The sequence below is a fragment of the Hyla sarda genome, chromosome 5, assembly GCF_029499605.1.
Source record: "Hyla sarda isolate aHylSar1 chromosome 5, aHylSar1.hap1, whole genome shotgun sequence".
NCBI classification, from domain to species: domain Eukaryota; kingdom Metazoa; phylum Chordata; class Amphibia; order Anura; family Hylidae; genus Hyla; species Hyla sarda.
Window position 1 is genome coordinate 172,363,941 of NC_079193.1, and position 288,358 is coordinate 172,652,298.

At 43.7% G+C, this 288,358-nt stretch overlaps 4 protein-coding genes and 1 non-coding gene across 22 annotated transcripts in view; 2 read left to right on the top strand and 3 right to left on the bottom strand.

Moving 5' to 3' along the window:
• Positions 1 to 19,681: 19,681 nt before the first annotated feature.
• LOC130273635 (uncharacterized protein DDB_G0284459-like) lies at positions 19,682 to 135,447 on the bottom strand. Of its 5 annotated transcripts, none has more exons than XM_056520754.1 (21): positions 135,115 to 135,447; positions 122,546 to 122,614; positions 121,095 to 121,163; positions 117,002 to 117,032; positions 100,360 to 100,455; positions 93,913 to 94,043; positions 87,392 to 87,514; positions 83,566 to 83,605; positions 82,142 to 82,312; positions 81,888 to 81,930; positions 75,421 to 75,454; positions 66,987 to 67,064; positions 66,855 to 66,911; positions 65,923 to 66,033; positions 58,937 to 59,003; positions 55,148 to 55,240; positions 54,956 to 55,054; positions 54,356 to 54,451; positions 46,903 to 46,998; positions 21,968 to 22,189; positions 19,682 to 20,051 (listed from the first exon to the last, which is right to left on the bottom strand). In XM_056520754.1, exons 2-21 carry the CDS (start codon positions 122,597 to 122,599, stop codon positions 19,978 to 19,980), a joined length of 1,785 nt encoding a protein of 594 aa, XP_056376729.1. In that variant the 5' UTR covers positions 122,600 to 122,614; positions 135,115 to 135,447; the 3' UTR covers positions 19,682 to 19,977. The 5 variants fall into 5 exon arrangements, with proteins under 5 accessions (XP_056376729.1, XP_056376730.1, XP_056376732.1 ...); XM_056520755.1 differs by having other exon boundaries at positions 75,421 to 75,451; positions 135,115 to 135,418; XM_056520757.1 differs by lacking the exon at positions 55,148 to 55,240.
• On the bottom strand, positions 78,932 to 79,122 carry LOC130275240 (U2 spliceosomal RNA). Its single transcript, XR_008844714.1, has one exon. It is a non-coding gene; the product is annotated as a U2 spliceosomal RNA (small nuclear RNA).
• Positions 135,448 to 135,771: 324 nt separating the features above from the next.
• BAG1 (BAG cochaperone 1) lies at positions 135,772 to 192,763 on the top strand. Of its 2 annotated transcripts, XM_056520761.1 has the most exons (8): positions 135,772 to 135,949; positions 157,387 to 157,515; positions 162,524 to 162,606; positions 169,967 to 170,080; positions 174,820 to 174,927; positions 176,503 to 176,565; positions 178,217 to 178,308; positions 192,622 to 192,763. In XM_056520761.1, exons 1-7 carry the CDS (start codon positions 135,910 to 135,912, stop codon positions 178,304 to 178,306), a joined length of 627 nt encoding a protein of 208 aa, XP_056376736.1. In that variant the 5' UTR covers positions 135,772 to 135,909; the 3' UTR covers positions 178,307 to 178,308; positions 192,622 to 192,763. The 2 variants fall into 2 exon arrangements, with proteins under 2 accessions (XP_056376736.1, XP_056376735.1); XM_056520760.1 differs by lacking the exon at positions 192,622 to 192,763 and having other exon boundaries at positions 178,217 to 178,521.
• A 4,292-nt stretch (positions 192,764 to 197,055) lies between these two features.
• On the top strand, positions 197,056 to 239,641 carry ZNF830 (zinc finger protein 830). Its single transcript, XM_056520762.1, has 10 exons — positions 197,056 to 197,260; positions 200,162 to 200,261; positions 206,287 to 206,410; positions 208,810 to 208,846; positions 210,205 to 210,407; positions 214,305 to 214,386; positions 234,526 to 234,589; positions 236,488 to 236,568; positions 237,145 to 237,221; positions 238,183 to 239,641. Exons 1-10 carry the CDS (start codon positions 197,148 to 197,150, stop codon positions 238,358 to 238,360), a joined length of 1,059 nt encoding a protein of 352 aa, XP_056376737.1. The 5' UTR covers positions 197,056 to 197,147; the 3' UTR covers positions 238,361 to 239,641.
• A 16,948-nt stretch (positions 239,642 to 256,589) lies between these two features.
• The window catches only part of LOC130273638 (poly(rC)-binding protein 3-like), a 744,530-nt gene continuing 712,761 nt past the window's right edge, over positions 256,590 to 288,358 (bottom strand). For 11 of the 13 annotated variants that reach the window (XM_056520770.1, XM_056520765.1, XM_056520766.1 and 8 more), the window contains 2 exons: positions 286,510 to 286,679; positions 268,345 to 272,194 (listed from right to left, as the gene is read on the bottom strand). In XM_056520770.1, the coding sequence (XP_056376745.1) occupies positions 271,837 to 272,194; positions 286,510 to 286,679 (528 nt within the window). In that variant the 3' untranslated portion in view covers positions 268,345 to 271,836. Of the gene's footprint in view, positions 258,301 to 264,040; positions 264,702 to 268,344; positions 272,195 to 286,509; positions 286,680 to 288,358 lie in introns of those variants that run through there. The other 2 variants (XM_056520776.1, XM_056520775.1) reach the window with 2 other exon arrangements.

Genomic DNA, 288,358 nt, shown 5'->3' on the forward strand with positions numbered 1-288,358 from the left:
TTCTCTAGGACCTTCTCTCCAGCGGAGAGGAACTACTCCATCGGGGATCGAGAGCTTCTAGCCATTAAATTAGCACTTGAGGAATGGAGGCATCTGCTGGAGGGATCAAGATTTCCTGTTATTATCTACACCGACCACAAGAACCTCTCCTACCTCCAGTCTGCCCAACGGCTGAATCCTCGCCAGGCCCGGTGGTCTCTGTTCTTTGCCCGATTTAATTTTGAGATTCACTTTCGTCCTGCCGATAAGAACATTAGGGCCGATGCTCTCTCTCGTTCCTCGGATGCCTCAGAAGTTGATCTCCCTCCGCAACACATCATTCCACCTGACTGCCTGATCTCCACTTCTCCTGCCTCCATCAGGCAGACTCCTCCAGGAAAGACCTTTGTTTCTCCACGCCAACGCCTCGGAATCCTCAAATGGGGTCACTCCTCCCATCTCGCAGGTCATGCGGGCATCAAGAAATCTGTGCAACTCATCTCCCGCTTCTATTGGTGGCCGACTCTGGAGACGGATGTTGGGGACTTTGTGCGAGCCTGCACTATCTGTGCCCGGGATAAGACTCCTCGCCAGAAGCCCGCTGGTTTTCTTCATCCTCTGCCTGTCCCCGAACAGCCTTGGTCCCTGATTGGTATGGATTTTATTACTGATTTACCCCCTTCCCGTGGCAACACTGTTATTTGGGTGGTCGTTGATCGATTCTCCAAAATGGCACATTTCATCCCTCTTCCTGGTCTTCCTTCTGCGCCTCAGTTGGCTAAACAATTTTTTGTACACATTTTTCGTCTTCACGGGTTGCCTACGCAGATTGTCTCGGATAGAGGTGTCCAATTCGTGTCTAAATTCTGGAGGGCTCTCTGTAAACAACTCAAGATTAAATTAAATTTTTCCTCTGCATATCATCCCCAGTCCAATGGACAAGTAGAAAGAATTAACCAGATCTTGGGTGATTATTTGCGACATTTTGTTTCCTCCCGCCAGGATGACTGGGCAGATCTCCTTCCATGGGCCGAATTCTCGTATAACTTCAGGGTCTCTGAATCTTCCTCCAAATCCCCATTTTTCGTGGTGTACGGCCGTCACCCTCTTCCCCCCCTCCCTACCCCCTTGCCCTCTGGTCTGCCCGCTGTGGATGAAATTTCTCGTGACCTTTCCATTATATGGAGAGAGACCCAAAATTCTCTCTTACAGGCTTCTTCACGCATGAAGAGGTTCGCGGATAAGAAAAGAAGAGCTCCCCCCGTTTTTTCCCCTGGAGACAAGGTATGGCTCTCCGCTAAATATGTCCGCTTCCGTGTCCCTAGCTACAAGTTGGGACCACGCTATCTTGGTCCTTTCAAAATTTTGTGTCAAATTAATCCTGTCTCTTATAAACTTCTTCTTCCTCCTTCTCTTCGTATCCCTAATGCCTTTCACGTCTCTCTTCTCAAACCACTCATCCTCAACCGTTTTTCTCCCAAATCTGTTCCTCCCACTCCTGTTTCCGGCTCCTCGGACGTCTTCTCGGTCAAGGAAATTTTGGCTGCCAAAAAGGTCAGAGGGAAAAAATTTTTTTTAGTAGACTGGGAGGGTTGTGGTCCTGAAGAGAGATCCTGGGAACCTGAGGACAACATCCTTGACAAAAGTCTGCTCCTCAGGTTCTCAGGCTCCAAGAAGAGGGGGAGACCCAAGGGGGGGGGTACTGTTACGCCGAGCGCTCCGGGTCCCCGCTCCTCCCCGGAGCGCTCGCTTCACTCTCTCCGCTGCAGCGCTCCGGTCACGTCCTCTGACCCGGGGCGCTGCGATCCCGCTGCCAGCCGGGATGCGATTCGCGATGCGGGTAGCGCCCGCTCGCGATGCGCACCCCGGCTCCCCTACCTGACTCGCTCCCCGTCTGTTCTGTCCCGGCGCGCGCGGCCCCGCTCCCTAGGGCGCGCGCGCGCCGGGTCTCTGCGATTTAAAGGGCCACTGCGCCGCTGATTGGCGCAGTGGTTCCAATTAGGGTAATCACCTGTGCACTTCCCTATATTACCTCACTTCCCTTGCACTCCCTTGCCGGATCTTGTTGCCTTAGTGCCAGTGAAAGCGTTCCTTGTGTGTTCCTTGCCTGTGTTTCCAGACCTTCTGCCGTTGCCCCTGACTACGATCCTTGCTGCCTGCCCCGACCTTCTGCTACGTCCGACCTTGCTTCTGCCTACTCCCTTGTACCGCGCCTATCTTCAGCAGCCAGAGAGGTGAGCCGTTGCTAGTGGATACGACCTGGTCACTACCGCCGCAGCAAGACCATCCCGCTTTGCGGCGGGCTCTGGTGAAAACCAGTAGTGGCTTAGAACCGGTCCACTAGCACGGTCCACGCCAATCCCTCTCTGGCACAGAGGGTCCACTACCTGCCAGCCGGCATCGTGACAATGTCTCAGGAAACGCTCAGATGAGACCACCAAATCTGCCCTACACTCCTCCATCCCATAAAGATATTGCACATCCTTAACCCAATCAGCAACGGTCGGGGGCTGGACCGACTTCCATTCACGTGGAATTACTCTTCGGGCTGCAGACAACAATATCCCTACAAGGCCCCTCCGGAGGGGTTTAACTTGGCCAGGTACCATCGAGAGCAGTGCTACCTGAGGGGAATGGGGAATCTTGAAGCCCGTAATTTTGGATATATGTACAAGGGCTCCCAACCAGTAAGAGCGTATGAGGGGGCAGTCATACCAAATGTGTAACATGGTCCCGGGAGAGGAGCCACACCTCCAACAAACGTCAGGGGTCTCCGGATACCACCGGTGTAGCAATGCCGGCACACGGTACCACCTAGACAGCACCTTAAAGTTAGTTTCCTGAAGCTTGACAGATACCGATGATTTGTGACATACAGCATACGCCTTACTCCAGTCCTGGGGTGCAATGGTGCAGCTCAACTCCCGGGACCACCCCTCCCAATGGGCCATAGGCCGGGCCTGCCCACCAGACTGCAAAAGAGCGTAGACTACAGAGATCAGGTGACCAGGTGAGTCCTTAACCAAACACAAGGATTCAAAGGGAGAGGGAGCCGGTGGAGTAGACTTCCAAGTGGTGTAAAAATGCATGAGTTGGGTGTACTGCCATTGATGGGTGGAAGTAATAGCTTCCTCCTGTAGGACCTCCGTCAGAGATTTCAGGGACCCAGAATGAAGGACATGGGCAAAGAGCAAGAAAGTCCCCCGTGTCCTACCCAAGAAGGGGCCAGAGGTGTCTCCAGGGGCGAAGTCAGGGTTGTCTCGAATCGGCGTCAAGGGACCGTTGGGGCGTAGGAGACCCGCCTTACCAAAGCTATGGAGACACACCCGCAGCACTGAGCGCGCTAAAACGGGAGGCTCGCCTGATTACTCGTGGTCCAATAGGATGCTCGCATCCAAGGGAGCGACGCGAGATGGGAACGGGGAAAGCAGAGTCTCCAAACGCACCCAAAGTTTACCCTTCATGTGATGGATCCAGTCAAAGATTCTAGTGGCTACAGAGGACAAGTAGTAGAGGTGGGGGTCTGGAAGGGCCAAGCCCCCCTCAGACTTAGGTCGAGACAGTCCTAGGCGGGCCATACGATGTCCCTTTGAGCCCCAAACATACTTGGTAAACAGTCTATTCAGAGTCCGGAAGAAAGAGCGGGGGAGGGGAATGGGGAGCGTCTGAAAAAGATAGAGAAGTCTGGGTAGTGGGTTCATTTTGATTATGTTTACACGTCCAATCCAGGAGAAGTCACGTCTGTCCCACCTAGTTAAGTCAGAGGAAAAGGAGGAAAGAAGGGGGTTGAAGTTTAAGTCAAATGTACGCGTCACGGCAGCTGAACCCCCAGATATGTAAAAGAGGTGGATGCCCAACGAAAGGCATAACGCCCCTTAAGGAAAGAAACCCCGCTCGGACCCAGAGAGACATCCAGGGCAACACTCTTGGACATATTCAATTTATAATTGCTAAATTTACTATACTCGTTCAAAAGGGCAGGGAGGCTCACGTCAGGGACCGTAAGGTATAGGAGCAAGTCGTCTGCAAACGCAGCACATTTGACAGTTTCACCCCATATCAGAACCCACTTTACCCGCTCACACTGCCGAATAGCCTGTAGGAGATGCTCCATCACCAATACAAACAAAAGGGGGGACAGGGGGCAACCCTGCCTAGTACCGTTTGTAATAGTGATGGGGGAGGACAAGGAGCCGTTAATTCGGATCCTAGCCTGTGGGCAAGCATAAAGAGCGAGTATACGCTACAGCATTAGCGGACCCAATCCCAGTTGAGAGAGAACCCCCCTCAGGAACCCCCACGCCACCCTATCAAAAGCCTTCTCGGCGTCCAATGATAGCAAAATGCACGGGAGCTGAGAAGACTGGGCATAGTGAATAACAGAGAAGGTTTTTAAGGTATTATCCCGAGCTTCCCTGGAGGGCACAAAGCCCACCTGGTCAGGGTGAACAAGGGTATTCAACAGCGGACTCAATCTAAGCGCCAGGAGTTTAGCATATAATTTGGCGTCTACGTTAATTAGGGAGATTGGCCGATAACTTTGGCAGAGATTGGGATCTTTGCCCTCTTTGGGGATAACAGTTATGAATGCCTGTAGGAAAGAGGTGGGGAATGGGGAGTTATCCGAGACAGAGTTAAAGGAGGCTAGCAGGGGACTAGAGAGTTCTGAGTTAAGGAGCTTATAAAACGTGGCAGTATAGCCGTCGGGGCCAGGCGCTTTACCCGATGGCAGGGATTTGATCGACTCCGAGACCTCCTCCAGAGAGAAGGGACGTTCCAGAGGGTAACTTAGTCTTCTGTAAGTAATCCAGGAGGGCCTGGGTCACAGCACCTTGATCTGGGGATTGCGAGCCCAGACCGTAGAGGTCCTCATAATAAGCCCGGAAACTATCTAGAATCTGGGAAGTGAGGTGGACCACCGGACCCGCAGGTGACTTAATAGAAGGGACATGCATGGCCGCCCTTTTGTCACCGAGTGCACGTGCTAGTAAGCGCCCTGCCCTGTTAACCCATTCATACGAAACGCTAGAGCATATCTGCCTCTATCTATTGTATTTCTTATCAATGCTGACCTGGATGTCTCTCCGCACCTCCAACAGTTCCCTCAACACCTCCCCCGACTGTGACGCTTTGTGTTGAGACTCCAACGAATGTTAGGCGAGCAAGAAGATCTGTTAGCCTCTGAGAGGCCTCGCGTTTAATTCTCGCACCATGGTTAATGAGGACTCCACGGAGCACACATTTCAGCGCCTCCCATTTAATTTGTGGAGAGGTAGAGTCGCTGGCATGATCCCGTGTAAAATTGGTAATAGCCAACTTTAAGTCAGCCAAACATAACGTATCGGAAAGAAGTGATTCATTGAGTCTCCACACAAATTCCCCCTGTTGACTATTAGGAAGAGAAAGGTCACAAAACACTGGGGAGTGATCAGAAAACACCATAGTGCCTATCGAGGAGGAGAGGACCTGGGGAAGAAGACAGTGGCTAACAAAGATATAGTCCAGTCTTGTGTAGACCTGTCGTGCATGGGAGTAAAAAGTATAGTCACGTATGTCCGGGTGCGACAGTCTCCAGGGGTCTGACAGTTGCAAGTCTCGGAGAAGCTTACGTATTATATTCAGTTTCGTGAAGGAGAGGGCGGAGGTCCCAGAGGAGCAATCTAAGGAAGGAATCATAGACACGTTAAAATCACCACAAACCACAAGGGTACCCTGAGAGAATGATGTGAGGGCATCAAGCACTGATTGCATGAACAACAATTGGCCATGGTTGGGTGCATAAATATTGGCAATAGTATATGTTCTACCTTGCAGGGAACAAGTGACAAAAACATAGAGGCCCTCATTATCTAATTTAGTGTCAAGAATCTGCACAGGGAGGGATTTATGGAACAAAATGGAGACCCCTTTAACCTTCTGTGAGGGGACACAACTATGATAGCTAGTAGGGAAGTATCTGCTGCGGACCACCGAAGCATGGTCACGCAGCAGATGAGTCTCATGCAAACAGAGGACAGGAACACGTTGCTTATGCAAAGAGTACATAATTTTCGCCCTCTTTTCCGGGACATTGAAACCTTGGACATTGAGGGAAGCTATCTTAACCGACATAGCTGGGGACATAGTTAACACAACCAACTGGGAAGGGCTGGGAAGGCATTGAGGGGTGGTGTAGGTGAGAAGAGAGAGGAGAGCAAGGGGAAGAGAGAAAAGGCAGGAAGACCGGGAGGGGAGATATAGGGACAAGGAGGGATGAAGGTCAGAGGGTGAGGGCAATACAACAGGGGGGTACACAAAAACAAAAAATACAAAGAAAGGGGGAGTACAGCAGAATGGAGGGAACGTCTGCAATCTAGACAATCTAACTATAGCTCAAGCTATACACAGACAGGGGTACAATCCTGTCTCAACCTATCGGGGGTAGGTCAGCCAAGAGGTACGCAGGCAAAGACAAGTAAAGGAAACTGAAAGGAGTAGAAAAGTCAGCGTAGAAGGAGCATCCGAGGCCAGGCAGCCGCCCGGGGACAAAGAGAATAGAGAGAGAAGGAAAAAAAACAAGCCGAGAGGGGCGTCCCGAAGGTGTGCGAGGGCAGAGTGGAGAGAAAAAAGGGGGGAGAGAGAAGACAAATCAACAGCGGCATAAAGAAACAGCGGAAAACAAGGCATGGCAATATGGAGGCCCCCAATTAACAAACCATACAACAATTCAGGGTCACAGCCAGTCCATCATGCTCGGTAGGGAGGAACCTAAACGCTCGCCAGGACTGCCCGGACCATCCTTAGATCCAGAGAGACTGCGAGGGTGGCGGCGTGCACGTTGGGGTCTAGGTGAGGCTCTATCCGGTTTAGACCTCCGAGGTTTCATAGGACGGGGCAGTTGGACCGGGGCAAATGGGTTCTCCAAAAGTTTCTCCCAGTCCTGTAGCACAATATTAGGGAGGTCAAAAGTACTCAGAAAGGACGGCAGGTCCTCTGGGGTGCGCAGAGAGGCATAAGTCTCCTGTCGGTGAGCATAGAGTGCAAAAGGGAACCCCCATCTATAGAGAATCCGCCGAGACTGGAGTTCCGCCAATAAAGGTTTCAAGGCGGCACGGAGGCATAGAGTGTAGCGTGAAAGATCTGGGAACAATTGAAGCTTAGCTCCGCCAAAGTCAAGTTCTTTAAGTTGTCTGGCCCTCCTCATGATCTCCTTTTCCGAATAGTAGTGGATACGGCAGATGACATCTCTGGGATTGTTGGGATCAGTGCTAGGGGGCCTCAGAGCTCTGTGGGCCCTATCTATAGCCAGCGAAGTGTGAGCCGGGCGGTCAAGCAAAGAATTGAATATATCAGGTTGCCTCTGGGAGGCCACGGTTTCTGATGTTATTGCGGCGATTGCGATTTTCTTGATCATCTAAATGTGAATGCAAGAGTCTCTGGTTGGTGGCCTGCTGGGAGATAGTGGAGTGTATGTCACGCAAGGTATGCTGGACGTCTGAGCGAAAGGTATCCAGGGATTCCACTTTAGCGGTCAAAGAGTCCATTTCCTTTTGTACTATCTGCAAGTCCTGTCTCCTGGCTGATTTAAGGGTGTCTGTAATAGTAGTCAAGTCCTGCTTTGTAGGTATGAATGAGAGTAGAGCTTGCAGCTCAGGGTGAGCCTACAGGATGAGGGCCGCATCTCGATGGGGCAACTGTGCGCCTCTCAGGTGGCCCCCCAAGTTACCATCCATAGGTGGCTGTGACAGAGGCACCTGAGGGGGGGCCAGGAGGGCAGCTGGAGAGGCAGGGGGTTCAGGGGGTCCCTGCCAGGGACTGCCTCTAGCAGGAGACCAGGACGGGTCAGGCGAGGGAGACTGGGCCTCAACAGAGTTCCGAGGAGGGGGTGAGGGGAGCCCCAGAGAGAACAGCAGCGGGGAACTGGGGGTCAGTCCCAGAGGCCCGGGCCACTTCCATAAGCAGGGGCTGCAGGCCGGGACCACAGGAGGGAGTATTCTCCAGGGGCTGCTGCAGGACCACCCAGGCTACCTCCTGGCGAGGGCTGGGAGAAGGGGGCAGTCTCCCCCCAGGGTCTAGGCTGCAGCGGTGTGTGGAGGCCTCCTGGGCCCATACCTGCAGAGTGACGCAGCAGAGGGGAGGCCTGTGCACGAGGCCCAGAGGGGGGATCATCTCCGGGGCCTCGTGCACAGCCGCCAGCGGGGCAAAGAAGTTGGAAATAGGCACAGCAGGAGAGGTTCGGGTCTTTTTTGCTGGCCCGCGGGAACGCCTCTTCGTCATGGGTGTGGTAATTCAGTCCCCAATACTCTGCCGGCCACGGAGCTCTTGGAAAGTGCGACTAGCCGGCGTGCATGGCAAACCACGCCCCCAAAGTTACATAACTTTAACATGTGCAACTATAATACACCAACTATCTAGAAAGTATGCTGGACTTCGATCAGATAGTTACAACATACAGCTGTAACTCTAGAAAACTAATAGACCAAGCTATCCCAGCCCACCAAGATCGCCAGCTCAGACCACCATGGAATATTATTTGCTATCATGCAAATCTGCATATATCTCTGTAAGAGTTGTCTCAAGGCCAACTCCACACTCACGTCTCTCAGGTAAAGTGACTGTAACCTTAAGCTGTACAACTGTTTGACTGAATAGAATAGCACTCCCAAAATGCATCAGACATATGTAAATGTGATAAAGATGTGCTAAGTACCCAGCTGAGGAGAAATATGAGAGGTATAACAAATCTCTACTGATGGAATTAAAGCATGCTCTTCGCCTTCACATATCACTGATGTACTATTTCTGGGATTAGTGATGCACTAAATGCAATCTGCTGTATAATACACACTCTCCCTGTCCACACCTGGGAAAAGGCTTTTCTGTTTTGCCGCTACTAAGCCTCCATGTTTTTCTTATCACTTCTTATATAATACAGTCAATATAGTTATCTTTGGTTCAGCACTTATTTATCTCAATTATCACTAATCACCGCTCCAACACTGCACCAGCAACCCTTAGATGTTGGCAATGACCTCTAAGGAAAGAGTCGGGGCTTATATGACCTCTGGCGCAAAGTTAGACATGATGCTGCGCCAATCCCATCACTGAACTCAGTCAACCAATCCACCACACTCTTCTGCAAAAAATCTGCTGGATGTCATTTGTCATAAAACTGCAGTGTTCCACCTCTCCCATAATTCTCTCATCTCCCTGTCATTTACAATCCATCTCTACTACTACAACACAGTGCCAAAATCGAAAAGGATGCCTGCTTGTGGAGGCTCGATCCGCCTACCTTCTCCCTAAAGCACACCTCCTCAATCTCAGCCCGCCTGAATGTATTACTCACCTCCTTGCCACTTTACCTGTTTTGTATGTTCACTAGGATTGATCAGGGTGCCCTTCCGGGTGTCTCTCCTGTCGGTCTAGGGAAGGTGTGTGTAGCCAATCGGTTCTAGCCTAGGTCCCTGCTTGGGCAGAAGGAAGGAATGCCACCTTATTGTTAGTCGTTCCCGAGCTTCAGCAATAAGGGACTTTGATCCCCGAACCTTGCAGATGCATTTTGGCTGTGAGATGAAGGGCATGGTTTGTTGGGGGGGAGGCTTTCTCATTTAGTATAGGGGCTTTTTGGTCCCTGAGTAGCTTCTGCAAAAGGGGACATTGTACCTGGAACCTTGCAGGTCCCTTCTGGCCCAGAGGTGAAGGGTTTGGTTTGTTGGGGGGCCTCTCCTTTCGGAGAAGGGCTTGCGATGGACCACATCCTCGTGCATTTTTTTTTTGTGTGAACACTTGCACTTAGGTGACTTGAGAGCACGTACCTCGGCTCTTCGATAAAAAAAATTAAATTAAAAAATAAGGGCTAAGAGATGGACCCCATCCTCATGCACTCTTTTTTTTTTGCACTCAGATGATTTGAACATGTTCCTTGGCTCAAACAAAAAAAAGAAAAAAAAAAAAGAAAAAGTGGTGCAGGGGTGATCCCTGCTGAACACTGATTACCGAATTAGGTGGAATTCTTGGGGTTTCCAGAGGGACAGATGTATGCTGTAGCTTTCTGGTAATAGATGTCTTGTATACTTTCTAGATAGTTGGTGTAATAACCCCAGAAATTATCTCAGTTATAATTAAAGTTAATTCTTGTGATCATTGGTAATTAAGGTAATTTTTCTAATAATTGGCAAATAAGTTTTCTGGATTTAATTGCGACCGTCTAATGACACTTTGTAGGTCTCACTTTTCATACATCTGTAAAGCTCTATATTTATTTTCTTTTTACCCCATTTTTATTTCTTCTTATTTTATCCACATGTGCCTATCCACTGTATATTTTCTCCAAAATTTTAAACCAAAAAGACCCAAACCACTCTTGACATAATACTCCTGATAACACAAAGTATTATGGTGGGAAAGTTTTAATTTTGTTTTTTCACATTTAAAAATAATTTTCATAAATCTACACAATGCTGACTCCGGTCGGCTCATTTTTGCCTCTTATGTGGTTTTCCCACCGGACCTAAAACCATGGTCTACCACGGTTTTAGGTCCGGTGGGAAAACCGCATATGGGGCAAAAATGAACCAACTGGACTCAGCGTTTCACTCCGGTCGGCTCACTGAAACACATTACATATGAGCTGCATACGGGAGCGCCCGGTTTTGGCTCTCCCCAGCCGTATGCGGTCCCGTATTGCCTAAAACATGATGTGAACCCAGCCTTAAAGTGGGTGCAGTTTTTCTGGAGATATTTTTCTTGTAGCTAATATGACAATTTCTTCCTAACTGTGTAATAGATTTATCTATGTAAAAAAAAATGTTAATCTAGGAGCCCCCCTTCCCCATCTGTTTTCCCCCTCTGCTCCTTCCGGCATCTGCTCTGGCCCCCACCATCGTGTAGAGGAAGTGGAGTGCCATGAGGACAAGGCACAGTCCTCATGATATTTGCTCACTCCCTATATGCTAGGACATCCCCCTCATGAGAGTTTGAACTTATGTTAATGACAAAGGTGATATAAGCTTGAATGATTTAAAATAAAGCTCCGTGGACAGCACACAGAGAACGCTGAAGCACAGCTCTGTCTGAATTTATTTCTCTATGCTTCGGTATATACATTCTGTATACGGATTTGGCCGGGAGTAAGATAGTTACAAGAACGCTGAGTTAAAGCCAGCACAGATGGCGCCAAATGTGGGGCCTGGGCTATAGGCCTTATGTGCAATTCGCAATACCCAGACCAGAAGACCAGACTGCAGACGGGATTTGATCAACTCCAGGCATACGGTAGGACATACTTGTACCTTGTCAAAAGTACCCATGTCTCCCCTTTGTTTTGTCTTACTGGTCTAGACAACTTACACGTGACCTATCAGAGAAGAGACATTTAATAATTCTCGTCCAGAGCCAATTACCCATGAGCCTGTTATCATAATGTATCTATCTTACTGCCCGAGTGTGTATGAAGTGTGTGTGTGAGTGAATAAGTGGAATTGGGACTGTTCATTGGGGAGTTGAGTTGCGGAGTATGTTGTCGGAAATAAGCATTGGGCAGAATGTTTAGGACAGAGTCGTAAAAAGATAAGTGATCTAGTACGGATAGGGTGCTGGTTGCCTGGTATAAAGTCATAAATAGAGCTTATCTAGGACTGGGGGTACAAGGGATTTTCCCGGCAATAGCAGTTTCCTGGAACTTATCACATATTCTATCAGTTGCAATGGGACATGTGTCTTGTATTGTGTGTGTGTCCATCTGAATTAGCTAATTTAACAATAATCCATGAAGAGGGGGAAATAACTTACTTTCTAATACTAGATCTAATGTATTAGTGTTTTAAGGTTATCTCCTAAAAATACAGCAAGGTTCTTTGAGAGGGCTTTAGTTGGCAACAGCTGGAGGCACCTCAGGGTCCTCTTTGAAGGAGACAGAGGAGGCTATAGCTGAAGAGAGCTGCAGGGCTTTGGAATGTGCAGAAGTAACCTGATCTCACTGATAGAATTGCATATGGAGAGGAAGTGGGGGAAGGGAATTGCACAAAAGTTGTATAGAAAGAAAATGCAGTTTGATGGAAAGCATGTGGTGAGTTCAAAATGGAATTGATAAATTATAGATATTAAGGCAGTTGCAAGTTTGAAATATATTGATGGTTGATAGGATAAGAAGGTTTATATATATATATATATATATATATATATATATATATATATAGCAGTGTAATATACAGTTATATATAACAGCGTGATTCTTGAGAACAATTGTGATTTGACTTAGTTATGTTGTAGTTCTCTGAATGGATATAGATAGGCAAAAGAATGTGAGGTGAATAGATAGGCATAAGGTGTTGGCTGAAAGTATGATGCAAATATTTAGGTATTGAAGTTAACACCGATGTACAGACATACATTTGTTTATAAACTGGTGATCGGATAGTGAGAATTATCATATCTTCAATTAAGAGAGCCTTTGTATTAAGAAGGGGGGGGGGAGGGAGTGTGAAAATGTAACTGTCTGTATAATATTATTATTATGGAGCTAAGAATCCCTTATGGAGTGACACCCTAATACTAATCCCTAAAGTTATAACCCAGATCTTACCTTTCTTCATTCCATGCTTTTTTTTCTCTTTCTCTCTCTCTTTCTGAAGTTAGCCATGAGGCTGCTAGTCTCTGCCACATACTTATTTTGTATGGGGGGCAGCCATGTTACTAATCCCAGAAGTGAGGTTCCTCCCCCATCAGCCATTTTAGCTCATGCAATTAGTTCTCACCTCCACTCCCCTGCAGCCATTTTAACACACCTAGTCAAGTGAAACATATATGATAAATTAGGAATACACGGAGTGTGACCAGTGAATGGATTTAGGTGAAACTGTGTATGTACATGTTTATGTCATAATGAACCTATTTGATGATATTTTATTAATCTCTTAAGTTTGTTTTCACAGTAGTGCAAGATGGATAAAAAAAAAAGAAGGAAATTTATAAGGAAATGCAATAAACTTTCTGATTATATTATAGGAGTAACGAGAGAAGTTTGGCCAAGGAGAATAAAATAAAACGTAAAATAAATTAAAAAGTGATCACTGTTTTAATTAATGAATATTACTTTAAGCATTTAAAATCAGCTAATGGTTTATTGATTATAAATAATGCGCATTGAAGATGATTTTTCCCAATTTTTGGAAGAGCTCTGTATATTTTTATTCTTTTACATTTTGTTTTTGGCAAGAATGTGGGCCCTGTCTGTGTGTGTTGTATGTTGAGTATTTGTAAATGTTGGTATTGTTACATGTGTATGGTATGTCTCCATGTAGGCACTGATTGGTCAAGAATTTTTGAGGAATGACCAAACTGAAAGGAAGACAAAAAAAGCCAGACTCAAAGGGGTGGTGACCAGTGACAAAGAGGAGTGGGAGGAGAAAGGCGGGGCTTATAGGAAGATTGACAGAACAGCCTTGGTCTAAGGAAACACAGTCACATTAAATTGAAGGAACTACAAATCTACTGTTTAAACTTGAATGTTATAGTACCTGCATACACAATGTGATATACCTATACATTCTACATTATATTTATTTGAATAACATCAATTTTAAGTGGATAACTTTATAATGATATTTAGTGTAATACGAAGATGCTGATTGTCTTAAACTTATATATATATATATATATATGGCTTGAAAATGGCTGGGTGAGCCAGCTGAAACGTTGCCTAACACGTCTTTTTGAATAAATCACCTTTTTTTTTTTCTGCTGACACCTGGTGTGCCACTGTCCATTTAATTTTTCTGTGTTTTGGAGGGGTCCCCAACCTAGACCCGACACAGTAGGCACCCGAGCACCTTTTTTTTTACCCTGGAGTGCTGCTTTCCTGCTATATATGTATATATAAAAATTTCAAGAGCCATGATAGGATATCGGAGAATCCATAGTTAATGCTGAGTTATAAATGTAAGTTTGTTCCAAATAAAGTAAAGATGTAATACATAAGACAGGATATATGGTGACCACACGCAGAATGAAGTTCTTCTGTAATAAACCACTTGATCTGAGCTGGTGGTTCAGAGAAGTAGAGTTGAAGGTATTCACTGAGATGTCTGAAGATATCTGAAGGTATGACACAATGAGTACAGGTACACTTTAATTGTCGCCCACAAGTATAAGCCTATTGAAGTAAGATTGTTCTTGAATCCCTGAGTGAACCAATCGGTAGTTTGTAATTCAAGTGTTCAAAGTCCGAGAGCGGCCAGAGAAAGTGGCCATCATAAAGATCAGAGACACATGAAAGAAACAGCCCCAGAAGCCAAGGGGACTGAATGGTGAAGGAGGCTGCCAAGGCTGCAGTGCTCCTGTTCCCCCACAATGATGGTACAGGGTGTACAGGTGGATGGGCAATGTGGAATTGTGTGGTTAGGTCTCTTGCAGGAACCAGCTATGCATGCTGAGAGAGACCAATGGAAGAAGAAAGAGGTGGTACAGGGCAAAGACGGCATCCGGAAAGAGTTGGTAAGAAAAGGTATGTGCCAGCAGTCTTGTACCCCATGGTAACATAGCTCCCCGTTGCTTAGTGTATGGGGTCATATATGTGCATAGTAATGTCAATACATTGGGTCGCCTCAGGATTCAACAATGCAGAAAGAAGGTTTGTACAGACGTAATCATTTACATCTGACATATGACCTAGGTAAAAACAAAAAAGGTACCTAACCAACACACTCCATAAACATCTTACCTGTTTCAGAGAATATGAGTAGACTTCATCTAACTGCCTGGGTAGGTCAAAAACCTATTTTTTCTTTACAGATTTGTAAATTACTTCTATTAAAAAAATCTTAATCCTTTCAGTACTTATGAGCTTCTGAAGTTAAAGTTGTTCTTTTCTGTCTAAATCCTCTCTGATGACACCTGTCTCGGGAAACGTCCAGTTTAGAAGAGGTTTGCTATGGGGATTTGCTTCTAAACTAGGCATTTCCCCAGACAGGTGTCATCAGAGAGGATTTAGACAGAAAAGAACAACCTTAACTTCAGAAGCTCATAAGTACTGAAAGGATTAAGATTTTTTAATAGAAGTAATGTACAAATCTGTAAAGAAAAAATAGGTTTGTGAGATGTACTCTGTTTATACCTTGACTGAAGTTCTCGGTCATCACAATCTCCTATATACCCAAATGGCAATTAGTACGAATTTCCTTTCTCGTACTAATGTACAAATCTGTTTAACTTTCTGAAGCCAGTTGATATATATATATATATATATATAAGTTTTTTCCTGGAATACCCCTTTAAGGTTAAAAATCTGAAGATTTTTATAGAATACTGTTCAGAAATTTTTTATATATATATATATTTTTTTATAAATTGTGCACAAACAAGAGAAAAAAATGCTATTAAAAGGGGTACTCTGCTGAAAACATCTTATCCCCTATCCAAAGGATATAGGGGATAAGATTTTAGATTGCAGCAGTCCCACCCGCTGGGGACTCCCGCAATCTCTGCTGCGGCAATGCGGGTCGCCATGCCCTGTCCATTCACATCTATGGGTGGAGGCATGACAGCTATCTACAAGCCATCACGCCCCCTGCCATAGACATGATTGGAGGGGGCGTGTTTTGACATCGCCCCAGCGGCAGGACCCCCGCAATCTAACATCTTATTTCCTTTCCTTTGGATAGGGGATGTTTTCAGAGGAGTACCCCTTTAAGCCATTAAAGGACACAGCCCATTTTGGCCTTGAGGACACAGACAATTTTCATTTTCCAATTTTTTCCTCTTCATCTTCTAATAGGCATAACTTCATTTTTCCATCTAAAGACCAATATGAGGGCTTTATTTTATTTTTTTTATTTTGCGCTACCAATTGTACTTTGCAATGGCACCCTTAATTTTACCATAAAATGGTGAGCAAAACCAAAAATTCATTTGTGGGTGGAAACTGATAAAACTGCAATTGGTTTTTACGCAATGCACTTTATGGTATGACAGGTTCACTTTATTCTGTAGGTCAATGCGATTAAAACGATACCCAATTTATATAGTTTTTCTATTACTGTACAACTTTAATAAATGCTAACTTTTTTTGAACAAAATTGGAATTCATAAAATGGTACTTTTTTGACACCTATAACTTTATAGTTCCATATACAGGGATGTAGGGATAATTTTTTTGTGCTGTGATCTGTAGTTTTTATTCGTACCATTTTTGTTTTGATGAGACTTTTTGATGGCTTTTTATTCATTTTATTTTTCCCCAGATATATGATGGGATTAAAAATCTGTATTTTTGGCATTGGGTATTTTTTTAAATGTTTTTCAAGCAGGATAATAAACAATTTATTTTAATATTTTGGTCTATTACGCACGTGGCCATAATAAATATATATATATTTTTTTATTTGTAAATGGGAAATTAAGAGTGATTTTTTTTTTCGTAGAGGGGGTTTTATATAATTTTAGAGACTTTATATATATTTTTTTTTTTTACTGATCCACAACAGGTAATTGACCCAGCACCACCGCACTACTAAATCTACTGCTCTGTGACTCCTCTGGTAACAAGACCTCTTTGGGGCTCACATAAAAAGATAGATAATGTGTCCACAACAATCATATATCAAAAGAATGGAGCACTCACCCAAGCGGGAGAGCAGGCCCCCTGGGCCTGACGAAGTGCTCACAGCAAGAGACGGACCGTTGCCCGGAAACCACTCCCCCACCCATGTGTCTATGTCCGCTCTCCCGCTTGTGTCGGTTAGTGAAATTAAATAAAAGAAATCGCAACTGAGAATGAAAAGACCGGGTGAGTGCTCCATTCTTTTGATATATCGCTGTTGTAGACACATTTTTTACTTTACACTTTTTATGTTCATTATATGCAATCATTAGATTGCATTTACTGTATAAAGCTATGCCTATGGAAATTCACTGATACAGCCTGAAATTTTCTGTAGCAACTCTGGTAGGAGAACTGGCAGGAATGCTGTAGGAAGAAAGTAAGCAGGGTGGGTGGAGGCTGTGATGAAGGCAAAAGCAATGCATTCCAGGAATTGTGGTATTGAGCAACTGCTAAACCAGGATGTACACTGCTAAAAAAAAATAAAGGGAACACTAAGATAACACATCCTAGATCTGAATGAATGAACTAATCGTATGAGATACTTTCCTCTTTACATAGTTGAATGAGCGGACAATAAAAACACAAAAATTATCAATGGAAATCAAACCCATCAACCCATGGAGGTCTGGATATGGAGTCACACTCAAAATCAAAGGGGAAAACCACACTACAGGCTGATCCACCTTTGATGTAATGTCCTTAAAACAAGTCAAAATGAGGCTCAGTAGTGTGTGGCCTCCACATGCCGGTATGACCTCCCTACAAAGCCTGGGAATGCTCCTGATGAGGTGGCGGATGGTCTCCTGAGGGATGTCCTCCCAGACCTGGACTAAAGCATCCGCCAACTCCTGGACAGTCTGTGGTGCAACGTGGCGTTGGTGGATGGAGCGAGACATTATGTCCCAGATGTGCTCAGTCAGATTCAGGTCTGGGGAACAGGCGGGCCAGTCATAGCATCAATGCCTTCCTCTTGCAGGAACTGCTGACACACTCCAGTCACATGAGGTCTAGCATTGTCTTGCATTAGGAGGAACCCAGGGCCAACCGCACCAGCATATGGTCTCACAAGTGGTCTGAGGATCTCATCTCGGTACCTAATGGCAGTCAGTCTACCTCTGGCAAGCACATGGAGGGCTGTGCGGCCCCCCAAAGAAATGCCACGCCACACCATTACTGACCCACCGCCAAACCAGTCATGCTGGAGGATTTTGCAGGTAGCAGAACGTACTCCACGGCATCTCCAGACTGTCACGACTGTCACATGTGCTCAATGTGAACCTGCTTTCATCTGTGAAGAGCACAGGGCACCAGTGACGAATTTGCCAATCTTTGTGTGCCATGGTAAATGCTAAATGTCCTGTACGGTGTTGGGCTGTAAGCACAACCCCCACCTGTGGATGTTGGGCCCTCATACCACCCTCATGAGGTCTGTTTCTGACCATTTGAGTGGACACATGCACATTTATGGCCTGCTGGAGGTCATTTTGCAGCGCTCTGGCAGTGCTCCTCCTGTTCCTCCTTGCACAAAGGTGGACTTAGCGATCCTGCTGCTGGGTTGTTGCCCTCCTAGGACCTCCTCCATGTCTCCTGATGGCACCTCCATGCTCTGGACACTATGCTGACAGACACAGCAAACCTCCTTGCCACAGCTAGCATCGATGAGCCATCCTGGATGTGCTGCACTACCTAAGCCACTTGTGTGGAATGTAGACTCCGTCTCATGCTACCACTAGAGTGAAAGCACCGCCAGCATTAAAAAGTGACCAAAACATCAGCCAGGAAGCATAGGAACTGAGAAGCGGTCTGTGGTCACCACTAGAGATGAGCGAACTTACAGTAAATTTGATTCGTCACGAACTTCTCGGCTCGGCAGTTGATGACTTATCCTGCGTAAATTAGTTCAGCCTTCAGGTGCTCCGGTGGGCTGGAAAAGGTGGATACATTCCTAGGAAAGAGTCTCCTACGACTGTATCCACCTTTTCCAGCCCACCGGAGCACCTGAAAGCTGAACTAATTTATGCAGGAAAAGTCATCAACTGCCAAGCCGAGAAGTTCGTGACGAATCGAATTTACTGTAAGTTCGCTCATCTCTAGTGACCACCTGCAGAACCACTCCTTTATTGTCTTGCTAATTGCCTATAATTTCCACCTGTTGTCTGTTCCATTTGCACAACAGCATGTGAAATTGATTGTCAATCAGTGTTGCTTCCTGAGTGGACAGTGTGATTGACTTGGAGTTACATTGTGTTGACTTCTCCCTGTTCCCAGTTCTAGTGTCAGAAAGAACTACATTGCTCAAAAAATAAAGGGAAGCAATGCTTCTGGAGTATTTCTATATATTTTTTTACCTCACGTAAGTACTCCACCCCACACATCTTATCCCCTATCCAAAGGATAAGGGATAAGATGTTAGATCACGGTGGTCCCGCCCCTTGGGACCCCCGCAATCTCCGTACCTGCAGCGGCGACGTTAGGAATGAGGATGCTTGCAGCTTCTGCATTCGGAACGTCACCGCACGCTCCCTCCATTCATGTAAATGGGAGGAGGCGTGACGGCTATGAGGAGCCGTCACGCCTCCTCCAATAGAAATGAATGGAGGGGGCACAGCGGCCGCATCGAATTCGCTCCATGCGCCAAATGACTTGGTGCCATGCTGGAGATCGCGAGGGTCCCCAGCGGCGGGACTCCCGCGATCTAACATCTTATCCTGTATCCTTTGGATAGGGGATAAGATGTTTGGGGCAGAGTACCCCTTCAAGTAGAAGTGTTTAAATGGTTCTTGTCACCTCGATCTGGTGGCAGGATAGTCCCGAAACATGCTCAGAAACTGGCACGATCAAAGGACCGTTTTCAGGAAGTGGCATGCAAAGCCTATGGGACTTCTGGGAATTCATCCTTTAATTGCATCAGTCTCTGAGCAAGTCTGGGGCTGGGAGATTGCCCAGGAGCTTTAAACATATCCTACTGCCGGAGTGACATGACAGGTACACTTAAACCAATGTAGAGCACCCCCTTACATTATGCTCAGTAGTTTTTTGGCCAATATCCAGGGAATTGTACATTTTATGCATCATGCACTGGTAAAAACTTTGTTTTTAAGAACAATAACATAACTGACATAACGGTTTTATTGAAACCAGGGCCTAAAAAATTGCAATAATTGTCCAAATAAAGGAAAACTACTATGATACAATTTTTTTTTTGCAAAGAATCCTTTGCAAGTAAAAAAATAAAACATTAAAATAAATTCTAAAAAAAATTAGAATACATCAGTAATGTAGTTTTATATAAATATGTATATATTTACAGATCATTACAAAACAGGTTCATTCTCATAGTCTTGAGATGAAATACGATGAATTAATATACTACAAGTTATTGTTTAAACAGAAAGAAAATGGAACACCGCTCCCTCTTATTGATTCATCTGTGGTGTTTTCAGTTTCCCTGTTTCCGTTAAATAGCGTATAAGGCTTGGAACATGAATTCCTAAAATAAAAACAATAAATCATTAAACATTTATTGTTATCAAAAATGATGTAACTTATTTAAGTATCAGTCAAATTGTTGCACTGTTATGCATCAGCTTTTTTATTCATACCAGATGAAGACTCTGGGCCCTCACTGCTTTATGCCTAGTACAGGGGGCTGTGCGCGTGTCGTCGACCTCATTGAGGTCGGCGGCACGCCCCCCCCCCCCCCCAATACAACTCTGAGAGGTGGGGATGCACGAATGCTGCATCTCCACCTCTCCCACAGAGATACATGGAGGTGGTGTTTCTGCTCAGACACTTATCCCCCTATTCTCAGGATAGGGGACAAGAGTCTTACACTGCAGATTTCCTTTAAGCTCATGTCATCTGGGCTGTCTCCAGTGGTTTCTCCCTGCATTGCTGGTATTGATAGATCTTCCTACACTCAGAGAGAGATCTATCAATTGAGGTTGACGAGTTGCCACCAGGGACCACCCTGATAACTCCTGGTCTGGGCAGCATGAAGGTAGTCAGTGCCTTTAACCCACATTTACTACCTGTGCTTGCTTTGGAGCTGGGATCACATGTTATTTTTACAAATTTTGCCTCTTGGGGCTCACTTTATTGTACATCATCGAAAGCTTCTTAGAGGCTGTAAACAGCATGTAAACATATAATTCATCAGTCACTTTTGACATGGTGATCAATCATGTAATGAACTTCTATGTAAGTATAAACCAATATGCAAGAAGAGGTTAAATAATATTGAGCCCGATGGATATATCTATAGAAAAAAAAAAGTGCAACTGAAAAGATGGATTTATTGCCACCTTTCAAGGGTAGAAGAATGGCTACAATATGTTAAACTTCGCTTTAAAGGGGTACTCCGCCCCCAGACATCTTATCCCCTAGGGGATAAGATGTCAGATCGCGGGGGTCCCGCCGCTGGGGACCCCAGGGATCTAACATGCAGCACCCACCTTTAGTGGCTTCCGGAACCGCTGGAGGTCCTCACCACGAGGACTGAGCATAGTGACGTCACGGCTACCCAGATCCGCCCCCTCAATGCAAGTCTATTACAGCTGTAACGCCCCCTCCCATAGGCTTGCATTGAGGGGGTGGAGCGTGACGTCACACAGGGGCGGAGCCGTGACGTCACAATGCTCCGTCCCCGTGATCGCCAGTAATCAGAGGATCCAGGGACTGATTCTAACGGGGTGAGGCGTGGAAGATCGCGGGGGTCCCCAGAGGCGGGACCCCAGTGATCAGGCATCTTATCCCCTATCCTTTGGATAGGGGATAAGATGTCTTGGCGCCGGAGTACCCCTTTAAAACTATGTAACATATATATAACTATAGCAAAAAAAAATATGAGAAAATTTAAGATGGGCTAATGAGTCTGGCTGAATATTGGTTTTGTTTTTATAATTTTGAAAACGTCCAGCCCGTTTATTATAAAATAAATAAATAAATAAAAATCAACCCAAACTTTTACTTACATCCCAGACTCCCCTTATTGCCTCCTCTATGATGCAATCCTCTTCTTGGTGCCGGTGGTCAATGCGTCACAGTGCAGCTCAACGAATCGCTGGGTGCAGTGGTGTTGAGCGGCAATGTGACGTCTTGAGCCCCAGCACCGGGAAGACAACTAGGAAATGTTATAAGAGAAGATTGCAGACTGGAACTTGCTAAATACTGTTTATATTGATATGGAGCAAAATGTTGTTCCAGGTAAGATTGCTTTTATCCACATCTGCTCTACTGCACTAATGAATCACATGGTTACATAACCTTGATTTTTTCTCTAACGTATTCTAATTCTTACAACAAGTATACATGTACATCAAACATGCTGTTAAACAACATGCTAAATTAACACAGGTAGACAAGTTGTTATCTCAACATTATTACACAATGGCAAAACGGCATTACCTTTGAAAGCAGGATTTGTAGCAGTTATTCTGCTCAATGTTGAAGCTACTTCACCAACGTCCATTGTCTTGATGCTGTCAAAGAATTTATTCACAGCGTCATCTTGTGCTATAGGGAAGAGTGGTGGTCTTGACGGAAAAGGAGCATGAGGGGGGGAAAATCTGGTTTGTGCAAAAGGAGCCTGTATGTTCACCTGGGGAGCCGGATAGGCTGGGGTTTGAACTGTAGTAAACAAGATGGATAAAAAGCAGTGAAAACAAATCTTCACAGGTATAAGTTTACAACAATACAAAAAAAAAAATACAGTGAATTCACCACAAAGCATTGGTGCAAGACAGTTACACAAAACTATATCTGGACTAAAATAATGCACTTGTTCGCCTGACCTAGTCTTCCCCTTCTCCCTGTTCTGTAGACCGGAGAAGGCAGATTCATGTGGCAGATGTCACTTCTGCCCCTCTCATCCATTTACAATGCATTCAGAAAGTTTTCAGACCCCTTCACTTAGGGGAAATGTGAAGAGAAAAATCAAAGTGTCTAAAAACATTCAAAATGAACTATACTAGACCAGAGCTTCTTTATTTTAATACTAGGACTTCACAAGCCAGAACATGGTGATGCCTGGGCCTTACCACTGGTCGCAATCCATTGGCAATTAAATTGGACCAATTCATCTTTAAAGGGGTATTCCAGGCAATACCTTTTTTTTTTTATCATTATATATATATATATATATATATATATATATATATATATATATATATATATATATATATATATCTATATATCTATATATATATATCTATATCTCTATATCAACTGGCTCTGGAAAGTTAAACAGATTTGTTAATTACTTCTATTAAAAAATCTTAATCCTTCCAATAGTTATTAGCTTCTGAAGTTTTCTGTCTAACTGCTCAATGATGATGTCACGTCCCGGGAGCTGTGCATGATGGGAGAATATCCCCATAGGAACTGCACAGCTCCTGGGACATGACATCATCATTGGTTAGACAGAAAACTTCAGAAGCTAATAACTATTGGAAGGATTAAGATTTTTTTTATAGAAGTAATTTACAAATCTGTTTAGCTTTTCGGAGTCAGTTGATATATAAAAAAAAAGTTTTGGCCTGGAATACCCCTTTAAATTATATACTCTTTTGGATTGAGGAGAGTAAATAAAATCAAATCAAAGACAATAAAAGGAATTATTTCTGTAACCATATAAAGGGCTGTGCTGCATATACACCTCTGTCATAACTGCCCCCCCCCCCCCCTACTGGGGCCACCTCTCTGATGTAAAAGCAGTGCACTGAATGAGCTGTGCTCATATATACTAGAAACAGCTGTAATATAGATTCACGCTCTACATTCAAGTCTATAATGGATCTAATAAAACCAACTTAGGTCTACTGAACCTCTCTTTCGTATCCCCTTCATAAGAAGCTATGGCAGGTTGCTAGGTTATGCCATCACAATATAATTGTAGGGGATCTCACCTCTACAATATTTGCTAATTAAACGAATGGAAGCAGAGGCCCTTTCAGATTTTTACCTACACCAGTGATTCCCAACCAGGGTGCCTTCAGCCGTTGCAAAACTACAACTCCCAGCATGCCCGGGCATGCTGGGAGTTGTAGTTTTGCAACAGCTGGAGGCACCCTGGGTTGGGAAACACTGACCTACACAGTAGCATTCCTATTTACCACTGCACAGGAAACCGCAACTCTGCTCAGAAGTGAACAGGGCAGTTGTCTGACCAGTGGGCAGTCATGATAGGTATCCCAGTAGTAGGACCTCTCACAATTTAACCTCTTAAGGACGTAGGGCGTACCTGTACGCCCTATGCCCGGTAAATAAAACAGGGTCACGCCGTGACTCCGCGTCATACCGGGTCGGTCCGGGCAGCTAATAATAGCTAATGTGCCACACGCTATTTACCCTTTAGGGTTTTTCCGTTTTTGCATTTTCATTTTTTCCTCATCACCTTCTAAAAATCATAGCGCTTCCAATTTTGCACATACAATTCCATATGATGGCTTATTTTTTGCGCCACCAGTTCTACTTTGCATTGATCAGTGTTATAGGCGGTCGATTGCTCAAGCCTGTATGTCAGGCTTGGAGCAATCAATCGCCGATCGGACGCAACGAAGCAAGGTAAGGGGACCTCTTTGATCGCCGCGTTCAAAATGAAAGTGAAAGCTTCCCGGCAGCTCAGTCGGGCTGATCGGGACCATCGTGATAAAATCGCGATGTCCCGATCAGCTAACACGAGAGCGGAGGTCCCCCCCATACCTTGCTCCGTTGCGTCCCATCGGCGATTGATTGATTCAGGGATGTGGAAATCCTATAGCCCGACGCCCGGGGCAAGTAGTTTTGGGCGCCGGGCAGGTGAATTGTTTATAGATTTAGCCCTGTATCGGGCTAGCAGGAAGAGACAGACTTCCCCCTTATTTTTCTTTAATGTCGGTGTGAGGCGCAGGAGCCGATGGAAGTCTCCACCTCACACCGGCGCTCAGAGTGTATGGAGGGGGCGGCGGCCTCCAGCTGACTGCAGAGTTCCCTTATCTCCCCTCCCGGAGGATGGAGGACGCAGCTCAGAAGACACAGCAGGGTGAGAGAAAGGACGTAGACAGCTCCGTGCACAGCTCCATCCCCCGCACTCAGCTCTACCACTCCTCCCCCCCCCTGCTCTTTCTTCACAGGACCTAATCCACCACGGGGAGGTTGCTAGTTTGCACGGGGAAAACACAGAGCAGGGTGGGTGAGGGGGAGGACGGAAATCTCACCTCACACGGGCCGGGACTACAGCTCTGATGTCCACTCATGGCGGCTCAGGTGAGGAGGCAGAGAATACAGGCGGTGGCAGGAAGGGTGGTTGTATATGTATGGTGTGAGTGTATGTGTGATGTGTGTATGTAATGTATGATGGGGGGGCAGCGGCAGGTGTATGTATGATGTGTGCATATGTATGGTGTATATCAGTGTTTCCCAACCAGGGTGCCTCCAGCTGTTGCAAAACTACAACTCCCAGCATGCCCTGGGCATGCTGGGAGTTGTAGTTTTGCAACAGCTGGAGGCATCCTGGTTGGGAAACACTGGTGGATATGTATGGTGTGAGTGTATGTGTGTATGATGTCTATGTGTCATGTGTATGTAATGTATGATGTGTGTATAATGTCTAAGTGTGATGTGTGTGTGTATGTGATGTATGATGTGGGGTGGGCAGCGGCGGGTGTATGTATGATGTGTGCATATGTATGGTGTACATGTATGGTGTGAGTGTATGTGTGTATGTAATGTATGATGTGGGGGGGCAGTGGCGGGTGTGTGTGTGTGTGTGTGTGTGTGTGTGTATGATATGGGGGCAGTGGCTGGTGCATGTATGATATGTGTATGCATAAATGTTTTGTATAGGAGCAGACTGGCACGTCGGGTATTAGGGCAGTTGTGCCATATAATTTTATTTATTTTTAGTGGCACCCGCACTAAATTGCACCCCCAGAATCCCGCCCCCTTCATACTCACCCGCCAACCAAGAGCCCCACGGATGCCCGCAAACACGCCCAAACCAAAACTACAACTCCCAGCATGTTGGACCATAACCTAAACTGTAGAACTATAAAGTGCAACATGCTGGGAGTTGTAGTTTTGGTTCGGGTCAGCTGCAGAGCTATAGGCTGCATCAGTGCATGCTGGGTGTTGTAGTTACTAACTGCAATTCCCAGTATTCCTTGATACATCCTATGGCTCTGCAGCTGACACAAACCAAAACTACAACTCCCAGCATGTTACACAATAACCTTAACTGTCCTACTATACAGTGCAACATGCTGCAACACCCACACAACCATAGGCTGTATCAGGGCATGCTGGGTGTTGTAGTTATCTAGTAACTAAATGCAACTTCCAGCATTTTCTGACACAAAATGCAGCACATAAACTGGAGAAGCAGAACCCCCCCCCCTCCAGTAACACATAAGTCCCTATTGAGACTGAAAAATAGTGATTCAAATATTTTAAAAGGTGCGTATACATGTGAATAAGCCCCTTTCCTAATAAAAGTTTCCAATTTTCTTTAAATAAAAATAAACATAAGTGGTATCGCTACATGTGGAAATGTCCAGACTATTAAATTATAATGTTAATTAAACCGTACGGTGAACGGTGTAAATGTAAATAATAGTCCAGAATTGCTCATTTTTGGTCACTTCATATGAGAAATGTTATATAAGGTGATCAAAAAGTTACATCTAGACTTTTCTGGGCTTGGCTTAGGCGTAAGAGGAGCTACAGCTCTCCCCCCGCTAATAGCCTGACATGCTGCGATCGCCCATTAAACCATTAGAGGGGGGGGGGGGGGAATCAGACTATTTTGGTTGAAATTATTTCATCAACCAGGACAAGTGGATTTTCTTGAGGGACAAGTAGATTGTGTTCCGCTTTAGTCCCTTGGACAAGTAGTTTTTTTTAAAATTTCCACACCCCTGTTGATTGATTCGTTTAATTAGCAAATATTGTAGAGGTGAGATCCCCTACAATTATATTTTGATGGCATGACCTAGCAACCTGCCATAGCTTCTTATGAAGGGGATACGAAAGAGAGGTTCAGTAGACCTAAGTTGGTTTTATTAGATCCATTATAGACTTGAATGTAGAGCGTGAATCTATATTACAGCTGTTTCTAGTATATATGAGCACAGCTCATTCAGTGCACTGCTTTTACATCAGAGAGGTGGCCCCAGTAGGGGGGGGGGGGGCAGTTATGACAGAGGTGTATATGCAGCACAGCCCTTTATATGGTTACAGAAACAGAAATAATTCCTTTTATTGTCTTTGATTTGTTTTTATTTACTCTCCTCAATCCAAAAGAGCATAAAATTTTAAAGGGGTATTCCAGGCCAAAACTTTTTTTTTTATATATATCAACTGGCTCCGGAAAGTTAAACAGATTTGTAAATTACTTCTATTAAAAAATCTTTGTTATTTTTAAAAATCAAATAAGAATATGTTTATGTGCAGTAGATTTGTCAAAAGAAACTTATGCAACTAAAAAACAGGGCTATTTATCGGAATAAGGTTGTTCAGAGGGCAAGAACACGGATTTCTGCAAATGCCATTCAGATGAATTTTCTGCAACCCATCTGCTGCATGCGAATTCACCCTAAAAGGTTTTATGCATCTTTATATTTTCGAAGATTTCTGAGAAGCCAACTACAGCCCCAGAGAAATAAATTAAAAGGGAGTGTCCCCCAATGTCTGAAAAAAATAAGCTGCTGGCACCGCTGAATAGATAACATTACGGTGTAATCCAAGATACCTTTATCATTCTGCAGTGCTATGTTCATTGGCTGGATAACATCTCCATTTGCTATAAGGTGCACTAGGCGAGTTGCTTTAGCATTTTAAGCAACGCTATGGCCACCTGGAATTGTCCAAGTGTAGTACGAGGAGAGGGGTCTGGGTGGGCATGGCAGTGCACCATGTAACTAATTTGAATAAAACATTTTTTTGCTGGTAAATGATGCAGTACTATAGGAAAAAAAAATGCATCACATTAAACAGTATCTATTTAGCTGTAATATTTGTATATACCGTATTTTTCGCCATATAAGACGCTCCGGCATATAAGACGCACCCAATTTTAAAGGAGGAAAATCTAGAAAAAAAAGATTCTGAACCAAATACTGTAGTAAAATATTTTATATCAGTATAGTTCCCCCACAATAGTTGGCAGTATAGTTCCCCCACAATAGTTGGCAGTATAGTTCCCCCACAATGGTAGGCAGCTCCTCCCCTCCTCCCCCCACAATAGTTGGCAGTATAGTTCCCCCACAACAGTAGGCAGCTCCTTCCCCCTCCCCCCCACAATGATTGGCAGTATAGTTCCCCCACAATAGTTGGCAGTATAGTTCCCCCACAATGGTAGGCAGCTCCTCCCCCCTCCCCCCTCCCCCCACAATGGTTGGCAGTATAGTTTCCCCACAATAGTTGGCTGTATAGTTCCCCCACAATGGTTGGCAGTATAGTTTCCCCACAATAGTTGGCAGTATAGTTCCCCCACAATGGTAGGCACTGGCAGCTCCCCCCCACAATAGTTGGCAGTATAGTTCCCCCACAATGGTAGGCAGCTCCCCCCCCTCCAAAATGGTAGGCAGCTCCCCCCCCTCCAAAATGGTAGGCAGCTCCCCACCCTCCACAATGGTAGGCAGCTCCCCACCCTCCACAATGGTAGGCAGCTCCCCACCCTCCACAATGGTTGGCAGTATAGTTCCCCCACAATGGTTGGCAGTATAGTTCCCCCACAATGGTTGGCAGTATAGTTCCCCCACAATGGTTGGCAGTATAGTTCCCCCACAATGGTTGGCAGTATAGTTCCCCCACAATGGTTGGCAGTATAGTTCCCCCACAATGGTTGGCAGTATAGTTCCCCCACAATGGTTGGCAGTATAGTTCCCCCACAATGGTTGGCAGTATAGTTCCCCCACAATGGTTGGCAGTATAGTTCCCCCACAATGGTTGGCAGTATAGTTCCCCCACAATGGCTGGCAGTATAGTTCCCCCACAATGGCTGGCACTATAGTTCCCCCACAATGGTTGGCACTATAGTTCCCCCACAATGGCTGGCAGTATAGTTCCCCCGCAATAGTAGGCAGCTCCCCCCCACAGACATACAGCTTCCAGCCATATACAGTGTACGGCTGGAGGCTGTATCTCTGTGTGCTGCCCCCACAGTGATCCGGTCACTGCTCCTCTGGCCCAGTATCACATCTACTGCTATGGCCTATGGACCATAGCAGTAGGTGCCGGGACCGGAGGAGCGGTGACCGGAACGCTGAAGATTACGCGCCGCCGGTCACTCACCAGGCCCCGGTCTGCGTGCGTCTTCCTCCGGCGCCTCTATGGTTGTACGCACGGGACGTCACTGAGGTCCCGTGCGTACAACCATAGAGAGGCGGAGGATCGCAGGAAGACCGCAGGAGGACCGGAGGAGGACGCGCATCGGCCGGGGAATGGTGAGTGACCCGCGGACATCCTTATGTCCCGAAAAGATTTTTCGGGACAAAGGGATGTCCGGCATAGGAAAACCTATGATTTTATCTGCCCGGGCCGGCTCCTGTGTGCGGCTGCAGGCGGGGGCCGGCCAGAGCAGGTAAAAACTAATACTGTATATTAAAAACCAGGGGGCCTCCAGCTGTTGTGAAACTACAACTACCAGCATGCCCAGACAGCCTTTGCCGGTCCAGGCATGCTGGTAGTTGTAGTTTCAGAACAGCTGGAGGCCCCCTGGTTTTTAGTATACAGTTATTAGTAATTCACTTGCCCGGCACCCGGAACTGTATGTTCCAGGCATAGGGCAATAAACATAGCTGGTGTGAGGTGAAAAATTCACCGGCGGTCATGAGGCTGCTGCGGGTGGGGAGCAGGTAGTCAGCGCTGTACCGCACCGCCGCAGCCTCTGTACTTACCGCTGACTTCCCGCTCTCGCCCGCAGCAGCCTCGGGCGTATATTCGCCGTATAAGACGCACCAACTTTTCCCCCCACGTTTTGGGGAAGAAAAAGTGCGTCTTATACGGCGAAAAATACGGTACCCTGCTATAACCCCACCTTGTGGTAGCCCTAGGTATTTCCACAAAGCTGCTTTATTGTCCTATTATGGCGTGCATTACATAGTTTATAATAGTGTTCTCCTGGCTATTTGTTTTCTGCATTTTACTGAGCACCATATATGTTTTTAATACAGATTATCAATAAAGATTTCTATATTTTAATACATGCTAAGTGGGCATCAACTGTTATTTTTCTGGTAGAAAAAGTTGTTCAAGTTGATATAGGATGTACATCCGAATTAGAGGTCCATCACCTTGTCCATAAAAGCTATATGCAAATGACAAGAAAGGGGTATGGGCAGAGATGCCTAGTTGAACTAATAATGTATATCTATTTAGCAGTGCCAGAAATGGCCGAAGACTTGGCGTAGACATATTTGATGTGCAGGATTTGAAGCTGTGTTCAGACATTTAGTTAACACTGAAATCTGCAGCATAAAACCCAGTGCATCAAATATCCACAGGATACTGTACATGAGAATACACCGTAAAGTGGAAATAACACCTTCATAATTTGTATATAATACACACACACACATATATATATATATATATATATATATATATATACATATATCTATATCTCTATCTCTCTATATAGCGAACATTATCATTCTTTCAGCAGCATCTGCTTAGAAACACATCACCGTCTAATTCCGAGTGGTCCCTCTACAGATGAAATCTCAGCCCAGAAAGTATCTCCGGGCAGAGATTCCCTAGTGTTAATGGGCTCTTACAATTTAATATAGAATGTAACAATTTAGATATACCAAAAATCTTTAACTGTATTGTACCTGACACCAGTGAAGAGGAAGGCTGTGGTTGACGGTTGGGATTTCTATCATTATACTGGAAAGCGGCAGGTTTTTGGTTTTGGGTTACTGGAGTGTCTGTAAAAAAAAAAAAAAAAAAAAAAAAAAAAGTTATTACAGAAATATAAAACAATTAAGCTAAAACTACATCACACGTGTGGACACTTATGTCACTATGTTCAATTAGACAATGGACATTTTGGGTTGGGTTGTTTAATAACCTTATAGCATTAGGTACCCCCCAATTTCCCTAAATTAAAAGATTTGAAAATGTGGTTTATTTTCTTTGTAAATTTTGGTAACTTGTAAAATGCCGGCATCCAGTGTTAGTACAACAGTCCATCTTTATTTCAACACGATCTTAAAGCAGGAGTACATACGCTTCATGCTTATAGATCATGTCCCTCCACTTAAAAAGGGAGTTGACGGTGTAAGTCACTTGAAAAGGAGAGCGCTCAAGTGGATATAGTGGTCACTCAACATACGATGGTAATTCGTTCCAAACGAGCCATCGTTTGTCGAATCCATCGTATGTTGAGGGATTCGTGCAATGTAAAGTATAGGAAGCTGTACTCACCTGTCCCCGCCGCTTGCGATGGTGTCCCCGCCGCTCCCGATGGTGACCCCGGGCCTCCGCTGGGCTCTCCTGGTCATCTCCGGTCCTCCGCTGTCTTCTCCGGTTGTCTGCTGTCTTCTCCGGTCCTCCACTGTCTTCCGCAAGGCCTTACTGGGCCTGCGTAGCGACGTCATTACGCCACTGAGTACGCCATTCCTATTGGATGATGTGCGCAGCAGCCTATTGACGTCATCGGAGAGGGCAGAGAAGACACCGGAAGACCAGCGCTGTACCCGGAGGGCACCCGGAGCATCGTGGAGGGGTAAGTAATACAGTACTTACCGCACCACACGGGGAACATTAAGCTGCTATCCGGCAGCAGCTTAAGCATTTTGCGCTGCCGGATAGCACTTAATGCGATGGCCCCGACATAAAAAAAGCATCATATGTCGATGCTGACATCGACATGCAATGGCCTCTGAGAGGCCATCGTATGTTGATTTGATCATATGTCGGGGCAATCGTAGGTCGGGGGTCACTGTATATACGTTGAACTCCCGGAAGCCGGCGGGCTTGAATGAGTAGTTTAAGATCAGTCAGAAAATTTATAATCTGTAAATGTTTTGTACCCCTGTGCAGTGATATTGTCCATATACCTGTTAAACCCCTGTGTATGTATTGGTACAACTTTATTCTAAAAGAAATTTGTTTTTCCTTTATTCACGGGAAGGAGTCAGGGAACGGCAAGCATGAAATCCCGATGTATGCCAGGAACGCATCACACTAAATTTGCACTACTTTCTATATCACTTGGGAACATATCTTAAGAATCGCGGAACCAGTGGCATACCCCAGCTATACGTTTTCATATACCAAGTACAGCCTGTTGCAAAGATGGGAACGTGGCAAGGTACAACCATCACAGTAAGAGCAGACCGGAAAACCACAACTCGTCAGGATTCCCCATCAGGTGATACAGGACCGGGATTGCCAGTATAGAACGGGTCCCCGCTCTAGATGGCAGACGCTCCTGTGAATCAGGTGTCTCTCCACCCCCACTATGCGCTGGTACAACCAGCAGATGGCGCTATACACATGAAATGAAAGGTACACTGCTGTGTGGGACTGCCCTGTTCCAAGATGGCGCATCCAGAAGGTTTCGGTATGATGCGCATGCGCTTGTTCCCTTTAGTGATCGGCATTGATAGTACGTCATTTCCTGCTTGGGACCGGAAGCAGTATATGTGTGGCCGCACTGTATACCCGATGGCGTCCCTGTATACACAACGGAAAAACATGCAGGCCGCCAATCCCCCACCCCGTGACATAGATGTATACACCTTTATCACTATCACCTGTATACATTAGCACCCAACCATCTTGAATATTATGAATACTTCAACCAACAACCAAACGGGTATGTCTACACATGCATATTCCACTGATGCCTTTTCATATACAACCTTGGATGCTGATCGGATCTTGGGGAGTTCGTTGGGTGATGCATCTTTTCTTCATAACCCATCAAGCATGGACTTACGACGTATGCAGCCCAGCGCCAACTCTTTTGTGAATGATTTGGACTATAGAGTACGATTCAAAGCAATCTCAAACAAACACACACTTTACCTCATCCTTCTGAATTTAGAATTTCTACAGCGGGATCTTCTGGTGGCCCAAGCTAAGGTCACAGAATTAGAAAATGCTTAAAAAAAATCCCTCAATCCAGAAGACTGTGATAGGTTTTTTGAGAAACAACAACATTTTATATCCAAGCAACGCAACACTATTGAAGAAACCAAAAGAAGGAAATGGTTTAGATATAACCAGGACTACAGCAGTGGGAAAGTTTATACCTGGGATAATGTGTCTTCAACAGCCAAACAGTTTTTCAAGAAGAACAATGTGGCTACAGATGATGATGAAGTCCGTGAGACACCTATGAGACCCAAAGCCACCCAAAGGGATCAACAACCCAAGCAACAGCCTTTTTTAGAGGTTCAAGCCCCACAAATAAACGGAGGAGGGGAGGCAGTCGCCATTTCCGCACTCGCAAAAAACAAAACGCAAGGAAATACGAAGAACCAGGGACAGAGTACATCTACACAAAAGAAGAAGTAAAGACTATGGACAGACAAACTGTGGTAAATATCTCTTCATATAATTTATCTGTTGATCAATTATCTTTGTTATCAAAAGGACTTAATTTTTGCCCCAATAGATTTAAAGGGGTTCTCCGGTGCTTAGACCTCTTATCCCCTATCCAAAGGATAGGGGATAAGATGCATGATCGAGGGAGTCCCGCCGCTGGGGACCCCCGTGATCTTGCACGCGGCACCCCGTTTGTAATCAGTCCCCGGATCGTGTTCTCTCCGGGACTGATTACCGGCGACTACAGGGCGGGCGGCGTGTGACGTCACACCCCCCGTGTGAGGTCACACTCCACCCCTCAATGCAAGCCTACGGGAGGGGGCGTGACAGCTATCACGCCCCCTCCCGTCGGCTTGCATTGAGGGGCGGAGTGTGACGTCACACGCCGCCCGCCCTGTAGTCGCCGGTAATCAGTCCCGGAGAGAACACGATCCGGGGACTGATTACAAACGGGGTGCCGCGTGCAAGATCACGGGGGTCCCCAGCGGCGGGACTCCCGCGATCAGGCATCTTATCCCCTATGCTTTGGATAGGGGATAAGATGTCTAAGCAGCGGAGTACCTCTTTAATGACTGGTTCCAACTTGAACTTATACAATTTGTGCGGAGAATAAAGTAAAAAATTTGGTTCTCCCAGCACAAATCCAAAGAATGTTTACCCATGCCTGATGAAGGGAGTACGGGTTTTGAATTTCATAAGTTGGATTTACATGTTCCTAGTGACTTTCAGCCTAACAGAATCCCATGCAGTGACTACTTTCACTGAATGTGTGAAAAGGGAATTATTGATCATCAAACAACAACAACAATTACGGTTGAAACATCCAAACTTGACACATGGTGAACTCATTGCTATACATCAACTTATCCATGACCAAAACCTCATTGTCAAACCTGCTGACAAAGGAGGTGGGGTTGTGGTCATGGATAGGAGCACATATTTTAAAGAGGCATACAGGCAGTAAAGTGATGTAAATGTATACAGTGTTCTGCCTAGAGATCCCAAAATAAAGATGGAGCGCACATTACAACAAATAGTGAGGAATGCATTTGATCAGGGTCTTTTTGATAAATAACTAAGAGTTATAAATAAGTTTTTTTTTGGTTCAACATCCTATTACACCATTGCTATACCTCCTGCCGAAGATACATAAGGGCCTTCAAGATCCCTCAGGTAAGCCCATTGTCTCCGGCAGGGGGTCATTATCCAGCAATGTGTCAATTTTTTTGGGACAAATTCCTAAGACCCTTTGCTATGAGGTCAAAGTCATATCCACAGGACACTCATGATTTTCTGTCAAAAATTTCTCAGATCACATTACCACACGATGCAATTATTGCCAGTTTTGACGTTCTTTGCACGTCAATACAGCATACAAGGGTACTACAAGCCATTAAGAAATGTCTTACTGATGCCAAATTTGACTCTGATCAGATTTCCTTTATCCTCGAGTTACTGATGTTTGTGCTCCAGAATAACTATTTTTTATTTGACGAGAAGTACTATATTCAATTATGTGGGAACGCTATGGGGAGTAACATGGCACCCACCTATGCGAATCTAGTGATGGCAGATTTTGAAGAGAGTCACATCTATGTAACCCACTACTCCAGGAATATCCTGGGGTGGTGGCGTTTTATAGATGATATTTTTCTTATCTGGACTGGCACGGTGGGAGAATTGATTAAATTTCAATCTTATCTGAATAGCATAGACAGTTAACTACAGTTCACATATTAACACATTCAAGGGATAAAATACAGTTTCTAGATACTGAAGTCACGGTTATGAACAACAAACTTACTACTGACTTATATTGTAAACCAACAGATTGCAATACACTATTAAGGTATGAATCCTGCCATCCTAGGTCAATGGTCCAGTCTCTACCGTACAGCCAGTTTTTGCGGGCTAGCAGAATTACAGACACAGAAGAAAAACTAGACAGAGCAATTGAAAAAAGTGACTACACAGTTTATTACTAGGGGTTACCCCACTGCTGTAATTAATGTGCAAAAAAAAAGGCTACTATAAGAACGTCAGGGCATTAGATGCCCAAGGATTAAAAAAGATCAATCAAAATGAATACCCTTTATACATACCCTTAACTACATACGATGAGGTGTCAGGCAAGATTTCCCAAAAAGTGAGGAAACACTGGCACCTCATTAGTAAGAGCTATCCTGAAATTCCAGAATTTAGGGAGACACCTCATGTCTTATCGGAGAACTAGAAGTTTGAGGGATTGTCTGGTGAGAGCAGACATCTCTAAACAAAAAGGTAGCACACAAAAATACCTTCCAGTTCAGGCAAAGTGATGCTTTCCTTGTAGAAGGTGCATTAACTGCAGATACCTCCAAAAAGGTGAAGCATTTGTGCACCCCAAGACAGGAGTAACTATCCCCATAAAATTCTACTTAACGTGTGACAGCAATCATGTAATATACATCCTATGGTGCCCTTGTAATTTAATTTATGTGGGTGAGAACAAGTGCGATTTTAAAACTAGACTAAATCAGCATCGCTATTCTATTCGTAAAAAAAGGGGAGTTGCCAGTCTCAAAGCACTTAATGGAAGAGGGTCACTCTGAACATGATTTGAAATGCATGGTGGTAGATCATATCCCCCCCACTCAAGCGAGGTGGGGATCGGATCTCCATCCTGCAGAAAAGGGAATTAAAGTGGATCTATGATATGAATTCATTAAAACCAAATTGTCTCAATGTAGAATTCATTGTTACACAGAAAATGTTAAGATAATCACCCAATGAAGCCCTTGGTGATGACAGTGCCCAGGTGGATATATGGTAATAAGTGATATATATACTTATGGATTTATTTTCCATTTTTTCTTCTTTACTTAGATTTCTCCAATAAAGATATGATGGCAGCAAGAATTGAACACAAAACGCATTTTAAGATTTGCCTTTTATTGTGGATTTTTTTGTATTTTTTATTTTTTTTTAAACTTAATTTTTCAAGATATTTTGATAGGAGCTGTGAGTCAGTAGGACAGTGGTGCCACCCTGTGTTCTACAGTATCTAACATCTAATAAAAGATATATAACTACAGTACTTGCATTGTTCTCCTTGTGTAACAGATGCTCCGGTTTGAATGCTCCTGTATGATAGGGAGCCAGTCGACACTTCTCCCAGAATATAGGTATACTCATTGATCTAGTCCACTGCCCAGGTGGTAATATATGTAATTCCTGGTCTGAGGTCTAATTTGTGTCTCTGGTCTAGCAATAGGGCAGATCAACTATATGTGGAATATTACCTGATAGGGAGATTGCTGTGTTGCGGCCCCATGACTGTATATCATAAGTGTGGATGGGAGCGATGCACTACATAGGAGATATTGATATATACATCACAATTATATATATATATATATATATATATATATATATATATATATATATATATATATAGCCTTTAGTATTATGCTTCTTTATGTCTATTACACTATGGGCAAGATTTGCCCTTCATCAATATGATGGTTACTTACTCCTTACAGCTCTATAGGCATGCGCAATAAGACAGGCATCAGAAGCCTCGCAGCGCGAGATGTCAGTATGACTATGCCCCATGTGTTACTGTGGAAACGAGTGACGCCTCTGTTTGATTGGCTGCAGCTCACCCGGGACCCGGAAGCAGCTGACAGTATGCAACGGGCTAACAAACAAAGCGGCGTCCCACGCTATAAGGTTTGTGTATTCTGCTACCATCATAATCACATGTTTTTATTTATACACCTGTGCACTGTCACTTATATGTTGCATGCACAAGACGATCGCCAGATGGATAGTACGATCGGACTATATATATGAGCACATAATTGTACTATATGTCATATACACTGCACAAGGATGAAGTTTGTTGTGGATTTATTATGATATGCACTTTGCTTATATTTGTAATGATTCTGATGATTTCACCAATTATGCATATGATGTCACTGATTAGGAAGTGTATTTAAACCCCCGCTGTATCAATTATTTGCACTTGAAAATGACGGTGAGAGATCGCCGAAACGTTGTCTGCATCATGGAATAAACTACAAGTTTTTTTTTCAACACTAATTGGGAGCACTGCATCCTTCTATTCTATACTAGTGGAACTAATTATGTATATCTATTTAGCAGTGCCAGAAATGGCCAAAGACCTGGCGCAGCCATATTTGATGTGCAGGATTTGAAGCTGTGTTCAGACATTTAGTTAACATTGAAATCTGCAGCATAAAACCCAGTGCATCAAATATCCACAGGATAATGTACATGAGAATACACCGTAAAGTGGAAATACCACCTTTATAATTTGTATATTATATATATTAGGTGTATATAAGGTGCCTTGGATGTTTCAGACCTTGCAATGCCTGTTGTACTGTTCACACAGAGGCATATACACAGTGTAGGGTCCGTCCCAGAATGAGGTCACCTTACCGTGGTGGGACGGTCCACGCTATTTGGCGCCAAATTTGCAAGCTAAGTACCTCATATTTTCATAGCTTCATTTATTGCATTACAGCTGTATAGCTTTTCATGTTCTATCTATATACTCATGTTTTATCTATATACTCATGTTTCATCTATATCTTTGTGCTAGCAGTGTGCTGCTATATTTTCCTGTTGAGAGATATATATATATATTTTATTTATCTTATATACAAATTATAAAGGTGGTATTTCCACTTAACGGTGTATCCTCATGTACAGTATCCTGTGGATATTTGATGCACTGGGTTTTATGCTGCAGATTTCAAAGTTAACTAAATGTCTGAACACAGCTTCAAATCCTGCACATCAAATATGTCTGCGCCATATATTTATTACATACATATCTATGAGAGCGAGAGAGATCATTCTTTCAGCAGCATCTGCTTAGAAACACATCACCGTCTATTTCAGAGTGGTCCCTCTACAGATGAAATCTCAGCCCAGAAAGTATCTCCGGGCAGAGATTCCCTAGTGTGAATGGGCTCTTACAATTTAATATAGAATGTAACAATTTAGATATACCAAAAATCTTTAACTGTATTGTACCTGACACCAGTGAAGAGGAAGGCTGTGGTTGACGGTTGGGATTTCTATTATTATACTGGAAAGCGGCAGGCTGTTGGTTTTGGGTTACTGGAGTGTCTGTAAAAAAAAAAAAATAATAATAATTACAGCCATATAAAACAATTAAGCTAAAACTACATCACACGTGTGGACACTTATGTCACTATGTTCAATTAGACCATGGACATTTTGGGTTGGGTTGTTTTATAACCTTATAGCATTAGGTACCCCTAAATTTCCCTAAAGTAAAAGATTTGAAATGTGGTTATTTTCTTTGTAAATTTTGGTAACTTGTAAAATGCCACAAATCACCGTTCAGAAATTATTTAGTGTCTCAATCAAAATAATATCACCGAAAAAACACTAAAACTTAGCTTTTAATATATGTTCAATTAAAAGGGGAATAAATCCCAAACCATCAAAAACAAAAATGGCACAAAGCCATAAAGAACAAATCCAATCACAAGAGTTTGTCTGTGTCAAAAAATGCCTACCCTCGATCAGGGTTTATGACAAAGACAAACAGCCTACGTAGATCTATACGACCGGTCCAACAACTACAATCAGAGGAAGATTGCACAAAAAAATAACAAATTCAATATAGTCACCTGTGCTAAAGGTAGGGTGTGAGGTAAAGGTAAAAAGGGGGAGAGGGGACTAAGGGATATTGGCCAAGTTTTGACAATAGGCCGCCAGCCTGGTGTCTCCCTAAATTGCCCTCTCTCTAGGCCTAGCCCTAGGCGGAGTGTACGCCCTGATAAGGGCGGCCCCGCTCCGGAACCTAAACCTGTCTCTGTTCCTGTATACCCTACAATGAGAGGTATAGAGAGAGGGGGCTCACTGTCTCACTGGGGTACCCTGAATAGCTAGAGGGATAGGATAAGAGATCCCTACTAGTATACCAATGATTGGAGATATAAAGAAGTATTAGTGGGGGGCTGTATAAGTCAACAACCAGAGGTCTATATCAAGGGAGCCACTAAATGAATCGTCTATGTCAAGGGAGCCACTAGATGGATTGACAAGGTATCAAGTGTTTGTATATTACATAAAAGATATAATATATATCAATTACAACGGCCCTGGAGGTAGTGTCAAGTGATAAATATGACACTCAAAACAAAAGAACTTATTTCTGCCAAGATAAACTCAGAAATATATTGAGTAAATAATGAAACAGATATCAGATGGTAGTATTAACATATACATATGGTTTGCAAGATGACATATCTCAATAGCAAAATACAACAGTTCCAGGTGGATACCAACCTGTCAATTATAGTGGCGCAACATGATAGATGACTAGACCAACAAAATAATAGATAGATATACTTATCACACAAATGAGGACCGGTCTCTAACAAGGATGTCACGAAAAAAGTCCCATATTGAACTGATATGGAAAATGTCCCAACGCGTTTCACGCCCCCCTGCTCATCAGGGGACGGTCTGGGGGCTGGGTAGAACTGGCAAGACAATCCTCGGATGGTCAGATAGGGGAGCAGTACAGATGGTGACACACTGCTGATAACCATGTGTCTAAATGAAAGTTTCCCGGTTTAAATACATACAATAGGAACCTCCCCCTTTACTATGATAGCCAACGAGGTACATTCCCCTGTGAAGGGGCTTACCTTATTGGATGCCGAGGTTCTGCTGAATCCACCTGAACCTCCCCAGTCAGGTAACCGGAACTTACATCAGACGCCAAAAGCATGCGTCTGCTCCGGCTTCAGGAAGACTCAGCGCTACGGGAATAGCGCATACTTCCAGTCCGGGTGGAGGTCACATGACTCGTGTCATGTGCGTGGACCTCCGATGTAAACAAAAGGTAACGTGCGCACACTGGCTGCGCGATCTGTGTGCCTCACTTCTTTGTGGTGACAGCGATGTAGGTATGCAATGCCCAGTGGATATCAAATGAGAAAGGTCACATGAATCCACAAATCTAAACAAGGGCACGTGTATACTTTATTGCGGTGGTAACTGCTGCTTTAGAGCCTCAATCAGCTGTCTGATTCACAGACAAACAGCTGAAGGCACAGGCAGATATTCTTAAAGTGGTAGTACCCCAAATAAGGTAGGTATATAGTAATGATGCTGCATGGACCTTATGATGAATGGTTAAAATTTGCTTAATATTAATGAGACACATAATCTGATAAAAACAGTAGTGAAAGATAATCAGCACCTAAATTGTTTTTCTTGCTCCATAACAAAGAAGAGTAACCAACCGGACACTTGTTTAACCCCTTAAGGACTCAGCCCATTTTGGCCTTAAGGACTCAGACAATTTAATTTTTACGTTTTCATTTTTTCCTCCTCGCCTTCTAAAAATCATAACTCTTTTATATTTTCATCGCCAGACTAGTATGAGGGCTTGTTTTTTGCGTGACCAGTTGTCCTTTGTAATGACATCACTCATTATATCATAAAATGTATGGTGCAACCAAAAACACTATTTTTGTGGGGAAATTAAAACGAAAAACGCAATTTTGCTAATTATGGAAGGTTTCGTTTTCACGCCGTACAATTTATGGTAAAAATGACGTGTGTTCTTTATTCTGAGGGTCAATACGATTAAAATGATACCCATTATTACATACTTTTATATTCTTGTTGCGCTTAAAAAAAATCACAAACTTTTTAACCAAATTAGTACGTTTATAATCCCTTTATTTTGATGACCTCTAACTTTTTAATTTTTCCGTATAAGCGGCGGTATGGGGGCTCATTTTTTGCGCCATGATCTGTACTTTTTTTGATACCACATTTTATAAAAAACTTAATACATTTTTTATAATTTTTTTTTATAAAATGTATTAAAAAAGTAGGAATTTTTGACTTTTTTTTTTCGTTCACGCCGTTTACCGTACGGGATCATTAACATTTTATTTTAATAGTTCGGACATTTACGCACGCGGCGATACCAAATATGTCTGTAAAAATATTTTTTTTATGCTTTTTGGGGGTAAAATAGGAAAAAACGGACGTTTTACTTTTTTATTGGGGGAGGGGATTTTTCACTTTTTTTTTTACTTTTACATTTTTTTTACACTTGAATAGTCACCATATGGGACTATTCATAGCAATACCATGATTGCTAATACTGATCTGTTCTATGTATAGGACATAGAACAGATCAGTGTTTTCGGTCATCTTCTGCTCTGGTCTGCTCGATCACAGACCAGAGCAGGAGACGCCGGGAGCCGGACGGAGGAAGGAGAGGGGACCTCCGTGCGGCGTTATGAATGATCGGATCCCCGCAGCAGCGCTGCGGGCGATCCGATCATTCATTCAAATCGCGCACTGCCGCAGATGCCGGGATCTGTATTGATCCCGGCACCTGAGGGGTTAATGGCGGACGCCCGCGAGATCGCGGGTGTCGGCCATTGCCGGCGGGTCCCTGGCTGCGATCAGCAGCCGGGATCAGCCGTGCATGACACTGACATCGCTCCGATGCCCGCGGTTATGCACAGGACGTAAATGTACGTCCTGGTGCGTTAAGTACCACCTCACCAGGACGTACATTTACGTCCTGCGTCCTTAACCCCTTAAGGACACATGACGTACTGGAACGTCATGTGTCCACTCCCGATCTATAACGCGGGGCCACGGCGTGGCCCCGCGTCATAGCGGTTCGGGCCCGGCCTCTAACAACGGCCGGGACCCGTGGCTAATAGCGCGCGGCATTGATCGCTGCGCCGCGCGCTATTAACCCTTTAGACGCGGCGTTCAAAGTTGAACGCCGCGTCTAAAGTGAAACCGAAAGCATGCCGGCTAGCTCAGTGGGCTGTTCGGGATAGCCGCGGTGAAATCGCGGCATCCCGAACAGCTGACAGGACAGCGGGAGGGCCCCTACCTGCCTCCTCGCTGTCCGATCGCCGAATGACTGCTCAGTGCCTGAGATCCAGGCATGAGCAGTCATGCGGCAGAATCATCGATCACTGGTTTCTTATGAGAAACCAGTGATCAATGTAAAAGATCAGTGTGTGCAGTGTTATAGGTCCCTATGGGACCTATAACACTGCAAAAAAAAAGTGCAAAAAAAAAGTGAATAAAGATCATTTAACCCCTTCCCTATTAAAAGTTTGAATCACCCTCCTTTTCCCATAAAAGAAAAAACACAGTGTAAATAAAAATAAACATAAATGGTATCGCCGCGTGCGGAAATGTCCGAATTATAAAAATATATCGTTAATTAAACCGCACGGTCAATGGCGTGCGCGCAAAAAAATTCCAAAGTCCAAAATAGTGCATTTTTGGTCACTTTCTATATCATGAAAAAATGAATAAAAAGCGATCAATAAGTCCCATCAATGCAAAAATGATACCGTTAAAAACTTCAGATCACGGCGCAAAAAATGAGCCCTCATACCGCCCCATACACGGAAAAATAAAAAAGTTATAGGGGTAAGAAGATGACAATTTTAAACGTATAAATTTTTCTGCATGAAGTTATGATTTTTTCCAGAAGTGCGACAAATTCAAACCTGTATAAGTAGGGTATCATTTTAATCATATGGACCTACAGAATAAAGGTAAGGTGTCATTTTTACCGAAAAATGTACTACGTAGAAACGGAAGCCCCCAAAAGTTACAAAATGGCGTTTTTTTTTTCAATTTTGTCTCACAATGATTTTTTTCCCCGTTTCACCGTAGATTTTTGGGCACAATGACTGACGTCATTACAAAGTAGAATTGGTGGTGCAAAAAATAAGCCATCATATGGATTTTTAGGTGCAAAATTGAAAGAGTTATGATTTTTTAAAGGCAAGGAGCAAAAAACGAAAATGCAAAAACGGAAAAACCCCCGGTCCTTAAGGGGTTAAATATGACAGGAAAAAATAATGTGGGAAAATGCCAGATAATCCATACATAACATAGGCATTATCACCTCAGATGCCTAATGGGTAACAAGAATCATACCAATACCATACCAATATTAAGTGTGGCACTATCATGTGCCAATAGAGAGGCAGACTTAGAACATCAGCTGACGTCGAAAAATGGTTATATTAGGGGAGGGAGTATATGGTAACTTGTAAAATGCCGGCATCCAGTGTTAGTATAACAGTCCATCTTTATTTCAACACGATTTTAAAGCAGGAGTACATACGCTTCATGCTTATAGAGGACTTGCGCTTCATGCTTATAGATCATGTCCCTCCACTTAAAAAGGGAGGTGACGGTATAAGTCACTTGAAAAGGAAAGAGCTCAAGAAAAGGAGAGCACTACCTGAAGCCGGCGGGCTTGAATGTGGAGTTCAAGATCAGTCAGAAAATTTGCAATCTGTAAATGTTTTGTACCCCTATGCAGTGATATTGTCCATATACCTGTGAAACCCCTATGTATGTATTGGTACAACTTGATTCTAAAAGAAGTTTGTTTTTCCTTTATTCACAGGAAGGAGTCGGGGAACGGCAAGCATAAAATCCCTATGTATGCCAGGAACTAATTTTTGCACTACTCTCTATATCACTTGGGAACATACCTTAAGAATCGCGGAACCAGTGGCATACCCCAGCTATATGTTTTCATACACCAAGTACACCCTGTTGCAAAGATGGGAACGTGGATGCCAAGGTACAACCATCACAGTAAGAGCGGACCGGAAAACCACCACCCGTCAGGATTCCCCATCGGGTGATACAGGACTGGGATTGCCAGTATAGAACGGGTCCCCGCTCTAGATGGCAGACGCTCCTGTGAATCAGGTGTACATGCACCCCCACTATGCGCTATACACATAAAATGAAAGGTACACTGCTGTGTGGGACTGCCCTGTTCCAAGATGGCGCATCCAGAAGGTTTCGGTATGATGCGCATGCGCTTGTTCCCTTTAGTGATCGGCATTGAGAGTACGTCATTTCCTGCTTGGGACCGGAGGCAGTATATGTGCGGCCGCACTGTATACCCGATTGTGTCCCTGGATACACAATGGAAAAACATGCTAAATGAGGCGACCTCCCCGTGGTGGATGGGGGACACGTTTTGATCAAAAAGTGCGCTAAGAGCCTAAATTTTTGGACCAATGTGTGCTGCTGCAATCCTCTTTTTTGTATACTCTGTATCTGCCATAGCAGTGTGCACCCCTGTATTACGCTGTTGTGCTGGCTATCTTTCTTTTTGCTTGTATGTACAACTCAGGGGGAAATGGCATCCTCTTTAGCTGTGCACCCCTCCCCCTTTTTCACAGGTGGAGCTTTAAATTGTTTATGGATCCAGCATGTCACCCAGTCACAGGCTATATGCCCAGCAGAGGTGAGTGGATAGTTGAACGTTAGGCTCAGATTTTGTGCTAGGGTCCCATCCTAAATGAGGCCACCTCCCCTTGGTGGATGGGGGGACACGTTTTGATCAAAAAGTGCGCTAAGAGCCTCAATTTTTTGACCATTGTGTGCTGCTGCAATCCTCTTTTTTTGTATACTCTGTATCTGCCATAGCAGTGTGCACCCGTGTATTAGGCTGTTGTGCTGGCTTTCTTTTTGCATGTGTATATTATATATATATTATATATATATATATATATATATATACATATATATATACACACACATATCTACATCTATCTCTATCTATATATCTATCTATATAGATAGATATATAGATAGAGATAGATGTAGATATGTGTGTGTATATATATATGTATATATATATATATATATATATATATATATATATATATATATATATATATATAAAAAATGGCGGCACAACAGCACTCTTGATGTAAAAAATTTATAAATAGCAGGGTGCAAGCAACTAAAAAAGGATCAGTCCATAAGTCCCTCCAATTCCATAAAAATAAGAAGTAGTGCAGCACTCCATATAGTGAAAAAAGTAGTGGGTTTATTCCATCAAAAACAGTGTAAGAGCAGCGACGTTTCGATTCTCTCCAGGATCTTTTTCAAGCAGCAAATGACAATACCAAAGTGCATTTTATACACCCAAATAGCAATTGTGTAAAATCAATCATCAAATAATAAAGTGCAGATAGTGCAATTAAGGTACAGCATAATATTGTACAACAAAGTGCATAGTGACACGTACTATCAGTATCCATCAGACCTCAAATACATTGTGCATTCACATGTGGTACAATATAGTGCAATATAAAAGCAATTGAGTTTTAAAAACATTAATAACCAGAGGAATAGAATAATTAAACAATCATATTCCTTACATTAGTTGTAAACATCAGTGGATGCCGTGTCCATGCGGTCCGAAGTCCCGGAAGCCAGGTCCGTGGACGCCACACCCTCAATACTAGCATAGCACCACTCGGAGAGCAGCAAGGGGTACGGCAGGTACATGACAGGGTTTTGCCTTGGCAACCCATGTTATGTCCGAACTATTCTCACCTCTGGTCAAGTGACTTACTCTAGCCCTGCATGCAAGTACCACTAGTGTGAGGGACCCTAATATTTCCTCCTCCTTTAATTAGTATTTAGTTGATCATCTCAAATTTTTTCATTTTTATTATTTCATATATAAAATAATTTTTTTACATTATACTTTGTTATTATTTGGTTTATTCATTTATTTTTGTTCATTCTTATTTTTAATTTTATTTTCATTTTATTCCGCCCTCTGTGCACTGACTCCTATACCTTATTGCCATAACTAGCCATATAGCCTAATTTAAATACGATAGCGCCATCTAGTGATACCATTTTAACTGCACACAGCAGTGTGCATTTGTTTTCAGTACGCCTGTATGAATAAAGTTTTTTTTTAACGCATGCGCACATGTGGGGGTAGCGCTCCGAGCCTGATGCCCATCAGAGTCATGGCGGCGTTAGCGCCCCTCGCATTATTGCGCATGCGCGACAATTCAGGAAGCTCCATCTATTATGTGACTGGCCTTGCTGCTCTCCAAGTGGTGCTATGCTAATATTGAGGGTGTGGCCTCCACAGACCTGGCTTCCGGGACGCCGGACCGCATGGACACAGCATCCACTGATGTTTACAACTAATGTAAAGAATATGATTGTTTAATAACCAGAGGAATAGAATAATTAATGTTTTTAAAACTCACTTGCTTTTATATTGCACCACATATGATTGCACAAAGTATTTGAGGTCTGATGGATACTGATAGTACGTGTCACTATGCACTTTGTTGTACATTATTATACTGTACCTTAATTGCACTATCTGCACTTTATTATTTGAAGATTGATTGATTTGACACAATTGCTGTTTGGGTGTATAAAATGCACTTTGGTCTTGCCATTTGCTGCTTGAAAAAGATCCTGAGAGGATCGAAACGTTGCTGCTCTTACACTGTTTTTGATGGAATAAACCCACTACTTTTTTCACTATATGGAGTGCTGCACTACTTCATATATTATATATATTTATATATATATATATATATATATATATATATTTTATATTTATATATATATATATATATATATATATATTTTATATATATATATATATATATATATATATATATATATATATATATATATATATATTTTATATTTATATATATTTAGATATATAGAGATATAGAGAGAGAGAGAGTGAGAGAGAACATTATCATTCTTTCAGCACCATCTGCTTAGAAACACATCACCGTCTATTTCCGAGTGGTCCCTCTACAGATGAAAGCTCAGCCCAGAAAGTATCTCCGGGCAGAGATTCCCTAGTGTGAATGGGCTCTTACAATTTAATATAGAATGTAACAATTTAGATATATCAAAAATCTTTAACTGTATTGTACCTGACACCAGTGAAGAGGAAGGCTGTGGTTGACGGTTGGGATTTCTATCATTATACTGGAAAGCAGCAGGCTTTTGGTTTTGGGTTACTGGAGAGTCTGTAAAAAAAAAAATAAAAAAAAAAAAATAAAAAAAAAAGTTATTACAGCCATATAAAACAATTAAGCTAAAACTACATCACACGTGTGGACACTTATGTTACTATGTTCAATTAGACCATGGACATTTTGGGTTGGGTTGTTTTATAACCTTATAGCATTAGGTACCCCTAAATTTCCCTAAATTAAAAGATTTGAAATGTGGTTTCTTTTCTTTGTAAATTTTGGTAACTTGGTAAAATGCCGGCATCCAGTGTTAGTACAACAGTCCATCTTTATTTCAACACAATCTTAAAGCAGTACATACGCTTCATGCTTATAGAGGACTTACGCTTCATGCTTATAGATCATGTCCCTCCACTTAAAAAGGGAGGTGACGGTGTAAGTCACTTGAAAAGGAGAGAGCTCAAGAAAAGGAGAGAACTCCCTGAAGCCGGCGGGCTTGAATGTGGAGTTCAAGATCAGTCAGAAAATTTGTAATCTGTAAATGTTTCGTACCCCTATGCAGTGATATTGTCCATATACCTGTGAAACCCCTATGTATGTATTGGTACAACTTTATTCTAAAAGAAAAGGAGATTTTTTTAGACTTACCATATATCTCTTTCTCGAAGGATCCATTGGGGGACACAGACTCTGGGGTATATGCTGCTGTCTCTAGGAGGTTGACACTATGGTAACCAAAAAGTCAGCTCCTCCCAGCAGGATATACCCGCCTCCAGGCCACTGAACAATTCAGTGTCGTCTCAGAGCAATAGGAGGAGACCGACAGGTCATAGGAAAAAAAAAAACATTAACTGTCCGAGAACCCGAAAAAACAATAACTGAACACTCCCTCGGACAGATAACGAAAAGGAACCCCAGAAAAAGGGGGCGGGAGCTGTGTCCCCCAATGGATCCTTCGAGAAAGAGATTTTACGGTACGTCTAAAAAATCTCCTTCTCTATTGGCTGCATTGGGGGACACAGACTCTGGGACGTACCAAAGCCGTCCCTTGGGTGGGACGAGAATAAAAAAAGGTCAAGCAGTCGGCTGTACCACCGCCGCCTTCAACACCTTACGGCCCAGACTAGTATCAGCCGATGCGAAGGTATGAACCTGATAGAATTTTGAAAAATTCAGAACCCTGAAAGGTGGGGTCCTCCCCTTGTAGCGGTAAGCTTCCGAAATAGCACATCGGATCCACCGAGAAATGGTGGCCTTAGAAGAAGGCTGTCCCTTCCTACATCCTTCCGTAAGAACGAAAAAAGAATCGCACTGACGAAAGGAAGAGGTGAAGGAAAGATAAGTCCGAACCGCTCGTACCACATCCAATTTGTGAAGCAGACGCTTCCTCGGATGAGAAGGAGCGGGACAAAAGGACGGAAGGATGATGTCCTCATTGAGATGAAAGGCCGAAACGACTTTAGGAAAGAAGGACGGATCTGGTCGGAAAACAACCTTGTCCTGATGAATTATCAGGAAAGGGGAACGGCAGGAGAGAGCTGCCAGTTCAGAAACTATCCTAATGGAGGTAATAGCTATAAGAAAAGCCACTTTCCAGGAAAGGAGGCGAAGGGGAACCTCCCTAAGGGGCTCAAAGGGTGCGCCCTAGAGAGTGCCTAGAACTAAGTTCAAGTCCCAAGGGGGAGAAGGGGACCGGTAAGGAGGGACCACATGTGCCACTCCTTGGAGGAAGGTCCGGACATGAGAATTGGAAGCCAGAGGACGCTGAAAAAGAATAGAAAGGGCCGAAACCTGACCCTTAAGGGAACTGAGAGCCAGCCCTAGTTCCAACCCCAACTGTAGGGGGTCCCTTGTCTTTGACACAAACTTCGGAACTTTCTGGTTGTGTCGAGACGCGAAGAGATCCACGTCTGGGGTCCCCCAGAGGTCGCAGACCTGCGCGAACACCTCCCGAAGAAGAGACCACTCTCCGGGGTCGGCTGAGGACCGACTTAGGAAATCCGCTTTCCAATTGGGAACTCCCGGAATGTGAATCGCCGAAATGGCTGGAACCACTCGTTCCGCCCAGAGGAGGATCTTTGACACCTCGGACATGGCCGCTGAGCTGCGAGTGCTGCCCTGCCGATTGATGTATGCCACGGCCGTGGCATTGTCCGACTGGACACGGACAGGGTGACCCAGAAGCAGGGACTCCCAATGCTTCGGACACATAAATCGCCCTCAGTTCCAGAACGTTTATGGAAAGAAGGGCTACTTGGGGAGGCCAGAGGCCCTGAACCGTCTGATTCCTGAAATCACCCCCCCAGCCCGACAGGCTGGCATCCGTCGTGACCACCTGCCAGTGGAGGGGGAGAAACAAATGTCCCTGAAAAAGAAGAGGGGAGTGGAGCCACCAGCGCAGAGACCGCAGAGTCCGGAGCGGAAGAAGAAGAATCCTGCGATCGAGAGAGAGAGGGGACCTGTCCCATCGTGCAATAATCGCCAGCTGAAGAGGACGGTAATGAAACTAGGCAAAGGGTACGGCCTCCATGGCTGCCACCATCCGACCTAGGACTTCCATGCAAGTACGGATGGAGACTGGGGATGGTGTCCGGAGGGAGCGGACTCCCGACAAGAGAGCCAGACGTTTGTCCAGCGGAAGGCGAATCCGAGTCGAACTGAAGCCCCAAGAAGATCAGAGACTGGGTGGGGGAGAGAACAGACTTGTCTCGGTTGACCATCCACCCGAAGCGACATAAGGTCTGAAGAGTGAGGCTCACATTCTCCAGAGCCTGGGCTCTGATGGGGGCTTTAATGAGAAGGTCGTCCAAGTAGGTTATCACCGAGACCCCTCTTGACCGTAACAGAATCTTGGTAAAGACTCGTGGCGCTGTGGCCATACCGAAGGGGTGAGCCACAAATTGATAATGACCTTCCGGTACCGCTGGTGTCCGGGAAAAATTGGAACGTTAAGGTAGGCATCCTTGATGTCCACCGAGGACAAAAACTCCCCTTGATCCATAGATGCCACCATCGAACGGAGAGATTCCATTCAGAAATGGCGGATCAGAAGATGTTGGTTGAGACGTTTGAGATCCAGGATTGGCGCACAGAACCATTTTTCTTGGGGACCACGAAAAGATTGGAATAAAAACCCCGAAAGCGTTCCCTTGAAGGAACTGGGACAATGACACCCTGGACGAGAAGGGACTGAAGAGCCTCCAGAAATTTCCTCGCAAGCGAGGGAGACCGGGGAGCACAGGACTGGAAAAAACGATCCCTCGGAAGGGAGGCAAATTCTATCCGGTATCCGTTGGATACCACGTCGCTGACCCAGGAGTCCTGAATGTGCGTGGTCCAAACGTCTCGAAAAAGCAAGAGGCGACCTCTCACCCGAGAAAAAGCTGCGGGTGGGGGCGTCCCTTCATGCAGAAGTGGGTTTGCGGTTGCCCGATTTGGCCGCAAAACGGTCGGGACGGTTGGTGTCCGATTTCCACGAGGGACGCGCCTTGAAAAAGGGGACCCTCTTGTCCTGTGGAGGTGCCTGGCTGGACCCTTTCGAAGGGCCAGATGTCCGAAAGGACCGAAAGGAAGAAGACTTCCTGCGGAAGGAAGTGCTAGACTTGTTTTGAGGTAATTAAGAGCTATTGCCCCCTGTCGCCTCAGAGATAATCTCATCCAGGCGCTTGCCTGTCGGGAACCAGTAAAAGGAATCTCGGTGAGAGACTTCTTAGATACAGCGTCCGCGTTCTAAGTTTTAAGCCAAATGGAACGACGGAGGGCCACTAGATTACCGGTGGCAAAGGCAGCGCAGCGAGCTGAGGAAGCAGCTGGAAATCTTTGGAACATTGGAGGGCCAGAGCAGACAGTTCTTCTGGGGGAGAACCTGAAAGAATGCCCTGACGGAGTTGGGAATGCCAAACCGAGAGGGCCTTAGGACATCCAGGTGGAGGCGAAGGCAGGAAGCAGGGAAGACCCCGCTGCTTCGAAGGCATACTTCGCTAACAACTCAACCTTTTTGTCTGCAGGATCCTTGAAGGCAGCTGCATTCGCCAGCAGCAAAGTAGTAGCTTTAGAGAGGCTGGAAACCGGAGGATCCACCGACGGAGAGGAAGTCACTTTGGAGACAAGGTCCTTGGAGAAAGGATATCGCGCTTGGACTTTCTTCAGTCCCTGAAACTTCTTCTCAGGGTGCTTCCAGGCAGATTCTAGAATGGCCTCAAATTCAGCGTGAGAGCTGAACACCTTGGGTGCCGGTCGGGCACAATGAAAGGATACTTCTGGAGCTGTTTCCGAAGTTCCTGGGTCCTCTAGGTTAAAGGTGTCTCTAATGGCCATAACCAATGAGCTCACCGTGTCCACTGAGTCTGAACGGTCCACCGAATCGGATGCCGAATCGGATGCCGAATCGGAACCCTCGGCCGCTAGCTCTCCAGGAGAGTGCGAACGAGTGGAGGCGGCCCTGGAAGAGGGAGACCTGGTACATGGCTCAGGAGAGCCAGAGCGGCGACCACGGGAACGTCCTCTGGAAGAGAGGGGTGTGGGCCTGAAGAAGTGGTCGTCGAGACCTGCGAGAGGAACGCCCGTGTCTACCAGAAGACTCGGGGGACGAGTCAGAGGAGACACCCCTATTACGGTTATGCGAAGCGTAGGGAGAAGGGGAACGGGACCTTCTAGAGGGCGGGTGAAGGGTAGACCTCTCCAAGGCAGTCACCACAGAACGGGAGACCTGTGCCAAGTCGGATATATACTGGGAGAGGGAGGAAACCCAGGCTGGAGGGGCGGCCGAACCCACCGGGTCTGAAGGGGCACCTGGGTTAGAAATAGCAGGGGGGTCTGGGGGAGCAGTGGAGCAGGCAGAAAAAGTGGGTTCAGCAGAACCTGGCATTTTTGCAGAGCAGTTTTTACAAGCATAATGGGTAACTAATATTCCCGATATATGCTTAGAGGGAGGAACAGTTCTGGGCACGGACATGACCAAAAAAATTAACAGTCTCACCCAAATCTGTCCCAAGGCAGCTGCTGTGAGGAGAACTCTGCACCGTGCTGAGGGAACAGAGAAAAGACGCCGGCCAATAGAAGGAAGAGGCTGGGTCAGGGCAAGGAGCTCTGTGATTGGCCCCTGCACGGCCCCAGCGCGCGCACCACGCTGATTGGTGGCCATTTCGCGCTAACGCGGCCAGGTGGGCGGAGCTAATGTCCGCCGAAGGATACTGTGGGACTCACTCCGTAATGGCGCCCGCTCCGAACCCCGAGCACACACGCCGCCTGTAGCGAGTTCTGTGCGCCCGGGGACGGAGCGGGTGAAGTGCCGTTGGCAGCCGCGGCTGCCGAAAGTGAAAGTAAAAAGTGCACCCGCCTGCATGGAGAAGCCTGCGGCGCGTGTACTATAAAACACATACACACTTAATAAAGTGCCCCCTTACTATACACACACACACTTAATAAAGTGCACCCTTACTGTGCTTGTACTGTAGCCACTGCTCCCCCAATAATGAAAAACAATCCCCCTTGTAGGGATATAAGATAACTCAGGCCAGCCCCAGCTTCTGCAGGATAGGGCCAAAAACAGAGGGTCTCCAGCTGTTGCAAGACCTAGGGAGAAAAGATATTCACCTCATGCTGAAGAACTTGCCTAAAGAAGTCTTCAGACTGTAGTCTTCAGTCAGCCTTTTCACCTGCGGCAAGCCAAGCTCACAGCGAGGCGAACAAGGAGGTAGGGGGACCCGGACCCATGAGGTACAACCCCAAGCGCTGACCGTTGGCGAGAGGGGGTTAACAGTACACCCAAGATGCCTGCCACCTCTCGCAATGGGGAAACAGTGAACATTGCGTTCCCGAGTCCCCACCTGAAAACAGAAATAAAAAGGAATAAAGAACTAACATTCCCTAAACCTAAGAAAAAAAAAAAAAAAATGAATATACAGATATATATGAGACCTGGTCTGGAGAAAACCAGACCATGTCCACCTCAAGACACTAAGCAAAAACTGAATTGCTCAGTGGCCTTCAGGCGGGTATATCCTGCTGGGAGGAGCCGACTTTTGGGTTACCATAGTGTCAACCTCCTAGAGACAGCAGCATATACCCCAGAGTCTGTGTCCCCCAATGGAGTCGATAAAGAAATTTATTTTTCCTTTATTCGCAGGAAGGAGTCGGGGAACGGCAAGCATGAAATCCCGATGTATGCCAGGAACGCATCACACTAAATTTTGCACTACTCTCTATATCACTTGGGAACATATCTTAAGAATCGCGGAACCAGTGGCATACCCCAGCTATAGGTTTTCATACACCAAGTACAGCCTGTTCATCCAACGTGGATGCCAAGGTACAACCATCACAGTAAGAGCGGACCGGAAAACCACCACCCGTCAGGATTCCCCATCGGGTGATACAGGACCGGGTTTGCCAGTATAGAACGGGTCCCCGCTGTAGATGGCAGACACTCCTCTGAATCAGGTGTATCTACACCCCCACTATGCGCTGGTACAACCAGCAGATGGCGCTATACACATGAAATGAAAGGTACACTGCTGTGTGGGACTGCCCTGTTCAAAGATGGCGTATCCAGAAGGTTTCGGTATGATGCGCATGCGCTTGTTTCCTTTAGTGATCGGCATTGAGACTACGTCATTTCCTGCTTGGGACCGGAAGCAGTATATGTGCGGCCTCACTGTATACCCGATGGCGTCCCTGGATACACAATGGAAAAGCATGCAAGCCGGCAATCCCCCTCTCCCTGTGACATAGAGGTATAAACCTTTGTCACTATCACCTGTATACATTATATTCAACATGGATTTATGGACTATAATTTGTTGGGTGATTTTGTGCACTGATCTTTCGCACTGCACAGACCTCCGAGAGTGATGTTTGATTTTGGTCTGTTACTTGCGATCTTATGTTTTTGTCACCATTATGTCTGTTTATTGATCTCAATTGTAACACTAATTAGTCACCACCTATATGATATATATACCATGCACTTTGTACAAACCACTGATTGACAAAGGCTGTGAGAGACGGCTGAAACGTCGCGTTTGTGAGGTCTCGTGAATAAAGCCACACTTCTTCACATTTCCTGAGTGCTGCAGATTTCATTACGCATACATACATTTTATATATATTTATATATATATATATATATATATATATATATAAATATATATATATATATATATATATATATATATATATATATATATATATATATATATTATATATATATATATATATCGAACATTATCATTCTTTCAGCAGCATCTGCTTAGAAACACATCACCGTCTATTTCAGAGTGGTCCCTCTACAGATGAAATCTCAGCCCAGAAAGTATCTCCGGGCAGAGATTCCCTATTGTGAATGGGCTCTTACAATTTAATATAGAATGTAACAATTTAGATATACCAAAAATCTTTAACTGTATTGTACCTGACACCAGTGAAGAGGAAGGCTGTGGTTGACGGTTGGGATTTTTATTATTATACTGGAAAGCAGCAGGCTTTTGGTTTTGGGTTACTGGAGTGTCTGTAAAAAAAAAAGTTATTACAGCCATATAAAACAATTAAGCTAAAACTACATCACACGTGTGGACACTTATGTCACTATGTTCAATTAGACCCCTAAATTTCCCTAAATTAAAAAATTTGAAATGTGGTTTCTTTGTAAATTTTGGTAACTTTTAAAATGCCGGCATCCAGTGTAAGTACAACAGTCCATCTTTATTTCAACATGATCTTAAAGCAGGAGTACATAGCTATGAGAAGGAACTACAAGAAACTAATATCAAGAGAATTGGCCAAAAACACATGCAGAAATAAGGTTATGTTTTTGGATTTATTACAGTGCTGTTCCTGACTAATTCTCTTGTTTCTAGAAGCTGCCATTTTTATATGATTTTTTCCTGCGAGAAAATCTAAAAAATATAATTGAAAAGTAATCTGTGTTGGTCTGAAAAATTAACTAAAATCAAAAAGATGCCTTATTCCAAAACTAAAGCATTATTTTCTTTGACATAAATAAAATAAATACCTTCTCTTTTTCTGTCTTTACTGAACACATTAACTGTTGGGTTAAAAGTGGTTGTAGGACCATTGGACTCAGGCTCCGCGGCAAAATTTTCCTCAAATTCTGGAAGTTTTCAAACATGAATTAAAGCAAAGCCCATTACAATAAAAGAGGATAAATACAGCATAAGCAACACAGACTGTTTTTCACAAGTACCTTGGGCCTTATCTGATAAAGTAAACATCAATTTTTTCCTATCACTAGCTTTAGGAATAGGATAAAGCTGAGTTTTGGATTGGCTTTGTGGGTCTGTAAAACAAAACATACAAATAATAGAGTACAAACAACTTCTTGGACTCTAATTTCATTAGAAAATAACACTAAGGCTGGGTCCACACTACGTTTTGTCCCATACGGGAGCGCATACGGCAGGAGGGAGCTAAAAGCTCGCGCTCCCGTATGTGACCGTATGCGCTCCCGTATGTCATTCATTTCAATGAGCCGACCGGAGTGAAACGTTCGGTGCAGTCGGCTCATTTTTGCGCCGTATGCGCTTTTACAACCGGACCTAAAACCGTGGTTGACCACAGTTTTAGGTCCGGTTGTAAAAGCGCATACGGCGCAAAAATGAGCCGACCGGACCGAACGTTTCACTCCGGTCGGCTCATTGAAATGAATGGCATACGGGAGCGCATACGGTCACGCGAGCTTTTAGCTCCCCCCTGCCGTATGCGCTCCCGTATGGGACAAAACGTAGTGTGAACCCAGCCTAAGACTGGCAGTGGCTTTAAGTTGTATTAAAAAAAATTCAGTTTACATTGGCACATACACATTTTTAATATAGTATCATATATATATAATCAGTTTGCTAGATTTAAGTCCTGCAAAGAGTTGTTGTGTATATGGTTTATTAACCCCTTAAGGACTCAGGGTTTCTCAGTTTTTGCACTTTTGTTTTTTCCTCCTTAACTTTTAAAAATCATAACCCTTTCAATTTTCCACCTAAAAATCCATATTATGGCTTATTTTTTGCATCACCAATTCTACTTTGCAGTGACATCAGTCATTTTACCCAAAAATTCACGACGAAACGGAAAAAAAAAATCATTGTGCGACAAAATCGAAGAAAAAACGCCATTTTGTAACTTTTGGGGGCTTCCGTTTCTACGCAGTGCATATTTCGGTACAAATGACACCTTATTATTCTGTAGGTTCATACGGTTAAAATGATACCCTACTTATATAGGTTTGATTTGGTCGCACTTCTGGAAAAAATCATAACTACATGCAGGAAAATTTATACAATTAAAAATGTCCTCTTCTGACCCCTTTAACTTTTTTATTTTTCCACGTACAGGGCGATATGAGGGCTCATTTTTTGCATCGTGATCTGAAGTTTTTATCGGTACCATTTTTGTTTTGATCTGACTTTTTGATCACTTTTTATTCATTTTTTAATGGTATAAAGTGACCAAAATACGCTTTTTTGGACTTTGGAATTTTTTACGTGTACGCCATTGACTGTGCGGTTTAATTAACAATATATTTTTATAGTTCGGACATTTACGCACGCGGTGATACCACATATGTTTATTTTTATTTACACTTATTTTTTTTTATGGGAAAAGGGGGGTGATTCAAACTTTTATTAGGGTAGGGGGTTAAATGACCTTTATTAACACTTTTTTTTTTTACTTATTAATACTTTATAGGTCCATAGGGACCTATAACACTGCACACACTGATCTCCTATGCTGATCACTGGCGTGTATTAACATGCCTGTGATCAGCGTTATCGGCGCTTGACTGCTCCTGCCTGGATCTCAGGCACGGAGCAGTCATTCGTCGATCGGACACAGAGGAGGCAGGTAAGGGCCCTCCCGGTGTCCTGCAAGCTGTTCGGAACGCCGCGATTTCACCGTGGTGGTCCCTAACAGCCCGACTGACTAGCTGGGATACTTTCACTTTCGCTTTAGAAGCTTTGACCGCCGCTTCTAAAGGGTTAATACCGCGATCGGCGATGTGTGGTATTAGCCGCGGGTCCCGGCCGTTGATAAGCGCCGGGGCCGACGCGATGTGATGCGGGGTCGCAGCGCGACCCCGCTTCACATCGCGGGAGCCGGCGCAGGACGTAAATATACGTCCTGCTTCTAAAGGGGTTAAATAGCAACTACTGAAATGAGCAAAGAAATGAGAACATTATAAACTCCGCCCGTTAAATGCAAAATAAATTATCCTGGTAGAAGATTTTCAGAGCAACCGTAGAACAAAATTCTTGCAAAACTGACATAATTGTGGGGGGAACGGATAATATACATCTATTTATCTGTTTGTCTGCAGGATACATAAGTAGAGATGAGCGAACTTACAGTAAATTCGATTCATCACGAACTTCTCCTTTTTCTGCGTAAATTAGTTCAGCCTTCAGGTACTCCGGTGGGCTGGAAAAGGTGGATACATTCCTAGGAAAGAGTCTCCTAGGACTGTATTCACCTTTTCCAGCACACCGGAGCACCGGAAAGCTGAACTAATTTATGCAGGAAAATTCATCAACTGCCGAGCCGAGAAGTTCGTGACGAATCGAATTTATTGTAAGTTCGCTCATCTCTAATGATAAGCATACCGATCATGAGAACATAAAATGTGAAAAATGAATGGAAATGAATTATTAGCATAAAAAATTAAAAATTAAAGAATGAAAGGTTTTAATTATGTCTCCACTTTGCTTAAACACAGAGGGGTTATTAAACTTTCTAAATGTCATTCTGAATATTTTGATGGGCTGCAGTTTTTTGTTTGTTTTAATAAATGGGATCATTATTTGGAGTGGTTTTAACATACAGGTTCCTCGGATTCACTTAAGACTGAACAGGTTCCTAAAATAACTGATTTGGGAAATTTTCTGGAAATTTGGAAAATTGCTGCTAAACCTAGACGTTCTAATGTTCTAAAAAAAAGTAAAAATGAAAAGTAAAAAATTATGTCAACATAAAATTGACATATTGTGGATGTGTATTAATAACTAATTTATGTGGCATGTCTTTCTCACAAGCAAAAATGGTTGCCTAAAAAAATTCCTAATTTTTCATGACATTTTTGAATCTATCCATAATGTACAACTCACTAAATAATACGGCACCAAGAAATTAAAATCTCAACCATTTGGATAAGTAAAAGAATCCCAGTTCTTAGCACATAAAAGAAACACATGGGGCTTGGTCATTAAAGGGGTACTCTGTTGCTCAGCGTTTGGAAGTTTGTTCTAAACGCTGAGCAGCTGAGTACCCCTTTAAAGTCGTTGCCAAGCTGATTTGTCTTTGTAGTGTTGCGTATTCTGCTTGGAATGTGCGGACATTCCATACACTGTGGGGCGCCGGCATAATCTGTTGGCACTAGGACCGCACAAAAATGCGCCATCTCAGACTGTTATGCATTCTGTCTCCGCACAAAGAATGAACGTGTTAATTGTTTGTGCAGATATTGTGCTGGAAACATCTGGCACAAAAATTCCATCATGTGCACAGTGCAGAAGAATCCCGTGCGGACATTCCAAGCGGAATTCCGCACGAAAATTCCGACGTTTGAACCTAATCTAATGGTACGTTTCTGCGGAATTCTGCATAAATTATTGACATTCATTCTTTTTCTGGAATTTAGAATGCAGAATTTCTGTTGTGTGAATGGGACAGAGGAAACAATGTTAACTCCATGCAGCAGAATTTCCACTGGATTCTGCACGGATATCCTGCTGTGTGAACATACCCTCACCGTCATGCTTGTTTGGTCTCACAGAAACACAGGAAGCATGGAGGGGAAAAAAAGGTAGCCAATAAGTAGAAAAAAAGGACAGAAAGGCATGGATAAAAATCCACTCAGTGCTCTGTCCATGCTTCTACAAAAATCAGTTGCTTATTAATGAAAAGATATAAAATATATGCTGCAAACTTGTGAACACAAACATTTCTCATGTCGGGGGAGAGGTGCTGGAAATGCTGACTAAATTACCTTGGTCTGAAGGTGCTGGAACCTGCTCCTTGCATTTGTCTTGTTCGATGGTTGCATCAGATTTAGACTGTGTTAAAAACAGTTAAAGTGTTAAGATACTTAATACCATGCATAAAATGTAAAAACTAATTTATTCTATGAATATTTATAAGTTAAAAAGGTTAATATTCTGTGTAATAGCAAAAATATAAGTCACAAAACATTCATATAAACAGTAGGCTTCAATTGGTTCTGTCATTTTAAACAACTTTCCTCCATTTGATGACTTAATTTACAACAAATGACTCCTAACCCCAGAACAATCGCTCTAACATCTTGACCACTAGGCGTCTCCACTTCACTGCAATCTGTTCTCTACTGTCTGATGTCAGGGAAATTCTGTCTCTTGTAACAGAAAGACAAGAACAGGAAACAAGAAGTGAAAACAGGGCTTAACTACTGATCTGTAGAGGGGAGAGAAAGACTGTAAGCTGTGTCTATTCTCCAGAGCATCTTCACTGTCCATGAGAGGTAGATCGGCTGCTGCTGTTTCTTTCCATTATGTTCACATACCAGCTTGCAAACCCAATGTATCAGTAGCCCATAATCTTCCCATATCATCCCCTAGCACAGTGCCAGTCTCTTCAGCACAATATCATGGCATACAGAGAGGAGTAGGTGTTGTGATGTGACTGGATAGGAAACTAAGGAAGGAAGAAAATGTGTAAGTTTACTACTGGCAAACAGCACAACGCTGATCCTGGCCAATGAAGTGTAAAGAATGGGAAACAGCTGTGCACAAAGAAGGGGGCTCTCAGGAGCTCAATAACAGCAGTGAGAGCACTAAAAATCACCTTGGCACCAAACAAAAGCTAACAAAACTATGCAGGTTTTTAAAGGGAAAAAAAACACCTTTTGAAACAGGTCTGTTTACTGCGCAGTACAACTGGCCTGTTATCTCCTTTCATTAGACTGGTATCATTACAGCAGTACCCAATTTGTATCATTTCCATGATGCCTTACTACTTTTAAATTTTTTTCAAACATTTTAGAGAAAAAAAACTTTGCATAATCACAATTATGCAGCAACGGATCAGGAAATGGTAGGCAGCGTTTTAATTAGTTTAGTGTCGGTGACTCTGCTCACAGTTTTCCTTTAAGAGGTTAAATGTTCAAAAAAATAAATGGGTAGATTAATTGGTATTGATGCATGTAGACATGTCTGAAATCTTAAAAAGGGTTATCCAGGATTCAAAAACACAGCTGCTTTCTTCCAGAAACAGAGCCATGCTTCTTCTTAATGTGTGGTAACAGATCAGTTCTATTGAAGTTAAAGGAGCAGAGTTGTAATGCCACACACCACAAGATCTACCCAGCTTCATCCGTACCTTTCAGATCCCACAAAATAAATAAACAAACAAACAAACTGTTGTATGTTACTAAGTACCTTACTCTGGTAGTGTACATATAAATATTATGTCTCTAACATCCATATTTGACAAAAAAATAGCATATTAAACTTGCTCACTGTCTTTTAGAGTCTCTCAGTGGGAGGGGGCGTGCCCCTCTTTCCCTCACTGTGATGACCCCTCCCTCAATCTGCTCAGGCTCTCTGGTCTCAGGAGCCTGGCAGTCAGCCAATCACTGCAATCTGCTCTGTAACCCTTTCCTCTCTGGTTTCATGCTGTACATTTTACACAGAGAGGAGGAAGGATTATTGGAGATTGCCTGAACTCTGCGGGCTTCCGTGTTCGAGGCCGCCCCCTCGTGACTTCACGCCCGCCCTCTCAACGAAAGTCTATGGGAAGGGGGCGCGTCACGAGGGGGCGGTTTCGAACACGGAAGCCCCCACACAGCGTTCGGAGTAATAAACTTCCGGACGCTGCGAGCGGAGCTCCGGAAGGCAGGGCAGTGGAGAACCCCTTTAAGGACCTAGCCCATTTTCACCTTAAGGACAAAGCCAAACTTATTTTTATATTTTTGGTTTTTCCTCCTCGCCTTCTAAAATTCATATATCTTTTCCATTTCCATTCCCAGACCCATATGAGGGCTTGTTTTTTGCGTGACCAGTTGTACTTAGTAATGATATCACTCATTTTACCCTAAAATGTATGGGGGGGGTCGTTTTTGCACTGTACACTTCACGGTAAAAATGACATGTTTTCTTTATTCTCTAGGTCAATACAATTAACCCCTTAACGACGCAGGACGTATATTTACGTTCTGCGCCGGCTCCCGCGATATGAAGCGGGATCGCGCCGCGATCCTGCATCATATCGCGTCGGTCCTGGCGCTCATCAACAACCGGGACCCGCGGCTAATACCACACATCGCCGATCGCTGCGATGTGCGGTATTAACCCTTTAGAAGCGGCGGTCAAAGCTGACCGCCGCTTCTAAAGTGAAACTGAAAGTGACCTGGCTGCTCAGTCGGGCTGTTCGGGACCGCTGCGGTGAAATCGCGGCGTCCCGAACAGCTGATCGGACACCGGGAGGGCCCTTACCTGCCTCCTCGGTGTCCGATCGACGAATGACTGCTCCGTGCCTGAGATCCAGGCAGGAGCAGTCAAGCGCCGATAATGCTGATCACAGGCATGTTAATACACGCCAGTGATCTGCATAGGAGATCAGTGTGTGCAGTGTTATAGGTCCCTATGGGACCTATAACACTGCAAAAAAAAAAAAATTTAAAAAAAAAGTGTTAATAAAGGTCATTTAACCCCTACCCTAATAAAAGTTTGAATCACCCCCCTTTTCCCATAAAAAAAATAAAACAGTGTTAAAAAAAAAAAAAAAAAAAAAAAAAAAACATATGTGGTATCACCGCGTGCGTAAATGTCCGAACTATAAAAATATATCATTAATTAAACCGCACGGTCAATGGCGTACGCGCAAAAAAATTCCAAAGTCCAAAAAAGCGTATTTTGGTCACTTTTCATACCATTAAAAAAATGAATAAAAAGTGATCAAAAAGTCCGATCAAAACAAAAATCATACCGATAAAAACTTCAGATCACGGCGCAAAAAATGAGTCCTCATACCGCCCTGTACATGGAAAAATAAAAAAGTTATAGGGGTCAGAAGATGACATTTTTAAACGTATAAATTTTCCTGCATGTAGTTATGATTTTTTCCAGAAGTGCGACAAAATCAAACCTGTATAAGTAGGGTATCATTTTAACCGTATGGACCTACAGAATAATGATAAGGTGTAATTTTTACCGAAATATGCACTGCGTAGAAACGGAAGCCCCCAAAAGTTACAAAATGGCGTTTTTTTTCCGATTTTGTCGCACAATGATTTTTTTTTTTCCGTTTCGCCGTGCATTTTTGGGTAAAATGACTAATGTCACTGCAAAGTAGAATTGGCGACGCAAAAAATAAGCCATAATATGGATTTTTAGGTGGAAAATTGAAAGGGTTATTATTTTTAAAAGGTAAGGAGGAAAAAACGAAAGTGCAAAAACGGAAAAACCCTGAGTCCTTAAGGGGTTAAAATGAGGAAGGAGCGAAAGCGCGCTCGGGGTCCAGACGCAATTCCAGCTACTGACATGGGTGAGTGACCACGGATCTTAATACTTAACTACTGGGACAATAAGGGTGATAGTGACCCCTATATGGGGATAGGAATATACCACTTGGTGCCCTTCACGTTGCCTAGTCTCTGAGCTATATCGGATAGTTATGTGATCACTGCATACGGATGTTCTGTACCCGCTGGTATATACTATTGTAGCTGCCTTTGTTACTCTGGTCTGTTTATGTCTGTAACTCCGGCTTACATCATCATAATCATTGATACTGTTTTTTAAAGTGTACTTTAATAAAAGTTATTTTTTATGATTCATGTGGGAGTCAACTTGGTTTATTATATAGTGTAAAACAATTAAAATGATACCCATGGTTACATACATTTCTATTATTGTACTGCTTTAAAAAAATCTACATTTTTTTTTAACAAAATCAGTATGTTTAAAATTGCCCTATTTTGACCACCTCTAACTTTCTTATTTTTCTGTATTCAGGTATGTGTGAGAGCTTATTTTTTGCGACATGATCTGTAGTTTGTTTTGGTACCACATTTACTTATATGTGACTTTTTGATCGCTTTTTATAAAACATTTTTGGTATGATGAGAGGTAAATTTATCGGTTGTTCACTTTGTAACAAAAGTCACTGTCTTCGTTGTAGCATCATTAGCAATTTTTCCGATAAATTAACCTGTCATCATATCAAAAATGTTTTCTCTATTAACCAATCGTTAAATTGTAATACACCGTTTGCTATCTATTTGTTATCCTGCAGTTGTCACCTACAATATGTGGGGCGCACTATTCAAACCGTGCGCTCCCGTATGTCTAAACATAGATCTAACCTTAAAAATTACTTTATATTACATAGTGTCTCTCGGCACTTTTCCATTATCCATAAAAATGACACATCATCTTTACGCTTGACTATTCTTGAAACAATACCTGACAATAAACCTAATTGGTTTCAACGTTTAATTAATCGTGAATCTTTTCGGATATTCAAATTATCCACTTTAGTAGCGCATGGTCTGAATGAGACTAGGGATCGACCGATATCGATTTTCTAGGGCAGATACACCTTTCAGGCCGATAGCCGATAACTTATACCGATATTCCGGTATACATTATCGGCTATTTCAACCCCCCGCGGGGCAGAAGCCGTTGCAGATCAAGGATTTAAAGCAGGCACTTTAGATCAATGAAATGCAGCTGTTTTTGCGGTACCAGAGACCGCCACCCGCTTCTCTCCCCCCCCTGCCTGTCCTGAGTCTAACCACCACAGTTGCCCCATTGCCTCCCCCCCCCATCCACTGCCCCATTGACTCCCCCCCATCCTCTGCCCCATCGCCTCCCCCCCATCCTCTGCCCACATACCGCCGCCGCCCCATCGCCTCCCCCAATCCCCGGTGTTATAATTACCTGTTCCCGGGGGTCGGCGATCCTTCTGGCTCCGTCGGCATCCTACGCTGTTCACTGTGTGCACTGACGTCGCATTGGGGACGTCACTCGTCATTACGCAGCGCACAGCAACAGCCAGAAGGTAATTTTAACACCGGGGATGGGGGGAGGCGATAGGGCGGCGGCGGTATGGGGGAGGCAATGGGGCGGCGGTATGTGGGCAGAGGATGGGGGAGGCAATGGGGCAGCGGCGGTGGCATGTGGGCAGAGGATGGGGGCGGCAATGGGGCAGCGGCGGCGATGGTAGTCTCTGGCCGGGGGGCGGGGCATTATCGGCATATCGGCAAGGTAATTGCCGATACCGGTAATGTCCAAAATCGCGATTATCGGCCGATAATATCGGCCAAACCAATAATCGGTTGATCCCTAAATTATTTGCAGGCCGTACTTACTGGCACCCTATAGTCTACAGGGTTTGCACAATAGGAATAAATTTTACTTAAAATTTTTTTGATTACATCACCATGCACAATAGGAATCATTTTTCTTTACATTTTTTATCACATTACCATAACCCTCTGTTCCATATATACATTTTACATGCTCTGCATATGCCATAATCATAACCCTCTGTTCCATATATACATTTTACATGCTCAGCATATGCCATAATCATAACCCTCTGTTCCGTACATACATTTTACATGCTCTGCATATGCCATAATCATAACCCTCTGTTCCGTACATACATTTTTCATGCTCTGCAGATGCATTTACAGTTCCAATTTCTCGATTATTGCTGACATCCTTATTTTTCACTTTTGATAAACTCTACTCCCTACACTGGATCAAATATATGTACATATCACTTCTACATTTACATCCTATATTTACACCTTTTATTATTTAATTCATTTTCTTTTATTCTCCTCTCTATTCTTTTTTTCATTATTTCCACTATTACCTGTTTACTCTACATATTTTTCTATTTTTACATCTGCTTAATCAGCATGGGGTTTAGATACAATTTGTTTTTCTGTTTATGTGTATAATCTTTATGTATTTTGTTCATCCCATTTTATTAAATTTTTTCCACGCTATGGATGCATTTCTCGTGTATGTTATAGTGACTATATCATTATAGATTTGCATGCATGTAAGCATTTCACTGAGTAAATACAATTCATTACTTTTTGTATTTTTATTAAAATTTTTTATATTTGTTCATATGTTTTTGATATGTTTTTGATGTTTCTCCTGTAATTGTTATATCACATTACTTATTCCAAATGTTCCCTCTCCCTTCCTTGTACCGACGTAACAAACTACCACTCCTATAAAATACCCATTCCCTGTCATGCCTGATGAAGCATGCCTGATGCAGCAAAACGCGTTGCATCTTGGGAAATAAATTACCTCGATTAATCTGATCTTCATTCCTTTTGTATCCTGCGCCACGTGGAGCCGGCGTTCTCCTTGAAGCCCGACCGATTGAATGCATAGGGCATAGCACTGATCAGTATTATCGGCGCTCTTCTGCACTGACCTGCCCTCCAGCAGACCAGAGCAGAAGACTGAGACGGACGGATGCAGGTGAGGGGACCTCCATCTGCCATCTTGGCTGATCTGATCCCAGCGGCAGTGCAGTGGGTGATCAGATCAGCCATTATAAGTGCTGCACTGCCGCAGATGCCGAGATCTGTATTAATCATGGCAACTGAGGGGTTAATGTCCGCCATTACCGGCGGGTCCGCAGCTGCTGACAGCACCAGAATACGATGGGAATGAAGCGAGTGCAGCTCATGCGCTCGTGTCACAGCCACACCGTAAATGTACAGTGCAGTGCGTTAAGTGATGCTATGCAGCACTGTACATTTATGGCGCATGTCCTTAAGGGGTTAAACAGCTGCTTGGAGAGGGTGGGAGTTGTGCTGCCAGCCATCTAATTTTGATGGCCCCATACATTTTTAAAGGCTGGATTACCACATTAAATGCCACATCCGTGATGGAAGAAAACAAACAATGACATATTATATGTATATAAAAAGTGATACATTAAAAAAAATATATAACCCACCAATTTTTTTTCTTCACAGCCTTTATGGTGCCGCAGTAAAGCCATGGTTAACATTTCCACAACAGTGTTGACAAATTTAGCGTCTCCTTCATCCACAATTGAAAAATGTTCCTGAAAAGGCATGGTGACAACCATTAACAATTTATATGCGAATATATTCTATTAAATATATTCTAGCTTCATTTACTAGGTCTAAGTAAAGATAAGCAGAGATGTGATCAATTGCGATGGAAAAACAAGACACCTATGCAAAGAACATTGGGGGAGATTTATTAAAACCTGTCCAGAAGAAAAGTTGCTGAGTTGCCCATAGCAACCAATCAGATCGCTTCTTTCATTTTTGAAAAGTCCCCGGAAAAATGAAAGAAGCGATCTGCTTGGTTGCTATGGGCAACTCAGCAGCAGGTTTTGATAAATCTTCCCGATTACGCTGTTCTTTTTCTGTCTTGCTTAGGCAAGTGTACCTTTTGGTCATAAGGCACTGGCAGAGACATTGTTTCCATAGGGACATGTTAGCACTGTCCTTTTTGTTTAAGCCAGGCCTTCTCTTTTGCTTAATGGAATAGTGAAGGGGACTAAGGGTAAGTTCACATTGACATCGTCTTCCGTACTGTTCAGGGTCCGTTTGGCTTTTTTTCCCCCTTTCCTTTAGCAGAACAGACCCTGAAATGGGTCAGAACACAACGGACAATGGGGTCCATCTGGGATCCAGCAGTTTAGCAGAGTAAAAAAAATAGTGCATTCTGATGGAACTCCAAATAGCAAAGTGATGTGAACGAGGCCTAAGCTGCTCCATGCACAGGAAATTTATTTTATCATTTATAATTTGTTCTGTCTTTTTGTCAAAGTGGGTGACTATGGCTGCATGTTTTAGGCCATTCCATAGTGGATATTCTCTTCCACTCAGAAACACTGATAAGAAAAGTACTTACCAAATAATTGAATAGTTGTTTGCCATTTTGAAAACCTTGGTCAGACTTGCAAGGTTCCTGCAAATAACGGAAACGAAATTATAGCACATGTCAACATCAACAAATAGGTCAAAGAATAAATATGCAATTTACCTTACTGCACTCTTCTTTTTCAGGAGTATCATTTTTACTTTCCTCATCTGAATCTTCTTTCTTATCTGTATCTTTTTCCTTGAAAGTACAAAACAAAGTCATTATAAATATTTCAGAAAGCTGCTGTCAGTATATCCACATTAATCTTACAAACACATAATATGTAAACAAGGCGTTCTAGCATGCCTGAAGGATGTCCTGAAGTCCTGAAGGATGAAGCCGTTATTTGTGTTCTCATTTTTCCTCCTCACCTTTTAACCTGTTGGGGACAGAGGGCGTATGGATACGCCCTCGCGTCCAGTCGCTTAAGGACGGAGGGCGTACCTGTATGCCCTCCGCATTTCCGATCACCTTCGCTCGCCGGTCGGTGATCGGACCAGGATGACTGCTGATATCTATCAGCAGGCATCCCGTGGCAATGCCTAGGGGGGGTCCTGAGACCCCCCCATGTTGGTGATCGCCACAAATCGCTGACCGCTGAATCGCTGATTCAGACCGGCGACTTGCTGCAATCCGGACCAATCGGGTCACTCAGACCATCCTAAAGGATAGGAGCGAGGTGGCAGTGTTGTCATCCCCTCCTATCCCCTGCCATTGGTCGGTCATGCAGACGACCAATGGCAGGAGGGGGGCTAAAGTTAATTTCCCCCAATATGCACACCGATCTAAGTCGGGGGAGAGCGGTGGGAACACGGCGGCGAGGTGGGGAGCACGGCTCGGCTTACCGGACCGACTGAGGCGACACCCTGGAGGAGCGGCGGCAGCAGCAGGAAGAGTGTGGCCAGAAAGTGCGGCGTGGAGAAGGCTGCAGCGAAGATCGCGGTAACTGATCTTCACTGTGGCCTTCTAAAAGCTTCAAAACTACAACTCCCAGCATGCCCATACAGCCAAAGGCTGTCTGGGCATGCTGGGAGTTGTAGTTTTGCAACATCTGTAGGGCCAGGGTTTGGAGACCACTGTGTAGTGGTCTCTAAACTGTGGTCCTCCAGATGTTGCAAAACTACAAATTTCAGCATGCACTGACTGTCTGGGTATGCTAGGAGTTGTAGTTTTGAAACATCTGAAGTGGCACAGTTTGGAGACCACTATACGGTGGTCTCCAAACTGTAGCCCTCCAGATGTAGCAAAAGTACAATTCCCAGCATGCCCAGACAGTCAGGGATGCTGGGCAGTGTAGTTCTGCAATATCTGGCCCGTCAGATGTTGCAGAAATACAACTCCCAGCATGCCTGGACAGTCTGGGCATGCTTGGAGTTGTAGTTTTGCTAAATCTGGAGGGCTACAGTTTCGAGACCACTACTTAGCGGTCTCCAAACTGTTCTTCCCCAGTTGTTGCATAACTACAACTCCTAGCATGCCCAGACTGTCCAGGCATGTTGGGAGTGGTAGTTCTGCAACATCTGAAGGGCCAGATATTGCAAAACTACACGCCCAGCATCCCTGACTGACTGGGAATGCTGGGAATTGTAGTTTTGCAACAGCTGGAGGCACAAGGGTCAGAATCACTGAGCTAGAGACTGTTTTCTAACTCCATGGTTCCCCACCAGTGTGCCTACAGCTGTTGTAAAACTACAACTCCCAGCATGTAAGGTCTGTCAGTGCAGTGCACAGCTGGAGGCACACGGGTTGGTATCACTGAGTTAGGAAACAGACTCTAGCTCAGTGTTTCCCAACCAGTGTGCCTACAGCTGTTGCAAAACTTCAATTTCCAGCATGCCCAGACAGGCAGAGATGATGGGCGTGTAGTTCTGCAATATCTGGCCCTTCAGATGTTGCAGAACTACAACTCCCAGCATGCCTGTACAGTCTGGGCATGCTAGGAGTTGTAGTTATGCGACAACTGGGGAAGAACAGTTTGGAGACCGCTAAGTAGTGGTCTCCAAACTGTAGCCCTCCAGATGTTGCAAAACTACAACTCCAAGCATGCCCAGACTGTACAGGCATGCTGGGAGTTGTAGTTCTGCAACATCTGAAGGGCCAGATATTGCAGAACTACACGCCCAGCATCCCTGACTGTTTGGCTATGCTGGGAATTGTACTTTTGCAACATCTGAAGGGCTAAAGTTTGGAGACTACCGTATAGTGGTCTCCAAACTGTGCCACTTCAGATGTTGCAAAACTACAACTCCTAGCATGCCCAGACAGTCAGTGCATGCTGAAAGCTGTAGTTTTGTACAGTGTACATTCACACAGGCAGGTTTACAGTGGGTTTCCTTCTACACGTTTGAGCTGCAGCAAATTTTCTGCCGCAGCTCAAACTCCCGGCGGAAAACTTACTGTGAACCCCCACCTGTTTGAATGTACCTTAAAAACCCTACACTACACTAACAAATAATAAAAAGTAAAACACTACATATACACCCCCTTACACGTCCTCCCCCCCAATAAAAATGAAAAACGTCTCATACGGCAGTGTTTCCTAAACGGAGCCTCCAGCTGTTGCAAAACCACAACTCCCAGTATTGCCGGACAGCCATAGACTGTCCTGGCAGGCTGGGAGTCTTACAACAGCTGGAGGCACCCTGTTTGGGAAACACTGCTGTAGGGTTTTGGTGGAGACGAGCCCCATCCTTGTAACCGGGTCCACCCCTATTGCAAATTCCATATTTAGGCCTCAAATGGGCATGGCGCTCTCTCAGAGCCCTGTCTTATTTCAAGGCAACAGTTTAGGGCCACATATGGGGTATTTCTGTACTCGGGAGAAATTGCGTTACAAATTTTTTTGGGATTTTTCTCTTTTCAACCCTTATGAAAAGGTAAAGTTGGGTGCTACAGCAGCATGTTAGTGTAAAAAAATTAAAATTTTTACATTAACATGCTGGTGTTGTCCCATACTTTTCATTTTCACAAGAGGTAAAAGGAGAAAAAGACCCCAAAATTTCGAATGCAATTTCTTCTGAGTACGGAAATACCCCATATGTGTATGTAAAATGCACTGAGGACGAACTACATGGCTCAGGAGTGAGAGAGCGCTATGTACATTTGAAGCCTAAATTGGTGCAGGGGTGGCTGATCTTTACAGCGGTTCTGACATGAATGCAAAAAAAAAAAAAAACACATGTGACCCCATTTTGGAAACTACACCCCTCACGGAACGTAACAAGGGGTATAGTGAGCCTTAACACCCCACAGGTCTTTGAAGTAAAAGCATCCCAGAGTGCTTAAAGTGACAGTGGTCAGAATTGCAAAAAATGCTCCCGTCCTTAGGGTTATAATGGGCTCTGTCCCCAAGGTGTCACAGCAGAATTTTCATGCAGAATCCGGATACCTGGAGGGAAAGGGGGGGATGAACTGGGAGTTGTCCCATCAGGCCTCATGCCAGAACACAGGTGCTCATCCGCCGTAGAACTGTGGCAACAAGATCAAAGGCGGGCCCGAGGCACACCCCACCGAAAAGAAGGGAAGGCGGACTCTACACGTGCAGCGTGGCCAAACATACGTAGGGACACAGACTGTTAGTGCACGGGAATAGTGGAGTACCCAGGCTGCACACAAAATAAAACGCAGACATCCCAAAGTCCGACAGTATGAAAGACCAGTGCAGAGAAGAAATCTGTTCCCTGTAGAGAAAGGTGTTCAAGCAGCTGATGATAAATGCTGAGTCAGCAATATGCTGAGACGCACACACCCACCCCATACTGTTGGGGGTTGTTGGGGTGTGCAGCCTCGCTCAGCTCAGTATTTGGCACCAGCACCCTGGACACATTTGACTACACTCCAATCTCCGCGCTCTCACAGCAGGATAAAGCAAACTGTATCCTTGCTATGAGAGCAGAGAGATTGGGACAGAAGCGGAGAACAGGAATGTTGAAAAACTCTGTCCCTGCTGCTGCGGCTCACTCTTGCCGCTGCTGTAAAACTGTGAACCTGATCCTCACGGCTTTCATCAGCCTGGGGATGTAGAAATGTGTGTCCCCGCTGCTTGCTCTCTCCATCCCCGATCCCTGTGGCAAGGATGTAGGAATGGGTGTCCTAGTGCAGAGGCAGGGGAGACCACTATCCATCTCAGCTCTCCCCTGCCTCTGATTACTGCTTCTTCAAATCAGTGTACCCATGCCAGTGACTGTGTCCTCCCACGCAGTGGCAGGGGAGAGCGCAATCACCGCTCTCCCTTGCCTCAAGGATGTAGAAAATCTGTGGAGAAACAGTGAGGCATGGGTACACTGATTTGAAGAAGCAGTAATCAGAGGCAGGGAAGAGCAGTGATGGATAGTGGTCTCCCCTGCCTCTGCACCCCAAGACACACATTTCCACATCCCAGCCGCAGGGATCAGGGATAGAGCCAGCCAGCAGCGGGGACACACATTTCTACATCCCCCAGGCTGATTAAAGCCGTGGGGATCGAGTTCACAGTTTTACAGCAGCGGCGAGAGCAAGCTGCAGCAGCAGGGACACAGTTTTCAACATCCCTGTTCTCCACTTATCTGCCCTGATCTCTCCACTCTCATAGCAAGGATACAGTTTGGTATATTCCGCTGTGAGCGCAGAGATCGGGGTGTAGAGAAAAGTGTCCAGGGAGCTGGCGCCAAATACTGAGCAGAGAGAGGCTGCACCAGGATTGCGGTTGCAGACGTAAGAGATGAAGGATGTATGTGGGAAAGGAAACATGCAGACACAGTCTGACAGATAGGTATAAAAAGTCCAATGAACCCACCGAGACACACACTGTTGGAACTTCACTTGGAAAAGGAGTCACCAGACTGCAGCCGTGGGAGCGACAAGAATGGGGAAGGTGACCTGGTGGATCAGAAAACCATGCAGAGAGTGTCTGGCTATCTGGCATAGAGACTGTGGCCACACTGGGTCCCGCATTCAGAACCACACACAGAAAGTGGGTTACCAGACTTCAGCCGAGAGAGCGGCCGGCCTGTGGAGAGGGACCTGGTAAAGTAGGGAACCCTGCGAACCAGTATGAGGTGCAATGAATTAGGGCCCATGGAGCAACATGGGGAGACTCACTTGGAACTACACCTTGGTAGTGAGTTACCGTAACCTCCGTCCACAGTGTGGGAAGTGTATGGTAGTTGACCCGACAAAGTAGTAAACTGCAGACAACTGCCCGACTGATTGGTATAGGATTCCTGAACACTCATGGTCACACCTTCAACCCACCCACGGAGTGTGAGGTACAGGAGTGTGGCTGAACTAACGGGCGACCTGGCGGTACAGGAGACCCAGCAGACGAACGTCTGGCTGACTGGCATCAGTCTCGAGGACTTGCAGGGTCCCTCATTCAGATTCCTTACACCAGAAGTGAGGTACGGGAAACCTGACCATGACCGCGGCAGCCCAGAGGTGGGAGACCGTGCAGACAAAAGTCTGGCTGAATAAGTACACCTCCAGGCACTGGCTAAAAGGGGACGGCCAGATAGGCGATGACTGTGCCCCTCTGTTGCCTGTGGGAGGGGAGGCATAGGAGCCATGGATAGTATTCCTGCCACCCTGGGAGATGGGGGAGGCCGAGTATCTGAGGATTTTATCCATAGGACACGCTGGAACACTTCGTACACCTCTCGCAGCAGTGGAGTGCCGGAACTCCAACCGCAGATGTTTCAGCCATGAGATGAGTGACAGGCTGCGGAGGAAACCACGCAGACTACTGTCTGGCTTACTGGTATGGGTCCATAGTATGCAACGGGTCCCTCCTTTGGATACCTAGCACAGCAGTGGGGTACCGGAACTCAAGCCACAGATAAATCAGCCGTGTGATGAGTGACAGGCGGTGGAGGAAACCCCCCAAACCACTGTCTGGCTTACTGGTATGGGTCCATAGTAGACAACGGGTCACTCCGGTGGACACCTTGCCTAGCAGTGATAATGATATCAGGTGCAATCCATGCCCACGAAGGGTCACTTCCACGAAGACCTCACACTAGACGTGAGGATCTGGAGCACTAGTCGGGATGCGGCATTCTGTGGAGGAGGAATCATAGTTTATGAGACACCAAGAACACCCCCCTTGATGGACGATCAGGAACCTGACAGAGACCTCAGCATCCACCAGGATGCAAAAACTTTACAAAGGCACCTGACCAGTGTCTTGTCTCGGTAGGGAGGGAGTGGAAGTCTGCCGTGGGAACGACGGGCATGGTATGGCACTTAGTGGTAAGGGAGAACAGTTAGTAAATATAGCCCCAATAGTTTCTAAGGGATTGAGAATCCCTGGCAATAACCTGCCACGTCGGTGTGCGTACGCACCCTGACAGAGTAAGAACCCTGCAAAAAATAGATATGCTGGAGGCATACCTCAACTGACAATGTAATAAGGCCATAGCAGGTCACTGTACAGGGAGACTAAAGGAAATAAGGGGACCCCCAATACCATCCCTAGAAAACAGACCCTGCAGATATTAAACTGGTAAGAACAGATGTGAAAAACCAAGGCTGTAATAGCGAATGGTCACCACAAGGGGGAGCTCACAAGAAGCAATGAAAAGTCAAGGGTGCAATACAATTTGTGGCCACAAGAGGGCACCAAACGCCACCAATTGAACCATGACTTATTTTTTTTTTAAACTGTGAGGAAGCACAGCCCTCCGAAAAAGCAGGGCGTGCTGGAGAAAAACTGCCCCTGGAGACAGCCACGTGCTGTAAGGGGGGGGGGAAGAGACTTCCAGCAGGACGCGGCCGCCCCCTCCGTATGAAATGGGCGCCAGCTGCACAATCGGCGGTCGTTAAAAGGTAGAGGGATGGGCAGGTAGAGTGACGCGGCAGATTCCCCCCCCTGCCGGGGAAGCGCCTGGCCGCGTGGTACCGGAGAACCGCTGTCCCAGGAAAACTAACAAGGGGAGGCAGCTGCAGAGGATCTCCACAGCAGATAAGGGAACGTGGCCAGGACACTGAGCCTGGCCGCAGCTAAGAGCAGTAAGTGGGCTGCTGAGACCCGCTGCCTGTAGCTGTAGGTCTCCGGTCAGCCTAATAAAGAACGTGGCCAGGACACTGCACCCGGAAACATTATAGTAGTAAGCGGGCTGTGTGCTCACCACGAGGACACAGTCAGCCGCGTGGGACTGGAAACCCGCTGCCTGCAGCTGTAGGTCTCTGGTCATTCTAATAAAGAACGCGCCCAGGACGCCACGCCTGGCCGCAAATAAGAGTAGTAAGTGGTTTATTGCGGCCCCACTGGGGCAGTGGACGGCCGCGTGGGACCAGAGACCAGCTGCCCCAGAGAAACTGGGGCAGAAGTAATGAGTCTCCGGCCGAATGAGAAGGGAAGACGGCCAGTGCAGTGTGCCTGGCCACATACATGTGGGGCCCGAAGAGGGGGGAAGGCAGGCACCTCCCGAATAGTGCCGGAGGCCATGAAAGGGGACCCTGGATGAGCAAGGGAGAGGGAGGTTGTAGCACACTCGCCCACGGCTCCATCTTCTCATACTCACCTTGAAGTCTTCAGCCAGCTAAAGGCCGTGCTGAGTCATGCCAGGCTGCCACAGCAAGGCGGGCAGGGGCAAGTGGGGGACCCGTACCCAAGGTACCACCTCCAGGCGCTAGCCGTTAGCTATAAGGGGTTGATGGCCCATACTCTTATGCACCGTGCCCCTTTGCCGCATGTGGGAGATCAGGTAGCGCCATGCACCTGTCTCCCAACCAAGAAAAATAACAAAGGAAAAAGAACCTAACTAGACATACTGAACTAGAAAATAAAATGAAGACCAGGTCTGGGAGAGCTCCCAGACATGTGTCTTGCCTCCTACTGACACTAGCTAAAAAACTGGTTACCTCACTTCCAGTGGGTGGGTATATCCTGCCAGGAAGGGGCAGACTTTTTTCCTATTGTCAGTGCCTCCTAGTGGCAAGAGAATATACCATTAGTATCGGTGTCCCCCAATGAAGAGTGACCGATAAATCGCTTTGTTAAGCGGAAGAAATTCTGCATAAATTCAGCACAAATTTTACACACATTCTGCAAAGAATCTGCAAAGTTTCGAAAAATTTGTTACCAGCTTGGCTGAAAGGAATCTGAGCAGAAACACAGAAATTCTACCGGTGAACATAGCCTTAGGCTAGGTTTCCACTAACTTTTTTCCATGTTTTTTTATTGGAAAATTGCCACTGCAGTTTTTGAGCCGAAGTCAGAAGTGAGTCCAGCAGGAAGGAGACTTATAAGGCTTTCCTTTATATTTCCCATTCCTTTTGAATCCACTTCTGGTTTTGGCTCAAAAACCGCAGTGGTTTCCCAAAAAAATAAATAAATAATAATAAATATAAAAAAAAATTATAAAATAAATATAAAAAAACCTGTTTGGAAACCTAGACTTAAACTATTAACAGAGTGACAATCTAGCGGCATGAAGGCATCAGGGGGACACTGGATGCCATTTTAACTCCTCACACCCTCCCCAAAGAGACACTTATTTTTTCTAGCTGGAAAAATCGAATTGGGGTAGCTGTACTGCTGTATTAAAATAATGTTATTATCACAGACAATTCTTACCTCTGCTTCTGAGCTAAGTTCAATATTGCCACTGCTTGGAAAAAAAATACAATTAATTCTTCAAGACAAAAATAATACAACACACAATGTTTAAAGATAAATAAAAGCACATTCCATGCAAGTAGATTTTTCTCTACTTAATTTTGCCAAGTATGAAGAAACATTTGATTCATCTTAAGGTATTACAATAGCCAGCGGATAAGGCAGTCTGGTGGTATTGATGACAGTGATGCTGCCTGAGAATATAGGTGACTTGAGGAATGCTTACAATAAATTTACAATGCAAGAAAAAAAAAAAAGCAACAAATGTGAAGGGTACTCTGGCTCCCTCTTTTTTTTCTTTACAGATACAACACGTACCAAATGTATGTAACATGTGGTAGCACATGAACCAAATGTATTAAAAGTATTTTCCCATCCTTTTGCTGCTTCAGAAAGTGTTTGAAAAGTTTAACCATGAAACAAAAAAAATTAAAAAAAAAAAATTTAAAATTTTTTTTTTAAAAAAGGTACCGTATATACTCGAGTATAAGCAGAGTTTTTCAGCACAATTTTTTGTTCCGAAAAGTCCTCCTCGGCTTGTACTTGAGTGATGAGAAAAAATAAAAATTGCAGGCATACCAGTGGGGGTGGCGAGCGGATAGGCCGTGCCATCCATCGTCGCCCATCTATGCTGCAGGGACCGTCAGACTTCCAGTGGGGAGGGTGAGCCAGTCCGGGCCATCCATCTTGACCAGGAGGCCCTCTTCTCCGCTCCGGGCCGGCCCTGGACTGGTGACGCTGCCATGTCGGTCCTTCCCTAGCAGCCGTCCAATGTCACTGCAGGGACCGTCCGACTTCTAGTGGGGAGGATGAGCCGGTATGGGCCATCCATCTTGACCCTCTTCTCCGCTGCAGGCTGGCCTCTGACGCGCACCGACGTCCCTACGCGGCAGCGTCAATGCAGCGTCACTAGTCCGGGGCCAGCCCGCAGCAGAGAAGAGGGCCTCTCGGTCAAGATGGATGGCCTGAACCGGCTCACCCTCCCCAATGGAAGTCGGACGGTCCCTGCAGGGACGCTGGACAGCTGCTAGGGAAGGACCGACACGGCGGTGTCAATGCAGCGTCACTAATCCAGGGCCGGCCCAACGCTGAGAAGAGGGCCTCCTGGTCAAGGTGGATGGCCCGGACTGGCTCACCCTCCCCACTGGAAGTCGGGGGCGGTGAGTAGAGAACAAGAGAGGGGGGCCTGGATGATGACAGGGGGTATGAGGGTCGATGATTTATTTCCCACCCTAGGGTTATACTTGAGTCAATAGGTTTTCCTGGATTTTTGGGGTGAAATTAGGGGCCTCGTCTTGTATTCAGAACTGCTAATACTCGAGTATTTGTGGTACTCTTTCCTTGCTCCCTGGAGTCTTTCATTTTGGCTTTGTATCATCTCAGTCCGATACCTACTTCCTGCCTTGAAGGAGATGGGCTGAGACAATAGGGCAAGTATTAAGTCGTGATTGCTGTATGTGGGCAAAATGTGCCCATGATCATACACACGGGTAAGTCAAAAAAGTTGAAACATTACTTGAGCATAGGAGGAGGGTATTGGGGCCAAGGAGCAGGGGAAATGGGTGGAAGAAGTTGGTGGTTTAGATGATGATGCTTGGAGAGAAATATATAGGAATATCAATGAATCAATTAAACAAACCATAAAGAGTCACAAATTAAAATGAATTACAGGAATTATAACCCGGACTCTCTATTTAGGATGGGGAAAAAGGGTTGACTCAGCATGCCCAGGATGCAATATGGTGGGTGTGGATTTTGGTCACATGATTTGGAAATGTGAGAAGATTTATAGTTTTTGGAGAGATTTAATAAAATCAACTCAACCCTTTCCACCAACCTAAAATGTGACATTCCTATTGCTGTATTGGGGATGGGATTAAGAGAGGTATGATATTGGAATTAGGTATGGCCAGAATTATAATACCTAGGACTGTATCCACCTTTTCCACCCCACCGGAGCACCTGAAAGCTGAACTAATTTATGCAGGCTAAAGTCAGCAACTGCAGAGTTGTGAGGTTCTTGACGAATCAAATTACTGTAACTCATCTCTACTGATAAGGGTAGCATGGCGAGCCATGCCGATGACTATCCCTAAGTCTGGATCACTGTCAAAATACTATACCCCAGTAAAATGACCAATCAGGTCACTACTTTAAAAGGGCCAAGTACCCAAAACCATCGTTCAGAAAACAGGGGCTAGGAAGCACATGGCTGCAGACTGCACTAATGTAGGCAAAAATGGTAAAGTGTGAAGGCTAAGTGCCGCAAACACGCAGAACGAGAACCAAATATTATGAGATAATGTAAAGAGTTGTGGGAGATGCACTGTACCTGAAGATACTGCCATATCGGGTCAATGCATAAGGTGATGAACAAGCTTCGAATCAGCCCCCATTCTCAAAAAACTATTTAACACAGTCATGGCCGTATATGTTGCCACCCCTGAAATTTTTATAGAAAATTAAGCATTTCTCACAGAAAAAGGATTTCATTAAACACGTTTTGCTATACACATTTATTCCCTTTGTGTGTATCAGAACTAAACCAAAAAAAGGGAGGAAAAAAGCTAATTGGACATAATGTCACATCAAACTCCAAAATGGGCTGGACAAAATTATTTGCACCCTAAACCTTAATATTTTGGTTGCATACCCTTTGGAAAAATTTACTGAAATCAATGGCTTCCGATAACCATCAATAAGCTTCTTACACCTCTCAGCCGGAATGTTCGACCACTCTTCCTTTGCAAACTGCTCCAAGTCTCCCTTATTGGAAGGGCGCCTTTTCTAAAAAGCAATTTTAAGATCTCTCAACAGGCGTTCAATGGGATTTAGATCTGGACTCATTGCTGGCAACTTCAGAACTCTCCAGCGCTTTGTTGTCAGCCATTTCTGGGTAATTTTTGACGTATGTTTGGGGTCATTGTCCTCCTGGAAGACCCAAGATCTCGCACGCAAACCCAGGTTTCTGACATTGGGCTGTACAGTGCGACACAAAATCTGTTGGTAATCCTCAGATTTCTTGATGCCTTGCCTTAGCTACAGTGCCATGGGTTGCAAACTTCTTGATAATGTTGCGCACTGTGGACAAAGACAAATCTAGATATCTGGAGATGGACTTGTAACCTTGAGATTGTTGATGTTTTCCCACAAAGTCTTCAGACAGTTCTCTTCTCTTTCTGTTGTCCATGCTTAGTGTGGCACACACAGACACACAATGCAAAGACTAAGAGAACTTCTCTCCTTTTTATCTGCTTTCAGGTTTGATTTTTATATTGCTCACACCTATTACTTGCCCCAGGTGAGTTTAAAGGAGCATCACATGCTTGAAACAATGTTATTTTTCCAAATGTTTTAAAGGGTGCCAATAATTTTGTCCAGACCATTTTTGGAGTTTGGTGTGACATTATGTCCAATTATTTTTTTCCTCCTTTTTTGGTTTAGTTCCAATACACACAAAAGGAATAAACATGTGTATAGCTAAACATGTGTTACTGCAATTCTTTTCTGTGAGAACTACTTTGTTTTCTCGAAAAATTTCAGGGGTGCCAACATTTACGGCCATGAGTGTATATGGTCCTCAGACAAAGGATGTATCCGATATTAAACTGATAAAAACAGATAAGACACCTGATCTTAGCTTAAATGCCGAGAAAAGATCAGAATGCCCTCAAGGCAGGGCGGGGGGGGGGGGGGGGGGGGGGGGGGGGGAGAATGTGAGGCACCAAGCAAAAGAACTGAACAGGGGGTCTGAGGGAGATACTCCAAACCACAGAGTAGGGAAAAAGGAATAGAAAAAAAATAATGCAACTGTAACAAACATGTGTGGCCACTAGAGGGGGCCTAACACAGGAGGGCACACAGTGCTGAACAACATTCAGCCACTGGAGGGCGCAGAGTGCCCATGAGAAGCTTTTTTGTTTAATATGCAAATCGCACATGCCTCAGGAGAAAGGGCACGCTGGTGAAAACACGGCACCAGGTGCTGCCAAAGACGCTTCATGCCTGATGAAGCTGCATAATCGCAGTGAAATGCTTTGCATCTTGGGAATAAATCTTTTGTTCTATATAACTGTTCCACGAGTCTATCCTGCACCTCGCTGAGCTGGGCATCCTGTTTGAAGCCATTCCTCTCTTTGTAAACATTTGAGCTGGAGGACAGCGGACGACTCGTCCATGTTTACATGCGTTACCATTGTTGTGTACGTTGTTATACAACTATCTGGAGTGAGTGGCTTTCATGCCTTTCTGGTTTTAACCCTTTTATATCTTTTATTACACTATGGAGCACTCACTTCTGTTTTTAGATTTTAAAGTTAGGGACAGAGTGATCAATATCTATAGTAACTACCTAATGTTCATTTTTTTAAATTGTGCTAAGAAGCATTAGATCAGTGAGTAACATATGGATTTGCGGCCAAGTCTTTTTTTTTTACATTTGTGTTCCCTTTGCCCCACCGGCTAAGTTTGTGATAATTCAAAGCAGAAAATGAGCCACCAGGGAGCGGGGAAAGGCATTATATTTTCAGTTCCACAGACAATCTCTTTAAAAGGGGTATTCCAGCTACCCTACCCTATCCAAGGTATCCATGTCTGATTGCGGGGAGTTTGACTGCTGCTAACACCCACAATCTCCTGCACAGAGCGGGGGTAGACATGCCCCCTGCATGCATTTCTGTGGGAGAGTCGGAGATACACAAGTACAGCACTCATGTGTCTCCAGCTCTCCCATAGACATGCATAGAGGGGGCGTTTTCACCCCGCTTAGTGCACGAGGAAAGTCATGGCACCGTGTAGGAGATTGTGTGTGTGTTGGGGGTGTAGAGGTTCAGTGGTTGGACCCCCACGATCACACAATTATTTTCTATCCTTTGGATAGGGGATAGAAAGTAAAGAGCTGGGATACCACTTTAACTACCTCACATGGTTTGCTGTACAGCTGCTTCTATCACAAAACCCAAGAGCGCACTGCTCCTGAATGCGTGGCACTCTATCTATGGTCTCCTTCTACCTTTCTTCAGTTAGATATGGAAGCAGAGAGAGGAATTAGTTTGTACACAGCAGATCAGAAATGCAAGGGGGGGGGGGTGGAAGTGCTCAAGATTTTAGGGAGGGCTAAACACACAAGCTGAACTCCATTAGAGTATGCTCACACTACAAACATTATTCACTAAATTTCCACAGGGAAAAACTCCACCTTACTATCCATTACAGAATTTCCACTACCGACCAGGTAGCCACAAGCAAAAGTCCCATTTATCATATGGGTTGTAACAACAGGTAAGTGTTACAGAAAATAAAGCTATGCCTATATAAAAGCTATTGTGCGCAGCAGCATTCTGGACACGCAGAATTCACATCCAGCATGTATTACTGGAAGGTGCAGACAAATATGTGAAAAGGTCAACATTAGAGGCAAGACATGAAGATTGCAGCTTAATACTTTTTACTCAAGAACACCTGATAATCCAAGGCTCTTTTCAAACTTTGTCATGCAGTGACCGTCACAGGTATTACTTTTTTTGGGGGGGGGGGGGGGGGGGGGGGATTGCACCATTCTTATCACTGCTTAAATAGAGTAGGCTAGTCTTCTAGTTAGAAAGCGCACGCACACATCTACAGCACAAATCAACGTTAAACGATCCCTATATTGTCATACCATATACGCCTAATCGTATATGTGCGCATTGTATTAAGTGCTGGTTATTAGGGCTCAGGCCGCCTCCAGTAAAAGACACCAAAAAAGAATACAAAGAGTGGGGCCTTCATTACAGGCTCACTGGAGTGCACACAGAACAAGCCTTACTCAACTATCAGCCATTGGACTGCTGCCTCTGACAGCAACCATAGTAGGACTTCTGGTCTGCTCAATGTAAAGTTACACAATTCTTCCTCCTCATCTTATCTACAAGCTACCTGGGTGAGTTCTTTGGGCTGTTATACTATCATCCTTGTCTGCTAGACAGCATTTGTCTTGGTATTCAGTTAGATTACTATCTGCCTATTTCTGTGCAATGGATTGATCTTGCAGGCTTCTCAACATTTAATTCATTTAGAATCTCTGCAGATTTTTTTGATATAGTTATCAATATAAAATAATTTCTAAAACATTTGAAACTGAAGGTGAAGCTAGAACATGTAGGGGAAGGAAACTGATCTGAAGCAGATATTTTACGGTCTTTTTACTATCCACTAGGGTATGAGATACTAGTCTGATCGGTCTATAGTACTGTCAATCTTCAGTTAAGGGACAGGACTCTTACCAAGGATAGAAACGCAAGGAAATAAGCAATAGAAAATGCATCTGCAACGAATTGTTTAAACAGCGACTTGTTCTTACACTATGAAACCCACGGATGCCTTAATTTTTCATAAAAACACAGTTACCCTATAAGGAATTGACCAATGTGTGTCCTTGTATTTACCTTAATGCTTTCTTCTGGCGTTCTTCATATGCTGCCTTTAATTCTATAACAATTGAGTAAATTTTCATTAACATGTTTATAGACAAAATAATTCATGATATGATCAATAATTAGAAAAATGTATTATATGATATATATTCTACTCATAGTAATTACTTTGCAAAGGGACATTACATTTAACAAGAGTCGGGGATAATTTTGCCTTGCATACAATCTCTCACAGAATGATGGCAAATCAATATTTAGAAGATTACCTAGAAATGTCACAACATGTTCAGTAACTACTGGTTTATCTTCAGTAGCTTCAGGTTTGTCTTCAGTTGCTTCAGGTTTGTTTTCTGTGCCAAAGAAGTCATCACTGGTAAAGTCCACCTTTCCTGGTTCAGTGTCTGGAATGTAATTTATTCTTGTAGCACAAGTGGTATCTAGATAGAAAACACAAAACGTAAATCTACAATTTTATATTCAACATGAACAAAACATGAAAGATTAAACATGAAAGAAATTTTAAAGGGGTTTTCCAGTTTATGCATATAAAGCGTAAAAAGGAGGTTTGTCTGCCCATTAAGCACTATGGAAGTTGTCAGGCCAATACATATTGCGGAAATTCCACACAAATTCCACTTGCAGCAGCCTCCCATTGATATCAGCAGAATTTCTGTTACATAATTTCTGCCATGGATCAGAGTTCATTCTTCTGGGGGAACTCACAAGAAAGTCTTATTGTTTAAAGGAAGAGTGACTTTATGATACTTTGCCTTTATGATACTATTACCACTGAGGTTGTAATGCAATAAACTATACCTGTGTTATGTAGTTGTGCTGCGCAAATGTAAAGTCTTATATGCCTTTTGATAATTTTATTAATTGGTGTGCTGGGGGTCTTATTTTGGTGGCTAGAACCCCCTGTTTTGCACAAAATACTTTTGTCCCCTACTAATCAACATGCCTTCTCCCCCCTCAGCACTGACAGAGCCATGGCCGATGCAGTAATGTTATGTCCTGCTGAAACTTTGGTGTCTTCTCACATGCGCCTTGGGTTAACTGGTGAAGAGCAGATTAGGCATGTTAATCAGGTGGGGCCCAAAGGAGGGACGAGAGTGGTCTGTGTGAGACAGCAGTGTTTTATATGCAAAAATAAGCCCCCCCCCCCCCCCAAGTGCACAAAGGGGCAACACATCTACATAACAAAAATGTATTGTTTATTGCATTACAAACTCAGTAAAAGGAGTATCAAACAGGAAAAGGTGGGGTCACTTTCCCTTTAATACAAGTTCAGTGCTTATTTCATGAGAAATGAGCACAGTTTCCACATAATTTCTGCTCCATTTACCATGAAGCACAAATGGGGATATTCTTCAAAACCTGTCCGGAGGAACAGTTGCCCATAGCAACCAGATTGCTTCTTTCATTTTTCAGAGACCTTGTTAAAAATTAAAGAGGTGACTTGATTGGATGCTATGGGCAACTTTTCCTTTGCATGGGTTTTGATAAATATCCCCCAAAGGGTGTGGGTCCCAAGAGGAATGCAGCAAAAACAATTTTAGTGTTTGATTCCATAGGGTTAACGATCCCCAATTAATTTTATCAATGTTTAGTATAAGCATTTAGAAGCCAACTATCAAAAAAAAATGCAAATAAGCCTATTGAGTATTCAATAGATTTAATAAAAACCCACCAGTATTGAAAGTCCACTGACTATCTATTCCATCCATAACCTAAAAGAAAAAAAAAAAAAAAAGGGAAATAAATATGCTGCAGTGAAATACTAGTTAGTAATTACTTAAAAAGCCACAACGTAGCTCTAATGCGAAAAAAAAAAGCCAAAAAAACAAAAAACAAAACACCACAACAACTGGTTGCCATTACAACTAAAATGTGGCGTGGCTGATAACATTGGCATGACTGTAGACAGCTCCGTAGCAATGTGTACACTATTAGTTGAGCACCTTGGGTTCCTCAATCAAGCTTTTTCCATAAATAGACTAAATCAGACCTAAATAAGTCTGTGGTCATGTCACCACATCACCACATTATGGGGGAGATTTATCAAAACCTGTCTAGAAGAAAAGTTGCCCATAGTAACCAGACAGATCACTTTATTTTTTATTCTTAACAAGGCCTCTGCAAAATGAAAGAAGCGATCTGATTGGTTGTTATGGGCAACTCAGCAACTTTTGATAAATCTCCCCCTATATGTCTGAATAAGTTCTGCTAGTATGAGGACATTAAAGAGTCCAAAAATTCGAGGATTCTGTACACTGCAATGCAGCTGGTAAAATTGCATTACCTCTTAACTTACTCAGGGATGTTTAAAATATTGTGCTTCAGTATTAAACTAAAAAAAGTAAATAAAAAGTACAGACCATACCATGCGTTTGCCTTGCAGCCACAGTCCTTGTAAGCTGAACGGAGATTCAGCATTGATCAAGGATGTTTTAGGAAATCATTTAGAGGGGTACTCCGGTGGAAAAAAATTTTTTGTTCTAATCAACTGGCTCCAGAAAGTTAAACAGATTTGTAAATTATTTCTATTTAAAAATCTTAATCCTTCCAGTACTTATCAGCTCCTGTATGCTACAGAGGAAGTTGAGTTATTTTCAGTCTGACCACAGATCTCTCTGCTGACACCTCTGTCCATGACAGGAACTGTCCAGAGCAGGATATTTGCTCCAACTCTGGACAGTTCCTGCACGACAGAGGTGTCAGCAGAGAGCACTGTGGTCAGACAGAAAAAAAAACTCAACTTCCTCTGTAGTATACAGCAGCTGATAAGTACTGAAAGGATTAAGATTTTTTAATAGAAGTAATTTACAAACCTGTTTAACTTTCTGGAGACAGTTAATATGATAAAAGTACCCAGTTAAAGAGATGCCATAATTAACATACAAATTCTATGAATAGAGCCTCTTTTTGCTCTTTGTTAAATGAACCATTACATTGTATAACTGTTAATATGGCTTATTAGGGGACTCATCTCATCATGAGCTAGAGCAAGAAGCCGCTAACTCTTGCTGTCACTATCAGACTTGAGAAGTTTAAGTAGCACATGGTCAGTCATTCAGAAAAATGGCCAGGTAAAATAACATTATTTCTGCAGCAGCTGCTACAAGTAGACTGTATGGCCAATTGAAACTTCTCACAGTCTTGACAGTTGATAAACAGAGGTTTAAAGTGTGACTGTCTTTTAAACATCAGCGTCGGCATTTAAAAATATATTTTTAGTGTACTCTATTAGCATTTCCTGCTCTCTTCAGTATATCAAAAAGTGTTTTTTTAAATCAATAGCACTGACAAATGTTAAAGTATAAATGACTGTTACTCTTTAAGATGTAAGGCACACAGTTGGCTTCTACTTCCACAGGGGTCGTATTTGTGGGTTTAAACGCTTAACGACAAGCGCCGTAAATGTACGTCCTGGTGAGGTGGTACTTAACGCACCAGGACGTACATTTATGTCCTACGCATAACCGACAGCATTGGAGCGATGTCTGGATCATGCGCGGCAGGTCCCGGCTGCTGATCGCAGCCAGGGACCTGCCGTAAGGGCGGACAACCGCGATCCCGCGGATGTCCGCCATTAACCCCTCAGATGCCGTGATCAATACAGATCACGGCATTTGCAGGATCGCGGTCACTAAAATGGATGATCGGATTGCCCGCAGCGCTGCCGCGGCGATCCGATCATCCAGCACGGCAGTCGGAGGTCCCCTCACCTGGCTCTGCTGCATTTCCGCAGACAAAAGCAGAAGATGACCGATAGCACTGAACAGTATTAGCAATCAAGTGATTGCTATAAATATTCCCCATGGGGACTATTAAAGTGTAAAAATTTAAGTAAAAAAAAAATTTGAAAAACCCCCTCCCCCAACAAAAACGTAAATTGTCCCATTTTCCCTATTTCACCCACAAAAAGTGTTAAAAAAATATTTTATTTACATATTTGGTATCGCGTAAATATCTGAACTATTAAAATAAAATGTTAATGATACCATACGGTGAACGTCGTAAACGTAAAAATAAAAAAAGTCCAAAATAAATGCTTTTTTATAACATTTTATTCCCAAATTTTTTTTTTTATAAAAAATTGATTAAAAGTTCCATATAAGCAAATATGGTATCAATAAAGTACAGATCACGGCACAAAAAATGAGCCCTCATACTGCCGCTTCTAAAAATGAAAAAGTTATAGGTCTTCAAAATAGGGGGATTTTAAACATACTAATTTGGTTAAAAAGTTTGCGATTTTTTTTTAAGCGCAACAGTAATAGAAAAGTATATTATCATGGGTATCATTTTAATCCCATTGACCCAAAGAATAAAGAACACATGTCATTTTTACCGTAAATTGTATGACGTGAAAACAAAACCTTCCAAAATTAACAAAATTGCGGTTTTCTTTTTAATTTCACTACACAAATAGTATTTTTTGGGTTGCGCCATACATTTAATGGTAAAGTGAGTGATGGCATTACAACGGACAACTGGTCGCGCAAAAAACAAGCCCTTATACTAGTCTGTGGATGAAAATATAAAAGTGTTATGATTTTTTGAAGGCGAGGAGGAAAAAACAAAAACGTAAAAATTAAATTGTCTGCGTCCTTAAGGCCCAAATGGGCTGCGTCCTTAAGGGGTTGAAAAGGGCATATGGCCACTGAAAATGCACCATTAAGCTATGTTCAAATGGCAGACTTTTTGTGCAAAATTTACTGCACATTAGGGGAGATTTATCATTATGTGTCTGTGTGCAGCCACACCACAGCTTTTTTTTTGCTGAGTTTTTGGCTTATCTGTACCAAATTTATCAAAACTGAAAAAAAATCACCTTAGAACTTGCTTGCTTTGAAAGGAAGCAAAATATTTGTGCAAATAATTAAAGCGCAAAATAAATGCCCAAATTACAGCCAAAAAAGTGGCAGGAATGTATTGATAAATCTCTCGCATTGTGTCCTTTTTACAGCGCACAGAAATTCTGCACACATTCTGCGCATAATCTGCGCATAATCTGCAAAACTGCAAGAAATCAACATTAGGCTTTTCAGAATGGAATTTTAGCAGATTCACAGAAATTCCGATGTGTGAACAGGTCTTTAGGTAGCTCTTACACCTGCAGTTTTAGTTAAAAGTTCTCCTGAAAGGGAACCAATTATGTGATTTTCCTATATGTAATGTGTGGCAACACATATATAGTAAAATCTTTATCCTCACCATCCCCCGTGGACGTTTAAGCCTGCAGGGATGGCGAGGGTATAAGGTTAAAAAATCTCCTCGCCGTCCCCCTCAGTAGTCCCCTGGGCAGGGAGCTATACTTACCTAGCCCCGGTCTTCTCGGCTGTAATCACACCCCCTTGGGGGCAAATCACGATTGGTTCCCTTTAACCAAAAAACTGCCTGTGCAGAGGTAGCCTTATGTAGACAAAAAGTTCATGCCAGCAATGGTTAATCTAGAGCAAAACAATGTATATTTATACATCTACCTTAAGTTAATCAAACTAAAAACGTACTTGTATTTTTTGTCTTCCAAACTCCTTTTCAACCTCAAGGCAGACATCCCTTAATTTTTTAAGCTTTTTTGGACCTCTCATTATATAAGGACCACAAATTCCCAGTGAAGGATGATGTTTACCCTGCAAGAAAATAACCAAATAAAAACATAATAATGGCATGAAGAATCATCGTGAACAGTGAATAAATAAGGATGTGTCCACCTTTGCAATCATTTTAATTGCATCAATAAAGTTAAGGCCGCGTTCAAACGACGGAAAATCCGCCGATTTATTGCCCATTAACTTTAATGGGATTCCGCACTGTCATTCAAATGGCAGAATTTCTGCTTGCGGAATTCCACTGCTGAAATTCTTTTTCCTGCGGTGCGGAAAAATATAAGGCTGCGGAATCCCATTGAAGTCAATGAGGCTTACTTTCTGCGGAATTTACTTTATATTTTTTGACTATATATTTTTTTTTATTTCTTTATTTTTTTTTAATAATTTTTCGTTTTTTCCCCAATATATTATTAATGGGCAACCCAGACTACATTGAGTGACATTGATGCTGCTATAGTAGCAGAGATACTCCATCCAAGGTGTAGGTGGGTAGACGGAGACATGTCAGGACCCTACAATCCCAATGTCACTGTCCCCTGTTGACAGCCATCCCTTTTGCAATCAGAGATGACTCAGAGGGATGACAGTCCTACACGTAAAGGAGTATATTTGAGTTGTAAATATAAGGTGTTTCTGGGTGCAAGATTGTCCTAAAAAAGAAGGAATGGCATTTATTTTGTGAATTGTTATTTATTCTTTAATTTTTATTTTTATATATTTTTTTTACAAATTTTTAATGTTTTTTATTATTATTACAACAAATTTTTACTATTTTTTTGTAATTTTTTATATATAACATTTTTTATTATTTAAATTTTTATTACATTTTTTTTCTCATTTTGTATTCTTTTGTTGGCTTGGGAACTGACCTTCATGCACGGTATGTGCAGATTAAGTTGTTAATGAATGTATATTATAATTCTTTGTAGGTTAAAACTTATATTCATGTCTGGCATGTATCCCCATGGCGATCACTGCGTCTGTTTGCTGTCCTACACCGAGGCTGATCAGCTCAGGTGGTAGTCAGGATAACGGGCAACGCTTTCATTGCAGTAGTATGCGGAAGTGATCATGTGACCCAGAGCGAGTCATGTGACTAGTTCACGCGACGGCTCTGGACCGGGATCGCTCCATGCACAGGCGCAGTGGTGTTTTTACCCACGCTACCAGACGGCATTAAAGTACAGAGCGGGTAAGGGTCAATCTCCCTATTTTATTGTATTATGTATGTATAATTATGTCATGCAGCTGCTATGTATTAACATAATGATAGTGGAGCATAAAATTTCGAGTGCTGTTATGTTTTTAAAACCCCTGTATGCACTAATAGGCACTTTAATATATATGAGATGTGCACTAAGGATGTACGGTATATACTAGGGATCGACCAATATCGTTTTTTTAGGGCCGATACCGATAATCTGTGGAGGTTAGGGCCGATAGCCGATAACTTATACCGATACCAATAGATTTAGCCCCCCACGACACAGCTGCAGATAATTGATTTAAAGCGGGCGCTTTAAATCAATGCACTGCAGTGGCTTTTTCGGTGCCATAGGCCGCCGCCACCACCCGCTTCTCTCCCCCTACCTGTCAGGGTGATCCAGGCCATCCTTCCTTCCTGTAATGTCCAGCGGCATTCCAGGTGGAGGGTGAACCGGTCCGGGCTGTCCTTCTCCGGGGGTCATCTTCTCCACTCCGGGCAGGCTCCGGCCTAGTAACGCAGCATAGACGCCGCTGCGCAGTGACGCCCTTGCTCAGCGACGCACCTGACGTCACGGCGTCTATGCAGCGTACTAGGCCGGAGCCTGCCCGGAGTGGAGAAGATGACCCCCGGAGAAGGACAGCCCGGACCGGTTCACCCTCCACCCGGAATGCAGCCGGACACTACAGGAAGGATGGATGGCCCGGACCACCCCCATTACGGGTAAGTTTAATTTTTTTTATCGACTCGGAGGGTGAGGGAGGGGCCCGACCGGTATACCGCCCAGCACTACGGTGGGGGGTGCGACGCGGTGCGGTGGGTCGGGGGGGGGGGGGGGGGGGGCGTTCGCGGTGCAGTGGGGGCGGCATTATTGGCTTATCGGCAAGGTAATTGCCGATACTGATAATGCCCATAATCGTGATTATCGGCCGATAATATCGGCCATACCGATAATCGGTCGATCCCTAGTATATACACAATGGAAGATTTATGTACACACTGTTAATGAAATTTTTATGTATTTGTATAATTAGCACTTGATTAGGATTTTAATGATTTTTTATGCACATGGGTATTTAAACACCTTACTGGTGTGTGACACTAAGCTTGAAAATGGCTCCGTAGGAGCAGAAACATTGCTTGTACTGATGTGACAGGAATAAATCAACACTTTTTTCACAGTTTTTTGGAGTGCTGCGTTGTTGTTGGATTTTTTTTCTATAAAAAAGTTGATTTTTTTTATATTTCCTGTAAAATCTCTTTCTGAGCTTCTATTGGGGGACACAGGAACCTAGGGTATATGCTGCTTGCCACTAGGAGGCTGACACTTTATTTATAATTGGTCACTAGAGTGACCACTAGGTACCCATTCTTCCCATTCACCATGTGGTATTAAAATGTAACTTTTATTGCCAGCAAGTTTAAAATCTCTTTAACACACAGTCCTCATGTGAACTAGTAATTGTAGGTTTAGCAGCTAAGCTGCATAAGTGCTATTAATAATTAGTAGTATAGCTCCAGACTATACTAGACTAATAGTTTGAGGACTGTGGCAGAACTTAAAAACTTATTTTTTTATGCTTACTTTAAAATCTTTCTCTGAGCTTCTATTGGGAGACACAGCACCCACCCATTGGTTTTGGTTGTTTGGGGGCCAGCCAGGTTCGACCGCCTGTTCGTGTGAGTTTTTGGTCCTTTTTTGTCTGTGTTTTGTTCGGACTGTTTTCGCTGTTGTTTGGTTTCTCCTACTGCTTTGGGACTAAACTGATTAGCTCAGAGTCACGGGGCGGGTATTTCCTGCTAGAAGGAGCCAAGAACTTAGACTTAGACGCAAACCAGTCCGATGTTTTGCCACAGGCAGTGGCTTTGTCAAGGACTCATGGGCTATGGCCCTAGCCTTAGCCCATGAGTCCTTGACAAGGCCACTGCCTGTGGTGAAACGTCGGACGGGTTTGCGTCTAAGTCTAAGTTCTCGGCTCCTTCTAGCAGGAAATACCCGCCCCGTGACTCTGAGCTAATCAGTTTAGTAGTAGCAGTAGGAGAAACCAAACAACAGCGAAAACAGTCCGAACAAAACACAGACAAAAAAGGACCAAAAACTCACACGAACAGGCGGTCGAACCTGGCTGGCCCCAAAAACAACCAAAACCAATGGGTGGGTGCTGTGTCTCCCAATAGAAGCTCAGAGAAAGATTTTAAAGTAAGCATAAAAAAATAAAAATCAACTTTTCTCAATCGCTTCAATTGGGGGACATAGAAACCATGGGATGTTCTAAAGCAGTCCCGGGGAGGGAAGAAAGACATCCCAGCCAGAATGAACTAAGGCCAAGACCCGCATCAGCAGACGTGAAGGTATGAACACCTTAGAGAAGGTGTGCAAGGACAACCAAGTAGCTGCCTTGAAAACTTGCATAGCTGAAGCCCTGTGGCTGGCCACCCAGGAGGCCTCCACTTCGCAAGTGGAGTGAGCTGTCACCCGGAAGGGTGGGAACCTTCCCCTTACAGCGATAGGCTTCTGAGATGGCGGACCGAATATACCGGGACATAGTCTCCTTAGAGGCCTGGAGCCCCTTGCGCCGCCCTTCTGAAAGCACAAACAGCGAGTCACAACGCCGGAAGGAATAGTTGACCGACAAATAAGCCCCAACGACCCGAACCACGTCCAGCTTATGCAGCTGACGCTCCTGGGGACAAGAAGGGGTCTGGCAGAAGTAAGGCAACACAATATCTCCATTCGGGTGAACCGAAGAGACGATTTTAGGCTGGAAAGAAGGCACCGGCCGAAGAACCACCTTGTCCTGATGAAGAACCAGGAAGGGGGAACGGCAAGAGGGGGCTGCCAATCCTGAGACACGGCGAATGGACGTGACCCACAGTCAAGAAGGCAACCTTCCAAGAGAGGAACCGAAGTGGCTCAATTGGAGAGCCCTGCAAAGCAGAGACACACAGACACACACACACACACAGGCTGCTTCATATGCAAATTCGGCCAAATTTTATATGCGCTTGTCGGAAGGCTCCTTAAAAGAGGCCGAGTCCACCAGCGGCAGGGTAGTAGATTTAGACAATCGCGACACAGGAGGATCAACCGTAGGTGGAGAGGTCGATTTGCCGACCAGGTCCTGTGGAAAGGGAAAGAAAGCCCGAAGCTTCTTAGTCCCTTGGAAGCATTTTTTCCAGGTGCTTCCACGCCACTTCCAACAGCTCATCAAATTCCGCATGGGAACTGAAGACCCTGGGGTAACGACGAGCGCGGCGAAAGAACACTTCAGGAGCCACGACCAAAGTTCCTAAGGTGAAAGGTGTCCCTGACAGGAGACAGACTATCCACCATGTCCGACATAAAGGACACCTCCTGAGTGAGTGAATGGAGCCGAATCAGAGTCCACCAGCTCCCTAGGGGACTGGGATCGCACCTTGGGGTCCTGGTGAGATAGACAGGGAGCGGGGGCGTGGGGACTGAGAACGGACTCTGGATGACCGGTCGCAGTGGCGCCTGGAGGAGGAGGAAGCGGCGGCAGGAGGACGACTGGCACAATGAGGACTGCTGCAAGGCAGAAGCCACCTCCCGGGAGACCCTGGCCAAGTCTGATATCGACTGGGGGAGAGCAGGGTCAGACACCACACTCTCCGGCTGACCATCCTGAGCGGTAGCCAGGGGACCACTAGGCCTGACAGGCAGGACAGGAGGGCTCAGTAGAGCCGCCTGGCATTTTGGTTCTGCAACTTAAACAGGAATAGTAAGTGAGCAGGGCAGGGGCGGACATGAAATGCACAAGTAAGTCAGACAGACCAGGAGTGAGCTCACCCAGATTCCTGTGTCCTGAGAGAAGCAGACTCAGAGAGGCTCACAGATGTCCTGTGCTGAGGAGAGGCAGCTGGAGCAGGCAACATGTGTGTGGAGCCGGCAAACGAGTAGAGGAGGGAGGGAGCCCAAGAGACGTCACTGCCCATGGGACAGGCCAGGCCATGGGAGTGGTTAAAACCACTGACACCAATAGGGAAGGGGAAAACGGGGCGCAAAATGACCCCCACAGTGCACGCTGCTCCAGGACAGGCTAAAGCCCTGACCCTTTGAGCATGCGCTGACTGGCCATAGGAGAGAGACGGGAAGGGGAGGAGAAACATAACCCCTGCAGTGTGCGCAGGATCTCATAGGGCATACTCACCCACATGGAATATACACACCCGAGGGGTCTTCGATCAGCTGAACGCCACCTTCGTCATGCCAGGCTATCATAGTGGGCAAGTGGGGGACCCAGACCCAGAGTACACCACCAGGTGCTGGCTGTTGGCGAGGAGGAGTTAACGGCCCATACTCTATGCACTGTGCCCCTTGCTCACAGACAGGGGATCAGGAAGCGCCAAGCTCCTGTCGCCCCAACCTAGAGAAAACAACAAAAGGAAAGAAAACCTATTAAACACAGAAAGGAAAAAAACAAAGAAGTTAGAAGACCAGGTCTGGAGAGCTCCAGACCTGTGTGTGCCTCCTACTGAACTAAGCTAAAACTGATAAGCTCAGAGTCAGGGGGCGGGTATATCCTGCCAGGAGGAGCAGACTTCCTTTTGTTTTTTTGCCTAGTGTCAGCCTCCTAGTGGCAAGCTGCATATACCCATGGTTCCTGTGTCCCCCAATTGAAGCGATCAAGAAATATAGAATCCCTGCTGTAGAATTTTTGCATCTTGGCAACTGCAGTGGGAACTTTGCAAGGTGCAGAATATGGCCCCTGTGCCCGTGGGCTCAATACATTCTGGGCTGTAAGCAATTTAAAATTAACCACAGGTACCTTACAGAACAATAGACAAACTATAGATTATGTCCTGATTTACTAAGAGTAGTTTCAGAATGTTGTTGCATACTTGCACAACTCATCTCCATTTACTATGAGGATTTACAGGCAGGGCAAGTTCTGACCAGGTTGGGTGGTGAGGACAGGCCCCTTTTTCCATCCAACCACGCCCCCTTTATCAGGTTTATTTTAGCACATTGGAACAAAAATTCTGGCATAGACATTTTGCCGCACAGCCTGACAAAAAGGTCAGGTTTACAATAGCAAATCAGGGCAAATATCTACTCCATACTGCAGACTACTGTAAATTTCCAAACCATGTAAAAGCCATTTTAGAATGAACACATTACTGAATGTATATATAAATATATAGTTCTATAAGTAAAAAAAAAGAACAAACCAGCATATTCTTCATAATAACTTACCAAATAAGTTATTCTGTGCTTAGCTCCAACAATATGCATGAACATGTGGGTGAGTCCTGCCCGGCAGTCACACAGTTTGCACTCATATGTATTATAGCCAAATCTTTGATACTGATATATGTACTCAAGACCTAGCAAACAAAAAGAGAGTGAAGTGTTACATGTCAAACTACACAATTATATACAGTAAACGATACATTTTAAGCCTTACTCTGTGCCTGATGACAGGAATTGAATGGGTGCATGAAAGTCCAGGTATGTTAGCATTTATATTATGTTTAATGCAGGGCTTAACAAAATTTGTTATGAATCTAGGAACGAGGGAGAAAAAAAACAAAAAAGAAAAAAAGTTAGCAGCCAGGACGCTGCATGTCATCCAACAGGACCTTATATGACATTATCAGTTATTAGCATCCCCTCATCTCCCTTATGTGTCAGTTAAATAATGTCCCCTCATCTCTTCAAGTGTCACAATCATTGCTGTCCTCTCATTCTCCTCCTCCCCCCCCCCCCCCACGTGTCTTACAGATCAGGAGAGACCAGGCACCACTGGAGCAGCAGTGCTTTGGCCAGCTCTCTGGAGCTAGGTTTGCTCAGTGACTGATTACTCATGATACAGGGACCAGCGGTTTGTGACTTCATGGCTCCACCCCCTCATGACGTCACACCCCGCCGGCCCGTCATCAGCCACTGAGCAAATTTGGCTCCGGAGAGCTGATGACTCGGGGGGCTGCAGGAGAGATCGCAGGGGGTCCCCAGCAGTGGGACCCCTGCCATCAGACATCTTATCCCCTATCCCTGGATAGGGGATAAGATGTCTAGGGGCGGAGTACCCCTTTAAGTTTGAAATATTTTTATGCCCCATCTCCCAGCCTTAGATCACAGTATTGACACAAAGGTGACTGACACACAGTCATGGCTGTAAATGTTGGCACCCCTTAAATATTTTAAGTAAATGGTGGTTTCCTCTGTGGTTTTTATATTTGTTATTGTAATTGTATTGTAATGTTATTGTTATTGTATTGTAAATTACAATAACAAATAACAATAACATTACAATACAATTACAATAACAAATATAAAAACCACAGAGGAAACCACCGAAAAAGGTACAGGGACTGAAACCCAGGGCAATTGCAACAATCCCCATGGGGAACTTCCAGATGCGAATAGAAACAGTAAGACCAATCAGGAGGCTACTACTACAGGTACTGAGAACGTGCCTGGAGACGGTATTGGGTCTCAAACAGGATTCAGCACCCCAGCAAGATCCTCTGATCTGTATGGAAGGGCTAATGCCAACAAACCAAACTCTCTATTCCTACAAGCCAGTAGAAGTCTTACTAAAAAATATAGTGATCTCAATGACAAACTCAAGCAGAGGAGTTACCCTTTGGGTACAGAACTTAGAACTACCCTTCCCTCTCAGGATCCAGTTGCACAGCTAATAGATTTTCAACTATCTTTACATGAGGCAATCTCACCCTCTGGGAAAATTACTACCGACATAGAGGATTCCTCTGATGGGAACATTATCATCATTGACAATACGAACAACAAGGGATGTCTAGTCCCTTTTCTGAAGAACAGAAAACTACACGAGGAAGAGGACCCGATAGGACTTATCTACAATGAGGAGTGCCCAGGTGATCCCTTTGATGACACCCACAAGTCTCCTATTTCATTGCTCCTCCAAGAAATTGAGGAGCAACATGGCCTGGCCAATTCCAAAAACCCACCTCTCAATTCCACCATGCCCTCCCCGGATTTTTGTGTTGCACGCCCACAGAGAACTATGAAAATACCGGGCATGTTTACTAACAACAGGAACAAAAGAAAAATAGAAGAAGAAGTAGAGGGAGGAGAGGAGGAGGAGGAGGAGGAGGAGGAAAGAAAAGTTAAAGACAAACAAGTTTGTCAGAATCTACAACAGAACTAGTATCTAATAACAAACCAACAAATAGCAAAACCACCACTATTAAAATTTTTAACATCTCTGAACACACACTAAATCCTCATGAGATTTCTCTACCCCACAAAGGCCTCTCCTTCTGCCCAACATCACAAGGTGAGGATTTCCAGCTTTTCCTGGACTTTAATCGTTTCATAAGGAAATTATCCCTCCAAGGTTTCTTCGCTTTAAAAACAGAAACAAATGAACATTTGGATACCCACCATACTCCGGGACCTCCGATAGATGAAGTGAAACATCAAGATGTGAAAGCCCCTTCCAATTTTTACCCGATATATGCACAAGGGCCACATAAACGGGTCTTTCAAGATCTGGTCTTTGAGGAATTCAAATTAATGGGGAAAACTAAGACAAGAAACAAAAATAACTTGTCCTTCAAGGAGAGAGAAGCCTTGGTGGGCTTGAAGAACAATAACCTGGTGATCCGCCCGGTGGACAAAGGGGGTGGGGTGGTCATCATGAGTCTGGAATATTATGAGGAGGAGTACCTCCATATATTGTCGGATAAAAACTTTTACAAGCAAATTGTAAAAGATCCATACAAAAGAATCTTCGTAGAACACAATAAACTTATAAACAGTGGCCTCTCAGATGGCATTTTAAATAAACAGGAACACAAATTCTTATTTCTACTTCTTGCCAAAGATCCATTATATCACTACCTAGTTATCTCTGTGACTCGACCCAGCTCATAGAACAGCTGCTTACCATCAGATGGGAACCAGGGGTTTACCAGATAACCTGTGACGTCACGTCGTTATACACCAACATTGGCCATGAGATTGGGGTCCAATGTGTGGAAGAATTCTTGGAGAACGATCCTGACATTACTGAAGATCATAGGAATTTCATCATTAAAGGCCTTAAGTTCATATTGGAGAATAATTACTTTATATACAAACAAACAGGTTTACCATCAATGTAACGGTACGGCTATGGGGTCAAAGGTTGCCCCGGCCTATGCCAACCTTTTTATGGCGGAATTCGAGAAAAAATTCATTACTGGATCACCAGAATTTTCCACGCATATACAACTTTCGCCGCTATATCGACGATCTCTTCTTCCTATGGAAGGGTCCGGAGGAATCTATAGGGGCATTTTTGGCCTACCTAAATTCCAATGATTGGTGATCAAATTTACTATTGAGTACAGTGAGGACATCATCAATTTCTTGGACTTTAATATCGCACACAAAAGGTACTAACTATTTTACGTCTACCTACTTTAAGAAGGTAGACGTCAATAGTTACCTGGAATACAACAGTGCTCATCAAAAACAATGGCTGAATAATGTGCCATATGGACAGTACAAGACAATTAGGAAAAACTGTACGGAAGATAACACCTTTGCTATACAAGCAAAGATTTTGCCTAAAAGATTTACAGAGAAGAAGTACCCCAAATCTATTGTTCACGACGCCTATAATAGAGTAAAGGATCAGACACAAGGAGACTGTATTAAACCAAGTAATACCAAGAATACGAGTGATATACAGAGGCTAAATGTTATCACCACGTTCTGTGATTCCACAAGTATGATTAAGTAAACTCTAAATAAACATTTGCACATTTTGCAAAATGACTCCACTCAGTGCAATTCTTCCTATCAAACCACCCATTACCTATCGAAGGGCACTCACCCTCAAAAATATATTGGCACCCAGTATTATAAAGCAGCACATATCCCTCCCTAGAAAACCCATTTTGCCAATGGGGTCGTATAGGTGCAATGCCCAGAGATGTCTGTGCTGCAGAGAGATTCAAAACAAGCGGATGGATTTTGTATCCAATACCACTCAAGAAAGATTTAACATCAAATACAGACTTACATGTGATTCCTCTTATATTATATATCTCCTGGAATGTAAGTGCCATTTGCAATATGTGGGTCGGACTATACAACCCCTCAGAAACCGTTTCAACAAACAGACAGAATGTCAAGAAAAAGTTTCTGCTCCATGGGGTCTCAAGACACTGTGCCCTGACTCACCCAGATGAACAGGACGTTTACACGGTCACTCCAATTGACCACATTCCGGTGGAATGTGCTAACCGTTTTGACACTTTATAGAAAAAAGAAATCTATTGGATGTACAAATTGTCAACGGTTGCACCAAAGGGGTTAAATGAGATAGTTGAAACAGTCCTATAATTTCGGATGTTGATCATTCACCTCTGTCATCCAAACCCCGGCGGCCGTCCAATTTGGTCATTTCCATCTCTGTATCTATACCGGTCTATTCATATTCCTTTATAAATATTTTCTTTATTATAACAACATTTTCCCATATTGTCATTATCACCAACTTCCAGGACAGTGGCCCTGTTACACTATCACTTATTAGTCCACTCTGGACTGGTGCGTACGGTTCACTGTAGCGTGACAATTGGTTATTATATTTTTTTATATCTATATAACCTGCACTGTGGGACTGATTGCTATTACAGATAATATTCATCAATTGCCACCAGAAATTTTCAATTGTTATAGTCTTAATATCAATACAATTTTCAACTGATAACATTGATATATGTCCTAATTGTATAATATATTCTATAGTCCCATAACCTATAGCTTTTCTAATTATTTTATAATGATATATTATAATTAATGTACCACTCTATATATCAGTCATAGATTCTATAGTTCCATATTTTATAGCCCCTCTTTTTCCCAATGGTATATAATAATTGGTTATGGCCCTATATGTACCACTCTACACATCATTCATTACTTTACATATACCTTCCCTTTTATATATATATCCAGATATGGTTTCAGATACACATTTACACTTTTATATTCAATTTTTCATACCCTCATTTATATACCTCTTCTTTTATTGTAGGATACCGTCTGTTCAAGTCCCTTTTTACTCATTGAGACTTTTTTAGTCATGACCCTACATAGCGGAGCCCATACAGAATCAGATGCTCTTACTCCCACAACAGCAGCTTAGATAAACACCTTCACTACCATCAGGGTAATGTCTTCTTCTTATACAATCCTATTGTCTTCAGGGGAACACCCTATACTGAGATCGGTATATTTACAGTGTTCCCGTGCATTAGGATTACATTCCTAATACGGAACGGCGGACTGTCAGCAAGCCCTGCTTTTCCCCGCAGGTCCCCGGTGAATAGCCTGATTTTGATTTCCTTCATTTCACAAAAGGTTACGTCATCTTGCTCCTCTTTGCTTACTATGCGCTGCATTGTATCCACCCCCACCACTCAGTTGTCACTTGTTTTGATTTTCTTCATTCACAAAAGTTTTGTCTACTATGCGCTACATTGTATCCACCCCCACCACTCAGTATCGCTATAGCGAGCGTCACACATCAGCCTCTTTCTGATGCCGTGATTAACCTCCGCTGATCGGGAGCCTCCAGCGCTGCCAAATGGGCAAACATAAATTTTATACCAAACTCTGTCTAATCTTAACTTTTATATATGTATATGTTCCTATGCTTTTATTACCTTTTATGTTGTATGTTATATTTTGTAATTTAAGAGTAATGTCATTGTGACCTTTCACCCGGAACCATTTTGGGTCCCGGGTATTTTAAGTGTATGTGTTTGAACCCCTTGTCATATGCCTGAAGAAGAGTCTGGCACAAGACTCGAAACTATTGTTGAGAATAAACTCCCTTTTTATTCTACGGATCTGCCTGCCTAAGATTGAGTACTCAACTAGGAGGGGAAGCGCCCGGAACCCAGTCCTCCTTTTATGTGCCCCAGGCCTTTGGTTCACATTATTCCAGACTGTACTCCATTCACAAGGGGAACCTTTGGATCATCATATGGATAAATAAATCTAGTCGGAAAACCCCTTAAATGAGGACCTGTTTTTACAAAAATTAAGATTTTTCTATTAAAACTATGGCCCAGATTTATCAAGCTCTGTGAGGAAAAAAAAAAAGCAGCCAATCACAGCTCAGCTAACTAGCTCTGGTAAAGTTAAAGCTGAGCTGTGATTGCTTGCTGTGGGAAAATCACTCAGGCCCAGATTTATCAAACTGTGTGTATGTTTTTACTTACTAAAGAGATGAAAGGGATTTTATTTTTTGTCTGACTCCACTTTTCCCTCAATGGGTGCAAACATTACTTCAAAAAAAGAGTGTGAATGCTAGGATCTGAGTGGTGTGATCCTGATTTAACCTCCATCACAGCCACAAAATAATAGAAGGACTGACTCGTAGAAGTGCTCTTTAATTTCCTGTAAAGATCTATTGGGGGGGGGGGGGGGGGGGGGTCTATTAAAACCTGTATAGAGAAAAAGTTGACAAGTGGCCTATAGCAACCCATTAGCTTTCTCCTTTCATTTTTAAAAATGCTTTTGAAAGAAGAAATCTAATTGGTTGCTGGACAACTTTTCCTCTGCACAGATTATTATTATAATTTTTTTTTTATAAATCCCCCCCTCCCCCCTATATGTATAGCTGAATTCAAACAAATAATGCTAACCACTTACCTACAGCAGGTTCTGAAGTTTTACATGCATCTATGTGCTCTTGTAATGTTACATTGGGCATTTTATCAATTGGCAGCACCTCCTCCACGACTTTGTCTAAAAGAAAAACAAAGTTGATCTCAGTGCACTTTTTTTGTATGTGCGCCAGATTACTGTGTGCATTACATATATGCAGACAGAGGCAAGCATGGGGCATGCTACTAAGTTATCAGTCATAGAAAGACAGGAATACAGTATATGATCAGCCTAATAATAATAATCATCATCTGTACGACCAATTAGCTACAAACATTGAAATGGGAATGGGATTTATCGGCAGCGTAATGTCAGTCTTCTGCCAGAAAATTTATACCAGCAGACATAGATTTTAACTAAGTTACACCAAGTAAATTAGAGTGAAAATCTGTCAATTACTAGCTGGTGTATATTTTACACTGTGGTCCACAGACTGCCACATGTTCCTTTTAACATATTTGTCTCTAGTGTATTTATGTTTTAGATCATCAACTGCACCACCTCACCAGTTTACTTTTCCTTCGATTGCGATACTCTACCTGCCTACGGGGTGGTTAATACTATATAACACTACAGTGTACCTTGGCACAACTGTATATAACTATTTATTAATCTATTGACTTAACCCCCTTAATACCAAGGGCGTTCAGGTACGCCTCTGCTCCCTGGTACTTAAGGACCAAGGGCGCACCTGATATCAATCAGCAGGCACCCCGCGCAAATGCCCAGAGGGGTCATCAGCCCCCCCAATGTCGGCGATCGGCGCAAATCGCTAGTGAATTCACACTTGCGATTTGCGCAATTCCGGGTCATTACGGGTCTATGGTGACCCGGAAAATAAGGGGGAATCGCGGTTGTCCAAGACACCCACAATCCCCCTGAAGGGTGCCACCCCTCCTATTGGTGGTCTAGACGTGACCACCAATAGTAGATTGGGGGCAAACTTTTGTTTTCCCCGTTCTGCCCACCCACAATAGGCGGGGGAGGACGGGGAAACGAAGGGGACCGCATGTCATGCGGCAGAAGAGGACGGCTCCCTGGATCTGACGGAAGCCGGTAAGTTGCTTAGCAACATCTAGGGGACTACAGTTTGAGACCACTATAGAGTGGTCTCTACACTGTTGCCCTCCAGCTGTTGAAAAACTACAACTCCCAGCATGCCCAGACAGCTGTCATGCTGGGATTTGTAGTTTTGCAACAGCTGGAGGTTCACAGTTTGGAGATCACTGTGCTGTGAACTGCGGCCCTCTAGATCTTGCAAAACTACAACTCCCAGCATGCCCACATAGCAGTTTGCTGTCTAGGCATGCTGGGATTTGTAGTTTGCAACATCTGGAGGTCCACAGTTTGGAAATCACTGTGCAGTGGTCTGTAAACTGTAGACCTCCAGATGTTGCAAAACTGCAAATCCCAGCATGCCCAAACAGCTGTATCGGCATGCTGGGAGTTGTAGTTGTGTACCTCTAGCTGTTGCATAACTACATCTCCCAGCATGCACTTCGACGATCAGTACATGCTGGGAGTTGTAGTTTTGCAACAGCTGGAGGTTTGCCCCCCCCCCCCCCATGTGAACGTACAGGGTACATTCACACAGGCAGGTTTACAGTAAGTTTCCTGCTTCAAGCATGAGCTGCGGCATTTTTTGCCGCAGCGCAAACTAGCGGTAAGCTCACTGTAACCCGTCAGTGTGAATGTACCCTAAAAACACTACACTAAAACATAATAAAAAGGTAAAACACTACAGATGCACCCCCTTACACTGCCCCCCCCCAATAAAAAACTTATTGTTCTGCAGTGTTTCCAAAATGGAGCCTCCAGCTGTTGCAAAACAACAACTCCCAGCATTTCCGGACAGCCACTGACTTTCCAGGCGTGCTGGGAGTTTAGCAACAGCTGGAGGCACCCTGTTTAGGAATCACTGGCGTAGAATACCCTATGCAATCCCTAATTTAGTCCTCAAATGCGAATGGCGCTCTCACTTTGGAGCGCTGTCGTATTTCAAGCAAACAGTTTAGGGCCACATATGGGGTATTTCCGTACTCTGGAGAAATTGCACTACAAATTTGGGGGGGGGGGGGGGGGCGCTTTTGCCCCTTATGAAAAGGAAAAGTTGGGGTCTACACCAGCCTGTTAGTGTAAAAAAAAAGAAAAGAAAAAAAAGAGATTTTTTAACACTTACCGAAAAATCTCTCTCTCGAAGGATCCATTGGGGGACACAGACGGTGGGTGTATGCTGCTGTCTCTAGGAGGTATGACACTATGGCAACAAAGAAGTCTGCTCCTCCCAGCAGGATATACCTGCCTCCAGGCCCTGAGGTAATCAGTTTTAGTACCAGAGCAATAGGAGAGAAGCGACAGGTCAAGGAAAAACACGAACTGTCCGAGAACCAGAAGAAAAGATATAACTGAACACACCCTCGGACAGAGAACCAAAGAGAAACCCAAAAGGGCGGGAGCTGTGTCCCCCAATGGATCCTTCGAGAAAGAGATTTTATGGTAAGTGTTAAAAATCTCCTTTTCTCTATCAGCTCCATTGGGGGACACAGACCGTGGGACGTACCAAAGCCGTCCCTTGGGTGGGCAGATAGTCAGGCAGACGGCTGTTCCACTGCCGCCTGCAACAGTTTACGGCCCTGACTAGCATCAGCCGATGCGAAGGTATGAACCCGGTAGAACCTCGAGAAGTGTGCAAAGACGACCAAGTAGCCGCCTTGCAATCTGCGAGGCCGAGGTTTGTTCTGGAGAGCCCAGGATGCCCCAACAGAAACAGGTAGAATGAGCCACAACCCCGAAGGAAGGAGTCTTCCCCCTACAGCGATAGGCTTCCGAAATGGCAGACCGGATCCACAGAGAAGTGGTGGGCTTGGAAGCAGGTTGTCCTTAAGACGACCTTCCGTAAGGACGAAAGAGGAGATAGAGAGGTAATACCTAACAGCCCGAACCACATCCAGTTTGTGGAGTAAATGCTCCCTAGAATGAGAAGGAGCGGAGCAAAAGGACGGAAGAACAATGTCCTCATTGAGATTAAAGGCCGAAACAACCTTAGGCAAAAAGGAAGGATCTGGCCGGAAGACAACCTTGTCCTGGTGAAGCACCAGAAACTGAATTGGCAGCTCTCTCCTGCCGTTCTCAGACAGACACTCTCGGAATGGAGGTGATAACAACAAGAAAACGCCACTTTCCAAGAAAGGAGGCGCAGGGACACCTCCCCAAGGAGTTCAAAAGGTTCACCTTGGAGTACCCCCAAAACCAGATTAAAGTCCCAAGGGGGAGAAGGTGACCGATAAGGAGGGACAGCATGCGCCACTCCTTGAAGGAAGGTCCGGACATGAGAATTAGAAGCTAGAGGACGCTGGAAAAGAATAGAAAGGGTCGAAACCTGACCCTTAAGGGAACTGAGAGACAACCCCAGTTCCAATCCAGACTCCCTGAAAACACCTCCCCAGCCTGACAGACAGGCAGGGATGGACAGGAAGGGACACCCCGAAAAAAATGAGGGTGAAAACGAAGCCACCATAGAAGGGACCAACAAGACTGATGAGAGAGAACGATCTTGCGGCCGAGAGACAATGGAGACCTGTCACACCGGAAGAAAATCACTAGTTGAAGAGGTCTGTGATGAAACTGGGAAAATGGCACGGCCTCTACGGCCACCGCCATACGACCCAGGATATCCATGCAAAAGCGAATGGAAACTGGAGCAGGGAGCCGAAGGCATCAGACTCTTGAAAGAGTCGGCAGAGTCGGAAGCGGGCAGATGTACCCTTTGCTGGTACCAAGGGTCTGCAGAACCGGAAGGAGGACTTACGACGGAAGCGGTTCTGTGAGTCTTACCAGAGGTAATAAAGAACTCTTCTCACCCGTCGCCTCACTTCTTGAAGGTGGCATTCGCATTCCAGGCTTAAAGCCACATGCAGGGACGGTGGCTACCAGGTAGCTTGTGGTAAAGGCAGCACAGTGGCTGCACATGGAAGCAGAACACAGAAAAAATCTCCGGCTGCGGAGCAACGGAGAGCTAGATTAAATAAATCCTCCGGAGGGATCTTGAAGACTACCCTGGCGGAGTTGGAAGACCATACTAAAAAGGGCCGTTGACAGCCAGGCAGAAGCAAAAGCAGGAAGAACCTGCTGCCTCAAGGGCAGAGATTGCCAAAGTAGCCACCTTCATGTCCGCTGGATCCTTGAAGGCCGCCGCATCAGCCAAAGGCCGTGTAGGCACCTTAGAGAAGCGGGGGACCGGCATATCCACAGTTGGAGAGGAGGACCACCGAGCAATAAGGGCCTTGGCGAAGGAATACCGCGGATGAACATTCTTCGTTTCCTGAAACTTCTTGTCAGGATGACTTCAGGCAGATACCAGCAGGGCGTAAAATTCAGCGTGAGAGCTGAAAGTCTTGAGTGCCGGTCGGGCACAAATAAAGGAGACTTCTGGAGCCACGTCCGAAGTTCCTGGGTCCTTTAGCTGCAAGGTGTCTCTTATGGCCGCAACCAATGAGTACACCACATTAGGCACATCCGTGCGGTCCTGTGAGTCGGAGGCAGAATCAGAAACTTCTTCCACATGTTCTCCAGGTGAATGGGAACGTGTGAGGCGGCCCTGGAAGAGAGAGACTGACCTGGTACGCGGGTCTGGAGAGCCAGTGCGGCGACCCTGGGAGCATTCTGTAGAGGAGCGACGCTTGCTATAGGTTGGAGCAACGGGGCGATTCCTGCGAGGGGAGCGCCAATGCCTGCCAGAAGACTCGGGGGATGAGTCAAATGACACACCCCTATGATGCTGTGAGAGTGTCAGAATAGGGGGAGGGCGGGACCCTTCGGAGGGCCGCGTAGGGTGGGCCTCTCCAAGGCAGTCACCACATAACAGGAGACCTGAGCCAAGTCGGATATAGACTGGGAGATGGAGGGAATCCAGGCTGGAGGGGCTGCCGAACCCACTGGGTCGGGAAGAACAACCGGGGCAGAGTAGCAGGGGGGTCTGGGGGAGCAGTGGAGCATGCAGAACAAGTGGTTCAGCAGAACCAGACAGTTTAGAGTTACAGTATTAACAGAGTAAAGTAGTGGCTAACACTCCAGTTAACTGTTTAGAGGGAGGCCGTTCTGGGCCTCTCTCACCCAAGACTGTGTTCCATTGCACTGTGTTGCTCATACAGTCTGCTTATCTTACTATTTCACATGCCTTGAGATCCCCATAGACCACAATGGGCCTATTTAAAAAAAATTAAATCACAACACTAACACTCAGTCCCACCCCGTGACTCGAACCTGTGGTGGTCTGCAGGCTGTCAGAGAGGAGAAATGCCGGCAATAGCAAGTGAGGGACGTGTTAGGAACAGGGGGCACCGCTGATTGGCCCCTGCCACCAATCGCGCGCACAGCGCTGATTGGTGTACAGTTCGCGCCCAGTGAAGCTTTGTCGGCCCTGGGAGGGCGGAGCTAAAGCGCACCGGGCCGCCAAAGTATTAACAAGAAGTCTGTAATGGCGCCCGCTCCTTGCCCCGAGTGCACATGCGGATGCATGTGCGCTCGCGGGGAACTGAGCGGACTAAACGCCGCCGGCAGCAGCCGCTGCCGTAAGTGAAAGTAAACCGGCGCTCGCAGAGCGCCCGCATAGTGAACGCCGCGGCTGTCAGCTGCTTCAGTGTAAAAACACACACACACACACACACACAGACGTTCCACACACACAAATATATATGAATAAAGTGTAGAGAGTTGTGCCCCATCCAAACCGCCACTGCTCCCCCCAGTAATAAAGGACCCCCTGTCCAGGTCAGCCCCATTGGACCCATGAGAAAAGTGGGCCAAAAACTGAGGGTCTCCAGCTGTTGCAAATCTGCACCTAAGGAGAAAGGGAACTATACTCACCTCAGTCAGAAGAACTTACCTCATGAAGTCTTCCTATGAAGTCTTCAGCCAGCTTTTATCACCTGCATCATGCCGGGCTACCACGTGCGAGCGAGGCGAGCAAGGAGATAGGGTGACCCGGACCCATGAGGTACAACCCCAGGCGCTGACCGTTGGCGAGAGGGGGTGAACAGCGCATATACGCAATGTCTGTGTCCCCTTACACGCAATGGGGAAACAGTGAGCCGCAGTTCCTGAGACCCCACCCGAAAACATGAAAGAAAATGGAATAAAAACAAAAAATAAACACATTCTCTAACCAGGAAAATAAGACATAAGACCTGGTCTGGAGAAATCCAGACTATGTCCACCTCCTTCAGACACTAAGCTTAAACTGATTACCTCAGGGCCTGGAGGCGGGTATATACTGAGGGGAGGAGCCGACTTTGTTGCCATAGTGTCATACCTCCTAGAGACAGCAGCATACACCCACGGTCTGTGTCCCCCAATGGAGCCGATAGAGAAAAAAAAATTTCTACACTAACATGCTGGTGTTGCCTTTACTTTTTATTTTCACAAGAGGTAAAAGAAAAAAAGACCCCCAAAAATTTGTAACGGAATTTCTCCTGAGTACGGAAATACCCCATGTGTGGGCATAAAATGCTCTGCGGGTGCATAACAAGGTTCAGGAGTGAGAGCGCACTATGTACATTTGAGGTCTAAATTGGTGATTTGTACAGGGGTGGCTGATTTTACAGCGGTTCTGCCATAAACGCAAAAAAAATTAATACCCACATGTTACCCCATTTCGGAAACTACACCACTCAGAATGTAAAAAGGGGTATAGTGAGCCTTAACACACCACAGGTGTTTGACGAATTTTCATTAAATTTGGACGGGAAAAAAAAATAAAAAAATTTAAATTTTCACTAAAATGCTGGTGTTACCCTAAATTTTTCATTTTCACAAGGGAAAATAGGAATAAAGCCCTCCACAATTTGAAACGCCATTTCTTCTGAGTATATAAATACCCCATATGTGGATGTAAAGTGCTCTGAGGGCAAACTACAATGCTCAGAAGAGAAGGAGCCCCATTGGGATTCTGAAGAGAAAATTTGTCCGGAATTGAAGGCCACGTGTGTTTACAAAGCCCCCCATAGTGCCAAAACAATGGACCACTCCCACATAGTACCCCATTTTGGAAACTACACCCCTCACGTAATGTAATAAGGGGTGCAGTGAGCATTTACGCCCCACAGGTGTCTGACAGTTTTCTGGAACAGTGGTCCATGAAAATGAAAAATTTAATTTTGCATTTGCTCAGCCCACTGTTCCAAAGATCTGTCAAACGCCAGTGGGGTGTAAATACTCACTACACCCCTTATTAAATTCTGTGAGGGGTGTAGTTTCCAAAATGGGCTATTCCACAACACACCAAGAAAAGTCTGCAAAGACTGGTCTATTAGATCCAGAGAACCCACATGGGAGTTCCACACCTCCCTTAAAGGGGAACTCCGGTGGAAACAAATGGAAAACAAATGTTTTCAAATCAACTGGTGCAAGAAAGTTAAACAGATTTGTATATTACTTCTATAAAAAAAATCTGAAGCCTTCCAGTACTTATCAGCTGCTGTATAATACAGAGACATTTGTGAAGTTTTTTTCCAGCCTGACAACAGTGCTCTCTGCTGACACCTCTGTTTGTGTCATGCACTGTCCAGATTAGAAGCAAATCCCCATTGAATACCTCTCCAGCTCTGGAGTTCCTGACACGGACAGAGGTGTCAGCAGAGAGCACTGTTGTCAGACTGGAAAAAAATTCACAAATTTCTCTGTAGTATATCTGTAGTTTAGGTAGCTGATAAGTACTGGAAGGGTTGATATTTTTAAATAGAAGTAATTTACAAATCTGTTTAATTTTCTGGAGCCAGTTGATTAGAATTTTTTTCCCCCCCACTGGAGTTCCCCTTTAATGCAAATAACTATGCACACAGTGAGCGAGACGGTATTCAGTTATACTGTCCAAGCATTATCAGACCCAACAGGGTAATAACTCACGATTCAGCAGATCGCTTCCAACACTTTAAGTTATTTATTTCATACTTCTGTAGACGTAGATATTCTTAAACAAAGTGGAGCAATGCTTATTAGTAGACACAGAGCTCAGATCTTCCATCTGCTCAACACCTTGGACGCGACGACGTTTCGGGGGGTGTGCCCCCTTAGTCATGCGTACCAGGTGTAGAGGGAGGAAGGATTATATAGGAATAGCAGGTAGGTTCTTGTTCACATTAAAATTAAAAAACGCATGAAAGGTTACAAAATTATTACAAATCTTATATAAATAGAAAAAAGCATGCTATAAAAATGCTCTAAAGTTGCACATCTCATTGAGACCCTGTGGGAAGATACAATTCTGTAATCCAAAAAAACACTCTCTTTGTAACAGGCATCTTTTGTTCAGGTTCTCATTTGCTTGTACTGGTATTTCTTCTAAAACTAACCATTTTAATGTAGTTACAGGATGGTTACATTCACGAAAGTGTCTTGCCACTGTGCTTTCACCAAATGTAACAATTTCTTTTTTTTCTGAATTTAAAAATCTTCTAATAACCGATTTATGTTCGGTCAGTCTGGTCTTACTCATTCTAGCTGTCTGACCGACGCGAGTACACACGGACATTTGAGCCAATAAATTACGTTTTTAGATGAACAGGTAAAAAAGCCTTTATGTGCAATTGGATAGCCTTTAGAAGGATGGTTGAATTTTTCTCCTTTTATAATACCACTGCAGTGGCCACAATTCAGACACGGATAGGTGCCTTTGCGTTTACTTGTTAATTAACTTTTCGCCTATGGATTTGCCTTTTTTGTAAGTGAACATGGGAGGGTTCTTAAACAATTTACCATAATCTTTATCAGTTTGCAGAAGATGCCAGTTTTTTTAAATGGCATTTTTGACAATATTTGCGCTTTTGTCATACGTACCCAAATACATGATGCGGTCAGATTTTTCACGCGTTTTCTCTGGTTTAGATTTTAATAATTCTTTTAATTTTCTGAATTTTTTCGCTTTCCACCTTCACTTCTCTATAGTCATATCCTTTTTCCGTGAATTTCGGTATAAATTTATTTTAATAGCATATTCCTGATCTGTACTAGTAATGCGCCCAGCTCTAATAAATTGGTCTAATAAAGTCGGTGTATGGAAACTCTTTTTATGGAGGGTGTTATTGACGTCTGTGGGCTTTACATACATAGCTGTATGGAAGTCCCCAGATGTGAGTCTTACTTCCACGTCAAGAAAGTGGATAACATTACGATAATAATTTAGTGTAAATTTTATTGTATTATGACATTCATTTAAATAGGCGACAAAATTAAAAAAGTGACACTTCGTCTCCCTTCCATGTCATGAACACTTCGTCCACGTAGCGAAGCCACGTGGACGGCGTGTTCGTGAGGTCACCAAACACATGACGACACTCAAAGTCGGCCATAAAAATATTTGCGACACTAGGTGCCACAGATGAACCCATTGAGACTCCATAAGTCTGAAGATAGAAGGTTTGATCAAAGCAAAAATAATTCATAGTAAGTGCCATATTCAATAAACCCATAAGAAAGCTAATTTTTTTTTTATTGTCCAGTGAAGCATCAGTGGACAATAATTCACGAATGCAAGACATTCCTTCATATAGTGGAATATTAGTGTATAGACTTTGAACGTGCACAAATAGTCCACCTCTTCTGTCTGTATGTTTTCTAAACGTCTTAAAAACTCTGAATTGTCAAGTAGACATCTGGGGAGTTTTTTAACGAAAGGTTGGAGGTAATTAGCCACAAGGGCCGCGAGAGGTTGCAACAGGGAGCCCGATCTTGAAACAATCGGGTGCCAAGGAGGCCTGTCATGGTCCTTGTGGAGAAGGTATAACACTGGTATTCTGGGGTATTCAGTGATCAAAGCATTTCCTAACTTTTGTGAAATACAGTCTTCTACGTGAGAAACAATATAATCGTCAACTAGGCGTTTATATTGCAAGGTAGGATCTTTTAGTACTCTATAAACATTATTATTATTATCATCATCTGACAGTTGTCTTATAGCTTCATCTATGTAATTAACCCTGTTCATCACTACAGTGGCCCCTCCCTTGTTGGCTCTTTTCCCAACCAGGGAGGGGTCTCTGCTAAGGGTCTTTAGTGTGAAATGTTCCTCTTTGGTAAGGTTAGGTTGTATGTATGGAGCCGATGTCCATTTAGAGTCCAATTCAGACATGACAACTTGAATAAATGTATCCAATGTCCCCTTTTTTTATATCCGGATCGAATTAAGATGATTTTCTGAGGTTAGCAGGGATATCTTTTAATAAGGCACGCTCTTGGCCCTTGTTCACATCATATAGGAACATCTTCATCCTTATCCCATGGCAAAATTTGTAAAAGTCCACTATGTTCAAATTTAGTTTTTTCAAACAGAGGCACAAAATTTAGTCCCTTATTTAGTACCGAAATTTCATGATCTGTGAGGATTTTATCAGAGATGTTTACTACCATATTCTGTTTTATTTTGTTTTCTATGGTTTCGTTTATTTGGATTTTATATCTTCTGTTTTTTCTTTGTCTGGTGCGGTTTTCCCTTTGGATAAAAAATCCTTTTTTTGTTGATTTCTAGATCTTGTTGTTCTTCTTTCAACTGTGGATGATGAAATATCAGAACTTGATCTGTCGGTTGAACATGTTTGATAGCTACCTGTTGTAGGTCTGTAAGTGCGGTTTGGTCTCCGCTCGTCTGCCCAAGTGTAGACGCGGTTACGGAGGTAATCCCGCATATCGCGTTCAAATTTCTGAAGTTTATTCTGTAAAAGTGTAGTTTTCATTTTTTCTACATCATGTTGCAGAGTACATTGTATTTGTTCAAACTCAAGGGATGTTTTATCCGTTTTGAGTTTCTCTTCAATCTCTTATTTCTTGTTTAATCGGCTCCATGGCCATTTGCAGGTGTTGCACAGAAAGAAGCATTAGACAGGCCTCCAGGGCGCCCGATCGTTTCAGGATCGGGCTCCCTGTTGCTACCTCTCGCGGTCCTTGTGGATAATTACCTCCAACCTTTCGTTAAAAAAAAATCCCCAGATGTCTACTTGACACTTCAGAGTTTTTAAGACGTTTAGAAAACATACAGACAGAAGAGGTGGACTATTTGTGTACTTTAGACATTCAAAGTCTATACACTAATATTCCACTAGATCAGGGGTCTGCAACCTTTAAGACAAAAAGAGCCACTTGGACCCGTTTCCGAAGAAAAAAAAACAAACTGGGAGCCGCAAAACCATTGCGACATTTAAAACAAATATAACACTGCATATATTGTTTCTTACCTTAATGCTATATATACACAGGATCATGCAGTCAGCTGTCAATCTGAAGAAAAAAAGGACTTTCACTAAATGTAAAATATATTTTTGGGGTGGGCTTTTTTGGGGCCCAGGCCTGGGGTGGGCTTTTTTGGGGCCCAGGCCTGGGGTGGGCTGGGGAGAGGGGGGGTTAATGCACTGGGGAGAGGGGGGGGGGTTAATGCTGCCGCGGGGTGAGGGGTTAACGCTACTGCTGCCATGGGGTGAGGGGTAAATTAACCCCTCACCCCATGACAGCGGCAGCGTTAATCTCTCACCCCGAGGCAGCGATAACGCTGCCGCTGGCATGGGGTGAGGGGTTAAGTTACCCCTTCCCCATGGCAGCGGTAGCGTTAACCCCTCACCCCTTGGCAGCATTAACGCTGCCGCGGGGTGAGGGGGTTAACGCCCCACTGTCAAGTGAGTAATGTACCTTACATACTCACCAGCTCCTCGACTGAGGCGCAGGTCGGCGACGTTCACGGTCATGTGACGTTACATTGTCAAATGACAGTGAGGATCCGCGCGGCCCCGGAAGAAGAGACTCCGCTCCGATGGCACCAGGGCAGGTAAGTAAACCGACGGCGGCTCATGGGCTCAGATCATTCCGGGACACTGCATTGTCCCGGAATGAGGGTGACCGGGACCCGGGAGTAAAAGAGCCGCGGGTTGCCGACCCCTGCAATAGATGAAGGAATGTCTTGCATTCATGAATTATTGTCCACTGATGCTTCACTGGACAATAAAAAAAAATTAGCTTTCTTATGGGTTTATTGAATATGGCACTTACTATGAATTATTTTCGCTTTGATCAAACCTTCTATCTTCAGACTTATGGAGTCTCAATGGGTTTATCTGTGGCACCTAGTGTCGCAAATATTTTTATGGCCGACTTTGAGTGTCGTCATGTGTTTGGTGACCTCACGAACACGCCGCCCACGTGGCTTCGCTACGTGGACGACGTGTTCATGACATGGAAGGGAGACGAAAAGTCACTTTTGAATTTTGTCGCCTATTTAAATGAATGTCATAATACAATAAAATTTACACCAAATTATGATCGTAATGTTATCCACTTTCTTGACGTGGAAGTAAGACGCACATCTGGAGACTTCCATATAGCTATGTATGTAAAGCCCACAGACATCAATAACACCCTCCATAAAAAGAGTTTCCATACACCGACCACATTCAAAGGCCTGCCACGCAGCCAATTTATTAGAGCTGGGCGCATTACTAGTACAGATCAGGAATATGCTATTAGTCAAAATAAATTTATACCGAAATTCACGGAAAAAGGATATGACTATAGAGAAGTGAAGGTGGAAAGCGAAAAAATTCAGAAAATGAAAAGAATTATTAAAATCTAAACCAGAGAAAACGCGTGAAAAATCTGACCGCATCATGTATTTGGGTACGTATGACAAAAGCGCAAATATTGTCAAAAATGCCATTTAAAAAAACTGGCATCTTCTGCAAACTGATAAAGATTATGGTAAATTGTTTAAGAACCCTCCCATGTTCACTTACAAAAAAGGCCAATCCATAGGCGAAAAGTTAATTAAGAGTGATGCATCTAAGAAAAAAAAAGTAGTCACCAGACATTTCTAGCAAGTAAACGCAAAGGCACCTATCAGTGTCTGAATTGTGGCCACTGCAGTGGTATTATAAAAGGAGAAAAATTCAACCATCCTTCTAAAGGCTATCCAATTGCACATAAAGGTTTTTTTACCTGTTCATCTAAAAACGTAATTTATTGGCTCAAATGTCCGTGTGTACTCACGTCGGTCAGACAGCTAGAATGAGTAAGCCCAGACTGACCGAACATAAATCTGTTATTAGAAGATTTTTAAATTCAGAAAAAAAAGAAATTGTTACATTTGGTGAAAGCACAGTGGCAAGACACATTCCTGAATGTAACCATCCTGTACCTACATTAAAATGGTTAGTTTTAGAAGAAATACCAGTACAAGCAAATGAGAACCTGAACAAAAGATGCCTGTTACAAAGAGTGTTTTTTTGGATTACAGAATTAAATTGTATCTTCCCACTGGGTCTCAATGAGATGTGCAACTTTAGAGCATTTTTATAGCATGCTTTTTTCTATTTATATAAGATTTGTAGTAATTTTGTAACATTTCATGCGTTTTTTTATTTTAATGTGAACAAGAACCTACCTGCTATTCCTATATAATCCCCCCTCCCTCTACACCTGGTACGCATGACTAAGGGAGCACCCCCCAGAAACGTTGTCGCGTCCAAGGTGTTGAGCAGATGGAAGATCTGAACTCTGTGTCTGCTAATAAGTAGAGATGAGCGAACTTACAGTAAATTCGATTAGTCACAAACTTCTCGGCAGTTGATGACTTATCCTGCATAAATGAGTTAAGCTTTCAGGTGCTCCCGTGGGCTGGAAAAGGTGGATACAGTCCTAGGAGACTCTTTCCTAGGACTGTATCCACCTTTTCCAGCCCACCGGAGCACCTGAAAGCTGAACTAATTTATGCAGGATAAGTCATCAACTGCCGAGCCGAGAAGTTTGTGACGAATCAAATTTACTGTAAGTTCGCTCATCTCTACTAATAAGCATTGCTCCACTTTGTTAAAGAATATCTACGTCTACAGAAGTATGAAATAAACAACTTAAAGCGTTGGAAGCGATCTGCTGAATCGTGAGTTATTACCCTGTTGGGTCTGATAATGCTTGGACAGTATAACTGAATACCGTCTCGCCCACTGTGTACACTATTGTTTCTAAAATGGGGTCACATGTGGGGGTGGGGGTGTCCACTGTTCTGGCACCACGGGGGGCTTTGTAATCGCACATGGCCCCTGACTTCCATTCCAAACTATTTTTGGCACTTCCTCTCTTCTGAGCATTGTAGTGCACCAGCAGAGCACTTGACGTCCTCACATGGGGTATTTCCATACTCAGGTGAAAATTACCCCCAAAATTTGTAACCCCATTTTTTCTATTACCCCTTGTAAAAATGAAAAATTTGGGGGGAAAAACAGCATTTTAGTGAAAATTTTTTTTTTCTCATTTACACATACAACTTTAACAAAAAGTCATGAAATACCTGTGATGTGTTAAGGCTCACTGTACCCCTTGTTACTTTCCTTGAGGGGTGTAATTTCCAAAATAGTATGCCATGTGTTTTGTGTTTTTTTTTTTTTTGCTGTTCTGGCACCATAGGGGCTTCCTAAATGCGACATGCCCCCCCAAAACCATTTCAGCAAAATTTGCTTTCAAAAAGCCAAATGTGACTCCTTCTCTTCTGAGCATTGTAGTTTCCCCGCAGAGCATTTTATGTCCTAACATGGGGTGTTTCCATACTCAGAAGAGATGGGGTTACAAATTTTGGGGGGCATTTTCTCCCATTACCTTTTATTAAAAAGGGTAAATGTGGGGGGGGAAAAATGCACTTTAGTGAAAAAATTTTTTTTTCATTTACACATCAGACTAACGAAAAGTCATCAAACACCTGTGGGGTGTTAAGGCTCACTGGACACCTTGATACGTGCCTTGAGGGGTATAGTTTCCAAAATGGTATGCCATATGGGGGGTTTTCTGCTGTTCTGGCACCATAGGGGCTTCCTAAATGTGACATGCCCCCCAAAAACCATTTCAGAAAAACTCACTCTCCAAAATCCCATTGTCTCTTCTTCCCTTCTGAGCCCTCTTCAGCGCCCGCTGAACACTTGACATACACATATGAGGTATTTCCTTACTCGAGAGAAATTGGGTTACACATTTTGAGAGGATGTGTCTCCTTTTACTTTGAGGGGTGCAGTTTTTATAATGTGGTCATTTGTGGGGTATTTCTAATAGGAAGACCCTTCAAATCCACTTCAAACCTGAACTGGTCCATGAAAAATTCTGATTTAGAAAATTGTGAAAAATTGGAAAATTGCTGCTATACTTTGAAGCCCTCTGACGTCTTCCAAAAGTAAAAACATGTCAACTTTATGATGCAAACAAAGTAGACATATAGTATATGTATCAAGTGTTCTTTCTTGGTCATGCCCCCAGCAAATTTCATTGGGGGAAGCTCCAGTCTCTAAAGCATTTCGCCTGCAGCTATTGAGCTAAGAGCTGTCTGAAGACAGCAACAACAGCATTAACAATATGCTTGTTTATAGGGGGTACTCCAGGGAAGTTAAAGGGGTAGTCCGGTGCTAAGATATCTTATCCCCTATCCAAAGGATAGGGGATAAGATGCTTGATCACAGGGGTCCCGCCGCTGTGGACTCCAGTGATCTTGCACGCAGCACCCCAGTTAAAAATCAGTCCCGGAGCATGTTTGCTGACCACGGGGCCAGCGGCGTATGACGTCACGCCTCCACCCATGTGTGACGTCACTCTCCGCCCCTCAATGCAAGCCTATGGGAGGGGGCGTGACAGCCATCACGCCCCCTCCCATAGGCTTGCATTGAGGGGGCGGAGCGTGACGTCACACGGGGGCAGAGGCGTGACGTCACACGCCGCCTGCGCCGTGGTCGCCGGTAATCAGACCCGGAGCGAACATGCTCCGGGGACTGATTTTAACTGGGGTGCTGCATGCAAGATCTCGGGGGCCCCCAGCAGCGGGACCCTTGCGATCAGGCATCTTATCTTATAAGGTGTCTAAGCGCCGGAGTACCCCTTTAAGAAACAAAAATGCCCCAAAGCCACCACATTACCTGTTCTGTTTCCCCTGTAGTTATCCATGTGGTTTTTTGCAGCTCCTTTGGCCCCTGATGTCTCCTAAATACTTTTTCCTTATTTGCAGCACAGACTACAACTCCCAGAAGGCAGTGCAGCTCTGTGTAATGGCTGCCAGCTAACTGCTTTCACTATCTGTGTGCATGTTCGCACTGCAACTCACACACTGTACATGTCTTCTTTCAGACTAACCTTCCCCCAGCAATATATCATGCTGTGCTCTGAATAGCAGAAGTCAGTGATTAGATTTTCAGCAGAAAAACAGCAGCTATTTGCTCAGATGTGACTGAGAATCTTCACTGCTGCTCTTTCACAGCTCACAAGCTCCTCTCACAGGGAGGAGAGGCGGGGGGGGGGGGGGGGGGGGGGGATGTTGGCTGTTCAGCCAGAGCTCTAGACTAAACAGAAATCAGGTGGTGTTGTCTTGAAGGGAGGGCGCTAGGCCTCACTGAGGAGACAAAGTGGATCTAAAAATAACATTTTTTCTCTCACTTGCTGCATGTAAGTGACAGCTGAAAGAGGGCAACTACTCTATGAAGCTAATGAATGATATTTAGACAAATACATAGGTTGGTGAGAGGGAAAGGATGGGCTATGGGTTTAGTTTCCCAGAGTACCCCTTTAATGGAACTTTGGGATCAAGAATCTTTACAGTGAAGAACAGAAAGGAAGGTTTAGTAATTACCTGCTACATGTTTTCTTATAGCCTCTTCCACCTAACAATGTAAAAGAAAAAAAAAATCTATTATATCAGAAGCTATTAAAAAAAAAAAAAAAAAAAAAAGTTCAAATGCATAAACCTGTAAAGGAAAAGACAAAAAAAATAATATTTAAACCCTAATAAAAACAAACCCCAACATCCACTGTACTCCATTAGGGAGTCTTTCAGATTTAATCAATCCTTTTCTTTGGGAAAGTGAACATCTGGGGGCTTTTGGCAGAATGAAGAAGTAGTAGAGTGAGGCGATCTACTATCTCTTCAGCTGCAGAAGCTAGTCCTGCCAAGAGAGATTTTAGTGATGTCAGAGGTGCGTGGGCTATCAATCACGCCAGAGTTGGAGTGGTTACAGCTCACGGCCCTGTGACTACCTCAGGATTTGGAATGACTGGGGGCTACTTAAACATCATTAGCATATGATACAGAACAACTTTCAAGGTGATTTTCTCTTATCACTGCCAGCCCTGAAGACATCTGGATATGCTGAGAAGGCTAATTTCGCCATATATACAGTGTTGCCCACAGTTATGGGGTAGAGGATTTCCTTTAAAATGTACCTGTTTGCAAAAACTTTATACATTGTACAGTTGCAAGAAAAAGTATGTGAACCCTTTGGAATTCTATGGATTTCTTCACAAATTGGTCATAAAATGTGATCTGATCATCTAAGTCACAACAATAGAATATCACAGTCTGCTTAAACTAATAACACAAAGAATTAAAATCTTAAGTGTTCATTTAACACACCATGTAAACATTCACAGTGCAGGTGGAAAAAGTATATGAACCCCTAGACTAATGACATCTCCAAGAGCTAATTGGAGTGAGGTGTCATCCAACTGGAGTCCAATCAATGAGATGAGATTAGAGGTGTTTGTTACAGCTGCCCTGACCTATAAAAAAAAATTTAAAAAATAAAATAAAAACATCCACCAGTTCTGGGTTTGCTTTTCACAAGAAGCATTGCCTGATGTGATTGATGCCTCCCACAAAATAGCTCTCAGAAGACCTACGATTAAGAATTGTTGACTTGCATAAAGCTGAAAAGGGTTATAAGAGTATCTCCAAAAGCCTTGCTGTTCATCAGTCCACGGTAATAAAAATTGTCTATAAATGGAGAAAGTTCAGCACTACTGCTACTCTCCCTAGGAGTGGCCATCCTGTAAAGAGGACTGCAAGAGCACAGCGCAGACTGCTCAATGAGGTGTAGAAGAATCCTAGTGTGTCTGCTAAAGATTTACAAAAGTCTCTGTAATACGTAAAACACTAAACAAGAATGGATTTCATGGGAGGATACCACAGAGGAAGCCGCTGCTGTCCAAAAAAACATTGCTGCATGTTTACAGTTTGCACAAGAGCACCTGGATGTTCCACAGCAGTACTGGCAAAATATTCTGTGGACAGATGAAACAAAAGTTGTTTGGAAGGAACACACAACACTATGTGTGGATAAAAAAAGGCACAGCACACCAACATCTAACTGTGAAGTATGGTGGGGGGACATCATGGTTTGGGGCTGCTTTGCTGCGTCAATTAAAAATTAATCCCCAAGTTTATCAAGACATTTTGTAGGAGAACTAAAGGCCATCTATCCACCAGCTGAAGCCCGGCAGAAGATGGGTGTTGCAACAGGACGACGAAACAAAGCATAGAAGTAAATCAAAGACAGAATGGCTTAAACAGAAGAAAATACGCCTTATGGATTGGCCCAGTGAGTCCTGACTTCAACCCGATTGAGATGCTGTGACATGACTTCAAGAAAGCATTTCACACCAGACATCTCAGGAATATTGCTGAACTGAAACTGTTCTGTAAAGAGGAATGGTCAAAAATGACTGCTGACCATTATGCACGTCTGATCAGCAACTACATGAAACGTTTGGTTGAAGTTATTGCTGCCAAAGGAGAAAAACAGTTATTAAATCCAAGGGTTCACATACTTCTTCCACCTGCACTGTGACCGCTTACATGGTGTGTTCAATAAAAACATGGCAAGATTTAATTCTGTATGTGTTAGTTTAAGCAGACTGTGATTGTCTATTGTTGTGACTTCGATGAAGATCAGATCACATTTTATGACCGATTTGTGCAGAAATCCATATAATTCCAAAAGGTTCACAAACTTTTTCTTGCAACTGTAGATAATACCATTGTATGTATATTTGGGATATACAGTACATTGGTTAAAAATGTGTATTTTTTGGGGTAACAAAATGCTATCCCTGCAGCTATAGCCTGTGCGTCTCTGTGAGGAGTCCAAATACAGGAAGTGAGGGCAAGTAGGGCTCTGTGCAAACTCCTGGCTTGTCAATTATCCTGCTGTGTAAGCTGGGAATGTGGCACAGAGCCCTGCTCGTCCCCACGAAACAGAGACCTGATTGTCCTCACGGCACAGAGACCTGCTCGTCCACCCACACTTCCCGTATTTGGACTCCTCAAAGAGACACACAAATATACACATTTTGTAACCAGCGTATATTACAAATATACATGTTATTTTCTACATTATATAAAACATTTTTGCTAATGACTGGTACACTTTAAACATTAAAGAAATATTTTTCATTGATTTTATTCCTATTTTGGAGGTTTTCTTTAGGGTGGGTGCTAAAAGTGAATTCAAAGTATAAAATATTCAGTACACTGAATGGCTCTTTTACATACTTTTTTTGCATTTTAAAACCTATATAAAATGAAAAGTCTAAAAGAAGTCTATGGAGAAAACATTACAAAAGTTATACATTAAAAAAGTTAAGTACCGTATATACTCGAGTATAAGCAGAGTTTTTCAGCACGATTTTTCGTGCTGAAAACGCCCCTCCTCGGCTTATACTCGAGTGAATTCTCCGCCTGTCAATCCCTTTCAGTAGTCTTCAACCTGCGGACCTTCAGATGTTGCAATACTACAACTCTCAGCATGCTGGGATTTGTAGTTTTGAAACATCTGGAGGTCCGCAGGTTGAAGACTGCGGCCTTAGTCATCATCCAGACCCCCCCCTCCCTTTAGTTTTCTACTCACCTCCCCTCGGTGGGAAGGAAGGGTGAGCTGGTCCGGGCCATCTATGCTACAGGGACCGTCTGGTGGTGAGGGTTAGTCGTTCCGGGCTGTCCATTTTCACTGGGAGGCCCTCTTCTCCGCTCCGGGCCCGGCCCCGTGACGTTGCGTTGACGACAACGCACAGGGACGTTAAGGCAACGTCACTAGTCCGGGGCCGGAGAAGAGGGCCTCCCGGTGAAAATGGACAGCCCGGAACGACTAACCCTCCCCACCGGACGGTCCCTGCAGCATAGATGGCCCGGACCAGCTCACCCTTCCTTCCCACCGAGGGGAGGCGAGATGAAAACTAAAAGGGGGGGTCTGGATGAAGGCCGCAATGGTCTTCAACCTGCCATCGGCTGTCCGGGCATGCTGGGAGTTGTAGCTTTGCAACATCTGGAGGTCCGCAGGTTGAAGTCCACTGAAGGGATTGACAGGCAGTGATGATGAAAGGGGGGGGGGGGGGGGTGATAATGACCGGGGTCTGGATGATGACATATGGGGGGGGGGGGGGATGATGTATTTCCCAACCTTTGGCTTATAGTCGAGTCGATAACTTTTCCTGGGTTTTTGGGGTGAAATTAGGGGCCTCGGCTTATATTTGGGTTGGCTTATAGTCGAGTATATACGGTAAATGTCCGTGACCCAAAAAGATATAAAATAAATTATGTATAAGTAGACTTTACAATCATTTATCATTGTAGTGGTTACTTGAATTTTACACCTCGTTGCAGTTTTTTGGGAAAGAAAATGGCACACAAAATGCATAAAAGATTTATTAACCCACTTGTGCAGATGAATAGTGGAACAATTTCCAAAGGGAACCAATCAGATTTTAGCTTTTAGTTTAGTTTTCAGAGTTTTTTTTTTTTTTTTTTTTTATAAAATTGACTGGTTGCTATAGGCAACTTTTTCATTATTCTTCTGCACAGGTTTTGATAAATCTCCCACATTGTGTGCGAAACCAGACCCATTTTTAATACACTAACCAAAAACACAAAATGAGCCATGAAAAGTTCTTACCTTTCTGTGTTTTACACCCAAAAAGTGACTTTGAAGATTGAGTGCTGAAGCACAAGAAACACTGCACAGCTGTATAGAAAATGCAAAACATCGGTTAGGTTCATAGTTAACTAACAGTAATATAGTTAAAATAAATGATCAAATAAATAAACAAACTGATAAAAACATTGCAAACAGTGCATTACAAGAAGGCATGGGTCAGAGCTGTATTAGCAGCACAAGGGGTGTCAACACAATAATAGGCAGGTGGTTTAAATGTCATAAATTGCACTCATACTATACAGTAGAGTAAAATATCAGTGTTTACCATTTTCTAGCTTTAGTATTGAAGAGATTATTTTGAGATTATAATTTATGCCCAATTCAGTGGGTAGGTATTAAGTATCTGATCATTATGACTGCTAGGACCCGCACCAATCACAAGAATGCTAAGTAATCGCCACCAGTGGTTCTCAATTTAAAGTGGGACTCCGCCCCTAGACATCTTATTCCTAGGATAGGGGATAAGAGGTCTGATCGCAGGGGTCCCCCCACTGGGGAACCCTGCGACCTCCCTACTGCACCCAGCATTCGTTTAGAGCGTCGGGTGAAGTGCCAGAGGCCCTTGATGTCACGGCCACGCCCCTTCAATGCAAGTCTAGACTTGCATTGAGGGGGCATGGCCGTGACATCACGAGCCTCTACCCTGCATTGCCAGTCATCCGGCACGGAGCAAAGTACATTCTGCAAAGATTGGTGCGGACAGAAGCAGCTCACGCTGGGCGGTACAGATGCAGAGGCTGATGTACAATGCCCAGCAATTTCTGTACATGAGCCCTTTTTTTTGGCTTAACAGTACTCTGGCACAAAACCTGCTGGGTGCCGTACAGTTGCCTCAGAAACTACACCGTCCAGAGCAAGCTGCGTCACTGCACTGTTGACAAAGCACTGTAAGACCAACGTTGGACTTACACTTCAAAGTTAACTGCGGCGCCATCTCTAGTAGTCTGTAAGGGTCATTTTCCTAAGCACAAAGGGGTTACACCTTCCAGGCCACCATTCCCTTTTGACCCCTCTTCCAAGTACATTTGCAGATCATGATGGAAATTTAGATTTGGGGGTAGTTACTTTGAATTTTTTTACTATAGATAGAGATGAGCGAACTTACAGTAAATTCGATTCGTCACAAACTTCTCGGCTCGGCGGTTGCAGCCTTTTACTGCATAACTTAGTTCAGCTTTCAGGTGCTCCCGTGGGCTGGAAAAGGTGGATACAGTCCTAGGAGACTCTTTCCTAGGACTGTATCCACCTTTTCCAGCCCACGGGAGCACCGGAAAGCTGAACTAATTTATGCAGGAAAAGCAGCAACCGCTGAGCTGAGAAGTTCATGCCGAATCGAATTTACTGTAAATCCGCTCATCTCTAACTATAAACTATATTGAAGATATTATTGAATATTCATCAACTCTTACATGGCAATAAAATTCAGGTGTTTCGGGTTCATCTTGACTTGAAGATTTCTCCATCCTTATGCTTCTATCCTGTAGAAAAACAAATAAGATAGCCCATTATCTACAAGTCCTGGAGCCATGTCAAAAGTTTTATCAGTTAGGGTGGGGTGGGGGGAATGTGACAGAGGAAAATGTGATGGGAGAAGATGTGACCATGAGGAGAGAATGCGACAGGGGGAGATATAAATTACATGGAGGAGATGTGAAATAGGCGGTGGGCATAAACTGGGTGGATAGTTGTAAAATGGAGGAGATTGGACATGAAATGGTGGGATTTCACCAACTTATTTATTATATTGCATCACATATCAAAATCACAATATTTAGGCTCATAATTGCAATCGCACATTTTCCCTATAACGTGCAGCTCTAATATATATATATCTCTCTATCATAACAGGTAAGTATAATGGTTTAGTCCAGGTGCACAATAGAATAGTCCACCAGAGAAGTACTGCTCTAAAACATTTCTCCCAGTACCATTTATCATTCCTTATCAATTCATATTCATTCTCTCCCTCTCCACCCCCCCCTCCCCCTCTGGGAGGGAGAGACTGAACAGACTGTCGCCCCTGAGGCCCCATGTCAGAACAGAAGTGGTTTATCGCCACAGGATCGCGGAGCCAAGTCTCAGGAAGAAAACGAGGCCTACCCCACCGAACAGAAGGAAAGGTGGGCTTCACACCTACCTAAGGTGGGCCTTAGTATGCGCAGGGACACAGACATGGTGATCTCAGGACAGTAGTGGGGTACCAAGATCGCCACACAAAGAAGACAGCCGACTTCCAATGAAGAAGGCATGTGGAGCTGGAGACCTGCAAACACAGAGGACTTACAGGTAGAAAGTGTGGCAAAAAAACTCACAGATACACACACTGCAGAACTGCACCTGGAGAAGGACATCGATCCACATCCGCAGCCTCGAAGGAATGAGGAAGGCGACCAGGTGGTACAGAAAAACATGAAGACACATTCCGGCCATGTGGCAGAGAGACCATGGGCAAGCCCGGTCCAGCATACCGAAAACGTCCAAAGTGAGATACCAGCCATCGGACAAGGTTAACCCTGCCAATCAGTATGTGATGCTTGGAACAAACTCCATAGAGCAACACTGTGTGATGCACCGAAAAACACCGTGGCAGTGGGGTACCTGAACTACCGTCCACACAGTGGGAAATGTATGGTAGATGACTGGATTTAGCAGTCAACCATGCGAAAAACCAACTGGCCAGCAGGAATAGAATTCCAGAGCATCCAAGATGACTCCAGTCAGCCTCCCACATCAAGTGGGGTACTAAAGTGCGGTCCGACCAAACGGTTGACTAGGTGGAATGGAAAAACCCAGCAGCCGAAGGAATGACCGACTGACAGCAACCCGCGTAACTGTAGTGACCTCAACCCAGTTCCCTCAACCAGCAGTGTGATACGGAAAAAACTAGCTATGCACACGGCAGCCCTGAGGTCGGGGACCGATAGCAGTGGAACCGAGTAGACAACTGACTGGTTGCACAAGAATATTGCCCTAAGTGTGGGGAGAAAGGGAACAGTCAGACAGTCAGCAACTGTGCCCCAGAGGGAGGCAGAGAAGCCAAGGAATGCATGACTGTCTTCCCTATAGGGTCCGTGGAACACTATGGGCCAGCCACAAAGTCGTCAGCCGCGACAGGGGAAAAATGCAGACCACTGAGTGGCATAGTGGTATGGAACCATAGGGGAGAAGAAGTAATTCCGGCAGGCATTTCTCACCGTAGAGAAGACACTTCAAAACTACTGGTCCCATTTCTTCAAAATACCATAAAAGAAATGAAAGAAAGCAGGGGACCAGGTAAAGCCTATAAAACTATTAATGTATATTGTTCAGCCATTTCTTTTTATCATGCCCCAATTCATAGGAAAACATCTCTTAATTTGTAAATTGATGAAAAGGTTTTTCATTTAGAAGACCACTTATCTAAATATCAATCCACCTAGAATGTCAGTTTAGTCTTGAACTTAATAGATTCCTGGGGAGAAAATGATCTCCTTCCTCAAACTATTATTTAAACTAACAATGTTATTAGGCCTTTCAAATGTGAGAGCACTGGAAATCTCTCAGACATTTTTCCCCACATGGAGTCAGTTTTACTATTTATAAATGTACAAAAACCAATCTATGTAACATTTTATCCAGCTTTTCCTCAACAAGAGAACTTATGTGTAGTTAGTTGCTTAAAATCCTATGAACCAAAAACAGAATCATTAGAACATTATCCCTTCCAATTCCCAACCCATTCAATTTACATTTTTATTTCTATTTACAGTTTAACCAAGTTTCTAGCATGTGGCTTCAATTGTTCCAGTTCCTGATATGATGTATTTCTCTATAGATGTTGGACTTCAAATCTACTTTATAGTGTTTCCAGTTATTCATCCGTTTAGCTTCATATACCGTTGTTTCATCTACAGTCATGGTCGTAAATGTTGGCACTAGAGATGAGCAAACTTACAGTAAATTCGATTCGTCACGAACTTCTCAGCTCGGCGGTTGCTGACTTTTCCTGCATAAATTAGTTCAGCTTTCCGGTGTTTCAGTGGCCTGGAAAAGGTGGATACAGTCCTAAGAAAGAGTCTCCTAGGACTGTATCCACCTTTTCCAGCCCACGGGAGCACCTGAAAGCTGAACTAATTTATGCAGGAAAAGTCAGCAACCGCCGAGCCGAGAAGTTCGTGACAAATCGAATTTACTGTAAGTTCGCTCATCTCTAGTTGGCACCCCTGAAATTTTTCAAGAAAATGAAGTATTCACCAAACTCCAAAAATGGGCTGGACAAAAATTATTGGCACCCTTTCAAAATTGTGGAAAAATATCACTCGAGGTTACAAGACCATCTCCAGAGATCTAGATTTTCCTTTGTCCACAGTGCGCAACATTATAAAGAAGTTTACAACCCATGGCACTGTAGCTAATCTCCCTGGGCATGGATGGAAGAGAAAAACTGATGAAAGGTGCAGGCTCAGGGAGCATCAGTGTCAGCGCGAACTATCCGTCGACATTTAAATGAAACACTATGGCAGGAGACCTAGGAGGACCCCACTGCTGACACAGAGACATAAGAAAACCAAGACTATATTCTGCAAAAATGAACTTGAGTAAGCCAAAATCCTTCTGGGAAAATGTCTTGTGGACAGATGGGACCAAGACTTAGCTTTTTGGTAAAGTGCATCGTTCTACTGTTTACCTAAAAAGGGAAGGAGGCCCACAAAGAAAAGAACACAGTACCTACAGTGAAATATGGTGGAGGTTCAATGATGTTTTGGGGTTGTTTTGCGGCCTCTGGCACTGAGGGCATTGAGTGTGTGCAAAGCATCATGAAATCTGAGAATTACCAACAGATTTTGGGTCGCACTGTACAGCCCAGTGTCAGAAAGCTGAGTTTGCGTCGGAGATCTGGGGTCTTCCAGCAGGACAATGACCCCAAACATGTCAAAAAGCACCCAGAAATGGATGGCAACAAAGCGCTGGAGAGTTCTGAAGTGGCAGCAATGAGTCCAGATCTAAATCCCATTGAACGCCTATGGAGAGATCTTAAAATTGCTGTTGGGAAAAGGCGCCTTTCTAATAAGAGAGACCGGGAGCAGTTTGCAAAGGAAGAGTCGTCCAACATTCCGGCAGAGAGGTGTAAGAAGCTTATTGATGGTTATAGGAAGCGACTGATTTCAGTTATTTTTTCCAAGGGTGTGCAACCAAATATTAAGTGAAGGGTGCCAATAATTTTGTCCAGCCCATTTTTGGAGTTTGGTGTGACATTACGTCCAATTTGCTTTTTTTTCCTCTTTTTTGGTTTAGCAAAACATGTGTTACTGCAATCCTTTTCTGTGAGAAATACTTCATTTTCTTGAAAAATTTCAGAGGTGCCAACATTTACGGCTATGACTGTATGTTCTTCGCCTACATATACCACCAAAAAAAGAGGGAGTGGTCTATTCGTTGGTTCCTTATATTATACCTGGACTATACTATTGTGCACCTGGACTATACCATTATAATTACCTGTTATACACACACACACACATATATATCCAAAACCATAGGGTAGGCAGCACAACCTCAATAGTAGTACTTGAAGGATAGGTGTGCAGGCAGAAAGTGCGTAGTCCCAGTCGCAGACCACGTCCGTAGATACAATATACGTAGAAGCAGCAGCAGCAGCAGCAGCAAACCCAAGCAGCATTAGGTGAAAATTAACAGTGTTCACAGTGCAACGTTCTGACAGTATCACACCGTCTTTATCAAGCATGGTATACAAGTGTTCAAGGGAACATTATATAGGGTGCAACATATCAAACAATTATCCAATATACAAGAAATCAGTAAAAAAAAGTGTCAATATTACAACATATCTGTAACAAATAATCACAAAAATAAGGTACAAAAACAGTGTAATGCTACACAAAATAGTGCATACATGGATCGTTATATAAAACACATTATAAAGTGCAGTGCAATATTTAAGTGCCAGCTGTCTGTGTATAAGGTGCTGATTAAAGACAAAGATTAAGAACAAAGTTGTCATGGGGACAGATCCACACACTCCTACATGTGTATGATTGCCATTGTGGCGTCCTCTTTCGCATCGTCAGTCATGTGACGCACCCCTGACCCTGCTCACAGTCACCTGAGCGATGCCCGTACTTGCGCATGCGCACCTCCTGCTCAGAGGCCGAGAACGGCATCAGGCTGTTGGTCAGGGATTGTCACGGCCCAATGATGTTTGTAAAACTAAATATTAAGTGTGTATAAAGTGTTATCTCAGTGTGTACGAATGTGTATTAAGCAATAGAAAATAGTATAACAAATACTTGAATACTTCTGAACAACAACGGCTAGCACTGAACCAGCTCGTCCATGACCACAACCTGATCATTAAAGGGGTAGTCCAGTGGTGAAAAATGTATCCCCTATCCTAAGGATAGGGGATAAGTTTGAGATCGCAGGGGGTCCGACCGCTGGGGCCCCCTGCGATCTCTCTGTACGGGGGCCAGGCTCTCTGGCCAGATGTCGGGTGTCGACCCCCGCAAGAAGCGGCGGCTGACACGCCCCCTCAATACATCGCTATGGCAGAGCCGGAGATTGCCGAAGGCAGCGCTCCGGCTCTGCCATACAGAGTTGTATTGAGGGGGCGTGTCGGCCGCCGCTTCGTGCGGGGGTCGACACGCCCCCTTCGCCGTAAAGCGATCTCACTGCTGCCTCTGGGAGTTTCAAAACTGCAACTCCCAGCATGCCCAGACAGCCTTTGGCTTTCTGGGCATGCTGGGAGTTGTAGTTTTGCAACATCTGGAGGTCCTCAGTTTGGAGACCACTGTATAATGGTCTCCAATCTGTGCTCTTCCAGATGTTGCAAACCTACAACTCCCAGCATGCTCATCTGTCCACGCATGCTGGGAGTTGTAGTTCGGCAACATCTGATCCTTTAGATATTGCCGAACTACAACTTCCAGCATGCCTGGGCATGCTGGGAGTTGTAGTTTTGCAACAACTGGAGGCACACTAGTTGGGAAACATTGTCCGTTTCCTAACTCTGTGCCTCCAGCTGTTGCAATTGTTGCAAAACTATAACTCCCAGCATGCACTGACAGACCATGCATGCTGGGAGTTGTAGTTTTGCAACAGCTGGAGGTACACTGGTTTGGAAACACTAAGTTTGGTTGCAAAACACTTGAAAGTTTATTACTTAACTTAGTGTTTCCAAACCAGTGTGCCTCCAGCTGTTGCAAAACTACAACTCCTCCAAAAGTAAAAACTTGTCAATTTTTTTATTTTCAAAGTTAGAAAAATGCTACATTTTCAAAATTTTCATAAAATTTTTAGATTTTTTACCAAGAAAGGATGCAAATATCAGTGAAATTTTACCAATAACATAAAGTAGAATATGTCACGAAAAAACTATCTCGGAATCAGAATGATAAGTAAAAGCATTCCAGAGTTATTAATGTTTAAAGTGACAGTGGTCAGATGTGCAAAAAATGCCCAGGTCCTGAAGGTGAAAATGGGCTGGGTCATGAAGGGGTTAAAAGAGGTTTACAGACAACTATCTGACTCTGTAACTTCTAAACAACTTAAATTTGACCCCAAGCGAAACATTGAAAAAAAATATATATAATTTGGTGAATGCCTGACAGGGGCACTTTATTGACAAGGCTTTATTTGATTTTCTTACTGTATTGCATCCCACTACCCCTTTATAGATTTTGCCGAAAATGCAGATCTCCAGTAGACCCATTGTTTCTGGGAGGGGGTCGATTACTAGTCAAATTTCTATTCATCTAGACACTATTTTGAGACCATATGCCGGTAGTTCCAAATCATATATTAGGGACATGGCAGATTTTTTTGAGCCGAATTGAGTCAATCAAGGTCCCTGAAATCACCATCTAGGCATCCTAAGATGTAACTTCTCTATATACCGCTATACCACATGAGTCTGGCTTAGAAGCAGTACACAAAGCCATTGAACAAGATTTTTCCACACTGAAAAGTGCATTCATTCTTTCCTTACTGGAAATTGTACTGAGACTAAATAATTTTATGTTTAATGACAAATTTTATTTACAGTTATCCGGGACCGCCATGGGCACAAATTTGGCACCTACATATGCCAAAGGCCCTGGAAGAGATGGTTGTCTATGGGAGCAACCACTTCAGACGTGCTGGGGAGGTGGCACTACATAGACATCTTTTTAATTTGGACAGGCTCGGAATCCCAATTACAAACTATTTTTCAATATCTTAATCAAATCAATGACACTATCTTGTTTAATTTCATCTTCATCTAATTTCAGTTTCTTGATACTATGGTATATTAAGCAGGAGATCGGCTCTTGACAGATTTATATGTAAAACCTACGGACAGCAATGCCATGCTCAGGTAGCCACCATCCCCGCCCCATGGTTCGGTCCCTTCCATCAAGTCAAATGATGAAGGTCCGCCGTGTGGTGGGTATGGAAGACAGGGTAGAACCCGTACTTGACCGCATGATTAAGAATTTTGCCCGGTGGGGCTACCCACGTGGCCTTCTCCAAGAGAGTAAAAGAAAGGTCCTAACTATGGACCGTACAGTTTTACATCATAGTCAGAAGAATGTAACTACTTCCTCAAGAATAGCATTTGGGTCTACTTATAGTCACAAATCTGATAAGATTGCTAGGAGTATACGTAAACATTGGTCAGTCCTTAGAGATTGCCACCTAGAGATTCCGGAATTTCAGGTACCTCCCCTCATGTCCTATAGGAAACCCCCAAATCTGAGAGACAGGTTAGTTAAAACTGACGTATCCTCAGAACTTGGTGGTAGACAAAAACTGTTGACAGTGAATCGAAAAGGCTCTTACCCATGTGGTTCATGTGTGAATTGCCCTAGGATGAACAAGGGAGCGGTGTTTGTTCATCCTGGGACACATCGAAAATATAGGCTGAAATATTTTCTAACCTGTACGTCTGATTTTGTAATTTACGCATTATCTTGTCCGTGCCTTTATCTGTATATAGGTGAGACGACACTCGATTTCCGCACCCGCCTCAACCAGCACAGGTATTCCATTAGGAAGGGTAGACCAGACCTACCTTTGTCCAATCGCTTTGTTGAGGCGGGTCATGCGGAACACGAGATACGTTTCAACTTGATAGATCATGTACCTATGTCTTAAGAGGGAGAGGATAGTTAGCCGTTTAAAAAAAAAAGGGAATTGTACTGGATTCATGAGCTAGATACCCTTCGACCTCATGGTCTCAATGTGATTTTACTGTAACCACCTCAATATATAATGCTTAACTGATGTCAGACCTCTTCCAATACACTATATAATGTATTATATATTATGATATTTACATTGGCTTCTTTTTTTTTTAGAACATGAAGTCTTTATATCATAGATTTTGAAGCATCAATTGCTTGGGGATGGATCTTCAACACTCACACTTATTCTATTTATGTAATTATTGATGTATGAAATATATTTACAATGTATATGGTTCTCAATACATTTTTGTTACTTTCTCACATGATTACCTCAATTCCTTTTGGATGTATTTCTGTGTGTTGTTCCTTGTTTTTTGGAGCTCACACATATCTATAACCATATACATATGGGTATCTAGGCTACATATAACACTTATAACATTCACTATTACAACACACAGCTACACTAAAGGTGAGTGATATACATAAACATATACTATAGTTCGGTAAGCAGCCCTTTGGGGCTGCTAACATGGTAAATATTTTTTCTAGTATCTGTACGTATATAGTATAATAATTTTTATAATTTTTTCACATACGATATGGATATATATGCACATATATCTTTTTTCATAAGTTACCAGGATACACACATTCATATCTGCTTATTTGAATATGTGTGTGTTTTACACACGTTCCCATTCATATTTAGCTGTGTTACATGCGGTTGTTTTTGTACATACATATTCGCAATTATGTCACATTATTTATATTTAAAATTTCTTCATGTTCTCAGGTGTGGAAATAAAAAAAAAAAACACTACTTGTCCAAGGGACTAAAACGGAGCACAATCTACTTGTCCCTCATGAAAATCCACTTATCCTGCTAGACAAAATAACTTAAATCAAATCAAAACAGTACGTAAATTTGGGGTTTTTCTTTTTTCCTCCATTCACTTTGTAGTCAAACTTACATATTTTAATACTTTAGGTCGGCCTGATTATACCAATACCAAATATTTTTATTTTCTTCAAAAAAAAAATAAAAAAAATCCTGACCCCCCCTATAACATTTTTATTTTTCTGTATAGCGGGCTGTATAAGGGCTTCATTTTTGGGGGTGTAATCTGCTGTATGTATCGGTACCATTTTGGTATTGATCGGATGTTTTGAACACTTTTTACTTAATTTTTTCTGGGATATGATGATATAATGGGTATCATTTTAATAGTATTGACCCTCAGAATAAAGAACACACGTCATTTTTACCATAAATTGCACAGCGTGAAAACGAAACCTTCCAAAATTAGCAAAATTGCGTTTTTTTGTTTTAATTTCCCCACAAAAATAGTGTTTTTTGGTTGCGCCATACATTTTATGATATAATGAGTGATGTCATTACAAAGGACAACTTGTCGCACAAAAAACAAGCCCTCATACTAGTCTGTGGATGAAAATATAAAAGAGTTATGATTTTTAGAAGGCGAGGAGGAAAAAATTAAAACGTAAAAATTAATTAAATTAAGGGGTTAAGGACTCAGCCCATTTTGGCCTTAAGGACGCAGAAAATTTAATTTATACGTTTTCATTTTTTCCTCCTCGCCTTCAAAAGATCATAACTTTTATATTTTCATCCACAGACTAGTATGATTTGTTTTTTTGCGTGACCAGTTTTCTGTTGTAATGCCATCACTCACTTTACCATAAAATGTATGGCGTAACCCAAAAAATACTATTTGTGTGGGGAAATTAAAAAGAAAACTTCAATTTTGCTAATTTTGGAAGGTTTCGTTTTCACGCCGTACAATTAATGGTAAAAATGACATGTGTTCTGTACTTTTTATTGATACCATATTTGCTTATATAAAACTTTTATAACATTTTTAATAAAAAAATTTTGGAATAAAAGGTTATAAAAAAGCATCTATTTTGGTCTTTTTTTTACGTTCACGCCGTTCATTTTATTTTAATAGTTCAGATATTTACGCACGCGGCGATACCAAATATGTATATAAAATATTTTTTAAACACTTTTTGGGGGCGGGTCCCTGGCTGCGATCAACAGCCGAGACCTGCCGCGCATCATGTGAGCATCGCTCCGATGCCCGCGGTTATGCTTAGGACGTAAATGTACGTCCTGGTGCGTTAAGTACCGCATCACCAGGACGTACATTTACGTCCTTCGTCGTTAAGGGGTTAAAGGGGTATTCCGGGAATTTTTTTATTTGACTATGCTACAGGGGCTGTAAAGTTAGTGTAGTTCATAATATAGTGTCTGTACCTGTGTGTGACGGTTTTCTCACAATTCTTCTGTGATTTTCACCCCACTATTTCTTTTTACCAGCATACAAAATGACTGCTGTCTCAGAATTTTCCCAGCTTGCAATGCGGTCGAGACCTGACTCACTAGCCAGCTGATGACAGGGAGCCTGTCTGGTTCAATGGGTGGAGGGATCAATCTGCAACTAATGCAACAGCTGTAGGTACCCTGGTTGAAGACCACAGGTCTGTGGCTCATGCATGTTTCAATGGGTGGGGTAGCTGATGTGTGGGAAGGAGGAAAATGGTATGATGGGATTTTTAGGCAAACAAGAAAACTGAAAACAGGAAATACAAGTTCACAGAAAGCTAGCCACAGTGTTATGGTAATCTCACAGCATAGCCATTTAGCCCCAAGACAAGTGCAGATCCTTCCTAAGCACGTCCATTACTGCCTGCCAGGTACGTACTAAAATCACCTTATGCTGGAGAACCCCTTTAAAAGGAGTACTCTGGTGCAGACTACTCCTGCTCCGTCCTACCCGGGCTGCAAAAAAAAAATGAAAATAAACCATCTCTCACCTCCCTGGGTTCCTGCGGAGCGCCACTACAGCTGATCGGTCCTCCGTTCCATCTTCTTCATACTTCCGTGTAAACTAAGCGTCACATGGCGCTCAGCCTTTCACCGGCCGCTGCAATGTTCCGCCTCGGCCCATAACAGGCTGAGCGCCATGTGAGGCTTTGTTCACACGGAAGTATGAAGAGGATGGACCGGAGGACCGATCAGCTGTAGTGGCACTCCGCGGGAACCCAGGAAGGTGAGTGATGGTTTATTTTCATTTTTTTTGCAGCCCGGGCAGGCACCAGAGTACTCCTTTAACGCCATAGACCGTACAGGGAATAAAACATTTTTTTTATAATTCGGACAATTACCGGTACGCACATTATTATTATGTTTACATATTTTTTATATAGAAAAGGGGGGTGATATGAACTTTTAATATGGAAGGGGTGAAAGGGGTACTTCGGCGCTAAGACATCTTATCCCCTATCCAAAGGATAGGGGATAAGATGCCTGATGAAGGGGGTCCCGCCACTGAGGACCTCCGTGATCTTGCATGCAGCACCCCGTTAGAATCAGTCCCCAAAGCACGTTCGCTCCGGGTCTGATTACTGGCGATCACGGGGGCTGGAGCATTGTGACATCACGCTCCGCCCCCTGAATGCAAGCCTATGGGAGAGGGCATGACAGCTGTCACGCCCCCTCACATAGGCTTGCATTGAGGGGGCGGAACATGTCGTCACACGGGTGCCGGGCAGGTGATTTCTTCAGGCATTTAGCCCTTCTACGGGCAAGCAGGGCTAAATGCCGGAAGAGTTCACACACTTCAGCAAACGCTACTACATGGGACCCAGTGCACAAATGACGGGGCAACCAGTCTTGACAAATCACTAAACGGCTCATTACATCTGCCTGCGGGGACTTCCTGGCAGAGGTGTGCGCGGCGAGTGACATCATCGCAAGCGCCACGCAGGGATGCCTATCTAATGTGAGGAATCTGTGCTACCTAATGTGGGAAAACTGCTGCCAACCTAATGCTTCCCTCACCCCCCCCCCTCCAGCAGTAGCACCCCCATCATCCGTCAGCTCATGCTATTGCCACAGGTGTTGCTGGTGGATGATGGGGGTGCTACTGCTGGTGGATAATGAGGGGCACATGATGGGGGCATTATATGTGAGGGGCGCATGATGGGGGCACTATGTGAGGGGCACATGATGGGGGCATTATATGTGAGGGGCACATGATGGGGGCATTATATGTGAGGGGCACATGATGGGGAGTTATATGTGAGGGGCTTATGCGGCCCAGCCTCACCCAGCCACTACCTCCAGTGGCCCCCAGATAATTTGAGACCCCAGATTTAAATTAATACACTTGACTGATAGCAAAAACATGATATGAATAAGCCAAGTATGAAAGTCATGTATACAAGGCCCTGTATACCTCCACAAAGGCCACAGCTTCTGGGATATAACAAAACAAGTAGTTACAAGGGGTCAATCTGTGAAGGCACTGCAGGTCAGAGGTCTCCAAACTGTGGCCATTCAGATGTTACAAAACTACAACTCCCAGCTATCCAGGCATGATGGGAGTTGTAGTTTTGTAAAATCCGGAGTGTCACAACTGTTGTAGGTGATGGAATCCATTGCTGCCATATAAAACACAGGAATTAGGACTCTATAAACCAGTAGGTATACTGTCCCCCAGACCTGTGATCTCCACCTGTTGTGACAACTACAACTCCTAGCATGTATGGACAAGCAAACTGATTGAGCACGTTGGGAGTTGATGGAGAGTCACAAGGTGGAGCACACTGCATTGGACCGTGACACATTCCAGCCCCCCCCCCCCCCCCCGAAATATTGTCTTTTTCCCACCATAAAGAATAACTGTCCCCCGCCCCCCCCCCCCCCCCAGTCATCGTCTCACAGCGCTCATGTGCGGCAGGTGACCACCTCAAGCGCCGTGTACACAGTGCTATGCATCACTCACCAAGAGATGTAAGGACCGGACGCTCCTCTCAGAGACAACACTGCACACCCATATGGAGCCAGACGAAGAACGGGGAACTGACCAATAAACTGGACGGGGCCGCTCTAGCCTGTGTTATTTTCGCTCGTCCTGCAGCAATCACGTTGTACAACCACCGTTTCCATTGCAAGAAAATGAACATGCATTGAGAAGGTATATACGAGTATGTCTCTAATCAGGAACTTGGAAGCCATTTTTCCAGAGACCAATAGGCGTTGATTACTAGGAGCAAGCAGGAAGGTCGCTCTACAGACAAACACAATGCAGGAGAGAGCGGCCTCTTGTGGCCAGAGGTGCGTAATGACGACATTCCCGTGCAGTCCTCCCAGTGATTTCCGGTTTCTGCAGGGGACGCTGTTGAAGAGCGGACCAGAAATCATTGCGCTTAAGTTCCGCTTTGTGATCTGGACTCTTTTTGTCTCGAGTTGGGCTATACTTTCATGTTCTTGTACTGCCAGAATGTTAGCGTCCAAGTATACGTATCAACATGTTGGTATTTTCCAGAAGCTCCTGTCATACAAACGTTTATTTTCTTATAAAGGAACAATATAAGTGTTCTACCAATAGCACACAAGACTGATATTACTTTCTCCAGACTATGGCGCGAATTGCCCTCAATTAACATGGTTAGCGCTACAGTGTCGTTGACTGTGAGAGACCAGGCCGGAAGTGACGTCGCCCGGCATAGGAAGTAAGCGTGACAGCAAGTCTCGACGTTTACTTGTGTAGCGGAGGGAGTGTTGTGCGGTGACAGGCATGGGCTCTAACGACGGCTTGGTTGTCACCATCACACATGGTAATATATGTCATTGCCCCGGAGCGGCCTGTAATAAACCAGTCCATTACAAGTCATTGCATGTTTGGTGCCTGCTAGAGGCCAGGGCAGTGCCCAGAGAGAGGGGCATGCGTTTAGTGTCCTCCGTTACTGGCAGATGTGATTATCCTCTCTCCAGTGGTCTCTAAACTGTGGACCTCCAGCTGCTGCAAACCTAGAACTCCCAGCATGCCCGGACAGCATTCTAGGAGTTTAGCAACATCTGGAGGTCTCCAGTTTGGAGACCACTGCCGTACTCACAGGATATAACAGTGATCGCTAACTTTTGACTCTCCAGCTGTGGCAAAGCTACAACTCCCATCATGCTTGAAGCAGTTACTATAATTCTCATTGTGTTTCATCAGAAATATATCACCTACCAGGGAATGTGTCATCAGAAAATTACATTGTTTAAAGCTGGTTTTTAGGTTAAAGTGTACCTGTCATTTGCAGAAACTTGTTATATAATATACACTTAACCCCTTAAAGGAGAACTCAGACCATAAAAATTGTCTCCCATAGTGCCGGCAGTAAAAAAAAATAAAGCTGTACATACCTTCCTCCGCTCCCCCGGGGCCTCCGGTAACCACCGCAATCCACTTCCTGGTTCCCGGTGGTCGGATGAATCAGCCAATCACCAGCCGCAGCGCAGTCCGACTCGGCCGGCGATAGGCTGAGCAGCAGTGTGAAAACGCTGCAGGACACAAAATTCTTCACTACGCCGGCACCTGTGGCCGGGACCGGAAACGTCACACTGCCGCTCAGCCTATTGCCGGCAGAATCGGACTGCGCTGCGGCTGGTGATTGGCTGATTCATCCGACCACCGGCAACCAGGAAGTGGATTGCAGCGGAGACCGGAGTCGGTTACCGGAGTCCCCGGGGGAGCGAAGGAAGGTATGTACATCTTTTTTTTTTTTACTGCCGGCACTATGGGGGACAATTTTTATGGTCTGAAGTTCTCCTTTAAGGACTCCGCGTTCTTCAGCTTTTGCATTTTCATTTTTTCCTCCTTACCTTTTAAAATATTAACCCTTTTCCACCTAAAAATCCATATTATGGCTTATTTTTTGTGCCACCAATTCTACTTTTGCAGTGACAGTCATTTTACCCAAAAATCCACGGCAAAATGGAAAAAAAATCATTTTGTGCGACAAAATTGTCGTGTTTCTACACGGTGCATATTTCGGTAAAAATTATGCATTATCTTTATTCTGCAGGTCCATACTGTTAAAATGATACTCTACTTAGGCTAGGATTCCACTTGTTTCTTTTCCAATGTTTTTTTCACTGAAAAAAAACACCAGTGCTATTTCCTGACGTTTTTTCTGGCGTTTTTGCATTTGAGTTGAAATTGCATTTTTGGCCCCTTTGGCGTTTTTTTCAAAATGTGTTGGGTACCAAGAAGAAATAAAAATTCAGTAGGGATAGGAAAAATATTTAAGGAAATTTTTATTTTTATGATGAACTTTTAATTAATTTTTAATAAAGTGTGTGTGTTTTCACTTTTTTTTCTCTATTATTTTTTAATTTTTTAGGTAGTACTACTACAGACTGTTCCATGATGGGAGTAGTAGTACCTGTACTAATAGACATGTAACCCCGGATGTCAATCCTGAATCCGATGCGATCGTCCATAATATAGCAGAGATGCGGAGCGGCTCTATACAGCGCTCACATCTCTGCACTATACTCCAGCCAGTGATGTGACTAGAACCTCATTCATTCATATTTTCTGCCCAGAGTGGGGATTGGCTGGATGGTTGCAGCCAATCACTGCTCTCAGCAGGAAATATGAATGAGTGATGTTCTATTCATATCACTGGCTGGGGTATAGTGCAGAGATGCGAGCGCAGGAGAAAGCCACTCCATCTCTGCAATAGATAGGACGATCGCATCCAGTGTCAGGAGTGACACGTGCTATGATCTGTCCTTAACTGCATGTACTACTACTCCCAACATGGAGCACACTCTGTTCCATGTTGGAAGTAGTAGTACCTGCAGATAAGGAAAGATCACAGCGGATGTCACTCCTGACACCCGCTGTGATCCTCCTGTATAATGTATAGATGCAGCCGGACGCTCTTCTATGGTCCCCTGCACTGACGTATACATACACCTATTCATATTTCCCACAGAGAGTTGTGATTGGCTGGAACCATCTGGCCAATCACAGCTCTGCGCGAAATATGAATAGGTGTATATATATATACGGCAGGGCAGTGGACCATAGAAGAGCGGCCACCCGCATCTATACACTACCCCCATTATGGAACAGTGTGTTCCATGCTGGGAGTAGTAGTACCACCTAAAAAAAAAAAAGTGAAAAACACACACACACACTACATTTTTATTATTGTCAGCTACATTTTTAGTGCCCTGCCCGCACACACAAATTGATCCCTGTTTAAAAATTAGGTGATCAGACACACAGGAGGCAGGTAAGGATCCTCCTCGTGTTCTGCAAGCTGTTCGGGATGCTGCGACAATTTCATTTCGGCAGTCCCGAACAGCCCGACTGAGCTGCCGGGATGCTTTCGATTTCACTTCAGGCGCGGCGGTCAACTTTGATCGCAGTGTCTGAAGGGTTAATACTGGGCATCACCGCGATTGGTGATGTCCGGTATTAGCCTCGGGTCCCGGGACCAACCCGATATGACGCGGGGTCACCGTTTGACCCCGCGTTATATCGCGGGAGCCAGCGCAGGACGTAAATATACATCCTGCATTGTTAAGGAGTTAAAGGAGTTCTTCTGCAGTGAAAGATAACTTATCCCTTATCCAAAGGATAGGGGATAGGGTATAGATCATGGTGGGGTCCAACCACCGACATGCCCCCTCCATGTATCCCATAGAGATACAGTGGTCCCTTAAGTTACAATATTAATTGGTTCCAGGACGACCATTGTATGTTGAAACCATTGTATGTTGAGACCATGGCTGACATTTATCATTGTCTTTAGACAGTTTTTTGTGTCTAGATAAGGCTCAAAAAAGGCACAAGCAGGGTTTATTTGTGCTTTTTGTGCCTTTTGGTTTACACATTCTGATGCTTTTGAGTTGCAATCCACTGATTTTGTCAAATACACATGATGTGGAAGGGTTTTATGAACTGCGCCTTTTTGTGAAAAGGTGCAAAACCAATAAAAATTCTCTAAAACTACACCAACCCAGACTTAGCTTTTTGGTGAATGTGAAGAGTGAGATTTTAGAAAATGTTTACCTGCACAAAATTTATCAAACGCTTTGCTACCTTTTAACAAATTTTGTGCTCCTACACATTACCAGCACACAAAAAAAGGTGTAGAAAAAATGCTTCACTTACACCTCCAATGATAAATGCCGGCCAATAACTATATGGAAACCTGGTAATTTAATTCTGAAGCCACCAAAATGTCATTCAAAAATGGGAAAAAGTGAGGGTTAAACAAAAATAAGTAGATAACTAATATAGATAAAGCAAGTCCTTACATATAAAAAGTAAGAAAGATCTGCTGGGAGCTGTAATCACTCTCTATGTAGAGGACAGGAGCTTCTTCAGGGTCCTGTACAGTACACGCTGTCCTAAAAAAGTAACATTGAGCCGCCCTTACTTAGTGTCCAAAGGAGCAGCTAACTGTGGCACAGGTAAAGAGTAGTACAGAACATGTAGTACCTCCCTGTACTGTAGGGGGTGCTACCAGGAAGGAATTCAGTGCATATGCTACAGTAATACAGGGGTTTTACCAGTGAATGCCCATTCTGATTGGTCGGTTCTTCCAGCCATTGACACGTTTCACAGATCTGGACTGTCCATAGTATTGTATGTTGTATCTGGTTTCAAGTTTCAATTGTCCAGAAAAGACCATTGTATGTTGAAGCCATTGTAAGTTGAGGAGTCACTGTACATCTAGGGGGCGTGTTGGCTGCGGCTTCCTGCGGGGGTCTGAGCAGCCGCTTCCGGCAGACTGCCAAGACCCCATTCAGAAGATCACTGGGGGTCCCAGCAGTCAGACCCCCGCGATCTATAACTTATCCCTTATGCTTTGGATAGAGAATAAGTTACCGTATTTATCGGGGTATACCACGCACCGGCATATAACACGCACCCTCATTTTACCAAGGATATTTGGGTAAAAAAAGTTTTTTACCCAAATATCCTTGGTAAAATGAGGGTGCTTGTGTGTGCATGTGTATACCCCGATACACTGTTTCTGACCTCACAGAAGCCCCCAGGAAAGGCAGGGGGAGAGAGCCCTGCTGCCGCTTCTCTCCCCCTGGCTATCGGCGCCGCTGCCCCATTGCCTTCCCCATCCCCGGTTTTATAATTACCTGTTGCCGGGGTCAGGTCCGCGCTGCTTCTGGCTCCGGTGTCGCGTCTCCTGCGTTGTTGCTATGCGCTGTGAGGCGCAGTGACGAGTGACAGCGCATAGCAACGACACAGGGGACGCCACACCGGAGCCAGAAGCAGCGCGGACCCGACCCCGGCAACAGGTAATTATTAAACCGGGGATGGGGGAGGCCATGGGGCAGCGGCGCCGATAGCCAGGGGGAGAGAAGCGGCGGCAGCAGGGCTCTAGACCCCAGAAAAGGCAGGGGGAGAGAAGCGGCTAGCGACATACTCTCTCCCCCTGCCTTTCCTGGAGGCCTCTGCGGGGTCAGAAAAAACGGGGATGGGGGAGGCAATGGACCAGCAGCGCCGGCAGTCTCTGGACCCCAGGATTGGCAGAGGCAGAGAATCGGGCAGCGCCGGAAGGTCTCTGGACCTGCAAAAGCTGCTGCAGTTTATTGATTTAAAGCGCCCGCTTTAAATCATTGAACTGCAACGGCTTATCGGCATATAACATGCAGATAGACTTTAGGCTAAAAATTTGAGCCTAAAAAATGCGTGTTATATGCCGATAAATACGGTATTTTTCATTGCACTACTCGTTTTAAACCTTTTTTTTGTGTGTGTGTTTTTTTTCCTTAATTTTATTTTACTATCTATATTTTATAATAATCCTTAAATCTTGCAGTTTCCATTCTGGCCACTAGGTCTAAAATTATGCTAAGAATTCCTGTTCTGTTAGGATTGTGGAAATAAAAAAGAAACTTCCTGTCCAAGGGACTAAAACGGGACCACAATCTACCGTACTTGTCCCTCATGAATATCCACTTGTCCTAGTACAGAAAATAATTTTAACCAAAATAGTATGTAAATAATGTATTTTTTAATAAAAAAAATAATAGCCAGACCTAAAAACACTTGAACCCCTTAAGGATCGGGCCAATTTTCATTATTGCTCTCTAATTTTTTTCCTCCTCGCCCTATAATAGCCATAACTTTATGGGATACCAAATATGTTTATTTTTATTTTGTTTACATGTTCTTTTATATTGGAAAAGGGGGTGATTTGAACTTTTATTATGGGAGAGGTCTTTTAAACTTTTATTTAAAGGGGTTATCCACCATAATGTGATTTTAGTATGTACCTGGCAGACAGTAATGGACATGCTTAGGAAGGATCTAAATGGCTATGTTGTGAGATTACCATAACACTGTGGCTAGCTTTTTGTGAACTTGTATTTCCTGTTTGACTTTTCTTTTTATGACTACAAATCCCACAATTCCATTTTCCTCCCTCCCACACATCAGCCACCCCACCCATTGAAACAAAAGACCTGTGGTTTTCAATAAGGGTGCCTTAAGCTGTTGCATCAGTTGCAGATTGAACTCTCTCCCACCAAGTGATTGCTCCACCCATTGAAGCAGACAGGCTGCCTGTCATCAGCTGACTAGTGAGTCAGGTCTCGGCCGCATTGCAAGCTGGGAAAAATCCGAGACAACGGTCATTTTGTATGCTGTTAAAAATAAATAGTGGGGTGAAAATCACAGAAGAATTGTGAGAAAACCGTCACATACAGGTACAGACACTATATTATGAACTACACTAACTTTACAGCCCCTGTAGCATAGTCAAATAAAAAAAAAAAATCCTGGAATATCCCTTTTAACTTTTTATTTTTTTTACACTTTATTACCCTGTTTCCCCGAAAATACACCCTACCTCGAAAATAAGCCCTAGCTGGATTATCGGGGTGGGCTGCAATATAAGCCCTACCCCGAAAATAAGACCTAGGCCAGGGGTACTCAACTGGCGGCCCGCGGTCTAGATCCGGACCATGGCCGCCAGTAATGCGGACCTGAACGCACGCCCCCCTCCCCCCCCCCCCCCCCCTTTGGCTGGTCCCTTGGCAAGTTAAATGAGCTGGGGCACGGACGATGTCGCTTTAAAATGTCTGCGCGTATGCACGCCCGATGTCACGGACGTGTCCCTGCCCCGGCTGCTAAGCAGCAGAAGGAGATCCCACCGCAGAGAGCTGCAGCTTCAGTTGCGGACGCTATGAAGGTGGGGTAGTGCTGGTTTCCGCTGGGGATGAAATGTGTAGTTTATTATGGCAGAGGGGTGGGGAGCACTGTAGCAGTGTGGAGGATGGGGGGCTGTGGGAGTGTGGAGGATGGGGGGGCTGTAGCAGTGTGGAGGATGGGGGGGCTGTAGCAGCGTGGAAGATGGGGGGGGGGTGCACCATCCTCCACACTGCTACAGCCCCCCATCCTCCACACTCCCACAGCCCCCTATCCTCCACACTCTTGCAGCCCCCCCCCATAAATAAATAAGCCCTACCCTGAAAATAAGCCCTAGTGTGTTTTTTGTGACCAAAATTAATATAAGACCCGGTCTTATTTTCGGAGAAACACAGTAGTCCCCTTAGGGGACTTTTAGGAGTAATCATTAGATTCCTCATAAAGATCAGTTTTATGGAACTCCATTGATCTGTGTGTTCTGCACTCCATTGATAAAGTCTGGTCCAGCCAGGCTATATCAATGGCAGAGCCATGGTGCCTAGGGAAGTAAAAGAAGACAAAAGAATGCGCTCCCTTGTGTGGTACCAAAATAAAATGTGGTAACGCTCAATATGAATTAGCGCTTACCAGATGCGGTTGTACTCCATCCAAGTACAACCATGGAAGAGAGTATGTTTAGAAATAAGGTCTCAGCAGCCGCTCCGCTTCACATAACCACAGATGCAATATAAATTTCCTCCAAACAGGCAGAGATCAAGAAGGCGCTGGAGATCAGGTATAATGCAGCTTTTCTTTATTCCCACAATGCAACGCGTTTCGCGGAAGTTCCGCTTCATCAGGCATGATGAAGCGGAACTTCTGCGAAATGCGTTGCATTCTGGGAATAAAGAAAAGCTGCATTTTACCTGATCTCCAGCGCCTTCTTGATCTCTGCCTGTTTGGAGGGAATTTATATTGCATCTATGGTGCCTAGGGAAACGGAGGTAAGCCCTCCAGATACCTCTACAGTGGATCGGCTTCCCCCCGTGATCGCGCTGTGGGGGGGCGATCCACCCCACTAAAGACCTAAAAAAATGTATCTGCCTGGCTTCCGTAACTGCATGCCCTGCGATCCAATTTCCACATTCCTGTCTGTACAGATCATTTCTCAGTAATTCCTTTCTTCTCAGCACAGACAGGAATACAACTGACACCAGTATATAGATAACACCACCACCATTCACAGAGATTTGGATCCCCCACCCTGTAAAAGGTCTCAGAAAATGCCCAGTAGTGTCAGCAATTCATCTAAAAAGAACATAATTGTCCATAATTGTCTATGTCCCTTTCCATAATATTGCACAAAAAATACAATTGGCAAAGAGAAACTATTTAGAAAAACAACAAACATGTTTCAGTGTCTAGATCTAATCAGGAGAATAAATCTAGGTGATACATTCCTTGAAAGTCGTTGTCTGACCGGAACGTTATTTTATCTTACCCGCCCCATTGCTCATAGTTTCCTTCACTTATTTAGTTCATGTGCTGTGTGATCGTGAAATGCCTGCTCAGCATAGAAAACCGCTATGTGGTCTGTTCTGAGCGAAAGTTTCCTGTCTACAAGTCGGCTGAAGAAGAAGATGGTGGCAGAGACCAGGAGGTCAGCAGGGGAGTAGGCCAGGTAAGTATGCCTGTTTGTTTTGTACCTTGCAGCCTAAGCCAAGTGCTAAAAAAATTACTTTCATGCCGGAAAACCTCTATTGAAAGGGTTGTCTCAGACAGAAGATTTTATAAGATTTTTTTGTTTGAAAAACACTGGGATTGGGTAACTGCTGTTTCTTTTCAGTAACTTCCAGGTGGTTACCCCAGTAAGTGCATTCGTGGACATGCATGCTTAGTCTTGTCACACAAAACTCCAAAAATGGGCTGGACAAAATTATACGCACCCTTTCAAAATTGTGGAAAAATAAAATTGTTTCAAGCATGTGACGCTCCTTTACATTCACCTGGGGCAAGTAACAGGTGTGGGCAATATAAAAATCACACCTGAAAACAGATAAAAAGGAGAGAAGTTCACTTAGTCTTTGCATTGTGTGTCTGTGTGCCACACTAAGCATGGACAACAGAAAGAGGAGAAGAGAACTGTCTGAGGATTTGAGAACCAAAATTGTGGAAAAATATCAACAATCTCAAGTTTACAAGTCCATCTCCAGAGATCTAGATTTGCCTTTGTCCACAGTGCGCAACATTATCAAGAAGTTTGCAACCCATGGCACTGTAGCTAATCTCCCTGGGCGTAGATGGGAGAGAAGAATTGATGAAAGGTGTCAACGCAGGATAGTCCGGATGTTATATAAGCAGCCCCAAACAAGTTCCAAAGATATTCAGGCTGTCCTGCAGGCTCAGGGAGCATCAGTGTCAGCACGAACTATCCATTGACATTTAAATGAAACGCTATGGCAGGAGACCCCAGGAGGACCCCACTGCTGACACAGACATAGAAAAGCAAAATTACATTTTGCCAAAATCATTCTGGGAAAATGTCTTGTGGACATATGAGACCAAGATAGAGCTTTTTGGTAAAGCACATCATTCTACTGTTTACCGAAAACAGAATGAGACCTACAAAGAAAAGAACACAGTACCTACAGTGAAATATGGTGGAGGTTCAATGATGTTTTGGGGTTGATTTGCTGCCTCTGGCGCTGGGTGCCTTGAATGTGTGCAAGGCACCATGAAATCTGAGGATTACCAACGGATTTTGGGTCAGAAAGTCCAGTGTCAGAAATCTGGGTTTGCGTCCGAGATCTTGGGTCTTCCAGCAGGACAATGAACCCCAAACATACATCAAAAAGCACCCAGAAATGGAGGGCAACAAAGCGCTGGGGAGTTCTGAAGTGTCCAGCAATGAGTCCAGATCTAAATCCCATTGAACACCTGTGGAGAGATCTTTAAGGGGTACTCCGGCACTAAGACATTTTATCCCCTATCCAAAGGATATGGGATAAGGTGCCTGATCGCGGGGGTCCCGCTGCTGGGGACCCCCCCCCCATGATCTTTCACGCAGCACCCTGTTACCATCAGCCCTCGGAGCATGTTCACTCCGGGTCTGATGACTGGCATTCACCGGGCCAGAGTATTGTGACGTCACGCTCCGCCCCCTCAATGCAATTGGGGATAAAATTTCTTAGTGACGGAGTACCCCTTTAAAATTGCTGTTAGGAAAAGGTGCCCTTCCAGTAAGAGAGACAGGGAGCAGTTTTCAAAGGAAGAGTCGTCCAACATTCCGGCTGAGAGGTGTAAGAAGCTTATTGATGGTTATAGGAAGCGACTGATTTCAGTTATTTTTTCCAAAGGGTGTGCAACCAAATATTAAGTTAAGGGTGCCAATAATTCTGTCCAGCCCATTTTTGGAGTTTGGTGTGACATTACGTCCAATTTCCATTCTTTCCTCCCTTTTTTGGTTCTAATATACACAAAGGGAATAAATATGTGTATAGCAAAACATGTGTTACTGCAATCCTTTTCTTTGAGAAATACTTAATTTTCTTGAAACATTTCAGGCTTGCCAACATTTACAACCATGTCTGTATGTTCTTAAAACTCTTTTGTTGTCTGTGATTTATGGATTAAATGTCCTGATTATAATTTTTTATTATCCTGTTGGGCAATTTAGGGAACTGTCTTAAAGCCTACCTGTCAGAGCCCACAATTTTTTATTTAATTTAGTTACATAGTTCATAAGGTTGAAAAAAGACCAGAGTCCATCAAGTTCAACCTATAACCCTAATGAGTCCCTACTGAGTTGATCCAGAGGAAGGCAAAAAAAACCTCATACTAGAGGTAAAAAAATCCTTCCCGACTCCAATATGGCAGTCAGAATAAATCCCTGGTAAATCTTCTGTCCCTATAAATCTAGTATCACTAACCTGTAATGTTATTATTCTCCAAAAATGCATCCAGACCCCTTTTGAACTCTTTTACAGAGTTCACCATGACCACCTCCTCCGGAATAGAATTCCACAGTCTCACTGCTCTTACAGTAAAGAACCCCCGTCTGTGCTGGTGTAGAAACCTTCTTTCCTCTAAACGTAGAGGATGCCCCCTTGTTATAGATACAGTCCTGGGTATAAATAGATCATGAGAGAGATCTCTGTACTGCGCCCTGATATATTTATACATAGTTATTAGGTCTCCCCTAAGCCTTCTTTTTTCTAAACTAAATAACACTAAGGCTGCGTTCACACGGCCGTCTAGACCCGTCCCGTTCTTCTCCCGTCAAAATAAAAAACAGACTTAAAAAAAACGGACAATAACGGATGCAAACAGATGTCATCCGTTTGGATCCGTTTTTGTTCAGTTAATAAACCAAAAAGAAAATGTTCTGTTCTGAGCATGCTCAGAAGTAAAAACGGATCAAAAAACGGATGCAAACGGATGACATTAAAGGCTCATCCGTTTTCCATAGACTTCAATGTTAAATTTACTGTATCCGTTTTTTCTTCCGTTATTTTGGACGGAAGAAAAAATACTGCTAGTGCCGTTTTTTTCTGGCGTTAAAAAAACGGAAATGAGTGCAGACAGTTGCAATCGAGTGCAAACGGATTGTAAAAGAATCCCATTGACATGAATGGGATTTTTTAAAACCGTTTTGAATCCGTTTACAGCCTGCAAAAAAGGAAACAAAACGGGGATAAAAATGGGGACAGACGGCCGTGTGAACGCACCTTATTCTGATAATCTATCTGGGTACTGTAGTCCTCGCATCCCCCGTATTACTGTGGTTGCCCGTCTTTGAACCCTCTCCAGCTCCACTATATCTTTCTTGTACACTGGTGCCCAGTACTGTACACAGTATTCTATGTGTGGTCTGACAGCGGTAGAAGTATTTCCTTGTCATGGGCATCTATGCCCCTATTGATGCACCTCATGATTTTATTTGCCTTGGCAGCAGCTGCCCGACACTGGTCACTACAGCTAATTTTACTATTAACTAAGACTCCTAAGTCCTTTTCCACATCAGTCGTCCCAAGTGTTCTCCCATTTAATACATAATCCCAGCCCGGATTTTTCTTCCCCATGTGCATTACCTTACATTTATCAGTGTTGAACCTCATCTGCCACTTCCCAGCCCAAACCTCCAACCTATCCAGATCCGTTTGTAACAGTGCACTGTCCTCTATAGTGTTTCCGCTTTACAGAGTTTAGTATCATCTGCAAAGATTGACACTTTACTATTCAACCCCTCTACAAGGTCATTAATGAATATATTAAATAGGACAGGACTCAAGACGGACCCCTGTAGTACCCCACTAGTAACAGTCACCCAATCAGAATAAGTACCATTGATAACTACCCTCTGTTTCCTATCACTGTGCCAGTTACTTACCCACTTACACACATTCTCCCCCAGTCCAATCATTCTCATTTTATGCACCAACCTTTTATGTGGCACATGCTTTGGAAAAATCCAGATATGCGACATCCAGCGATTGCCCCTGGTCCAGTCTGGAGCTCACCTCTTCATAAAATGTGATCAGGTTATACTAACAGGCCTATAATTCCTGGGGTCACCTTTTGACCCCTTTTTAAATATTGGCACAATATTTGCCATGTGCCAGTCCTGGGGAACAGTCCCTGTTACTATAGAGTCCCTGAATATTAAAAATAGGGGTCTGTCTAATACATTACTTTAATTCCTTTAGAACATGGGGTTGAATGCCATCTGGACCTGGTGATTTGTCTATTTTGATTTTTTTGTAGGCGGCACCGTACTTCTTCCTTTGTTAGACAGGTGACCTGTACTGCAGAGTTTACCTTATCTCGCTGTATTTCACCTGGCATTTCATTTTCCTCAGTGAATACAGTGAAGAAGAATTTGTTTAATATATTTGCTTTTTCCTGATCCCCGTTTATAATTTGTTCCTCATCATTTTTTAAAGGGCAAACACTTAAATTTTTGACCTTTTTACTATTTATATAGTTAAAGGGATTATCCACCATAAGGTGATTTTAGTATGTACCTTGCAGACAATAATGGACATGCTTGTTACGCCGAGCGCTCCGGGTCCCTGCTCCTCCCCGGAGCGCTTGCAGCGTTCTCCTCTCTGCAGCGCCCCGGTCAGACCCGCTGACCGGGAGCGCTGCACTGTCACTGCCGGCGGGGATGCGATCCGCGTAGCGGGACGTGCCCGCTCGCGGGTCGCATCCCAATCTATTCACCTGTCCCGTTCCCCGGCTGTCACGTCCTGGCGCGTGCGGCTCCGCTCTCTAGGGCGCGCGCGCCAGCTCTCTAAGATTTAAAGGGCCAGTGCACCATTAATTGGTGCCTGGCCCAATCAGTGTAATTAGCTTCCATCTGCTCCAGGCTTTTTTAAACCCACTTCCTGTCCTGGCCGGATCTTGTTGCCTCAGTGCCTAGTGAAAGCGTTTTGTGTGTTACCTGACCTTCTGCAATTGCCCTTGACTACGAACCTTGCCGCCTGCCCTGACCTTCTTCTGAAGGTAGATCCGGCCATGGATCCCGCTGAGGTGCCACTGCCAAGTCTCGCTGACCTCGCCACCGTGGTCGCCCAACAAGGACAACAGCTGTCGCAGTTGACCGCCATGCTACAGCAGCTTCTGCCTCTACAGCAGCAACCTGCTCCTGCTTCTCCGCAGCAAGTTGCCACTTCCAGACTCCGCTTGTCCCTACCTGACAAGTTCAATGGGAACTCTAAATTGTGCTGTGGGTTCCTGTCCCAGTGTTCTTTGCACTTGGAGATGATGTCGGACCAATTCCCCACTGAACGGTCTAAGGTGGCTTTCGTGGTCAGTCTCTTGTCTGGAAAGGCCTTGGCATGGGCCACACCGCTCTGGGACCGCAACGATCCTGCCACTGCTACAATCCAGTCCTTCTTAGCTGAAGTCCGTAGTGTCTTTGAGGAGCCAGCCCGGGCCTCCTCAGCCGAGACTGCTTTGCTGAACCTCGTCCAAGGGAGTTCTTCCGTATGCGAATACGCCATCCAGTTTCGTACCCTCGCCTCTGAGCTATCCTGGAACAATGAGGCCCTCTGCGCGACCTTCAAGAAAGGCTTATCCAGTCACATCAAAAATGCGCTGGCCGCACGAAAAATTCCTGCTACCCTATCTGAACTTATCCAGTTGGCCACCCACATTGATATGTGTTTTTCTGAAAGACGCCAGGAGCTCCGCCAGGAAAAGGACCTTGATCTCTGGGTACCTCTCTCCCAGAATCCTCTGCAATCTACTCCTGTGCCTCCCGCTGAGGAGGCTATGCAAGTGGATCGGTCTTGCCTGACCCAAGAAGAGAGGTCTCATCACAGAGATGAAAATTTGTGCCTGTACTGCGCTAGTACCGAACATTTCCTAGTGGACTGCCCTAAAACGCATGCATGGGAAACGCATGCACGCACCCTGTTCACGTGGGAGTGGCGTCTCTTGGCATAAATTCTGCCCCTCCATGTCTGACTGTACCTGTGCGGATTTCTCCTTCTATTAACTCCTCCTTCTCTGCTGTGGCCTTCTTGGACTCCGGTTCTGCAGGAAACTTTATTTTGGCCTCTTTCGTTAATAGGTTCAGTATCCCAGTAACCTGTCTCGTCAAGCCGCTCTACATTTCTTCTGTCAATGGAGAAAAATTGGACTGCACTGTGCATTACCGCACAGAACCCCTGCTTATGAGCATTGGACTGCATCACGAAAAAATTTAATTTCTTGTTCTGCCCAATTGCACCTCTGAAGTCCTCCTCGGTCTGCCATGGCTCCAACGTCATTCTCCTACCCTTGACTGGACCACCGGGGAGATCAAAAATTGGGGTCCTTCTTGTCACAAATGATGCCTCACATCTGCTCCCACTTGTCTAACTCCTGAGGTTCCACCCTTACCGGTCCCTCCCAAGGTTTACCAGGACTTTTCTGATATTTTCTGCAAAAAGCAAGCAGAGATCTTACCTCCTCATAGCCTCCTTCCTGATACCACCCCGTGGCAAGCTTCACCCTCTGCCCCCCCCTCCCCATTCCCACTTTTTTTGGAGTTCCTGCCGTAGATGAAGTAACCCAGGACTTCTCCGTTATCTGGACGGAGACTCAAGAGTCACTCCCACTGGCCTCGTATGAAGGGACAAGCAGATAAAAAGAGGGGGAGACCTAAGGGGGGGGGTACTGTTCCGCCGAGCGCTCCGGGTCCCTGCTCCTCCCCGGAGCGCTCGCAGCGTTCTCCTCTCTGCAGCGCCCCGGTCAGACCCTCTGACCGGGAGCGCTGCACTGTCACTGCCGGCCAAATCTATTCACCTGTCTTGTTCCCCGGCTGTCACGTCCTGGCGCGCGCGGCTCCGCTCTCTGGGGCGCGCGCGCCGGCTCTCTAAGATTTAAAGGGCCAGTGCACTACTAATTGGTGCCTGGCCCAATCAGTGTAATTAGCTTCCATTTGCTCCAGGCTTATTTAAACCCACTTCCCCTTCCTGTCCTGGCCGGATCTTGTTGCCTCAGTGCCTATTGAAAGCGTTTTGTGTATGCCCTTACCAGTGTTACCTGACCTTCTGCCGTTGCCCTTGACTACGAACCTTGCCGCCTGCCCTGACCTTCTGCTACGTCTGACCTCGCCTCTGTCTAGTTCTCCTGTCCCACACCACTCTCAGCAGTCAGTGAGGTTGAGCCATTACCGGTGGACACGACCTGGTTGCTACCGCCGCAGCAAGACCATCCCGCTTTGCGGCGGGCTCTGGTGAAAACCAGTAGCAACTTAGAACCGGTCCACCGGTACGGTCCACGCCAATCCCTCTCTGACACAGAAGATCCACCTCCAACCTGCCGAATCCTGACAATGCTTAGGAAGGGTCTGTGCTTGTCTTGGGGCTAAATGGCTATTTTGTGAGATTACCATAACACTGTGGCTAGCTTTTTGTGAACTGGTATTTCCCGTTTGAATTTTCTTTTTTGCCTACAAATCCCATAATTCCATTTTGCTCCCTCCCACACATCAGCCACCCAACCCATTGAAACTTAAATGAGCTGCATCCATTCAATAGACCTGTGGTTTTCAATCAGAGTGCCTACAGCTGTTGCATTAGTTGCAGATTGATCTCTCTCCCACCAAGCGATCCCTCCACCCATTGAAGCAGACAGGCTCCCTTTCATCAGCTGACTAGTGAGGTCAGGTTTCGGCCGCATTGCAACCTGGGAAAAATCTGAGACAACAGTAATTTTGTATGCTGGTAAAAATACCATCACACATAGGTACAGACACTATATTTTGAACTACGCTAACTTTACAGCCCCTGTAGCATAGTCTATCTTTATTTTTGTGGCTTTTATCAGTTTTTTACATATTTTTACATTTTTCTCTATAGCATTTTAATGCTTCTGATCTTCCATTATGTTTGGTGGCATATAGCAAACCCCTATCAGAATATCAGCAAAGCTACAGGGGTCAGAAAATGGCAATTAAAAAAAGTTCAGAATTTTTTTGAAATTAGTAAAGCATGACGGAAACTATACAAATCTGGTATTGCTGTAATCAGGCCGACCTAAAGTATCAATATAACATGTTCACTCAACCACAAGGTAAATGGCGTAGAAAAGAAAACCACCAAATGTGCTGAATTTTCTTTTACTATTTCAAATTCACTTCACCATTATTTTTTTTGTTTCGTAGCATATGTAATGGAAAAATAAAGGTTTCATTATAGTAGTTCGTTATGGCTATTATAGGATGAGGAGGAAAAAAACGAGAGTGTAAAAGCTAAAATTGGTTAGGACAAGTGGATCGTCATGAGGGACAACTAGATTTCAGACTGAACTTTACGTAAAGACAAACTCCTCCCCCTTTCCGTTTTGTCTGATCCTTCCTGAATAGAATATAACCCTGTATGTTGACCACCCAGTCACAGCTATCGTCCAACCAAGTCTCTGTTATACCCACTATGTCATAATTTTCCTCAGACATCAACCACTCCAGTTCCTCTGTTTTATTGGAAAGACTTCTGGCATTAGTCAACATGCAATTCAAAGGTGTAAAAACTTCAGATAACGGCGCAAAAAATCAGCCCTCATACCACCCCGTACGCAGAAAAATGAAAAAGTTATCAAAGGGTCAGAAGATGACATTTTGAAACATATAAATTTTCCTGCATGTAGTTATGATTTTTTTCAGAAGTAATAATAAATAAAACCTATATAAGTAGGGTATCATTTTAATTGTATGGACCTACAGAATAAAGAGAATGTGTCATTTTTACCAAAAAATGTACTGTGCAGAAACGGAAGCCCCCAAAAGTTACAAAATGGTGCTTTTTCTTCAATTTGGTTGCACAATGACTTTTATTTTGGTTTCGCCGTAGATTTTTGGGTAAAATGACTGATGTCATTACAAAGTAGAATTGGTGGCTCAATAAATAAGCCATCATATGGGTCTGTAGGTGCAAAATTGAAAGGGTTATGAGGGAGGAGGGAAAAAAAGTGCAAAAACGGAAAAACCCTGAGTCCCCAAGGGGTTAAGGATCAGGCCAATTTTAGTTTTGTACATTTGTTTTTTCCTCCTCCCCTTTTAAATACCATAACACTTTCAATTTTGCACCTACAGACCCATATAACGACCTACAGACCAATTGTACTTGGTCATGACATCATTGACTTTATAACAAAATCTGCGGCAAAACAAAAACAAAATTACTTGTGGGGTGAAAATTCTGGCTACCGTTTCTAGACAGTGCACTTTTCGGTCAAAATTACACATTATCTTTATTTTGTAGGTCCATACGATTACAAGGATACTTTATTTATGTAGGTTTTACTTTATTTTACTACTTACATTTTTTTTAGCTACATGCACCAAAATATGTATGCTGAAAATTGTTCTCTTCTGACCGATAAAACCTTTTTTTCCCCCGCATGCAGTGATGTATGAGGGATCATTTTTTCTGCCGTGGTCTTTAGTTTTATTTGGTACCATTGATCATCGATTTGATGAGACTTTTTGATAGCTCTTTATAAAAATGTTTATGTTGTAGTAAAAGACCAAAAATGTGCAATTTTGGACTTTGGTATTTGTTTACGTGTACGTCATGGATAGAGATGAGCGAATTTACAGTAAATTCGATTCGTCACGAACTTCTCGGCTCGGCAGTTGATGACTTTTCCTGCATAAATTAGTTCAGCTTTCAGGTGCTCCGGTGGGCTGGAAAAGGTGGATACAGTCCTAGGAGACTCTTTCCTAGGAATGTGGGAAGTGGTAGTCCAGTTAAAAAAAACTTTTTCATATCAACTGGCTCCAGAAAGTTAAACAGATTTGCAAATTACTTCTATGAAAAAAATCTTAATCCTTCCAGGAATTATCAGCTGCTGAAGTTGAGTTGTTCGTTTCTGTCTGACATAGTGCTCTCTGCTGACACCTCTGTCTGTCTCAGGAACTGTCCAGAGTAGGAGCAAATCCCCATAGCAAACCTCTCATGCTTCTAGAGAGTACTGTTGTTAGACAGAAAAGAACAACTCAACTTCAGCAGCTGATAAGTACTGGAAGGAATAAGATTTTTTAATAGAAGTAATTTACAAATCTATGAAACAAAAAAGAGGTGGGGGATAGCACTACTGGCCTCTGCACATAACGACTCTCCTGGAGGTATTGCAGGTGCGGTTCCCAGTGCAATCTGCCGTGAGCAGTGCTCAAATCCTAGTAGCGATAGGCAACGTAATAGTCCATGCAGAAAGGAATAGGATGGCACTTGCAAATGGGATGCAAATATAGAAAAATTAATTGACTTCCATAGGTCAGGCGGGTACAAAGGTGAGGGAAGGAGCAGACAGATTGGAACTACGTCCGTCTCACGGCCCCCTGCCGCTTCTACTGGTACCTTTTGTACCCGCCTGACCTATGGAAGTCAATAAATTTTTCTATATTTGCATTCCATTTGCGAGTGGCATCCTATTCCTTTCTGCATGGTCTAATTTACAAATCTGTTTAAATTTCAGGAGCCAATTAACATGAAACAAATATATATATATTTTTTTACTAGACTAGAATACCCCTTTAAGTTCCAAGAAACAACCATAATTATAAAAGGGCTTTAATTTTCATCAGATGCAACATATAAAATGTGTTTGGATCTGACAGGGCCCTTTAAAGGCTTGTTTACAGGAGCAAAAACCACAGACAGTTTTTTATTTCTCCACTTAAAAAAAAACGCAGTTTTACCTAAAGTGAAACATCGATTGATTGCAGTAGCTCAGAAATAGAAGCAACCAGTCAGTACAGTTCTGGTTTATGGAATGGGAGCTTAAAAGGGTGCTTCGCCCGTAGATATCTTATGCCTTATCCAAAGGATAGGGGAAAAGATGTCAGATCGGGGGGAGGGGGGGGGGAATTTCCTGCCACTGCGGACCCCCACAATCTCAGTTGCGGCACCCCAGACATCAGGGGAACCGAGCTGACTTGCGATGCGCGATGGAGGCTCGTGACGTCACAGTCAGGCTCCGCTCACGCCCCCTCAATGCAAGTCTATGGCAGGGGGCGTGACATCCGCCACATCCCCTCCCATAGACTTGTATTGAGGGAGAATCACGAGCCTCCGGCGCTGCACCCGATGCTCTAAACGAACGCAGCGTGCAGCAGGGAGATTGTGGGGGTCAACAGCGGCAGGACCCCTAGATCTTTCTGCTGCTCCCCGCGTTCATTTGCATCTGAGTCGGTTGCAGCTCCGAAGGCTCGTGACATCATGGCCATGCCCCGCTCGTGATGTTACAGCCACGCCCGCTCAATGTAAGTCTATGGGAGGGGGCGTGAGGTCCATCATGCCCCCTCCCATAGACCTGCATTGAGGTGGCATGGCTGTGACGTCACGAGCCTCTGCCCCATATCGCCAGTCATACAGCACAGAGCAGAGTTTGCGCCGTCCACCGGATGTCTGGGGTGCCGCAGCAGAGATGGCAGGGGTCCACAGCGGCGGGACCCCCGCGATCAGACATCTTATCCCCTATCTGTTGGGCTGCAGGGGTGTCCTGTCTTGGCTAGTGATTGGTGAGCAGCACTGTCAGTTCTCCTGGCTGTAGACCCTACGATCTGCTGCTCCCAGGAAAGCGGTGCCACTGTCCAGGTTTTATTAGGCAGGCTGGGCAAATTAGTAAAAAAAAATGACACTGGACAACTACTCTAAATGAAAAACCATATCATATTCAACACTTACACCCTTACAGCAGATTTAGAGTTATGTGAACATAGCTATACACCGCACTTGTTGAATACAAAAGGTTATGAAACCCACTTGCTATGAAATCTATCACACTCCTGTCCCAATTCTGGTTTAGCCCTAATGAGTGCTATATAAAAATAAATGGTGCTGCTGGCTGCTTTTTTGCATCTCCCACACAGCCACGGCAGCCCTGTAAGAGAACCGCAGTGGCTGCCTGGGAGAGGTGCTTTGAACTCCGGCGTGGCGCTGCTGCGCTTAGACGTGAGGTTACGTTAACATGGGGGAGACATGACCTCACGTCTAAATGCAGCAGCTCCACGTCAGAGTTCACTGTGCCACCTATCAGTGTGCCCGCTGCCCTGCTCTCTCTCTCTGGTACAGGGCCCTGCTTGTCCTCGGTGTACAGAACCCTGCTTGTCCTCGGTGTACAGAGGCCTGCTTGTCCTCGGTGTACAGAGGCCTGCTTGTCCTCGGTGTACAGAGGCCTGCTTGTCCTCGGTGTACAGAGGCCTGCTTGTCCTCGGTGTACAGAGGCCTGCTTGTCCTCGGTGTACAGAGGCCTGCTTGTCCTCGGTGTACAGAGGCCTGCTTGTCCTCGGTGTACAGAGGCCTGCTTGTCCTCGGTGCACAGAGGCCTGCTTGTCCTCGGTGCACAGAGGCCTGCTTGTCCTCGGTGCACAGAGGCCTGCTTGTCCTCGGTGCACAGAGGCCTGCTTGTCCTCGGTGCACAGAGGCCTGCTTGTCCTCGGTGCACAGAGGCCTGCTTGTCCTCGGTGCACAGAGGCCTGCTTGTCCTCGGTGCACAGAGGCCTGCTTGTCCTCGGTGCACAGAGGCCTGCTTGTCCACGGTGCACAGAGGCCTGCTTGTCCACGGTGCACAGAGGCCTGCTTGTCCACGGTGCACAGAGGCCTGCTTGTCCACGGTGCACAGAGGCCTGCTTGTCCACGGTGCACAGAGGCCTGCTTGTCCACGGTGCACAGAGGCCTGCTTGTCCACGGTGCACAGAGGCCTGCTTGTCCACGGTGCACAGAGGCCTGCTTGTCCACGGTGCACAGAGGCCTGCTTGTCCACGGTGCACAGAGGCCTGCTTGTCCACGGTGCACAGAGGCCTGCTTGTCCACGGTGCACAGAGGCCTGCTTGTCCACGGTGCACAGAGGCCTGCTTGTCCACGGTGCACAGAGGCCTGCTTGTCCACGGTGCACAGAGGCCTGCTTGTCCACGGTGCACAGAGGCCTGCTTGTCCACGGTGCACAGAGGCCTGCTTGTCGTCGGTGCACAGAGCCCTGCTTGTCCTCAGTGTACATGGCCCTGCTTTAAAATGCCCAAAAATTTAAATGCACGGAATATGCACGAAGTTTTCGGCCTGAAAGTTCACAGGTTATCGATATCGGTATCAATATCGGTCGATCACTAATACTACCCAGCCATTACCAGAGGCTAACGTAATTCAGCGAGAGTATTAGATTTCCTGTTTTATCCCACTTGTATTGAGTGGAATAAGTGGCAATACCATTGAGATTTATCGAATCCTGTCCAGAGGAAAAGTTGCTGAGTTGCCCATGGCAACCAATCAGATCGCTTCTTTCATTTTTGAAAAGGCCTCTGAAAAATGAAAGTAGCGATCTGATTGGTTGCTATGGGCAAATCAGCAACTTTTCCTCTGCACAGGTTTTGATAAATCTCCCCCATAGAGGGCGAGACCTGAGCTTAAAGGGGTTATCCAGGAACAGAATAACGGATAATTTCTTCCAAAAAGAGTACCACCCCTGTTCTTAGGTTTTGTGGTATTACCACTTGGTTCCATTGAATTGAACTGAGCTGCAATACCACACACAACCTGTTTTTTGAACAAATCAGCTCTGTGATTCTAATCCTGGATAACCCCTGTAATATTCCCTATGACTAAAAATAATTATATTTTTTTCCAGGAAGTGAAAAGCACAAACTGCAAGTTGTTGCCAAGGAAGAGCATGATGAGCCCACTCTTCAGGACATGGCGTTAAGTGTGGAGAAAATCACTGGGGTACCCCTTGCCTCACAGAAACTCATATACAAAGGTACATTACTATTCTATCCTTTTAGTCTTCTAGGACAATCAATGATATGAGTTTTTAAAGGGGTTGGGGGGGGGGGGGGTAGCCTTCAGTTTGGTCCACCTTTCTTATGGACCCAGTAGCATCTTCCTCAGCTTCCTACAGTTCATTTGGAAGGTCTTCAGATCCTTTTACTTTTTATTCACAAGTTATTCTGTTGTGAACTTGTACTGAAATATATAGTTTACCCCCCATTATTCTGCACTCAATCGGAGAGGAAGTGTGGTGCAGTTGCCAATAGCAACCAATCAGATTGCTTCTTTCATTTTAAAAAGGGCCTCTGGAAAATGAAAGAAGCAATCTGATTGGTTGTTAAGGACAACTGGTTAACTTTTTCTCCACACAGGTTTTGATAAATCTCCCCCAATGTCTCATAATGACACTGTTAGAAATATTTGCTTATTTATTAAAAAGGAAAACCTAAAATATTTCATTGACATAAGTATTCAGACCCTTTATTCTGTACTTATAGAAAAATAGAATGTGTTGGCAGATAAGAACCATTTGACCCATCTAGTCTGCCCAATAATCTGAATACTATGAATACTCCCTGGCCCTATCTTATATGAAGGATAGCCTTATGCTTATCCCATGCATGGTTAAACTCCTTCCCTGTATTTGCAGCGACCACTTCTGCAGGAAGGCTATTCCATGCATCCACTACTCTCTCAGTAAAGTAATACTTCCTGATATTACTGCATAAACCTTTGCCCCTCTAATGTAAAACTATGTCCTCTTGTGGTAGTTTTTCTTCTTTTAACCCCTTAACGACACAGGATGTATATTTACGTCCTGCGCCGGCTCCCGCGATATGAAGCGGGATCGCGCCGCAATCCTGCATCATATCGCGTCGGTCCCGGCGCTCATCAACGGCCGGGACCCGCGGCTAATACCACACATCGCCGATCGCGGCGATGTGCGGTATTAACCCTTTAGAAGCGGCGGTCAAAGCTGACCGCCGCTTCTAAAGTGAAACTGAAAGTATCCCGGCTGCTCAGTCGGGCTGTTCGGGACCGCCGCGGTGAAATCGCGGCGTCCCGAACAGCTTGTAGGACACCGGGAGGGCCCTTACCTGCCTCCTCGGTGTCCGATCGGCGAATGACTGCTCCGTGCCTGAGATCCAGGCAGGAGCAGTCAAGCGCCGATAATGCTGATCACAGGCGTGTTAATACACGCCAGTGATCAGCATAGGAGATCAGTGTGTGCAGTGTTATAGGTCCCTATGGGACCTATAACACTGCAAAAAAATGTTAAAAAAAAGTGTTAATAAAGGTCATTTAACCCCATCCCTCATAAAAGTTTGAATCACCCCCCTTTTCCCATAAAAAAAATAAAACAATGTAAAAAAAAAAAAATAAACATATGTGGTATCGCCGCGTGCGTAAATGTCCGAACTATAAAAATATATCATTAATTAAACCGTACAGTCAATGGCGTACGCGCAAAAAAATTCCAAAGTCCAAAAAAGCGTATTTTGGTCACTTTTTATACCATTAAAACATGAATAAAAAGTGATCAAAAAGTCCAATCAAAACAAAAATCATACCGATAAAAACTAAAAAAATGAGCCCTCATACCACCCTGTACATGGAAAAATAAAAAAGTTATAGGGGTCAGAAGATGACATTTTTAAACGTATAAATTTTCCTGCATGTAGTTATGATTTTTTCCAGAAGTGCGACATAATCAAACCTATATAAGTAGGGTATCATTTTAACCGTATGGACCTACAGAATAATGATAAGGTGTAATTTTTACCGAAATATGCACTACGTAGAAACGGAAGCCCCCAAAAGTTGCAAAATGGCGTTTTATTTTTCGATTTTGTCGCACAATGATTTTTTTTTCCGTTTTGCCGTGCATTTTTGGGTAAAATGACTGTCACTGCAAAGTAGAATTGACGACGCAAAAAATAAGCCATAATATGGATTTTTAGTTGGAAAATTGAAAGGGTTATGATTTTTAAAAGGTAAGGAGGAAAAAACGAAAGTGCAAAAACGGAAAAACCCTGAGTCCTAAAGGGGTTAAATATCTTCTCCTCCTTTACCGTGTTGATTCCCTTTATGTATTTACAAGTCTCTATCATTTCCCCTCTGTCTCTTCTTTCTTCCAAGCTATACATGTTAAGGTCCTTTAACCTTTCCTGGTACGTTTTATCCTGCAATCCATGTACTAGTTTAGTAGCTCTTCTCTGAACTCTCTCTCTAGAGTATCTATATCCTTTTGGAGATCCGGCCTCCAGTACTGCGCACAATACTCCAAGTGAGGTCTCACCAGTGTTCTGTACAGCGCCATGAGCACTTCTCTCTTTCTACTGCTTATACCTCTCCCTATACATCCAAGCATTCTGCTAGCGTTTCCTGCTGCTCTATTACATTGTCTTCCTACCTTTACGTCTTCTGAAATAATTACTCCTAAATCCCTTTCCTCAGATACAGAGGTCAGGACTGTGTCACATATTCTATATTCTGCCCGAGGGTTTTTACGCCCCAGGTGCATTATCTTGCACGTATCCACATTAAATTTCAGTTGGCAGAGTTCTGACCATTCTTCTAGTTTTCCTAAATCCTTTTCCATTTGGCGTATCCCTCCAGGGACATCAACCCTGTTACATATCTTTGTGTCATTAGCAAAAAGACACACCTTACCATCGAGACCTTTTGCGATATCACTAATGAAGATATTAAACAAAATTGGTCCCAGTACAGATCCCTGAGGCACCTCACTGGTAACAAGACCTTGCTCTGAATATTCTCCATTGACTACAACCCTCTGTTGTCTGTCATTCAACCACTGCCTAATCCACTCAACAATATGGGAGTCCAAGCTCTATTGACAAGTATGTGGGACGGTGTCAAAAGCCTTAAAAAAATCTAGATAAACGATGTCTACTGCCCCTCCGATGTCTCGTTGAAGCACCTTTGGCAGCGATTACAGCCTCCAGTGTCCTTGGGTGTGATGCCACAAGGATTGCATGCCTAGATTTAAGGATTCTCTGCTGTTCTTCTCGGCAGATCCTCTCAAGCTCCGTCAGACTGCATGGGGACCGTTTGTGGAAGCCATGTTTACAAAAAAAAAAAAATGCTTGATTTGCTTTAAGTCCGGGCTCTGGCTGGGCCACTCAAGGACATTCATAGTGCTGTTTTCTCTTGGCTGTGTGCTTAGGGTCATTGGGGGGGGGGGGGGGGGGCATTTATCAAAGGATTTACCTGGTTTTGTTTTGTTTTTTCTTTTTTTTTTTTATGGGTTGATTTGTCACAGAAATTTTCTCAGTGTAAAATTTGAGACTTTTCCTGCAACTTTTGTTTTACACTAGAAATCAAGGTGTGTAGTAACTTTAAAGCAGTGGTCATAGATTTATCATTTGCAATTTGTCACACAATTTGTCGCAAATCTGCCCAAGCCCAGACCTGTCTTACAAAGCTGTCTGTGGACGGCATATGTAAAAAGTCACCCATTTTGGCGCAAACCTGTTAAAAAGCACAAGTGAAACCAAACAAAGTGATCCACTGAAGTGTCGTTTCCCAAAAAAATATGTTCTAGCCCCATATTTATCACATGCCCTGCACCATTTAACAAGTTTGGCGCATGTACACGTTACCATGACACAAATTAAATGTGTAGAAGAATTGTTCAAATACACCATATTGGGCAGGTGATGAGCAGTGCCTGCTTTCTTCTAGACATAGCGCTTAGAATTGTGGCCAGAATCTTTAACCAGACTTTAGACAAGCTTTCTGCAAACTTCAGGAGGGCTTTCATGTGTCTTTTTTTATTTTTATTTATTTATTTTTTTACTAAGGAGAGGCTTCTTTCTGGAAACTCTGCTATAATATTTCGACTGGTGGAGTGCTGCAGTGACATTTGACTTTCTGGAAGTTTCTCTTATCTGGACACAGGATCTTTGAAGCTTAGCCAGAGTGATCATTGGATTCTTGGTTATCTCTCTTACCAAGGCTCTTCTCCCCTAAATGCTTAGTTTAATGGGGCAGCCAGCTCTAGGAAAAGTCCTGATTGTTTCAAGCTTCTTCCATTTAAAAATGATGTAGGTCACTGTGCTCTTGGGAGCTTTCAGTGCAGCCAAATCTTTTTCTATTCTTCTTCAGATATGTGGCTTTACACAGTACTGTCTCTTAGCACTACAGGCAGTTCTTTCTCCCTCATATCTTGGTTTTTGCTCTGATATACATTATCAACTGTGAGACTCTATATAGACCAGGCTGGGTGTTTCCAAATCCTGCCCACTTACCTGAATTTACCACAGGTGGGTGACTTCAGTCAAGGTATAGAAACATCTCAGAGATGATCAAGAGAAATGGGAGGCTCAAGAGATAAATTCCAAGTGTCATGACAAATGGTTGTAATACTTATATACATTCCAAATTTTTTTTTTTTTATATATATTTTTAAACATTTCTGAAATTCTGTTTTCACGTTCTCATGATGGGTATTGGGGGTAGAAAAATGGGGAAAAACTTAATTAGTATTATTATTCCATAGGCTGCCCAGCACACGATGGTGGTGGTAGTGCATGCTGAGTGCAGCTCTCTGCATGGATCTGTAATGCAGAGGATCAGCGGCTTTGATTGGCAAGCGGGCAGTGGGAGATTTGAATCCTGCCAAAATGTTGGCCAGTCTCTGTAGCTGTTCACCGGATGGGGGTGATAATGGCGTCTCAGAGTGCTTGGACACCCACAGTATCCGTTAGTAATTTCCCAATATCAAAGGGGGATTTAAATCTCCTGCTGCTCGCGTGCCAATAATAGCAGCTGATCTCCGAGTGCCAATTCCGTAAGCCTATGTATCTACTGAAAAAGTTCCACACTTAAATTTTTTTTAAGAAACAGACTGGACAGAAATTGTAAAATGATGCAAAAATGTATAGATAATTTTTTTTGTTGGGTAAATTCAGATCTTTTTGGGGAATAAACTGGTTTGTAAGTTTATTGTGTGTTGTTTTCTATGCATTAAGGGAAATCACTTAAGGAAATGGAACAGACCCTTTCATCGCTGGGTATCAAGAATGGCTGTAAAGTAATGCTAATTGGAAAGAAGGTAAATTTAGATTTTGTCTATTTACTTGCATATCTGTTCAGTATGTCTGCTTGTAAAATGTGTTAAATAGTAAGTATTGCTGAAATGAATGTTTCTCCTATTTCTATGGAGAGAGTACATTACAGTGAACAAACATGGTTGCTTTCAGAAAGGCAGGAAAATGTGAAAAGGTTTATTCCCATAACTGAATGGTATGCAATTTTTCTAGGCTAAGCCATAACAATCTGATCATGGGGTTCCAACATTTGTGACTTCTGCGGATCCAGAGAATGAAACACCTTCCCCTCAGTTTTCCCCTGCACAGCGAGTAGCTAGGAGTTTTTCTATGCAAGGAAACACAGCCCCCATTGACCTCCATTGTTTAGTAAGTGACAGCTTATCTTAGTCATATGCCCTCATGTACTATGATCAGAAAACCCCTTCGATTGAGCTATCATTTTGTTCTAAAGAGTTCTGGTTCCTTGCATTTTATGAAATTTACGAGGAGATGCTGGAATTTTTATGTATTAGTGTTTGAGAGCACAAATGCTTGTAGATATAGACGTGGTATATTAAAACCTCACACCTTGATCTGTATCTTGGTTACAAGCCTGACTATATAGTCAAAAGGAAAGCAGAGCTTCTCATAGGGCAATACATTTATCACAAATGCTGTAGAGGCCCCCATTGGGGAACTCCTCACATCTTTAGGGTGGGCAACAGACACAACCACTATGCAGGTGTGGAAAGAGAAAACACAAAAAAAGCACAGAGCGCTTAAACAGGTGAAATGTATGCAGCTCAGCTTAAATTTGTGGGGAAGCCACAACACCATGAAAGGTGGATCAATCCCACTCCGGGGAGAAGCCAAGATGCCAGGATGTGCAGCGTAGGAGCTATAGCTGGCCTGACATACAGTTCAAGCCAGTAGGATATGCAGAAATAGTGAAAAGAAGAAAGACTCCAATTCGCACAGCGATCCAATATAATCAAATGCCAGAGTAGCTATAACTCTCCAAGAGAGTTTTATTGTCCAAAAACAAGCGCTTTCGGAGCTCTTATGGCTCCTTCCTCAGGTTACGGGACTTCTCCTGAACAAGGAGCCATAAGAGCTCCATAAGCGCTTGTTTTTGGACAATAAAACTCTCTTGGAGAGTTATAGCTACTCTGGCATTGGATTATATTGGATTGCTGCGCGAATTGGAGTCTTTCTTCTTTTCACTTTTTCTGCAGGTGTGAGAAAAATGGTGCAGCCTCCCAGGTGTCAGGACTGAAGCATACCAGCCGAGGTATTGTGGAGGATCTGTAGAATAAAATACCTGGGTTCCTGGCACAATCCACCTAGAGAAACTTCATAATTTACAGATGTGGACAAAATTGTTGGTACCCTTCTGTAAAAGACAGAAAAACCCACAGTGCTCCCTGAAATAACTTGAAATTGACAAAAGGAATAATGAATAAAAATGTACTGAAAATGATGAAAATCAGTCATTACTTTTGAATTGTGGTTCAATTGTTAAATCAATTAGAAAAACAAAATAATGGAAAAGAGGATTAAATTGTATTCATGCGGCTTACGTATTTTTCATTTTACACATTGTGGACAAAATCATGTATACAAAATCATCCTAAATGCATTTATCGTCAGGGCCGGCATTGGGGGGGGGACAATCTGGGCAGTTGCCCAGAGCTACCATCCAAAAGGGGCCCCTGAAAAGCTTTAAGGAATTACTAACACTACTGCATTTTGCGCAAAATTGCGGTAAAATCTGTTCGTATAGTCCTAAAGCTGTCCAGGCTGCAGAGGGCCCATAGACAACGCACTCAGACTTACTACGTACCTTCGATGCAATGACTCCTATAGGCTAGGACTCCTGATGATGTCATCGCAGGTCTTGGAAGATCCATACTAAGTCTGTGCTGTATGTGTATGGTATCTGTATGTGTATGGTCTGTGCAATGGATATTCAATTACAGCACATGTATCGCTGCCTACCCAGTGTGGAACCACTAACAGATATTGTGGGCAGTGATCTTCTCATTCTCAGTGCTGCCTGTCAGTAATAGCGCCCACACATACTATAACAGTGATCTTCTCAGTGCAGCTATTACTGACAGGCAGCACTGAGAAGATCCCTGTTATAGTATATGTGGGCACTATTACTGATAGGCAGCACTGAGAAGATCCCTGTTATGGTATATGTGGGCACTGTTACTGACAGGCAGCACTGAGAAGATCACTGTTATAGTATATGAAGGCACTATTACTGATAAACAGCACTGAGAAGATCACTGTTATAGTATATGTGGGCGCTGTTACTGACAGGCAGCACTGAGAAGATCACTGTTATAGTATATGAGGGCACTATTACTGATAGGTAGCATTGAGAAGATCACTGTTATAGTATATGAGGGCGCTATTACTGATAGGCAGCACTGAGAAGATCCCTGTTATAGTATATGTGGGCACTATTACTGATAGGCAGCACTGAGAAGATCCCGGTTATGGTATATGTGGGCACTGTTACTGACAGGCAGCACTGAGAAGATCACTGTTATAGTATATGAAGGCACTATTACTGATAAACAGCACTGAGAAGATCACTGTTATAGTATATGTGGGCGCTGTTACTGATAGGCAGCACTGAGAAGATCACTGTTATAGTATATGTGGGCGCTGTTACTAACAGGCAGCACTGAGAAGATCACTGTTATAGTATATGAAGGCGCTATTACTGATAAACAGCACTGAGAAGATCACTGTTATAGTATATGTGGGTGCTATTACTGACAGGCAGCACTGAGAAGATCACTGTTATAGTATATGTGGGTGCTATTACTGACAGGCAGCACTGAGAAGATCACTGTTATAGTATATGTGGGCACTATTACTGACAGGCAGCACTGAGAAGATCACTGTTATAGTATATGAGGGCGCTATTACTGATAGGCAGCACTGAGAAGATCACTGTTATAGTATATGTGGGCGCTGTTACTGACAGGCAGCACTGAGAAGATCGCTGTTATAGTATATGTGGGTACTATTACTGATAGGCAGCACTGAGAAGATCACTGTTATAGTAAATGTGGGCACTATTACTGATAGGCAGCACTGAGAAGATCCCTGTTATGGTATATGTGGGCGCTGTTACTGACAGGCAGCACTGAGAAGATCACTGTTATAGTATATGTGGGCGCTGTTACTGACAGGCAGCACTGAGAAGATCGCTGTTGTAGTATATGAAGGCGCTATTACTGATAAACAGCACTGAGAAGATCACTGTTATAGTATATGAGGGCGCTATTACTGATAGGTAGCATTGAGAAGATCACTGTTATAGTATATGAGGGCGCTATTACTGATAGGCAGCACTGAGAAGATCACTGTTATGGTATATGTGGGTGCTGTTACTGACAGGCAGCACTGAGAAGATCCCTGTTATAGTATATGAGGGCGCTATTACTGATAAACAGCACTGAGAAGATCACTGTTATAGTATATGAGGGCGCTATTACTGATAGGTAGCATTGAGAAGATCACTGTTATAGTATATGAGGGCGCTATTACTGATAGGCAGCACTGAAAAGTTCAATGTTATAGTATATGAGGGCGCTATTACTGACAGGCAGCACTGAGAAGTTCAATGTTATAGTATATGAGGGTGCTATTAATGACAGGCAGCACTGAGAAGATCACTGTTATAGTATACGTGGGTGCTATTACTTACAGGCAGCACTGAGAAGATCACTGTTATAGTATACGTGGGTGCTATTACTTACAGGCAGCACTGAGAAGATCACTGTTATAGTATATGTGGGTACTATTACTGATAGGTAGCACTGAGAAGATCCCTGTTATAGTATATGTGGGCACTATTACTGATAGGTAGCACTGAGAAGATCCCTGTTATAGTATATGTGGGCACTATTACTGATAGGCAGCACTGAGAAGATCACTGTTATAGTATATGTGGGCACTATTACTTACAGGCAGCACTGAGAAGATCACTGTTATAGTATATGTGGGCACTATTACTTACAGGCAGCACTGAGAAGATCACTGTTATAGTATATGTGGGCACTATTACTTACAGGCAGCACTGAGAAGATCACTGTTATAGTATATGTGGGCACTATTACTGATAGGCAGCACTGAGAAGATCACTGTTACAGTATGTATATGTGGGCGCTATTAGTGACAGGTGGCACTGAGAAGATCACTGTTATAGTATATGTGGCCGCTATTAGTGACAGGCAGCACTGAGAAGATCACTGTTATAATATATGTGGGCCCATTGAATTTAACAGGATTCTGCTGCACTGTGCACACGGTGGAATTTCCGTGCCAGAGTTTCCAGCACGGAAATTCAATTTTCAGTGTCTGCACAAAGAATGTGTTCTTTCTTTGTGTGGAGTCCGCACAGAATGCATAGCTGTCTATTCCTGTGCGGTCCTAGCACTGGCATATTATGCCGGTGCCCCACAGTTTTCGGAATATCCGCACGGAGATTCTCTGAGTAAATATTCCGTCGTGTAAATGTAGCCTTATAGTAAATGTGGGCGCTATTACTGATAGGCAGCACTGAGAAGATCACTGTTATAGTAAATGTGGGTGCTATTACTGATAGGCAGCACTGAGAAGATCCCTGTTATAGTATATGTGGGCGCTATTACTGATAGGCAGCACTGAGAAGATCACTGTTATAGTAAATGTGGGCGCTATTACTGATAGGCAGCACTGAGAAGATCCCTGTTATAGTATATGTGGGCGCTATTACTGATAGGCAGCACTGAGAAGATCACTGTTATAGTAAATGTGGGCGCTATTACTGATAGGCAGCACTGAGAAGATCCCTGTTATAGTAAATGTGGGCGCTATTACTGATAGGCAGCACTGAGAAGATCCCTGTTATAGTAAATGTGGGCGCTATTACTGATAGGCAGCATTGAGAAGATCACTGTTTATCTGTGTGCGGTAACTATTACTGTATAAAGGCCATCTTGTCCTTTATACAGTAATAGTTACCACACACAGATAAACAGTGATCTTCTCAGTGCTGCCTATCAGTAATAGCGCCCACATTTACTATAAGGCTACATTTACACGACGGAATTAGGTTAGGGCTACATGGCAATAATTGGTCGCACAGTCAAAGATTGCCATGTTGTTCTCCTTGAATTGTGCTGAATCTTAGCTAGTATAAGTAAATGTGGTCACACGTAGAGAAATCCAGCGCAAATCAGTTCTTGCTCTTTAGGGGGTTTATTAAACCCTTAAAACGGCATCATAAAATGTATGGCTTTCTATGACCCTGTGGTTTCCTGTAACCATACATTTTATGATGCCGTTTTGTGCTGGATTTCTCTATGTATGTCCTTACAAGTTGCTGTTACTCCACTGCTGTCCGTGGACTTTGTTCTTGCAAAGGGGGGGAGCTGAGCTGAGCTTATTTGCCCAAATGGGGTCATGTTGTGACCCCTAAATTACCTCAGCCACAAATTCATCTTGGCTGGAATTATTACGTTTGTCATGTTGTAGTCACAGCCATTTGGGGTTTGCAGCGCAATCTCATTTACTCACATTAGCTGAGATGCAGCACAATTCAGGGAGCACAACATAGTGATCTTTGGTCACGCAATCTGGGGGCCCCCATTTTTGCCCAGGTCCACACTGGCCCTGATGATCGTGCAGCTTCTATAGATGATACCCTTAGCAGGACCTTTTTTTTCTTAACCGGCATCAATATGACGTAATAAGATCGCTTGATGGACCTTACATACTAAAAGCTGCTGCCAGACTGGTATGAAATATGAAAAATACATGAGCCACATGGATCTAAATGAAACCTCTTTTGAAAAAGAATAAAGTATAAAAAATAAATTCAGTATAAATATGCATGGTGTTAAGTTGTTGTTACTTTTGTATTCTAGTGATCGGTCCAGGTCTCGCCCTTTCTATGCTTGCCTGCCATTGGCACTCCCCCCTACTACCCTGGGTTATGCCACTCCCCCTAATGCTTCTGCGCATGTATGGCTCCATGGTCTACTATGATAATAGGGCATGTATATAGCTTAATGCTCTCTTATGACCATTTGTGCTGTATTAGAGCTCTACTTAGTCACTGAGAAAGCATATGCAGCTCCATAGTCTCCTATGGTCATTGGATTTGTATTTGGCATCTCCTATTGCCAACAAAATTGTTCACAGCTCCATTGCCTCTTTTAGCCGTTGTATTTGTACTTAGCATCCACATTTATTCAGCTTCATGGTCTTGTGGTTTTTCCTCAGGATCCTCCTACATCCGGCCAGCAGCATGCCATAAGGTCATTACCCCCTTTCCTTGGTTCCCCTTGTTGCTCAGGGTAACCTCTTCACCTCATTAGTCACGTAATTGTGTTCATGCCGCACTGCCCATATCCCCCTGGAAACCAGTTAGTGCTCTGCCTGCTTTCCTCCACTACCGGTCACCCATAGCTTGATTACTGATTCTGTAGTTGAAGTGCCAGTCACCCTATTATTAGTGCAAGGTGACACTGAGTGTGCAATACACCTTGTAGTGCAGGTGGTACCTATTATGCTATGTTAAGACACAGAGTCCTCTCTTCATGTAGTACCTGCTTTAGCTATTCCACCAGCCTCATTACACCCTTCCAAGGCAGAGTAATTGTGTCATTTATAGGTCCCCTCTTCCATATTAGCTGCCATACTCCTCTATCAGCCACATAACCCCCTTTCTGTAGATGAAGCAATTATGTTATACAGTTATGTAAAGGTTTTATATTTCACCTTTACTTTTTTCTCTATACTTGGAACCTCTGGCTACAGCTATAAGAAATAATCATAGTTTGAAGGGCTTTGGTCTTAAGTGTGATTACAATCCTATAGCTTTCCTAGATTAATGACAGTACTAAACCAATTTGGTCGAGTTTCCGGTCTCTATATTAATTGGGGCAAATCTATTTATATGTCTTTGGGCTTTGATCCAATACAGACTAACCTCCCATTGGAAGTGGTTCGGGATGAAGATTCCTTCTCTTATTTGGGAATCAACATCTCAAATCAACCCCGGGATTTTACGAAACTTACCGGTAATCTGCTTCCTTTAAAAAAAAAAAATAATAATAATTCGGAGTAAATGTGAAATCTTGACAAAACTCCCATTATCTAGAACGGACAGAATTGCACTAATTAAGATGGTCACTCTACCCCAGGTACTGTATGTAATTAACGCCGCCCCTGTGTGGATCACCTCAGGTTGGTTCAAATTTAATAAAAAAAGGTTTTATATTTCATTGTTAGAGTGCATTATTAACCATATAGAAGTTTTATATTGTGGTCTAGTTTTCTCCATAGTTATACATATGTACATGTTGTCAACAGAACTGTCCAGAGGAGGAATCTGAATTAAAGAAACTAAAGGATTTGGAAAAATCTGTTGAACAAATAGCAAGCAAACTAGAAGATGTTAACAAGGAGCTATCGGGCATCCAGAAGGTAATGTAACAACATACACACAATTATATTCCCAGCTTCATTAGAACCATGTATTTTCTGTGGAGCGTAAGCAGTGAGCTTTTGAAGCAGCATAAATTTAACTTAATATAATGCAGAAGTAGTCTAAGTGTATTAAAATGAGAGATTCTCTTTATTTAGAAAGTTATAAACATATAAAATCAGTACAGTGATCCCTCAACATACGATGGTAATCCGTTCCAAACTGACCATCGTTTATTGAAACCATCGCATGTTGAGGGATCTCTGCAATGTAAAGTATAGGACAGTGGTCTACAACCTGCGGACCTCCAGATGTTGCAAAACTACAACAACCAGCATGATGGGTGTTGTAGTTTTGCAACATCTGGAGGTCTGCAGGTTGAAGACCACTGGTATAGTAAGTTGTACTCACCTGTCCCCGCCGCTCCGGACCGTCACCGCTGCCCGGGATGTCGCCGGTCCCCGACGCTCCAGCAAGGCCACTGCTTCCCCGGCATCCTCGCTCTCCGTCGCCGCCATCACATCGCTACGCACGCCGCTCCTATTGGATGACGGGACGGCGTGCGCATCGACGTGATGACGACGATGGAGAGCGCCGACGATGCAGGGATCCCGAAGAGGACGCGCCGGAGCCCCGTGGACAGGTAAGTGATCATAACCGGACCACACGGGGCACCGTAAATGGCTATCCGGTGGTAGCTGAAGCAGTCTGTGCTGCGGGATAGCCGTTTATGCGATGGCCCCGACATACAAAAGAATCGTATGTTGATGCTGCCTCTGAGAGGCCATCGCATGTGGAAATTATCGTATGTCGGGGCTTTCGGGGGTGGGGGGGGGGTCACTGTACTGATGCTTTGAGATTAGTCCATTAGGTTAAATGATGAGTAACAATAAATAAATTGGAAGTAGATAAACTGTGGGAGAGAAAAACAGGATAAATTTTCTCCATAACAGCCAATCACAGCTTAGCTTTCACTTTAACAGAGCTCCTTTACATATAAAAGCTGTGAGGTGTGATTGGTTGTTATGGGAAAATCACTACAGTTTTTCTTTCACACAGTATGATACATTTTGGCCTAAATTTTATAAAAATGTGTTAGATCTGTGCACCCAGAAAGCTATCTAACCTATAAAACTGGTCAACTTTTATAGTGGGTGGGGTGGTAGTCTTCAAAGTGGCTGCTATAAGTAAAGCAGTAATAAGTAAACTTTAGGGGAGAGTGGTATATTTTAACCAACAGCTTTGTTAAAGTCAGACCAGAATATGTAAGTTATAGCGAAGCTCAACCTCATAAGAGCCATGGGTTCCTCCACTTTTCCAACAGGTATTAAGCTGTATTGGCCCATATGTATCAATCAGCCTGAAACCCTAATTGTCTAGTTTTTCCCATAACAACCAATCACAGCTCAACTTTCACTTTACAAGAGCTTATTAAGATATGAAAGTTGAGCTATGATTGGTTGTTGTGAGAAAAAACAGACAATTAGGGTTTCATGCTGATTGATAAATATGGGCCATTGTCTTTTTTATTTTGTTGAACTAATAGGGAGTGGTATGCCATCTAGTTAAAACTTTGAACCCATTTTCGGTCACTGCTTACTTTGCAGGAGTAGGGGATCCTGTTAAAAACAGGAGTCCCTGTTCTTCTATGTTCACTGCTCAAAAAAAATAAAGAGAACACTTAAACAACACAATGTAACTCCAAGTCAATGACACTGCTGTGAAATCACACTGTCCACTCAGGAAGCAACACTGATTGACAATCAATTTCACATGCTCTTGTGCAAATGGAACCAACAACAGGTGGAAATTATAGGCAATGAGCAAGACTCCCCCAATAAAGGAGTGGTTCTGCAGGTGGTGACCACAGACCACTTCTCGGTTCCTATGCTTCCTGGCTGATGATTTTGTCACAAGTGGCTCAGGTAGTGCAGCTCATACAGGATTGCACATCGATGCAAGCTGTGGCAAGAAGGTTTTCTGTGTCTGTCAGCGTAGTGTCCAGAGCATGGAGACGCTACAAGGAGACAGGCCAGTACATTAGGAGACGTGGACAGGGATGTGGAAATCCTATCGCCCGACGCCCGGGACATGTAGTTCCGGGCGCCAGGCAGGTGAAGACCGACTTCCCCCTTATTTTTCTTTAATGCTGGTGTGAGGCGCAGGAGCCGATGCAAGTCTGCACCTCCCACCGGCGCTCAGGGTGTATGTAGGGGGCGGCGGCCTCCAGCTGACCGCAGAGCCCGAGGTCGCACGTTTGCATGACATAATTAATCCACGCCCCCTTATCTACCCCTCCTGGAGGATGGAGGACGCAGTTCTACATTACACATGAAGACACAGCAGGGGCAGAGCGAGGACGTACACAGCTCGGTACACAGCTCCTCCCCTCCCCCGCACACAGCTCTATCCCTCCCCCTGCTCTGTCTCCAAAGGACCTAATCTACCACGGGGAGGCTGCAAGTTTGCACGGGGAAAACACAGGGGGGAAAGAGAGGGAGAGGGCACTCAGGTGAGGTGGCAGAGAATGCAGGCGGCAGCAGGAAGGGTGGTTGTATATGTATGGTGTGAGTGTATGTGTGACGTGTGTGTGTGTATGTAATGTATGATGTTGGGGGCAGTGGCGGGGGTGTGTTTGTATGTATGGTATGGGGGCAGTGGCCGGTGCATGTATGATATGTGTATGCATAAATGTTTTGTATGGGGGCGGACTGACACGTCAGGCATTAGGGCAGTGCCCAAGGGCCGTGTCTCGTGGGGGGGGGGGGGGGGGGGGGCGCTGCCGCTGTGCCGTTTAATTTAATTTATTTTTAGTGTCTTCTGGCCACCCGCACTAAATTGCACCACCAGAATCCCGCCCCCTTCATACTCACCCGCCGACCAAGAGCCCCACAGATACACGCGAACATGCCCCAACCAAAACTACAACTTGTTGCACCATAACCTGAACTGTAGGACTATAAAGTGTAACATGCTGGGAGTTGTAGTTTTGGTTCGGGTCAGCTGCAGAGCCATAGGCTGCATCAGGGCATGCTGGGTGTTGTAGTTACTAACTGCAATTCCCAGTATTCCTTGACACAGCCTATGGCTCTGTAGCTGACACGAACCAAAACTACAACTCCCAGCATGTTACACAATAACCTTAACTGTACTACTATACAGTGCAACATACTGCAACACCCACAGAACCATCGGCTGTATCAGGGCATGCTGGGTGTTGTAGTTTTGGCATGCTGCGATCGCCGTGGCCGCTATTAAACCATTAGATCACCGCTGTCAAAGTTGACAGCAGTGTCTAAAGGGATCTTGTATCCATCCCTGGTGGTCTAGTGGGGTGGATCGTACTATTTTGGTTGAAATTATTTTATCTACCAGGACAAGTGGATTTTCTTGAGGGACAGGTAGATTGTGTTCCGCTTTAGTCCCTTGGACAAGTATTTATTTTTTTTATTTCCACACCCCTGCGTTGAGGAGGCCGTAGGAGGGCAACAGCCCAGCAGCAGGACTGCTACCTCTACCTTAATGCAAGGAGGAGCTGGAGGAGCACTACCAGAGCCCTGCAAAATGACCTCCTGCAGGCCACAAATGTTCATGTGTCTACTCAAACGATCAGAAACAGACTCCATGAGGGTGGTATGAGGGCCCGACATCCACAGGTGGGGGTTGTGCTTACAGCCCAACACCTTGCAGGACGTTTGGCATTTGCCAGAGAACACCAAGATTGACAAATTCGCCACTGGCGCCCTGTGCTCTTCACAGATGAAAGCAAGTTCACGTGAAGAACTTTCTGCTGCCTGCAACATCCTCCAGCGTGACTGGTTTGGCGGTGGGTCAGTAATGGTGTGGAGTGGCATTTCTTTGGGGGGCCGCACAGCCCTCAATGTGCTTGCCAGAGGTAGTCTGACTGCCATTAGGTACCGAGATTAGATCCTCAGAGCCCTTGTGAGACGATATGCTGGTGCGGTTGGCCCTGGGTTCCTCCTAATTCAAGACAATGCTAGACCTCATGTGGCTGGAGTGTGTCAGCAATTCCTCCAAGAGGAAGGCATTGATGCTATGGACTGGCCCACCCATTCCCCAGACCTGAATCCGATTGAGCACATCTGGGACATCATGCCTCGCTCCATCCACCAACGCCATGTTGCACCACAGACTGTCCAGGAGTTGGCAGATGCTTTAGTCCAGGTCTGGAAGGACATCCCTCAGGAGACCATCCGCCACCTCATCAGGAGCATGCCCAGGTATTGTAGTGAGGCCATACAGGCACATGGAGGCCACTCACACTCCTGAGCCTCATTTTGACTTGTTTTAAGGACATTAAATCAAAGTTGGATCAGCCTGTAGTGTGGTTTTCCCCTTTGATTTTGAGTGTGACTCCATATCCAGACCTCCATGGGTTGATAAATTTGATTTCGATTGATAATTTTTGTGTGATTTTGTGGTCCGCACATTCAACTATGTAAAGATGAAAGTATTTCATATGATTAGTTCATTCATTCAGATCTAGGATGTGTTATCTTAGTGTTCCCTTTATTTCTTTGAGCAGTGTAGTTATGTGGAGCTTTATCTGAAGCAAATCACAAAAAATAATTATCAGGATGAATTCGGTTAATTCCAATTAATGCACTCATCTGACGTCAACAGGTTTTTAATGAATTGAGTTACTTTTACACTCACATTCTGCCGGTGTTAAAAAAAAAAAAACACTAAATTAAAATTATTTTCATTGGCTCTACAGGGTTTTCTCAATAAAAGTCTGCAAGTTGAAGCACTTGGCAAGCTTGAAAAAAGGATAAAGACAACTGTGGAGCAATTCATGAAAATCCTGGAACAGATAGATTCCATGGTAAGACTTTTTCTCATCTGGGACACAAAATAATCGGGTAAAAGGGGTTTTAATTAGGATAGGCCATCAGTATTAGATTGGTGAGGGTCCCATTCTTGTCACTCCTATCTATTCGCTGTTTAAAAGGGCTGCTTATCCCCTTTTTATGGTTTATAAGGCACAACACCATAGCAGCTGTGACTGGGATTACAGTTTTGTATGGATTGAGACACAGACCCATTAGTTTAAGGGGCTATCGGGAATTTATCCAGGACTAAGACCTCTTCAGGGGGGGTAAGCCATTAGATTGGTAGGGGTCTGACTCTCGGGCACCCCTGCTGATCAGCCATTTAAAGGGGCCACTTCTTGTTGACAGACTGTACCATATGCTTAGTGTTGGTCACCCCATGATCAAATTTTGGGGACCTATACTGAAGATAAGAAAGGTTGTCAAGAATACAGTAAAATTCGAAAATGTATTTAAAGGGGTTTTCCAGGAAAAAAACTTTTGATAGCTTATCTATGGGATAGGCTATCCATAGTTGATCAACAGAGTGTCAGCTCCCAGCAACCCCACCGACCATTGCCGCTGCAAGCAGGACACGGGGGTACAGCTAGAAGCACAATATAGGATTAGGTCATCAACAGATCCGCAGCATAAAATATGCTGCAGATTAATTCCATGTGACCCTACCCCTAAAGGGATTTTCTCATGAAGATCCTGTGATTAGGTAATAATTGAGTGAATGCCGGGGGGGGCCCCATGACTCAGAACCTCATTCATCTTGAGAACAGGGATTGTATACTATATGATTGGATTCATACTTTACCGATAACTATCTTTAAAAAGTACCTGTAACCAAAGAAACTGTTCTTAACTACCTCAGGCTATGTTCCCTAACTACTCCTAACCCCCCTCCTGCCCTTTAAAACAATTTAAGAGCTTTAAAAAGCTGTGTATCTAATAGGAGAAAGTGGGCGTTTCCCAGCAGGAATGACATCACTGAAGCCTGCTGGGGGACAACTTCCGCCCTCACATTGTTGCAGCATTGTGATGAAAAGAAGACCTCAAGCTCTGTGCATGTTTCAGTCTGTGCAGATTTCAGTGAGAATCTGTGGAGCTTTCACATTCTGTGCAGCTGTCAATCAAGCTCTGTGCAGAGAAACACTTCCTGTGTTCGGACTCCTGCCAGGCTGGGAGGAGACCGAACTCGCTGTATTAATTGTGGCAGCGAACAGAACAGAGCCACCTTGTTTCTATTACATTTTAAACATATTGATGTTGATAATTTTAAAAGCAAGTGACTGGGAAAGTGTCTGCTAATTACACAAGGAACACTATATTAAAAGTTTTATTTGGTGACTCTTTAACGTACTTCTGACACTGAGACACACTCGTAGACTTTATGTAAATCTGCTCACCCTTTTGTTTTAGTGATCAGAGGGGTGTCAGCACCTGGACCACCACCGATTAAAGTTTTGTCATGTCACCATAACATGTCAGACATTTGTTAAAATGGTAGTTATCATAATTTTTTTTTCTTCTTTGACTGCAAAACATAATTTGGAAATAATAATTCATGTGTTACCTCTCAGTCTATGCCAGAACATTTCAGTGACTGTAGGATGAAAAGAAAAGGACTGGTGAAAAAGGTTCAGGTAAGAAATAAACAATAAAAAAGTCTTGTATGAAAGCCAGGAACATTACATAAACAAATTGATAAACCTCCCCATTATCTGTGGTCATCAATAGTAGTAGAAGAGTTTCTATACTGTCTCCTGAATGGCTCAGTTATCATGATAACGCTGCAACATTATCATGACCAGAGCAGACAACATGGGGATCTCCAGAATAGCACAGTTCAAGTATGTTGTACTTTGGGAGCAATTAGGTGTCAAAGTCTAGCCAAAGGTTACTTTTCCCCTTTTTTCTGGAATTTTGCCTTAACCTCTTCCCACTCCATGATGTACATTTTCATAAATTGCCGCAGATTTCTAAATTTTTATTGCAAGGATTTTAGGTGTTGATGTCATGTGACACTATTACTGAGTAGTGTTGTGTGCTGTCATTAACCAAGTGCCAGACCCAGTGATCTCTGTGATCAGTTAATTCTTACTGACCAATTACGATATTTTAGTTAAATAATAAAGGCAGCCTGTGATCTAAACCTCCTCAGTTCTGTTAGTAAGGAGATTAGAGCGAAATCTTGTAGTTCTTTTGCCATTAAAACTTCCCTGTCGTCTGTATTTTCCACCCCTGATCATCTTGTTTTCTTCTTCGTCATATCCCCTTCCTGTGATCCCTGTTAGGGTGCATGCACACCACATTTTTGCTATACAGTTCGTTAAAAACCATACGGAACCAAATAGAAAACCGTATGCATTGACTAAACCGTATGTCAAATGCATCATCAGGTTTAGTCCGTTTTGTGTCTTGTACGGTTTTTTCCAGTTTTTTTACCAGTACCCAAAACCGTAGTCTACCACGTTTTGTGGTATAGGTGAAAAACCGTATTAAACCGTATAGAGTTTTTTTTTAACATGGGAGACAATGGGAACTGTACAGAACCATATATGCGTACAGTTAAATCCAGTTTTCACCATACGGTTTTTGACTTTGCACAGTTTTTTTTCTTGGAATTTCAATCAAACAAGTAAAACTTATTCAAAATGGAGTGAAAAGTTAAGAACGTATACTTTTTTTTCTTAAAAAAACAGATGCAACCATACATTATTTTTCAAACCGTATACGGTTTTTAACCTTTTACGGGTTGAAATTTGTACACACGTTTTGATACAGTTTAGTCAGGTTTTGAGGAATCCGTTTTTCATCAAAAACCTGATACGGGAACTGTATTGCAAAAATGTGGTGTGAATGCAGCTTTACTGATCAGTCAAACTCCCAGTACTAAATCGGTGGATTACTACCAGTTAATGAGGAAAAGTGTTTATTTTTACAAATTAATTTAATAGTTTGTAATTTGCAGTATTCCATTTTAGGTACATACCATTTTAAAGGGGTACTACGCTGCTCAGTGTTTGGAACAAACTGTTCCGAACGCTGGAGCCAGCAACTTGTGACGTCATAGTCCGCCCCCTTGTTCCAAACGCTGAGTACCCCTTTAAGTACCTAACATGCTTGCCCTAAATTCATGCAAACATATGGTGTAGATGTTTGGTGTAAAGTAAGCCGGGTAGTAATCTAGGCAGTCTTAAATGCACTGCCTTTGTTTAAAGGGAGTCAGAGTGATATATTTGGGTTCTTTGTAAGGATAAACCATGACATTTTCTTTTCTTTTCTACTTTATAGGGTCTTCTTGCTCAATGTGACACAGTAGAAGGAAATATCAGCCAAGAGATGGACAAACTGCAGTGCAAGAATTTGGCTCTGTCTAAGTAGAGGTTGTGATGAAAATGTGTAACTATAGTAGAAAAGTTGCTCTATGAGCAATTATTGTGAAAAAGATTTGCTCTTTACATTGGAGCATATACTTACTTTGCATTACTTTATAGTTGCTCTTAGTAACATTACTATATTTTGCCTGGGTGAGACTTGCAACTTTTTGTTTAAGACAACACAATAAGTAAAGTACCATTACAAACCAGAAGCATAAATGATGTTGAGAATTTTTTTTATGTACTTGAGCTACTGGGTTTTCCTTCTTTAATGCATTTATCCCGCTACCCCTGAACATCCACAGAGGGCTGCTCTTATTTAGGTCCGTAAGAGACATATACATGTTTATATAGACAAGCTGCTAACTTGTGGCAGTAGTATATGGACAGAGGAACCATGCTTTGAGCTAAAGATCAGCATAGGTTTATCAGGTAGATCAGGATACTCCTGCAAATTATTGATGTTGCTTATTTTACAAAACACTTGTAAGAGTACTTAAACTTGGATTTCATGTACTACATATATATTCTATTATGTGGACTACCGTAAATGACATTACAGTATATTCTTTATTTGCTCTACAAAAAATATGCTTTTAGGTCTCCTTGTTTTACGGCTTGAATCTAGTCATGCAACTGTTCTGAAAATTGAATCAAACAGATCCATGTGCAATATAATATTTGCTTGTTATGCACATACATTAAAGGGGTACTCCGCTGCTCAGCGTTTGGAACAAACTGTTCCGAACTCTGGAGCCGGCGACGGGAGCTCGTCACTCCCCCTCCTATAGACTTGCATTGAGGGGGCAGAGCATGACGTCATGAGGGGCGGGGCTATAACATCACGAGCTCCCGGCGCCTTTAGGGTGCGTTCACACTACGGAATTCTCACAGAACTCCGCGAGCAGAATTCCGCGGTGTGAACTTAACATTAGTGTGAATGGGTCTCCTCGAATGAATGGGTCTCCACTGTGGAATTTCCACGGCGGACAATTCCGCCGCTGAACTTGTTCCGCGCAAAGAAAGAACATGTCCATTCTTTGCGTGGATTCCACGGGCACTGCATAGCCGTCAATGGTGACTGCTCAGTGCCCCGCTGCTTTAGCGCCGAAGCTATTCCGGCGGCGGCCGCCAGGCGGAATCTCCGCTCGCGGAATTCAGCCGCGAGAATTCCATAGTGTGAACGGGCCTTAGAAATACAGATATGTGGCTTAGTAGTATGAATTCTTTCATATATACATTAAAGGGGTTATCCAGCTAATTTAAAAAAAAAAAATTTTTTAAACCTCAGATCAGCATAGGACATTAACCTTGCTTCTGTTATTCTATTGTGACATTTTTATCTCCTGTATATGGCTCTGATGTGCCTTTCTGCCCTCCTACTTGTTCCCTTCCCTGCAGGCTGTCGTTAAACTACAGGTCCCAGGATTCTTTTTCTGCTCTGCACTCACTTGCTCCTAACTGCCATGTCTAGGCAACCATTCCCATCCTGCTTTCACCTGCTAGAAACCTGTTGTACGGCCCGGTACTTTCACAATACTAATAACATGGTAATTTACTAAATGTGTTTATTACCCTTCTGCCCGAAATATTAGCCCTAAAACAGGCAATAAACTATAGCACATATATGTAGTATATATACATATATAATTTATAGTATAAAGTATATAGGTATACATACTGCAAGAAGAAAGAGGAGTCCAGCGTCCGATAACTCAGAGGATGATATTTATTTCACCAGATGGTCATAACAGGAACACAAGGTACAGTGACGCGTTTCGGCCTTACAACAAGGCCTTAGTCATACATTGGTGTATGACTAAGGCCTTGTTGTAAGGCCGAAACGCGTCACTGTACCTTGTGTTCCTGTTATGACCATCTGGTGAAATAAATATCATCCTCTGAGTTATCTGACGCTGGACTCCTCTTTCTTCTTGCTGTTCATTTTGGGCGAGGTCCACGCCCTGTCCGCGCGCACCTGGGGTGAGCTGAAGCACTGTTGTTTCTCAGGTATATATACTATATACTTCATAGACACAAACACACACACACACACACATATATATATATATATATATATATATATATATATATAATGTGTGTGTGTGTATATATATATATATATATAATGCTATACATATATAATCTATAGTATAGAGTATATGTGTGTGTATATATATATATATATATATATATATATATATATATATGCGCTATACTATATAGCAGTGATGGCCAATGTTTTTGAGCCCCAGTGCCCAACCCATAATGTACTAGGGGTGTGAATCGCCAAGAATTTGGTGATTCGATTCGAATCGCGATACCAGTGTGGCGATTCGATATATCCCGATATATCGCGATACCGTCTAGGTGACGATACATCGCGATATATCCCGATACATCACCCACCTGGGAGCATTCATAGATCCCAATAGACGCTGCTGTCAGCTTTGACAGCGGCGATCTAGTAGTCCGGTGCTCACTTTTCTCATGTTATCCCGTCCGTGCTGCAAAATAAAAGAAAACGCACTTTATCTTACCTGCCAACGAGCCCCCGGAGCTCCGGTACAGGTGTTCGGTCCCCGGGCTGTATTCTTCTTACTTCCTGTTAGCCCGGCACGTCACACGGAGCTTCAGCCTATCACCAGCAGAGGCGGGACATCGCTGCGGCCAGTGATAGGCTGAAGCTCCATGTGACGTGTCGGGCTAACAGGAAGTAAGAAGAATACAGCCCGGGGACCGAACACCTGTACCGGAGCTCCGGGGGCTCGTTGGCAGGTAAGATAAAGTGCGTTTTCTTTTATTTTGCAGCCCGGACGGGATAGCATGAGAAAAGTGTGCACCGGAGTACTCCTTTAATAGCCAGCCGCGGCGATCGCCGCATGCTGGCTATTAGCGGCATCCCCCGGCTACTGAAATCAGCCGGGGGTCGCATAGTACGGAGCGGGCACGAGTCGGAGCCCGCTCCATAGCCGTGTCAGATCCGGCCTGCCCGGCTCCACAAATGTGGAACTTCTATCTCCTGATGCCCAGGACAGGACATGCTGTTCCGGGCGTCAGGAGATAAAAATTCCACATCCCTAAAAGAATCGATTCAAAAATATTTTGAATCGATTCAGTATCGGCAAATGAAAAAATCGCGATTATCGCGAGAATCGATTTTTTCTTACATCCCTATAATGTACGCCAACTTTTTTTCCCTTAAAGTGCCAGCACAGCAATTAAATCAGAATACTGAGGTTTACATTTAGAAAGAAAGTACTTAGGTAGGCAGTATGTTCCCCCACATTAGGTTGCAGTTCCCCCACATTAGGTTGCAGTTCCCCCACATTAGGTTGCAGTTCCCCCACATTAGGTAGGCAGTATAGTTCCCCCACATTAGGTAGGGAGTATAGTTCCCCCACATTAGGTAGGCAGTATAGTTCCCCCACATTAGGTTGTAGTATGCTCTCCCACATTAGGTTGTAGTATGCTCTCCCACATTAGGTTGCAGTTCCCCCACATTAGATTGCAGTTCCCCCACATTAGGTTGCAGTTCCCCCATATTAGGTTGCAGTTCCCCCACATTAGGTAGGCAGTATGTTCCCCCACATTAGGTTGTAGTTCCCCCACATTAGGTTGCAGTTCCCCCACACTAGGTTGGCAGTATGTTCCCCCACAGACATACAGCCTTCAGCCATATACAGTGTATGGCTGGAGGCTGTATGTCTGTGTACTGCCTCACAGTGCTCCACTAGGACCTCTCCGGAATGCGCTTTCTCATAGATGACAATGCATTTCCATGCGGAGCCGTAAAAAAAAAAATAGACATGTCTATTCTTTCTGCGGACACTGGTATTAGAATTTCTGTGCCAGATGTTTCCGGATGTTTCCGGTGCGGAAATTCTGCTGTGTGCACAGTGCAGCATAATCCCATTGAAATCAATTAAAAGGGGAGGGAAGGTTGGGAACAACGCGCACAAACGTAAGTGACTGAGAGGGGCCCGGGCCTGCACTAAGTAGCGAAGGCTGCAGGACCCTCCCATAAACCCAGGCTGTTACTCAGCCTTTTACTTATGGTCGGAACCTTCCGCCTGCTCAGTATACCCCCCACCCTTCCCTTAGAACCTCTAACCAAATCCCCCTCATCCTATCAGCGGCTAGTGGTGTGCCCGAGCCGCCGTCGGGGTTACACCTAAAGAGGGCAAAGACATAACTTAGGAACAAGTTTATTTAGAAAACCAGAGATTTAACAGCTGAGATCATTTCATTTTGAGGATCATGAATATATGATACAAAACAACCCGACCTCCATCTGCCCAATCTCTTAATCACATGGGCTGGGACATGATTACTGGATGCTGCCTAAGCTGCCCCAATCCTAAACGAATGTCCTGAGAACTGAGATGCATCCACTCCTAGTGTCCTAAGTAATATTCTAATGTGCGTTACAAACACACTAGTGGTAAGTGGTTTATTCGGAAAGGGTAGCAAGGGCTCTAGCAGGGATACATCTCCTCGAGATGACTAGAACTCTCTAAAGACCACCACCCGACGCCAATCATGACCTGTGGCAAAATACAGCACTATAACGTCACTCAAAGAGGTTTTGGTGGATAGGAGTGACAGCTGTGCATGCTTAGGGTAAACTTGCAATTGCCTGACCTGTCAGGCATCTGTGGGGAGATGTTTTCCCCACATGAGAGCTAGTGAACTCCCCCAGCCTGAGAAAACCATAGAATGCCAGATATATTACCACTTTCAGGACTTTACTGTGGAGGCTACCAAACGGGTTGGAATCCAACAGAGCGGATAATTGTCTGAACAGACATCCTGAAATCGGCAACCTCTGGTGCTCGATGATAGGCCTAGATTTCTGCACACCCCTCAAAATGGATCGAACTGTGTGTGCTGAAAAGATGGACGCTAACCCTGGGTTTTCTAAAGCTAAATAGTGCTGAATCCCCGCTAGATATTGCTTAATTGTATTATGACTTAGATTAAGATCAGAGTGGCAAAACCCCACAAATGTAAGGATATGAGAGATGATGTCCTGATCTTGTAGCGGAAAACGATTCTTGAACTCACAATAAATCTTCCACGCATGAGCATACTTCTTTGCTGTATTCTCAGATGATCAAATATTTTGTAACATACATCAAATGATTCAATTCATCATCAGGTCTGCGAGTAGAGCTACTGGTGTGGCTATTGTGTCCACACCAGGCATGACCTGAAAGAAAAGACTTATGTTAGCTCGTGATAAAACGTCTGCTGCTACGTTCTTTGCACCTTCAATATGCTCATATGAAATGCGGAAATCATATTTAAACCGCTGCATTGTCTGAAAAAAACGTAACCGATTTCCTGACCCAATACTTAACCCATACAAAAGTTGCCGCTACAATGGGAACAATTTCAAAAAGAGCAGAAGTGGTAGAAAAATTTTCAATCTGTACCACTTCCTCTGGCCATGGTCCTGCTATCCAATGTGAGTCCCAAATAACTCCGAACCCTGAAGAAGAGGCATCCGAAAAAATCCCGAGGATGGATGCTCCTAATACTGGGATAAAGAACGAAACACCATTCCATGAATGGAGGAAATGGTACCACATCATGAGATCTTTCATCGCATCATCGTTTAAATATATCATGGCCTGTTGGTCGGCAACTACCGGAAGTAAAGTAAGCAATCTGGACACAAAGGAACACCCTTGAGAAATTATTCGTGTTGCAAAATTTAACATGCCCAGTAACCTTTGTAACTCTAACTTGGTACAACGATGATTCCTTATGAAAGCTTCCATGACCTGATTAATGCGAGCCAATTTGTAACCTTGCCTCCATCTTAACCGTATCTAAAATGATACCTAGGAACATAAGAACTTGACTGGGACCCTCCATCTTCTTCTCTGATACTTGAACTTCTAAGATATTAAATAACTTCCTCATGTTCGACAGTCCCGCCGGAGCCTGCAAGGGTGGTTCAATGACAAGAAAATCGTCAAGATAATGAATAATCTTAGGAAAACCTACCACTGACTCCAGGATCCAGTGCAGGGCTACTAAGAGCCAGGGGCTACTTTTCGCCCAGAAAGTAAGTTTTGTGGCAAAATAGTAATTTTCCTGCCATTGAATCCCAAACCATTTCCACAGCTCCGGGCGAATGGGTAATAATTTGAATGCGTCCGTTACGTCTGCCTTGGACAGCCACGCACCTGCCCCTAATTCAATGATAATTTGGATGGCTTGGTCGACGGAGGCGTACTTCATTGAATACTCCTCAGACGGAACCAACGCATTCAAACTAGGAATAGCACAAGAATAGCTGACAGATCATAAACCAAACGTTTTTTATTTGAATATTTGCCTACCGCCAAACCCACTGGACTAATACGCCAAGTGTCACACGGAATTACTCGAAAAGGTCAGATGACATAGCCCTTCTGGACTTCTGCCTGGATAAGCGGGGTAAACGCAACCGGATCCCTTCAAGCTGACTGCAGATTCCGACATGTGTGAGGTTGCTGAGGCACTGCCACCATGCCTGTGTGAAACCCCTGTCGGAACCCCTGCAACAGCCACGAGACCCGTGAAGGATCTGGGTGCTCCCGCAGGAACACCGACAGAGTCACCACATTTACCACGCTTAGTTAGGCATTTTTCTGCGGGCACTGACTTTTTGGGTGAGCTCTAAAGCATTGAGAACAGACATGGAGAAGTCTACATTGCGAATAATTGCACGTGGACCAATTATAATTATTGCACACCTGTGCCTTACCTAAATATTTAATTGGCCTACCTAGTTTATCCAGACCTGCTGCTGGTTTTTGCTGAAATCCTGCGGAAATACCCATGCCTTTGGCGCCACTGGTAGAGGCTTGCGCATTCTCTTGCCCACACCATGCCGTGGTATGAGCAATGGAATTGCAGTTGGCACATGCTGGGGCTTTGAGTCCCGCAAAATGACGGCAAAAAAGCTCCGTATCTATTTCCGCCCAGTCCGTCTTATGTTGAAACTGAAACAGAGCTGCTGCGGCCTTAGCTGCAAATGATAGATGATAATTGTAAAATGCTGTCCCCCCCCCCGTACTTGTGCCCTAAGTCAGTAAGTTTATACAAATACATATCAAGTTCTTCCCTGCGCTGGGGATAGACAGAGAAAATCACATCACGGTACCCACTGAATGCAAGCATAAATTCTGGCAAAGTCAGTTTACGAGTTAACCGAACGTCCTTACTCTTAAGGATGACGGACACTTCGCCACAAGCAATGGTCTTGCTGTCCACCAGATCCTGTGATGCAATTAGTAACGAAGCTAGATTTACATCTTTCCCTTCCAAAATATCCTTACGGATATTTTGGGGAATGAAATGGGACGGAAGAACTCGGGGTGACATAGCAACAGTACCTGATGAACCGGCTTGTGACGGAGTTGATACCCCCATCCCTGCAGCAACCATTGGCTGCAAGGAACCTCCCGGTGATGAAATCGCCGTATCTGTGCTTCCTTGCACTGAAATTGGTAAACTCATGGGTGTCGGGTCTGCTGCACTGCCCGTCATCACTGCCGAAGCTAATTGGCCTCCATAGAATCCATCCTGTTCCTGAATTTTGCCATCGACGAGGAAAAACCTCCCATCATACCGTGCAGCTGAGTTAAAGCTGCCTGTATGGAGGACAGCTGATCTTCCTGCTGGCTCGGTCCCGGATTATCAGCCAACATAATACGGTATAGCTTCACCTTCCTTGCCGTGGTGGGAAACGGAACCCCTCGTCTGCGCAGCTCGGCCGTGATCTTGGGAACTGCCAGTGACCCTGCTGGGACTGACATACACTGCTGATCTCATCACACATATGTAAATGCATATATACATTTCCCCACCAGTATACATGCCTATACATATGCTACCTACCTATCTAATTCCCGTACCTCAAACCCAGCAACCCCTGAACACCTAACCTCTACTTGAGTTATCCCCCCCCCTTATAGTTGTCACACAAAATACTGCATGAACCAGCATGCCCCCACTGTCCGTAGCAGTACGGGAGTGTAGGCACAGGGCTATACACGTCCATGTTAGCCCTGTGATGAATTCAGTATATGATGTATGTGGCCCGTTGTTACTGTACATATGTATATACAATTATACGCCTTTGACCAGGGACCATCTTCATTTGCTGCACCCCTGACCCGACATCGCACGGCGGGATGCCCCGCCACCACAGCACGCCGCTGCGGCCTCCACCACAGCACGGCGACCTGAAGCCCCGGCACTCCGAAGAGGCTTCTCTACTCCTGGCGGCAGGACGAGGCCACCCAGCACACAGAGTCCCCGCCGGTCCCGTTCGCTGGGCCGGGAACCGTCGCCGGCGGAAATCCCCGTCGCATCTATCAGGGAGCCGCTCACGCCTGCCGCAGTCCCAGGCCCACGAATCCATCTAGTCAGGACTGCTTCCAGCAGGATGCCAGGCCTCCCCTACGCGCCACTGCCACGGTGGAGGCCCGGAATGAAAGGACCTCCACCATCGCACGGTGCACTAGAGCCCCAGCACCCCGCCGAGTACTCACCCGATCTGGACCTGAACGCCGCTCCTTCCCACGTGGTTACTCTGCTACCATAAGTCCCACCTCTCAAACAACGCGCGCGAACGTAAGTGACTGAGAGGGGCCCGGGCCTGCGCTAAATAGCGAAGGCTGCAGGCCCCTCCCATAAACCCAGGCTGTTACTCAGCCTTTTACATATACACATATAGTAGATATACACACACATTGTATATATTACACACACACAGTATATTATACACACGGGGAGATTTATCAAAGCCTGTCCAGAGGAAAAGTTGCCCATAGCAACCAATCAGATCGCTTCTTTCATCTTGCAGAGGCCTTGTTAAAAATGAAAGAAGCGATCTGATTGGTTGCTATGGGCAACTGGGCAACTTTTCCTTTGCGCAAGTTTTGATAAATCTCCCCTACAGAGTATATATATTACACACACACAGAATATATTATACACACACACAGTATACATCTTTTACACACAGTGTGTGTGTGTGTATATATATATATATATATATATAGTAAATTTGGGAAGCTGTATTAGTCCAGTGATGCATATGCAAATCAAAAACATTTCCGGTATCTTGTAATACTTTTTTATTGGACTAACAGAATTTTGTAGAGACAAACTTTCGGGATTCCTCCCTTCTGTTAGTCCAATAAAAAAGGTATTACAAGATGCTGAAAATGTTTTTGATCTGCATTTATATATATATATATATATATATATATATAAATGTATGGTGCCAGCACCCCAGACTTTCAGTCCATTTAGACATCCAAAGCAATGGTGCAGCACTCCCAAAAAAAAGTGAATTTATTCTCTCATGTCAAAATACAAATAGCAATGTTTCATCTCCTCCATGGAGCCTTTTTCAAGCATCTTCATGCTTGAAAAAGGCTCCATGGAGGAGCTGAAACGTTTTGACATGAGATAATAAATTCACTTTTTTTGCCATATTGGAGTGCTGCACCACTGCTGTGGATACATATATATATATATATATATATATAATTACACACACAGACAGACACACTTTTCTTTTATTGCACAAATGCTCTTTGGGTTCACATGTCAGTACCCTGCAGGCCTTCTCACAGACGACCCTTTGCAGCCTCTCCCTGCCCCTCCGCCCTTCTCCTCAGTTCTGAGGGTAGAGAAGAGAAAGCAGCCTGGGAGGAAGGGAAGGGGCTGAAGACAGAGCAGGGGAGGGAAGAGAGGTGGCGCATGCCTCTAGCTGTTACAAAACTACAACTCCCAGCATGTCCGGACAGCAAATGGGCATGATGGGTGTTGTAGATTTGCATCAACTGAAGGCAACCTGATTGGGTTCTATACTTACAGTGAGTCTTGCCACACACACTTTCTGTGCAGGTACTGACACTGCCATGACTTATTCCTACAGAGGGATGGTCCATTCATTATAAAGCAACAGTGAAATGAGAATAGAAGGGAAGAGCATCACAGCTTCTGCATTTCTTTGTTCCATTCATAGGGCTCGCAGGAAGGCACTCTGAGCACCCCTGCATGTTCATGACAGCCTCCCTGCGAGCCCTATGAACAGAATGAAGAAATGCAGAAGCTGTGATGCTCTTCCCTTCTATTCTCATTTCACTGTTGAAAAATATACATACATGTAAATAACTTGGGAATAGCAGTACCCAAAGTATAGAAGGCAGCAGGCAATGTGCAAAGCGGTTTGTTGGTTGCTCTGGGGCATTGCTAGGCAGGAGAGACGTTGGCAAGCCAGGCCCCAGAGTCACATGGTTTCGGATGGTGGGGGCTGCTGAATTTGGGACAGCAGCTGAGACGGAAATGCAACAACAGGGGAGCGGATCAACGCTTTCATGAAATTTCACCATAATAGAAATGGTGAAAGGACACAACATTTTTAATGGATGTAAATTTTATGAATTTAAATCTGGTAAGGAGGGGACTAATGAAAGATTAATAATATTAACTGGAATGCCCCTTTAATCGTGGCAGGAAGAAAGGTCTACTTCTGTTTATTTACATTATAAAAGTTTATCATTGGGTTTATACATTTTTATTTTATTTTGGTAGCAAAAAATTTCACATTTTTGTGCAGTGGTTCACAATTGCTGAAAAGTTGTATGTGCAAGTACTTAAATTATCGTGCAACTTCACACCAGGTCAGACCACACTTAGGGTGCATGCACACCACGTTTTAGCTATAGAGTTCCTGTATACGGTTTCAAGTTAAAAACCGCATGGAACTGTATGCATTGACTTAACATTGTAAACCGTATGTCAAACGCATCATCCGGTTTAGTCCATTTTGCATCCTATACGGTTTTGTCCGTTTTTTTACCCGTACCCAAAACAGTAGTCTACCATGTTTTTTGGCCCGGGTGAAAAACTGTATTAAACCGTATACTCTTTTTTATTTATTTTTTTTTTAACATAGGAGTCAGAACTGTATGTGCGTATGGTTCCATCCGGTTTTCACCATACAGTTTTTGAATTTGTACAGTTTTTTTTCTTGGAATTTCAATCAAACAAGTGAAACTTTATTCAAAATGGAGTGAAAAGATAAAAACGTATGCGTATTATTCTTAAAAAAACTGATGCAACCGGACATCATTTTTCAAACTGTATATGGATTTCAACCGTATATGGGTTAAAATGTGTACACATGTTTTGATACAGTTGAGTCAGGTTTTGAGGAATCTGTTTTTCATCAAAAACCTGATACAGGAACTGTATTGCAAAAACGCGGTGTGCATGCACCCTTAGAAACTTGTCTACATACTCCTCTTTGAGAAATGTAAGGGAAGTAAGAAGAATTTGATTTACACAGACAATGATACATTTCCCCCATTTGTCCTAGAAATCAGAAATCAGTACCTGCCCAAGAGGACATGATTTACTAATGTGATCTTTCTTGGATCTATTAAAAGATAATTTTACTGGATTTATTTTAAAAAGGATGATTCACCCATACTAAACCCAATACACAGAAGGTATTACTTACTAGCTCCTGTTGCTAATATGCAAATTTCCACCTGTGCGCAATGCGGGTCGGAGCTGGCATTGTGGACATTCCTTCCTCTATCCTCTTGCTCAGATATGCTCTCCTACCTCCTAAATATGCATAAACTCTTTACTCTCAAACCTTTATGGAGCACTCAGGTGATCATAGTCTCTCATTAGTGTTGAGCGGCATAGGCCATATTCGAATTTGCGAATATGTGGACGAATATATTCGCTAAATTTGCATATTCGTAATATTCGCGTTTTATTTTTGCATATGCGAAAATTAGCATATGCAAAAATTAGCATATGCAAAAATTGGCATATTCAAAAATTAGCATATGCGAAAACTAAGAGAAGCGAAAATTCACATATGCGAAAATTCGTATGCCAGTCTCAGACAGTAGTATTATAGCCTTCTTTACACCACACAAGCTGGAAGCAGAGAGGAATGATCACTGTGATGTGTACTGTGCAAAAAAAAAACAACGAATATTCGTAACTTCGAATATATTGTGCTATATTGGCGAATGTTTGCGAATATGCGATATTCGCGAATAAAATTCGCATTGCAAATATTCGCGAGCAACACTATCTCTCATGTCATGAAGACCTTAGAGTCAAGAGCCTATGCGTATTTAGGAGGTGGGAGGGCATATCTCAACAAGGGGGATGTAGAAAGCGATGTTCACAATGCCAGCTCCTGCTTCCATTGCGGGGTAAATTTACATATTAGCAATGGAGCTATAACTCTGCAACGGCAGCACCTATCTAAATAAGTAATACCTCCTTTTTAATCCGGTTCATCTGCACTAAACCAGCAGTCAAAGAGCAACAGCAGAGCGATCTCCCTTTAGCTCTGTGTGTCTGCTCGCAGTGGTGGATTTCCCGCCGGCAGTCACTAGCTGACACACAGAGCTACTCGGCCACAGCAGGGAACTTGCTCCGCAGTTGCTATGTGACTTCCGGTAGCACATCTGCATTGTCAAATATATTGCGGATGCGCTGTGTGTGTGACCACTGCTTATTATGCAGGTGTACGCACCAGGATTCATCCCATGTAGAATCAATCCCTTTAAATGAAGACTTATAAAAGTCAGGGGGTTAAATGAAGAGCATATGCATTCATTGGCGAAGACTGATGAGAAATGTTGGCATCATATATAAACTTGCCTGTATTCTAATTTGCATATGAAATGTGCTGTTCATTTTCATTTTTTGTTTTGTGAATTATTATTTTTTTTAAATATTGCGTGTTATACAGAAATGTTTCAATGCACTATGTAGTTGTCTCTGTAACTTGACAATGTATTGAAAAATTAAATAAACTTTGATGTTCTATTAAGAGTCTAGTTTTATTTTTTATTTTTTTATTTAAAGTGTCTTATAAGGCTGTGTGTACTTTTACATACATTAAATGGGGTACTCCAGGGAAGTTTAGAAACATAAAAATGCCCCAAAGCCACTACAATACTTGTTCTGTGTCCCCTCTAGTTATCAATGTGGTTTTTGCAGCTCCTTTGCCCCCTGATGTCTCCTAAATACTTTTTCCTTGTTTGCAGCACAGACTACAACTCCCAGAAGTCAGTGCAGCTCTGTGTAATGGCTGCCAGTCAACTGCTTTCACTATCTGTGTGCACTGCAACTCACACACTGTACATGTCTTTTCTTTCAGACTCGCCTTCCCCCAGCCATTAATCATGCTGTGCTCTGAATAGAAGAAGTCAGTGATTAGATTTTCAGCAGAAAAACAGCAGCTATGTGCTCAGATGTGACTGAGAATCTTCACTGCTCTTCTCTCACAACTCACAAGCTCCTCACACAGGGAGGAGAGGATGTGTGGCTGTACAGCCAGAGCTCTAGACCAAACAGACAGAAATCAGGTGTGGTTGTCTTGAAGGGTGGGGGCTAGGTCTCACTGAGGAGACAAAGTGGATCTAAAAATTACATTTTTCTCTCACTTGCTGCATGTAAGTGACAGCAGAAAGAGAGCAACTACTCTCTAAAGCTAATGAATGATATTTAGACAAATACATAGGTTGGTGAGAGGGAAAGGATGGGCTATGGGTTTAGTTCCCCGGTGTACCCCTTTAAAAATAATCAATGTTGCATAGAGAATTGATATTCTATATTAATATCATATATACGCATTAAGATGATGCACCTGCTGCACCTCGGTTACAGACTACAAACACTGCATGAATCGTCTGCCCCCTAGTCCTCTGTAACTGCTCAGCATCATAGATACATCTGAGGTCAATGCAGTTCTGTATTATCAACAAAGGTGACATATCATTTTTCTCTCTGAAGACTTTTGAGCAGCATTTTTTTTTTTTTTTAAATTGCATGTTAGTGTGTGAGAGGGGAAAGGGGTATTAAGCATAAATCATTTGAGAGAGACAGAACATGATTCTTAGGAAATGTCCTTTGAACACTTAAATGTGTTATCCAGGAATAGAAAAACACAGCTAATTTCTTGCAAAAACAGCTCCACGTCTGTCTCCAGGTTGGGTGTGGTTTTACAACTTGGCTCCATTCATTTTAATGGAACGAAGCTGCAGAACCACACCCAACCTGGAGACAGACGGGGAGTGGTTTTTGAAAGAAAGTAGCTCTGTTTTTCTATTGCTGGATAACACCTTTAACTTGCAAGTTTTCAAGTAGGCATGTTATCAAAATCAAAGAAATAAAGTAAAAATCAGCACCCCAAATACTGTGGCTTGACATCATGGGCTCAAAGGCTGAAGAAAAAAATGTAATAGAATATATCCCTTTAACTAGGCTCCATGTCCAGCTTACAGCACTCCTGGCAAACAGCTGTTGCAGAAGCCACGTCTTGCTGAGAATTTCCCCTGCAATGGCTGCTGCAGAAGAAAAGTAAATATTGCATTGTGTACATTGAGATATATGTGCGTCTACATAATAAAAAGATGAATTGAGTCTTCGACTGTGGCTCTCTGTTCTTGTGCATAGCGGATAGTCCAAAGTAGAGACCCATGCCTTCCATAAATGGCATTATGAGATATTTTCTGTGAAAACCTAATATAAATAAAGTGCAAATGATTAGAATATTCTAAGAAAGAATTGTGGGGGCAGCTTAGGATACTTTTACAACACCATGTTTTGAGTACTTTTTTTTAACATCCGTAGCCTGACCACTGCTGTCAGTTCACATCATTAAACCTGCGGTCAGGCTGGGCCAATAACACGGATGAAAAATGCTCCCATAATATGTTCATGCAAAACCGGACTTATTGGTTAGTTTACACAATATTTGTGACTTTTTACAACTAATTCATTTATCCCTTCCCAACCCCATAATTAAAACTTTTTGCTCAAATCTTTTTCCTCCTTACCATCTAAGGGTCTATTCACACGGCAGAAATTCCACTTGTGGAATTCTGCCTCAAATGAAAGCCCAATAGACTTCTATGGGATTCCACTCTCCCATTCACACTTCTGAATTTCCGCTTGCGGAAATTCAGAAGTGTGAATGGGAGTGCGGAATCCCAAAGAAGTCTATTGGGCTTTCATTTGCGGCAGAATTCCGCAAGCAGAAATTTTGCCTTGTGAATAGACCCTCAGGGGGCATTCACACCACGATTCTTACATCCGGGGACTGGATCTGGCTGGGAGATGTAAAAACAGTTTGCTCCCGTATCCCAGCTAGACCCGGCCCCCATCTCATTCATTTGAATGAGCCGACCAGAGTCAAATAGTGACCTGAGCACGTGTCTAGAAGGGGAGTGGGACGCTGTCGTCCACAAGGGGTCAAAGGTTGAATTATGGAAGGTAGAAGTGATTCTCATGCCTACTGGTAGGTGGTGTAGCTTTGCGCCTAAAAAAGTACCTTTGCGCACAAAATAACGACTTTTGACAAAAGTCGCAAATGATAAACATGTGACCACTGCATGGTCAAAAAGAAAAAGTTCTACGGGTAGGCAAAAAGAGTGAAACTGTCTATATCAAAAGATGCATAAAAGTCGCTAAATATGCTGCTTGCGCCTGAACTGCGCCAAAACATAGACAAAAAATGCTCTAAAAGCAATGATAAATCTCCCCCTATGTCTATGCCATTGACTGAGCAGTTTCATTACTGTTATATTTGTATAGTTCGGACATTTAGGCACGCAGTGATAACACATTTGTTTAATTTATTTTAAAAATTTTAATAAAACTTTTATTAAAGATGGGACTTATTCACATTTATTCCCTTTTCTTCACTATTTTTAACCCCCATCACATGCAATCTCTCTATTGTATACACAGAACAGTGTTATTAGTACTCTATTAGTGAAGGCTGCTGAAGCTGCCTGCAGGATTGAATCGCTGATCATACTGGCCGTAGGCAGTTAGGGACCCCTCCGCCTGTCTTCTGAGCTTATTGATTTCGATGCGGTGGTCCTGATCAGAGGAAAACTGTGTCCCTATAGCCGAATGTGACTCATGCAGTGATTGGTTGAGCCATGCACACCTCCAGCTACAGGGACACCGTTTTCTCCATCCCTGCTTCCTCGCAAGACGGGAACACAGTTTCTCCACACATCTCTCCGCTGCTTAGGGTGCATGCACACCACGTTTTTGCTATACAGTTCCCGTATACGGGTTTCAGGTTAAAAACCATACGGACCCGTATAGAAAACCATATGCATTGACTTAACTTTGTAAACTGTATGTCAAACGCATCATCCGGTATAGTCCGTTTTGCGTCTTATACGGTTTTGTCCATTTTTTACCCATACCCAAAACCGTAGTCTACCACTTTTTGTTGGTCCGAGTGAAAAACCGTATTAAACTGTATACTTCTTTTTTTTAACATGTCAATGGGAACCGTACAGAACCGTATGTGCGTACGGTTCCATCCGGTTTTCACCATACGGTTTTTGACTTTGCACAGTTTTTTTTTCTTGGAATTTCAATCAAGTGAAACTTTCTTCAAAATGGAATGAAAAGTTAAAAATGTATACGTTTTTTTTCTTAACAAACGGATGCAACCAGACATAATTTTTCAAACCGTATACAGTTTTTAACCATGGTATCGGGGACTCGTCTAATGTCCCCGATACCAAATCCGATACCTGGTGTAGTGCTTCACTGCCCCGTCCTCCGGTTCGCATCACTGCTGCTGCCCGCATTATGGCATCTTATGGAGGAGCATGTGACATACAGGTCACTCCACTGCGCCCAGTGTAACGCCACGGAGGAAGCAGAGTGACCTGTATGTCACCTGCTCCTCCTTAAGATGCCATAATGCGGACGGCAGAACGGGGCAGCGCAGTGATGAGAACGGGGCTGCGTAGAGGCGACACTGGACAGTGAGCAACTGCAAAGGGGGGCTGCTGTTTACAGGGTGGATGGGGGGGCCTGCTGGCTACAAAGGGGGGCTGCTGTCTACAGGGGGGGTCCTGCTGGATACAAAGGGGGGCTGCTGTCTACAGGGGGAGTCCTGCTGGCTACAAAGGGGGACTGCTGTCTACAGGGGGGGTCCTGTCTACAGGGGGGGGGGGGGGGTCCTGCTGGCTACAAAGGGGGTCCTGTTGGCTACAGGGGGAGGGGTGGGGTATATTCTGTCTAACGTCTGCAACTATCTTTACTACCTACAAGGGGATACTACCTACTATTAAAGGCAATCTTACAGCAGAGTCACCTGCACTAACTAGAATTCATAGGTAGATAGTGCAGGTGACCCGGTTTCTACCACTGCTCACCATGTGAACATCAGTGCAATAGCTCCGAAGACATCGGTTTTGCCAACACAAATTCCCTCTTCTGCCCAATGGAGAAGAGAGAAATCTTGGCTCATACTACAGCAGCAGCCTCCATTGCACACAAGGAACCCACATATCAGCACGGTAAGCAGCGCCAGAAACCGCGTCACCCTGGTGTCAGATTCCCTTTAAAATAAAAGTACTCGTACTTGGTATCAGCAAATACTAGAATTAAAGTATCGGCAGGACCCCCGTGATCAGGCATCTTATCCTCTATCCTTTGGATAGGGGATAAGATGTCTAAGCGCCGGAGTACCCCTTTATAAAAAAATGGTATCGGGACATCCCTACCGTATACGGGTTGAAATTTGTACACACGTTTTGATACAGTTTAGTCAGGTTTTGAGGAATCCGTTTTTCAAAAACCTGATATGGGAACTGTATTGCAAAAACGTGGTGTGAATGCAGCCTTAGACAAACTGTGCAGTGCAGCCAGAAGAGTACTACACAGCCTTTCTCCCACCCCCCTGCTACCTGTTGCAAGATTACAACTCCCAGCATGCCCTTATAAGTGTAGCCTTTCAACAGCTAGCGGCTGGGATATGTGTGTACTTAGCGGAAAGCAAGGCAACTTGCGTCCTGCCTATGTCCCCGAAGCGGGGATAGAGAAACTGGTGTCCTGGTCTGAGAGCAAGGGGGTAGCGGGGGATGGAGTGAGAGGGAGTGGGGGTGGAAAATACTGTGTCCCCGGTGTGTGTGGCTCAGCCAATCAGTGCAGGGTCCCATTCCGCTTCAGGGACACAGTTTTATTCCATCCTAAAGGGTTATTGCCGGACATAATCCGGATTGGTTTTCTGCGGCAATAGCAATGGGTTCCAGCTATTGCAACAACCGGCTATGAAGTGCGCCTCATAAACCAGAAGCGAGAGTAGGGCGTACATTTACACGCTGTAAATTCGTCAGACGCACACCAAAATGACACTGATTGGTTGCTACGGGCAACTGGTCCACTTTTCACAGCTTTTGATAAATCTTCCTCTATAGGACGGAAAATGTACAAAAAATGAAATATTATAATAAAATATTTTATTATTTCCAGGTTTTTAAAAAAATTTTTAATACAAATATATTGCCAAACGCAGGAATGTCAGGACTAATAAATTCCTCTCTGTGAGAACAAAAGGCAATAGTTCAAAAAAGCGGCCACAGGGTCTCCAGTCCTGGGTCTGTGTAGAATGGAGCTGCTGTTGGGAGAAAACACTTCACCACACCGCCCAGTCATCAGCTCCTGAAACATGGCGGCCACAGGACAAACAATACGTCAGTGTTTCCCAAACCAGCGTACGTCCAGCTGTTGCAAAACTACAATTCCCAGCATGCCCGGACAGCCAAAGGCTGCCCGGGCATGCTGGGAGTTGTAGTTTTGCAACAGCTGGACGTACGCTGGTTTGGGAAACACTGCGCTACAGTAAAATGACATCCTGCGCTGTACACAGCCCCTCACAGCGAGACGGAGCATGCGCCCCAAGCGTGACGTCATTACACGGCGCTGACAGCGGGTGACGTAGTTTACATGAGACGCGAGTAAGGAGGAGAAACATGGCGGCCTCCGGAAAAAAGAAAATAATCCAGCAAGAAGAGTTGAGGAGGTTAATGAAGGCGAAGCAGAGGGAGACTGCAGCCAAAAAGAGGATCGAGTCCCCGCTGGCCAAATATCCTACACTGACTGACGTGTGTGCGGGGTGTCATGGCGTCCTGCCTTACCCAGGCTGCCACAGGCTTCTCCAGGGCTGTTTACCCCTGTGATGGAGATCGCCTTAAGCCTCTGCTACACCCATTGTGCCGTCCGATCGCTCTCAGTGTTATCCCTACGTCTGTAACTGTTTGTGTTGTAGTGTACAGACATTGGTTATATGGTCTGATCACAGGGTGAGACAAGTATAGACATGAGAATACACACAGGAGGAGTATATATGTGCTGTATACCAGCTGAGATACAGGAGGAAAACATAGATCACTATGTATGTGCTGTATACCAGCTTAGATACAGGAGGAATACATAGATCTATATATGTGCTGTATACCAGCTGAGATACAGGAGGAAAACATAGATCACTATATATGTGCTGTATACCAGCTGAGATACAGGAGGAAAACATAGATCACTATGTATGTGCTGTATACCAGCTGAGATACAGGAGGAAAACATAGATCACTATATATGTGCTGTATACCGGCTTAGATACAGGAGGAATACATAGATCACTATATATATGCTGTATACCAGCTTAGATACAGGAGGAATACACAAATCACTATATATATGCTGTATATCTGCTTAGATACAGGAGGAATACACAAATCACTATATATGTGCTGTATACCAGCTGAGATACAGGAGGAAAACATAGATCACTATATATGTGCTGTATACCAGCTGAGATACAGGAGGAAAACATAGATCACTATGTATGTGCTGTATACCAGCTTAGATACAGGAGGAATACATAGATCTATATATGTGCTGTATACCAGCTGAGATACAGGAGGAAAACATAGATCACTATATATGTGCTGTATACCAGCTGAGATACAGGAGGAAAACATAGATCACTATGTATGTGCTGTATACCAGCTTAGATACAGGAGGAATACATAGATCTATATATGTGCTGTATACCAGCTGAGATACAGGAGGAAAACAGATCACTATGTATGTGCTGTATACCAGCTTAAATACAGGAGGAATACATAGATCACTATGTATGTGCTGTATACCAGCTTAGATACAGGAGGAATACATAGATCACTATGTATGTGCTTTATACCAGCTGAGATACAGGAGGGATACATAGATCACTATATATGTGCTGTATACCAGCTTGGATACAGGATGAATACATAGATCACTATAGATGTGCTGTATACCAGCTTAGATACAGGAGGAATTCATAGATCACTATGTATGTGCTGTATACCAGCTTAGATACAGGAGGAATACATAGATCACTAAATATGTGCTGTATACCGGCTTAGATACAAGAGGAATACATAGATCACTAAATATGTGCTGTATACCGGCTTAGATACAAGAGGAATACATAGATAACTATATATGTGCTGTATGCCAACTAAAAATAAGAGAGTCTGTCAGGTCATATTCACAATATGAACTACATACACCATCGGACTGTTATAGGAAATGTGAATTACACATACCAGTGCTGCAGTACTTGTTGCTTAGATCTTTTTACACTTCACTTTATTTGGCAGGTGCAGGAGTCTAGGAAGCGGGACAAGACTGCCCAATTACTGCAGCAGCACACACCACCTGCCTCCCCCATCATTCCTATACATGGTTTGGCTTCTGGGCATGATCTTAAGATAGGGCTCAGTGCCAGATTAAAAATAATAATAATAATTATAATAAAAAACACAACAAAAAAACCTAAACCTTAAATTTGTCCCCATCACTTTGGTGTGCCCCACTGACAGTGATGATGTCCTGTCACAATGTAGAGTGCACAGTGTATGGGATGTCAATGCAGCATCTCCAGAGAGGGACACAGGGTGTGGGCACTGAAGTTTTGGATGGGTTATCTGGCCCCATTCTTGCCACAAACTATAGCCCAGATTTGCCCCTAGCAACCAATCCCAGCTCAGCTTTCATTTTACCAGAGTGTGGAAAGATATGAAAGCTGAGCTGTGATTATGAGCAAAATCTTTTCTGTTTGTTTCTCAGATTGATAAATCTGGGCCTGTGTCTCCTGTCCAGAGCTGGATGTTCATTGTCTAAACGCAATCTTTGTCCATATTCACAACAGACTTGGGTAATAGCTGAAGTAAGCTGTGGTTGATGTACTGCTGCAGTGTGTGCAGTGATATACAGCTATAGACTTTCATTATTCAAACTTGATGCCTCAATATACACTTTATGTGCATTTCAGAGTGTACTACTCTGTTTTTTTTTATAGTACATCCAGAGAATTCAGAGCGCACTCACCCGGAGTCGATCGCCGTACTCAGAGTTCCAACATCGGTTATACTCGGTCCATCTGGAATATCGCAGGAGATAGAGTGGGGGAGTTCTTAGACGCTGGCCACAGTCCGTATCACGCCCTCCGGCGCTTCGTCAGGCCACTCTTGGCCTGACGAAGCGCCGGAGAGCGTGATACAGACCGTGGCCAGCGTCTGAGAACTCCCCCACTCTATCTCCTGCGATATTCCCAATGAACTGAGTATAACCGATGTTGGAACTCTGAGTACGGCGATCGGCTCCGGGTGAGTGCGCTCTGAATTCTCTGGATGTACTATATGGTATGTATTTTTTCTGATAGAGGAGCACTACCCCCAGTACATGTGTAGTCTATCCTCATGCATAGGCTCGGGTGTTGAGTTTATGTGCCGGATTAGTGGATGAAAAGGTGTCCAGATGATCGGATTAGTACAGAGCTGTGTATACATCTAGCGGTGCTGGTGATTTCACTTCTTTGTATGTGCAGATACTCTATGGTTTTCTTTGCTGACATAAAATCATGTTATTTGTCCCAGGTGAATCTAGTTTCTTTATATAATATATGATCAGTTATGAGCCTTAACTATGCGTTGTATACATACAACAGCCTTGGCCAGTTATCCTGTGTTGTGTGCAACCTACAGATAAAAACTGAACTGTTGTGGCAAGCACACATCCTAGGAAAGCAGCATAAAGAGGTAAGACTGATTCCTATTGTATGTTTATTAGCGTCTGTATAGATCTGACCAAACAGTTGTGGGCATGAAATTCCTACTGTGAATATAAATAATCTTTTCCCCCACAAACTGTCTTCCCCTCTAAACTTGTAGTTGTTGACTGTGGGTTGTCTTCCTATTAAAGAGTTATTTCCAACTGCCTCTACCTTGTCTGTCACAATATAGATATAGATATATATATATATAATCATATAAATATAAACACACACATGTCCACCCACACTTCACTTTGCCTTCCTAGTTTTTCTCTGGCTCACTCTGGATTACTCTGACTGTTGAGAACCTTTAGATCACATGATCAAGGTCCTGCCCTAACTGAGGAAAGACTGAGAAAAGAGACTCTCTTTCCCAGGAGTCAGGCAGCTGTCATAAGTAATATAAACAAACCGATAAGGTGGCCGGCACTTTCTTAGCATAGTTCATAAGGTTGAAAAAAGACCAGAGTCCATCAAGTTCAACCTATAACCCTAATGAGTCCCTACTGAGTTGATCCAGAGGAAGGAAAAAAAACCTCATACTAGAGGTAAAAATTCCTTCCCAACTCCAGTGATCTAGTATCCATAACCTGTTATGTTATTACTCTCTAAAAATGCATCCATTCTTGCTATGTGCAGAGAGAGTATGTGAAGTCATCAGTCTACTGCATCAGAGCAGAGCAGTGGTCTGTAACCTAGACAACAAGCTATAAACAAAAGAAGGTGAAGAAATATTTTTTTTTTTAAAGGGCGCAAGAAAGGTTATTATAACTATTTGCAAAAATGTGTAGGTTGACTACAAGGTTAAATAGGATCTTTAAGCTCTGTTTTAATCATTCTAAACATAACACATTTTTAATTGGAATGCTTTGTAAAATAATAAAAATAATCATGCCTTTCTATTGCTTTTACATACTTTGTATGGTGGCCCATTTTATCTGTTCAGTGCTGGTGAGAAGAAGCCACTTGTAGTGTGCTAATTCTTTCTGGCTGACCCACACAATAGCAGGGATCACTCTATGCTAAGGGCACTAATAAACAAAGAGATTCAGCGGGACCATTGTAGCATCTGCTCTGATTCCTTACAGATGAAATCTGAAGTCACTGAATGCACCTAACCCCTTCCCCAGCAATTAAAGCCTTGGCTCAGTGAGGGTGGACCTTTGTCCGCTTTCTACATGTGAATGTTTTCCCTTGTGAGGGTACGTTAACACGAGCGGACCCACAGCGTATTTTACACTGCGGAGCTGCCGCTAAAGGGCCACTGGATGTTGGCTTTACATGTGCCTGCTCGGAGCTGCATTACTCCACTACGAGCAGACACACTGAAGCAATGTGCGAGTTGTCGCGCATGCGCGGAATACTTGCACACCGCGGCCACTCCCCCTGCTCCATGGGCTAGGCCAAGAGTTGCCACAATGTGCGAGTATACTGCTCATGTGTGCTGCAACTCGCACATAGCAGTGTGTCTGCTCTGAGCGGCGTATTGCCGCTCCGAGCAGGCACATGTAAAGCCACCATGCAGCGGTCCTTCAGCGGCACATCCGCAGCGTAAAATACGCTGTGGGTCCGCTCATGTGAACTTACCCTAAAACTCTTCTTCTTTGAAGTAGCAGGCAATGACCAGATATTTTGAAGTCTTGCCACAAGAGCTCAGATTGCTGAAGCCGATTTGTATTCTGACTCTTCTGGGCCTCACAGAGTTACTTTAGGCTGTTATTGCCTATTATCTATTGTAAACAAGGACTGCAGTGTGATGGCTTTTTCTCATGATACAGTCGCTTATGTCGAATGGCTACATGGATTTGACTAGACTAGGACAACACCGCTTGGGTATGGATTTCATAGGATGCAATTTCTGTGCTGTGGTAGAACAGCTAGAGCCCATGCACAATATGGATATTTTGCCTGGGATTCTGCAGCCTTTCATTGAAAGTAATGGGAGGCTTCTGCTCAGTTTACATGTCAAAAGTTCCGTAGCAGAATTTCAGACAAAGAATTTGATTCAGTGCAATAACATGGAAAATAGAAATAATTTTTTGTTTTACAAAATTTACTTTCTCGGTCGGAAACCAATGGGGGACAGAACCGTGGGTATTTGCTCTTGCTACTAGGAGGCGCTGACACTAGGCATGCAAAAAAAGGTAAGCCCCTCCTGGCAGGATATACCCCGCCTACTGACCCTGAGCTTATCAGTTTTAGCTTAGTGTTATAGGAGGCAGACACAGGTCTGGTGCTCTCCAGACCTGGTCTTCTTTTTTTGTTTTAAAGTTAGGGCCTGTCTTAGGTTCTTTTATCACTTTTATTTTCTGTTTTCAGGTGGGGGTTCAGGAGCATGGCGCTACCTGTTCCCCCATATGCGGCTAAAAGGGCACGGGTCATAGAATACAAAATACACCGTTAACCCCCTTCCCACCAACAGCCAGGGCCTGGGGTCGCACCTTGGGTCCAGGTCCCCCTATTTTTCCTGCTTGTCCTGTCTGTTGCAGCATGACGTGATGCAGGTAACTAAAAGGCTGGCTGAAAACATCTCTTAACTTCACTGGCCACACGGGTTAATTCATTATCATGGGGATGGAGCTTCTCTCCACATGCGACAGAGCTCCGCCCACTGCTGCGGCCAGCCTATAGTCTCCTAGCGTGTGCACCTAGGGGTCACTGATAACACCTATCAGCTCCTGGTCTCCTCAGCTCTGCTATACAAGCGGCACAGAGACCTGGTGAGATTGCTCCAATTTTTTCTTTTTACTGACTAATTGGCTACCAGCTATGTCCGACCCCAGACCCGACAACCTCCCCACCCCCACCCAACAAACGATGGCCCTGGTCACCTACTATGCTTGTGTGGGCTGTATGTCCAAAATTCCTGGTGCTTCTACTAAATCCGCCTGCTCCTCCAAGCTAGCCATGCCGTCTGTTTCTGTATCTCCTGATGTTCCGTCAGAATGCGTGGGGACTGTCCCTCCCCCAGGGTGGGTATCTTCCCTTACCCAGTCGATTTCCGAATTGGCTAGGGTCTCCAAATCAGTGGCCTCTGCCTTGGTTCGGTCTTCTCTGCGGGATTCGCCCAGGGAATCGCACTCCCTCTCCCCTGACCCCTTATTCCACCACGCTCACAAGCGTCCTAAAGTAATCTTCTCTAGAGTACACCCAGGTTAGTCACTCTTCCCGCAGGTCTCGCTCCTCTTCCCCGGCAGTGCCCCCTCTCCAGGGGCAATTCTCCGGATCATTGTTCTAGGTCCCCGTCCCCTCCTTCCAGATCGCACTCATCTCAGTCCAAGACTGCCTCAGCAGGTTCCCACTCCCCAGGGGAAGTAGCGGATGATGGGTCAGATTCCGCCTCGGATCATGAGGACTACTCTGCCAGGTCCAAAATGGTGGACGGTTTGGTGTCAGCCATCAGGGACACTTTTCAGCTGGAGGACCCCAAAACCTCGTATCCTGATCGAGAAGTTTCTTTTCGCTGCTTTCGGCATACTCCCAAGGCTTTCAGTTCCCATGCAGAATTTGACGCCTTGTTGGACGTGGCTTGGAAACATCCCTAAAGAAGATTTCAGGGGACCAAGAAGGTTCAAGCTCGGTTTCCCTTTCCTCAGGACCTGGTTTCCAAGTGGACGTTACCACCGATGGTTGTTCGGCGGTCCCTTCTTTAGTGGCTCCATTCTCCCCTCCTTCTTCTGGGGATGTCCTTCCTCCCCCTCCATTGGCAGGTCGTCACGACTGATGCAAGTCTCCAGGGCTGGGGAGGTGTTTTTTGGGACCTGACGGTCCAGGGTCGCTGGTCCCCTCAGGAAACCCGCCTTTCCATCAATCTTCTGGAGCTCCGGGCCATCTTTTTTGTCTCCTCCACTTGGAGAATCTTCTTCAGGTTTGGCCGGTCCATGTTCAGTCGGACAATGCGACGGATGTCGCATACATCAATCACCAAGGCGGCACACGAAGTAGCTCGGCGATGGAGGAGGTCTCCAGGATTCTGTTCTGGGCCGAGGCTCGAGTTCCTGCTCTCTCTGCGATCCACATTCCGGGTGTGCAAAATTGGGAAACGGACTTTCTCAGCCGCTCTTCGGCGGATCCGGGGGAGTGGTCTCTCCATCCAGAGGTGTTTGCACAGATCTGCAATCTCTGGGGGACCCCGAACGTGGATCTCTTTTGCGTCTCGCCACAACAGGAGGGTTCCCCACTTTGTCGTGAAGTAGCGAGACCATCTGACCTCGGCGGTGTACGCTCTGGTCATTCCGTGGTCGTCCTTCCATCTCCCTTACATCTTTCCTCCCCTTCCTCTCCTGCCCAGGTTCTCAGGAAGCTCAAGGCGGAGGGCGTTTTTGCCATTCTGGTGGCTCCAGATTGGCCCAGACACGCGTGGTACGCCGACGTGATTAGGCTGGTCGACGACGTACTGCTGCGTCTTCCACTTTGCCCCGATTTCTCAAGGTCCTCTTTGCCACCCCAGTTTGATGGCGTGGCGGGAGATACCGCGGTATTTAGAGCGTGGGGGTTTTCCTCCGGGGTGGTTCGTACCATGCTTCGAGCACAGAAGCCCTCATCCGCCTGGATTTATCACCGCACTTGGAAAGCTTATTTCCCGTGGTGCGAGGCACAGTCCTTTTTCCCCGGTCGTGTTTTCCTTTTCTGCGCCTTCTTGCTTTTATCCAATCAGGGTTGAATCAGCATTTCACCCTCAGCTCTCTTAAGGGTCAAGTGTCGGCTCTTTCTATTCTGTTCCAACGGCAGTTGGCTTCTAATTCTTATTTAAGCACCTTTCTGCAGGGTGTGGCCCATAAGTCGCCACTTTTCAGATCCCCCACTCCTCCGTGGGACTTGAACCTGTTACTCGGGCCTTGAGGGAGGCTCCGTTCGAACCCCTTCAGGATGCCTCTCTTTGCATCCTTTTGTGGAAGGTCGCCTTTCTTATTGCTATCGCTTCCATTTGGAGGGTCTCTGAGTTGGCATCTCTTTCTTGTCGTTCCCCTCTTTTGGTCCTTCATCAGGACAAAGTGGTTTTTCACCCACCTCCTTCTTTTTTGCCCAAAGGGTCTCCTCTTTTCATGTGAACGAAGAGATTGTTCTTCCTTCCTTTTGTCCGTCTCCTTCCAATGCTAAGGAGCGTTCCCTTCACAGCCTGGACGTTTTTCAGGCTGTCCGTATCTATCTTTCGGTCACCTCCTCTTTTCGACAGGGTGACTCCTTCTTTGTGATTCCTGAGGGTAGTCGCAAGGGTCTTCCAGCTTCCAAGGCGACCATTTCACGGTGGATCCGCTCTGCCATTTCGGAATCGTATCACCGCAAAGAGAAGGTCCCACCTTTTCGAGTGATGGCGCATTCCACGCGTTCTGTTGGAGCTTCTTGGGCTCTCCGCAATAGAGCTTCGGCCCTGCAAGTCTGTAAGGCGGCCAGCTGGTCGTCCTTGAACACTTTCACCAAATTCTATCAAGTGCACACTTTCGCGTCTGCTGAATCCAGTTTGGGCCGCAAGGTGTTGCATGCGGCAGATGCTCAGTCCTCTGCCTGATTCTGTGTTGGGTACTTTTCTTCCCACCCTGGGGACTGCTTATGTACGTCCCCCAATGGTTTCCGACCGAGAAAAGTAGATTTTTTCATGCTTACCTTAAAGTCTCTTTCTCTGAGGATCCTTGGGGGGGGGGGGGGGGGGGGGGCGGGGGACACAGCGCCCTTCCATGGCTTGTGCACAGGTTTTGTTTGGTTTTTGGCCGAGGGGTGGTTCGGTTTCCTTTTTTGTTGGCCTCGGACTCCTGCTGGTTTCTTTCGGTTGCCTCCTACTTCTTTGGGACTAAACTGATTAGCTCAGGGTCAGTAGGTGGGGTATATCCTGCCAGGAGGGGACGACCTTTTTTTGTATGCCTTGTGTCAGCGCCTCCTAGTGGCAAGAGCATATACCCACGGTTCTGTGTCCCCCAAATGGATCCTCCGAGAAAGAGATTTTATGGTAAGCATAAAAAAATATATTTATTTTGGGCACTATGTTTAGTATAAATGTATTTGTGTTTTTATAGAAAGTTGCAGAACTTAAAGGAACCAAGGTGAAAGCCAGCAGTGAGCCTGTCGCTACACAGTTGTCACAGACCACTAAAAGGAAGGGTTCAGTTTTGGAGAGCCTGGAGAGTAAGCGTACCAAAGGTAAATGATTTTAGTACCCATATTAAAGGGGTACTCTGCCCCTAGACATCTTATCCCCTATCTAAGGATAGGTGATAAGATGTCTGATCGAGGGGGTCCCGCCGCTAGGGATCCCTGTGATCTCTCCTGCAGCACCCCGAGTCATCAGTTCTATGGAGCTCCGTGAAGTTTGCTCCGTGGCTGATGACTCACGATACAGGGGCCATCATGGCCCCACCCCATGGTGATGTCACTCCCCGCCCCCTTAATTCAAGTCTATGGGAGGAGGCGTGACAGTGGCCACACCCCCTCCCATAGACTTGCATTAACCCCTTAAGGACGCAGCCCTTTTTCACCTTAAGGACTGAGCCCTTTTTCACAATTCTGACCACCATCACTTTACGAATTAATAACGCGAAAACTCTGATTCTGAGATTGAAATTTTGAAAATTTAGCATTTTTCTAACTTTGAAGCTCTCTACTTGTAAGGAAAATGGATATTCACAATAAATTTTATTTTTCTTCACAATTACAATATGTCCACTTTATGTTGACATCATAAAATGGACATATTTTTGCTTTTTGAAAAAATTTGAGGGCTTCAAAGTAGAGCAGCAATTTTCAAAATCTTTATGAAAATTGCTAAATCTGAAGGGACAGATCTTACAGAATTACAACTCCCAGCATGCCTGGGCAGTCGAGGCATGCTGAGAGTTTTAGTTTGGCAACATCTGGAGGGCTAACGTTTGGGCACCACTGTAACAGTGATCTCGAAACTGTGACCCTCCAGATGTTGCAAAACTACAACTCCCAGCATGCCCAGACAGCCTCTGGCTGTCTGGGCATGCTGGTAGTTGCAGTTTGGCCTTCCTAGTGGGTTCCACACTAAAGATCATTTTACTTTCCCTTTAATTACAGAGCTGCCTTGTTGAATGTGTTTAGTACTAGGCAAGCCAATGTCCATGCTACCACTTGTGTTGGGGTGCAGCTAGAACCCACTCTACAAAAACTGTCTCAGATTAATATGTCTGAATCCAAAACTGTCTGATTTTGCCCATAACAACCAATCACAGCGCAGCTTTCATGTATAAACAAGCTCTGGTAAAGCTGACTTGTGATTGGTTGTTATTGGGAAAAAACTGTTTATGTTCCCAAGCACTGAGCCTTTTCCTATTACTGTCCTTAACTCTTAGAGGACCCATAACGTAAATTTACCTCATTATGCCCTGGTACTTAGCACGCCAGGACATACATTTATGTGATGAACATAAAGCAAACGCAGGCGCTGTGCTCACTTCAAGCACAGCAGGTCCCAGCTTCTGTCAGCAGCTGAGACCTTACTCTTGCTGATGTCCATCATTAACTCTTTAAATGCGGTGATCAATACTAATCACAGCACCTAAAACAGTTGCAGGCTTTGTGAGACTCATCGGTCCACCCGTAGAGCGATTGTGGGGGCCCAATTAGTCAAGGTGGCGGCCAGGGCTCTGCTCACCTGCTCCTTGATGGCTCAGGGATCTTCATCATATGGTCTGCTGCCTGGCAGACTATACAAGCAGATTGTCGATTGTACTGTGCATAGGAATAAATAGTATTAGCAGTCAAAATACTGTTATGAATAGTTTCCTATAAGGACTTAAAAAATTGTATGTTTTTAAAAATATATATAAGCCCCTCCTACAATAATATTAAAATCACCCCTTTTTCCCATTTTAAAAATCAAAAAGATGTAAAAGAAAAAAAAAACTCTTTGATATCGCTGTGTGTGGAAATGTCCGAAATATTAAAATAGAAAATTAATGATCCTGTACGGTGAAAGGCATAAACATAAAAAAAATACCAAAGTCCAAAATTGCAGATTTTTGAACGCATCACATCTTAGAAAAATTAGAATAAAAGTTATCAAAAAGTCACGCAAAAGTGGTAACCATAAATGCTCGGATTTTCTTTATAAGTTTCCCTTAGAGGCTAATTATACTGCCTGTTAGGCCATGTTCACACAACCTGAATTCCTAAGTGGAATCTGATGAAAACATTCCGTTTGGAAATTCAGTTGCAGCACAACTCCTATTGCTTTTAAACGGATTCTGCTGCACCATACATGCTGTGGAAATTCTGCCACGGAGCTTCAGATTCTGACTGTGGAAAGAATTGACATTTCAACTCTTTTGGCTGAATTCGCTCATAAATGCATTGCCTTGTGTGCCATCCCTGTTCTGTCACTGCTACCTATTTGCAGAATGTCCACTCGTGTTTTCTGAACAGACTTTCTGCTAATTTTCTGCTATGTGAATATCTCCTCCCCCCCCCCCCAATCATTTGAACATGGCCTTACAGATATCTATGTTCATGTTTAGTTTTTCTTTTAAACAATAATTGGCATATTATAGATTGTATATAATATTGTTTTTATTCTTTAGATTCAGAAGAGTCTTCTACTTCATCAACAACCTCCACGTAAGAATATTTATAGATCTTTGGGATTCAGTTGTACAAATGTGTAAATGCAAGACTACAGATGGTATTCATATCAATATGGAGTAAAGGATGTGAACACAGTGACCCCCCCCCCCCCCCCCCCGACCTACGATGGCCCCGACATACAATCATTTCAACATCTCGGAGGCCATCGCATGTTGAAGGCAGCATCAACATACAACGCTTTTGTATGTCGGGGCCATCGCATAAACGGCTATCCGGAGGCGCAGACTGCTTCAGCTGCCACTGGATAGCCGTTTACGGTGCCCCGTGTGGTCCGCTGATGATCACTTACCTGTCCTCGGGGCTCCGGCGCGTCCTCTTCAGGATCCCCTGCATCGTCTGCGCTCTCCATCGTTGTCATCACGTCGCTGCGCACGCCGTCCCGTCATCCAATAGGAGCGGCGTGCGAAGCGACGTGATGGCGGCGACGGAGAGCGAGGATGCCGGGGAAGCAGAGGCCTTCCCGGAGCGTCGGGTACACCCCGGTGACGCGGAGACAGCGATGGAAGGTGACATCCAGGGCAGCGGTGACGAGCAGTGACGGTCCAGAGCGGCGGGGACACGTGAGTATAACCTCCAATACCAGTGGTCTTCAACCTGCGGACCTCCAGATGTGGCAAAATTACAACTCCCAGCATGCCCGGACAGCCGTTGGCTGTCGGGGCATGCTGGGTGTTGTAGTTTTGCAACATCTGGAGGTCCGCAGGTTGTAGACCACTGTCCTATACTTTACATTGCACAGATCCCTCAACATGCGATGGTTTCAACAAACGATGGTCCATTTGGAACGGATTACCATTGTATATTGAGGGACCTCTGTACTGATTTTTGGTAAAACATCCATTAACAAACTAGGAAGACTGCACCGGGCCTGTATATGGCCAGCGTGAGGAATATGATATGATTTATGAAGTATAAATAGTGTAGCGTTACATTGAAGGCATAGGAATAACCAAATAGACCTCTGTTTCTCTCTCGCGTGCTTTCTTTTCTTCTGTCTCTTTTCTTCTGTTCAAATTTATCTGGGGTTGACTATTGATCAGTGGTAGAAAAAAATGCTACAAAGTATATAACTGCTGTACGGTGAACCCTTGGTCCTGCTGAATGTAAACGCTGAGCTTGATATATCCCTAGCTTGGTTGTGCCACACCACATTTCAACAATTTAACATGAGACCGTTTAATAAAAATTACTAAATAATTTAATGAAAAAAACTGAGATTGTTTTATGTATACTGGGTGACACAATGAATAAAATGTTTGGAAGTCTAGTACTTTCTAAGTGTAAATTGAGGTCTATATGGAATGATATGGCTTTTTTGTTGTTATTTTTAGGCTTCCACCTGGCTTCTTTGAAACTGGTGATCAGCCATCTCATAAACCCACTGCAGGGAAAGTTCCAAGCGTTAGACTGCTGGCAGGAGATTACGATGATGATGAAGAGGAGGAAGATAGTGAAAATGTCCCATCTTCTGTACAACAGTCCACGGAAATCCCACTTCCCCCACCAACAGCTCAGGACAGCAGTCTTCCACCAGGTATTGTATGACAGAATGAGCCCTATTTATTAAAATTTTAATTAAAAATAAAAAAAGCGCAACCATTAATATTGCCGCTACTCTCCACCTCAATTGAGACATGTTATATGAAAAGTGGTCTGTGCGCCACAGTGAGCAATCGCTTCCTTTTACTGTATACACTCGAGTATAAGCTGACCCGAATATAAGCCGAGGCCCCTAATTTCACCCCAAAAACCCAAGAAAAGTTATTGACTCGACTATAAGCCTAGGTTGGGACATACATCATCTCTCCCCCCCCCCGTCATCATCCAGACCCCCGTCATTACCACCCCGTCATTTTCACCCCCGTCATCATCCAGACCCCCGTCATTACCACCCCCGTCATCATCACCCTGTTATCATAGCCCCCCCTTCGTCATCACCACCTGTAAATCCCTTCATCAGTGGTCTTCATCCTGCGGACCTCCAGACGTTGCAAAACTACAACTCCCAGCATGCTGGGAGTTGTAGTTTTGAAACAGCTGGAGGTCCGCAGGTTGAAGACCAATGCGGCCTTCGTCATCATCCAGACCCCCCTTTAGTTTTCTACTCACCTCCCCTCGGTGGGAAGGAAGGGTGAGCTGGTCTGGGCCATCTATGCTGCAGGGACCGTCCGGTGGGAAGGGCTGTCCGGGCTGTCCATTTTCACCGGGAGGCCCTCTTCTCAGCTCCGGACTAGTGACGTTGACTTGACGATGACGCACAGGGACGTTCATGCGCAGGTACATCTGCTGCGCACGGACGTCCCTGTGCGTCGTCGTCAAGGCAACGTCACTAGCCCGGGGCCGGCCCAGAGCGGTGAAGAGGGCCTCCCGGTTAAAATGGACAGCCCGGAACGACTAACCCTTCCCACCAGACGGTCCGCAGGTTGAAGACCACTGAGAAGGGATTGACAGGTGGAGAGTTCACTCGAGTATAAGCTGAGGGCGTCGTTTTCAGCACGAAAAATCGTGTTTAAAAACTCTGCTTATACAGCGGTCCCTCAACATACAACGGTAATTTGTTCCAAACGACCCATCGTTTGTCGAATCCATCGTGTGTTGAGGGATCCGTGCAATGTAAAGTATAGGATGTTATACTCACCGGTCCCCGCCGCTCCGGACCGCGTCCTCACCGCTCCCGATGCTGTCCCGCTGCTCCGGTGTCTTCTTCGGGATCCTCCAACTTCTTCCGCATCTTCTGCAGGGTCTGGGCCTCGCTTTCTGGTGACGTTATTACGCTGCTGCGACGGCACGGCATGCGTAGTGACGTAATAACGGCGGCGGAAAGCGAGGCTCGGATCCCGCAGAAGATGCAGAAGACGCCGGAGGATCGCGAAGTGGACCCGTTGCAGCAGGGATAGATAAGCGAACCTGTCCGGGATGCTTAAACTGCTATCTGACAGCAGCTTAAGCATTTTGCGCTGTCCCCGACATATAAAAGCATTGTATGTCGATGCTGATATCGACCTGCGATGGCCTCTAAGAGGCCATCGTATGTCGATTTTATCATATGTCGGGGCCATCGCATGTCGGGGGGTTACTGTACTCGAGCATAAACGGTATAGGTCTCGGGCACAACATTTATGTTTGGTAGTTGTTTAGAGCAACCAGATGTGATGTAATAGGTCTATACTATCAGATACTGAAATGCTACTTGGTCAGAATCCCCTTCCTTATACACGTCATGCACAGTAAGCAGGTGATTTCCACAAACCGCTGTACTATTATAGAGTGGCCATGGCTGACATCACACTGGCCATTTAACCCCTTCCCCTGAAAGCACCAAAAATAGGAATGGAATCCCGTTATCAACCCATCAGTAACACAGTTCTTGAATTTTATAAATTGCTATGGCAACCGGGATCTGACAAAGGCTGCTGTCATATGATTATTTCCCTATTATGCCCTTGGCATTCCTTCTAAAGAAAAGTACAAATTATAAAATGTTTTTACCTATTAAAACATTAGGAAATTACTCATTTGGTCTTGAAGTAAGGGACAGATGAAAGGATGTGGAACTGCAGGATCTGGCTACACTATGTTTATTCGTAGGCTACAACCATAAGAGACACAAATCCATAATATATTAACCCCTTAAGGACCACAGGTATTTCAGTTTTTGCACTTTCGTTTTTTCCTCATCACCTTCTAAAAATCATAACGCTTTCAATTTTGCACCTACAGACTCATAGGAGGGCTTATTTTTTGTGCCACCAATTGTACTTTGTAATGACATCAATCATTTCACCACAAAATTTACGGCGAACGAAGAAAAAAAATATTTGTGGGGCAATATTGGAAAAAAAACTGTACATTTTGGGGCTTCTGATATCACGCAGTGCACTTTTCGGGAAAAATAACATCATATATTTATTTTGTAGGTCTATACGGTTACAATGATACCCAATCTATATAGGTTTTTTATTTTACTACTTTAAAAAAATTATAACTACATGCACCAAAATGTTGTGTTTAAAAATGTTTAAAATTGTCCTCTTCTGACCCCGTCTGTATACGGGGCGGCATGAGGGCTCATTTTAATTGGTACATTTTTGCTTTGATGCAACATTTTGATCAGTTTTTATAACATTTTTTAGAGTGTAAGTGACCAAAAATACACAATTTTGGACTTTGGTATTTTATTTGATGACCGTGCAGTTTAATTAATGTTTAATTAGTGTTATATTTTTATAGTTTGGACATTTACGCACGCGGCGATACCACATGTTTATTTATATGTTTTTATATTTTTTATATGGAATTTTGGAAAAAGGGGGTGTTATAAACTTTTAATATAAGGAAGGGCTTAAAGGGGTACTACCGTGCTGACAACTTATACCCTATCTAAAGGATAAGGGATAAGTTGCCTGATCACGTGGGGTCCAGCTGCTCCGGGTCTGATAACGGGATCGGTGATCGTGGCGTCATGATACTCCGGCCCCGCGATCGGCAGTCATCAGACCCAGAGCGATGTTCGCTCCGGGGCCTGATGAGAGCGGGGTGCTGCGTGCGAGATCGCGGGGGTCCCCAGCGGCGGGACCCCGCGCGATCAGGCAACTTATCCCCTATCCTTTAGATAGGGGATAAGTTGTCAGCACGGTTAGTACCCCCTTTTTTACACTTTATTAGTCCCCTTAGGAGACTTTTAGAAGGAATCATTAGATTCCTCATACAGATCAATGTGGTTCCATAGAATCACATTGATCTGCGTGATATGCGCTCCATTGATAAAGCCTGGTCCTACCAGGCTTTATCAATGCGAGAGCCGGGACCAGCGCCAGAGCAGGGGTAAGCCCTCCGGCTACCTCAGAAATGGACCACCAAGGATTGTTTACAGGGTTCTTTAGACACTGTCAACTTTGACAGCGGCAATCTAAAGGGTCAGCTACAAGAAGCACCTGAGGGCCGGCTGGTATAAAGCGGGCTCGAGTTGGGAGCCCGCGCCATACCCTGTTAACGGCACAAGGACATGTATACACTTCCTTGGTCGTTAACCAGTTAAGTATGTTTATTGTACATTCTTTGAAATAAGGAAATAAATTGGCCACGTGCCCTTAATTTTTCCTTTACCTCAACCATTGCTAACCTTGGCCTTGTTGGCAATAATATGGACCTTTTGTACAGCCTTTCCGTGCACAGCAGTGCCCAGCCAGCAACCGTGCAGAGGAACTGCAACACAGCTCTATTGAGATGAATAGGACCAGTTGCAGTTTCATGCCCAGAGTGTTATGTGAATACCCTTTTAAAGTAAAGTGTTTATTTCAGGAAAGAATACATTTATATTGTTTAGGTGTTAGCATTATGCTGTTTAGGAAATAAACTAGTAGTGTAGCTGTCTTTTTGTCTAATAAACTAAGGTACAATATAACTTAATGTGTCATCCATCTTTATTTAGATTTCTTTGACAGTAAAACCCCCGTGGTTTCCCATTCTGGGTCCATATTGAAGGCAGACATTCAAGAAAAACCTGTCGAAAAGTAAGTTTTGTATGCCAATATGATATTATATAATGAAATATAGATAAGATTACCTTCTGGAAAAGCAATGACAACTGTTTTACTTTGCAACGGGCAAGTTAAAGTGTCCTTATCACTTTTGACTTTTGTCATAGAGACATAAGATCAGGGGGGGACTGACAATTCATGGGGCCCCCTGGGCAATAGAGGATCATGTGGCCCCTGTGCATCCACCCATGTGTGCCATACCTATATAGATGCCTCACCCACATACAATAAAATGTATACTATATACTGGCTCCAACATATAAATTTATACTTATGCATTTATACTAGACTGTGCACTGACTGGGGGCAGCATTTACACTAGACTGTGCAAGGACTAGAAGCGGCGTCTGCATTAGAATATGCACGGACCAGGAGCGGCGTCTACATTCGAATTTGCACGGACCAGGAGCGGCGTCTACATTAGAATATGCACGGACCAGGAGCAGCGTCTATATTAGCCTGTGCACGGACCAGGAGTGGCGTCTATATTAGCCTGTGCACGGACCAGGAGCGGCGTCTATATTAGCCTGTACACGGACCAGGGGCGGGTTTCTGCAAAATTTACTGCACACTCCAGTGAGGAAATTCTACCACAGAATTTCTGATTTCCATAAAAAATAAGAAAGTCTAAAATCTATGAAATTTGGTCACATCACATCCCAGCAAAAAATTGAATAAAAAGTATTTTAAAAAATCAAACACGTGACTAGGGCCATTTTAAATGTTTTAAAAAGCTTGTTTTTTGAAAAGTAGTACAATAATTGAAAAGCATGTAAACATGGGTATCATTTTATAGTATTGACCAGAGATGAGCGAAGTTACAGTACTTCGATTCTGCACGAACCTTGCGGCTTTCAAGTGCTCCGGTGGGCTGGAAAAGGTGAATACAGTCCTAGGAGAAAACATGTCCGTTTCACCGTAAAGTGCACTGCGTAAAAACGTACCTGGAGTTGGAGTTTGTAAACAATGCACCGACTCTTACTAAATAGTTACTGCAATGCCACCTTCCCAAGTCAGTGTCAAAAGATTATTTTCACCCCTAAAAATAATGAAGTCTGACTTAAGAGCCTCTATGAAAGAGGATCTGGCAGAGGCAATTCTCTTCCTTAGAACTCTACATTGAATTGATTTGCATTTGCTAAGCCTATAACTACATTTCAAGATTAATATAAACCATTTCTAGGTTTTACAGATTTAGTTTTTGGTTCATATAGATAAGCTTTGTTTTTGTTCTAAAACAACCAAAAGTCTCTATGACAACGTACCATTGCTCTCAGACACGGCCACCACTACCTTAGCGACGCTTCCTTAGAGACAACTACTTCCGCCCACGGTCCGGATGCACCACGGAGGTCCCCGGCTGTCCAACACTTTTGTACTACACTGGCATGTCATTCCTGCATGTCACCATCTGGATTGTATTCTCATCTTGATTCTACTTGTCTTTATTCATGCTAATGTCAATTATTTGTTTTTCTGCAAGTGATGCTTTATTCACTGTATTGTAGTTTGGACCCTCCCCCTTTTATTTTGGTGCCAAATGTAACTGTATTTAAACCCTGTATGTACTGCATAGCACTATCACTGATCTGAAGAAGGGGGCGTTATCTCCCGAAACGCGTTATCCTGTTTACTTTGCTTTATTATCAATAAAGCGGTCCAGCTTTGTTCCACATAACTTCTCTGGTCCGATCCTTCTTTTCCACACTGGAAACCACAGGATTTTTTTTGCATCATTCCATGGTACTTCCTCCAGGTTTGGCAATCCCTTTCCTGAACCCTTGGCTCGGCGGCTGTCTCCAGCATTGTTACCCCGGTTGGTGGGTTGATACACAAGTTTTCCACTCGCTCCAGGTGAGCACCCATTACCTACGGGCAACCTGTGCCCACCTGCCTCTACCTCATCATTCCTTCTTTATTTGCGGTAACACACTAGGCGCCCCCGGCCGGTCTTTGCTTTTCTCTTCAAATACATATTCTACAGACATGATGGGAGTTTTAGCTTTACAATAGCTGGAGAACCAAGGTTATTGGCGGGGGTCCCAGCATTTGGACCTCCACCAAAAAAATTGACTGCTTATTCTAGAATGCCCGGGCCTATTTTTGATTCCAGTCCGGCCCTGCCTGTAAGTCACTTATATCATTGTGTATTCTCTTGACTGTGTCCCATCAGTGCTGTAGTCACTGATATCTTTGTGACATGTATGTTGCCTTTCTTTCCTTCAAGGAATGTATAAAATACATTTGCATATTAATACAGAGGAGTCGGAGGTACAAAAAACTGAGGAGTAGGGGTCGGAACATTTATCTACCGACTCCAAACAAAACCCCCCAAAGTTTGCAAAATTGCGGTTTTCTTTTTAATTTCCCACCCAAACATTTTTTTTTGTTGCATCGTACATTTTAAGGTAAAATTAAGTGGCATTACAAAGTACAATTGTTTGTGCGAAAAAACTAACACTCATGTGGGTTTGTGGATGGAAAAATAAAAGTTATGGCTCTTAGAAGGCGAGGAGGAAAAACAAGTTATTTTTTTCAAATCAACTGATGCCAGAAAGTTTGAACAGATTTGTTAATTACTTCTATATAAAAAATCTTAATCCTTCCAGAGCTTATCAGCTGTTGTATGCTGCAGAGGCAGCTGTATAGTTCTTTCCAGTCTAACCACACTACCCTCTGCTGACACCTCTTTCCATGTCATCAACTGTCCAGAGTAGGTGCAAATCCCCATAGCAAACCTCTCCTGCTCCGGACAGTTCCTGACATGGACAGAGGTGTCAGCAGAGAGCACTATGGTCAGACAGAAAAGAACTATACAACTTCCTCTGCAGCATACAACAGCTGATAAGAACTGGAAGGATTAAGATTTTTATACAGAAGTAATTTACAAGTTTATATAACTTGTAAAAGGGCTGTGTCCATAAGGCATTACATTTTGCAGAATTCTATGTGTAATCCCATGAAACTCAACTCAATTTTGGGTTTGAATACACAGAAATTCCACTCAAATTCTGCAAAAATTCTGCAGCAAGCTTTCGAGAACGGAATATGGGTGAAATAGCAGAATTTCTGTTCTGTAAACATAGCCTTAGTAACATAGTTCATAAGGTTAAAAAAAAGACCAAAGTCCATCAAGTTCATCCTATGTCCCTAATGAGTCCCTACTGAGTTGATCCAGAGGAAGGCAAAAAACCCTCATACTAGAGATAAAAATTCCTTCCCGACTCCAAATATGGCAGTCAGAATAAATCCCTGGATCAACTTTCTGTCCCTATAGATCTACTATACATAACCTGTAATGTCATTACTCTCTAAAAATGCATCCAGACCCCTTTTAATTATTTTACAGAGTTCCCCATGACCACCTCCTCAGGCAGAGAATTCCACAGTCTCACTGCTCTTACAGTAAAGAACTCCCGTCTGTGCTGGTGTAGAAACCTTCTTTCCTCTAGACCTAAAGGATGCCCCCTTGTTATAGATACAGTCCTGGGTATAAATAGATCATGGGAGGGATCTCTTTACGGTCCCCTGATATATTTATACATAGTTATTAGGTCTCCTCCTCCTCCTTTTTTCTAAAATAAATAACCCCTAATTCTGATAATCTTTCTGGGTACTGTAGTCCTCCCATTCCCCGTATTACCCCTGTTGCCCATCCCTGAACCCTATCCAGCTCCACTATATCTTTCTTGTACACTGGTGCCCAGTACTGTACACAGTATTCTATGTGTGGTCTGACTAGTGATTTGTACAGCGGTAGAATTATTTCCTTGTCGTGGGCATCTATGCCCCTATTGATGCACCCCTTGTCCTTTTCCACGTCAGTCGTCCCAAGTGTTCTCCTATTTAATACATAATCCCACCTCAAATGCCGTGATCAATACAGATCACGGCATCTGCAGCATTGCAGTACTTTAAATGGATTAACGGATGGCCCGCAGCGCTGCCGTGTCGATCCGATCATCCAGCATGGCGGCCAGAGGTACCCTCACCTTGCTCCGGCCGTCTCCCGGGGTCTTCTGCTCTGGTCTGTGATCAAGCAGAGCAGAAGATCACCGATAATACTGATCAGTGCTGTGTCCTATACATAGCACTGAACAGTATTAGCAATCGAATTATTATTATAAATAGTCCCCTATGGGGACTATTAAAGTGTAAAAGTAAAAAATAGAAGTAAAAAAAATGCAAAAAACCCCCTCCCCCAATAAAAATGTAAATTGTCCCATTTTCCCTATTTCACCCCCAAAAAGTGTAAAAAAAAATATTTTATATACATATTTGGTATCGCCGTGTGCGTATATATCCTAACTATTAAAATAAAATGTTAATGATACCGTACGGTGAACGGCGTGAACGTAAAAAAAAAAGTCCAAAATAGCTGCTTTTTTTTTTTTGTAAATAATATTTATTAAAAGTTTTTCAAAATGTTTAACAAGACTGACTGCTTCATGTGAAGCATCTATACAAGCAGGTAATGCGTAGTACATTGTAACTTGCTTTCGAGCATCAAGAACAACAAACTGAAAGTAAACTCACATTGAAGTTGAATATGGTTGGTTGTTACAAGTAAACATCAGGTCTAATCCAATTGGAAAAAGATAACTATTGATACATAAGAATGGTGCGTGCACTCCAGTGTAAATACAGAGCGAATATGAAACAATACACTAGCGGTGTAATGTTTTTGGTGAACAGCACTGACAAATGCATAGATCTCTAATTGTTGATACACATATTATATATCTATACAATATGAGGACATAATCCAGCAACCCCATATTTTTTGGAAGGCTTTAAAGGTGTTTGATCCCAGTGCTATGATTTTCTCAAGAGTAAGTGGTGTTAATCTTATTGATCACTAACTCTATAGATGGTACAGTACTAGATTTACAGTGAAACGCTAACGCTATTTTAGCTATTATGCACATTTTGCAGTATAAATCCCGTGTAGATTTGGATAAGGTCAAGGAATAAAAGGGCTGATTGTGGTGACCAGGGTATACTGTCCCCCAAAACTGTCCTCAGTAATGTGAAGAAGGCAGTACAGAAAGGACTAATATGTGTGCAATCCCATAAAATGTGGTGTAACGTGCCCTTCGCTCCACAGTTCCTCCAACACCTTTCGGAAGTTTCAGGATAAATCCTTGCTAATCTGTCTGGCATGTAATACCATCTTAAGAACGTTTTCATAGCTGATTCTATGTGGGAGGAACACATTAGGGCTGCATGCATGTGTTTGAAAGCCTTCTCCCATTCGGGTAAAGGTATGGTGATCCGTAAATCCTTTTCCCATACACGAAGGGGGTAGGGCTTAATGTTGTTCTGATATGTTATGAGGGCATTATAAAATGGTTTAAGTCCCTTTTGGGAGGGGGCTAATAACCTAGTAGCAGAACCATCTAGGTCCCCCGGGGCTGGGGTAAGGTGTTGTACAAAATGCCTAACTTGTAGGTATTTATGGAAGTCTTTGTTAGAGATGTTGTACTTCACTATCAATTCTGAGAAAGGGAGTAGGGAATCATGATCTAGCATGTGCCTAACATTGGTGACACCCCTCTCGACCCAAACTGATAGGTCCGGGATCTGGGCCTGAATAAAAGAGAGCGGTAGATCCTTAGAGTTAAAGCCCACTGGGTTGTCCATCTGAGAAATAATATATGCCCAGGCAGAATATGCCGCTTTCACTATTTGGCAGTGGGCCTGACCAGAAGGGGGCGTAGAGGTCATCCCTAAGGAAATATGGAGCAACACTCAAGGTTTCAACTTCCAACCATGGAACCCTTCTCGGACTGCACCACCAAAGCTTGATAATAGACACTAAAGTGGAGATATAATAAAAATAGAGGTTAGGAGAGCCCATACCTCCCATCAATTTAGATCTAGCGAGTATGGGAGAGACCAGCCTGGGTTTCCTTCCTGCCCAGATGAAAGACGATAGAATCTTCTGTGCTTTAGAGAAAAAAGAGGAAGGAAGAGTCATAGGCAAGGTGCGGAAGAGATAAAGAAATTTTGGCAATAGGAACATCTTAAAGGTAGCCACTCTTCCAGTCCAGGATATCTCTGATTTAGCATAGTGTTCTACGTCAGAACTAATAGACAGTAGTAGCCGTTAGTAGTTATCCGCATATAATGACATGGTGGGATAGGATAAATAGATGCCTAGATATTGCAGATTCGTAGGATGCCAATCAAATGAAAATGTATGCTGAAGGGAGGATAGAAGGCAGGTGGGGATGTTTATGGGGAGGGCCTGTATTTTTGAGCTATTAAGTAGATAGTAGGGCAATGTCCCATATCGTTGTATATTGTCTAACACTGCTGAGATGGAATTGGCAGGGTTGGTAAGTGACAATATTACATCGTCCGCATATAATGAGATAATGTGGTTAGTGTTTCCAATGGCTACTCCTGACACCCGAGGATCCGTCCTGATAGCTTGCGCCAGGGGCTCCATAGACAATATATAGATTAGAGGAGAAAGGTGGCATCCCTGACGGGAACCATTGGTGATACTGAAAGGGTCGGACAGACACCCGTTGGCCAATACTCTCGCCGAGGGGCTAGAATACAGTTAGGAGAGCGCAGATAAAATACTGCACGTAAACCCCATTGCGGCCAGATCCGAGAAGGCAAATGACCATCGGAGTCTGTCAAATGCCTTCTCCGCATTCCGAGGCCATGATCACTGCTGGTGTAGTAGTATTTTCTAGATGTTGGAAGACATGGAAAAGTCATCTTGTGTTGTCGAAGCCCTGCCGTCCAGCCAGAAACCAGATTGATCTACATGAACCAGGAAAGGTAACGCCAGTGAAAGTCGACACGCCAGGAGTTTCGCGAAAATCTTTATGTCCTGGTTTAACAAAGAGATTGGGCGAAAATTTTGGGGCTTATCAGGGTTACTACCCAGGCTTAGGCAGGGTAGTAATGATAGCCTGTAGGTTTTCTTGCTAGAATCGTCCCGTGGCAGTAGCTGTCCGGCAGAAACCCAACAAGTGAGGAGCTATCACCTTGCAGAAGGCCTTGTAATAAGATGCAGCAAACCCATCAGGGCCTGGGGCCTTACACCTCGGGAGAGACTTAATTACTTTAATAATCTAAGGTAGGAAGGTAGGGTTATAGCTTGATTTAAGTATGACAGTTGGGATTGAGATAATATGGGAAGCTGAAGTTTGCTCAGATAAGATTGGATAGTCAGATGTCAGGAGTGGAGGGGATGGAGTCACTTAAATTGTACAAGTGAGAATAAAAGGCACTAAAGGTGTTAGAGATATCTAGAGGGGTGTATAATTTAGCATTGGTGATCGGGTGAAAAAGAAAGGGAATGCGAGACTTCTCCCGGCAGCACTTTAAGCGATTGGCTTGAAGTTTGCTGGATTTATTATTTTGTGAGTAATATCTCGCCGGAAGTTTCCTGTGCGTCTTTTCATACGACGACAGTAGGAGGCACCTCAAGTCTCTCCATAGGGAGTGGACTGCTGCTGCAGTGGATGCAGTGGGGTGTTGCTGATTAGCAGATTCAGCTAGTTTTAGTTGGGCCAGAATATTGCTAAGATCCTGCTCTTTTCTTTTCTTTAGTATGGAGCTATATTTGATGCAAGAACCCCTTATAACAGCCTTGTGGCAGTTCCATAATAAAATGGGATCTTTCACAGAGTCTTCATTAAGAGAGAAGTACTCCGTAATGTCCCTTTTCAGACATTCCGCAAATTCTGGATGGGACCAGAGGTAGGGGTTATTGCGCCAAGCATAGGTTGGCGGGGTAACCGTACTGTCTTGAATTCTAAAAATAATGGCGGCATGGTCCGACCATTTAATGCTCTCTATATCTGATGATATTGCGTGTTTTATGAGATTCCTATCCACTAAAAAGAGGTCAATACGGGAGTAGGAATTATGGACTCTCGACAAGAAAGTGTATGCCCGTTCCGAGGCGCGTTGTATGCGCCAAATGTCATAAAGATCAAAAGTGGTGAGGAAAGAAGAAAAGGAGGTGAAGGAGAGACGTGAGGAGGATGTAGAGTCAAGGGAAGTATCTGGTACAGTATTGAAATCCCCGCAGAGAATCAAAGGTCCCCAGGCTGAGTCTCCCACCATCCTCATCAGTCGTTTCAGGAAAGATACCTGTCCCTTAATAGGGGCATAGAGGGAGATAATCGAGAGTTTAGTAGCATTAATGGTGCAGTGGAGTACTACGTACCTCCCCATCCAGTCCGCCACCACTTCATGCAGAGAAAACGCCACTGTGTTCCTAATTGCTATTAATACTCCTGGATTTTGAGCTGAAAGTAGAATGGAAAAGATGTGAAAATGCAGGATGATGAATGCGAAAGGTGTCTTTTAGCTAGCAGGTGAGTCTCCTGTACACATAGTATGTCATATTCCTTCCATAGATGGGCTCTTTTACACGGAGTGTTCAGGCCATTCACATTCAGGCTAGTGAGTGTTATAGACATACCAACAGAACAAACATCACTATAGAAATTCTCAGCTTGTTATGGTTATCAGAGTAGCAGGGCGCATCTCCCAGCCAGCATGCGCCTGCCAAATTACCTACGTGTACAGCACGAGGACCATGGATGAAAAATATTTCACTATGAGAAGAATAAACATAAACAGAACAACAAGAAACAAAGAACAAAAATAGCCAAAACAGCATGTAGGATGGGTTGCCTAGGCAAGAGCCATCCGACATCCAGTGGGGGTTAGAGTCTTTGCCGGAACCGAGCCCTTTGGACAGGACCTTGCCGCCCGCAAACAACCCAGTGATACAAAGCCATCACCAGACAGTTCAGACAGTGAACCAGTCCCCTTCAATAACTCTAGGGGGGGAGTCCTTAGGAGAGCGGGAAGGGTAAACAGGATCAATGTTCCAGGATTTCAGAAGAGCTTCACCCTCTGTGAGGGTACAAACCACATGCATAGCGCCTTCATGTTTGATCAGCAAGCATACCGGGAATCCCCAGCGGTACATCACTTTGGAGGCTCTGAGGGCTGATGTAATAGGAAGTAGGGATCTACATGCTTGTAGAGTAAATGCAGACAGGGCCGCATACACTGCAATCCTATGGTACGGATCTAGTTGGCCGCTGTTACGGCGAGCAAATTCCATAATTTTTTCTTTTACGTGGAAGAAATGGATACGTGCGAGCACGTCTCAAGGGACAGAATCCTCCAGATGTTTCGGTCGCGGGACCCTGTGGGCCCTATCAATTATAAGTTCCTGTGGAGGGCAGTCAGGCAAAGTGGTACGTATCAAGGACCTGACATACTCAGGTATATCCGCAGGGGCCACTGCTTCAGGGATGCCGCGCAGTTTAATATTGTTGCGACGGCTGCGGTCTTCCAGGTCTGCAACTTTGAGTTTAAGGACTGACATTTCTTCCTCCATTTCATCCCTGCTATCAATGAGAGCGTTATGGGAGTTGGCAAACTCCCAAATTTATGCTCAATGTGGTCGACCCTAGTCCCTAATGCGTGGACTGAGGTTTGTATAGGGTTAACCATTTTATGAATGTTTTGTAAGAAAGAGGTGCGCAGCAATATAAGCATATCGCATAGTGCACTCAGTCAATGCTTGATTAGTAACAGAGACAGTGGCAAGAGGGTCCCCTAAATCAGCGTTCCCTGCTGTGGCAGTACCCCCGGAGCTCACCTCGTGGTATTTAGTAGATAAGGAGAGGACAGGTTGCGCTGGCTCCAGGTAGCAGGAGATGGCGGCGCTGTGGGGAGGAAAATGCGTGGAGTTATGAAACAGCTGGAGGGGCACAGTTTGGAGACCACTGTGTAGTGGTTTCCAAACTGTGGCCCTACAGTTTCAAAACTACAACTCCCAGCATGCCCAGACTGTCTAGGCTTTCTATAAGTTATAGTTCGGCAACATATGGAGAGCCAGATGTTGCAGAACTACAACTCCCAGCATGCCTGGGCATGTTGGGAGTTTTAGTTTTGCAACATCTGGAGCATCACAGTTTGTAGCCAAAGGCTGTCTGGGCATGCTGGGAGTTGTAGTTTTGAAACTTCTAGGGGGCCACAGTTGAAGATCACTCACCTGCGCCGGTCACCTGCGCCGCTGCCGCTGGTCATGCTCACAACCACTGCAGCCAGGTACCCCCGCAGCCAGCCAGCCAGCCATCACCACGCTCTTCTCAGACTTCCAGGGGCAGACAGAGCAGGGGATTATGACTTTTGACCCCCCTCACATTCCTGCCGTCTGTCAGTCAGTCCTGACCGACCAGTGGCAGGGGATAAGAGGAGGTGGTACCCCTGCCACCTCGCTCCTATCCTTCAGGATGATTGGCTCTGACAGTGCCGATCACCGTTATTTTCCGGGCGATCAGGTCACCAGTGACCCAATCGGGCGTAAAAAGCTGTGATTCGCCGGACAAAATTGACCGGCGAATAACAGCAATGACCGACGAGGGGGGGGGGGGGGGGGGTCTCAGGACCACCCTGGGCAATGTGCTGTGATGTTGTGCGCGGCGGGGACCGGAAGTCCCACGGGCGTACAGGTACGCCCTTGGTCCTTAAGTACCAGGGAGCAAGGGCGTACCTGTACACCCTTAGTCCCCCAACAGGTTAAACTCCCTTAATTTTAAGTCCCTCTCACTTTTATACTTCCACTCACTTGTATACTTCACACTCTTTACTGCCTGGAAGTGAATGTAATGGGCTAGCTGGCTGCAAACAGCTGCAATTTATCAGCTGCTAATTAACTACTAATTAATTAACTACTCCACCCACTCTCCGCCTGTATTTCTCCCAGACAGGGAAAGAGAAGAAAATAAAAACACTTCAAGAAATGCACTCTATGCTCACGATACTTCTTACAGGATTCCCTTTACACTAGACTGTGCACAGGACAAGGGCTGCGTTTACACTAGACTGTGCACAGAACAAGGGCTGCGTTTACACTAGACTGTGCACAGAACAAGGGCTGCGTTTACACTAGACTGTGCACGGAACAAGGGCTGCGTTTACACTAGACACTGCATGGAACAAGGGCTGCGTTTACACTAGACACTGCATGGAACAAGGGCTGCGTTTACACTAGACTGTGCATGGAACAAGGGCTGCGTTTACACTAGACTGCACAGAACAAGGGCTGCGTTTACACTAGACTGCACAGAACAAGGGGTGCGTTTACACTAGACTGTGCACGGAGCAAGGGCTGCGTTTACACTAGACTGTGTACGAAACAAGGGCTGCATTTACACTAGACAGTGAACGGAACAAGGGCTGCGTTTACACTAGACTGTGTAGGGATCGACCGATTTCGTTTTTTTAGGGCCGATACCGATAATCGGTGGAGGTTAGGGCCGATAGCCGATAACTTATACCGATATTCCGGTATAAGTTATCGTCTATTTATCCCCCCGCGACACCGCTGCAGATCATTGATTTAAAACGGGCGCTTTAAATCAATTCCATGCTGTGGCTTTTGCGGTGCCATAGGCCGCCACCTGCTTCTCTCCCACTGCCTGTCCGGGGGTCCTTAGTCCTATCACCGCCGCCGCACCGCTCCGCGCCCCCTACCGCCGCACCCCGTCGCACCCCCCACTGCACCGCCCCGGCCCCATTGCCTCCCCCATCCCCGGTTTTATAATTACCTGTTCCCGGGGTCCACTCTACATCTGGCTCTGGTGGTGTCCTCCTGAGCTGTCACTGTGCGCACTGACGGTAACGTCACGTCGCGCACGTCACTCGTCATTGCGCACAGCGTAACGCAGGATGCAGCAGGAGCCAGAAGTAGCGTGGGCCCCGGGAACAGGTAACTATAAAACTGGGGATGGGGGAGGCAATGGGGTCGGGGGGGCGGTCGCAGTGCGGCGGATCGGAGGGGGCAGTCGCGGTGTGGTGGGGGCGGTGCGGGGCATTATCGGCTTATCGGCAAGGTAATTGCCGATACCGCCCAAAATCGTGATTATCGGCCGATAATATCGGCCAAGCCGATAATCGGTCGATCCCTAAGACTGTGCACTGAACAAGGGCTGCGTTTACACTAGACTGTGCATGGAACAAGGGCTGCGTTTACAATAGACTGTGCATGGAACAAGGGCTGCGTTTACAATAGACTGTGCACGGAACAAGGGCTGTGTTTACGCTAGACTGTGCACGGAACAAGGGCTGCGTTTACACTAGTCTGTGCACGGAACAAGGGCCGCGTTTACACTAGACTGTGCACGGAACAAGGGCTCCATTTACACTAGACTGTGCATGGAACAGGAGCGGCGAACCTTGTCTAATGCACCATGCACCTTTATTGAACTGTAGTATTATGCACATGAGCAGGTAGTGTCGCCCCTTTTAGTCTAACCTCCCACAGTTAGTTTGTCCTTTCCCCTTTTCTATGTTTTTATGTAACTAATAAAAGCAATCATGTTTTAATTCTATTTCAATGACTCCGTTCTCTTGGTGTGTTGTCTAACAATTTTTGGAAGACATATTGTATGTCTTATTGATATATTTATACCCCGATACTTTGTTGCTATTTTATTATCTTACACTAGACTGTGCACGGAACAAGGGCTGCGTTTACACTAGACTGTGCACGGAACAAGGGCTGCGTTTACACTAGACTGTGCACGGAACAAGAGCCACATTTACACTAGACTGTGCACGGAGCAAGGGCTCCATTTACACTAGACTGTGCATGGAACAGGAGCGGCGTTTACACTAGACTGTGCACGGAACAAGGGCTGCATTTACACTAGTCTGTGCACGGAACAAGGGCTGCATTTACACTAGACTGTGCACGGAACAAGGGCTGCATTTACACTAGACTGTGCACGGAACAAGGGCTGCATTTACACTAGACTGTGCACGGAACAAGGGCTGCGTTTACACTAGACTGTGTACAGAACAAGGGCTGCTTTTGCACTAGACTGTGCATGGAACAGGAGCGGCGTTTACACTAGATGAAATATAAACGAAATATAAACTCTCTAATACACAAATATACATGAAATATATATACACAATGGCCCAGATTTATCAAACTATGTGAGAGAGAAAAAATTTATGATTTTCCCACAGCAACCAATCACAGCTCAGCTTTCACTTTACCAGAGCTCGTTAGCTGAGCTGTGATTGGTTGCTGTGGGAAAATCACTAAAAAAAATTTCTCACACAGTTTGATAAATCTGGCCCTATATATGCATGTACATTTACATGTAAACTACTTCATAGTTCTGGTGTAGCATAACTTTTTTCTCGATACTATACATAAATATATAATGTATGTCTGATGCACCAGTATTATATTCAATCACTTCTTTAATACTCTATTATTTGATTTCTCACGGTAATAGATACAATAGCCAAACTTGGGTTTGCATTGACTTGAATTCCAGATTGAAAATACTGAATAATCTTGACTTTTTCCCATGAGCAGATTTACCACCAGTCCTATGGGAAACCACTTATACTGCAATAGGCCTGTAATAAAATGTTTACACCTAATCTGCTATAATAAGGCCTTTTTCCTACATCATAAATTATTGTCCCAGAAACTGCAACACAAGGTAAGATCAGTAGGTGGAAACCCACTGAAAAGGCCATGTCCACAAATGCCACAGACCAAAACACACACCCATGTACTGTCTAATTCTAAGATAGTTATTACTTAAAATGCACCAGATTAATCAAAGCGGCTCAGACTGATATAACTGACACATCTGTAAACTGTCTAGTCTGCACTTCCTCTCTAAGTTCAGATTTATTTTATTTTTGGCTTACTATGGGTAAAAACAGTTCAACAAAGTTTTAGCAAATTTATGGTATGCAGCATCAGAATTTATACCCCCCCCCCAATACCACATACATTACAATGAGCCCCACCCCTTATCAGGTAAGGCAAGTACAATGCCCAGCAAGTTCTATTGCATTCATCAAAAAATGGGCTTGTGCATGGAACTTTCTGGGTGTTGTATGGTTTTCTCGGCAGCTGTACTGCCCAGCGTAAGCTGCTTTTCTCTGCGCAGTTCTTTGTAGAATAGGTGGGAGACCAACACTGAACACTTTAAAGGGAAACTGTCAGCAGGTTAAACAAATCTGTTCTGTTTACATGGGACATTAATTAAAATGTACATTTATTATCAATCTCCGCCTCTTCATATTTGTGTAATATTCATTTTTATTATGCTAACTAGCTGAGTACCCAGCGTTGCCCGGTTTTTCCTACCTAATCCTTATGGGGGAGGAAAAGCAACAGAGGAGGAAGCTTTTGCCCTCATATCCCGTCCCCAAATCTAGGGCTGTGGAGTCGGTAGATAAATGTTCCGACTCCACAGTTTTTTTTGTTCTTCCGACTCTGACTCCTCTGTATTAATATGCAAATGTATTTATAGACACTTACAGTTGAATCCAAGAAGCTGTTCCACCAAGTTCTTCTAAGCTCTTCTAGCAGAGAGAGGTAGTTGGGCAGAAGCTGCTGCCTTCTCCTTTTTGTGTGCTGATCTGCTGCTGAAGATAGGGTAGTAGGAGGATCCAGGAAGGGGCATTTATTATAAAACATGATTTCCCTAGAATCCCATAGTCATGTTTAAAGGGAATGCATTGGTCTTTATTCTTAAAGTAGAGAAGCCATTACTTATAACTTTTTGTGAATTGGGACATTTAAACTTGCTTTTTTTTTTTTTTTATTCCAATCTGAATTTAGTCGGAGTCGGTGCATTGTTTGCCAACTCCGACTCCAGGTACCCAAAATTTCGTCCGACTCCTCGACTCCGACTCCACAGCCTGCCCAAATCCCCTCCTCTTATCCCAACCTCATATCCCGTCCTCATTTCCTGTCCCCATATACCGTCCTTATATCCTGTCCTCATATCTAACCCTCATATCCCGTCCTCAGATCGCTTCTTTCATTGTTCAGAGGCCTTTTGAAAAAAGAAAGAAGCGATCTGATTGGTTGCTATGGGCAACTCAGCAACTTTTCCTCTGGACAGGTTTTGATAAGTCTCCCCCATTTGAGTTTTTATATATATTATATGCGTTCTGTGCACTGGGTGCCTTATTTTTTTTTCTAGGTGCAACGATCCACCCTCCCATCCACTGCTATAACAGCATAACAGTGTCCCTGCATGAGGGACATGGTGTGGGCTTACTAGCCCATTGTACCTTTGGGGATCATGTGGACAGATTCAGCACAGGGCACCTTGTTCCCCACGCTTCCTTCCTGCCATGTTAACTGTGTGTGTGTGTGTATTAAAAAAAAAAAAGTGTATCTCTGCTGCTGGTCTCCCAGACCATTTAGTGGCTTTTGGCGCCCTCTTGTGGCCTATAATTAAATTGTGCCTTATTTTCCATTGTAGGGACACAAAATTACAGCCTTGGCCTGTACTATCTGTTCTTTTCAGCTTAATATCTGCTGGGCTCTTTTTCTTTGACTGTATACGGGGGCCCCTTTATTATTCTCCATCACCCTGTATGGGACCTGATATGGCACATTACATTGAGTCAGTTGAGGTATGCCTCTGACATACCTACTTTCGGCAGGGTTCTCACTCTTGTTAGGGAGTGTATGTGGCTGCTGCACCGGATCCCCACATCCAGTGCGAGGTCTCCGTGGAAGTGTCCCTGCGTGGCCATGGATTGGACCTGCTCTCATTAGGCCAGACAGTAGTCTTACCTTTCACTCATCTCACAAAGTGGTTGGATTTCGTGTGAGGTGACCGCTGGAGTGAACTGCTGTCTGCTATGGACTCATACCAGTAAGCCAGATAGTGGTCTGCATGGTTTTCTCCTGTCACTTCTCCTAGGGCTGATGTATCTGCGGCTGAAGTTCCGGTACCTCACTGCTAGCGCGTGGTGCCGGTGGAGTGACCTGGCTTGTCCTATGGACCCTATTCAGGGTGACGGGGATTCAATCCAAGGCTCCTTGGCCTCCCCCAATCTCCCAGGGTGACGGGGATGCTATCCATGGCGTCTAGGCTTCAATGCCCTTCCACATGCGTCAAAGGGGCACAGTTATTGTCTATCTGACTTTGTCCCCTTATTACCAGTGCCTCAAGGGGCACTCGTCATGCCAGACCTTTGTCTGCATGGTTTCCACCACAGTCGGTGTTCCATCTCTGGGCTGCCTTGTGCATGGCTGTGGCTTCCAGTACCTCACTGATGGTGTGAGGACTCTGTCAGAGGGTTCCTGCATGCACAAGGGACTGCTGCCAGTCAACCAACCATTAGTCTGCATGGTCTCCTACACCACTGAGTCGCCCATCAGATTGACCGCACTCCTGTGCCCCACTTTCTGTGGGAGGGTTTGCAGGAGTGTTCCTGTGCGTTCAGGAATCCTCTACCAGTCAGCCGGACGGCTGTCCGCGTGGTTAACTTCTACGTCGGGTCAACTACCATACACTTCCCACACCATGGCGAAAGTTCAGGTAACCCACTGCCAAGGGCTAGTTTTGAGTGGGTCTCCCCATGTTGCTCCAGGGGCCCTATACAATGCACCACATGCTGGTTCACGGTGTTCCCTGCTTTACTAGGTCCCACTCCACATGCCTACCGCTCTCACGGCTTAAGGCTGGTAACTCACTTTTAGTGTGTGGTTCTGAATGTGGGACCCAGTGTCGACATGGTCCCTATGCCAGATAGCCGGACTGTGTCTGCATGGCATTCTTACCCACCAGGTCACCTCCCCCATTCCTGCCGCTCCCGCGACTGCAGTCCGGTGACTCCTTCCAGGTGAAGTTCCAAAAAGTGTGTCTCTGTGGGTTCATTGGACTTTTATACCTGTAAGTCAGATTGTGTCTGCATGTTCCTGCCCCACATACATCCTCCATCTCTGTCATCTGCGACAGCAGTCCTGGTGTGTCGCACCATTAGGAGATGGGGTGTGGGCATTTCCTGCAGGTTCCATGGCCTTCCACAGCAACAGCAGCACTCTTTGTTCCCCTTTCTAAGAGTGCCACGTTGGTCTACTAGGGGCATGGTTGTGACACACCATTGGGTGATGTGTCTGTCTTCCATACTGCCGGACTTTTGGATGTCTGCTGTTTCCTTCATGTCTGCAGTCTTGGTACCCCACGACTATCGTGAGGTAACAATGTCTGTGTCCCTACGTATGCTAAGGTCCTCTGCACGTGTAGAGCCCACCCTCCCTTCCGTCGGTGGAGTGTGCCTCGGACCTTCCTGTGATCTTTTTCTAAAGGTCTGCGGTGGTTGAGCACCTCTGTTCTGTCATGGGGCCTGTTGGGGTGACACAGTCAGTTCAACCCCCTATGCCTCCAGGTATCTTTACTGGGTTCCTGTGCAGGGTGGCTCATGTGCCTGCTCTGTTGCCTTAGACAAGAATAGGATGGCTCCATTGGCACCCATCTGGCGCAGGGTTTCCCCACGATGAGGTGTTCCTCTCAACGCGGTTGGTTGCTGTGTGCGTGTGCTTCTTACTCGCATTCATAGCCATGTCTTTGTTTCTTTGCCCAGCACCAGTGTCCAGGATTCCGATCCCTCTATATCTCTATATGTTGTCGCAGGGTTCAGGTACTTTGTCCCGTTGCCGTGGGGCGGCATTTCCCTGCTCCTACAGTGCCTGGCAGACTTGACAATCCCCCTTCCACAGGGGATCAGGGAGCTTAGCATGGTCGGTGCCTGAGTTTCCTCTCGACCACCCCTTGTTTTCCCCTCCACTAGGGGGACTATTTCACTGAGTGCTATCTTCTGCCAAGATGAAGCCATCTCTCTCTTCCCACTATATAGGTGGGGAATCTGTCTGGACCCTTGTTTTTCGCTTGGAGCATTCACAAGAGCTTTTCGCTGTCTGTGCTTACTGCCCACTATTGCAGCCTGGCTCTCTTCCTGTTTTTTGGTTATCTACTGCTGCTCATACAGCCTTGGTGCTCTCCTCTATTGGGGGAGTTTACGCAATCATGTATGGCTCAGTGACAGCCAGTCTAGCCACGTCTGTTGTTTGGGTCCTGCCATTGCTCTTCTCCTCCCTCTGTTCATCCTTCTTTTGACAGTGTCGGTTGTGCTACACTGACACCACAGTCTTCTAGAGGGACCTGCCTGTGCCCAGAACCTGCAAGTCCCTGCTGGGTTCCCTTTTTTGTTTTTTCCCTCCGTTCCCGTCCTAACGGGATGTTGCTTTGGAGTGCTCTGATCTGCTGGGGTCCAACTCTGGTTAGTCTCCTTGTGCTGTTCCGTGCCTTCCTTTGTTTAGGTCGGCCCTCCTGGTTCTTTGGGCCGTAGTGATGGTTGAGGTCTCTGGCATGTGTAGCGATCCTGCCCAGACTTCGTGATGCCTTTTGTGGGACGGTCTTTCTGTACCACACTTCTTCTTGTCTTAACACGGAAGTTTGTCTCCCGAAGCGTTTCACGGCCGTTGGGTTTACTTACCCTTCAGGTGTAATTCTTCCAGGAAACGCAGCAACCTCCAGTTCCCATATCTGTCATTCCAGTGTTCCAAGATGCCCCTTTTCAGGGTGTTCTGTTCCTTTTTTGGCTGTAATTACTTTCCGTCTCCTCCTTCAGGTTCCATGTACTCCCAAGATGGCAGGCATTCCAGTAAGCCGGATCACACCAGTCAAGCTAATTTTGCCTTCCGGGTGCTCGCGTTGGGCCCCTGGGACAGGGGTTTTGGGTCTCCAGATTTTCAGGTCATCGATTTTATGCACCAGGCCTCTCTTGACCCGGTTTACGTCTTTCTTTTTTCCAGTGGTTTTCTTTTGTGCTCGCCTTCTGCTCAGGTGTACGCTGCTCTCCCTGGTGTCTTTCTGCCATGTTCTCTTCAATCTTTCGATTCTGGATGGGGTTCTCTTGTGCCCTTTTCCAGTTTTTGTTTCCCAGCCGGGCTAGCCCTCTGTCTGGTTCTGTGATCCTTGGGGTTGATTACCTACTTCCTTCCGGGATAGTTTTGGCCCAGCTGGCTTCCTTGTCGACTTTTTCTTGTCTCTCTATATGGACCGTAGGTTTAGTCTCTGCAAAGGTCCCTTCCTTTAGCGTCCTAGTCCATCTCCATGGATAGGGGATCTTCCGGGAGCTCAGTTTCTGGGCTTCAGTTATCTCTGGCCTGGGGTCTCGTCCGCAGGCCTTACAGATGAGTGGTTTTGGTCTCTGGACTGATTCCCTTTCTCTGGTGGTTGTTTTTTTCCACCCTAGAGGACAGTTTTGGTACGTCCCATCGGTGTCCCCCAATGAAGAGCGATCGAGAAAAGGATACTTTTTGTACTCACCTTAAAATCTCTTTCTCATAGTCAGTCTTCATTGGGGGACACCGCATCCACCCATATCTTCATTTTTTTTGTCCGGATGATCTTTTCTGGTTCTTTATCCTGATGAAGAGGGTGTCCCGCCCTTTGAATCACGTTGTCCGATAACCCTGTTTTTATTTTCTAATAAAACAGTATTTTATTATACCCCTAATCCTGGTCTGATTTATCCATCCAACGGCCGAACAGCCACCCCAAGGAGAGCGCCTCATTGCACCTGCACTTTTTTTCCATGGCTACGGTTACAGATGTCTGGTTCTTTATCCGTGATTCTTTTCCCTCGGTCCTTCCGACATATTTCTTGGCTTCTCCTACTGCTTTGTGACAAAACTGGTTACCTCACTTACAGTAGGTGGGTATAGCCTGCCAGGGTGGAGCTGACTTTTTTTCCTAGGGTCAGCGCCTCCTTGTGGCAAGAGCATATACCCTTCAGTATCGTTGTCCCCAATGAAGACTACGAGAAAGAGATTTTACGGTGAGTACAAAAAATCTCCTTATTTTCATCTGACTAAATGTGTTTGTAGTGAATAAAAGAAAAACAATGGATGGAAATCTGACTAAAGTTGTTGTCACAAATATTGCACTTTATGTAATTAGACAGCTAATGGGGCCTTTTCTTTAAATAATTATTTATAATCCATTCACGACATTGGCTAAAAAATTAATTGCATCCAAAACTGCATGTATTATCATGATGATGTAAATTCAACCTAAGGCAAGGATCACACCTGGCTTTATTATACAGTTGTTTATGAGTGATTTGTAAGTGAGAACACATTATATTTTTGTCAACTTGATTGTAGAGATTCTCAAAAAAGAAAAAAAAAAACACACCACGTAAAATACATTAAGACTAGTGGTGTTTGGCTTTCAGTTCCTGGCTGACTACTTTGTCTTTGCCTGGCAGGAAAGAGAATACAGCAGAAGCCTTACCTGAGGGATTCTTTGATGACCCAGAAGTTGATGCAAAGGCAAGTGTTCATTCTCCTCTTACAGTGTCCTCTCCAGTGCCAAGATAGGATCATTAACACATTTAGAACAAAAATGGTTCATTTCATTTTAATCTGTACCAGCTCCCCTGGTAGCATTCATCACATACACAGCATATGGAGTCTGTCACGAGCCATATCTTTCCTGATGGAGGAGGCCCTAGGAGTGTGCACGTAAGCCTGCCATGTGTTATGTGGTGTACTGTATATTGCTGCAGTACACTTTCATCTAAGTGAGATCTTAGGAAAGGAAGTGCTGTAAAGCTGAAGTAGTTTTGCCGTATTGGACAAAGAATTAATGATAATTATAAAGTGAATAATATTGTGCTTTAGATCTAATCCAAAAATATTGTGATGTATCATACAATTGTTTGTTGTTGCAATAACCGTGGCATTAATATATTAATACAGAACATAAGAGCCTTATATGCCAGTCCATGTCATACTGTCATTGTAGCAATGTGTATATGTTAAAAGAAACACTCTTAAAGGGATACTCCACTGGCCACCGTTTGGAACGAAATGTTCCAAACGCTGTTTTCGTGCTGCGGGGATTGGCCATTCCCCTTGTGATGTCACAACCACACCCCCTCAATGCAAGTCTATGGGAGGGGGCATCGTGGCCCGTCATGAGGGGCATGGCTGTGCAACCCCTGCAGCGTGAAAACAGCATTCGGAACATTTAGTTCCGAATGCTGGCCAGTGGAGTACACCTTTAATGATGCTGCAGTTCTAGATTAGAGTATCCTCTAATGGACATGGATCTTCAAGTGAAAGCAAATCCGTTTTTTCCATAAATGGCAGAACAATAAAATGACAATAACGTTTTTCGGAGGTAAATCCTCCTTCTGTTAACTGAATGCGGCCATTGTTGAAATCTTCCACTGTTCTCGAAGTTGGAATAGATCTTGACAACTAAACCACCAGGTGGTACTGGCATGAGCAATGAGAACAAAACTCCTGTGTGGAAGGGAATCCATTGATTCTGCATTGAGGAAGGGGAACCTTATTTCTAAGATGTGCATATTCAGAGTCGGGGGTAACATTTGTCATACTTTGATGAAGGCTTATTGAAACGCGTCGGTTTAATTTATTGCTTTTTCTGTAGTCCATGTTTTTATAAGAATCTGAATCAAGTGCTGGATTCCCTCCTCCACTGAAGCTTGGATCTCATTGCTGATTGCGACCACAGTACGACTGTGTGTTCACCGGTGCACCATGGAAGAAGTCTAATGGAAGCTGTCGGCTTAGATTTAGTGAGCTGTAATTTTTCCTTTTTCTATTTTCTTTGGTACTGGCATGAGTCACATAGGAGACAGCATAGAAAATATTAAACTAAAAGAATTTTTAGGTAGTGAACCTCTTTGGTTTTTCAGAACTGCAAATGTTATCACTTGAAATATATATATATTTTTACCTTTTGTGAATGGTTACGTGTACAAAATTTATCACAACGTCTTTAGGGCTGGTTAAATTTGACCCTCATAGGCAAAACCATCACACTTGCATTGAACTGTTGCATTATGGTGCCATAATGTCACAGAAAAGTCGCTCACATGTACGACTTTTGCTTTCCAAAGTGATTTCTAAAGGCTCCTTTGGTAAGCCAGGTCTGGGCTGGAGTAGATTTGCAGTGAGTTTGAGGGGTTTGCGACCTTCTTTTTTTAACCACGTTCCCACTTGATGAATTCATTACCACTGCAAAGTGAAATCCCAAATTGCCTTTGATAAGGCTTTTTTCTGCATATGGACAAAAGTCACAAAAAAGTGCTTATTCGCATTTCACGCACCCAATGTAAGCAAAAAAAAAAATGCTTTAAATTCAATCATAAATATCCCCCAATAGCTCCTCTCTAGTTTATAATTATGTTCTTTTTAAGGTGAGGAAAGTCGATGCCCCTAAAGACCACTTGGATAAGGAGTGGGAAGAATTTCAGAAGGCAATGCGTCAAGTCAATACTGTAAGTACTATTTATCTACTGATCTGCTCTGTACTGGGAGTACAATTTAGGCTAGGTTCATATCTGTCGCAGAATCTGATCAAATAACTGGACAAAAAAAACTATAGTCAACGCTATTTATTTTTGGTCCCATTAAAATCCAACAAAATGAATCAATGTGGCCGGTCAGTAGGGTCTGTCAGGCTACACTGGTATACGTTGTGCATTGGACCTGCCTACCTGCCCAGAACAGAGCCTGCAATGCAGATGCAATCCTAGTCTTATCCACATATTCCTCCTCTTTTTGTTTTTTATTAAATCACTTTTTATTTATCCACTCCTTGCCTGTCTAATTTTGCTCAACTCATATTTAACCTTTAGTCTCTCACCTAGTTCACTAGTGTTTGTAGCATGTCAATAAAATGCAATGTACAGGCTTGGAACTGTAAGAGTGCAAATATATTTTATACAAGAGTATTTTTTTTTTTTTTTTAGCCTACTATACCTATATACACAAGTGTATATCTTTTTAGCCTACTATACCTATTGTATGTCATGGCTTCTAATGAATTACTTTAAAAAAAAAATTTTGTCAAGGTTTCTGAAGCAATTGTGGCTGAAGAGGATGAGGAAGGTCGATTGGATCGTCAGATTGAGGAAATTGATGAACAAATGTAAGTGTGTTATAAAGTCCGACATTAGAGTATGTTTACAGTAAAGACAAAAAAAAGCACTGCATAAAATCCACAATGTATATGCTAAATGTGAACATACTTCAATAGCTGAAGAGAGCCTGTGGAGAAGATAAGTGCAGATAGGCTGTGTCTGTATTCTCACACCTGACACAGACACAAAGCCTTAAAGAGGTCCCTAGACATCTTATACCCTATCCAAAGGACGGGGATAAGATGTCTGATCGCAGGGGGTCTCACCACAGGGGACCCCCGCGATCTCCCTGCGGCACCCAGCATTCGTTTAGAGCGTCGGGTGCAGCGCCGGAGACTTGTGCCGTCAAGGCCACGCCCCACTCGTGACATCACAGCCACGCCCCCTCAATGCAAGTCTATGGGACGGGGCATGACAGCCGTCACACCCCCTCCCATAGACTTGCATTGAGGGGTCATGGACATGACGTCAGGAACGAGCCTCCGACCCGCATCGCCAGTCATCCGGCACGGAGCAAAGCGGATGTTTGGGGTGCTGCAGCTTTGGATAGGGGATAAGATGTATATGGGTGGAGTACCCCTTTAAGCCATATGGATGGATAGGAAACAGGCATAAAGTGCTTGCAGAACTCACACTTGCGGAGACACACCAACTAAACCTGCTTTATCCTGGAAGTAAGCAAATTTCGTTGAAGGGCATTTATCGTTTTATGAAGAGTAAAAAGGTATATATGAGTAAAAAAAAAAAATTTATAAGATTGACCTGGTCACATTGCTGGCAACTTAGGGCATGTTACATAATTTTGTGTGTGAAAATATAGGTACACTTTAACAGCATTTTAGAGAGATTCTTTAATGCAGCCACATGGACCAATGAAATCAATTGATTACTATTGCAAATGCATAAAAAACTGTTTAATTGCACCAAATGTATTGTTTATATTATTTACACATTTGTTATGCTTTTTAGTGAATGCTACCGTCGAATTGAACATTTGCGAAACCGTAAGGACGTTCTACATGATACGCTAAAGGAGTCTGTAAAAAGAAAGTCCAGCAAAGATGAGGAAGATGATATTGAAAGTGATGATGATATTCTGGCAACTATGCTTACTCAGAGCTGGCGTGAAAAGGGGGTTTTCCTTTAAGCAAAAATTAAATCTTGTGCTTTACTGACGGTTCTATGCATCTTTCGTTTTTTTTTTTCTTTTGTTGAAGCAATGTTGTCTTTAGGAAAAACTTTTGACATGTTGTACAGACATGTCTTAAGTTTAGATTGCACTGAGTAATGAGACACATTGCGAGTTACAGCCCCATGAGGGGTAAAGTTCATGGCTCATTCACTATAGACTCTATGGCTATGTTCACATGGCGGAAAATGTGCAGAAAGTCTGATTGCAAAACACATTTTGCATGTTCCACTGTCACTAGGACCACTCAGAAATGCACCATTTTCATACACTGCAATGCATTTCAGAATGGAATCCGCACAATGAACATTCCGTTGTGTGCATGTGCACGCAGAAAGCCATTAAAAACAATGGGATTCTGCTGCAGCAAAATTTCCAAGCAGACTATTTCCGCGGAATTCTGCTCAGAAATCCTGCTGAGTGAACATGGCCTAATGCACTGAATGAGTCAAAAGGAACAGTCGGCTGGGGAGTGAAAAATGTTGCCATGGACTACACAGGGTTATAACTTGCGATTGCAATCTAAACTTTTGACCTGTGTGGACACTGTCAAAAAATGACAGTGACGCTTTAAAGGGGTTTGCTGGCAAATACAAGTTGTCCCCTGTCCTCAGGATCCTCTGCGTTTCCCGAACCAGTAAAACGGGAATAGAGTCTCCTTTGAGAACAGAGCAGCCGTCTTAGTCACTATGGCAACTGCTAAAGATAGCCAAGCATAGCGGTCGGCTATCTATGGCAGCTGCCATACAGCATGTATAGGGCATTGGTGTAACCGCTCCACTGTTCTCAGGAGAAACTGCGTTCCTCTGGAGACCGGGCCTTAGCAGTCGGACCCCAATCCAGATAGTTATTCCCTATCCTCAGGATGGCAGATAACTTGTACTTGTGGGTAAAAGTCCAAAGTTCCACTGAAATACCCTCAGATTACTATGAAAGCTGCTCCTGCTTTTGTTGTTCGAGGATTCTATATATTTTTTGGGGGGATTTTTTTTTTTTCAATATATATAGAAGACCTATGTTAAAATCATAAAACTTGTTAACACAACATCTTTTGTTCCTTCCAGGGCCCTTTTCATTTTTTTGTCCTGCTCTTTTGCAATTTTTAAAATCCACAACTTTCTAAAATATTTTGTGCACGTTTTGTACAGTTATTATTAATTGAAATGCTTAAATATATGTATGTGTTAACAATGTAGACGTTCCTTCATAAAATTATTTTGTTTGTATATTTGACCATTGCAAAAAAAATTCTTGACTTGTTTAATTTTTTTTCTTTTATTCTGCAGTATTTTAATTTGATCATGGTGCTAAAAGAGTTGGAGGAACACAATAATATTTAGAGTATATTTACTAATAACTATTTTTCTAAAGCTTAACCCCATAAGGACAATGCACATACAGTGGGAATCAAAAGTTTGGGCACCCCAGGTAAAAATTTGTATTAAAGGGGTATTCCAGGCCAAAACTTTTTTTTATATATCAACTGGCTCCGGAAAGTTAAACAGATTTGTAAATTACTTCTATTAAAAAATCTTAATCCTTCCAATAGTTATTAGCTTCTGAAGTTGAGTTGCTGTTTTCTGTCTAACTGCTTTCTGATGACTCACGTTCCAGGAGCTGTGTAGCTCCTATGGGGATATTTTCCCATCATGCACAGCTCCCGGGACGTGACATCATCATTGAGCAGTTAGACAGAAAACTTCAGAAGCTAATAACTATTGGAAGGATTAAGGTTTTTTTTATAGAAGTAATTTACAAATCTGTTTAACTTTCCTGAGCCAGTTGATATATAAAAAAAAAAAAGTTTTTTCCTGGAATACCCCTTTAATGTGCATAAAGAAGCCAAGGAAAGATGGAAAAATCTCCAAAAGGCATCAAATTACAGATTAGACATTCTTATAAAATGTCAACAAAAGTTGGATTTTATTTCCATCATTTACACTTTCAAAATAACAGAAAACAAAAAAAATGGCGTCTGCAAAGTTCGGGCACTCTGCAGAATTTAAAGCATTCACTGCCCCTTTGCAAAGCTGAGACCTGCCAGTGTCATGGATTGTTCTCAATCATCATCTGGGAAGACCAGGTGATGTCAATCTTAAAGGTTTTAAATGCCCAGACTCATCTGACCTTGTCCCAACAATCAGCACCATGGGTTCTTCTAAGTAGTTGTCTAAAAATCTGAAACTGAAAATAGTTGACGCTCACAAAGCTGGAGAAGGCTATAAGAAGATAGCAAAAGGTTTTCAGATGTCAATATCCTCTGTTTGTAATGTAATTAAGAAATGGCTGTCATCAGGAACAGTGAAAGTTAAAGCAAGATCTGGAAGACCAAGAAAAATATCAGACAGAACACCTCGCAGGATTGTGAGAAAAACAATTAAAAACCCACGTTTGACTGCACAATCCCTCCAGAAAGATCTTGCAGACACTGGAGTTCTGGTACACTATTCCACTCTAAAGAGATACTTGTAAAAATATGGTCTTCATTGAAGAGTCATCAGAAGAAAACCTCTTCTATGTCCTCACCACAAAAATCAGCGTTTGAACTTTGCAAATGAACATATAGACAAGCCTAATGCATTTTGGAAACAAGTTCTGTGGACCGATGAGGTTAAAATTGAACTTTCTCTATCGGCTCAATTGGGGGACACAGACCGTGGGTGTATGCTGCTGTCTCTAGGAGGTGTGACACTATGGTAATAAAAAAAAAAGTCGGCTCCTCCCAGCAGGATATACCCGCCTTCAGGCCCTGAGCTAATGAGTTTAAGCTTAGTGTCTGAAGGAGGTGGACATGGTTTCCGAGGCTTCCGAGACGGTATCTGACTCAGAGGACTGCTCGGATTCAGTTGAAACGGTGAACTCATTGGTGACAGCCATAAGAGACACATTTCACTTAAGAGGACCCAGGATCTTCGGATGTCACTCCAGGAGTATCCTTTCATTGTGCTAAGCCAGCACCTCAAAGGTTCAGCTCTCACACTGACTTTGACGACATTCTGGAATCTGCATGGAAACATCCAGACGAGAGGTTCCCGGAAATTAAGACGATTCAAGAACGTTATCCATTTGACAAGGACTTTGTCACTAAGGTGGTTTCCCCTCCCTCAGTGGATCCACCAATCTCCTGGATCTCTAAGGCGACTACACTGCCTCTGGCAGATGCCGCTGCCTTCAAGGATTCCACGGACAAGAAGGTAGAATCCTTAGCAAAGTTTGCCTATGAAGCAGCTGGCTCTTCTCTTCTTCCCATCTTCGCATCGACATGGGTGTCCTAGGCCCTGTCGGAGTGGTGCCAACAGCTCCATCAGGATATCTTAGCGGGATCCCCCCCAGAGGATCTATCTGCTCTGGCTCTCCAATGCTCTCAAGCTGGGGACTTCCTGTGCGCAGCTTCCACGCAGTCAGTCCGTTGTTCTGCCTTTGCTGTGGGTCACCTAGCGGCTCTCCGCCGCTCTATGTGGCTTAAAGCTTGGAATGCGGATGCCGCTTCCAAAAGGTTTCTCACTGAGCTTCCTTTTACGGGTGGCCGTCTTTTTGGCAAGCGCCTTGATGAGATTATCTCTGAGGCGACGGGAGGTAAGAGTTCCTTGTTGCCTCAAAATAAGGCTCGCCCTACTTCCCAAAGGAAGTTCTTTTCCTTTCAGTCCTTTCGGACCTTTGGCTCCAGCAAAGGGTCCGGGCAGGCGCCTTCGCGGGACAAGAAGGCTCTTTCGTTCTGGGCGCGCCCGTCTTGGAAGTCTGACTCCAACCGGTTTTGCGCCCAAATCAGGCAACCGCAAACCCACTTCTGCATGAAGTGAGGCCCCCACCCGCGTTTTTTTCTCGGGTGGGAGGTCGTCTCTTACTTTTTCGAGACATCTGGACCTCACACATTCAGGACTCTTGGGTCAACGGTTACCAAATCGAATTCGCCTGCCTTCCGAGGGATCGCTTGTTTCGATCCCGGGCCCCCTGGTCTCCTTCTCTGGCGAAGCAATTTCGAGAGGCTCTCCAGTCTCTGCTTCTCCAGGGGGTTTATCGTTCCCGTTCCTCCAGGGGAACGGTTTCAGGGTTTCTATTCCAATCTTTTTGTAGTTCCCAAGAAGTACGGTTCTGTGCGACCAATCTTAGACCTCAAGCGTCTCAACCGTCATCTCCTTATCCGCAACTTCCGAATGGAATCTCTCCATTCGGTGGTGGCGTCCCTGGAACAAGGGGAGTTTCTTTCATCGGTGGACATCAACGATGCCTACCTCCATGCGCCAATATTTCCAGGCCATCATCGGTACCTCCACTTTTGTGGTTCCGGAGGGGCATTTTCAATTCATAGCCCTCCCCTTTGGTCTGGCCACGGCTCCTCGGGTCTTTACCAAGATCCTTGCACCAGTGATGGGCCTGTTACGGTCGAGGGGAGTCTCGGTGATACCCTATCTGGACGACCTTCTCATCAAGGCTCCAACCAGAGCCCAGACTCTGGAGAATGTGGACGTCACTTTCCACACTCTGGATCGCTTCCGGTGGTTGGTCAACCGGGACAAGTCAGTCCTCTGTCCTACCCAGTCTCTAACCTTCTTGGGACTTCGCTTCGACACGGCCTCTGCCCGAATTTGCCTCCCGCCGGACAAACGTCTGGCGCTTCTATCGGGGGTGGCAACTATGGAGGCTGTACCCTTTGCCCAATTTCATTACCGCCCCCTTCAAATGGGGATTCTCTCTCGATGGGACAAGTCTCCTTTGTCCCTCGATCGTCAGATTGTTCTCCCTCGCAGGGTCCATCAGTCTCTGCTCTGGTGGCTCCGCTCCCCCCTTCTTCTCCAAGGGCGGTCATTTCTTCCCCTTCACTGGCGGGTAGTTACAACGGATGCCAGCCTGTCGGGCTGGGGCAGCGTGTTCAGGGATTGGACGGTTCAGGGACTCTGGTCTCCCCGGGGAGACCCTTCTTCCGATAAACATATTGGAATTACGGGCGATTCTTCTTTGTCTTCTTCATTGGGAGTCCCGTCTTCAGTCCCTTCCAGGTGGACAACGCCATGGCGTACATAAATCGACAATGTGGCACTCGCAACTCGGCAGCCATGGCCGAGGTGACCAAGATTCTCACCTGGGCGGAAAGCAAGGTTCTGGCCATTTCGTCGATTCACATTCCGGGAGTGCTCAACTGGGAAGCGGACTTCCTCAGTCGGTCCTCACCTGACCCCGTTGAGTTGTCTCTACATCCAGAGGTCTTCGCGCAACTCTGTGACCTCTGGGGCATTCCGAACGTGGACCTCTTCGCGTTCCGGCACAATCGGAAGATCCTTCCTTTTGTGTCCAAGTCCCGGGACCCTCAGGCTCTGGCCGTGGACGCCCTAGTGATTCCTTGGGTGGGGTTTGCTCTACCCTATCTGTTCCCTCCCCTTTCGCTCCTTCCCAGGGTTCTGAGGAAGCTCAAAACAGAGGACGTTCCCGCCATTCTGGTAGCTCCAGATTGGCCCCGAAGGTAGTGGTACGCCGACGTAGTCAGGCTCCTGGACGACGCTCCACTGCGCCTTCCACTCCGTCCGGACCTGCTCTCTCAGGGTCCTCTTTGCCACCCCAATTTACAGTCGCTGCATTTGACGGCGTGGCGGTTGAGACCGCGGTTTTGAGGTCCCGTGGGTTCTCTTCCCAAGTCAGTCACACCATGCTCAGGGCTCGTAAGCCCTCCTCCGCAAGAATTTACCACCGTACTTGGCGGTCTTATTTACGTTGGTGTGAAGCTCAGGACTTATCCCCTGTTACCTTCTCGGTTCCCCGTCTTCTCTCCTTTTTTGCAGTCGGGTTTGGAACTGGGGTTGTCTCTCAGTTCCCTTAAAGGTCAGGTTTCGGCCCTTGCTATTCTTTTCCAGCGGCCCCTGGCTTCTAATTCTCATGTCCGGACCTTCCTTCAAGGAGTGGCACATGCTGTTCCTCCTTATCGATCACCCTCTCCCCCTTGGGACTAGAATTTGGTTCTGAGTGCCCTCCAGGGTGAAACCTTTGAGCCCCTTAGAGAGGTGTCTCTCCGCCTCCTTTCTTGGAAAGTGGCGTTTCTTGTTGCTATCACCTCCATCTGGAGGGTGTCTGAATTGGCAGCTCTCTCCTGCCGTTCTCCATTTCTGGTGATCCACCAGGACAAGGTGGTTTTCCGGCCAGATCCTTCTTTTGCCTAAGGTGGTTTCGGCCTTTCATCTCAATGAGGACATCGTCCTCCCGTCTTTTTGTCCTGCTCCTTCTCATCCTAAGGAGCGCTTACTACACAAGCTGGATGTAGTTCGGGCTGTTCGGTCTCATCTCTCCATCACGTCTTCATTTCGTCAGTGTGATTCCTTTTTCGTCCTTACGGAAGGTCGTCGTTAGGGACAACCTGCTTCCAAGGCCACCATTTCTCTGTGGATTTGGTCCGCCGTTTTGGAAGCCTATCGCCGTAAGGGGAAGATTCCTCCTTTCAGGGTTGTGGCTCATTCTACCCGTTCTGTTGGGGCATCCTGGGCTCTCCAGAATAGAGCCTCGGCCTTGCAGATTTGCAAGGCGGCTACCTGGTCATCTTTGCACAGTTTCTCGAGGTTCTACCGAGTTCATACCTTCGCATCGGCTGATGCTAGTCTGGGTCGTAAAGTGTTGCAGGCGGCAGTGGATCGGCTGTCTGCATGACTGCTTATCTTCCCACCCAAGCGACGGCTTTGGTACATCCCACGGTCTGTGTCCCCCAATGGAGCTGATAGAGAAAAGGAGATTTTTGTTTACTTACCGTAAAATCTCTTTCTTGGAGGATCCATTGGGGGACACAGCTCCCGCCCGGAGAAGATGCAGAAAACGCCGAAGGATCGCGAAGTGGAGCCGGGGCTAGGTAAGTGAACCTGTCCGGGATGCTTAAACTGCTATCTGACAGCAGCTTAAGCATTTTGTGCTGTCGAATAGCAGTTAATGCGATGGCCTCGTCATATAAAAGCATCATATGTCGATGCTGACATCAACATGCGATGGCCTCTGAGAGGCCATCGTATGTCGATTTGATCATATGTCGGGGGGTTACTGTATGCAAGATATAAAAGAGGAAATTTCTTTCTTTCCTAAAATATTAAAATATTTTACGCAGGGCCCTTGTGTTATTAAATGATATAAAACACAATCATACATAAGTCAGAAAATACAATGCAATATCAATAATAGTATGGGGTGTCCCCCTGCAAGAAAAATACAAATAAATGGTGTGTCCACCTGAAATAAAAACGTCCACCTAAAAGGTGATAGTGTCCACTCAAATACAGAAAGATCCGCCTGTGAAGGGTAAGATTCTATCACTCAATCTCAGGGTGTCAAGATGCACAGTTCCATAAGATGGCAATGGAAAATGTGAACATAGGCAATTCCTACTAGTTTCCTCAATTCCACTCGCTACTTAGATGGATAAGAACAAGTCTGTAACGGAAAGTACTAATGACCTGTTTTGGCACAATCTGCCACTGACCGCTCCACATCAACTATTAGCCAGGAGAAAATAGAATTCCATGACATCGAAATCTTTCCGGTACAAGACAGTCTACATTGTAAAGCATTCATAAAATCTACAGAACGAAATAGCTTCATCAGATTCGAAAGTTGCCATCTACCACGATGGTTATTAAACGTCACCAACCGGACAATTTCGAAGGCTAAAGCACAACTGTACCACTGAAGCGCAGTTTCAAAAGGAAGCAATAAAACTAACTTCACAAATCACAGACAAGAATTACCCCTTAAAACAAATACAACAATCTTTAAGCAAAGTTAATAGTTTAGATAGGACTACCTTTTTCAAATCTAATTAAAACCCTAAACTGCAGGTAGAATCACATGCTAATATAATATTACCCTTTAATAAATACTTCAAACAGATAGAACAAATTTTTAATAGACATTGGCACCTCATCAAACAGGATAAAGTTATCTTCCAGTCAAGCCTAAAGTAGTTTGCACTAAGGCCCCCAATCTGGGGATTGCTGTGGCACCTACAATTAAAAAAACACATACAAATTCAAACTCCGATTCATGGCTAACCTCAAAGGTTTTCTTCAGATGTGGTTCCTGTACCAATTGCAATATCATAAAGGGACCAAGAAAGGTATTGGAGGTTAAATCTACAAGTAATTATTTTTCATGGAAAATATATGATCTTATCACATGCAACACTATGGGTGTTATCTATATATTACAGTGCACCTGCAATAAACAGTACATAGGAAGGACGAAACGTCCCCTTAAGGTTATAATATATGAACACATCAACAACATAAAGAAGGGAAATTTAAAACACGCATTATCATTTCATTTCACGAAAATACATAATAAAGACCCCACCAACCATAGTTTTGTAGGCATCCAGGTGGTTAGGAAGGACTGGCGAGGTGGTAGCTTTATGGTGAAGATGTCCAAGGTGGAGACACAAAAGATCTATGAATTCAAGAGTTTAGAACCGAGGGGACTAAATGCAAGTTTGGAAATTTTTGGCTTTCTGTAGAGGGTGGTCTTGTTCTGGGGGTACGGCCCCGTTGTTTCATTCCCGTGGCCGCCCCCCAGCACGATCACCACCCTCTTCTCCCACCTCTTTATACATATTTTCATATTCTCCAATGTACATTTTCCATTATATGTATATCCTTTATTTTTTATTTGATTTCATTTTAGTTTATTTCTATTTTTATTATTTAGATTTTTTCTTTATTTTTAATTTTTTGCATTTTTTTTTAATTATATTTAAATTATATTATATTTTTTTGTTTGTTTTATTTCTACAATATTCACTGGATAAATGACATATAGTCTATACAACATTAATGTGAGGTCCACTCAATATTTGAGATGTTTGATGAAGGTGTTCACACACCTCCAAAGACCTGTCTGTCTAGGAATAATCTCATGATATTCCCTCCTGCCTTTGGATCCATGCCAGTTTTTTGGGATTTTTTATGTAATTCTGAACCTGATTGACTGAGTAGGGTATAAAATGAACACCAAGTCAGACTTTCACTTGTACACCACTGAGGAAGGGGTTCTGATTCTATTCCCAATACCCCAAAACGCATTTGGTGAAAAAGAAGACTGCTGCAGTTACTGTTTTGTGTGACCGTTGTTCACACTGTGCGTCCAGGATGCTCCAGGATGCCTTCGTTGGATGCAAAGGGTTAATCACCTCTCTCACCGGCCTCATCAGAGTCCTGAACAATAACAAAGCAACATTTTCCCACTACTAAGGTCCGTTGCATTGGAGACCACCATCGCTAATTGCAAGTCATTTCCATCTGATGGAACGGCCAGCTTCGGTCAGCTGACCGGCAATCAGCTGACCGCCGATACCGGAAGCTCACCAGGGTACAGCCACAAGGAACATCTGAGACGCCGGCAGGCGCACGGCTTTTGGCGACATCTACTACTGCTGGTTAGAGCTCCGGTGAAGGACCCGCAGCCCCGGCGTGGAGCGGTCAGTGGCAGATTGTGCCAAAACAGGTCGTTAGTACTTTCCATTACAGACTTGTTCTTATCCATCTAAGTAGCGAGTGCAATTGAGGAAACTAGTGGGAATTGCCTATGTTCACATTTTCTATTGCCATCTTATGGAACTGTGCATCTTGACACCCTGATCCACAGGCGGATCTTTCTGTATTTGAGTGGACACTATCACCTTTTAGGTGGACGTTTTTATTTCAGGTGGACACACCATTTATTCGTATTTTTCTTGCAGGTGGACACCCGACACTATTATTGATATTGCATTGTATTTTATGACTTATGTATGATTGTGTTTTGGGTTTTATATAATTTAATAACGCAGGGCCCTGCATAAAATATTTTAATATTTTAGGAAATAAATAAATATTTCCTATTTTATATCTTGCATACTTGCATTGATTTCCATCATATACCCCTGGTGGGTATATGAACATTGAGGACTTTCTGGGTGAGAGGGTCACAGTTAACCTCGTGTTGTGTGTATTGTGAGCTCCACTCCCTCTATATATATATTAAGCTGTGATTCTTGCCAAAGGGGGCAGTACAAGATATTAACTCTGCAGGGTGCCCAAACTTTTGCAGACACCATTTTTTTAAATTTTCTGTTATTTTGAAAGTGTAAATGATGGAAATACAATCTAACTTTTTTTGACATATTATAAGAATGTCTAATCTGTAATTTGATGCCTTTTGGAGATTTTTCCATCTTTCCTTGGCTTCATTATGCACATTAATAAAAAATTTTACCCACTGTAAATGTACGTCTACGACACGACCAAGAGGGTCCGATGAGCCAAGATGGTGGCCGGAGCTCCCCTCACCTGCCTCGTAGCTGTGTTTTCTCTTCTGGCCTTCTAGCAGACCAGAGGAGTAGATTGCAGAAAATAGTGATCTGTGCAGTGCATAGCACTGAATAGAATTGGGAATCAAGATTGCTATAAATTTTCCCCTATGGGGACATAAAAGATGTAAAAAAAAAAAAAAATGAATTAACCCCTCCCCCAATAAAAATTTCAGTCGCCCCTTTTTTCTATTTTGCAAACAAAAAAGTGTTAAAAAATTGGTTTCCTGAACAAAAACAAACAGTTTTTGGCAGCAAAAATCATCTGCTTTTGCCGGAAAACTCTGTGGCCGTAAGTAAAGACATCGCTATAAGGGTGAGGTAATAATTATTTATTTACACTATTGCATAGAATCTTTTGATTGAATACCGTATTTAATGCATTGATCAGTGTTATTGGCACTTTACTTCTCCAGTCTGGAAAAGCAGAGAGATCAAATGTCACCGAGGCAGGTAAGGAACTTCTGTCTGTCATGTCCTGATCAGCCAAACGCATTGGCACCAGTATTGTAATGCCTTTACGTCTCGCCATCGACTTTGATTGCAGAATCTTTAGGGTTAATAGCGTTTGACGCTGCAGGCTATTAGCTGCGGCCCCTGGAGCCTAATAGCCTGCACAGAACGGGCTCTGGCAGAATCCCACTCCAAAGCCGTTTTCTCCCCCAGGACATAACCCTTACTCTCCCCAGGATGTATGGGTAACAATTTAGTAGTAGTAGTAGTTTTGCAGCAGCTGAAAAGCCACAGGGTCGAGACACTGCTGTATTTATTCTTTTAGCAGGTATAGGAGAAGAAAAACTGATTTATTTACATAAAAAAAAAAAACTGGTGAACAAGGGGTCTGTGGGGCATCCATTACTAAGCCAGGGCTTAGAATTAGCCCTTAAAATAGCTAATGCTAACCCTCTTTTATTAACCAAGTACCCACCAGCACCATGGGTATGGGAAGAGCCTGGGTTGTTAGGCTGGTATTATTCAGCACCACCAAAAGCAAAAAAAAGAGAAAATTATGCACAAATAGACAGCATATAGAAAAAATATTAACAAAATATTTATTAGATGTATCATCAATTAAAAGCAACAATACATATACATAATAAAAGCAAGGCACCGAAAAAGACTACAGATGGGTAGGTAAGGGCTGGAACTCAGCGTGGAAGTAAGAATAAACATAATTATAAGGTCAAAGGATAATCAGGTATCTATATAGAATCACACATCAGGATAATGCTAAAAGCAAGCAAGAAGGCATGGAAAGAACGAATGTAAAACCAAACCCAGAGACCAGATGGAACAAGTATGCCAGACCTTACCTACCAACCCCAACGATCGTTTCACCACTGAAAGGCTTCCTCAGGGGGTGTGCTCCCATACACTAGCCGATCCGGCGCTGAAATCCATTGACTTTAATGAGCCGACTGGAGTCAACTTTTGACTCCGGTCGGCTCATTTTCGACCCGTATCCGGTTATCTGACCGGATCTAATACAGTAGTATATACTATGGTTTTTGGAACGGTCATAAAACCAGATACGGGGCAGAAATGACCCGACCAGAGTCAAACGGTGACTTTGGTCGGCTCATTAAGTCAGTTGGCTTTAGCGCCAGTCCAGCTGGGGGACGGGAGCGCACGGTTTTCCCCTCCCTCAGCCGGATCTGGCAGCTGTAGGCTGAAAACGTGGTGTGAAAGCACCCTTAGTAGGCGGGTTATATCCTGCCAGGAGGGGCAGACTTTCTTTTTGGATGCCTAGTGTCTGCCTCCTAGTGGCAGCAAGATATACCCATGGTCTCTGTGTCACCCAATGGATCCTCTGAGAAAGAGATTTTATGGTAAGCATAAAAAATCTACTTTTTTTTTAGTTTAGGGACGTGTATGTAGATTATTTTCCTCCCTTTTATTTCTCTCTTTTTTTGGTGGGGATTGAGGAGCATGGTGCTAACTGTTCCCCCATGTGCGAAGAAGGGGCACAGGCATAGAGTTATGCACGGTCAACCCCTTCTCGCCACCGGCCAGCACCTGGGGTTGTACCTTGGGTCCAGGTCCCCCTACCTTCCCTGCTTGGCTCGCTTTCTCAGCCCGGCATGATGCAGGTGCTTAATAGCTGGCTGAAGACTTCAGTAGGTAAGTTTTCCCGGGACAGGGTGAGTATTATTTCCCCCCCCCCCCTTCCCCCTCTTTTTCCTGAGGTCTTTTATTGGGGTTATCAACCTCTGGAGTCCCCCTGTTTTGGTCCCACTCCTACAAACCTCATGTTCCAGGGACCGGTTTTCCCCTACTCGGCCATCCTGAAGTCCGGGGTGCTCTGTCAGTCTCCGGGGTCAGCACTCTTTAACCAGGTGCATTTTTCAGAGCCCCGCAGCCCACAGTTCCTCTTGTATATACCTTCAACCTATGCGCCCTTTCCCTGTCTGCAGTTTACTTAAACTCTTGGCTGCCTCCACGTGTGTGTGGGGGGGGGGGGCACTAATTGAGGCACAAGTAGTCTCCAGCATTGGATAGTCGAAGTGCAAGATTCGCCAAATCTTCCGAAGGGGCCCCAGACAAAATGCCCTGGTGGAGCTGGGAAGCCCAAACAGAAAGGGCTTTGGACACCCAAGCAGAAGCGAAAGCAGGAAGCAAGGATGAACCCATCGCTTCAAAGGCGAATTTGGCCAGATTATCAATCCTCTTGTCCACCGGATCCTTAAAGGAGGCCCCATCCGCCGATGGTAGAGTAGTTGATTTGACAGATAGGAAACCGGAGGATCCACAGCAGGCGGTGTCGTCCATTTTGCAATTAGGTCCTGGGCAAAGGGAAACTGTGCCTGAACCTTCCTAGTCCATTGGAAGCGTTTGGATTCTTCCATGCGGCTTACATCAACGTGTCAAATTCAGCATGAGAGCTGAGTACCTTAGGAGAGCGACGGGAGCGATGGAAGGAAACTTCTAGAGCTGGGTCCGACGTTCCGGGGTGTGAAAGGTGTCTCTGACACCAAGCTGTCCACCATATCGGACATGCTGGTTCGGTCCTCTGGATCAGAGGCAGAACTTGACACCTCATCTTCCAGCGCCCCAGAAGAACGGGAGCGGGTGGAGGCAAACCTAGCACGTAGACCTGGAGACCTAAAACAGCGACCAGGAGAGTGACCCCTAGAGCAGGGGCGCTGTCGGGGACCCTGGGAGGAGGAAGGTGACCCATGAGAGAGAGCGCCAGTCCCAAGCTTTGTATTCCAGAAGACACCTTAGGGCGCTTGTGAGATCGCCCGAAACAAGGATCAGGGGAAGGGGAGCGAGCCGCTCTGGAGGACTGGCGTAATCTCTCCGCCATTCTCGTGGCTCCGGACTGGCCCAGACGAGCGTGGTACGCCAATGTTGTTTGCCTAGTGGCCGACATGCTACTGCGTCTCCCAGTTCGTCCCGACCTGCTCTCTCAGGGTCCCCTTTGCCACCCCAATTTACTGTTGCTGCATTTGACAGCGTAGTGGTTGAAACCGCAGTTCTGAGGGCCAGAGGGTACTCTCCCCAAGTGATCCTCACTATATGATCAGGGCTCGTAAGCCCTCCTCTGCAAAAATTTATCACCGTACTTGGTGGTCTTACTTTCGCTGGTGTGAATCTCAATCATTCTCTCAAGTTGTCTTCTCCCTTCCGCCCCTTCTTTCCTTTTTACCATCTGTAATATAAGTTGTACGGACATCTTAATGTGTTACTATCATGAAAAACACTTTTGATGTGTCGTGCAGACATGCAAAGTTTTAATTGGTCATGGTCTTAGTGCTGAGATGCTCTTCACTCCCTGGCTCGGTGCTCAATCCATCACTCTTCAGATGTCCATCTTACCCAATGTGTGCCAGGGAGTAAAGCACTGCCATATGCTTGGCCCGTCAATATCTAACGATCGGTGGGGTTCTGAGCATGTCATAAGTTTTCTTTTCATTACTATAAGTAATACCACCATACTGTTACGGAACAAAATTTACTGTACAAAGACCAATATTCCCTAACCTGTATAGTGCTATAAACCAGCTGTACACAGACTGTACAAGTGAATTAAGTGCAGATAAATCCAGTGACTCACATTTATTTTTGTTCTTCATCCAACCAGGCCATCAAGAAGACTTCTTCCAAATGTGACATCAGAATCTGACTTCTGACACTGTATGTCCTGTAGTAAACAGGCCCCATTGGTGCCCTCATATAGTAGATAGGTCACCACACTGTGCCATATAAACTAAATAGGCCCTGGGTGTCCCAACAGTTAGGCCTCTATGTCCCTGCTAACATACTTTCAACTGTGTGTGCTTCTTGAAGTCGCACACACAGTTGAATGTAGTGCGCCCTTTCTGTAAGCCACTTATTGCCTGTTGTTGTTTGCTGCTTGACAGTTTTACCACTACCACCAATTAGAAGAGAAACTTCAACCAACCAATAATAGCAGGCCATGTTATTTATAAGAGATATTGTGCACTCGTTCTCTGTGTTTCTCTTTTTCACAGAGGATACAGCAACACCATTGTAAGGGTGGGTTCACACTACGTTTTGTCCCATACGGGAGCGCATACGGCAGGGGGGAGCTAAAAGCTCGCGCTCCCGTATGTGACCGTATGCGCTCCCGTATGTCATTCATTTCAATGAGCCGACCGGAGTGAAACGTTCGGTCCGGTCGGCTCATTTTTGCGCCGTATGCGCTTTTACAACCGGACCTAAAACTGTGGTCAACCACGGTTTTAGGTCCGGTTGTAAAAGCGCATACGGCGCAAAAATGAGCCGACCGGACCGAACGTTTCACTCCGGTCGGCTCATTGAAATGAATGACATACGGGAGCGCATACGGTCACATACGGGAGCGCGAGCTTTTAGCTCCCCCCTGCCGTATGCGCTCCCGTATGGGACAAAACGTAGTGTGAACCCAGCCTAAGACATGTACTCACACTGAAGACACTGGACTGCCCACACAAATCATTTAAAGGACCACTAGTTTTTTTTTTGCTGCTGAGGTGACAGTGTAGAATATGAAGAGGTTTATCTGGTCAGAAAATTATCTGTAAATGTACACACACCCACTATTTTGAAAATATAAACTTTTTTTTTTAAACTTAGACTTGGTATGTTAGTAAGCTCTGTAAATATCACTTAAAAATAAACATCTTTTAAAGGGGTCATCCGAAGACAGTGTAAATATAAATCAATAAAAGTTTCTAATGTACTTTCCTTCTGTATATTATACTACTAGCTGAGTACCCGGCGTTGCCCGGTTTTTCCTTCCTAATCCTTGTTGGGGAGGAAAATAAACAAAGGAGGAAGCTTTTGACTTCATATCCCGTCCTCATATATTGTTGTCATATCCCGACCTCCTATCCCGTCCTCCTATCCCGTCCTCCTATCCCGTCCTCATTTCTCGACCTCCTTTCCCGTCCTCCTTTCCCGTCCTCCTATCTCGACCTCCTTTCCCGTCCTCCTTTCCCGTCCTCCTATCCCGTCCTCCTATCCCGTCCTCCTATCCCGTCCTCCTATCCCGATCTCCTATCCCGTCCTCCTATCCCGTCCTCCTATCACGACCTCCTATCCCGTCCTCCTATCCCGACCTCCTATCCCGACCCGTAATATGTGTACCAGTTATTGAAATATCTCCAGCCGTACGGAAGTTATGTGGGATCATACATTTCCCATTGATTTGCATGGGACTTTAAACAAAAACCCCGACCCTCACAAATGGGGGTAGTTAAGGGTTAAATTAACTATCCTATATTTTAAGTGGACATATAAGTAACATGTGACCAAGAAATATCTCAAGCCGTTTGGAAGTTATGTAACATATATTTCCCATTGACTTGTATGGGACTTTAAACATAAACCCCGCCCCTGGCAAATGGGGGTGAGTAAGGGTTAAATCACCTATCCTATGTTTGTAGTTGACATATAAGTAACATGTGTGCCAAGTTTCATGTTAATATCTTTAGCCGTTTGGACGTGATGCTGGAACATACATACATACATACATACACACACACGTTGAGTTTTATATATATATATATATATATATATATATATATATATAAATATATATATATATATATATATATATATATATAGATTGTCTTGATTCCAGACCCGTTCTTTTGCAGACTTGGCACCTTAACTTCTCCATTTGTTATCTCAAGAGACTTGCCCACTACCACACCCCCATCTATTTCTAAAGATGCTTAAAGATGGCTTTCTCATTCTATTATCCAAGTCAAATTTGCAACATTTCATTCCTATGTGAACATACTCTAACATAAAAAGGCACAACCAATACTTGTCGCTGAGATAACATTCTTCAGCAGCTATGATGTGGAAATAATGCTGTCACAGAAGATGCAGAGTGGGCAGTGGAACAGTGGCCCATAGCAGCCAATCGTAATCCAACTTTAATTTCTCAGAGAACATTTGGAAAATAACTTGCAACCTCTGATTGGTTGCTATAGTTTTATAACTTCCTGATTTTAATTTTTTTACTTGACTAGTTTCTTCTAATTTCTTATCACAGTTTGAAGATGCATTGGTGTTAAGCTGGCCATACAGATAAAATAGCGGTCTAATGAAAACTCTCTTTCGGTAGAAAGCTATAACTCTTGATATCGCCATACACATGCACACTCTGCTGGGCCAAGAATGTCTGTGTTATTAAAGGGAAGAGAAGAGAAATACACTGCTAGACACCTTTTGCAGTGGCTTCTTCCCCAAAAAAAGAAGTGGGTACATAAAATCCTCCCTCATTATTTCTCAGAGGAGAGTCAAGAGACCGTCCTACACATTAGATGGCCAGCCTATCATGCTGAAAACAGCGAGTTTAGCTGACATATATCTATATTGTAAAGGTGACCATATTCTATTAATAACATTCAGCCAACAGCTACCTCTCCCGTCCTATGGGGATAAAGGGTAAACCGCAGACAAACTGTTCTGGGGCTGGCTTATTTCTCCACTAACAAAAGGTCTGGCAACAAGAATAGAGCACCCCGATCCGTCTCTCCACCAGCATCGTCTGTCGTTGGAGAGTTGAGAGGCCTCACTGGTGGCAACAGATTCAGCTGACTCTGGTATATGGTGTATGGGCACCTTAATGTGTTACTATCTTCACTCCCTGGCTCGGCCCACAATCCTTCACTCTGCACATGTCCATTTTACACATTGAACGTCAGTGAGTATTACGCAATGCCAATGCATATCTAGTGTATGGTGGAGTTCTCAACATAGCATGTCAAAAGTTTTTTTTTTTTTCAAGACCAGCTTTAGGTGTGTATAAGGCTCTGTCCACATTACCCTTTAGAGACTCCATTCAGAGTTTCCATCGGTACTTCCATCAGATTTGATGGGAAGATAAAGTGCAGCACTAATCTTTCCAAAAAAAATGACAGCAATCCAAAAGTCCACAGACCCCATTATAAACCAGTGGGCTCCGTCATTCAATGATTGTAGCACTACTGTCATGGAGTCTGTTGTAACCGAAGCCACTATAGGGACCCACTCTGACTAGGTGGCCTTGATGGTGAGTGGGCTTGTACTTTTTGATCAAAATGTATTCTAACAGCCTGTTAGTTTTTCAAATGATGCTGAGAAGCAAGTAGATCAAAATACAAATGGTGGATGTGCGGCTATGCTTCTCTATTTTTGTTGTACATTTGAAGCCACTATAGTGGTGTGAACAGAGGCAAACAGGGAGGGATGTCATTGATCAGTCTGTGTACAACACTGAGGAATATGTTGCTGCTGATTTTTTTATATGACCATGCCAATGATGTGGTACTTTAATATATATATATATTGTATAATTTTCTGGTAAGCTTGTTTATTTATGTTTATTTATTTGTTTATTTAGCAAAACGAAGAAAAAAAAGGAAGGAAATAGAAACACAGATCTCAAAGAGATAATTTACATTTATTATTTAAATATTGTGAATGTGTCAGAGCATAAAATACTGGACATACGCCAGACTTGATTGTCTTGAAAGGTTTCTTTATTCAGATACATTAAAGCTTTTGTTCTTCAGAATTGTCCAAATGCTGCAGTCTATTACTTGTGATAACAATAGAATAGGACTGTTGGTTGCGGAAAATATCAGTAGTCTTTCTCTCTTCCACACTGCTGCGCTATGTCTTCATCTTTCCGTAAAAAGGATTTCATAGAAAGAAATGAGACATTTGCATTGATCGGATGACAAAATAAGCGCAACTCCCCTTGATGGTCACAAGGCAAATAGAAACCATATTGGCTCATACTGCATATATGCTGTACAGCTGTAGAGAATAGAGTTTATGTTTGCATTATTGTGTACACTGATCTCAAAATGAACAGATTTACAGTCATTGCTAGTATTGATTTGTCTGTTTTGTCAGAGCTGACGCATTGCTTAAGACATTTATTTGCAGAAAATGGCTATTGATGTGGGCACTGAACATTAAAAAAAGGCTGGATCAATAGGTGCGCGATGCATCCGTCACATACTGACTACAACATAATGCATTGCAGCCGCTTCAGTTTCATTCCTGTACGGGTCTTATAAGTAACATGTTAACACAGGTAACTCTTTGGCGGCCCTTTATGAAATATTTAACAGCAGCCAAAACCCAGATTATTCAGAAAAGGCTCCTGAGTCTGTTATGCAAACATGTCCAGCATGTACTGTCTTTATATATAACATTTGCAGATGTCTAATGACCGGTGGGATGTGTCTGGGGATAGGGCCGTCCATGATTTCAGGGCTGTAAAAGACTAGAATGAAATAAAGTACTCAAGTAGAATACTCAAAACGGGCACATCCCCTTTATCACCGATAAAACGTGTGCTTAAAACAGCACATTATGTCCTGATGGAGATAATGCCTATATGTTATATGACTTGCAAGTTGTACATTGATAAAGGTGATATGTATTCAATGGCTTTACCCAAGAGTTGCCCCTAGGAAAATGTTCTGAGTGTTATATCTCTGTCCACTAATGTTTTACATAGTTTATTTATTGGGATAGTTAATGTACAGCATATTCTAGATTGAGCTATCACATATGTGACACCAAGAGGATATCATTTGAAATAGCTGAACATGTCTAAATGGCTTAAATGGCACAAATCTTCACACAGATAATGTACATGGTGCAGACTGTATTTACTGTCGTGTCCAAAAGAATAGTTAAAAAAAAAACATGTGTTCCAAAATATTTAGTTACACCAGCCGCCTGAGCTAGAACAAATGCATTTTGGGAAGAGTGCAAATACACATTTACTGCTTTTTGCAATTGTACAAGATAAGTCTTTTGTTTTATTTATTTATTTTTTCTTCTTTTTTTCTTGTTTTTGTTTTTGTTTTGTATAAGTCATCATCTTCTTTTAAGCAAGTTTATATTCATTCTCATTAGAATGATCATTCACCAACACACTGACATTCTACAAACTATTGCCGATTTAATAATTTCTTCCAATGAAAAAGCACATAGCAGAGTATGGTGGCTCTATCCAACTCCTTAGTCAAGCAGTAAACCTCGATGGATACAAAATTTCCTGACGCTTTCAAGGAGGTGAAGGCCCGATGTAAAGCTGAATCCATACGGATTAATTCATATTCACCAAAAGAAACTGTGAAAAGAAGAGAAGAGTTTTCTTACAGTTTTATTGATGAATATGGGATTTCACAAATATTTCATCTTTCACAGTTAAGCTCACTTTTTGAGGAATTGTGGGTTTTTTCTCTAATGTAACACAGAAATCATACTAATAAAACACAGTTGGTTTGGATGCATCAAAAAATGTTTTACAAAAGCTGGGCTTGGGAAATATGCTTAAAGGAAGTTCTTGTCAGCTCTGTAGCATGCTCAGAGATTAAATGTCAAGGAGGCATGGCCGAGCCGCAGCATGCACTCTGACTACCTCCCTTCCCCATCCCTCCCGGCTCTGCATCATATATGTACAGTGCTTGGCTTCCAGCACTGAGCCCTGTACATCAATCATTCAGGGCAAGGAGAGGTTGCGGATAGAGGAGACATGCATGCTGTTTCTTGGCAGCATCTTCTTGACATTTGAGCCTTGAGCATTATATAGAGCTGACAGATTCCCTTTAAAAATGGAAAGGGAAGGTTTTATGGTAATATGAGGAGAAGACAGCAGGGGAAGAAAAACCTCAAGTAAAAACCCATATAAGTATCTTATTGCATATTAGACCGTTATAGCAAACTACTAACAACATTCCTATATAGAGAGGAGTAGTTTGTCCTACTATTAAGCAAATCCAGTTTAAATATTAGTTATTTTAGCTATCTGAAAATAAAAAAGGGAATTAGATTACATATTTATATAATAGTTATGTATATGGGTCTTGTATTAAATTCTAGTTCTAAACTATACAATGTGGATATTAGGCTATACCAATTTCATTTGCAACTGTAGTTTTAGATGTATCCTGAAGGCCAACAACATTTTTTGTCTTAAAGTTTTAGCTGTCTTTGCCAATATGTAGCCTTTCAGAGGACTTAAAGCAGACCTGTCCGCAAGGAAAACACAAATAAAAATAAGCACATGCTCTTCTGCGCCTCTGTGCACAGCCTAAAAAGCGCCAACAGAGAATGCACAATAAAACAGTAGTAAGCAGTCTAAAATGTGAATAAAGCCCTGACATGGACAGAGCCTGACAGACCCCAAAACATAAATGTGGTCTGTCGGGTGTTCTGCTTGTGTATGTCATTTTATAGCAATCTAACAGATCAAAAACAAAATGTTTTGTCTCATTATTCAGATAGATTCTGCGATAGAGGCCCAAACAGGGCCATCGATGCAGGTGTGGGCCTAACTTTACAGTTGTCTCTTTGCTTTATGTCTCTCTCTGCACTGTCCACAGCCTCTGTGTCCCTCTAGACACCCCCCTTCCTCTCATTTCCACCCTCCATAGACTTGTATAGTGTAATTCTATCTTTGGGCTGAAGGTTGGTCTAGTAAACATAGCACAGAATTGAGCTGATTTTCAGAGTGAATGACGTGGTTTCGTAAAAGAACCTTGACAACAGGAGAAAGAAGCATTTTTGTCTAATAAGATATATTACAATGTTTCTTATATTCGTTTGTACTATTAATCTATGCACAGTTTGTTTAAATGATAGTCCCTATTTAAGAAAAAGGCTTATTTCTCACTGATGGAGAGGACTATTGAAATAAAAAAAAAGCATTCCTGGAATCACAATGACTAGGCCTATCTAGCTATGGGCTTATGTACACCACTGGTCCCCTGTTGACAGGTTGGCATTAAAACAACAAGCTGATATTAAAGAGCCACAGTAAATTTTATCAGCAAATTTTCCCCGATACAAACAGTGGACTCTTATTTATTTTACAATAGAAGTCAGGGCATATGAGTAGACAGATATTTTTCACAATGTCAATGAAACTTGCGTTGTGGAACATTTATTGCATTGCCCAAATGTAGCTTTCTAGGAAGATGACAAAATAAATAATGCAACGGTAGTGTTTACCACAAATGTTGAGAACTAGTTCAAGTATTAATAAAGAAGTGTTCTGACTAATGTAAAACATCATTGCTCAGAACAAAATGATTACTGTTAGTGACCATGAAATGGTAATAGTTATGATAATGCCTATGGGCCGCTTACGTGAAAGTAGTAGAGAAAGTGAAAAGAGAAAAACAACTAGAGAAAAACCAGGAACAGAAATGCCAGGAAAGTAATGATAGGAGGGTAAAGCCTATGGACAGTTTCACTTGGCTTTCTATCTGCTTGCTCTGTAGATTGCTAATCTGTATTAGCTAAAGGTCATTTAGTTTAAAATATTTAAAAAGTCCTCCTCAGGACATGTACCATGCCTGGTAGTAATGTGACCGGTTGGGGCAGTTTATAAGAAGTCTTTGAGCAGCATGTTTTTCCAAATTTACATTTGCTGTTATGAAAAGCAGAAAAATGACCTGATACTTTTATTAATCATTTTATATTACGATGTTTGGTCTTTTCATCATGTTCATCTTGATACATTTGGATGAAGTGACCTGTCATGTATATACAGTAATGAATAAGAACTGATTTATTCCAGCTACCAGAATGTGAAACTGCTTTTATTTTCTTATCTCTTTTAGAAAAATGGCAACTGGAATCTTATTTGTTACATGTCATAAATCAGCACTATTGTTTCTCTGTAAATAGTTACACATTCTTGCTGTTTTATTTCTATGACATACAGTAACCAATGATGTAACTTCTAGCACTAAGCAAAAATGCCTGAGGCACGGACACGTCTTTCTGGTGAAAAAAAATCTTTTGTGAGGGACGCCTTGGCTCATAGCATAGATTTTCAACCTGCTTTTGGAGCTCCACTTAACTCCTCAAGGGCCTCACTGTTCAGAATGTAAATATGCGCAAAATAAACAATTCATATGTAGCACCCAATAGGGCAATCATTTACGGATCCATGCATATTCCTTTTTCTGTTTATTTCTCTAAAATGTAGTATAACTAACTTTCTTAAACAGTAAAGACAGACATGGCATGCTGCAATCTTTGCCTCTGTCTTACTCTCCCAGCCATGGATGCAATAGCGTTTCGGGGGTGGACCCCCTTAGTCATGATGCATGACTGAGGGGGTCCGCCCCCGAAACGCTGTCGTGTTTGTGGCTAGGAGAGTCAGACAGAGACAAAGACTGCAGCATGCCGTGTCTGTATTTACTATTTAAGACATTTGAACTGTTTATTTTTGTGCTAATCCCCCATATTTACATTCTGAACAGGGAAGCCTTGGCTCAACAGCTCAATGGAGTGGCAAGCTCCATTACTCCATTAGGGGCTGTCTTTTAACAGCATTTTAGTGTTTTGTTCAACATGATATTTTACATTATAGCAAACTTGTATTACATTACATATTTAGTACATGGCCACATAAAAACTTTTAGCAACTGGTGGGAGTCTCCGCACCCAGACCTTGGCTGATCAAAACTTTTGACATGTCTCTATAACAAGTCACACTTTATTTCGGGGTACATTTACACATACAGGATTTGTTGTATATTTGATGCTGCAGATTTCAATGTAAATGAAATTATTAAACACAGCTTCAAATCTGCAACAGATCCTGTACGTATGAATAAATCTTTAAATTATAGTAACGCTTTAAAGGGGTACTCTGGTGACATTTTTTTTTCAAATCAACTGGTGCCAGAACGTTGAACAGATTTGTAAATTTCTTCTAATAAAAAATCTTAACCCTTCCAGTATTTATCAGCTGCTGTATGCTCCAGAGGAATTTATTTTCTTTTTAAATTTCTTTTCTGTCCAACCACAGTGCTCTCTTCTGACACCTCTGTCTGTCTCAGGAACTGTCAAGAGCAGGAGCAAATCCCCATAGCAAACATCTCCTGCTCTGGACAGTTCCTAAAATGGACAGAGGTGTCAGCAGAGAGCACTGTGGTCAGACAGAAAATAAATTCAAAAAGCAAAGAACTTCCTCTGGAGCATACAGCAGCTGATAAGTACTGGAAGGGTTAAGATTTTTAAATAGAAGTAATTTACAAATCTGTTTAACGTTCTGGTACCAGTTGATTTAAAAAAAAAATTGTTTTTCTCCAGAGTACCCCTTTAAGCTGATACGAAGGCACATAATACTACTGGATGCATCAAAAGCAGCACAAATGCACATGAAAAGAATAAGATTCTTCCTTTATGAAATCCCTATGCCAATCACATACGGAACATTCATTACAGTCTGGGTGACCGTGTAGAAGAAAGTTATAGCTTAAATGGAGCAGGTGCACAGGAGCACTACCGGAGCAGTTTCAGAAAATGGTTATTTTTCAAGTTGGAGCTATGGTTAACAAAGAGCGGCTGATAAACAGGGCTCTTCTCACAATGCTTCTTCCAAATGTTCTTTTCAAATGAATGCCAGGCACGGTATACAACTCCATAAACTCATGTTTTGGCAGCAGTATAGTTGGACACTTTAGGGCCCACTTGTTTTACCATTGATAAAGATGCATTTGTTAAGATGTATTCCTGCTTCATAACAGGGATGCATTAAGTTCAAGTGTTTTATTATTCCAGCAAAAAAGGTTTTTATTTATTTGTGCTCATTTTCGTTTAAGGGATAAAAAAAAAAAGAGGCACAAGATTAAAGCTCCCTATGTGATTTCAGAAATGAGATTCTAGTAGCCCAGCTTTCCACATGAACACTTTCTACACTTCTATATACAGTTACCAGCATTTAAAACACAATTTTAGCACTTTTGCTGATGCTCTCAACAAAGTCAAAATGGCTTGTGCTTTGCTATCATTAAAATAGTCATTTAGAACTCCATAAACTTTTGTTGAAGCCACTATCTTCTGTGTTCAGTTGCATGAAAAAACAATCAGAAATAATATTATTATTTCCTATTGGGATAGTTTCCTCATGTGGATGGAGATTTAGTGCTGGCAATTGATAGATAGTTTACACGACGGTTGATTCCTAAATCGTAACATTTTACAGCCTGTGACATTGCTGTCATAAAGTCTGTCTTGTAGATTAGACTGGTTTGCACATTCTAACATGTGGTAGGACAGTTGTTTTAACTTATTTTAGTTAATAGAGAGGCTGTCCATGTACCACGTGTTTCTTCTTAGTGTGTCATTTATTTCTTTTTATATTTATTTATTTAATTTATTTATATTTTAACATGCCATAAGCATTGTCAGTTATTATAGGTATTTTTTTTCCTAATTAGAAGTAAAATTTGTTTCCATAAACCTGTGGCGCCTAAATTATTTTGCCATGTCTATGAAGAGTATTTATAAATTAGCTAGAATTTCAGAAACTACTACGTAAAATATGCAAAAAAATTTTTTTTTAAAGATATTTCATGAATAAAAATGTATACCCTCTTTGCAGTATAGGGATATGTTTTAGATTGCGGGGAGTCTGACTGCTGGGACCCCTTACAATCTCCTGCATGGCGCTCTGCTCTCCCCTGGAATGGAGCGTCACGACCCCTGCATGAAGCAGCTGCCACCACACCTCCTCAAATTATCTCTATGTGAGAGTCGAAGATAGCCGAATGGCTCTCCCATAGGGATATATGGAGGGGGCATGGCGGAAAGCAGAGGGCTCCAGGAGATAGTAGAAGGCCCATGCAGGAGATTGCAGGGGGTCCCAGTGTTCAGACCCCCGCACTCTACAAATTTTAAATTTTAATACACGTGACTTCTACTTTAACTGTATAAGAATATGACACTGTATTATGTACTAGAAATTGTTGGCCAATTAGTGTTTCCAAGACGATACCATATCTAACACCCAACAAAAAGCACAAATCTACATGCATTTTATGATAAGAACAAGTGAAGAATTGTAACCATGAAAGTTCTTCTGCAGGTTTCCTCCTGAGGATTACTTTATTGATGACATTAGTAAATAATAACACATTTCTAACTTTCGGGTAAATTTGGTCAACCAGAGTGCCTGATAAATTAGAACAAACAACTTTTTTTTCTTGTAACATAAAGTCATGAGTGACTATATATATTCAGCATAAAATAAACCTGAATTTCATTTTTAGTCAGGAAAACTTTATTTAAAGATATATATGTTTATATATAAAAAGGCAAAATAATTTAAATTACCATCAAATCTACAATTAAATACAGTAATTCTGTAATACGAATAGCTCATGCCTTACATGGTTTCTAATCAAAGCATGAACTTAAAACATTGAGCAAAAAACCCTGGTGTCTTAATATCTGAAATACAACGGTGTTTACTCAAATACAATTGTGATATAAAGAGAGAAACTAAGCTTTTTTTTTTTTAGAAAACGGAAAGAAATAATAAAAAAAAAAAAAAACATTTTGCAATTCCCCCTACAGTATGAAATATTCTAACAGCCAGAAATCCCTTAGGCGCTTAAAGTCCAAAGAAATCATTGTCTTTCGAGGAAAAGTCCTGTCTTGAGGCTAATACTTTACGAACATGTTGAGATAAATTACAGAGCCCCCAGGCCAGTGACTTCTGAAGAAAGCCTATAATGTGGAAAGAAAATAGAAGGGGGGAAAAAAGCAAAAAAAAAAAAAAATTCTTCTAACCATTAAAGAAGATAACACTCAGTTACAACTAGCATAGAAGAGCATATAAATGCAGGCAACAATTTCTTACAACAGTTTTTACTTAAGAGTTAATAAACCATAAATACAATAGTTTGGAACATTGCACAGCAGTTTTTTCAAGCTGTTAAAAGCCAGGGTGTCATTGTATTATATTCTGGTTCTCCTTTCTCTTTTATATATATATTTATATATGTACAAAACAGAAACACTTTAGTTAAGCACAATTTGTAAAAAGAGTGACTTTTAATAATGGTTACAATGTCATATTTAGTGCACTGGTGAAAACAAACCTACAATATTCAGAAATGACAAATAACACAAACTGGTACTGTATCTGGCCCAGTACAGTAATACTGACTTTCCTTCTCATGGAGCGCTTACATTACAGCCCCATATAGTAAAGATGGTTTAAACACTGAGTATCAGAAATATATATTGCATTTATTGGATACCGTGATCCTATTTGTAACTTATACAACTGAATAAAGATCTGCCTTTAAAGCTATGATAATCTGAGGAGTGCAAGTTGGTGAAAATTGCATGTGTATAGTGCCTGACCTTGGAGGTTGTGAGGTAAACCATGCTGTATGTCTACTTCAGCGCTAAGCAACGCAGATAAAAAAAAAACAAAAACAAAAAACACAGAAAATGAATGGAAATTAGCATAAAACATGATTCAAACTAGTTCCAACAAAGCAACGAAGAACATTATTCATAAAGGAAAGTAAATATTTGAGGTGACTGCCCCGAGCACTGCCTGTTATAGGATATTTCATATCTAAGGCTGCATTCACACTTCGTTTTGACATTATGGTTGCCGGATTCGGCTGGGGGAGGGGCAAACCGGGCTCTCCCGTACCCCAGCCGAACCAGCGCTGAACTCCATTTACTTTAATGAGCCGGCCGGAGTCAAACGGTAACTCCGGTCGGCTCATTTTTGACCCATGTGCGGTTTTGTGACCGGACCTAAAACCATAGTATACTACAGTTTTAGGTCCGGTCAGGAAACCGCATATGGGTCAACAATGAGCCAACTGGAGTCACCGTTTGACTCCGGTTGGCTCATTAAAGTAAATGGAGTTCAGTGCTGGTCCGGCTGGGGTACAGGAGAGACCTGGCTTGCCCCTCCCCCAGCCGGATCCGGCACCCGTAATGTGAAAACGAAGTGTGAATGCAGCCTAAGACAGATTAGTAATATAAGTGGTATTCTATAACTGAGATGTAATACAACTCTTTGCACTATTATGTACAGTGTCACAGTATTTCTGGCTATTCATTCTAGTATTTTTGTAAAATTGTAATGATGTGAGGGTGACATAATATTTCAGAATGTGTAAGTAGACTTTAGTGGAGTAACGCCTCTCTCATCTTCTTGGTGGCAAGTGTATAAAGATTCTCCAGTGGTTGTGTTCCTATACCTGAGCGCTAAACACTCTATTTGTCATTTACAGCATTGTAAAAATGTGACTTAGAGCCAAGTCTCAAGGAATGTGGCTGCATGCTGGAGCTGTTTGTATGCAAATGGCCATAAAGCATACTTTCTTCAATATGCTCTATACTTTACAGAGGACCTGTGGCCTCTCCTGACATGTCAGTTTAAGTAAAAACAGGAATTCCCCATGACATAACTATTTCAGAACATTTTTACTTGTAGCTCTGTGTTGTTCCTCTGTTATTCTTAGTAGAAATGTATGACTAAATAGGCAACTGGGTGTTTCCAGTTGGGGGCGTGTTCTGACACTTCCTGAGATTGTCCAATCAGAGCTAACAATATCAAACAGTGTAGGGACACGCCCTCACTAGTAGCGCTCAGTTGGCTATTTATACATACAGTCATACATTTCTAATCAGAATAACAGAGGAGCGGCAAAGAGTTATAAAAGAAGAGTCCTAGAGTGGTTACTTCATGGGGAATTCATGTATCTACTAAAACAGGCATGTCAGATGAGGCCACGGGTCATCTTTAAGCACTATGCATACAGACTACCTATGGATTTTGCTTTATATTTACATAGATAAAAAGAGTCAGCCTAGGTCCCTGAGAATATATTCTGTTGGTTTGTTTTTATAATTTTGAATGACATATGAGAAAAACTTAAAGAGGAGCTCCAGCTTTTATTAACTTTTTCTACATAAAATACAAATGAATGTAGCATTTTTATAATATCTTCATGACCTTTTCATGTCATTTTGACTATTATGTAAAGAAAATCTCCTACAGGAAACGAATGTTTGTCTCAACAGGAAAATATCACTTGTCAATGAGGTGATCACTGCTACACTGGTAAATCCCCTGGCAGTCAGCTGTAATAGCTGGGGTAGACTTTATGTGGCCGTGCATTTCCCTGTCGTTTACAATGTTTTTAGAAGGGCAGTTTGCTTTAACTGTCTAATATGCAAACTTAGGTAGTCTTTACATTTTCCAGATTTACTACAGTGGCTCAGGCTCTTCTTTTTTTTTTAGTCTAATTTTAGACCAACTATTAGGTTTACTTTTCATCAGAATAATGTACCAAAATGTTGGCACATGTACAGCACACCCTTCTTTTACCGAAGCCACACTGCTTTTTGGTAAGCCACACCACTTTTTGAGTGAGCCAAATAAGTGTAATAATAAATGTGGCTCATTTCATGTAAGACAGTTTTTTTTGGTGTAAAGTACACAAATATTCTGGCTCATATGCAATAATTTTGACCTTATGTTGTTTAAAGGGGAACTCTGGCACTAAGACATCTTATCCCCTATCTAAAGGATAGGGGATAAGATATCTGATCACGGGGGTCCCGCCGCTGGAGACCATTGCAATCTAGCATGCAGTACACACCTGTATGCAGTGTAGGAATGCTGGAGGCTACAAGTCTAATGCCTCCTGACCACGGGGACGGAGTATAGTGACGTCACGACTCCGCCTCCATGTGACGTCACGCCCTGGAGCCTCCAGCGATTCCTACAGTGCTAACAGGTGGATGCTTGAAGTGTATGGTGTTTTTTACTAGGGAAAGAAACTGAAAGAAAAGTGTGCATGAAAGAGGCTTTACACAGATAACCAAATAATATGGGATTGCACTCAAATTTCTCTTTGAGTGACTCTTTGTATTGATTCTCTCTTCTTAAAGGGGTTTGCCTATGACCATCTCTGGCCTGTTTGCCTCACCGGACGAAAATGCGTGCATTAAATGAAAAATGAGGCAGAGTTTTACACTGTGTAAACAGAGCCTTAAAGTGTTGGCAGACGTGCTGGTGTACGGTAGAGAATGGCTGTACAAATGATTGTCTTATTACCCCTTAAATACCCCTAAAGCTCAGTTACATTTCATATAAATACACAATATTATTTATATTAAAAAGGCTATTTGGAATTCATATATAAATAAGGACAGGACCAGAAGCCAGAATTAGATAAGAACTGAGATCATCGTAAGATCTGTCAACCTTCAGTTGTTATTATACAGATTTGTAAACTAACTTAAATAATAATGGCGATATGCACTGGGCTCAACAAGGGGGCATGGCTTAGCAGTAATTAGGTGTGGCTTTGATGAAAGGGGCATGGCTTAGCAGAAATTGGGTGTGGCTTTGATGAAAGGGGCATGGCTAAGCAGAAATTGGGTGTGGCTTTAATGAAAGGGGCATGGCTTAGCAGAAATTGGGTGTGGCTTTGATGAAAGGGGCATGGCTTAGCATAAATTGGGTGGGGCTTTGATGAAGAGGCAGGGCTTAGTTGTGATGTTGTGCTCAAAATAACAATCTTGAAATTGTGGTGCCCATTTGGGTATTAAATGTAAGCCAACTTAGCAATGGTCTAAATTTAGACTGGATAGTCTAAAGATGAGCCATGAGTCCTAAGTCTAAGTTTACATTTAAAGTTTTTATTGATCTCCTCCACTATATTTTCAGCCTGTGTTAACTAAAGGTGGAGCTTCAGTTTTAAAGGACTGTAGAACTACTTTAGGAATACTTTCGCACGTGCTGAATGACACCATCTTTTTATTTGGCCACGTAGCTTCTATAGGAGGGGAAGCCTTGCAGCTAAAAGACTAAAAAAAACTCACTGCAGTTTGTGACATAAACATGTGTGAATAAGTCCTGCATGATATAAAGAGGATGTAAAAAAGTGCAAAAGGGTGCCCTTAAAGAGGTTATCAGGAATTAAAAAAACAAAGCTAATTTCTTTCAAAAACTGTTAAGTTGTGTGTGGTATTACAGCTTGGCTCCGTTCATTTCAATGGAACTCCAATACTACACAACCTGGAGACAGACGTGGTGCTGTTTTTGGAAAAAATCTCCTCTGTTTTTCTAGTCCTGGATAACCCCTATAGGATGTAACAGTGTACAATAAGCCAATAGATCATTACTTCTAAAATCAATCAGAATCATGAAGAAATGTCAGGATGATGATAAAATGGGGAAGCTGGGCAGGTAAAAGTAGGGCTAACACACAGGATACAACAAGGCAATAATGCAAAGTAAAAAAAACATCAATGCACACCAATATATTCCTGGACATGAAATTGAAATTTCTCTTTGGAATCATAAAAGCCAAACTGTTCACTACCATTGAACCTACCTTCCTGAGGGACAAGTATTAGAAGGCAGGCTTTATAAATATTCGGCTGTATTAAAGCAAGCCAAATTTTTTGGGTAACGGAAAAATTTAGATTTTATAAATTCATCAAAATTATAATAATTTTTTGTCCTTTAGCACTGATCAAAATAAATAAGTATTCGAATCTACATAAAAGGTGTTTTTGTATAATTTATTATTATTATTATTATTATTTATTATTATTATTTTTTTATAAGTACATAACTACTTAACAGTGGAATGTTAGATCAGGTGATTCATGCTAATGTGTTAGCATAGTACATGTAGTACAGCCAACATCTTATTGATTCACGCACATATTTTCTTGTTTAGTTTTCTAGATTTCTAGTCTCATTGTGGGGGGGGAGGGGGGGAGGATCTATCAAAACCTGTCCTGAGTTGCCCATAGCAACCAATCAGATCGCTTCTTTAGTTTTTGAAAAGGCTTCTCTAAAATAAAGAAGCAATCTGATTGGTTGCTATGGGCAACTCAGTAACTTTACCTCTGGACAGGTTTTAATAAGTCTCTCCATTGTGTTTGGAATTGTATTCATAGTGTTTAATGCAAATACATCTCTCTGTATATATTAAAGGCAGTGATAAAGAGACCTCTATAGTATTGCTAGTGTTGGATATGCTGCAGGTAAAAGCCTGATACCTAATAAACCATTAAACCAACAAAACTAACTAGAATACACAAGTAATGTTTTTTATTCACTTTACATAAATCATAGAGTGAGAATATCCAGCTTTTCAATATAAAAGTGATTTAAATTTTCTGGTATTAAACTAAAATATTCCAGAAAGAGGGTCATCCAGTAATAACCTGTTTCTTCTGTGTCCACTTTGCATGCTGTGTCTATATTCTATCTTAAATCTCACAATTCTATATTTAAAAAATATTTTAATAACCTATACAACCATCTTGCTTTAACCACGACTGATCACAAGTATGTGTAAAAGCTTAGTGTCACCGTAGTGTCACAACACATTGTTATTAATAATATATCCATTATATAAGAAGTCAGTGCAAGATATTCTATGCATAGGTGGCTAGCATTATTTCGGTCATGCTAATATATTATTTTGTTATGTAAAATATATTAGAAATTCTATTCTAAAGAGCGTTTCTGTACCTGGACTTTTGTGTACGCTGTGTATTCCCACACGTATAATCTCATGGTAGAATCATTCTTTTTATTATATGCTACCAATGTAGGAATCCTTTAGTGTTATGGTAAGGACCATGATATTGGCAGTAACCACTAGAGGACAGGCTAATACTGAGCTTTTGAATGTATTTTAATTGAAGCTTTAATTCCTCCACAGTACAGATGTGAAAATATATAAAATCTAGAAAAACACAGTTTCTTAGCTAATACAAATACATTTATTTTTATTTTACAACAAAAGGATCACTGAAATGTGAACATGGTCTTTATTGTCTGCTTTCTATTGCGCTCATCTTTTATTACATTTGATCAGAGCTCAGGGCAATGAGAATAATGCTGAGCGGGATTCTTAAATAACTGATGCCGTTTCCGCGAACGGTGTTCAAGGATTTTTGTAGTTTTGTTCTTTTGAATATAAAAGTAAAACTGCTAAGAAACTGTCTTAAGAAAAACACGTTTCTATCTGTATTTTCTGGTCTCAATAATACAATAGATTTGTGCAATGCAATGCCTGGAATTAGTCTGTTGAACAACCCTATCATCCCAGCAGAAGTCAAGGGAAGTTTTTACCACTGCTTCATAACAGTAGCAGTTTATATTGACTTTTATGCAGAGAAATGACTATACACCATTGCAATAAACTGCAGCTCTTGGGTGCACTCACGTTCTGGTGACACGTACAGTGCTGTGGATGCCACCATGATGTGCTAGTTGTTAAGACAATGGATCGTGGATGTGAAGTTCAGACTTATTGATTCAGACAAAGCGGCACAAAACTTGCTTTGTGATATACTTAAAACTTGACCAGTTATCATCAACTACAGGTTACAACCACTTTTATACAATGAACAACTGGTTATCAGCTGCAGACATTGTTTTTTATATCTAGAATATAATGTACATATTATTTATTTCTTTTGGAAAAAGTAATTGCAGAAATAACCACATTGTACTTTTTGAATTATTTAATTTTGTAAGGCAAAGGTGCCAGGTAATTTTATCCATTTCTCCCCCAAACCCACCCCTAATAAAAACATATACATAAAGAAACTAAAGAGAGAATGAAACATAACATCAACTCAAATAAATAAATAATAAAACTGATAAACATATGCTGTTGGAACTAGTAACTATTTTGTGTTAATAGTCATGAAAAAAAAGGACAAAATTGAATCAGCAACAATAAACACTTTGCAATTTAACATAAAAAATGAAACAGAAAATAAGAATGCCATATTGTTGTCTTTAGAGTGATCTACCATGCAATCTTGGTAGAGCTTTGTTTTCATGCCTTCAATATGGAGCAAACTTCTGTCGGTCAGATTTCTTAACCCCACTCGTCGATGGAATTTTGGCAGTATAAGCAGGTAAATTCCCAGTGGCCCCCGCAGTGGCCGCTGCATTTAATGCCAGGAGTGGGACAGTTTTCATGCCAAGCAGACTGGAGACAGGAACAGCATAGTGGGTGGTCGGTAAAGTTGGTAGGGGGGGAGGGGAATTGACGTTAACCGCGGAGGCAGCAGCAGCTGCTGCCAACATAGCCATAGAGGTAGGGGTGGAGGAAGGGGTGGTAGACTGAGAGAGGTTCATGTTGAGGTCAACAGGGGTCGTGACGGAAGCAGTCTGGGTGCTCAGTTTAGCCATCTCTAAGCTGCAAACGAAGAGAGGAACAGGAACAAATAGGTTGGGATGGTCAAGCAAGGATAAATTTTGGGAAGAAAGGAATGGAATAGGAGCAAACAAAGTGGGATTGGGTTAGATTGGTCACCAAAAGGAACAGACATATGGAGGGTGGGGAGAGAAAGAGAAAAAAGGGAAAATGAGGGTCAGAGGAGGAACATGTTATGTGTTAAAGAAGAGATATAACAAAAGGGTACTTCATGATTTGATGAGGAAAACATTACTAAGACTCTAAAGAATGCCTTAACATAGGTGTGTTTAATGTCAATGAAAGAAAGAAATCTCAGGAATGCAGAGAATGATAAAGATGATAAAGCAAAACTTAAAACAAAATGAAAACAGAATTCTGACTTCTCCACGGCACTGGTATGTTTGCCCTTGTCAATTTGTGCATGTCCAATTAGGTTTAGAATTGTTTCCCTATTTCACTATACTGTTCAGAATCTTTCCTATACACTTTGTGTTATTAACCATTATCAACTTTAATGTTTCCATTGATCTACTTATGGCTGTCTGTCAGTTTATACAATATTTAACCATTTATATGCAAACACCAGATATTTTATTTCATAAATTTATACCATAAGAAAGGCAATAGAAAAACAAGAATTACTTTAAATTATATACATTTCAAATTTACATTTTAAAAGTTCAGCTCAAAAGTAAATTATAGGCCAGTCATAAAATAAGCAGTCTAAATACATGAATAATAATATACATAATAATACATATTACAAGTTTTCATTTAGAGGGCCATATCACTTGAAACAGTTCTTATCTATTGCTGTAGGATGTCAGTACTTTATGTATTACTAGTGAAAACTTAATTTGAACTTGTTAGGCTGAATTCACATCTGTCCGGCTTTACAGCATAGGTGAACTCAGCCTAAATATTGGAGCAACTGATGCCACAACTGATGACAACATTCATCAGTTGTCATCAGTTGTTTGGCATCAGTTGTTTGGCACGCCGGACAGTGGAACATAGCAAGCTGCGTTCCCCTCTCTAGTGCCATCCAGTCAAGTCCAATCAACCGGCGTCCAAATTGAGACACTGGATGATTGTGAACTGTCCCATTCAAATGAATAGGATCAGTTCTAGCATCAGTTTCCCTTTGGTGCTTGCCGGAGGGAGCCTCAGCATGACAACTGATTTAATAAAGGGGACCTTAAATTCCTAATTTGTAGGATTTTCATAGAAAGATATGGTAAAGGTTTGTCACAGCTAGACAACCTTGTCTCAGACCAAACCAGCCCTGGCGACAGATCCAGCTGCTCTTTTAGTGATCAGCTGTTCTAAGTGGCATGTGGTCACAAATGAATGGACAGCCATGTAACACATGGTTGCCACAGCCGGACCCCTTTTTAAGACACCCATAGGTCTTTGTGGAAAGGAGTTGCCCTCGCAAAACAACTTTTCCAAAACACTCAGATTAACAGGACTCGTCATCTTAAATCCAGTTGGTTGCTGTGGATAACAACACAGATTTCACCTGCAGTGTTATACATCTTCTCATAACTTAATGCATATGAATAACTTTGCATATTTTTTTTTATCATCGCTTTGCATTAAATATGGTATTAAAAAACATTTTCTCTTATTTTTTTTATTTTCTTTATATAATTCTGCAAAGTTTCACTTCGAAAGCCTCTTTGTTTTGACATACAGTGCCATCAGCTATGTCCTGGTCTGCCAGAGAAGCAGTCTGTTGGCTCTGTTTTTAGCTCATATCTTTTCTGTACTAAATGATCTTCTAAGTTTGTTTATGGCCAGAACAGTTCATAAATCAGTTTACGATATTGTTCAGCAAAAGAAATATAAGAGATGGAACAGAGCCAAGAGATTGCTTTTCTGAAAGACCAGGCAAGCTTATTTTAACCCCTTCCCGCTATAGGACGTATGCATACGTCTCAGCATCCGACACGTTCGCGCGTTGGGACGTATGCATACGTCCTAGCAATCTCCGGCACTGCCGCGGGCAGCTCAGGAGATCAGCAGTGGGACCTGGCTGTCAATCACAGCCGGAGTCCCGCCACAGCTGTCAGAGCCACGATCGTGCCAGTCCCGGAAGCATTAACCCCATTGATGCCGTGATCAATCCTGATCACGCATATATGGTGTTGACAGTGGGAGCGGGCTCCCCCTGTTAACCTATGGTGGTGCCACAATAAGATCGCGGATCGCCATTGGTTGCTATGGCAGCAGGAGGTCAGATCATGACCTCCTGTCTGCCTGCTACAGAAGCCTGGGAGATCCAGCCACAGGTTGGATCGCACAGGCTGTACTGTTAGCAGCTCGTCAGGTCATACTGTGCTGCGGTACAAAGGTATTGCAGCATAGTATAACCTGTAAAAAGTGTAAAAAATTTTATAAAAAGTTCTTCAATAAAAGTATGAAGTGTAAAAAAAAAAAAAAAAGCCCCTTTCCCAATAAAAGCCCTGTATTTTCACCAAAAAAGATCAAAAACACAAATCATATACATAATAGGTATTACCACGTCCGTAATGATGTGTACTATAAAACTATAATGTAAATTTTCCCGCAGGGTAAACGTCATAAAAAAAAATGCACCACTTATATAAAGGGCAATATGTCATGTAAAAACAATCTCAGAATCGCTCAGCTCAGAAAAAGCGTTCTAAAGTTACTGCTATTTAAAGAGATCCATGTCAAATAAAAAAAAAAGAGCCTTGTCATTAAGGTAAAAAATGGGTCCGTCCTTAAGGGTTTAAAGGGAAACTGACATCCACAAAGCCCAATACACTGGGGTATAGTGCGGGTGAACAGCATTAAAAAGAGGGGTTACCAAGTCGGTCATTCCTCGTAAATGGAGATCGTCTGCTCCCCCCACTACTGGAGAATTTCTTGCGGAAGTCAATTACTTCCAGCGTATGGAGGAGTTGATTGCTTTGACCCCTGCAGAGAATGATCGCTATACTAAAACGTGGTTTGATTGGCTGTCTTTTCATTCGACACCTGAGTATCGTGCTCTGTTGGCTTCTGGGACCCCTGTGGCTCTATGCCCTATGCCTGCCCATTTGATGAATATTCTAATTTCTTCACTCTCTTGTCACTTGGATATGAGTAACGCTTAAAGTTATAATTTTAAGGAGTGTCTGGATTCATGTTTTACTTCTTTGTCCATGATAAAATGAATTTGACTAACTTTGGCTGTATAGTTAACACAGCCTATAATCTTTGTAATGTATACCTTTCATGAATATATGATTTATTAACCAATGATTAGCAACTAAAATCAATATATAAATATATTTCTAAACTGGTTACCATACAAGTAACTCACATTTACATTAGCAATCAATCAAACAAACAAACAAACACTTATCCCCTATTCTTTGGATAGGGGTTACATTTTCCTACACTGCAATACTCCTTTAACCATTCAATCAGATCTAGTGTAACCTTACGCACTCAACTACTAAACAGAGTCCCCTATAATAAATATATAAGATCCATCAACAGCAGTTAACTCGCTTATTCTTGCGTTCAATAAGCAAGATAATATTTTTCCATGGATTGCTTATAAAACAAGCTTTAGGTACATCTGCAGCGTATTTCACGCTGCGGATGCAAGCTTTAGGCACATCTGCAGCGTATTTCACGCTGTGGATGCACCAACGGCAGTCACAGATTTCCCACTGTAGAAATGCGGCACACCAGAAGAAAGTCCAATAAAGTGCAGTTTATTCCAGAAGAGAAAATGTAATTTAATAATATTTCTGAGAACAGGGTCACGCGGTGGCGCATCCGCATGACACATGCGCCGACGGCCGTAATGGAGGAAATGCAGAGGGGGTAGCTCTGTGTGAGTGGACACACAGAGCTACCCGCTCTGCAGTCCCTCCGTTACGGCCGTCAGCACATGTGTCATGTGGATGCGCCACCGTGTGACCCTCTTCTCAGAAATATTATTAAATTACATTTTCTCTCCTGGAATAAACTGCACTTTATTGGACTTTCTTCTGGTGTGCTGCATTTATCCATAAGTTATATACATCTGTATACTTTTTGTAAAGAAGGGTAGAAAAGTGTGGTATACTATGCTATTCTGTCCCAGAAAAAAGTATACAATACATTTTTTCTATACTAGTCTATGTACTAGGTACAGAAAGCATTGCGGTTAAATTTTCTTTATTTTCTTTAATTTATATTGTAAAATCATGATGCTAACCCAGCCTAAAAAGAAAAACTGTCTTTGTTGCCCATAGCAACCAATCAGAGCTCAGCTTTAATTTCTTAAACTGCTTTGTAAAGTGGTTATCCAGGAATAGTAAAATTGGGCCAGAAAACAGCACCACACTTGTCCTCAGGTAGTGTGTGATATTACAACTCCACTCCATTCACTTCAGTGGAACTGAGCTGCAATATCACACACAACCTGAGGACAAGTGTGTATTTCTAATCATCTGATTTGGGCAAATAAAGATATTTAATTGACAATTCAATGTCTTCTTAAATTTTAAATGTTGATTTTTATAAATTTTCAACAGTTGCTGGAATTTTTTTGCACCTCAGTAGGAATTTATAAAAGTTGCATGAGCGCACGGGGAGGTTTGGTGGGCCAGTGACTGGCTTAGGGCTTCATTGTAATTTCTGCAAACTATAAATCTTTTTAAAGGAATATTCTGGCCCTAAGACATCTTATCCCCTATCAAAAGGATCCGCCGCTGGGCCGCCCTTGCAATCTTGCATGCAGCACCAACCTCTGGTAGCTGCACGCAGTGCTGCTGCCTTCGAGTATGCCGGGTCACCACTACGGGGCCATAGTCTAAAGCTATTACTAGAACCTCACCAAGCAGCATGGTGATGTCTGGATGGTTAAAGAAAACAAAATAAGGAAAAAGGGAATTTTTCCATTAACCATGTATGAGATTAAAATATTTGTCATTAAAGACTCAGCCCATTTGGGCCTTAAAGCACAACTGTCATGAACTTTTACTGCAATAACCTGCACATGGCATGTGTACTGTGTGCAGGTGGTTTGTATAACAACCTTTCTACCTAATAGTTCCCAGCTTTTATTACACTAAAAAAAGCTTTTTATGAAAGCCACGGACAGTCGGGTATCTGCGATGCCCCGCCGCCAGCCACGCCCACCAACTGTAATTCAGCGCTGGGACTCACTGTGATTGACACACAGGACCCAGCGCATGCGCCGTTCACTTCTAACGCGCGCGCCGCTGCATATAATGCTTGCAAGCCCTCGCTCCCCCAGCGAGCGCTTGCTCCCTCTGCCGTCTTTCTACTCAGGGTGCACTGCGCAGGCACCCTGAGTACAAAGATGGCAGCGGGAGCGAGCGGGAGCTGGGGGAGCGAGGGCTTGCAAGCATTATATGCAGCGGCGCGCACATTAGAAGAAGGGAACGGCGCATGCGCTGGGTCCTGTGTGTCAATCACACAGAGTCCCAGCGCTGAATTACAGTTGGTGGGCATGGCTGGCGGGGGGGCATCAGGAACTGTCCAGAACAGGAGAAAATCCCCATTGCAAACATATGCTGCTCTGGATAGTTCCAAAAATGGACAGAGGTGTAAGCAGATAGCACTGTGTTCGTGACAGAAAGGATATCCCAAAAGAAAAGAATTTCCTCTGTAGTATACAGCCGCTAATAAGTACTGGAAAGAATTGGAATTTTTAATAGAAGTAAATTACAAATCTGTTTAACTTTCTGTCACAAGTTGATTTATAAAAAAAAAAGTTTTTCACTGGAGTACCCCTTTAACGCACCAGGGCGTACATTAACGTCCTGTTCATGACCGTGAGCATCGGACCGATTCTCGGATCATGCGCGACAGGTGCCGGCTGCTATCAGCAGCCAGGGACCCGCCGGTAATGGCGCACATCAGCGATCACGCTAATGTGTACCATTAACCCCTCAGATGTGGTGATCAATATGGATGATCGGATCGCCCACAGCACTGCCGCGGGGATCTGATCATCCAGCATGGCGGCCGGAGGTCCCTTCACCTGCCTCCGTCCATCTCTCGGGTCTTCTGATCTGGTCTGAGATCGAGCAGACCAGAGGAGAAGATGACCGATAACACTGATCTGTACTATCCCCTATGCATAACAGTGAACAATATTAGCAATAAAGTGATTGCTATAGATAGTTCCCTTTGGGCACTATTAAAGTGTAAAAATAAAAGTAAAAATAAGTATAAATAAAGTTAAAAAAAATGGAAAAATCCCCTCCCCCAATAAAAATGTAAATTGTCTCTTTTTCCCATTTTACCCCCAAAAAAGTAAAAAAAAAAAATTATAAACATATTTGGTATCGCCGCATGCGTAAATATACGAACTATAAAAAAAGTAATGCAAAAAAACGTAAAAAAAACGTAAAAAAAAAAAAAAGCTTTTTTGTAACATTTTACTCCCAAAAAGATTGATAAAAATGTATCAAAAGTTGTATATATGCAAATGTGGTATCAATAAAAAGTACAGATCACGGCGCAAAAAATTAGCCCTCATACCGCCGCTTATACGGAAAATTGAAAAAGTTATAGGTCAGCAAAATAGAGGGATTTTTTAAAAGTACTAATTTGGTTAAAAAGTTTGCAATTTTTTTAAAAGCGGTACAATAATAGAAAACTATGTTATCATGGTATCATATTAATTGCATTGACCCACAGAATAAAGAAAACATGTCATTTTTACCGTAAATTGTACAGCGTGAAAACGAAACCTTCAAAATTTGCAAAATTGCGGTTTTCTTTTCAATTTCCCCACACAAATAATATTTTTTTTGCTTGCGCCATACGTTTTATGGTAAAGTGAGTGATGGCATTTCAAAGGACAACTGGTCGTGCAAATAACAAGCCCTCATACTAGTCTGTGGATGAAAATATAAAAGAGTTATGATTTTTAGAAGGCGAGGAGGAAAAAACTAAAACGTAAAAATAAAATTTGCTGAGTCCCTAAGGCCAAAATGGGCTGCGTCCTTAAGGAGTCCAGGGTCAACGCATCCGTCTACCAGGAGATTTTGGAGCACTTTATGCTTCCTTTCAAGTTGCATTAATGAAATACAATGGACTTTTGCACGAAATTCTAATTTTTTGAGTTTCACCTGTATGTTGGTGAATCTAAGTCACGATCAGTATATGATCCCTTCCCACTGAACTCATGCTTCTCCCAAAAATAAGGAGCGTCTCACAATTTGAGAAGCACTGATTTAATGATTCTACTGTAAATGGGTCCAAAATTCGGTGCTACTTATTTACATATAGGAACTTGATAGAGGTCAGGTTAACCTGAATTTATTCAGCATTACTTGTGAGTGCTGAGATTAACTCTTGGCATACTCTGGATTGCTTCCACCATGAGCACTACCATACATGAAAGTGCCGACCCACCATTGTTCCTGGTTTCTTTCTTGGACAGAATAATATAGGCAGCTTTGCTATTCTACCCCAAGAAAAACAAGACATGATGGAAACAGAATTGACCCCTTGTGTCTTGTCTTGGATGACACAAGAAGTACCAGAGCCTGATTTGTACAGTTACTATTATGATACATAATAAATCTGTCTTTGGTACTCTATCTCTAGTGGTGGAAGCAGGTAGTAAGAATGTGATCATCCATTTGTGTGAAGGGAAGAAGGGGATTTGACCTGGGGTTTTTCAGTTTTTTCACTTTCGTTTCTTCCTCCTTACCTTTAAAAAATCATAACCCTTTCAATTTTGCACCTAAAAATCCATATGGTGGCTTATTTTTTGCACTACTTTGAAGAAAAAACACCATTTTGTAACTTTTTGGGGCTTCCGTTTCTACACAGTACATTTTTCGGTAAAAATGTCACCTTATCTTTATTCTGTAGGTCCATACGATTAAAATGATACCCTACTTATATAGGTTTGATTTTGTCGTACTTCTGGGAAAAATCATAACTACATGCAGGAAAATGTATACGTTTAAAATTGTCATTTTCTGACCCCTATAACTTTTTTTTTTTTTGCTGCATACGGGGCGTGGTGGGGTCCATTTTTTGTGCCGTGATCTGAAGTTTTTAGCGGTACCAATTTTGTATTGATTGGACTTTTTGATTGCTTTTTATAAATTTTTTCATTATATAAAAAGTGACAAAAAATACACTATTTTGGAATTTGGTATTTTTTTGCGCTTACGCCATTGACCGTGTGGTTTAATTAATATATTTTTATAAATCAGACATTTTTCGCATGCGGTGATACCACATATGTTTATTTTATTTTTATATACACTGTTTTTTTATGGGAAAAGGGGGGTGATTCTTACTTTTATTAGGAAAGGGGTTAAATTATCTTTATTTTACTTTTTTTTTTGCAATGTTCTAGCCCCCATCGGGGACTATAACATACAGTACATTGATCTCTCATACTGATCAATGCTATGCCATAGCATAGCATTGATCAGTGTTTCTGCCGCTTGACTGCTCCTGGATCTCAGGCATAGAGCAGTCATTCGGCGATCGCATACGGAGGAGGAAGGTAAAGCCCCCTACAATAGGGCTTCGAAGTGAGAGAACACCATGCGCATTTGAGGCCTAAATTAGAGATTTGCATAGGGATGGACACGGCAGTGTTCCCCAAACAGGGTGCCTCCAGCCGTTGCAAAACTCCCAGCATGCCTGGACAGTCAATGGCTGTCTGGCAATACTGGGAGTTGCTTTGCAACAGCTGGAGGCTCAGTTTTGGAAACAGTGCCATACGAGGCGTTTTTCATTTTTATGGGGGGGGGGGGGGAGGTGTACATTGTAAGGGTGTATATATGTAGTGTTTTAATTTTTATTTAGTGTAGTATAGTATTTCTAGGGTACACTCACATAAGCAGGGGTCCACAGCAAGTTATCCTCTGGGAGTTTGAGCTGTAGCAAATTTTCTGCTGCAGCTCAAACTCCCAGTGGGAAACTCGCTGTAAACCATAGCCTGTGTGAATGTATCCTGTACATTCACATGGGGGGGGGGGAGCTGGCAAACCTCAAGCTGTTGCAAAACTACAACTCCCAGCATGCACAGTCTGTCAGTGCATGCTGGGAGTTGTAGTTTTGCAACAACTGGAGGCACACTGGTTGCAAAACACTGAGTTAGGTAACAAACCCTAACCCAATGTTTCGCAACCAGTGTGCCTTCAGCTGTTGCAAAACAAAAACTCTCAGCATGCACTGACTGCCGAAAGACATGCTAGGAGTTGTAGGTATACAACAGCTGGAGGCACAACTATAACTCTCAGCATGACCTTTGGTAGTCTGTGCATGCTGGGAGTTATAGTTATGCAACAGTTGGAGGCACACATTTTCATAGAAAAAGCTCTTGCATAACTACTCCCAACATGCACAGACAGCCAAAGGGCATGCTGGGAGTAGTAGTTGTGCCTCCAGCTGTTGCATAACTACAACTCTCAGCATGCCCTTTGGCTTTGCATGCTGATAGTTGTATTATACAACAGCTGGAGAGCACTGACCTCCTGCTGTTGTATAATACAACTTCCAGCATGCACAGCCAAAGGGAATGCTGGAAGTTGTATTTATGCAACAGCTGGAGGCACAACTACAACACCCAGCATGCTCTTTGGCTCTACATCCTGGGAGTTGTTGCAAAGCAACAGCAGGAGGCACACGGTCCTCACCTCCTGCTGCCGCCGCTACGGTCCCCGCCGCCATTGTTCTGGACCCCGTCGCCGCTCGTCCGGACTCGCCGGTAAAGTGACCCCTGCCACCACCGATCACTCACCCCGCAGGACCAGTGATTGGTTGGCTGGTCTCGGATGATCAATCACGGTGATCATGAGGTGGCACCAGTGCCACCTCACTCCTGGTGGGCAAGAATAATTTTCCAGTTTACCATTATTAACCATTATTTTCCAGTTTACCGGGTCACCAGTGACCCGATTGACCAGGAAAAGCTGTGATTCGACGGTCAGAATTGATCAGCAAATCATGGCGATTGACGACAATGGGGCCTCTCAGGACCCCCCTGGGCGATATGCCGAGGTGGCTGCTGTTAGATAACAGCAGCCATCCCGGTACGATCACCGTGTCCAGAGATGCAGTGATCAAGGAACAAATTTTCGTAAATGTAAGGTGCTGTGCGCTAAGTACCTCTTAGAAGCACCGTACATTTACGGTGCTTGTCCTTAAGGGGTTAAGGGTCTTCCTCTCTAATCATAATAGCCTACATTTTACACACTAGGGGTAGGGTCAGACATAGCGCATATGCAACGTATTTCACACCGGTTATATGCTATTTCAGCTGGAAATATGCTGCATATTCTCCTATGAGCAGACACACAGGGACACTCACGGCAACCCTGTGTGTGCAGTGAGGTTGAGAGGCAGGCCCAGCGTGCTGACGCTACTGTGACATGCCGGTCTGCCTCCAAACCTCACTACACATGCAGGGCTGCTGTGGGTAGCCCTATGTGTCTGCTCATAGGAGAATATGCAGCATAATTCATGCTGGGCAGTGTGAAATACGATGTGTATAAGCTATATGTGACCCTGTCCTTATAGATGTGTGTGTATGTGTGTCATGTCATTATTTCTTTCTTTATTTTCTATGTAGTAGTTTATTTATTTAAAATGCTTTGTAAATGACATGCTTCTGACAAGACCCAGTTTACCAATGCCATAAATCAGTATCTAAACATATTCTTCTAAACATGTAGATGGCTTACGATCAAAAGTCTCTGTATTTATGTCATTTAGTACATGACCGTTCCCAAAGACATGAAATGCATTAAAAAAGGTTTTTTGAGCAAAATGTATTAATGACCTATCCTTAAGACAGGTCATCAATATCAAAATAGTGGGGTGCCGAAACCCGGCAACCCCACTGATCAACTATTTGCCAGAGCTGTGACACCAGCATATATGTTGAAACAGAGCAGAAGACACACAGTCCCTTACATTGTGTAGTGGCCAAGATGTGAATGCAGCCTAAAACATACTTTTTAATAATTTCCTTTATAATGAACTTTATCATGAAACTAGGCAAAGACAGGGTTGGAAAGCAGAGAGCTAGAAATATAAAGCTTCAATACATGGGGTCCAAGAACTGTACCATAGTATCAACAAGTAAATACAAAAGTTGATTTACTTGCTTAAAGGGGTTATCCAGGAAAAGAAAAACAGCCCCATACCTGTCACGCCTCTGCCCCCGTGTTATGTCACGCTCCGCCCCTCAATGCAAGCCTACGGGAGGGGGCGTGATAGCTGTCATGCCCCCTCCCGTAGGCTTGCATTGAGGGGTGGAGAGTGACGTCATACGGGGTTGGAGGCGTGACGTCACACGCCACCGGCCGTGTGGTCGCCGGTAATCAGATTGATTACAAACGGGGTGCTGCGTGCAAGATCCCGGGGGTCCCCAGCGGCGGGACTCCCGCGATCAGGCATCTTATCCCCTATCCTTTGGATAGGGGATAAGATGTCTAAGCACCGGAGTACCCCTTTAATACCACATCCCCTTCCTTCTGCTAATGGTTAGGCGTCATGAATCACACAAAACAAAAATGGTACCGATAAAAACTTCAAATCACCGTGCGAAAAAATGAGCCCTCATACCGCCCCGTATGCAGAAAAATAAAAAAGTTATAGGGGTCAGAAGATGACAATTTTAAACATATACGTTTTCCTGCATGTAGTTATGATTTTTCTCAGAAGTATGACAAAATCAAACCTATATAAGGCTGGGTCCACACTACGTTTTCTCCCATACGGGAGCGCATACGGCAGGGGGGAGCTAAAATCTCGCGCTCCCGTATGTGACCGTATGCGCTCCCGTATGTCATTCATTTCAATGAGCCGACCGGAGTGAAACGTTCGGTCCGGTCGGCTCATTTTTGCGCCGTATGCGCTTTTACAACCGGACCTAAAACTGTGGTCAACCACGGTTTTAGGTCCGGTTGTAAAAGCGCATACGGCGCAAAAATGAGCCGACCGGACCGAACGTTTCACTCCGGTCGACTCATTGAAATGAATGACATACGGGAGCGCATACGGTCACATACGGGAGCGCGAGATTTTAGCTCCCCCCTGCCGTATGCGCTCCCGTATGGGGGAAAACGTAGTGTGAACCCAGCCTAAGTAGGATATCATTTTAATTATATGGACCTAAAGAATAAAGAGAAGGTGTCATTTTTACTGAAAAAATTACTGCGTACAAACAGAAGCCCCCAAAAGTTACAAAGTGGGGTTTTTTCTTCAATTTTGTCACACAATGACAATGACATCATATGAGTCTATAGGTGCAAAATTAAAAGGGTTATGATTTTTAAAAGGTGAGGAGGAAAAAACTAAAGTGCAAAAACGGAAAAACCCTGAGTCCTTAAGGGATTAAAGTGTCACTAAAAACAACTTTTGACATGTTGCCTAGACACGCCAAATGTTGTTGATCACACTGCCTCTCACTCCTGAGAATTGCTGCGATAAGCTGGGGAAGCGGACGGCATTGTGCTCCAGTCCCCAAATGGCCGGCCCATCTGACCTTTTCTTTGCATTAAAATCCGTGCAGAAAAAAGGTATCTGCCAGTCAGCCAGGGGGATGGAGCGCAATGTTGCCCGCTTCCCGGCTTATATTTCACAATTTCAGCGAGTCTCAGGAGTTAGAGACGGTGTGATCAACAACATTTGACAAGTCTAGGCAACATGTGAGAAGTTCTTTTTAATGACAGTAACACCTTATGCTGCCCACATACAATAGGTGTCAAAGTCAATTGAATCTGTGGCTTTTAGTCAATATACCATTGGTCTAAAGTTGTCAGGCGATCTAACAACCCCCGACTACTGCCAACAGAGGGAAAGAAGCATCTGGCATATCGCATTTAACATACTTAACCATTTATACCCATCCCCTCAGTGAAGTAAATATGCACAGTCAGGCATGCAAACCATGATGTGATATTTTGGGGTGAGACCAGATTAATAAAGCATATATGGCCTTATGTCTAACAATTTAAGATATACTAACATTTTCCAAGGTAATTTTGCAAAAATAATGGGGATTTATAAATAAGAGCAATTGCTCAGTTTTATTCTGCTACAAACAACTCGGTAAATCAGGGAACTAGTATTCTGCTGACAGACTGACAGCAAGGATTTGATTCCCTTTTGCGGCCCTTGTCTAGGACTTCAGTAACTTCCACTCATAGTAATACATATCACAATGTATTTCCCCTAGGCAGCCTTGCTATTTCTTTTAGATCACTTCAGCTTCATGCTTCCTTAGGGAGCTGAAACGTCAAGTGGGTGAATAAAGTCATCCTAGTTTTTTACAGAAGGTATGGAGTGCTGTCTTCATTATTGAACATCTTATACTTTAGCGAGTCGGGGATCAGACTCTGGGAGGCAGGCACCCTTTAGAAATTAAGCACAGGGGGGGGGGGGGGGGGGTCCAATAGTTCATCATCATAAACATGCACATGACATTATCAGAAATGTGTCTTAGATATCACTGAATGTCACTATCATAATGATAATAAATAATCATTCTTTATACATATCAAACATACTTCTATTAATAATGCTATGCCTGCTTTTATACATTTAGGGTTAAAATAGCTATACAATATACAATAGAAATGTATCCACCATATCAACATATGAGTAAAGAGATAATGACCACAGACCTAACGGTAGATGGAGAAAATGGCTTTATGTTTGGATTATTATTGCTACGACCATTGGAACATTACACTTGAATATTATGCATTTATTTTATCACTGAAAAGCCAGGCTCCTGTCAAAGGGTTTTAGTAGAAAGATTGATGTAGGTGAACATCACATGCCTCCTTATGCCGCCAATTTCCCCAGATCTGCGCAGTTAATGGTAAAGCTAAATGTAATATCTATTTTGCAAGAGCAGATTTTTGTAATAAGTCGGGAATGTAATTTCCAGTTTACAAATTAATTCTGTCTTGCCGTCTGGTTTTGTATCCTTTCCTTAGAGAATACAGACAGACCTTTCCTTTTTAAATCTGCAAACAAACTTTACTTAAAATACCAAGCTTTATAGTAAGCTGAAACATTCCATTGGCTTATGTTAGATAGGACCTAGCATGGTATCGTGGGGATAGTATCTAACTGTAGTTAATATTGCGCTATGTGCTATATTGTAAAGATATTTTGTCTTTTTTTTTTCTTATAGTTTGTAAAACCCATTGGACTGCACTATTATGAGAGTTTACACACATTCCCTGACTGATCCTCGACTCTCTTAGCTTTCTTCACCTAAACTGATGCCTTAAAACATTCCTATAAGAAAAGGCAAATTAAAGACTGGTAACATGTGAACTTACCTGGCATTAATAAGGTATTGTGCTAAGCTGATGTTTGCAGGAGAGCCTGTGATCGTGACTTGTCTTTCTCCGTTGCCTTCTGATGCATTTGCAATCTTGATCTGTGCGCCGGACATTTGCCTGATTTCATTGATTTTGCTGCCTTGTCGACCAATAATGCAGCCTATTAACTGGAAGTCAGGAAAGATATGCCATTAGATTATTAATAATAAATATGAAGACAAATATATAAGGAGCTAGTCATATGTGTACGTAAAAACAATTTTCCCAAAAAAACACTTTAGATATAGGCATCTATAGGATACCTAAAGGTAGAGTATTGGACACAATGGAGGTGCTATTAGCCTCTTGCCTTAAAGATGTGCAGGCTGTGCTACTAGAAGAAAGTCCTGACTATATTTATCTCTACATAGTGTTTGTGTTGTTTTAGTGTGTGTTGTATAAAGTTTATGCTTTCTGTTTATACAATTACAGATCGGCTCTACAATACAGTCGGTTGCATGGCCACATTTGGTCCAACTCAGACTTTAGGCATTGGCAGCAAATGTATTTATCACAGAGAAGCATTGAGTTACCTTTTGGTTTCTGTACTCATGAGATCAAAATAAGCCAGGATTAAAAGGGTGGTCCGGTGAAAACCAACATATTCCCTATCCACAGGATAGGGGATAAGTGTCTGATGGCAGGGGGTCCAATTGCTGGGACCCACCGGGATCTCCTGAATGGGACCCATCTCTCTGAGAGGAGCACATGCTGCAAACCGCACCATTTATTCTGTATTGGAGCGCCGAATTGACCCAAGTGCACATACAGTCTCCTTTTAGGGTCCCGATTAGGAGATCTGCTTGGACCCCTCGTGATCAGACACTATCCCCTATGCACAGGATAGGGGATAAGTTGTCTTTTACTGGACCATCTCTTTAAGGGCTCTTTAGTCTTATAAGAAAAAAATCACATGTAGTTTATTGTGGATGGCTGTGGTTTTCCAGTAATACAGGTGAAGCACATAAAAACCAATGGGAATACTAAATTAGCTCAGTAGTTAACATATATTCCATTTCATATCTATAAATAAATATTTTATTGTCAATGTAAAAAAAATTCAGCCCACTAATTTTGTGCTTTTCTTCATATGATCGAGTGAGAGCCATATTAATGTCATTCATTCTTATGTAAACTTGAAATAATTAGGCAGGCTATTGTCTGAAAGTAAGTCGTATGGGACTCTAAAACAAGTGCAACGCATAATTAGTAGGTGATTAATAACAGGGGCAAGAAGTATTAATATACTGTATCCATTATTCACATTGCTGTTACTAGAACCAGCAATTATGCTGAAATTCCTTAAAAAACCATCTGTGAATGTCAATGAAGACAATAAGCGCCGCAATTAAAATCGGAGGTAGATTGTATATTAGGTAATTATTCAAACAATCAAGTATACTGTGAACCTCACAAACCAATGCTCCATACACTGCCGGGCAGGGAACTCATCCTCTTCATAATATTTAAATATTTTATGTTTTTTTATTGTTATTCAAATGTTTAACACATTAACACAGTAATATGGCCATAGTTACTTATCTAAACTGCTGATGTTTTTATACTTTAGACTTATTTACGTACCTAGAAATTATTATTGGTCCAATAGAAAAATAGTACAATTTTTAAGTCAAAGTATAGGGCTCAAAAATATTATACAGAACACATAGACACTAGTGGTCTCAGCTGATCTGGACTTTAAGGGTACGTTCACACATACTAAACCAGCTGCTGTGGATAAGATGTTGCAGGTTTAATTAATTCAATGGATTTTAGCTAGCATCATCATATCCGCTGCTTGAAATCT

Bases quoted from the DNA above. Each gene is read 5' to 3' on its own strand.
- LOC130273635 (XM_056520754.1), bottom strand. From the start codon at position 122,599: ATGGAGAAATCTTCAAGTCAAGATGAACCCGAAACACCTGAATTTTAT. The intron at 87,515-93,912 runs GTAAGTTATTAT...ATTTTCTTGCAG, and splicing joins AGCACAGAATAACTTATTTG to GGTAAACATCATCCTTCACT. The intron at 81,931-82,141 runs GTAATCTTCTAA...CAATTGTTATAG, and splicing joins ACATGTTGTGACATTTCTAG to AATTAAAGGCAGCATATGAA.
- BAG1 (XM_056520761.1), top strand. From the start codon at position 135,910: ATGGGCTCTAACGACGGCTTGGTTGTCACCATCACACATG. The intron at 135,950-157,386 runs GTAATATATGTC...ATTTTTTTCCAG, and splicing joins GGTTGTCACCATCACACATG to GAAGTGAAAAGCACAAACTG. The intron at 170,081-174,819 runs GTAATGTAACAA...TTGGCTCTACAG, and splicing joins AGCTATCGGGCATCCAGAAG to GGTTTTCTCAATAAAAGTCT.
- ZNF830 (XM_056520762.1), top strand. From the start codon at position 197,148: ATGGCGGCCTCCGGAAAAAAGAAAATAATCCAGCAAGAAGAGTTGAGG. The intron at 200,262-206,286 runs GTAAGACTGATT...GTGTTTTTATAG, and splicing joins TAGGAAAGCAGCATAAAGAG to AAAGTTGCAGAACTTAAAGG. The intron at 210,408-214,304 runs GTATTGTATGAC...ATCTTTATTTAG, and splicing joins GGACAGCAGTCTTCCACCAG to ATTTCTTTGACAGTAAAACC.